The sequence below is a fragment of the Callithrix jacchus genome, chromosome 15 (genome assembly GCF_049354715.1).
Source record: "Callithrix jacchus isolate 240 chromosome 15, calJac240_pri, whole genome shotgun sequence".
NCBI classification, from domain to species: Eukaryota; Metazoa; Chordata; class Mammalia; order Primates; family Cebidae; genus Callithrix; species Callithrix jacchus.
In genome coordinates, this window is record NC_133516.1 from 73039426 (window position 1) to 73322736 (window position 283311).

The window sequence follows — 283311 nt, forward strand, 5'->3', positions numbered from 1 at the left end:
GCCAGCATCTCAGTTGCTGGGCTCCCTTTCGGGCAGGGAGGCCACCTGTGGTTGGCTTAGCCTGGTTCTGCAAGGGAGGAAGATAGCCAGGAGCTGGAGGGCCAGCACCTGCACTGAGGGGGTGAGGCTGCCTGGCTCCCTTCCTCAGCAGCTTTGCTTGTGGTAGGGGTGAGAGGGGAGCCGAGTGGGGCCTGGGCTCTGCCTGCAGGGCAGACAGTGCCTGGCACTGAGAGGTGCCCTCAGACCCCACTGGGACTGGATGTGCCTGGGGTCACATGGTCAGGAGGGGCTGAGCTGGGTTTTCACTGCAGGCCCACACTAGAAGAGAAGTCACATGAAGCCCACCCTTGCAGAGCTCTGCTGTTTTGGGGGGAGCAGGGAGTATGTACAGGGTCTTGGGAGAAGAGGCATAGGCCTGGGCCTCCCGGTTTGAATTTCATCTAGTTCCAGGGCAAGTCCCAGCCATCCGAGCATAGTTACCTATACTGTCCACCACCACCCGCTGCCCACCTCTGAGAGGCCTGGCTCTGCTTCCAGGCCGGGGCTTCAGTGGTGGGTTGGGGGGTGGCTGGGAGGTGTTACCTTCCTCAGGGCTTAGGGAGAGAGGGAGGACAGGGCCCTCCACCCCGGCTCCTTCCTTCACAGGGACGGTAGCTGACCATGATGGGTTCATTTGTCACCTTGGACTGTGAACCACCTTCATTTCTCACCACCCAGGCAGGAGCAGCCTCACTCCAAGGGCTTGGCTTGGAAAGGCAGGCTCACCTGGGACTCCACATTCCTTCCCTGCTGCCACTGTGCCCCCTTTCCCTCCACTCCAGAAAGGCCCTGATTTCTCACCTGGGCACCCTGCTGTCTTCTGGGCTTCTCTGCCCAGGTCACCCTGTGGCAGGCCTGGGCCCTCAAGATGTTTGAAAGCCCATAGCGCTTCCTGGCTTCACTCCAGCACCTTGTGTCTTGGAGCACCTCTGTCCTAAGACAACTTGGTCTCCCTGCTCCATGCCCACCCCTGGCCCTTACCAACCTGCCCTTTTATTCATGCCATTTGGGGTCACAGATGGCCCAGCTGGACACAGCTCTTAGAACTGGCCCCACCCTGGGGCCTTGCCCTAGGACCCCCTGGCAGGAACAACACACCCCATGCTCAAAGTTCCCCTACCCCTGGATCCTGGGCTGAAGCCATTTCCTACCGAGAAGCATTCCCACCCCCTCTCAGGCACAAACGCCAGTGTCCAGGGGCTCAGGACCTGTACCTGGGGTTGCGGGGGCTCCTGCCCTACCATATCTCACCAGAAGGGGGCCCCACTGCCCCTCCAGGCCTTAAGACTGGGCTGGGAGAGAAGATGGGGGAAGTGTGTGAGACAAAACAAAACCAGCCTGTTTCCTCCCCTAGGCAGGCTAGGCTCTCCCTGCAGCCCGGGCTCTGGTGGGGAAGGAGAACAGTGTCATCTCTTCCTTTGTTGCTGAAAGAGCAGGACCAGGTGGGGTCAGGGGCCAGAGTGCAGGGGGAGGGGGGCAAGGGTGGAGGTGGTTAGGGAAGAAGAGGGGAGTGGGCTGAAACCTGGGTGGGGCTGGTGTGACACTGGGTTAAGAAGCTGGAGGGGCTCCTGATTCACATTGAATTTTAGTTTCTCTTCCCCAAGAGGCTGCGGGAGTTGGGGCCTCCTCCAGCAGGAACCCTGAGACCCCTGTAGGGCCTGGACTTGGGGTGAGCAGGGCCTCAGGCAGCCCAAGGATTCCATTTGCATTTGGTAATTTTTCGTGTCACCTATTTATGAATATATAAATCTTTATACCAAATCTATTTTTTAAAACATGGAAAAGTTGCCTTTATGGAAACTTGGCAGAGGCCAGAGTGTACACATTCCTAAGCCATTAAACAGATTTCTGTAATGAGCCACTGTGCCCAAGACTGGTTTTCTCATGTTTGAACCCAGAGCCAGCCTAGGTGGCTGCCTGCCTCAGCTAGTCTCCAGGCCTCCCCACTTGCCAGTCTGCTGCCCAGAGCCCTCCGAGACCTTCCCTCTGTCCCCAGGCCTTGGAGACCCCTTGAGCAAGAAGCAGTTGGTGCCTGAGGGGAAGGGGAAGCTTGGGCTGGGTCCCTTCTCTGCCAAGATGCCCCAGGTTCCCACTTTGGGTTTGTGTTGGAGAGGGCTCTTTGGTGATCTGCAGGGGCACCCTCAACCCAACCTCCACATGAGGGAAGCATCACTCTCCTGAGCAGGCCTAGCTGAAGAGTCCCTTGCCCAAGCCTTGTAGCCACATTGATTCCATGATAGCAGGAATAACCCCACCTCCATGGCCAAGGTTCCCCCCACCCCTGGATCCTGGGCTGAAGACATTTCCTACAGAGAAGTGTTCCCACCCCTCTCAGACACAAATGCCAGTGTCCAGGGGCTCAGGGCGTGAGGGGGCTCTGACCTGTTAATCTGAGTTAGGACCTAACAGCACCATGAGGGGCTCCTGCTCCTGTGATGTGACCAGCACAGAGAGGTTACCAGGCACACAGTAGGTGCTCAGAGGTTAGCTGACTGCCTGCATCAGGTCTCTGGCACCAGAAGCCCATAAACTCCATAGTCCGACCACCAAGATATTCAGGGGTCTGTTCCTGGTCACTCAAATAAGGGGTTCTCTGCTGAAAGGGACTCTCAAAAAGCAGGGCTGCTGACCAGTCACCCTGAGGAAGAAGAGGGGTCCTGGCAATGCTGCACCCCCCTGCCAAGCCTGACTTTGAGACAAACTGACATGATGGGGCTCGGAGCAGCCTGCAGTTAAAACCCAGGTGTGCCCTGTCCTGTGGCCCTGGGCAGGTCATTTCTCCTCTCTGGACCTTGGTTTCCTCAAATGTGGGATCCTAATCCCTGTCCTGTTTGCATCCTGGGGAGCCCTAAAGAGATCCCAGGAGGGGAGCACTTTGTGCACTGAAGGCCTGGAACAGAGAACTGGAGGAGGAAGGCCCAGAGCCCTTGGCTTTCAAGACAGGCCTGGCTCCAGGCACCTGCCATCCTTCCCATGGACAAGAAAGGCCTGATGTCTGAATTTCCCACTCTTCTAAATGCCAGGAAGCACAAGAGTGCACATGTGCCCCTTGGAAGACAAACCAGGCCTGTCTGAGCCTGGCCACCCCCATGCTCCCCAGAGGCTCAGTCCTGGGTCAGTCTGTCCCTAGGGCCCTCGAAGACCTCTGCGCAAACCACAGGATGGCCCAGACCCCAGGGCAAACTCAGACAGCACAGGTCCAGTCCTCGACTTCAAAGTATGAAAGCTGAGGCTGGGGCCCCTGTCCCTCCAGGCTCCCCACAGGGACCTCCACAAGTCTGCCATCACACACAGTCATGCAGCCAAGGTCTCCCCTGCATCCATCTTTCTCAGGAGCACAGTTCCATTACACTGACAATGGCCTCCTTCACAGAGGCTCCTCTGATACACTCATTAAGGACATATAAGTAACCTACAAAGGCACTCACAACAAGAGGGCGGCCATCACCCCACATGTGGTGTGAGGCCTGGCACCTTAGTTAAACTCCTGAAAATTATTTGGTAAACTGAGAGCCATTCCATCTCCAACTCTGCAACAAGGCTATTAAACCTCTCAGCACCCACAACATTAATATAAGTCTCCCACATCTTGTAGTTCTTTGGGGTTCTAGAAGCAACATATTTCTCATCTACAAAATTTACCTGTGCCCATTTACGGTGTCATCTGCAAAGCAACCCAACTCAAATGGGCTTCTCCAACAAAAGGTTCTAGAATTTGTCCAAGTTAAAATCAGCAGTCACTCTTATTGGTGCCCCTAGAAACGCCTTCATGGAAGAGGGGGCGTTAGCAACCTTCCCTCAAGCCCTGGAGTCTAGAGGCTGATGGCCATAAGTTGTCTAGGGTCTGCGGATCCAGGGAAATGCTCTCCTCCACCCTGCACTGTGCACTATTAGAGAAGCAGCTGCTGGCCACATGCTGGGCTCTCCTGGAAGCACAGGCTCTCACAGATGCTGTGCCTGTGACCCTCCACACCCACTGCCCATTATGCCTTCAGAAGCGGCACTCCCAACCTCAGTACAGCTACTGAGGTCTCCTTAAAAATAGAATAGGCTGGGAGCGGCGGCTCACGCCTATAATCCCAGCACTTTGGGAGGCTGAGGCAGGTGGATCACGAGGTCAAGAGATCGAGACCATCCTGGTCAACAAGGTGAAACCCCGTCTCTACTAAAAATACAAAAATTAGCTGGACATGGTGGCGTGCACCTATAGTCCCAGCTACTCGGGAGGCTGAGGCAGGAGAATTGCTTGAACCCAGAAGGCGGTGGTTGCAGTGAGCCAAGATCGTGCCATTGCACTCCAGTCTGGGTAACAACAGCGAAACTCTGTCTCAAAAAAAAAAATAGAGTCAAACCTGGGCCCTCTGGTATATCCCACCTGCAAGAAGGGTGGTCTCCCTTGTCCTCAGTCCTTTGCCAGATGCCATGGTGCCAGAGGAGTCACCCCTCCCTGGGGCCATTGGCTACCCAAGGCCCCTTGAGATGGGCTGGCTGTTCACGGTGGCGGGGGGCGGGGGGTGCTGTAGGCTTCATGGAGGGTGCTGCCACGTAATATGCAAGGGAACTCAGGGGAAGGGTGCTGCTTTCCATCTTAACTAGAAAGTTCCTTATAAGGAGCAAACCTCCAAGGGTCAGCACAGTGGCCAAGCATCAGGCAATCAACGGCATCGGCACCCTGGCCTGCCGGCGGCTCCCTCTGCACCTGTGCACAGGCTCTTGGCCCAGGGCCTCAAGCTGCCCCACTTGGGTGCAAAGAGCTCTGGGAATTTCCTGCCTCACTAACACACAAAACATAAAACAGGGTTACAAATGCCTACACATATACTACAGCCACAACACAAGGCCTCAGCCAATTGCTCCTGATCCTCTAAGGTTCAGGCACTGTTGATGGTGGCCAAGGCCCTCATTTCCTTCTTGAAATACAGAGCATTGCCGGGCGCGGTGGCTCACGCCTATAAACCCAGCACTTTGGGAGGCCGAGGCGGGTGGATCACGAGGTCAAGAGATGGAGACCATCCTGGTCAACAAAGTGAAACCCCGTCTCTACTAAAAATACAAGAATTAGCTGGGCATGGTGGCATGTGCCTATAGTCCCAGCTACTTGGGAGGCTGAGGCAGGAGAATTGCTTGAACCCAGAAGGCTGTGGTTGTGGTGAGCCGAGATCGTGACATTGCACTCCAGTTTAGGTAACAACAGCGAAACTCCGTCTCAAAAAAAAGAAAAGAAATACAGAGCGCCAGCTCTGCAGGAAGTACCCAGCGGCACCCCCACTTCCTGGGTGGGCCACAGGCAGCCAGGGTCAACAGGAGGCACACGGGCCCCTCAAAGAACTCTGATGAAGTGACAGGTGGCAAAGGGACCTTCACTGGGTGTCACCACTGTCACAGGCACTGATTAAGCCAGATCCAAGCCCCCCAGGTGGCCTCATACCCAGGCCACCAAATCCCTCTGTTGCCCTTCCTAGCCACAAAGCAGATACTTTCTAAGGGCACCACGTGGCCCTCTCTCTCTTGGCTAAGGGCCTACACTGCTTCCTGGAGAGGCTGTTCTGTTCCCTGAAAGTCTCAGTCACCACCAAGGCTTAAGCTGGCATCGAGGCATCAAGGGGTCAAAGGTAGGATAAGGCCTAAAGCTACAAAGTGCTGCCTCAACACCTGGAGAGAGTAAGATGCTGGGAGCAGTACATTCCCCTCCTGACTCTGCTCCTGTGGACGAGGTTCCTAGTCCAACAGCGTCCTTATCTCAGGGCAGGCACTGTCCCTCCACATCCCCGAGAAGCAGACTTCAGTTTCCGCCACCCTGTGGAATTATGTAAGTAGTCAGGAATGGGGGCGGGGTGAGTTCCCCACTCTCTTGTTAGGACAAATCTTGCCCCCCACATCCCCTGCTGGCTCACTCTGCTCTCGAGAGGCCCTGCAAGGTGTGTGGCGTCCTCCTGCCTAGGTGGTGGGTATGAGGACTGAAAACTTGCCATGGTCCCCACCTGTCCAGGGCCAGGTGTTGAGTGTCCACCATCCCCATAACCCTAGGGCATGAGTGAAGAGGAGGCAGGAGAGTGAAGAGGAGGCAGTCAAAATAGGCTGCCCTCACCTCCTCCTGCACCCCCAGTCTTCTCTCTCTGCCCACACAAACGTCTCTCCAGCCAGCCCTCTTGTCCTTCTGGCCTTTCTAGGCTGCTCCGTGTCTTTGTAAGACCATAACCTGCCTGGAGACCCCCGTTCTTCCAGGCACATGCACACAACACTCATCCCAGCCCACCGCATGGAGCCCAGAACCAGATTTGTTTCTGGAGACTGCTGGCATTCCTGCCTGCTCCATATGTTCTGGTGAGGAGGCCTGGTGGAATTTCAGAAAGATTCACTTGGGATGAGCTTGGCTTCATCAGATAAACCCTTTAAGGGGAGTAGGCGCTTCCTGAAGTCAGAAAGGGATTTCACTCAAGGGAGATTTCTCCACTGCTCCCTTTGAAGATGGAAGGACCACATGGCAGGACATGGGAGTGGCCTCGAGAAGTGAAGTGCAGCCCCTGGCTGACAGCCAGCGACAAAATGGAACTGCAGTACTTCAGCCTCAAAGAGGAACACAAGGAGGGGAGTTCTGAAGACAGAAATACACTTGGAAGTGGATGTTTCTCCAGAGCCTCAAGAGAACACATCCTGGCCAGCACATGGATTTCAGCCATTGAGACCCTTAGCAGAGAGCCCAGCCATACCCTGCCTGCACTCTGCCTTACAGAACCATGAGCTATTCAATGTGTGCTGTTTTAAGCTGCTAAATTTGTGGTAATCTGAGCACAGCAACAGAAAACTGATACATGAACCACATGTTGCCAAATCTTCTCAGTTTTAAAGAGGAGCTGAATATAAGCACTGTAATGAAAAGCTTCCAGTTTTGAAATGTTTGCACTGAACTGAACAATAACCAGTCAACAAACCAATGCAGACCAGCACAACAGCTGTGTACACCCACTTTGAACCTCTCATATAAATGCAAAGAAAGCAGACTTGTAGCAGAGGGGAGTTTTTCTTCTTCATAGGAACACATTCCTAGCCTCTAATATATGCTGCTCTGTGCATGCACACAGGCAAATAAGGACCGATATAAAAAGCAGCTTCTGTTTCTAAGGAGGACATAGGCTCAGAGCCTTATAAGAAACACAAATGAGACTAAAAGAAAGATGACTGAGACTGCATTTGAAAAAATGAATGCAAGGCCGGGCGCAGTGGCTCACACCTATAATCCCAGCACTTTGGGAGGCTGAGGCGGGTGGATCACGAAGTCAAGAGATCGAGACCATCCTGATCAACAAGGTGAAACCCCGTCTCTACTAAAAATACAAAAATTAGCTGGGCATGGTGGCGCACGCCTGTAGTCCCAGCTACTCGGGAGGCTGAGGTATAATGTATGAGTTTTGGGTTAACTTGTTAGGCACCAAGAGAAATTAAATACAATGAAATGCAATTTCCAGCCAGCAGATTACTAAAGATCAAAAAGGTTGAAGAGACCTGTGTTGGTTCAGTGTTGGGAACAAGCATTTCCCTGGGGCGCTGGAGGAAGGATGATGTCCTACCATTAGACGGATGATTTGGTGATCTCCATCAAAGCCACAAAGACACATGCTCTTTACCCAGCAATTCTACTTGCAACAAGTTATCCTAGTGATTTACTCGGAAATGTAGAAAATGATTTATGTCAAGATTATTCACTGTAGCATTTGTTAGTAATATTTTTAAGTGATTATGGGCTAAAGTATGTCCCTGCAAAAATTCATATGTTGAAGTCCTTAACACCCAGTACCACAGAATGAGACTGTAATTGGAGATAGGGCCTTTAAGAGGTAACTAAATTGGGCCAGGTGTGGTGGCCCATGCCTGTAATCCCAGCACTTTGGGAGGCTCATGCAGGTGGATCACGAGGTCAGGAGATGGAAACTGTCCTGGCTAACATGATGAAACCCCATCTCTACTAAAAATACAAAAATTAGCCAGGCGTGATAGCACATGCCTGTAATCCTAGCTACTTGGGAGGCTGAGGCAGGAGAATCACTTGAACCTGGGAGGCGGAGGTTGCAGTGAGACGGTATCACACCACTGCCCTCTCGCCTGGGTGACAGAGCAAGACTCCATTTCAACAACAACAAAAAAGAGGTAATTAAACTAAAGTGACGTAATTAGGGTGAGCCCTAATCCAATCTGACAGGTCTTAGGAAGAGGCATTAGGACAGAGAGATGCACAGAGGGAAGATCATGTGAAGACACAGGGAGAAGGCAGTCGTCTGTAAGCCAAGGAGAGAGGCCGCAGGAGAAACCAACACTGCAGGCGCCTTGATCTTGGACTTCCAGCCTCCAGAACTATGAGAAAATAAAGGTCTGTTGTTGAAGCCCCGCACTGTGTGGGACTTTGTTATGGCAGTGCTAGTTGACTGACACGGCTGTTAAACTTCAAAGTACCTCAGAAGGGAAATGATTAAGTAAGTTTTGGTCTACATCAATCATATGGGCTAATAAACTGTCTATTGAAAATTAACGAGTTAAATTTAGTCTCTATAACCAGAGACTAAGAGAATCTTGCCCAATATACAGGTAAAAAAGGCTTTTTGAAAGGCCTTTCCAGTATCCTTTAAGCTGGACCTGATGTGAAGCTGCCTACTCTATAGGTGACATCTGACAGTGCCCCTGTCCCCATCCTCATTTAGTTCTCTCTTACCTGGAAATAGTCCAGAAGCATTCCGGCCCAGGACAGCCCCAGGCCTGCAAACATGAAGGGCATGGTCACCTGAAGGCCGACGGACCAGGTGGTCTCCTTGCTAGGCTCAGTCTCCAGTGGCTTGGGGGCCACACTTTGGCTCTCAGGGGCCCTGAGAGCTCCATTTTCTGAGGCTGCAGGGAGTCCTTCTGTGCTGAGAGGGTGAGGAAGCCCCAGCTCCCCTGGCTTGCCACTGCTGTCCAGCCTCCGCTGCCGGGTCCCTGTCCCATCCATCTGGGCACAGCTGAGTGCCTGGCAGCCCTACAGTGGGAGACACAAAGCAACAGAGTGTTGTAGGGCCGAGTTCCTGAATCCCACCGCGCTAACACCCGAGGCACCTCAAGCACCTGTCCAGCCCCAGGCCAGCATCGTTCCATCCAAACTACAGCCCTTACTCTGCGCCTGCTCCACCAGCATCATTAACCCCAATTTATAATGGTTTGTTGTTTAATATGCACATGTGTGAGCACAAAACATACAGAAGAGCACAAACATATATAAGCTGAAGTAAGCAAAAAAGTGCCTCTGAAAATTCTCACTTCTATAAAACCAATTTTAAAAAAGCAGCAAACACTGTCAAAATTAACTTTTTCAGAACTGTTATTGGTATCAAAGGCTCGAGGCATCCAGGAATACCTATTCAAGAAAAACTGCTGACTCTCAGCAAAAAAGATCACTTTGTAACATTCAAGATGCTGGTGATGTTCCAACTTGCCTGGTCCCACCACCCTCTCCAGCTCTCAACAGCCCACAATTGCAGTGAGAGCCAGCAGCCTGGAGGATATGACAAGGCTAGAGCTCTTTCAAATCCCCATGCCCAAAGAATTATTTTTTGACCCATATGGGGATCCCTAAAACCCCACTTAGATGGCTGCCTGTATTTAACCCCACTTGGAGTTCAACTGGTGCAAAAACCTTTTGCCCTGGGAAAAGTTAGTAGAAAACAATTATAGGCACAGCGGCTACCAGCTGGGGTGGACAATAGACTAATGAAAATGCTTCAAAGGAAAAGCTGAGGAAGGGGATGTCAATGGGGGTTTTGAAAAGTTCCCACACACTTGGGGAATCTATTAGTTTGGTGCAAAAGTAATTGCGGTTTTTGTTATTACTTTTAATGGCAAAAACTGCAATTACTTTTGCCCCAATCTAATAGCAGGCCACTAATGGATAGTGCTACACCCGTGGCCAGGAAGACACTCAGGAAATTCCTAGGAAGGCCCCAAGTTTGTGGCTCCTGGAGGCTTTGTACAAGCAGCAGGTAAAGGCTGGGGAGGCTCTGGGGAGCATCGGACTGGATGCGCCCAGTGTGTACACAGGGCCCCTGGGTAAAGACCAGGAGGCACATTCATTCCAGGCATGGAGTTCAAGGAAATCTATAACTGGTCATCAGCTGGCACTAAGCAGAGAATTCTGTGACCACATATGACAGAGAATGAAGGATGTTTACAGGGTTGGTTCAGAAAAATCACTACACAAACAACAAGCAGCAACAGCAAACCCTGGGGAGGGGGAATCTCATTTCCACACCTGTTGTTATAAACTGTTAAAGGTCCACTTTCAACAACAAAAATGAGACATGCCAAAAAATAAGAAAGGATGCCCCATTAAAAAAAAAACTAATAGATATTGTCCCTGAAGGAGGCCAAAACTTTGAACTGGCTGTTTTAAATATGTTCCAAGAACTTAATAAACCATATTGAAAGAACCAAAGGAAAGCTTCAAAATGATGTCTACTCAAATACAGAATATCAGTACAGAGATAGAAATTATTTTTTAAAATAACCAAATAGAAATTGAGGAGTTTTAAAGTACAACAGCTGGAAGGTAAAATTCCCTATAAGAGCCAATGGCCGATCTAAGCGGGGGGAATATAAAGAATCACTGAACTGAAAGATAAATCGAGATTATTCAATATGAAAAACAGAAATGAAAAAGAAGAAAAAGAAACAGGACCCCCAAGAACCATGGAATACTATCAAGCATAACAATATAAATGTTGAAAAGGGGGAAGGTAGAAAGAATATTTGAAAAATAATGGGCAAAACCTTTCCTGATTGCATTAATTTCCACATCCATGGAGCTCCACAAATTCCAAGTAGAATAAATTCCAAGAGAGCACAACAAGACCTGCCAAAGATCTTCCAAGCAGGGAGAGAGCAGCAACTCATCATGTAAAAGGGATCCTTTAGAGCAGGGGTCCCCAACTCCTGTTGGGAACCGGGCCACACAGCAGAAGGTAAGCGATTCCTGGCGAGAATCACTGCCTGAGTTCCCCCTCCAGTCAGATCAGCGGCAGCATCAGATCCTCACAGGAGCTCAAACCGTGTTGTGAACTGCGCATGAGGGGATCTAGGTTGTACGCTCCTCATGAGAATCCAATGCCTGATGATCTGAGGTAGAACAGTTTCATCCCCAAACCAGCACCTCCCCTCCGCCCCAGTCTGTTTAAAAATTGTCTTCCTAATCCCAGCACTTTGGGAGGCCAAGGTGGGTGGATCACGAGGTCAACAGATCGAGACCATCCTGGTCAACATGGTGAAACCCCATCTCTATTAAAAATACAAAAAATTAGCTGGGCATGGTGGCGCATGCCTATAATCCCAGCTACTCAGGAGGCTGAGGCAGGAGAATTGCCTGAACCCAGGAGGCGGAGGTTGCGGTGAGCTGAGATTGCGCCATTGCACTCCAACCTGCAAGAGCGAAACTCTGTCTCAAAAAAAAAAAATTGTCTTCCATAAAATCAGTCACTGGTGGCAAAAAGGTTGGGGGTCACTGTTCTATGAGATTAGCAGCTCATTTCTCAGGAGAAATAGAAGCCAGAAGGCAACAGGATGGCATCAAAGTGCTCAGAGAACAAAAGCTGTCACCTAAGAACTCTTCACCAGCAAAATTATCTTTTCAAAGTAAAGGAGAAATTAAGAGATTTTCAGATAAACAGACACAGAGCATTCGTCTCCAGCACACCTGCCCTACAGGAAACACTAAAGGGAGTCTTTCAGACCAAATTAGGACCCTAGACACTAGCTTGAATCCTCACAGAGAAAGAAAGAGCACTGGTGAAGGTAACCACCTAGACAGATTTTCTTTTTTTAAGTATAAGCACGTTTTTGTTAGTAATTCTTTTTTATCTTATCCAATTTAAAGACAACTACGTAAATCATGTTGGAATTAAGTTACTATTGATCCAAACTAGATTATTATAAACCAAAGTGCTGATTGTAATCCTCAGGGCAATCTCTAAGAAAAAAAATGTAAAAGAAATAACAAGCGAATAAAAGTGATACACTAGGAAAGATCTGCTTACTACAAAATAATGCAGCAATGGGGAAATGGGGGAAAGACATAAGACATACAGAAAACAAATAGCAAAATGGCAGACATAAATCCCATCTTATCAATTACTACATTCAATATAAATGGATAGGTTGGAAGTAAAAGGCTTTACATAATATAATATGCAAACAGTAACCCAAAGATAACTGGGGTGGCTTTACTACTTTAATAATATCAGGCAAAACAGGCATAAAGACAAGAATTCTCACTACAGACAAAGAACGATATTTGATAATGATAAAAGGGTCAATCCATCAAAAAGCTGTAACAATTACAAACATACATATGCCTAACAACAGAGCCCCAAAATATATAAAGTAAAAGTGGCAGAATCAAAGGAAGAAAAAGACAATAATTGATAGAACAATTAACAGCATACCAACAAAAGAAAGAGAACTTCAACAACATTATACACCAATTAGATCAAACACATCTCTACAGAACCCTCTGTGCAACAATAGCAGAATACTCAACCTTAAGTGCACATGGAACATTTTGTAGGCTTGATCTATCATAGGAAAAATGAATTCAATAATTTAAAACTGAAATCACACAAAATCAAACAAAAATCCAACCACCATAAAATAAAATTAGGTGTCAATAACAAGGAAACTTGGGAAATTCATAAATATGTGAAAATGAAACAACATACTCTTTTTTTTTTTAGATAGGGTCTCAGTCCGGCACCCAGGCTGCATGATCACAGCTCACTGCAGCCTAGACCTCCAGGGTTCATGCAATCCTCCCATCTCAGCCCCCCGAGTAGCTGGGACTACAGGTGTGCGCCACCACAACCACCTAATTTTTTAAATTTTTGTAGAGATGAGGTATCACTGAGTTGCCCAGGCTGGTCTCAAACTTCTGAGCTCAAGTGATCCGCTCACCTCAGGCTCCCAATGTTCTAGGATTACAGGCATGAGCCACCATGTCCAGCCCATACTCTTAAATAACTAATGGGTAAAAGACAAAATCACAAGAGAAATTAGAAATGTCTTTGAGATGAATGAAAATGAAAACACAACATACCAAAAAATTATGGCATGTGTTAATGCAGTGCTGAGAGGGAAATTTATAGCTATAAATGTCACTTTCTTTAAAAAGAAATGAACAAATTAATAAATCAATCTTCCACCATAAGATAAAAAGAAGAGCAAACTAAACCCCAAAAAATAGAAGGCAGGAATGAATATAGATTAGAGTGGTAATAAATGAAATAGAGAATTGAGAAACAAACAAAAAAAGCCAGCAAAATCAGTAGTTGGGTTCTGGACGATATTGACAAAATTGACAATCCTTTAGATAAACTGATCAAGAAAAAAAAAGGGAAGACTCAAATACTTAAATTAGGAATGAAAGAGGAAACATTATGACCTAAAGTAAACATAATTATAAGAGAATATATGAGTAATTATAAGCTAACAAATTGGAAAATCCACCAATCAGAATGGCTACTATTAAAAAGTCAAGAAATAACAGATGCTGGTGAGGTTGTGGACAAAAGGGAATTCTTATACACTACTTGTGGGAGTGTAAATTAGTTCAGCCATCGTGGAAAGCAGTGGGGTGATTTCTCAAATAACTTAAAACAGAAGTACCATTCAACCCAGCAATCCTATTATTGGGTTTTTCCCCAAGTGATATAAATCATTCTACCCTAAAGACACATGTATAACGTATGTTCATCACAGCACCATTCACAACAGCAGAGACATAAAATCAACCTAAATGCCCATCAACAGAAGACTGAATACAGAATATGCAGTACATATGCACCACGGAATACTATGCAGCCATGAAAAAATGAGATTATGTCCTCTGCAGCAACATAAATTGAAATGGAGGCCATAATCCTAAGCAACGTAATGCAGAAACAAAAACAAAAAACCACATGTTCCACTTATAAGTGAGAGCTGAACATTGAGTACACATGCTCATAAAGAAGGGAACAACAGACTTCAGGGCCTACTTGAGAATGGAGGGTGAGAGGAGAAAGAGGATCAAAAAACTACCTATCTGGCCAGGTGCAGTGGCTCATGCCTGTAAGCCCAGCACTTTAGGAGGCCAAAGCAAGCAGACTGCTTGAGCTCAGGAGTTGGAGACCAGCTTAGGCAACATGTGAACCTCTGTCTCTATAAAAAATACAAAAATTAGCCAGCTATGGTGGAGTGCACCTGTAGTCCCAGCTACTTGGGAGGTTGAGGCAGGAGGATCCCTTGAGCCCAAGAGGCAGAGGTTGCAGTGAGCCGAGACCGCACCACTGCACTCTAGCCTTGATGGCAGAGCAAGATGCTGTCTCAAAAAAAACCCCAAAAACTTATTGGGTACTATGTTTACCTGGGTGACAAAATAATCTGTACACCAAACCCCCATGATATCTAATTTATAACAAACCTGCATATGTACCCCTGAACCTAAAATAAATGTTAAAAAATAAAGCTAAAAAAAATTAGAACACCTAGATGAAATGTCCAAATTCCTAGAAACACACAAACTAATAAGATTGACTCCAGAATAAAAAATATTAATAGATATACAATTAAAGAGATTGAATTTGTAATCAAAAAACTTCTCACAAAGAAAAGAGTTCACTGGTGGTTACCAAAGCCTATGGGGGGACAGAGGGAAGAAGAGAGGATGGCTAATGGTTAGAAATATAGTTTGATGAAAGAAATAAGAAAGTGTCTGATGGATCAATAGGGTGACTATAGTTTACAATAATCTATTATATATTTCAAAATAGCTAGAAGAGAATTCGAATGTTTCTAGAATAAATGACCAATCTCTAAAATGATGGATGTCTACATTGCCCTGATTTGATCTTCACAAGTTATATGAATGTGTTAAATTATCACAGGTACCTCAAAAATATGTACATCTATTATGTGTCAATACAATTTTTTTAATATAAATGAATGAACCTGGCATGAGGTGCTTCACCTTGCCACCTGGTGGCACTAGAGCAGGGGTAGGGAGAAGGGCCTTGAACATGGCCAAAGGGCTCTGGGTTTTCCCTTGCCAGAGGCAACTGGCCAGTGACCACCAGAGGCCATACGTTCTCACTCAGCCCCAGTCCTGGTGAGTCACTCACACGTGTGCCCAAGGAGGTTCACCCAAGAGCACACAGCAACTGTGCTTGGTGACAGCAAACACCAGAGCAGCAGGTGCTGCCCTGATGTGTGGTCTGTGCTGGGGACACGCATGCAGCCGGACCTAGAGAGCCCCAGCCCTGGGTCCACCCTCACTGTGCCTGCACATGGTGCCAGAGGAGGGCCTGGCCAGGGTGACCCAGGAGTAGGACCCAGCTGCCATCAGCACCACAGTCATTCCCACCTACTCTGTGTGCCTTGCAGGGTGGGGGACCTCACAGCTGTTGGCGTGGCCAAAGGCCCCTCAGCTCCACCTGAATGTTGGAGTGTTTGCAAGGAGAACATGCTTCAATGTCACTGATAGCTGGTGCAGATAACCACCAAGTCCTCAAGCACAGGCCGGAAGAAGCTCTTGTGGGAAATGGGGCTGTGCACCAGGAAACCTCTCACCCTGGAGCCCCAGGGAGGAGCCAGGATAGGGGTAGAGGCATCGCCTCCAGGGTCCCCACAGAGGACACCGGGCAGTGTCTGCACATGGTTTTGGTTGTCCCAACAGGGGATGCTACAGGACAGCCCCCCACAGCAAAGAATGCCCCGCCCCAAATGTTAGTAGTGTGGACGCCAAGAAACCCTGCTATGGGGCAGTAGTCAGAGACCTTTGTCCTGCTTTGAGAAGGGATGGGCTGAGCAGGGCAGGTCATGGCCCATTTGGGGCCACAGGTCAGAGCCACACTTGGGTCTATGAGGCTGCCCACCCTCCCAGTTCCTACCAAGGAGATGTCCGTCCCCACCGGACTGAGGAAGAAACAGACACTGTCACCCAGAAGCATCCCTGTGTCACCCTGTGAGGCTGGCCTTGGACCCAGGCTCTGGGCACCCAGTCAGTACCCCAGTGTGAACACATCCTGCTCTGGGGCCTGGTGCCAGCCGCTCACACAGACCAGACCTCACCCAAAGGCAGGCAGTCAGGCAGGTCCACTGCTGACCAAGCACCTGGCGGGCCAAGATTCTGGAACTAATGGTCTCTGATTGGCAGGGAGGCTGCCAGGGCCTCTGGGCTTCACCCATCCCCACCTTCACACGAACTCTTGCCTCAGTGAGAATGTTCTAGAGCTGGAACCCAAGGTTGGAATCCCAGCTCCTCCCCTTTCTAGGTGTGTGACTTCGGAAAAGTTAAACTTTCTGTACCTCTGTTGCCTAATCTGTGAAATGGGGTAAGATTGCCTACTGTGTAAGGCTGTGAAGACTGGAGTCATGCATTTTCATCACAGGGCACCTGGCCCATCCTCACCCCCAGTTCAGCCTCCTCAAAGCCCTAAGGGTTCAGATCAGTGATCAGAACCACCAGGAGAACCTACTAAAGACAAGTACAGGGACCCATCCCCAATGTTTGGGGTTCAGAAAGTCGGGGTGGGGCTGGGGAACCCACGTTTCTAGCACATCTCAGGGAAGGCAGTGGTGCTAGTCCTGGGACCACAGTTTGAAAAACACTGGTGCCTTCTAAAAAAGTGGGATTTGGCCGGGTGCGGTGGCTCAAGCCTGTAATCCCAGCACTTTGGGAGGCCGAGGCGGGTGGATCACGAGGTCAACAGATCGAGACCATCCTGGTCAACATGGTGAAACCCCGTCTCTACTAAAAATACAAAAAATTAGCTGGGCATGGTGGCGCGTGCCTGTAATCCCAGCTACTCAGGAGGCTGAGGCAGGAGAATTGCCTGAACCCAGGAGGAGGAAGTTTCGGTGAGCTGAGATCGCGCCATTGCACTCCAGCCTGGGTAACAAGAGCGAAACTCCGTCTCAAAAAAAAAAAAAAAAAAAAAAAAAAGAGGGATTTGATGACTAAAGTCATATGGAAAAAACTGGAAGAAAAAGGAAAACAACGTAAAAAATGGGGATTATAAAGAGACCTATCCGCTGGCTCTCCTGCATGGAGAGAGTGTGGGACTTTGAGAGAGACTCCCGGCCGGGCACCCCAGGAGGCTTTCCTCACCAGAGGTTTGCACCGAGCCCACCCAGGACAGTGGGCTGAGCCTATGGCAGTGACTGGCGGGACGTCTGGCTGAGGCAGCAGCGAGGGCTCCCTGGGCAGGGGAGCTGCAGGCAACTGCAGGAGTCACCCTTGTGACATCCACCCAGGAGCCGTGCCCTCAGCAGGCTAGGAGGGAGGAGACCCGGCCGCTGAGTGCACGCCGCGGCGGTGTAGGGAGCGGCCTCAGACACCTAAGGGCAGAACCAGCCCGCACCCCGGCGAGCCCCAACGGCCTCCCCCAGGCGTGGCCCCACCCCGTCCCAGGCTACCCCTCCGACCCCTCGGGTTTACCTCATCTCCCGCTTGCCCTCCCCTCCCCAAGTCCCCCAATCCCGACCCCCATCTGGCTCCCCGTTCTGCCCAGGCTCACCCACCTCCCACCCAGGACCCGGCGCCCGGCTCACCCACCTCCCACGCACCCCCGCCCGAGCGCCCTCTCCCGCGCGCTTCCGCGAGCCGCCTTGGCCCCGGCTGACTGCACCTTCTGACCTAACCACGCCAGGCACAGGGCCGCGCTTATCAGGTCCCCTTGCAGGCGGCGGCGGGAAAGAGGCGGGCAGAGGACGCCGGGACGGGCCTGCGGCTCCGGCAGGAAGCGGGAAGGCCTCGCGTCCTTTGCTCCGCCCCGGCCGGGCAGCGGGACCTCGGGCGGCCTGGTGCTCGGGGATTGTCGCGGACGACCCGGCCTGGGCAGCTGTCAGCCGGGGATCGCGGGGATATAAGTGTGGGGCGGAGGCTCGAAAGCTCGGGCCCTCCCCGCCGCGCCTCCCAGCGCCAGTCCCGCTCCTGTCGCCGGGGAGCGGGTTTACACCCAAGGGTTGGGGCTTGACTGGAGAAACCCCCCGCGGGAAAGGGAGGTGGGAGGACCCCGGGACCCGGCCGCGGAGTCTGAGCAGCTGGGGCCCCACCGGCAGCCCCTGCGGGAGCGCTGCGGCAGAGGTGCCTGTGCGGCTGTAGGTTTTATTATGGAGTTGTGCGGGTGGAAAGGCCCAGAGAACAAGAACCCACCCCACAGCCAGCTTCCCTTGGGGCCTGCATTTTACCTAATGAGAAAAAAAAAAAAGCCTGTGCTTCACTCCGCACACGCCTTTCCTTTTCCTTTTTTTTTTTTTTTTTTTTTTGAGACGGAGTTTCGTTCTTGTTACCCGGACTGGAGTGCAATGGCGCGATCTCGGCTCACTGCAACCTTCGCCTCCTGGGTTCAGGCAATTCTCCTGCCTCAGCCTCCTGAGTAGCTGGGATTACAGGCACGCGCCACCATGCCCAGTTAATTTTTTGTATCTTTAGTAGAGACGGGGGTTTCACCATTTTGACCAGGATGGTCTCGATCTGTTGACCTCGTGATCCACCCGCTTCGGCCTCCCAAAGTGCTGGGATTACAGGCTTGAGCCACCGCGCCCGGCTCCTTTTCCTTTTTATTCCCAGAGTAATTTTAAAGCATCTCAGGACATAAATTCTCCTTTAAATACTAGAGTATGTTTAATCAATAAGGCCTATTTTTTAAACATTGCCGTAGTGTTACCATCACACCTAATGAAACTGGCAATTCCCAGTCCTCTTCAATTTTCCCTGGTGGACTCGAAAATGCGTTTTGAGAGTCAGCGTGCTGGGAACAGGAGCCAAAGAGGGCTGGGCCTGAGGGAGGCATGATGGTTCACAAGACTGAGTGAAACAGATCATTACATAAATTCTAAGCCCCTTCCCCCAGCCCCCAATCATCCGAATGGACTTCCTCCTCAGCCAGGGCTTTTAAAATTTAATCTGAAAGACTGGTTCAGGCCATAAGGGGAAGTGAAGGCCAAACAGACCTCATCCCTCTCCTGCATTAACATCAACACAGACTTTACGTCTGAAACATTTTACGACCTCTTTTCTCTGAAGCCTGCTACTCTACCCAGATGCTTCATCTGCATGATAAAACATTGGTCTCCACAACTTCTTATCTTAACCCAGATACTTCTTTCTTTAATCCCAGTTTTTTGGACAAACTCAATCAATTGTCAACCAGAAAATGTTTAAATTGACCTATAGCCTGGAACCACCCTCCCCCTCTTTGAGTTGTCTGGCCTTTCGGGATCAAATCAATTTATTTATTTATTTTGATACTGAATCTTGCTCTATTGCCCAGGCTGGAGTGCAGTGGCACGATCTCAGCTTACTGCAACCTCTGCCTCCTGGGTTTAAGCGACTCTTGTGCCTCTGCCTCCCAAGTAGCAGGGATTACAGGCACCCACCACCATCCTGGCTAATTTTTATATTTTTAGTAGAGACGGGGTTTCACCGTATCGGCAGGTGGTCTCAAATTCTTGACCTCAAGTGATCTGCCCGCCTCGGCCTTCCAAAGTGCTGGAATTACAAGCATGAGCCACTACACCTGGCCCAAACCAATTTATTTCTTAAATGAACTTAACTTGATGTCTCATGCCTTCTTCTAATGTATTAAATCAAGCTGCACCTCAATCTCCTTGGGTACATGTTCTCAAGACCTCCTGAAGGCTGTGTCACTGGCCATGCTCACACATATTTGGCTCATAATAAATCTCTTCATATATTTTAGACAGTTTGACTCTTCTCATCGACAATAATTTGCCACCCAACATGGGGCCTTAGAGAAGACTCAGTATCCCAAAGGAGTTGTGTGAATTCAGAGCTAGGATACCAGGAGGGCTCACTGAAGCCTCCCAGACTTTGAGCTTCTCTCCTGATGGAACTGGTAAGTCCTCCTGAGCCCCAGACCTTCCTTTGGTTGATAGTCCTTGGTTTATTCTGAGCTGGTTTTTCTCCTAGGAAGTTGTTAAGGATTCTAATTCTAGTTCACAGATGCATTCTAAAGAGTTTTCTCTGTTGCTTTTTCTCCCAAAATTAATCTTGGTTCAGCTTGCCTGCACATTCGTGTGAGGAACTGAACGGTTGTTTTAATAGGTAAATGAGAGTCTGAGTTTTCTCAGCTCCTAAGAGAAAAGACATTTGCTCCTCCCAGCCAAAAGGCACCTCTGGGTGACTGGGGGCCTTGCAGTGTAGTGGGAAATCAGAGATCTGGAGAGATCAGTGGGGTTGCAGGAGGATTTTATTCAACGTAATCATGAGCTCAGCAGAATCACTTCCTAATTCTGAGCAAAGGGTAAAGAAAATGGGGTGCCTTTTGCACCTAGGTGATACGGATGACAAAGCAGGAAGCAGATTTACAGAAGCCAGAATAAAGAACAGTTTATTAACTTGTGACATGTCTTGTGATATACTTTACATTTAAAAAGTAACATCTTGAGAAACACATTCTGCAGTTTTGAGATTATCTGCTTTGTGACCTTGCAGCTAGTCAGTAAGAAAAACAGGAATTTCTAGATGCCTGGGAACTTTCCTAAGAATGTGGGGAAGATGGATAAGGTTAAATGGTTTACAGGAAAGCAGTTAATATTCTGCCTCCAACAGAGCTGGAGAGGTATTGTATTAAACAGCACACAACACAGCAAAATTTACTTTATTATGTAGCACCTATAAATTATAAGGTTTTGTTTTACTATTATTGCTATTGTTTAATTCCCTTCTTCAGGGGGAGTGTCTGGGGGGGGTTGACATCCTATGACATGCAGCGGCCCTACAGGGAAATCCCCAACAAAAATTTTAAAAATGGCTTGTCCAGGAAATGCACATAAGACTGATCATCCAGCATTTTGACCCTTCTCAGAAGTAATAGACCTCTGGAGAAAGAAACCGTCACATGTAAAATGGTGGAAATGACTCAGAGCCTGTACACCATAGAGTTCCTAAGTTCTCTTCTCTATATTCTTTTCTGCTGGCTTTAAATCTGCTTTTATTTTTCTACTGAGATAAAAACCACTGTTTGGATCTTACCTTTTTTTTTTTTTTTGCAAGCTGGTGAATTTATATTTATCTCATGCTAAAGTTCTAAAGTAAAAGCTATAGGATCCGTGTGTGTGTGTGTGTGTGTGTGCACGTGCATGCACACGCACTTGAGTGTATGTGTGTATTTAAAAGGATTTTATAATAGACTACTATAATTTTATGTTTAATTGGCAAATTAAATCCATTTTAATTTCCCTCTAGCACAGCAGACTGTCTCTTGGTACTCTGAGATGTAAATTTTGCTATCTGATTTTTCACCTAAGAGTTGTTTCCTTTAATGTAGAACTATTTAGCTGACAACTACTTAAGGTGATGAAACTGGTTATCCAGAATTTAAAAGTCTAAGGAAAAAAGAGATCTTACAAATGTATAAGATGTACTTCTATCGCCATGCCTAATACATCTATGTATTTATGTGTTGTGTACACAATATTTCACTACTAAAATATGTAAAAGAGCTCTAATTAGCTTAAATAAAAATAAAAGCACTTAAATACTTTATTTAAAAAATACTAGTCAAATGCTTTTCAAGTTCATGTTACAAGTAAAATATTTAATAAGCCATCTTTTATATTATTGGTCAAATGTTAGAAATGTTCTAAGAATTGTTAGTGTTTTTGTTTGCATTTATTGGTCAAATGGCTTCATGTTTATTCTTTCAGAATACTATAAAATTAGCCATAAGGGCTATAAAACTATAAAACCCATCCCAAAATAGAATGATCTTTGCTTGTATAATTTTTTAATAAATAAGACGTGGGATATTGTTGGTTTAATGAAAACAGCTAAATCGCGAGTTATTGGTAAAAATACCTTTATATTTAATAATAGATTCTTTACTGAAGTAAACACCTGAAATTCATAGCTATAAAAATGGTTAACAGGGAAATAACTTAAATAATGACTATTACAGTTTTTGTTAATAATCCAGGTAAACAATTAAATACATTAATCAGGTAAAGGTAATGGAGTAAGTTTTGTAAACAAACTTGTCATATAATTTAGGATCTCAAGTTATTATTATTTTTTTTGTTTCCAGAGCAATTTATTCGGGAAAATCTATTCAATGCCATCAACAGGTCTCCTGTGTGTATTGTGCTGATAGACACTGAGAGGATTTAACAAGTTCATCATTTAATAAGTCTGAATTCATTTTCACCACATGGTATTGTACACGGTCATCTGTTAAAACAGATTTCTTTTTTAACAGATCTTGGTTTAAAAAAGTCGTAGATACTGTGAGTTCTGTATAAACTGGTTAGATCCTTTGTTTTAACTTATAAGTCTCAACTTCACCGCAGAATAAAGAATGTAGGCCAAAGAAAGCATAATCGGTCACTGGTATAGAACAGTATTGTTTCTATAATTTGAAGCTTTCTGAATGGACGGGTTCAGGCCTGATATAACTGTAAAAAGATTACTTAATGAATAGACTGTATGGAAATTGTACAAAATGTTATTACCTTTATTTTTATTTATTTATTTTTTTGAGACAGAGTTTCGCTCTTGTTACCCAGGCTGGAGTGCAATGGCGCGATCTCGGCTCACCGCAACCTCCGCCTCCTGGGTTCAGGCAATTCTCCTGCCTCAGCCTCCTGAGTAGCTGGGATTACAGGTACACGCCACCATGCCCAGCTAATTTTTTGTATTTTTAGTAGAGACGGGGTTTCACCATGTTGACCAGGATGGTCTCGATCTGTTGACCTCGTGATCCACCCGCCTCGGCCTCCCAAAGTGCTGGGATTACAGGCTTGAGCCACTGTGCCGGGCCTAACTTTAATCATTAGTAGCTTAAACAGCACTATATCGCTAATTGCTATTCAAAATCAAAAACGTATTTTTGAATCCCCAAGAAGGTAGCATGTGTACACAACCATACCACCTTGTACTTAGGGGTGTGTCAATACATAATTCAACAGAAACTTTGGCTTTAGGAAAGAGTCACAAATATTTAAAAGAATGGCTTTAATCGTCATTTTAAGTATATGGTAGGGAAAAGTGTGCTTTAATTAAATATACATCATATCAGTGATGCTGGCAAGGTTGAAAGTTACTCCTAATGTTGATAGCTATAAAACTAATGATAGCTATAAAAACTAGTTTGTACATAACAAGACAATTAGAGGAAAAAGCAGTCCCTTTGAAACAAAATTCTCAAATAAAAAATGTTCACAGTGGTTCGTATCAACAGTATGCATTTTATGACAAGAACATGTACAGATTCAGAGCACCCTAGGGCTCTCTTTATGTCCTAAAGAAAATGAGCATTTACATGACTATGGGTTGTACTGAATTAAAAAAAGATCAATTGTACACTTACCCCTTAGAAAGGATAAACTGTCCTGGGGTGTACAGCTTTGACACCATCATTAAAATTATTTACAAAAGGAATAGAGAATTAAAAAACAAAACACTTTTTGGAGTGAAGTCTTTCATTTGCTGTTATAACCAGCAAATGCCATTCACTAAACCAAACACGGAAGGAGGGGCCCCCACAAACACAGATCTATCTGAGCAAGCTGACCAGTACACATTACAGTCTTAAAAATAACGGTTATATACTCTATGTTACAAGTCCCAACTAGGCAGTATCAAAATGACATCTATTTTTTTACTTGTTTTGTGATCATACCCCTTGGAGGTGTTACAGGTCTCGTGGCATTTGGCTTCTTTTTCTCTGCAGGCTTTAAAATGTGAAAAGAACACATTAGTGTTTCGTCCACACTCATCATGGCACCTGCATTGTCAAACTCTCCACAATAATTGGGTGCAGAAAACAAAGTGACCAACTGCCTCTTTGCAAAACAATCATATCCATCTTCAACCACCTGATGGGCTCTACATATAAGATCCTAATCATGCTTATGGAGAAATTTTGCAACCACTTCTGCACCAAATGTGAAGGACACTCCTCTGTCATTTTCACTCCAGCCTAAGACATCTTTATCAGGGTCAGACCACAAAAAATCACGAAGAAGACCTTGATCTGGTACATCAGTTGGTCGCATAATTCGCCGAATCTGCTCCATAGATTGAAGATCTGGTCATAAACCTCCATGACAACAGAATATCTTCTCATCCACCATGGCTGCTATGGTAAGCAGTTAGAACAGTCTGTGAAAGTTTTCCATAGTTTAATGTTGTATCTTCTTTTATATTCATCATAAAATCCATAAAGTCTGTTGATGCTGGCACATTCATGGTTCCCTCTGAGAAGAAAAAAATTCTCAGGATATTTGATTTTGTAGGCCAGCAAGAGGCAGATTGTCTCCAATGACTGCTTTCCCCTGTCCACATAGTCCCCAAGAAACAGGTAGTTGCTTTCTGGTGGGAAACCACCTTACTCAAAAAGTCGCAGCAAATCATAGTATTGCACACGTATTTTGAGTGGTGCTTTAAGTTCTAGTAGGACAGGCTGACTGAGAAAGAGCTCACGAGACTTTAAGCACAGTCCTCTGATTTCATTCTCCTGAAGCTGGACGTGCTTACCAGGCTTGGACCCTCTCACTTCCAGCAACTGTTGGATGATGCTGTCAATGTTGAGTTTATCTAAATCCGCCATCGCCCTCCCACCGCTGACCCTCCCTCAGCAGCGCCACAGCCGGCTCGAGCCCAGGACTCACACCTCCTTTCCCACGGAGGAGCAGAGGCGGTGGTGGCGGCGGTGGCAGCAGCCGCGGCAGGTCCCCCTCCAACCACCCCGCTCCCTGCTTCCTCCTTCTCTCCCCACTGGAACCACGAGAAGAACAAAATGGACGCTGGCTCCTTAGCCTCGGGCGGCCCACAGATGCCCGCGGGGAGTGTAGCGGCCGGTCGGGACTTCTAGGATCTTCTGGGTAATTTCCAATTTAAAAATTATAGGAAAACTTTTTTAAAGGGTAAATATCTTTGTCTAATTCAAAGCTTAGTTATGTATAAAACAAGGCAAAAGGAACCAGGAAATAAGAGATGTAGAGAAAGTTAAAGATATAAAGAGGTAATTTTTAGTAAAAAAGGTAAAAAGGAAAGTGATGTTATGTAAGAAAGCATCTTGTGTAGTGAATTTTTGTCCTAAAATAAATTGACTAAGTTGTTCAATAAAGAGAAAGTCTAGTTGTGAATGGGCTATAGAAGTTGTAATAAAGTTAGTAGAAAGGAATTTGTTTTTTAAAAAGGAATTGTATGGCCCAGCGCGGTGGCTCAAGCCTGTAATCCCAGCACTTTGGGAGGCCGAGGCGGGTGGATCACGAGGTCAACAGATCGAGACCATCCTGGTCAACCTGGTGAAACCCCGTCTCTACTAAAAATACAAAAAATTAGCTGGGCATGGTGGCGCGTGCCTGTAATCCCAGCTACTCAGGAGGCTGAGGCAGGAGAGAATTGCCTGAACCCAGGAGGCGGAGGTTGCGGTGAGCCGAGATCGCGCCATTGCACTCCAGCCTGGGTAACAAGAGCAAACCTCCATCTTAATAAATAAATAAATAAATAAAATATAAATGTACATATTTTGCACAATTCTGGCATCTAAAGTTTAAAAATTAATGTACTATATTTCAGCACTGGGATTTGCAGAGACAACTGCCACACAGAGCCATCTTGTACCTTCCTAACACCCCCTTCCCGCCCCTTGCCCCGTGTTGGGAGATGTGGACCTGGCCTGGGGGCAGGGTGTTCCCCAGGGTGTTGCCTCAACTTCTCCCACATCCTCTCTGTTGTGTCTGTCCCCTGCCCTGCAGGTTGCCGACAGACTGATCATCCGTGCGGATGAGCTGGCCCGGATGTGGAAGGCACTGAAACTTCCAACAGATCTCTTCAATAGTGTAATGAACGTGGGTCACTTCACGGAGGAGATCAAGTGACTGAAGTGTTTAGCCCTCGATTCCAGTGCTCTGGGAGTTGTAAGTTAGCTTGACTGTTTGTTCCTGAAAGGGAAATCTTCCTCTGGGCCTGGAAGGGCAGTGCATCTGTACACATGGTCTATTCTCCAGAGCTGATGATAAACATGCCTCTTCTTATCTTGTCCTTCTCCTCTCTAAATCAAGGTCATTTCAGTGCTTGCCAGGCAGAAGCAGGGGTTAAGAGGAGGAGAGAGAGAGGGAAACACTATCGTCAGACTCTGGGAAGAGCTGACTATAGTGTAGTTTTGGATTATTTATGAATATTGCCCTCAGATTTATTTTAACTCCACTCCCTCCATTCATATTCCCAGAGACAACCAAAAGCCAGCTGTAGAAAAAGACTTCCAGACACCTAGAATATGTATCAATAGACACTTTTAAAAAGGGGTACAATCTTATAGAAAGCTACTGTGTAAAAGACAGAATTGGATGCAAAACTCAGACATAAGAAAGCAAAAAATGGAGAGATGAGACTCTTTCTGAATTTAGTCATGTCTCCTCCATGGATGCAGGATGTTCTTTGGAAAAGACTCACGCCTTTTCCAAATTTGACTTGTTTGATATTGGAAAAGACATTTTACTGTTCTGAAGCAAAAGATGCTGAAATCAGTTTATATGTATAGATACTTAAAGCTTGGGTATCTTATATATGAACTTCTATTGTTAAACATTGTTAAAATCACTTAAAATGAATCAAAAACAGGGTTTTTTAGTAGAATCCCTGAGATACATACAAGTTTGAAATTTTTTGAGAGAGTAATTGCCTCTGCCAAAACCAAATGGTACGAAAAGTTAGTTCATCATTCAGCATTTCTAAACATTATCTTGTTCTTCTCAAATATGCGTGGAATGCATATTTGACAGTTTTGTTTCTGAGAAAATTTAGCGAAATCTTGTAGCCCAACGTTTCCTATAGATTCCCCTACAGCCTTCATAATAATCATTTCTTTAGAGAGAAGTTAACAAAAGGACATTTGTGGCTCTTTTTTCCTTCATTGTCCTTATAGCATTTTATACTGAACAAATCACTATCTTCCAAGGAGGAAAGGAAAGTCAACAGCAGAGGCCTATGACTTTTCAATCAGGACTGGAGAAAATCACAAATGGGAAGATAAGAAGGTGGATTTATTTTATTAAATTATCATAGGATTACAGATTTTCTCACACCACATTTGGAGACATTTTGCGGGAAATGTACCTTTAAAATTTTATCTGTAGTTAATTCTGATCTTCTTGGTCTACCTCACCCACAAAGGGTCAAATAAGAAAATAAATAAATACAGTCCAGTCCTGAAACTTTAGTCTAATGCAGTAACTGAAACAGCCTAAAGGTAAATTTCCCAGTGTCTCAGGTTTTTCTTCACCGTGCTCTCTTCTCCAAGATGGCAGCTGAATGTAGACAGAGAGAGGTGACTCTAGGACCACAGAGCAGTCAAGTGAAGGGTTTCCCACATCCTCAGTCTTCTCTGGCATCTCTGGTCTCCATGGCAATGCCCATCTGTTTGGTCGCTAGCTACTTGCAACTTAAATGTTTGGTCTCATCTCTCCCAGATTGGTGAAAACCTGATGATGCCTCCGCCACTGGCTCATTTCAGTTCTCAGTGGTGTCCAGGGCCTCCTTGAGTCTCTGCCAGGCTCACCTATCTGCTCCCTGGCTCTGGCGGTTTACTTCACAGCCCTCACCAGTTTGTAATGTGTCTCAGTCCTTCCCTTATCATCATACCTCACAGTAACAGGGAGTGACTTTGGAAAGTCAAATTCCAACCCTCCCTCTGCTTAGCCCACTGTGTAGATGCTAGGTTTCCTCTGATGTACCTATATCCCAGAATGAAAAGGGGAAACCATGAGGTGAATTGTATCTTTTTACTTTTCTTCTAAAACAGGGAGGTGGGATTAAATGTTACACGAGGTTCTTCTACCTCTGACATTCTGTGATTCTATCCTCAATTCTCTGCTTCCTCTGAGATACCCTCAGGCCTACCACTGAATAATAGTGAGCTCCTCCAATTCCAAGAGGCCTTGAGATATCTGACTTTGCTCCTCATCATCCCCATGTCAAAGAACCCCTAGAAGTGGCCGGGCACGGCAGCTCACCAGCACTTTGGGAGGTCTAGGGGGGTTGATCACCTGAGATCAGGAATTCGAGACCAGCCTGACCAATATGGAGAAACTCCATATCTCCTAAAAATACAAAAAATTAGCCAGGTGTGGTAGTGCATGCCTGTAATTCCAGCTACTTGGGAGGTCGAGGCAGGAGAATCACTTGAATCCGGGAGGTAGAGGTTGCGGTGAGCTGAGATCATGTCATTGTACTCCAGCCTGGGCAACAAGAGCAAAACTCCATCTTAAAAAAAAAAAGAACCCCTAGAAGTAAAGTCAGCCTGGAAGTTAAGTCTGTAAATAAAGGGTGCCCTATGAAACCAGTAATCATTATATTCATTTGCATCACATTGGACTATTTCTGGGATCTTAAATGTGGGGTTGGTCAGTGGTATGGTCTGAATGTTTGTGTCCCCCCAAAATTCATATGTTGAAATCTCAACTTCCAAGGTGATGACCTTAAAAGTAGGGCCTCTGGGAGTTGATTAGATCATGAGGGTGGTGCCCTCATGAATGTCATTAGTGCCTTTATAAAAGTTGCTCCCTCCACCCAATGAGGACACATAGAAGGCATCATTTATGAGGAACAGGCCTTTACCCGACAGCAAATCTGCTGGCACCTTGGTCTGGGAGTTCCCAGACTACAAAACTGAGAGCAATAAATTTCTGTTGTTTATACATTACCCAGTCTAAGGTATTTTGTTATAGCTGAGACTAAGTCAGAGGTCACCATCTGGTGGAGACCTTGCCTCCTAGTCACATTTAGGAATTTATAAATTTAATTCCTTGAGTAGTCTTCCAACAAAGAAAGGAGAGGAAAAAATAAAGACACCCAATACTTAATATTTTTTAGAATGAATTAGTGACATTTGAATGTAAAAATTTTAAGCTTTCTAGAATCTTAAATTGTTCCCACCTCATTTTATAAGAGCAATATTTTTGTTTTCTTTCTTGTATCTAATCAGATCTCAGGATTATTGCCTGGAAGAGTAACTTTCTCCTCATTTTATCTAACTTTTAGAGACTATCACAAAAACTCTCAAGATAGTGTGTGAAGTCTTATGTGACCATGATGGTGGGCCACCTCAGATACCTTTCAGCCTGGAAGAGTAACTTTCTTCACATTTTATCTAACTTTTAGAGGCTATCACAAAAACTCTCAAGATAGTGTGTGAGGTCTTATGTGACCATGATGGTGGGCCACCTCGGATACCTTTCAGCACGTTCCAGTTTCTCTACACGTATATTGCCAAAGTGGATAGGGAGATCTCTGCATCACACGTCAGCCCGATGCTAAGCTACATTGAGCAGGAAGTGTAAGTTAACTTTTACAAAGGAGAGGTGAAAGAATACCAAAATAACAAATCTAGCAGCCCAAGATAGAGTGAGATTATTGTATTATTCTGCTCTGGGAACAGAAAAGTATTGTGAGGAACATGAAATATGGATCTGAAAGAAAAGGGGAAAGAGAAGAAGAGGAAGGAAAAGAATTATATAGGACAATAATTCTTTGAGTGCTACTGAGACTAGCAGTAGTGACAGCAGCAGCACCCGAGAATATGTTAGAAATGCAGAATTGTAGGCTACACGCTGGACCTATGGAATCATAAACTCTAGGGGTGAGGCCTAGGAATCTGTGTCTTTATAAGCCCCCCTAGTAACTCGGACTCACACTTCACTATGACCAGTGGAACAGAAGTGGAGGAGGAAGAGGAAGAGGAGCAGGCAGTCAAGGGTTAAGAGAAAAGGTGGGCATGGTGGCTCACACCTGTAATCCTAGGGTGGGTGAACTCCTGAGCTCAGGAGTTCAAGACCAGCCTGGGCAATATGGTGAAACCTGGTCTTTACTAAAAATAGCTGGATGTGGTGGTGTGTGCCTGTACCATTTAATTGGGAGGATGGCTGAATTGGGAGGTGGAGGTTGCAGTGAGCCAAGACTGTACCACTTACTCCACCCTAGATGACAGAGCCAGAGCCTGACTCAGAAAAAAAACAAAGTTAAGAGAAAAAGGATCAACAGCAGAATTTGAAATGAGAGAGTTGTTTGTATATTGTCTTTCTAAACTATCAATGAACTAACTGCAGATAAACCTTTTTCCAAACAGAATTGGTCCTGATGGTATAATCACAGTGAATGACTTTACCCAAAACCCCAGGGTTCGGCTGGAGTAAAAGCACAATTTTGGCAATTTTAAGGGAAGATACAGAGATGATTGTACTTCAGAATGACTGAAACCCATATACCCTCCAAAATCAATTTTCTTGTCTATTAGTGTCTAAAGGTAAGCGGAGATTGTGATTGGATGTTACCATGGTCCTCGATTTCTGACTAGAGTGAAACAATAAAAGGGAGTGAAACAAACTCTTCCCCCACAGCACTGGGCTGCACCTGCAGGGGATGGGCAACAACTAATCCTACTGGCTGTCTACCTTCCTAGCCAAAGCGGCCCATCATTTCTATCTACTCTGGAACCTGAGGCTGTTTGAGAAGGCTGAAGCACTACAGGTGAAACGTGGCACTATAATAAATCAGGATTAGAGAATGAGTGAAATCCTTTAACCTGCCTCAGATTCTTGGTGTCTGTCAGTTTCTCCTTCACTGTGGCCAAAGAACTGACATATGGTCTTGTCTGCAAATAGGGAATGACGGGGTATGAAGAGACAGTCCAATTTGAAATACCTTACAATAACAAATTAGGATCATAAATGTAACAAAAGCAAAAGAGTCCTTTGTGCATTTGGGAAAACAGGTTGAAATCAGAAACTAAGTCCTGGTAGCCTTGAACACAACCACTCAAGAGTGAAGCTAATAAAATTCCAACAAAGTGTATACTGGACACAGACACGAAGTTACTGGTGCTGTAGCTATCTGTGCTTACCAAGACTAAGCACAATTGGCAATACCATTGTTGCAATGCCAATTGCTCTTCTTTTAAGCCACCACTTTGGTGTGCACCATATTCCTCCTCTCCTGCCCTGGCAATGCTTGCTCCAAGTTATTGACACTGCTATGCCACAGCTGCTTACCAGGGACACAGTATTTATAGCACACCTGCCAAATCAACCTGCAGTCACCCCAAGGATGGAAAACAGCTTTGTGCTTTGCCCTCTGAGTTATGCTGTATTAACCATATTACAAACACTGTATTAATGATAATGGCCAACATTTATTAAGCACTTACCATGTGCAAGGCACTGGGTACAGTGCTTTATATACATTCTCAAATTGTTCCTTACAATATGACCTTATGAAGTCATTGTCTCCATTATGAAGTCAGTGTCATCTCTAAGAAACAATCTTAGATAAATTAAGTTGTTCAGTGTCACTGGTGAGAAAGAATTTGAATCCATATCTGTCTGACTCCAAACCTATGATGGCTTATATATATCCTCAGGGCTTATCTAGGTAGGGATTCCTCCTACCTTCCAACCCCCCACCTGAAATAATCCCTGGGACAGAGATTTACATGCAAATAGTTTATTTAGGAGGCGATCTAAGGAACAGTGGAACACAGATAGGAAGAGTAAGATATTATAGTGATGGGAAGAAAGCCAATAAATGGTGTGTCGTCCAGCCAGTTACCCCTGTGCCCCAATACTGTTGAGGAACTCTGGGAGACAGCATAGAACACACCTCAGAGTTATCCCAATCAGAGGGGTGAGGAAGCTCTTCATCCACCACTGGATAATCCCCACCTGTCATTGACTGAGGGTGTCTTCCAGGGGCATTAATGTTCTGCCTTTCCAGCTTGCCTCAGCTTGCTCCTTTTGCTCCAAAAAAAAGGCTCTCAGGCAGGAAGTCATAGATGTTCACAATAAGAAGCCACCCACATCTGATACACTGCCTTACAGATATTTTAATAAAACAAAATTTTAACATTTTAATCACTGTTAATGTTTCTCTTTGGGTCAGGCACAAGTCTTCAGGGTCTGCAGGACAATAAGTGACTGTCATTGTGCTGTATTATAATTCACACCTGACCCACAAACATGGCACATTGTCCCCAAACATTTCTTCCTTGTGATAAGATCATTCCAAAGGGGGTCTCTTGATCCTTGCTGCCAACAGATCCTTGTCAGGCCCATCCCACTAGCTTTCCTATCATAATCAGCAGTATCTATAGAGTCCTAGAGTGACCCCAGTTAAACTATCAAATGAAGGCCCTTGTAACATATGGTTTGTATTTCTCCTTTAAAAAATTTTTCAGGAAGCAAAATTACAAACACTGTATTAATGATAATAGCCAACATTATTAGGCAAAAAGCAAAAACAGTGGGCTCTTTCTTTCCTAAATTAAGCTGTTTTGATTAAAGTGAAGACTGCAGATACATAAGCTTTGGTGGGAAATGCAAAGATTATGTCTCAATTCCATTTTGTCTATGCTCCATGCCCTTCCTCTCCTTAATGCTCTTCCACCAGGGACCTACCATCCCCAGTTAACTGACAATTTTCAGGATCACCAGGGCCCTGCAACAGAAGGAGCTGGACACCCCAGTGTAGAAGGCTGGTTTCAAATTAGGTTAGAATAGAAATCTTAACCTGCAATCCTTGGAGAGGCTCCTGAAAACCTCTGATAATATATATATATATAAAACTATGTTTCCAAAATGTGCTCATTAGCATTTTTCTGAAGAAAAAATTATAAAGCTTTGAGCAATTTCTCAAAGTTATATATTATCTCAAAAGGCCAAGAATCTCCAGGTTCAAAATAGCCCCAAAGATCACTAAGTGGCTTGGGGAAAGGCAACAGCACAGGCCCTCAGATCTTTCCACGCAGAACTGAGCTCATGCTCCCAACATGTGGCTTCTTATCCACAGCCTCTTACTTTTTGAATCTTAGATCCTGGCCTTAAATCTGTGTTTTTAGTTTAGATCTTCATATACTTTCAACTTTGGTCATTTCCTATAAATTGGAACATGGTCAAACCTGAATGGAGACTTTCACACTTCAGAGGTGAGCCAATTGGCAAAGTCATCGGTCCACTGTGCTGAATTATGAAAGACTAGACAGATAAGCAGAGTTGTGTATCCATGATATTAGAGGGACTAAACCTCCAGACCAGGCTCAAAGGGCTAGTCCTGGATAATCCTGAGCTTCAGACATTCAAGTAGCTGTCAGCCCTGATGCACCAAAGCAGTCTAAACAATGGTTGATTCATTTATTTATTCAACAAATAATTAAGAAATTCCTACTATGTGCAAGGGACTGGGCTAGGCACTGGGGACACTGCTCTGAACAAGGTGAGGCCCCTGTTTTCATAGAGATTAAATTCTACTTAGCAAGACAGACATTACATAACTAATCACAAGTTTGTAACTGTCAGAAATGATGCTGCTACATAGTAGTATGGGGCACACAGCTAGTTTGCAGGGGCAGGATAGAGAGGTTTTCCTGAGGAAGTAATATGAGAGCAACCTCTGAAGCCACAGACAACTCAGAAAGATGTACTGCAGCCCACATGTCTTTGCCAAGCTCCAGACCCAACTATCCAGCAGCTAACTTTTCTTGGATGACTCCAAAGTACTACCTAATTTAACATATCCAAAATTGACTTTCCTGGTTTGCATTTTTTTCATAATGAAATGTTGGGGAGAAATGAGTTCACAAGCTTCCTTCCTAATTGTGGATCTCTCCCACCACCGACCAAGATACAAAACCCAGAAACCAGGGTCAACAAATACCTCCCCTTTGCCTTACTTTCCAACTCTGTCAGCAAGTCCTCTCCATTTTACCTCCTATGCATCTCTCAAATACATCTTCTTCATATTCCCTCACCACCGCCTCCCTTAGATCCCCTCATCCCCTCCCAGCTACCAATATATTTCATCTGGACTTCCTATCAGTCTGGTCCTCACAGGAAACAGAAGACAATATAGATTCTGAAGATAATTAAAAGGTTTACAGAATGGACAAGGAAAACTACAAGGGGGTTGAGGCATGCCTGTACCCTAAGGGATTTCCATTTACAAACTGGAAGGAAAGAAAGCAGAACCAATACCTTAACCCCCTTTCAGGCCCATTCCCTTGGAGCCAAGTTGGGAATCAACCAAAGTATTCTCCCTCACAACCTGTAGCTCCAAAAACCACCCACAGTGGCCGAGCACCAGGGGAGGTCAGCCTTTTCTGGGTATTGGTCTTTAAACCATTTTCCTTTCTCTTTCTCCCCATTTAGGAATGGGAATCTACCGTGGAGAACATGATTTCATCATCTACAGTTAAATTGTTGTTTGAGCCCCAAGTCCCTTCTCACTAAGAGGTGAGGGGCACCCTCCCTACAGTCTGTTCACATAGGATGAGACACAACGAAACCACTGAGGCAAGGAATCTCATCTGCCTAACACAGACAGACTCAACAATTAGGGTATGTCACAAGTTGTCAGGCTTAAAAAGACAATCTCCAAGTTGACTGTTACCACAAGGCCCAGGCATATCCAACATGGTGCCAGGATTATCACTGGGAATCAGTGCTACACACACACCAGCATAATTGTTTTGGCACCACCAAGGCTCCGCAGCCAACTGCCTTCAAATGCCAATTCTAACACTTAGTTGTGTGAGATCAGTCAAATTATTAATCTTCTTTGTGTCTCCGTTTTCTGTAAAATGGGGATGATGAAAGTATTTAAATAACTTCATAAATGTACGGGGCTTAGAATAATATCTGGCCCACAGAAAGCATTATGTATGTGTCATTATCACTATGTGGTCAGCCCTCACTTTTCCATGCTGAGCGCTCTCTTCCCTTTGGACCACTGCATATGCTCTTCCTAGGCTTGAAATATTGTTTCCTATCCGGCCTTTGTCGAGCTATCTGCTAATTCTTCAGGTCTCCAGGAAGCCTTCCTGGCCAACTCAGCTGGGCCAGCCATCCCTGCATCTGCACCCACCACATCTTGTGCTTTCTCAACCCCTATTAGCATCCCCGTATTTTTTCTACTAAAAAATAAAAAGAAAAAAAATTTTTTTTTTTTTGAGACAGTGCCTCGCTCTGTCACCAGGCACCAGGCTGGAGTGCAGCAGCACGATCTCGGCTCACTGCAACCTCTGCCTCCCAGGTTCAAGGAATTCTCCTGCCTCAGCCTCCGGGGTAGCTGGGACTGCAGGCACACGCCACCAAGCCCAGTTAATTTTTTTTTGTATTTTTAGTAGAGATGGGGTTTCACCATGTTGGCCAGGATGGTCTTGACCTCTTGACCTCATGATCCACCCGCCTTGGCCTCCCAAAGCGCTGGGATTACAGACTTGAGCCACCGCGCCCGGCCTAAAGAAAAACATTCTAACAGGAATGAATGACAAAATAGCCTATCAGGCCAGGTCATGAACTCCCTGTCATCAGAGGTATTCAACTAAAATACTGTATGTAAAAAGATGTTGGGTTTTATTATAAGAAAAACTATGTAATATTTAATATCTCCAACAACTCTAATGTTCTATGGTTCCATATTTTGACTGCAGAATCAATTTTTTGTTTTTTTTCTTTTAATTTTTTATTACATTTTTCATAGAATCACTCTAAGCTGTTTCAAGAACAGCCATGAGGCAGGAAGGAGGGGGTCCTCCATTCCCCCTCTATTTGACATAGAGCTACACACCTGCAATAAAAAGTTTGGTCCTTTGGTCCCTAAATAGCTAAAGGAATGACAGATAGAGATGCTCAGTGGCGGCCTCCCAGCTGCCCCCTGGGGACCAGGCCCCACGCACCGCTTGCCCCAACCTGTCTCAGGCACCCGTGGGCTAGAAAAGCCCTGGGATCGGTAAGCAGCGTCTCCTCCCAGTTCCCAGCCCTTCAGCCTGCCCATCTGGTCTCGTGATATTTTGTTTTAAAGTTGTCTTTTTTTGTTATTTTTTTCCCTCATTTTTCTTCATCTTCTTATGTCATATATATTTTTCCCCCAAACATGTGCCCTCTGAACTCCATAGACGCTATACTTTCCTTGAAGAAATGTTACAGTCACACAGACAGTGTCTGGAGTCTTCAGCTTGATTTATATTGGCTGATATGTTAAAGGTGTCATCCAACAGTTCTCATTTATAAATATATATATAGAGAGAGGTTTATTTTTTAATATAGCCCATTCAGCATCCTGCCCTATGCGAGTCCTGGTCTCCCCCCGGGGACCCTCCCGCCGGCGCTCAGTATGGGCGATTGGCATCTTTGGGCCGCTTCAGCGGCACCTTGAGCCTCTTCATGCGGATCTGGAAGCCGTTCATGGCCTGGATGGCGGTCTGCGCGCTGGCCGGGTTGTCAAAGCTCACGAAGCCTGGCGAGACATGAGGGACGAGGGCCTGGGTTTCCACGGGGCCGCCCCGGGCGCTGCCGGCGGGGAGGGGAGGGGGGACCCAGAATCAATTTTCAATCAATGTATAATCTCAATTCCAAATCCCACAGGTGGTACACTCTACCACCAGGTGGCAGTAGATGCCTCGGGCTTTGGGTCCTAAATGTTAGGTGTGGTTAAAAAGAAGTTATCATAATACTTTAAAAAATAAAATAATAGAGCTCCGGTCTGGCAGAGAACGCGGAGAGACGCAGAGCGCTGCGAGCTCCCCCTGGGCCCTCCAGGCCCTCCGGTCCTGGGCTGGCGGGTGAGCTGGGGGGCCCCGGGACAGGCCGTGCCCTCTGCCCTTCAGACACCGGAGGCCTCTGCTGTGTCTGCCTATTGGCCTGGCCAGGCTCAGGCCTTGAAGCCACGGTGAACCTCTCTACCCCACCCCACTTCGGTGACTGATGGCGGCGGCGGCTTCTCCAAGCCAGTACCCCAGCATGGACCCTGCTGGTCACTGGGTCTCCTGGCCCAAGTGTGCTGGGCCTCGACAGAGCCCCAGCTGAGCTGCCCGGATGCAATTCCTTTGGGTGGCGGCGGGAGGGGCGGACCTGGAAACATGGCGGCCGCTCGAATGCTGCGCAGCGGAGGCCGTTAGGTCATAGAGGGCCTGGGAAGGCTGTCTAAGGACGCAGGCAGGCTCGGCTGCCTCTTTAGGCCACGGAGCCGTGCAGATCCGGGTCCCCAGTGACCACTTTGTCCCCATTGGGCGAGACCTACCTAGTCCTGACGACAACGGACAGCGACGACGGAACGGTTGACGGGTGGAACCGTTAGCGGCCGTCTGGCTGTTAGTCTTGAAAATACAACACATTGCCGGGCGCGGTGGCTCAAGCCTGTAATCCCAGCACTTTGGGAAGCTGAGGCGGGTGGATCACGAGGTCAAGAGATCGAGACCACCCTGGTCAACAAGGTGAAACCCCATCTCTACTAAAAATATAAAACTTAGCTGGGCATGGTGGTGCGTGCCTGTAATCCCAGCTACTCGGGAGGCTGAGGCAGGAGATTTGCTTGAACCCAGGAGGCGGAGGTTGCGGTGAGCCGAGATCGCACCATTGCACTCCAGTCTGGGTAACAACAGCAAAACTCCGTCAAAAAAAAAAAAAAAAAAAAAAGAAAGAAAGAAAATACAACACATCATAATTTATAGGATGCAGTGAAAGCAGTTTTAAAAGGAAATTTATAGCTGAAAACAATTTCATTTAAAAAAAAAGACTTCAAGTAATCCACCTAAACTTATACCTTCAGAAACAAAGCTCACAGAAAGAAGGAAATAATAAAGATTATAGCAGGGATAACTAGAGAGTAGAAAAATAATAGAGAAAAATCAATGAAACTTAAGAATTGATTGGTTCCTCAAAAAAAAAAAAAAAAAAACAATTCAAAAGCCTTCAGCTCAACTGACTAAGAAAAAAAGAGAGAAGTCTCAAAAAACTATAATGAAAAATGAAAATGAAATATAACTACTGATTCTACAGAAATAAAAAAGAATATAAGAGAGAAAATTGTATCCAAACAAACTAGGCAACCTAATGAAAATGGATATATTCCTAGAAACACACAATTGACCAGGACTGAATCATGGGGAAATAGGAAATCTGAATATACTAATACAGTAATTAAAACCTCCCAACAAAGAAAATCCAGGACCAGATGGCTTCACTAGTGAATTCTACCAAACATTTAAAGAAAAATGAACACTAACCATCCATAAACTGTCCCCAAAAAATTGAAGAGGAAGAAATTCTTCCAAATTCATCTTATAAGACCAGTGCTACGCTAATATCAAAGCCAAAGACACAGAGTATAAAACTACAGACCAATATCTGCTGAATACTGATGCAAAAATCTTTTAAAAATGGTGGGAGTGTAAATTCGTTCAACCATTGTGGAAGACAGTGTGGCGATTCCTCAAGGCCTTAGAAATAGAAATTCCATTTGACCCAGCAATCCCATTACTGGGATATATCCAAAGGACTATAAATCGTTCTACCATAAGGACACATGCACACGAATGTTCATTGCAGCACTGTTTACAATAGCAAAGACCTGGAATCAACCCAAATGCCCATTGATGATAGACTGGATTGGGAAAATGTGGCACATATACACCATGGAATATTATGCAGCAATCAGAAATGATGAGTTTGTGTCGTTTGTAGGGACATGGATGAATCTGGAGAACATCATTCTCAGCAAACTGACACAAGAACAGAAAATGAAACACCGCATATTCTCACTCATAGGCAGGTGATGAAAAATGAGAACACATGGACACAGGGAGGGGAGTACTAAACACTGGGGACTATTGGGGGGAAAGGGGAGGGCCAGTGGGAGGGGGAGCTGGGGAGGGATAGCCTGGGGAGAAATGCCAAATGTGGGTGAAGGGGAGAAAGGAAGCAAAACACACTGCCATGTGTGTACCTATGCAACTGTCTTGCATGTTCTGCACATGTACCCCCAAACCTAAAATGCAATTAAAAAAAATACTAACAAATTGAATACAAGAGTATATTAAAAGAATTATGCACCATGACCAAGTGGATTTATTCCTGGAATACAAATGACTATTTCCAGTGTGTACAGTATACAGAGACATATTTATATCTGTTAATGTATATATTTTATTTCATGTAGATGTTTTGAAACTGGCCCACTTTACTGTTTTACAGTTTTCTAAGTGATTTGCTTAGATTTTCCAAGAAGGCAAGCATATCACTAATAAAAAAAGTAAGTTTTTCTCTTCCTTTCCAATATTTAAGACTCTTACTTTGTCTTCCTACTTTATTATACTAGCCTAACACACAGAACAACATAAATAAAATATTCTTCTGTGTCAAGTTGCGCTAAGAGTATCTTTGTAAGTCACATATGGGAGTTGAAGGCAAAATTAATAAATGGAGATTGAGGGTAGATGGGGGTGCGGTATGGAGTAGGTGAGTGGGCTGCAACAGCAACAAGAACTTTCCAGGGAGATGGAGATGTTCTGTGTCTCAACTAGGGTCATAGCTACACAGGTGTAGGTATTCGTCAGAAGTCATTGACCTGCACATTTAAATCCTCTGTTTTTCTTGTTATCAATTTATACCTTAAGACTTAAAAAAAAAAAAAAAAGTGGAACCTTTGAAGTTTCTACTGTGATAATGTGTCTGTTTTCCTTTGAAAGACTGTTGTAATGAATTACATTAATAGTTCTTTTTTCCTCTTATGTTTTATGTTTTTTAAGAGAATTATGACACTAAGGTATGATCATTGTAGAGAAGTGTTTGAAATGCAGTTAAGGGCTGGACGTGGTGGCTCATAGCTGTAATCCCAGCACTTTGGGAGGCTGAGGTATGTGGATCACCTGAGGTCTGGAGTTCAAGACCAGCTTGGCCAACATGGTGAAACCTCATCTCTACTAAAAATACAAAAATGAGCCGGGTGTAGTGGTGCACACCTGTAATCTCAGCTACTCAGGAGGCCGAGACATGAGAATCAATTGAGGCTGGGAGGTGGGGGCTGCACTAAGCAGAGATCACACCACTGCACTCCAGCCTGATGGCACAGTGAAACTGTCTCAAAAAAATAAAAGTAAAATAAAATGCAGTTAAGCACTATGAAACAAACATCTGAAATGCCTCCATGGCAGAGATTACTATCAACATTTTTTTCCCTCATAAAAATGGATCAAAACCCCTCCCTGACCTTCTCAAAAGAGGTGCACAGCCCCTAGGGTGACTTGGAAACTCCTGGATGAATTCCATTCTAACTTATTTTGACATGTATACAAACCAACTGTTTAGAGATTCCACTTGTGCAAAGCCCTACTGTGTTTTTATGTTCCTGTTTAAAAGAGAAGTTTACTTAGCAATAATTATAAATAAATGAATACTCTTTAGAAAAAAAATGGATCAAAACTATTGTGCACACATGTATGCAATGAGTTGTGTGTGCATGCATGTGACTGCACGCATGTTACCAGCTGTTCAAACATTTCCACATCCCACAAGGCTCCACGTGATATGGCCCTCTGTGTTAGTTTCCTCTTGCTGCTGTAACAAACTTAGTGGCTTAAAACAAAAGAAATCTATCCTTTTATAGTTCTGGAGGACAGGAGTTTGAAATGAGTCTTATGGGGTCAAAATCAAAACCTGACTCTCTCTGGAAGCTCTAGGGGACAGTCTGTCTCCTCTCTCCCAGCACACACAATGGCATTTCTCGGCTCATCTACCTCCATTGTCAAAGCCAGGAGCATAGCATCTTTCCTCTCTTACCCTGCTTCCACCACATGACCTTTTTTTCCTGTCTGAAATGTCCCTCTGTCCACCTCTATAAGGGCCACCTCTGTGGTTACACTGGGTCTATCTGGATAATCCAGGACAACTTCGCATCCCAAGGAGCTGCTCTTAGTCACCTCTGCAAAGGCCTCTTCCCTAGAAGTTAACATCCACAGGGTCCAGGACCAGGACCTGGTTATCTTCAGGGCCACTGTTTGGCCACTCACACCTTGCCTATCTCTTCAGCCTCATGTTCAGCAGCCCCCTGCCCCACCCCACCTGCCCTCTGCTCTCTAGCTACGTTGCTGTCCTCTCAGTTCCTTGAACACACCACAACCTCCTCTTGCCACAGTCTTTGTCACCTACAGGATATCACATGGGCGTCAGAGGACGGAGAAACCATTCTGTGTAGTAGAAGGAAAAAAGCTTCAGTCTCCTGGGGTAGCTGGGAAGGTGTGAGAAGAGCTGGCAGAACTAGGAACTATGCTGGTTCTGGAGCCCAGAGAAGACACCTCTAGTGACCAAGTATTCAGAGAGCCATTCTGGGGAGTAGAAGCAGCCGAGAAAGGTTCCTCTAGGTGACAAACCCTTCCTGTCTCCTCCAGTGAACCCTCCATCACGTCTGCATTGCTTGCCATGGCTGCTTCGTGAATGTGTGAAGGGGCTGAGCTTCACAGGCTCAGGGTCCAGGTGGATGTGGGTGGGAAGGGCGGTGTGCGGACTTGGGGCACATGGCACCCACTGACATTTAGGTCAAGGGAGGAACGGGGACACACAGAGTTGTGCACGTCACTTAGTCATCCAGTTTGGTAGTGGAAAGCCAGGGTGTTAGGCTGGGAGAGGGACCAGGGACAGCATCGTTAGGTAACAAAACTCAGAAATATTCATTGTTTTGGAGAATCCAACCCACCACCTGCGCACCAGGGGAGACCCAGTGGTAGGGACACTCCTGCCCCATGTTGTGGCCGCCTCGTATGTCCAGGTGTCCACTTACAGCTGTGGAGAGTCTGGATGCCAGTGTCATCTCCAGGATCCCCTTCAGGCCCACCAGGGGTGGCACCAACGTCAAAAGGTCTTTCACCTCCACAAACACAGGCCACTGCTGGTAGGGAAAGTGTAAGGAGATAAACCAAACACACGTCAGCGAATCTTTGGAAATTTCTTGAGAGAACCTTTAGCAAGTCACTTTTCACTCCCATAAAATGAACAAGTCAGACTAAGTAGTTTCTTAAATGACTTTAAACACAAAGATAAAGCTGTGAAACCTTTTCAGTGCTGTTCACTGAATCAGCATCAGCGGCTAGAAGCACTCTGGGGGCTGGGCCAGGCTGGAGGCCGGCAGGTGGCAGCTGGACTAGGCTGGAGGCCCGCACATGGCAGCTGGACTAGGCTGGAGGCACGCATGTGGCAGCTGGACTAGGCTGGAGGCCCACACGTGGCAGCTGGGCTGCCTGTGCTCTGCACCATGTGTTCTGTAGAGGCATGCATGGGTCCTGGATGAGAAAGTTGGGGGATTTCTCATGAATTGGGAGGCCTGGAAACACCTGCAAGATGGCTGGGCTGAGGAAAGGCCCTGTCTCTACCAGGGATCGAGGATCTTCAGGCAGGCCAGGCAGGCCCTGCGTCCCTCTACCACCAGGTCCAGGGGCTTCGTGCAAGCTGCCACTGAGCAGCCTGTGGGGCTCGAGGTGTTTAAAAACAGATAGCGTATGTCTCTATCCCATTTAACATAGAAAAATCAATAAATTCAAAGGTCAAAGGGATTAGTGCTTCAAGAAAAATGGAAGAGAAAACATTTATTGGTAGAGGCGAAAACAATTCTTAACTGTTAAATGTATAATCAGATGTTCCCCTAAATCCATTTTAATGCCCCATCTGATCCTACTGATTTATTTCACCTGTCTGGCCGCTGTAGCGATCTCTGACGCTTAACACTAGAAGCTTCTCCTGGGTTTGGAATTCTAGACCTGAAAACAAATCCCTGATTTGTCATCAAGGAGATAGGAGGCCTGGGGTCTAGTTCCTGTACGTTCCCTATGAGGCAAGAGCTGTGTAAAGATGTGCACATCGGCGCAGCCTCTAGGGACTCAGACAGTCATCCACAAGCTGCCCAGCAACAGGCCTGAGCAGGCATGAAGGTGAAGAGATCAGGCCAGAGGCCCTTTAAGACTCCTTTCTCAGCTACTCAGGATGCTGAGGCAGGAGAATTGCCTGAACCCAGGAGGCGGAGGCTGTGGTGAGCCGAGATCGCGCCATTGCACTCCAGCCTGGGTAACAAGAGCGAAACTCTGTCTCAAAAAAAAAAAAAAAAAAAAAGACTCCTTTCTGCTCTCAGACCAAGGAAGATGAGCACTGTTTATGGCTCCCTTCCTGTTCAGTTTCTCCCTGTACCTTATCTACTGGGCTGTGGGCTTCAGAATCCAGTGCCAGCTCTGATGGAGTTCTGAGTTTGCCCTCTTCTAAAACTTAAGAAGAAAACATCACCAAGCAAGGTGTCCTCCCGCGCCTCCCAGCCTCCCAGTGGCATCTGGCAATGGCTCTGTGCAGCTGTCCTCTCAGCCTGCACACTCCTCAACACAGAGCAGGTCCCATCCTTAGCAGGGGAACCAAGACCATCACATATTCCCCAGCTGGCCTTTGGGCACTGCCACCCACACTCTCCCAACCTCCTGTGCAGCCTAGGGTGCTCATGGGCACTCTCTCTGCCTATACCCAAGACCCCGCACCCAGCAACCCCAAAGTCACAAAAAAACCCTCCTCTCAGCCTTCCTCCTGCCTTCCCAGCACCACTACCTTCAAACAAGTGCCGGTCCTCACCCATCACTCTTAGTGCTGCAGCGGCTGGGTCCACCCTGCAGCCTTACAGCTCTCACTCTCTCTCTAAAGGAAGTGGTGGTCCCTGATGGGTAAGCCCCACCTGCTGCTCTACCTTCAGGGTGGCACTGTCCCCCACTGCACCGATAAAGCACCTGCTGACAGGTGCAGCTCTACAACCCTCTCCCCTGGCCTCTTGGCCTTCACCCCCGAGTCCTGTGCCCACCTCATGATCCACCCCTTCTCGGCCCCTCTTCCTTCTCCTGACTTTGTAATACTGACATTCCTTCCTGCTTTCTCTTCAGTTCTCCTTTCTCCCCACACCCTGTCCCTTCCGCAACTTGAGTCCCCTTCCACTGCACACCCCGCACTATCTCTCAGCAGCCACCCCACCTGCTCCATTCTCCCAGTGCTTTCAGCAGGAAGTCTAGGCAGGAGATGGAGTGGAAGCTGGATCCTAATGCCTGGTGGTCCCATCCTCCTTGCCAGCGGTTGCTATGACTCGGGCCAATGAGATCTGAGAATTCCCGTCTGGTCACATTGGGTGTCACACAACCGTGACGCAACTGCTCTGGCACAAAGTCTCGAAGACTGGCTGAATTGTGTCCCCTAAAACTCGTATGGTGAAGTCCTCATCCCTAGTACCAAAACATGACTATATTTGGAGGGACAGTCTTTAAAGAGATAATATTGAAATCTAGCCATGAGGGTGGGTCCTAGCCCAGTATGAGTGGCATTCTCATTAGAGGAAATTAGGACCTAGAAATGTACAGAGGTGAGACCACGTGAAGACACACAGCCATCTGCAAAGCTCAAAAACCAACCCTGTCAACACTTGCATCTCAGACTTGCAGCCTCCGGAATTATGGAAAAAATCAGTTTGTGTTGTTTAAGCTACCAGCTTGGTGGTATTTTGTTATGGCTGTCCTAGCAAACAAATACAAATGTGAAGTGAAAAAATGCTGAGTCATACTGTTAATCCAGTAATTAACCAATTCTGGCACTGTCTTATCCCTAGACTTCTGTACAGAGATAATAAGTGTCCTTTTTAAGTCCCTTTGAGTTAGGTTTCCTGTTAGCTGCAGCCAATAGCAAATACACTGACACCCTGGGCTTGTGCAGGTGTCTCTGGCTCAGAAGTCCCTTGTGAACATCAAATCTGCCTGTGCAACTCTGGCTGAACCCTGGACACCCCACAAGCACCTCAAACCCCAAATCCCCAAACTTCTCCTTGCCACCCTTCCTGCTCTGCCAGCCAGGACTCAATACCTTCTTTTCCCCAATGTGACATTCATCACAGCTGTTAAATTCTGCACTGCCCTCTCCAGCAACACTTTAAATATGCCTGTATTGGTCATCAGGTAGGTTGAAATCTCCCAGAAATAATGATTCTTACGCTTGAGGGGCTCTGAACTCTGCCCACAGACCCCCAGCTCTCCCATGCCCCTCTTCACCCTCGGGGTCATCCTTGACACCACTGGCTGGGGTGAGTTTTGTGGCATAAATATGACCCCATAAAAAAAAAACAGATAGAAAATAGAAAAGGATATTATTTTAATAATAAATCAATAGATTTCACCTAATGTATAGAAAACTTGGTACTCAATAAACAGAGATACTACATCACTTTGAAAAAAAAAATATGACCCCATCACTCAGCTACCTGTAACCCTTCACTGCCAACTCCTCTTCTGGGGCATACCTAACACATAAGTCCTATGAACCCCAAAGACACGCAAGCATATGTCAAGGACAGCCAACGCAAACTCCCAGTGCTAGAGTCAGAGGTGGGGCTGAGACAGCTGAGCACAGAGGCCTCTGCTGGGGCTCTGCTGAGGATGCCCTGGGTGGGGCTGCAATGGTCCCTGTACCTTGAGGTGGCCCATGGAACCGCACAAAGGGGTTGTGTGCTCTCCTATGTGTCTATGCTACCCTTTAATAAAACCAGCAAGATACTCATTTTAACATAAAGCAGCCACCTGCTATAGTCAGTGCATAGCACACACTCTGAGCAGAGCCCCTCACTCCTGCCCAGCATCCCTGTCCCTATGACAGCAGCCACCCCGTCCCTCATGCTCTACAAATACACACTATCATTCACCCATATCTTTGCACACAGATCCCTCTGCCTGGAATGTTCACGTCTTTTCAGGGCCTCCTGGAAATTGCTACACTACGCTTTAAAGTCCAAATCAAATTGTCCTGCTCCTCTACAGATCTCCTGACCCCTAAGAAGAATGACTGCTCCCTCTTCCTTCACAGGCAAACATCTGCTTGTGGCTTCCACTCCCTGCCCAGCCCTCCGGACTGCCCGACAGTCTCTCTCCCCAGCATTGGCAGGGTGGGGCTCTCAGCACAGCTTGGGGTGAGGCTATTGGAGGAAGAAGTGGGTGTTCAGGTTGCAAGCCCACAGAAGCACAAGTTTTCTAACAGGGGGCTGGCCAGGATGCAAACGGCCACCCCAGCCCCAAAAGGGGATGAGTGTCCCATGAACTGAGATGAGCAAGCAGAAGCCACCTGGGAGCCATCGTGAGCTCACAGTTGGAGGCTGGGTGGACTGGTGGGTACAGACCACCCCTCTCCAACTTGGAACCAGGGGCACAGACAGATGCTGAGTGGCCATTAGGAAGAAGATGCTGCATACACTTGGGAACATGAAACGCTATCTGAGGTGTCCTTATGGTTTGAAATGTCAAGTTTATATTTACAGATTAAAAAGCAATACTGCATAGTATAAACCACACATGTATATGTTGATATGTACATAGAAAATTGTCCTGATAGGTACACAGCAGCAGTGATAGAGGCGAGGGACACCCTTCCTCCATCACTTGGGTGTATTTTCCAGTTTTTCTAAACTGACTCTATATGAAATGTTTCAGTAGGCAGACAGTACAAACCTCCCAGTGATTCCAATACGCTACCCGAACCACACTAGGGGAGAAACAGATTGTAACGAGCGAATCTCCCTCAGCACAGGCCACCACCGCAGGGAGGCCGCCACGGCCTGCCCACCTGCACCCTCAGGCTCCAAACCTTGTTCTTTCACCAGGGGCCACACCAGGATGCTGGGGGCTGGGTACACTGAGCTCTGCCTGCAGCAGTCATGCCCCCACCCCACGGGGACCACAGCACACAGACCAAGTCATCTGGTCCTCACAATCCTGTGAGGTGAGGGCTTTCATGACCCCCATTTTACAGATGGGGAAATGAAGGTAGAACAGTATAACTAAGAATCCCCTCCACTGGTAAGTGGCAGACTCTGCCCCATGAACCCACATGCTCTGGGAGGAAGGTGGTTGAGCTCCTGGGCTGAGGAAGCACGCGCAGGCTAAGGTTCTGACAGACCTCTATTGTTCTGTGAATCTCCAATGCTGCGGTCTCAGTGTCAGAGGTCCCTCCTGTAGCCTCACTGACACCCAGGATGCCCAAGCAGCAAGGGCAGGCTCAGGGCTGCTGTCCTATTCCAGAGGCCCCTCATGTCTCCAGCCTGCCCTGTCTGTGGGGCCAGGAGACCTGGTCTGTGTGCCCCCCACCCCCCACCCCTGACCTCCCAAACACCCAGTACGCACTTGGATGGTGTTCATCACCAGGCCAGCCATCATCATGCCCAAGCCGGACAGCAGAATGGGCACCACGACCTGGCACATGATGGTGAAGAAAGACTCAGGCAAGACCCCATGTGAGGACCTGGTGAGCTCACAGCTGAAGCCTCGCAGCTTCTTGCCCTGAAAGCAAAACATCAGATTCAGCTGAGTGACCACCATGGCCAGGCAATGCACCACGATCCCAGGAGCATGCAGTCGGAGCCTGGGGTCCCTCCAGTCCTCTCCTCCTGGCCCATACCAGGACGTTCTTCCCAAGAAGTCCACACAAACAGAGGCTTCCCAGTTGCCAAGCGTCCTGTGCCTGCAGAGAGTTCCCCGATAGCCCCTTGGCAGAGGGCCAGCAGAGATGAGTGAGGAACAAAGGCCAGTGTGACTCAGGGCCTCATTCTGGAGACTCCGCCAGCCCCTGTTGTCCCTCCCTGAAGGTCAGGTTCTCCTCAGACAGTGGCTGTGTGTCTGCCAGGACCTCCCTCTGCCGGCCTGCCATGAAGGCTCATGGTCCCTCTGCACCTACCTGGACAGCATCCAGCAGCCCAGCAGGCTGGTCCATACTGGCTGGGCTGGACGAAGCTGTAGCCCATGTGGGGTGTGGCCTTGGTGAGTGCCCAGACCGAGGTCTGCTGCCACCTTGCCCTGTACAAGTGCCCTGGGCTGCTCCCCTCCTGGCAGAGGAGGGCCTGGGGAGATCTCAGCACAGAGGGACTACCTCCTTGATCCAGTTCTACAGACCTCAAGTTATATTCTTCAAGGTCAAGCAGTCTGTGGGCAGGAAGCCACACCCTGGGTCATCTCGACTGGTGTCCAGCCAGCGGGTTCATGGCCACAGGAAGCTGTGTTCACAGAAAAAAACGCAGCCCTATTCTCCCTCCACAGCCTGGAAGACTCATAAACATGCTTCCAAAGTGCCCTGGCTTCCTTCATCTACAAAGTTCAGACTGGCCCTGCTGACACTCCTCATCCAGAGGAGGAGAAGGGTCTGGGAAGCCACCTCTGACTCTCGGGGTTCGGTTGTTGGGTGTGTCCTCTGCACATTCATTCCATAGGCACCAGGAACAGAATGTTCCTGCCTGAGGGCAGGCTGGGGCAGGCAGCTGATGGTCAGACTCACACCTGCTGAACGCAGGGCTGCTGTCAGGTCTAGGCCTCACTTCCACTCCCATCCCTAAACTGTGACCCTAGTCAGGCACCTTACCTACTTCTCCCATCGGACAGCCTATCCCAGGCTCAAGTGCAGACCCCAGCCTGGAGTCCACTGCCCTCCCCAGTGTGGGTCCCACCGGCCTCCCCAAGCCTGTCCCTGCAACCGAACTCCAGACGAATTTCTCCAGCACCTGCTCCCATCATGCGCCCAATATTCCTCACACTGCATCTTTGCTCACACCCTTCATTTACTCATTCATTCAACAGATATTTTCAAGCCCCTTGTAGGAGCAACGCATAATGGGCCCTAAACTCCCATGCAATTCCCACTGAGAGCTAGAGTTTCTGTAACCCTCTTCCCACTGTCCCCACAGCTTGTCCAAGAGAACACAGTGGAAGAGACGCTGTGGCAGTCATTTTCTGGGTGTGGATATTAAGAAACCAACAACTTTTATCTTTTAACTTTTTATCTTTTAGGCTGCTCATGCTCCTAGCTACTCTGCTGTGAGGAAGACCACATGGTCACACATAGAGGCCACATGCCAGGGTCCTGCCTATAGCCCAGCCTGGCACGTGAGTGTGCCATCTTGGGCTGGTGCAATAGCTACAACACAGAGCAGGCGGTTCTTCTCACTGGGCGCTGCCCAACCTGTGGATTCAGCGTCAAACGATGGCTTTAAACAAACTGCTAAACTTTGGTGTCCTTTCTTACATGGCGGTAGTTAACTCCATTTGGGAACTCTTTTCCTCACCCGTGATCTTGCTATTTCAGATGGAGCAACTCTCCTCCAAGTTTTCAGACCATATACCCAGGCCCTGGTAGGGTTGAGCGTGTGTCTCACTCCGCCAGTCTCTCAGGTCCAGCACTTCCAAGCCTGCCTCTCCCAAGTGGCCCGCCTCAAGGAAAGGTTCTGCTAGAAATGCAAGCCTCACTCCGAACCCCAACCACCTCAATCCCACATCCACTCTGCCTGTCCCCACACCTCTCCCACAGCTGTCCCCAACTCCTACCCACAGACGCTGCCTTTGCCATGGCCCTTTGTCCCTCTAACCTGTCTCCCTGCAAAACCAGCGTGTGCTCTTCACAGGCACAACCCACAGGTGCACTGTGAGGATGACGCTAGCTCACACATCCTCCATGGCTGTCAATGCACTGCCTGAGAAAAGGGCGCCTGGGCCCCTTTCAGTCTGGAAAGACATCCTCATGAGCCTCCTTTTTTCTAGTCCACGGTCCTATGCTGTAGCTGCAGAGGGAATTTCTCATGACCCTCACAGGGGCCATGCCCATGCTCCTGCTCTCTGCTGCAGGCCAACACGTCACCGAGGCCAAACATCTGCCAGGCCTCTTGGCCAGCTGAGGCATCTCCTCTCAGCCAGAGCCTAACAGCTCTTTTCCAGAATTCTCAACATACTCTCTGAACCTCTCTGAAGACAGGCCCCACTTTTGCATAACAGAAGCGTGAACTGCAGGTGTATCTGCCCTCCCTCCCTGGCATGAGGCTCTTCCTGAGAACAGAGCCCTTCTCACCACTGCAATCTTGGGGATTCTCCATGACTTTGTTCCATGGATTAGTACTTAGGGCCTAGTATTTGCCAGCCTCCACCCTAAACTCCAGGGTACACTGTGAGTGGAACGGACACAGCTTATCAGATAATAATAATAATAAAAAAGAAATGATGATCTGTCCAAATGCCCTGAAGGAAACCCAGGGCATAATGAGGGCACAGAGCAGACTCGGCCACACGCAAGCACTCAGTCACTGCAACTAACTGAAGGAATGCTCGGCTGTTCCCTTGCGCGGCAGTCTGTAATTCTCAGAGCTCTCTCGCATTCTATCAATTTCACAACAGCCCTGGGATGTTCACAGGAACTACAGCATTATGTTTTGCAAATGAAAAAAATGACCGGTTTTCTCAAGACCACAGAGCAAGTTAGTGTCAAAGGCAGGCCAAGACCTCAGCTTCCGGGCTGCCACTTTTGCCTGCCAACCCCATCGCTGTCCGTCATCCATGGTTAGGATCAGTTTGTTCGAACAGAAGACTGAACCAACAGGAGGCAGAGAGAAATGGCCTGATTCTGAGAGAAGCGTTGCAGAAGGTTACTGGTTAAAGACAGAGTCCTCTAGGCTGGCCTGGTTTCTCTGGCTGCTCAAGGCCTGTCATGGGATGCCCATTCCCAAGGCACATAGGTGAGCATCCCCCTGACAGGTGATCACTTCCTTCAGGTGTCAGCACCTCTCGCAGTGTCATCAGAGTTTTGGACGTGGTCAGACACCACCACACAATGTATAATCATACACAAATCTGGAAACATCCTCTTCAGTGCAGGAGATGCAGAAATTAACAATCATTTGCCTACTCTCATATAAAAAGGGGTGTCTGAGCAAGTAAGTTACAAATTATTACAAAAATGTTTCTCAAATCTGTTTAAAACTTGAGTGAGAAACAAAGATACACACACACATGCATGTGCAGTGAAATGTTATCTTTATTTTATAATTTTATATTCTGACAAGTGTGATTATTTGCTTTTATAAATCACAAAATAAATTGTCATCAAAAGCAAATAATGTAATTAGAAAAGTGACTCTCCTGTGAAAACTTGACAACAAAACATGTCAACACAGCTCATTGGGTTATTATCCAGAAAATCAAGAGTGTGGTTTTAAAAATAGCTCAGTAGCACAGCAGAAAAATCTCAAGGAGCTTGAACTAGATTCCAGCTGCACAGAGCAGCAGGTGGAATCTAGGTCTGGCGTCTGGTGGTTTCTGTGTGACCTTCTCTGGGCCTCCCGCCCACCCCACAGCCCACAGGGTACACTCTGAGTGGAGCATGAGAAAGTGGCACAAGATCAGCGGTACTCACCCATCAGGTGCACCAGGACCACCCTTCCACAACAGGCAGCCCAGGCCCCACAGAGACCACAGGATCAGAATGCTGAAGACCACCGATCTCTGCCCACCGCCTCATTCTTACTGGGGTGTGTTTTTAGGGGAGGGTCTGCAGAGAGTGGGCAGAGGGCTCTGGAGTACATTTCTGATGCTGAAATGGGAACTGCTCATGTTCCCAGGAGCGGTTCCAACACAGCATCCAATTCATTTCTCAGGGTCACCTTGACCCTAGGCAGGTTCTGAGCCAGATAGTCATTCTTATAGGTCTGAATTCTTCCCCCATTTTGTTCAGGTCTCACAGATCAGGCCAATTAAATTTTAAATAACTGTTAAGATTCGGCCAGGTGAGGTGGCTCATGCCTGTAATCCCAGCACTTTGGGAGGCTGAGGCAGGCAGATCACTTGAGGTCGGAAGCTCGAGAACAGCCTGACCGACATGGAGAAACCCTGTCTCTACTAAAAATACAAAATTAACCAGGTGTGGTGGCACACGCCTGTAACCCCAGCTACTTGGGAGGCTGAGGCAGGGGAATTGCTTGAACCTGGGAGGTGGAGGTTGTTGTGAGCTGAGGTTGCGCCATTGCACTCCAGCCTAGGCAACAAGGGTGAAACTCCATCTTTTTTTAAAAAAAAAGTTAAGGTTCTTCCTTATTTTCCGCTTCTGATCTCGACTGGCAGAACCCACCCACATGTGAAGATTAAAGACTTGTCCGCCCCCTGCTAGGCTGGCCTGCTCCTGCAGTGTCTCCAAGCAGCCTCTCTTGCCCCCCCTCCGCAACACCCCCTGCTGGGGAAGGGGGATCTTCTTGGCCTCCCTCCACAGGGCCACTCCCACCACTTGCTGGGGCACACAGCCCTCACTGTTATCAACACTGACCCCTGTACCTGCTGTGTGAGCGGCATGAGGGCAGGGCCATCTGCCTGGCACAGGCACACAATATATGCTGCCTGAATGAGTAAGTGAGTGAGTGAGTGAGTGAATGAGTGAGTGAATGAATGAATGAACGAACAAACTGCTGTGGCCCTCACCTTTCCAGGGCTGGGTGTCAAGGGTCCACCATACCCATAACCCAAGGGTGAGACCCCCTCCCTTACTGACGAGGTGAAAAGGAGGTGACTATAACAACTGCCTCATGAACAGATGGGCCCACCGTGACTGAGGACACCTGGCCAGCTCTCCCTACCTGCTCTTTGCTTGCGAATAAGCCCACACAGCCAGCTGGGATGCAACTGCCAATTGCTGGCTTGAACCTCAACACAGAGGGTGTTGCCGTGTAATAAGGGAGGATCTGTCATCTCCTCTCACCCTAAAGGACTGTTTTCACCCCCATGACGAGAACTACCATTAACTGACTTCAGGCTGGTGTGAATCTGGTGGGTGCTCTTTGGCATTCCTGCCACCTGGTCGAACTTATCAGTTGGCTTGACCAGATGAGATTCCAGAGACCCTCCCCCACTCCCCACTAAAACAGTTACTACCACCAATGCAAATTACAACAGGACCTTCAAGGAGGGATACTTACGCGAGACTTGAACAGGGTGTGCCATCCTCCTGCTTCTCCTCTTCACAGGCCAATTTGGCTCGTTCCTAAGCCTGGAGAGAATGAAAGGGTGCCTCACGGTAGATTACCACCACCTTAATGCCATGACCCTGTCCATGCAGACCCCACATCCAATACTGAATATTACTGAAATCACTGGCTGCATCCAAATCCACTGGTACTTTGCTGCTATAGACTTGGCTAATACGTTCTGTTCAGCACCTATTTCACCAGGCTCTCAGGCATAGTTGGCCTTCGCCTCTAAAGGGACACTAGATACCAAAGGGTCTTGCTCAGAGCCCCCACGATGTTTACTCCTGAGACCCTGCCTGCAGGCCCAGGCTGGGTGCTAGGTTCCAGAGCTGAGTCTGCCTTGCTGCCTCCAAGGACTCCCAAAGCTCCAACTTGGAGCCCCCTCCTCCCTGCACACATTTGCCCCTGGGCCCGGCTGAGGGCTTCGATTGACCAGCCCTGCCCTCAGGGAAGCCAGGAGGCAAGGGGGCCCCTTCCCCATCCTCGCCTATACCCTTGCCATTCCTGTCCCCACCCAGCCCACCCACCTCCTGCCTGGGCCTCTGCCCCAGCCTCCTCCTGACCTGGTCCCGCCTGGACCTCCCCTTGTGACCACAGGGAGCATCCTCAATCAAGTTCCCCACCCGCTAGGTTCCGACTCCCTCGCTCAGACTCTTTCCACAGAGCCTGTGGCCCTCAGGCTCCTTAGAGAGGGCCCAGCACTGGCCACTCTCTCCTGACCCAGAGCCACACGTGGCTCTGCCACCCTCAGACTGAGCTGCTCCCTGCAGACCAACCATCTCAGGCATTCTGCTGTGTGATGGGCTCCTGTTCCCAAACAGCCTGAGCTGGAGCCCTGGCCCTGGGAACAGCCATCTGGCCCTGACCCTGAGCTCCCAGACACTCCAGTGACCCTGCAGAGGGCAGGAGGCCAGGCCCCTTCCTGCCCAGTGGCTGTAGTTGCTGACCATGGTTCCCCACTGGAGCGCTAAGCCCCAGCTCAGAGGAAGCTCTAGAATCAGCTTGTATCCACTGTGTGCTTTCAACAGGCCATGGTGCGGCCCATTGCAAGCAGCCCTGCCTATAGCTGTGGTCACGGAGGCCACAGTGGATCAGCTCCCCCATCCTAGGCTCCTGGGATCTGGTCCTGTCCTTGCCACACTTGGAGCTGGGGCTTCAGGGATTCCCTTGAAGGAAGGCAGCTCCCCTGTGACTGACCACATATCCTAATGTTACTGTCACCTCAGAGCAGTCGGCCCAGGGAACAAGCTGAAGACTTCAAGGTTTCCATTTCATATCAGATTTTTTTTTAAGATGCCTGTTTTTATTTACTGATTTTTTATTTTTGAAACAGGGTTTCACCATGTTGGTCAGACTGGTTTCGAACTCCTGACCTCAGGTAATCCACACGCCTCAGCCTCCCAAAGTGCTGGGATTACAGGCATGAGCCACTGTGCCCGGCCTCATATCAGATTTTTAAAGATTTGTATCCTAGCGGCTAGGTGTGCTGGCTCACGCCTGCAATTGCAGCACTTTGGGAGGCCCAGGCAGGTGCATCACCAATTTGATACCAGATTGGCCAACATGGTGAGACCCCATCTCTACTAAAAATACAAAAAATTAGCTGGGTGTGGTGGCAGACACCTGTAATCCCAGTTACTCAGGAGACTGAGGCAGGAGAATCGCTTGAACCTGGGAAGCGGAGGTTGCAGTGAGCCAAGATCGTGTCATTGCACTCCAGCCTGGGCAACGAGAACAAGATTCTGTCTCAAAAAAACCAAATTTTGTTACTTAACCCAATAATTGTGTTTGCTATATTCTGGCCCTTCACCCTAACAGGAAGCTCCAGGATCTGTGCTGGTTGGAGGGAAGCAGGAGAGGTGTGGCCCATTGAGAAGCCGGCACATGGCAGAAGAGGCCAAGAGAAGAGAGAGTGTGGTCAGGCAGCCCTAAGGGAGCTCCCTGGAGCCGGGTGAGTGTGGCCCACCTGCTCCTGCCTTGCTCCATGTATGGTTCATGGGCCAGCAGCCTGCACATCATCCAAGAGCCTGTACAAAATGCAGAAACTCAGCCTCCACCCAGACCTCCCAAGTCAGAATCTGAATTTAATTTTATTTTTTTCCAGAATCTGAATTTTAAAAAGATCCCCAGGGGCATCCTCATTGTGTGCACATGATTGAGACACTGCTCAACATAGCCTGCTCACTGCACAAGCATGCCCCATGGTTAGGCCCTGACATCCTAGAATTTTCAGGTTCTTTCATTGGCCTGAAGGATCTTATCTTTATTTATGTCTGGGTCAAGTGTCTTTTCCTTTATTCCTATAGGTGCCAACTTCATCTGCAGACTTCAAGGTCAAAGGGCTCACAGCTTGCTCCTTGGCAAGGCTCAAGCTCTGTCCCATAGCCAGAGACAGCACCATGAATGGAGTCTGCAGGGCCCCTGCATCACCCTGACACCCAGACACTCTTCCCAGGGCACTGTCATCATCCAAGCGCTACTCTGCCTGGAAATGTTCGAGCTTGTCATCCCTAATAGTCAGGTTTTTGTTTTGTTTTGTTTTAAATTTTCTTTATGTTACCTTGTCTAAGACCTAATATGGTCCTTGATCTCTTCTTAATCCTTGACCAACTTGACGCTGTAGACTCTTTGGGCAGAAAAGACATACATTCACATGTAGATGCCAAATACGGTGCATTGTCAGGTGTGAATAGACATTTGGCTGAAGGCAGCTCAGTTTCCACATCAAGCATCTTCAGACTTCTATCACAACAGTGGTTACAGCCACCCAAGGTAGGGGGGCTGATATTGATTGCCAGGTTTCTGCAAACTTGTATTGTCTTCAGCATTGTACAAGAATTCCTAAGACAATTTAGGTGCTTTGCCTCAAACTGCACATCTAGTCAGTGCAGGACCCTGTGCAGCTGGGCTCCAGGGCCTGGGCCTTACACTTGGAAATTCTGAGAGTGGACATTGGATATTTGAGAGTGAGGGGGTGGCTGCAGTGACAGCTATCACATAATCGGGATTAGGTTCAACAACATGGACACAATTCTAAATGAACTTTTCAGAAAATAACACCCCTTTTAGGGATCTATTGGAAGGAAATTTTTTTTGAGACAGGGTCTAGCTCTGTCACCCAAGCTGTAGTGCAGTGGTACCATCTCAGCTCACTGCCACCTCCACCTCCTGGGATCAAGCCATCCTTCCACCTCAGCCTCCCAAGTAGCTGGAACCACAGGTGTGTACCACCACACCCAGCTAATTAGCTAATTTTTATAGTTTTTTTGTAGAGATGGGGTCTTGCTATGTTGCCCAGGCTGGTCTTAAACTCCAGGGCTCAAGTGATCCTCTCACCTCAGTCTCTCCTAGTGCTAGGATTCCAGGCATGAGCCACTAGGCCCAGTCTAAACTTTATAGTTTTCTATAAAAAGTATATATTATGTTAACTCTGAAAGAGTCATGAAAACAATATAACATTTAAAGATGCTTATGATGCAGTATTCACTGAATGACTCAGAACACCGAAATGTAGAAATGTTATGAGTGATGTAAAAACTAGAGTCTGGGCTGGGTGTGGTGGCTCACGCCTGTAATCCCAGCACTTTGGGAGACCGAAGGCAGGTGGATCACCTGAGGTTGGGAGTTCAAGACCAGTCTGACCAACATGGTGAAACCCAGTCTCTACTAAAAATACAAAATTACCTGGGCATGGTGGTGGGCACCTGTAATCCCAGCTACTTGGGAGGCTGAGGCAGGAGAATTGCTTGAATCTAGGAGGTGGAGGCTGCAATGAGCTGAGATCATACCATTGGACTCTAGTCTGGGCAACAAGAGCAAAACTGTCTCAAAAAAAAAAAAAGAAGAAGAAATTGAAAAGAGAACCCCAGGCTTGGGACAGCAGCCAGAGTGGATGACAAGAATTTGGTTCCAGACCAAAAACAGACGGTAATGTCCACACTTAAGTGCCGCAGAATCCTGCTTCCTTCCTGCCTGGCTACCTGGCACAGGCAGTGGGGTTTCCCCCAACCCCACCACTCTCAGGAAGATCCTCTGTTGGAGAAATGGGAATGCCTCAGGGAAAAGATCTCTGGCTACAGACATTAGGGGACCCCTCCCCAGTGAAAGAGCAGCTTGGTCCAAAATCACTCAACAGAGAGAAGCCTACCCATTGTTATCAATGGAGTGCCCCACCTGGGCACTTAGGCTTCCAGAAATCCCCAGACCTAAGGAACAGCCCTCACATGGAAGACAATGTTTAAAACAAACAGAAAGGAACGCCAGGCAAAGAACAGGAGAGAACTTAGAAATTTGTTTTAAGAACAACACAATACCCAAGAGCTCCTTGGAGTAATGACTGCCTCCAGGTCTGGGGCAGAGAATGTATAACATGTGCCAGAAAGCAGAGGGTCTCACCCAGGGACTCGGAGTGGTCTGGAAAGAACTCAGTGGCCAGAGGCCTCCAGCAGGCCCACTGGCATCACTCAGGTAACAGCTTCAGCGGACGTCTAGAAAGCCACGATGATCCACACCTGGCCCAGGGAGGAGGAAGGTGGGAGGAGGAGAAGAAAAGAGAGGAGGAAGAGGAGAGGAAGAAGAAAAGTTTCTGCCTGTCGGGGTTTAATCCTCCCCTTAATCACCTTAAGGGTCCCTTAACCTTTTCATATCCAGACTCTAGTTTATTTGTTTGTTTTGAGATGGAGTCTCACTCTGTTGCCCAGGCTGGAGTGCAGTGGCACCGGGCACAGTGGCTCACACCTATAATCTCAGCAGTTTGGGAGGCCTAGGTGGGTGGATCACCTGAGGTCAGGAGTTCGACACCAGCCTGGCCAATATGGTGAAACTCCATCTCTACTAAAAATACAAAATTAGCTGGGTGTGGGGGCGCATGCCTGTGATTCCAGCTACTCAGGAGGCGAAGGCAGGAGAATTGCTTGAACTTGGGAGGTGGAGGTTGCTGTGAGCCACGATGGGACTGCTGCACTCCAGCCTGGATGACAGACAAAAATAAATAAATAAAATATAAAAAATAAAAATAACTGCCAAGGAATTCTGGTGGGGTGTGGGCAGGGAGAGGAGACCACCCCCACCACCACCATGTGGTCAGTATGCCAAGTGTAGCTGGAAGCCTGGGGCAGGCCCCAGAGGCATCCCCACAGCACAGGTTATCTGTGATGGTTGTCTCTTGGGACAGTTGATCATACGAATTGGGTCACTCTTGTCACACCCAAATAAAACAGAGTGTGGGGGGGACAGGAGGATGGCACATAACACTGCCCCAGGAATGTCATTCTCTGTAGCCTGGCTGCTGAGGCTGCCGACTCCAACCTGAAGCCAGTTTTTGTTATGTTTTTATGAGACAGCGTTTTTGCTCTTGTTGCCGTGCTGCTGGCTAGAGTGCAATGGCACGATCTCAGCTCACTGCAACCTCCATCCCCAGTTCAAGCAATTCTCCTGCCTCAGCCTCCCAAATAGTTGGTATTACAGGTATGTGCCACCATGCCCAGTTAATTTTTTTGTATTAAGTACAGTTGGGGTTTTACCATGTTGGTCAGGCTGATCTCAAATTCCTGACCTCAGGTGATCCACCCACCTCAGGATTACAGGCGTGAGCCACTGAGCCTGGTAGAAGCCAGTCTTATCTGATAGCTACTCATACCACCTGCTTTGACTCTAAGATGAGTTTCACTTGCTGTCACTCACCAGTCAGAGCTGGCCAGTGACCCCAGATTTTATTGGTGCCGATGAACTTTCCGAAAAACATTATTTACATTTCTCCTTCTAATAACACCTGAAACTTCCTCTTTGTTCTTCAGACATATTGAAGACCACTTACTTGGTCTGTGTGTAGGACCCAAATTACAATTCTTGCTTCCCAAATAAAATGTTAAATTTAGAGATTAATCTCTATATTTAACTTTTTTTTTTTTTTTTTTGAGACAGGGTCTCACTCCATTACCCAGGCTGGAGTACAGTGGCAAGATCTCAGCTCATGGCAACCTCCGCTTCTGGGTTCAAGTGATTCTCTGCCTCAGCAGAGAGTCACTGAGTAGCTGGGACTACAGGCACGCACCACCACGCCTGGTTAATTTTTGCTATTTTTAGTAGAGACAGCGTTTCACCACATTGGCCAGGCTGGTCTTGAACTTCTGACCTCAGGTAATCTGCCCACCTCAGCCTCCCAAAGTGCTTGGATTACAGGCGTGAGCCACTGCACGCAGCCTAATCTCTATATTTTAATCCTTGACTTTGACACACTGGAAAGTGCTTTTCTGGCTGTATCCAGCCTTCTGCTGAAATCACTTATGAGGAGTTTCAGGTGGTACCAGCCTCACCCCTTCCTTTGTTAAGTTCCTCAGAAAGAAATTTGTCAGGGTATTCGTAGGATGAACTGAATTTAGAGGTTCATCTGGGAGACATGAATCTTGCTGTCATGAATGGGTACATTTTTTGTTTATTCACACCTTTCTGTTCTCAACAATATTTTGCTCTAGTTTTTTTTTTTTTTTCTTTTAAATTTTTTTTTTCTTTTTTAAGATGGGGTTTCACCATGTTGGTCAGGCTGGTCTTGAACTCCCGACCTCAGGTGATCCGCCCACCTTGGTCTCCCAAGTGCTTGGATTACAGGTGTGAGCCACCACGCCCGGCCCTCTAGTTGTTTTTTAATAAACCAAATTAAAAAAAACTTCTTTTAGATATGGAGTCTCATTATGTTGCCCAGGCCTATCTCAAACTCCTGGTCTCAAGAGATCCTCCAGCCTCAGTCTTCCAAAGTTCTAGGGTTATAGGCGTGAGCCACCGCAACTGGCCAATAAACCAAATTTTAATACCGCACTAAAGCTCTGGATCTGTGTGGCACCAATAGGCTTTTGAGAAGTCTGTTTAGAAGTCCTCAGGCTTGCCAAAAGCCCGTGGGGCAGGGACAGAGAATCAGGGAGGATTCAGTTGTGCTCATTTATCTTATATACGAGCTACTGCCTAGAAGCTGGAAAAAGGGGCTTAGTGCTAAAGACGTTAGAGAATCTTTACTCAACTTTTAAAAAACTCACGGCAAAATATACAAACATAAAACATACCATCTTTGTCATTTTTTAAAAGCACAGTTCTGTAGCACTGTCTGTTCCCATTGTTAGGCAGCCGGGCTCCAGAGCTTTCTCATCTGATAACTGAAACTCTACACCCACTTCACAGCTCCCCAAGTCTGCACTCTAGACTTTCTAAAGGCAACTGAATGGGTGACTTCAGTCACAAAATAAAATTACCCACATGTCTGTTGAAGGATACAACATAAATATGTAAATAGTTGATTTTTTTTTAAGCCTTTCTGTGAGATCACTCAACTTTCTAAACTCAGTGGAAGAATCTGGAAGGAATGATTCTTCAGGTTATGACGGGGGTCTGCGGAGCTTTTCTGAAATGGTGGACATCAAGTGAAGAGTGTGTATTCTAGGCTCTGGCCTTGGTTGTATTGACTGACAGGTAGGTACAAACTTGGCAGGCTAGGTGAACTGTAGAGCCTGCCTTCCCTTTTTATTATGGAATCTTTGTAAATCAAAAGCCTCAAAGTTGTTTTATTTTCTCTTATTTATTTTTATTTTTATTTTTTAGACGGAGTCTCATTCTGTTGCCCAGGCTGGAGTGCAGTGGTACGATCTTGGCTCACTACAACCTCTGCCTCCCAGGTTCAAGCGATTCTCTGCCTCAGCCTCCCAAGTAGATGGGACTACAGGTACATGCCACCATGCCTGGCCAATATTTGGATTTTTTGTAGAGATGGAGTTTGTCTTGATGTCCAGGTCAGTCTTGAACTGTTAACCTCAAGTGATCCACCAGCCTCAGCCTCTCAAAGTTCTAGAATTACAGGTGTGAGTCACTGCACTCGGCCTCAAAGTTGTTTTGTAATTAGTAGGTGTTGGAAATAGATGCTCGGCGCCACAAGGAAAAATTAGCACTGAGACGAAGGATCTTTCAGCAACGCAACTTTTACTTCTTGGACTGCAGGAAGGGTGCCCTCGTTAGTCATTGTGCCATGAGAGTACAATGAACAAAGGAAAACAGACTAATTTATCCTTTACAGTTTTGGGGTTGTCCTTACTGCTGTGTCTGATCTCTGTTGGCTGGAGATCAAAATTCTAAAGGTTAAGTAAGTGTAAGTGTGCATGCAAAAGCAGTGTGAGTGGTTCCTCTCTGCAAAATCTGTAAGCATTTCATACAGCCTGGAAGCCAGAGATGCAAAGAAGGGGAGGACAATTCAGAGGCTAAGCAAGCATCCCTGCCCAGCTTGTAGGGGTGGCTGGGTGGCTGGAAAAGGCCTGGTGCTTTGGGTTCCAGATGCTTTTCAGTTCCAGCTCCCTCAAATGTAACAGTGTTACCTTTGAAGCCTGACTTTCTTCCTCATCTGAAAAAATGAGGATAATTCTTATATTGCAGGGTTTTCTGAAGATTAGAAATGATATATACGGCTGGGTGCAGTGGCTCATGCCTATAATCCCAGCACTTTGGGAGGCTGAGGAGGGGGGGATCACTTGAGCTCAGGAGTTCAAGACCAGCCAGGGCAACACTGTGAGACCCCATCTCTACCAAAAAAAAAAATAATTAGCTAGGCGTGGTGGCACCTGCCTGTGGTTCCAGCTACTTGGGAGGCTGAGAAGGGAGGATTTCTTGAGTAGGAGAGGTAGAGGCTGCAGTAAGCCATGATTGTGGCACTGTACTCCAGCCTAGGCAATAGAGTGGGACCTTATCTCAAAAAGAAAAAGAAAAAAAGAAAGAAAGAAAGCAATGATATATAATGTGTCTATAATAATGGTGTGAAACAAATAGCTGGTGCTCACCAAAGAGGAGTTTCCACTGTAATTAGTACTGCCATGTATATAACTTTTTTTTTGAGACAGAGATGGGGTTTCACCATGTTGGCCCGGCTGGTCTTGAACCTCCGTGGGTCAAGTGCTGGATTACAGGCATGACCCACCATTCTTGGCCCCAGATGCATTTTCTTTTTCCTTCTTTCATTTCTCTTTCTTTCTTTCCCTCTTTCTTTTCCTGCCCTCTCTCTCTCTCTCTCTCTCTCTCCTCTCTCTCTCTCTCTCTCTCCCCTCTCCTTTTTGAGACAGAGTCTCCCTCTGTTGCCCAGGCTGGAGTACAATGGCATGATCTCAGCTCAAGTTCAAGTGATTCTCCTGCTTCCCAAGTATTTAGGATTACTGGTGCCCACCATCATGCTGGGCTAATTTTTGTATTTTTAATAGAGACAGGGTTTAACCACGTTGGCTGGGCTAGGCTGGTCTCAAACTCCTGACCTCAGGTGATCCACCCACCTTGGTCTCCCAAAGTGCAGTGAGCTACTGCACCAGACCTGGTTTGCTATCTGACCCGTCCAAATCTCGTGTTGAAATGTGATCCTCAATGTTGGAAGTGAAGCCTGGTGGAAGGTGGGTCATGGGAGCACACCCCTCATGGCTTGGTGCAGTCCTCACACTAATGAGATAATGAGTGAATTCTCACTATGTTAGTTACCAAGAGAACTGATTTTCAAAAAAAGCCTGGCACCTTCCTCCCCTCTCTCCTGCTCCCTCTCTCACCATGTGACCTATCAGCTCCCCTTCAGCTCCACCATGAGTGAAAGCTTCCTGAGGTCTCACTAGGAGCAGATGCTGGCGCCAGGCTTCCTCAACAGCCCGCAGAACCATGAGCCAAATAAACCTCTTTTCTTTATAAATTACCCAGTCTCGGGTAATCCTTTATAGAGACACAAACAGATTAAGACATAATGCCATTTACGGGGAAAGGGAGGCTTGGAAACAACCTAGATATCCCAAAAAAGGAGTGGCGTAAAAATGATCTTCATGAAGGATTTGATAAAAGTAGTGATTGGAATTCTAATACTGATTGGAAAATGCCAGTAAGTGAAAAAAGCTGAATAGCTGTTTATAACTGCAATTTCCCACCAAACCTAAATGCTCCTTAGTAAGAGATGAATTAATACAATAAAAATAAAATGAATGAATACAATAAAATTAAAAATGACTAAGTACACCAGGCATGGTGGCTCATGCCTGTAATCACAGCACTTTGGGAAGTCAAGGTGGGCAGATCGCTTGAGCTGCAGAGTCCAAGACCAGCCTGGCCAACATGGCAAAATCCTGTCTCTACAAAAAATATTAGCTGGATTTGGTAGTATGCTCCTGTAGTCCCAGCTTCTCAGGAGGCTGAAGTGGGAAGTTAGCTTGAGCCCAGAAGGTCAAGTTGCAGTGAGCTGAGATTGCATCACTGCAACCCAGCCTGGGAGACAGAGTCTCATTCTGTCTCAAAAAAAAATTGACTGAGTAAAAACAGAAGGACCATGAAAATATGTTCTCAATTACTGTCATAAGTAACACAATCTTAAATATATATTTAAATATGTGAGTATGTATATACACACACACATGCTGGACAGAAAGCCTGGAAGGATATTCAGCCAAAGTTAGGAAGAAATACCTCTCTGGAGGGGGCTGGATTTCCGGGCTTTTATTACTGTTTTTCACATTTGGTAGGTAACGTGCTGACATCATAACAAGATTTGCGAGAAGTACATCTCACTCACACAAGAGCAAGAAAAGCCAATCATCAACTTATAAACTACAAAAGGCTTCTAATTTTCTTTCTTTCTTTTTTTTTTTTTTTAAAGATGGGGTTTCACCATGATGGCCAGGCTGGTTTTGAACTCCTGACCTCAGGTGATTCACCCACCTCAGCCTCCCAAAGTGCTAGGATTACAGGTGTGAGCCACCACACCCAGCTCTTAATTTTCTTTATAGTTTTAGAGAAACATTTTTGGTTATGGTCATGAATTAGTTATATATAGCCAGGAAAACCAATAAAGCTATTTCCATTTTTTCAAAAAGGGAAAAAGTTGGGCTAGATAATTTGTGTGGTTATGATCTCTACTACCTACAGCTGTTCAGAGAAGGACACCAGAAGGACATACTGCATGGCGAGCCCCATTGTTCCCTCTGTGCCTTCACGCAGGTGTGTTTACTTTCTGAGAATGTATCATTTCCAGAGTTAGCAAAGAGAAAAGCTGGGATGCCTAGAATAACTGTTAATAGTGATTGTCTTTGGCTAAAGGAGCTTACAGAGATTGCTGTATTACTTTTAAAAAATTACTACTATGTATTGTGGTAAAACATATATGGCATAGGTCCGGCATGGGGGCTCATGCCTGTAACCCCAGTACTTTGGGAGACAAAGGCGGGTAGATCACTTGAGGTCAGGAGATCAAGACCAGCCTCACCAATATGGCAAAACCTAGTCTCTACTAAAAATCCAAAAATTAGCTGGGCAAGGTGGCACATGCCTGTAATCTCAGCTACTCACGGAGCTGAGGCTGGAGAATCGCTTCAACCCAGGAGGCAGAGGGAGGCTGCAGTGAGCCAAGATCACACCACTGCACTCCAGCCTGGGCAGCAGTGTGAGACCATCTCAAAAAATAAAAAAAAAAAAAAAAACCACAAAAACAAACCATACATGGCATAGTATTTATGAAAGAACAGTATTTTGAGAGAAGCACATCTCACTCACACAAGAGAAAGAAAGCCAATCATCACACTTTTAAACTACAAGAGGCTCCTAATTTTCCTAATTTTAAGCATCCATAAAATTCGTAAAGTGGAGAGTGCAGGGACCTTGGGCACATTCACACTGCTGTGCCATGTCACCACCATCAGAACGCTTCCATGTTCTCAAATTGAAACTCTCCCCACCAAACTAACTCCCCGTGCATCCCCTCCCCTAGCTTTGGTGGCCACCACCCACTTTCTGTCCCAGAATGTGACCACTCTAGGGACCCCAGGCCGTATTGGTTTCTTGGCTACTGAGCCAGGTCTCTTCTGGGCATGCTCATGAGCTTCTGTCTCAGTGCAGGGGAGTTGGGCGAGAGCTGAAGGAGGAGACAGTCCTGCCAGAGAGGCTTGCAGGGGCGAAACAGGAATACTGGAGAATGGTATTTAGAAACCAAAGTCTGGGTGCTGGGTGTGCTCACTGCTACTGGGGCGTCACCACTTCCAATCATTCTCAGTGGAGAGAGCTAGGAAATCCACAGAGGTGTACTAGCCCAACACACTGCATTTTGTTGTCATGTTTTTCTGGTCTCTTTTAGTCTGTAATAGTTTTTGTGCCTTTGTCTCTCATTCCACTGGTATTTTAAAAGAAGGCAGAACCTGGTCAACAAGGTGAAACCCCGTCTCTACTAAAAATACAAAAATTAGCTGGGCGTGGTGGTGCGTGCCTGTAGTCCCAGCTACTCAGGAGCTGAGGCAGGAGAATTGCTTGAACCCAGGAGGCGGAGGTTGCAGTGAGCCGAGATCGTGCCATTGCACTCCAGTCTGGGTAACAACAGTGAAACTCCGTCTCAAAAAAGAAAAAAAAAGAAGAAGGCAGAAATCACAATTTTTTTTTAATGGAATACTTCAGGAATTTTTGTGTCATCCTTGCACAAGGGCCATGCTAATCTTCTCTGTATCATTCCAATTTTAGTATATGTGCTGCTGAAGCGAGCACATAAATCACAATTTTTATGTAAAATCTCTTAAATTGAATGTTGATAACAAACTTAAAGTTTTAAAAAGCCTAGAGTGAGCCATATGAATACATGTGCTAGGCAGATTTGATTCATGGTTGCTCTGTGACGGGTGCTCAGAAGCAGACTGTAACAGTGGCAGGTGGCTGAGGTTGGAATCAACCCAGAGGCCCCTCTGGAGGTCACTCATTGTCTGGGAGTGGGTGTGACTCTTGGACCCTAATCTTGCTGGGCTGGAGAATGTTTCCACAGGACCAGAACTGGTCCCTGGTGGGACACCTTGAACCACAGCAGTACTTCTGACCTGGGCAGGGGTCCTGGAGGAGACCACCTGCCCCAAGGACACACAGCCTGGTGCTCTTGTCATGCCTGTTGGGGGTGAACTGGGCATCTCAGTGTGAGGTCAGCATCCTGCGCAGGGCCAGCAGAGCTCAGGGCAGTGGCACTGGGTGCTCGATATGCACCCAGGTGTCAGTGCCTCTTCCTCCTAGGAAGGCAGAGGGTACAGGTGCAAGGTGTAGGGCACAGGTGGGCAGTGGGAGCCCTCAAAAACAGGGGGAACATAAGCCCCAGGTAGATGTGCCTTCCCCAGAACTGTGTCCTGGTGGAGATCAACCCTGGATTTGATGGGGAGATCTTGCCCTAATCTCAGCCCCCAACTTTGTTTTCTTTTCTTTTTTTTTTTTCCTGATAGAGTCTTGCTCTGTTGCCCAGGGTGGAGTGCAGTGGCACAATCTTCACTTCTCACTGCATTCTCCACCTCCTGGGTTCAAGCAATTCTCCTGCCTCAGACTCCCAAGTATTATAGGCACCACAACCACACCTGGCTAACTTTTTTGTATTTTTGGTAGAGACAGGTTTTCACCATATTGGCCAGACTGGTTTTGAACTCCTGACCCCAAGCAATCCTCCTGCCTCAGCCTCCCAAAGTGCTAGGATTATAGGCATGAGCCACCATGCTGGCCACAGCCCCTAATTATGTGGCCTTGGGAAGTGAAGTGACTTCCTTTCTTGGGACTCGGTTTCTTTGAAGGCAAATGGGCAGGGTTGGACTAGAGGTGAGGTCTTTGGAGCCGTGTGGTTTCTCACTGTGTCTCAGGGCTGACCACAGGGGATAGGTGGAACTGGGGTGGTGGAACTCCAAGAACCCCCAGACTTGCTTTAACCTTAGTAGCTCCACATAATTTTGTTTATGTATTGACTGGGCTTCCACACAAAATTTCACTGGAGAAAAGGATTCAGTGCTTAAGTACAAATCCCTGGCTGATATTCCAAGACACTGTGGGTCTGCAGCTAATTTATGCTAAAGTGATGCTACAGTACAGCACAGGCCACCTCACATCCCCCTAGAACAAGCGTGTCCAACCTGTAGGCTGTGGGCTGCATGAAGCCCAGGACAGCTTTGAATGTGGCCCAACACAAATTCATAAACTTTGTAAAACATTATGACTTTTTTTGTGATTTTTTCTTTTCTTTTTTGAGACAGAGTCTTACTCCGTCACCAGGCTGGAGTGCAGTGGCGCAATGTCGGCTCACTGCAACCTCCACCTGGGTTCAAGTGATTCTTCCGCCTCAGCCTCCCGAGTAGCTGGGACCACAGGCGCGTGCCACCACGCCCGGCTAATTTTTGTATTTTTAGTAGAGACAGGGTTTCGCCATGGCCAGGATAGTCTCGATCTCTTGACCTCGTGATCCGCCCGCCTCGGCCTCCCAAAGTGCTGGGATTATAGGCGTGAGCCACTGCGCCCGGCCTATGATTTTTTTTTTTAAGCTTGTCAGCTATCATTAGTTAGAGTGTTTCAAGAATTTCTCAAGACAGTTCTTCTTCACAAACGAGTGAAGCACGTGATGGGGCCTGTGGTGAAATAGCTCGTGCCCTATGTGACAGAGACAGGGCCATGGGAGCGGGCTAGGCCCTGCAGGAAGAATAAATGAGGAGAAGAGGGAGTCCATGATGGATGGAGACTGAAGTGGAGTGGCTGGAGAGGCAGGAGGAAAGCTGGAGAGCTGGAGTCTCAGAAACCGGGAGGACAGTTTCCAAAAAGATGGACTTGCCACCTGTGCCCAGTGCTGCACAATTAGCTGACAGCTCAAGTTCTGCCTCCATAACAGACACCGCGGCCTGCTGTCTTATATGTTTAGATCGGATTTCGTGTTACAGCAGAGAAAGAGGCCTCCTGGTGAGCAGGTGGCCAGCAGAGAGGCCAGTGATCAGGAAGAGTGGCCGGATGGTGAGTTGGTGGTTACAGCTGCTGGTAAAATTACCCTATACAGGCTGGGTGCAGTGGCTGCTCATGCCTAGTAGTCCCAGCACTTTGGGAGGCTGAGGCTGGCTGATCAGCCAGTTCAAGATCAGCCTGGGAACATGATCAAACCCTACAAAACTTAGCCGGGTGTGGAGGTGCATGTCTTTGGTCCCAGCTACTCGGGAAGCAGAGGTGGGAGGATCGCTTGAGTCCAGGAGGCCGAGGTTGTGGTGAGCCATGATCAGACCACTGCACTCCAGCCTGGGAGACAGAACGAGAGACCCTGTCTCAAGAAAAAAAAAATTACCTTTGCAAATTCCCCACATGCAGGCAGGTCTTAAAAATTCTCTTGAAGGAGATAACCAAAAGGAGGCCATCATGCTGACTTTTGGGATAGATGGGGGCTGCTAACACCATGGACATCTTGCTTATGAGGGGTGAGGGTATGCAGTGGTGAGGCGCTAGTGCTAACAGCTCTGGTGACGGTGGGGGGAATGGTGGTACGCGTGCAGAGGGGATGACGTCAGAAACTGTGGTGGTGATGGGGGCGCCCGGAGGTCAGTGTGAGGCTGGTGGCAGGGGAGGTGGTGTGGATGGATGTCAGGGAGGGGAGATTGTGTGAATTGCTGGTGGAGTTGCCCATGCAGGGGCAGGGTTGGTACTGAGGCTGGGCTGCTGCTGCTGGATGCTGAAATGTTATCCCTAGTGTGCTTGCATTAGGAGGCAGGGCCTTTGGGAGGTAATTAGGGCCCTTATAAAAGTGCTTGAGGTTGGCCAGGTGCGGTGGCTTTGGGAGGCCAAGGCAGGCTCATCGCTTGAGCCCAGGAGTTTGAGACTAGTTTGGGTAACATGGTAAGACCCCATCTTTGTCAAAAATTAGCTGGGTGTGGTAGCACATGCCTATAGTCCCAGTTACTGGGGAGGTTGAGGCGGGAGGCTGCACTGAGCCGTGATCATGCCACTGCATTCCAGCCTGGGTGACACAGCAAGATCCTGTCTCAAAAAAAAAAAAAGTGTGAGGGAGCTGTCTGCCCCTTCTATCCATTTGGTCCCTCTCCCCCGAGAGGAAGAGGACCCTCACCAGGCACTGGCATTCAGATCTTGGACTTCTCAGGCTTCAGAACCATGAGAAATCAGTGTTCACTGTTTACAGTACCGGACTGTGGCATTTGGTTGTAGCAACAAAAACTGCAAAGGCAGATGATGACTTTCCAGGGAGTCACCGTCTCCTGGGGTGCTTGTGTGACCAGCCATCCACCTTGGGAAATCCCTGCCTGGCTTCAGAGGGCCCTCCACCCTCCCCGCCCTCACTCACGGCCCGGGCAGCCCGCAGGTTCTCACTGGACCGAGCAGGACAGGGCCCGGAATCACCGGTGTGTACACACAGCCTCAGGAAGGCACCGGAGCAGGGGCATCTGTGTTGCACTCCATGTTAGGGGTAGGAGACTGAAGGGTCTTAGTTCCAGGGTCCCCATGGGCATGGAAGCTTTTGGGGGAGCACTTTTCACGTGTGAAAGAGAACATCCAGGTTACCTAGGTCTCCATCCTCTTCCACGCAGTGGGTGGCAGAACAGCTCCCTCCTCACAGGCTCCCACAGGGAAACCCGAGGGTGACCCATGGGAGGTGCTGCATGCAAGCCTTGGACACACCTGGTGCCCAGGGCGCAGATGCCAGCTTTTACGATCGTTCTTCTTAGGCAGCTGTGTCACAGCAGAAATCACAGACTCAGCCCGATCCAATTGGCTGGCGTTCTATTTGTCCTGCTTATGTATTTCCTAAAATTTTCTATTTAGTTGCCAACACTTAAAGACTTCAGAGTTCACATAACAATCTAGCTTTCCAAGTTCTGTGGAAGAATGGGACGCCTGGCACCTGGACCCCATCTCCACAAGGTGACAATAGGCTGAGGCCCTCTGGATGGAACTCAGGCTCCCTGGTTTCCCACAGTCCTTGTCGCTCCTTACTGGCCCTGCCTCTGAGTTTGGGACTCCTGCTCCCACCTGAGCTCTGTGAGTCGGTGCCTGCCAGTTGCACTCTGCGCCTGCTTGGTCTGCCTGGTGGAATCTTCCGACCCACAGGCCCACCTAAGCTGGTCTGCTGGTTACACATGGAGTCCCTCCAGGGACAGGGTCCCAGTGTAATAATATTTGGATTTGGCCTTGTTTGAAGGATTTGGTGACCACTTGGCTTGGGGTAGGAGGAGGACCCCAGGGTTTGGAGATACAGATGTTAGCCCTGTAGGAGCTTGTTTTCCATGAGAAAGAGAGGGATTTGTTTTGTTTCTGAAGGAGTCGGGCAGAGAGGAGAAAAAGGAGAGAGAAGACGTGGGAGAGGACCGGCCAGGTGAGCCCCGGCAGCCTCACGGCCAAGGTGGAGTGGTCAGAGGCCACGATGGAAAAGGGCCCGCCAAGCCATTTCTGTCGTAGGGATGAACCCCTCCTTTCCTCCCTCCAGGACCTTCGGGACACCCTGCCCTGCTCACAGCCATGCTGGGAGAGGGAGCTTTCTGGGGAATGTGGTGAGGTCTGGGCTCCAGTGCGAAGCTGGCCTGGGCTGTCCAGGGTGACCCACGCCGGAAGCAGATGGCAGAGGCCATGAGACCCAGAGTCCCAGGGCCTGGCTTGGGAGGAGACTGTGCAATTAAAAGTGACTGGGTGGAAGAGGTGGGCAGCCCATTTTATTAGGAACTCAAGAGACAAGGAAGCCCCAGCTGATGTCTGGTTATAACGAAATGAAGCCAGGTTTTCAGAAGGAGCCAGACTCAAGTGCTGAGAGGGAAAAAAGGAAAAATCTCTGTTCTTCTATAAAATGGCTGAGCTGCCAGTTTATTTTGGGCTTCTAGCAGTTGGGGGTGACCAGGCTTGTTAGAGTCTGGGGATCTGCCTCAGGGACTGGCCCCCTGGCCTGGGGCCAGGGGTTCTGGGGGCCCGGCTCAGTCCAGGGCCTCTCTGGTGGTACACAGCAGGCCAGCCAGGAGAGCCAGGCCCAGCACAGCCACAGCGATCAGCGCCACGTCCCACAAGACCCCCAGGCGCATCCAGGATGCCTGCAGCTGCCAGCCGCAGCTGCCCAGCTGGTAGCCTGTCAGCCGGCCCAGCAAGCTGTCGGCAGCAAGGCTGGGGCTGGCACAGCGGACCTGAAACAGGGCCTCGGGTGTGCGGTCCTCCAGCCAGAGGCGCAGGTAGGTGAGGCTGCAGTCACAGTGCCACGGGTTCTGCGTCACGTCGAGGGTCTGCAGCTGGGGCAGGTGGTCGAAGGCTCCTGGGGGCACAGACTGAAGGCTATTGTTGGCCAGCAGGAGGTGGCGAGTGTGTGCTGGCAGGGCAGGCAGGGCTGTGAGCCCACGGTCCCTGCAGTCCACCCACAGCCCCATGGTCTCCAGGGCGCGGCAGGAACACAGGATGGGACAGTCCTTGGTGGCCTCTGCTGTGGCCCAGAGCAGGAACAGGGCTCCCCAGGCAGGCATGTGGCAGGCTGGCTGCAGAAAGAGGGGCTGTGAGGGAGGTCCTGGCAGCTGCACCCATCCTCAGGGACAGTAAGCACCGGGGTGCAGCGGAGCCTGGCATGGGGCGAGGCACACTCCCCTCCTTTCTTGGTCCTTGGCCTTCTCCTCTGGGAAACTGGCTGGTGACTGGGGAAGGTGAAACGTGCCCAGTCCAGGCCTGGCAGACCCTCTCTGGACACAAAGGCAGGGCAGTGAGGAAGGCTGTGGATTGGGGGTAAGTTTGATTTTTGGGAAGGGAAGGGACTTCCTGTCCCTTAGCAGAGACCCCAGTCCCTGCTTGGGGATGAGAGGAACAGATGATGGGTAAATGAGTCCCAGCCCAGGACCACAGTCCCCAGAGACCAGGAAAGAGCCTTGGAGGGGCCTCCAGGCTTCATCCAGAATCCCCCACTGGCTAAGTGAGCTGTTACCTGATTCCCAGATGCAGAAGACAGTGGGATGTGGACACTGGCTGGGGCAGGGAAGGGATCCCAGTGGGGCCCCCTTTGGAAAGCCACGCATCTGGGCTAACACCAAGAGTTGGAGAAACTGAGGCCCAGAGAGGGAAAGCAGTATGCCCAGGGCCACCTGGTATGGTGTCAGAGGCCAGACTCACACTCAGGTCTTGTGAATAGAACTCTGCCCTCTGTTTGGTTCTTCCTTCCAGGCGTTTCCCTTCCACAAAAAGTGCTCCCCACACCCACAGCAGGCTTCCAGTGCATAGGCATTGGATCAGCTCATTAATCTTGACTCAGCCAAGGAGATGGTGCCTTAGAGAGAATGTCCCCACCCAACCCTGTCTTGTAGAGGTGACAGGAGCTGATCTCCTCTCTCCCTGTGGGAGGCAGTGCTGGGTAATACTGAGGGCCACTTACCTGTGAGGCCTTGGGTTGGGTGCTCCTGTCTGGCCTGAAAGCTCCTGGCTGAGGCCTGCGTGGCAACTCTATGAGATGCAGCTGAGGTGGCTGCTGCAGAAGCAGGCAGAAGGAAGTAATGAAAATAGCCTGGCTTATCACCCTAGTGCAGCCTGGGGCCTATTTCCAGAGGCAGGAGGCCCTCAGAGGCCTGCGCCTTGGGCACAGAACTACATCTCAACCCCTGTTTATGGAAGGGGGGGTCCCACCATAGCGCCAGTGCTGCGGTGGGCTTTGGGATCGGGTCCGTGGAGGACTGAGGTGGCCTCTCACCTACTCCCAGGAGGTGGGGAAGGAGGAGACCCCCAAGAAACGTGGCTCTGCTGGTTGTTCCTCTGGATCTCAGTTTTCCTCATCTGTAAAGTGGGAGCAATGCCCCCATCTTGCCTGCCTCACAGAGGCAGCTCCCACCGGCTGAGAACGCCTTGGCGGGGCGAGTGACTTTGTTTTTAACTTTCCTCTCTTGTTCTGCATGCTCAAGGACAGACTCTCCTCTTGGTACCATGGTGTTCTCGGCTCCTGCCTAGTGCTCCCCTATCCCTCTTTCTAACAAACAACTGCAGGCCTGGGAAGCAAAACCTCTACCAGGCGTGAGTCTCTAGCTAGAATTCTGGCCTATGGTTTTAACATTTGCAGTACATTTCCTTCTAGAGCCACATTCTACTTAGAGGACGGACATTATTTTCCATTTATGTTAGTGACATAAAGCTCCCTTTAAAAGATAAGTGTATTTTGGACCGGGTATGGTGGCTCGCGCCTGTAATCCCAGCACTTTGGGAGGCCGAGGAGGGCGGATCACCTGAGATCCGGAGTTGGAGACCAGCCTGGCCAACAGGGTGAAACCCCATCTCTACTAAAATACAAATATTAGCCAGGCATGATGGCACACGTCTGTAATCCCAGCTACTCGGGAGGCTGAGGCAGGAGAAATCACTTGAACCCAGGAGGTGCAGGTTGCAGTGAGCTGAGATCATGGCGTTGCACTCCAGCCTGGGCGACAAGAGCGAAACTCCATCAAAAAAAAAAAAAAAAAGATTAATGTCTTTTAAATTTAATTGTCTTTCTTTGAGTCAGGTTCTCGCCCTGTTGCCCAGGCTGGAGTGCAGTGGCACCATTGCCCACAGCTGCCTCGACCTCCTGGGCTCAAGCGATACTCTCACCTCAGCCTCCTGAGTAGCTGGGACCACAGGAACACCACCACACCTGGCTAGGTTTTAAAAATATTTTTAATAGAGACAGAGTTTCACAATGTTGCCCAGGTTGGTCTTGATCTCCTGTGCTGAAGCCATCCTCCCACTTTGGCCTCCCAAAGTGCTGGAATTACAGGTGTGAGCCACCATGCCTGGCCTAATTGTATTTTTAGTGCTACCAAATATTAATCAAAATTAAGTCTAACAGTAAAATATCATAAATACTTATATTATAAAATTAAAACAGGCTGGGGTGCAGTGGCTCATACCTGTAATCCTAGCACTTTGGGAGATTGAGGCAGGTGGATCACCTAAGGTCAGGAGTTCAAGACCAGCCTGGTCAAGATGGTGAAACCCCATGTCTACTAAAAAATACTGAAGTTAGCCAGGTGTGGTGGCTGGTGCCTGTAATCCCAGCTACTCAGAAAGCTGAGGCAGGGAATTGCTTGAACCCAGGAGGCGGAGGTTTCAGTGAGCCGAGATTGCGCCCCTGCACTCCAGCCTGGGCAACAGAGTGAGACTCTGTCTCAAAAAAAAAAAATAATTAAAACATTAATATATATAATGTATAATAAACCATAACAATTTTACTACCATGAAATATTAACTAAGTCAATCAATGGCTTGAAAAGATGGTGGAATTTGAGCATGCGTAGAGCATGCATAAAGAACCGGAGCATGCAATGACATTTTACTGTTAGGCTTAATTTAAGGATGACTGAATTTTGGGATGGATGAAGTTTGGGAGCTCCTGGAATACAGCAATGCTTGGGAACATATACAAAGTTCTAGCAACACAAGTAAATGGGTTCCCTGGCCACTGAGGAGGGATAAGGAAGGGGGCCCGTGGGGCATCCCCCTGGGTCACCACTGCTGTCAGTCAGGGACATCAAATCCAAGTAGAGGGTCCTGGGTCCCCATTCTGGGGGTGCTCAGCAGGGCTTAGGCTGGAGAGGAAAACAGGCCTGGAGCAGCCCTGCCGCTGGCTGAGGCCACGTTGGATCTTGATTTTTATCGTGGCCAAGATGGAGGGAATCAGGATGTTCTCCAATTGGCTCTTGTTCTTTAAAACAGGGTCGCCAGATGTGGTGGCTCACACCTGTAATCCCAGCATTTTGGGAGGCCGAGGCAGGTGGATCACCTGAGGTCTGGAGTTCGAGACCAGCCTGGCCAGCATGGTAAAACCTCATCTCTACCAAAACAAAAAATACAAGAATTATCTGGGCATAGTGCCGGGTGCCTGTAATCTCAGCTACTCTGGAAGCTGAGTTAGGAGAATTGCTTGAACCCAGGAGGCGGATGTTGCAGTGAGTGGAGATTATTACACCATTGCACTCCAGACTGGGTAAGAGAGCAAGACTCCATCTCAAAATAATGATAATAATTTAAAAAACACAGAAGTTACAGGAGCCTGACAGGAAAACCCAAGGACAAAGGGCTGACAGAAGCTTTAAACGCACTTCATTGACACGCAGGACCCTTGGGAATATTCCTCAGCCCTATGGGTGGGGGTGTGCCTGTTCTTACTTTGGTCCCACACCCCTCTCAGGCCAGCCTCCCTCCTCCTACGTGGCCAGGCAGGGCCAGGCCTTCCTTGGGAGGCCTGGGCGTCCTTTCCAGCTCACAGAGGGGCCTCCTGTTCTCTCCCCCGCCGCTTGGTTCTGCTCTCGGGGCAGGAGTTGGGTGTTCACCCTCGTAGACCCTGAAAGGCTACAAGACAGGCCTGGATCCCACAAGCCCCAGCTCTGTTTCCCCCACCCACTACTGCTAGGCTCAGAGAAGCAGGGAGAAGGTGCTGTTCCCCCACCACTGTCACACCCACTCTGGGGCCTGCTTCCTCCTGGGGTCTCCTGGTGTGTGCTCAGTGGGGACTCTGACTGGAGTCTGAACCTGGAGAGGAGCCTCAGCCTGTCTGGGCCTTCCCTCCCTCCCCATGGAGCTCTGGCGTGTTCCGCCTTCTCTGCCCTGCACACATTCACCAGTGAGCTTCACGCAGGTGGGTAAGGGGTTCTGGAGTGAGTGGGGGCGCTGCAGCCGCCAGACCAGATCTGGTCAAAACAGATTTCCTTATTTTCAGCATGTACAACCTAAAACAAAAAACCACGTCAATATACATGGGTTTTGTGAATTAAAAACCTACATAAATAATAAATAAATGATTTTCAGTGTGGGAAATTAGAATGTTCAGATGAACAGGAAGAAGAAAAGAAAAATTTCCCTCCATCCCAACATCAGGCAAGACTGTCTTTTCTTCCCCATCGGTTTTTACCCATATGGACATATGTAAATACATACCATATGTCCAAGAGGGTCAGGATAATGCAGGAACTGGATCTGCCAACAGCCTGGATGAGCCTGCAAGTGGATTCTCCCAGAGCCTCCAGAGAGAAATGAGCCCTGCCAACACCCTGATTTCCACCTATAAGTGATGTGGGGCAGGTAAGCCTCCAAATCGGGGCTCTTGGCTTTGCCGGGAAAAGAAGTCAAGGGTGAGCCAGTGGTGCAGAAAGCAGCCTTGGATGAGAGAGATCCAAGATGGCTGATCGCTAACAGCTCCCAGTGAAAGCGCAGAGAACAAGAGGACGCCACACTTTCAGACGAATTTTTGTTGCTCACGGATCAGGAGATTCCCAGTGGAGGAGCCCCATGGGTTGCCAGCACGACTCTTATGGCCGGCGCCTCGGCCCAGCGGTTCTTGGTGCAGAATAAACGGGACTGGTTCCCCTTTTGACCAACGTTTGGAGCTCCGGGAAGGCAGAGTCGTCTATTCAGCTGATTGAAGGACGGACTCAAGAAGGAAGCCAGACTGGAGATTCCCGGTCAGAAATGCACCATGAATCTTAACGCCACTGTTTTAGCCGGTGTAGTGGGTTGCTCAGATTCTGGCGCTGGGAATCAATAAACTGGATGTCCACTCAGAAACCTAATTAGAAAGGCGGTAATTACAAAGATGACAGATGGATAAATTTATAACAAAGGGAAGAAACCAGCCTAAAATGGCTGAGAATACCCAAAATCAGAACGCCTCTCCCTCTACAGGGGATTATAGTTCCTCATCAGCAACGGAACAAGGCCTGATGGAGAACTGTGTTCTATTAACAGAAGTAGGCTTCAGAAGGTGGATGATAAGAAACTTCTGGGAGTTAAAAGAACTTGTTCTAACCCAATGTAAAGAAACTAAGAACTTTGAAAAAAGGTTTGATGAAATCCTAACAAGAATAGACAATTTAGAGAGGAATATAAGTGAATTAATGGAGTTGAAAAACACAACACGAGAACTTTGTGAAGTATGTACAAGTTTTAGCAGTCGAATTGATCAAGCAGAAGAAAGGATATCAGAGGTCGAAGAACAACTCAATGAAATAAAATGAGAAGACAAGAATAGAGAAAAAAGGATAAAAAGGAATGAGCAAAGTCTCCAAGAAATATGGGACTATGTGAAAAGACCTAATTTACGTTTGATAGGTGTACCTGAATATGACGAAGAGAATGAATCCAAGCTGGAAAATACTCTTCAGGATATTATTCAGGAAAACTTTCCCAACCTAGCAAGGCAGGACAATATTCAACTCCAGGTAATACAGAGACCACAAAGATATTCCTCAAGAAGAGCAACCCCAAGGCACATAATCATTAGATTCACCAGGGTTGAAATGAAGGAGAAAATACTAAGGGCAGCCAGAGAGAAGCTCAGGTTACCCATAAAGGGAAGCCTATCAGACTTATAGCAGATCTCTCAGCAGAAACCCTACAAGCCAGAAGAGAGTGGGGGCCAATATTCAACATCCTTAAAGAAAAGAACTTTCAACCCAGAATTTCATATCCAGCCAAACTAAGCTTCACAAGCAAAGGAAAAATAAAATCTTTTATGAACAAGTAAGTGCTCAGAGATTTTTTTACCACCAGGCCTGCTTTACAAGAGCTTCTGAAAGAAGCATTACATGTAGAAAGGAACAACCAGTATTAGCCTTTCCAAAAATATACCAAAAAGTAAAGAGCATCAACATAATGAAGAATTTACATCAACTAATGGGCAAAACAGCCAGCTAACATCAAATGGCAGTAATCCTAAATTTAAATCGACAAAATCCCCCAATCAAAAGACACAGCCAAAACCCATCTGTTTGCTGCATCCAGACCCATTTCACATGCAAGGATACAGAAAGACTCAAAACAAAGGGATGGAGGAAGATTTACCAACCAAATGGAGGGCAAAAATAAATAAATAAATAAAAAGCAGGAGTTGCAATTCTTGCCTCTGATAAAATAGGTTTTTTTGTTTGTTTGTTTGTTTGTTTTTTTGAGACGGAGCTTCGCTCTTGTTACCCAAGCTGGAGTGCAATGGCACGATCTCGGCTCACTGCAACCTCCACCTCCTGGGTTCAGGCAATTCTCCTGCCTCAGCCTCCTGAGTAGCTGGGATTACAGGCACGCGCCACGATGCACAGCTAATTTTTTGTATTTTTAGTAGAGATGGGGTTTCACCTTGTTGACCAGGATGGTCTCGATCTGTTGACCTTGTGATTCACCTGCCTCGGCCTCCCAAAGTGCTGGGATTACAGTAAAATAGATTTTAAAGCAACAAAGATATAATGATAAAAGGATCAATGTAACAAGAAGAGGTAACGATCCTAAATATACATGCACCCAATACAGGAACACCCAGATACATAAGACCTATAAGAGACTTAGACTCCCACACAATAATAGTGGGAGACTTCAACATCAATATTAGATAGATCAACGAGACAGAAAATTAATAAGGATATCCAGGACTTGAACTCAGATCCGGAACAAGTAAACTTAATAAACATTTCTAGAACTCTCCACTTTAAATACACAAAATATACACTCTTATCAGTACCACATCACACCTACTCACAGGTTTAAATGAAATATTGGTTGGCCATTATTAAGCACAATTATTGGCATAAAAGTAGTTTTCAATACCCATTTTTAGAATAAAGCAACACTCCCATTCTCTCTCCCTCTTCCTCTTTCTTCCTCTCCTTCATTCCTTTTTTTTTTCTTTCTTCAAATAAATAAATAAATAAAATTCTTTTGACTAGGTTTTCCAAATACAAAAGTAGTTACCTTTGTGCTCTGCCGTCTTCAGTGTATTTGTTCTAATAACCCTGGAGCTATTTTACTAAGAATTTTGGACGATGCTAGCAAGACATTCAAGTTGGAATTTCCAAAAAAAATCTGTTCTATAAGAAAACTTAAAAGACTTTCATGAGGAAAACTCAAAAGATATATTAACTGTTAAATTATTTGTAAAGTGACAGTGGCCAGCGATAGAAGCGGACAAGATCTCCACAAAAAGTACAGCTATCTGCAAACAAACAAACAAACAAACAAAAAAATAGAAGTAGAAAGGGAAGAGTATCTTTGAAAACACCCAGATTTGAGGAAAAAGATTATTTAAAAGAAAATGATTGCAAGACCTGGGGTAAAAAGGCTTTATTATCATGACTTGTGCTGCAACAGTGATGTGAAACATGAATATGTCGTGAGAGGTTTTTTTTTTCTTTTTCTAGTGTTTGGGGGAGGTCAGAAGTCACATCTCTAGGAGTAGATTGCCTCTGTTCTTCAAAGAGATTTGTGAATAGTGATAAAAGGAATATTTTCATAAAGTTGTGAGTTTCTAGTCTCATGATTTAGCCATGTAGACTGTGAATGACCACTGATGAATAAGTAATAGGATTGATCCTAACATATTTGGATTTTCCAACACATGGTCTTAAAAGCATTTTCTTATCTTACTACTAAAAAAAAAAAAAAAAAAAAAAAAAAAAAAAAGCAGCCATACGGAAGCATCAGTGCACAGCAGAGGTGCTCTCCCTGTGAGCAGGACCCCCACAGGCAATGTGCCCAGAGCCGAAGACACCCACTATTCATTACATGCAAACTAAGGGGCAGGTATCAAGAACTTTCTAGAAAAGGGGTGGTGAGTTTCCAGAACCCTGTAACTTTCAGGTTGCTGCCATGGCGTGTTGCCATGGCGTTTGTAAACTACCATGGCGCCGGTGGGAGTGTCTATGTTAGTGAGCAGTGAGGGCAACTAGGGGTTGCTTTCCGCTCCATCTGCTGGTTTCTGGTTTCTGCCAGCTTCACCACACCTTGTTTCAACCAGATCCTGCTGCCATCAGCAGGGTGGTGACCAGGGTCCTGACAGGTGCTCTGAAAACAGATGCTGCTGATTTCCTACCTCAGGAGGGCCGGAAGCGGAGAACCCGCAGAAGCTGCATGATGGAAGAGTAAGAAAATAAATGTGTGCTGCTTTAAGCCTCTTGTGACAGCTGCAATAGGAACCAAGGTGAAGGCCAAGCCCTCTCTTGTGCTCTGAGTTCTCCCCTCTTCTCCCTTCCAGGACTTTTGTCGCATTAGGCGTCCTTTCCTCTGCATCATCAGTTTCTCCTTCACTGGGTCGTTCCATCGGGTTATGAGCAGCCTATAATATGGCCCTTTTGAAAAAATCATCCCTTAATTCCACCTCCTCCTCCAATTACCATCTGATTTTCCTGCTTCTCTCTTCCATAAAACTCCTCTGACGAGTCGCTTCTACTTGCTGTCCAACCCATCAGTAACTCCTGTCGTCTCAGCCACAAGGATCGATTCAGAACTTGATGGCTTATCCCTGTGCTGCTACTACATTGGTCTTTGTTGGCTTCCCAACATAAATAAGAGAAAACCTGCGTTCCTTCTGTGGTCAGAAAGTTACAGGACCCCCTATAGCTTGGCCCCTGCCTGTTTCTTGACCCCCATCACCCACTCTCAACTTTGCTCATCAATCTCCAGCCACACCGATTTTCTTTCTGTTCCTTAAACACTCCAGCACTTTCCTGCCTCAGGACCTTTGCACTTGCTGTTCCCTCTGCCTGGAGTGCCCTTCCCCCAGAGCCCCACATGGCTTCCTCCTCTTCATCATTCTCATCTCAATTTGGATGACCCCTCCTCAAAGGCCGCCCTCACCAAGGCAGAGCTCCATCCTTCTGTACCATAATATTCCATTTCATTTCTTCCTTAGCATTGATCAGGATATGAAATGATTTTTTTTTTTTTTTGAGATGGAGTCTCACTCTGTCGCCCTGGCTGGAGTGCACTGGTGTGATCTCGGCTCACTGCAACCTCCACCTCTCAGGTTCAAGCGATTCTCCTACCTCAGCATCCTGAGTAGTTGGGACTACAGGCGCATGCCACCACACCCGGCTAATTTTTTATTTTTAGTAGAGATGGGGTTTCACCATGTTGGTCAGGCTGGTCTTGAACTCCTGACCTTATGATCTGCCTGCCTCAGCCTCCCAAAATGCTGGGATTACAGGCATGAACCACTGACTGTGCCCAGCCAAAATGATCTTATTTTTACATTTGTGTGTGTTTATTAAATGTCTCCTCCCATTGATGTGAGCCTTGAGAGGGCCAAGACTCTGTTCCATTAACTCTTACCACCCCAGCACCTCTGCCTGGCACATGGGCATTACGTAATGCATACCTGTCAGCCTTGCTGCCCATCTCTTCTCTAGTGCTGACCTTATCTGTGTCTTGCCAGGACTGCTGTCTCCTTGACGCCATCCTCTGCCTCTGCTATACAGGTTTAATCTGACCATACCCCTGCTCCATGCCTTTCATGGCTCCCAGCTGGCTTCAGGACACCCTCTGCCACCCTGTCCAGCCTCACCTGTCATCTCTTCCTGATCTGAAGCTTTGTGGTGGGCTAGCCACGTCCCTCACTCCCCACTGCATGCCAACTTCTGTCTCTGTGCTTTTGCCACTGCACTGCCCTCTTTCTGGAGCCCTGTAGAATTTTGCCTGGCATAGTGCATCCTTTAAGATTCACCAGGGGTGGCCGGGTGCAGTGGCTCATGCCTGAAATCCCAGCACTTTGGGAGGCTGAGGTGGGCGGATCACGAGGTCAGGAGTTCAAGATCAGCTTGGCCAAGATGGTGAAGCCCTGTCGCTACTAAAAACACAAAAATTAGCCTGGCATGGTGGCAGGTGCCTATAATCCTAGCTATTCTGGAGACTGAGGCAGATAATTGCTTGAACCTAGGAGGTGGAGGCTGTAGTGAGCCGAGATTGTGCCACTGCACTCCAGCCTGGCAACAGAGCAAGACTCCATCTTGAAAAAAAAAGAAAGAAAAGAAAGGGGGGCATGACACAATTTGACATACCCTCGCGTCCAAGGATTTTCTCTCTTGTCATTAAAAGTAATAAATACAGTCTACCTTGGCACAGAGATTCCCCTCCCCAGTTGACAGCTCCAACCATAGGGCTTCAACTTGCGTCTCAGCCTTGCTGTCTGGCCCTTCAGCTCAGTGGCCATATCTGGTCAGGAATGAATGCTGATGTTTTATTTGCTATGAACTTACTGTGATTGTTTGTGTATATGACAGGTGAGACTGGTTTCCCAATTAAATTAGAGCATATAAACTTTCTGTCTTAAAATACATTTATGTGCATTTAAAAAGAGAACTGATTCTAAGAAAAAATATTACGTGTAAACAAAAAATAAAGTTATAAGCCCCTTGCAAACTGAATGGATCCCTTAATGGCCAAGGGGATCCCAGAAAAACCTTTAAACTGAGCTCTCAGCCACGACGGGACAGGAGATCAGAAGCCTTGTTACACCCCCTCCTTTTTGTAGTTCAGACACAACAACCGACCAGAATTACTGTTAAAATAGAGATAGTAAGACGGACATGATGGACCCTTTGTGGCAAATGGATGATAAATTATAAACAGGACCTGGCCGGACGCAGTGGCTCATGCCTGTAATCCCAGCACTTTGGGAGGCAGAGGCAGGTGGATCACCTGAGGTCAGGAGTTTGAGACCAGCCTGGCCAACATGGCGAAACCCATCCCTACTAAAAAAAAAAAAAAAAAATCATCTGGGTGTGGTGGGCACTTGTAGTCCCAGCTACTGGGGAGGCTGAGGCAGGAGAATCACTGGAACCCGGGAGGCAGAGGTTGCAGTGAACTGAGATTGCGCCATTGCACTCCAGCCTTGGCAACAAAAGTGAAACTCCACCTCAATAAACAAACAAACAGACAAGAACTAAGGCTGTGCCAGGCAAAGGTTAAGTCATGCACATTTAAAGAATGAACTCTGTTCTCACTGCCGCAAGGCTTTTCTTTTTAGCAGCGAAACAAGCACTGGCCGTGAGATAAGCAATACTGAAACAATTTGCAGTTCTACCAGATGTGACTAACTGACCCCCAACTCCCATTCCGCCAGCCATAACCGCAGCTTTGATTGGACAAGAGACTGATTTCAATAACTTTCTCCAGATAAGAAGACCACCAACCACGGCCAGCCCCCGCCTGTTTACAGAGGTTGAGCACAGAGCACCTTTGTGTCCTGAAAGGCCTTTTGATGTATAGGGCCTAACTGTAATACATTTACATGTTCAGTCTCCCCTCAGAGCAAACATGGGTCATATGTGACATGCATGTTTGTTCAATATGGATGTGTCAGGACCATCTTAATGACTGTTCTTTTGTCTGTTCTTGAGATAGGCTCTCTTGCCCAGGCTGGAGTTCAGTGACTCAATCATGGCTCACTGCAACCTCCACCTCTTGGGTCAAGCCTCCCACTGCAGCCTCCTGAGTAGCTCAAACCACAGGCACGTGCCATTACCCCAGCTAATTTTTTTTTTTCTTTTCTTTTCTTTTCTTTTTTAGAGACGGGGTTTTACCATGTTGGTCAGGCTGATCTCAAACTCCTGACTTCAGGTGATCTGCCCGGCTTGGCCTCCCAAAGTCCTGGGATTACAGGCGTGAGCCACTGCACCCAGCCTAATTTTGTATTTTTTGTAGAGATAGAATCTCACTATATTGATCAGACTGGTCTCTAACTCCTGGGCTCAAGTGATCCTCCTGCCTCACAGCCTCCCAAAATGCCAGGAGGCACAGTGCCTTCATGAATATTCATAGCTTCTCCTGCAGCCCGTTGAATATTTATGTTTAGCCAGACTGATCAGCATAAAGCTCTGCCCCAACCCCTCCTCTTTCAAGGTGCTTGACCAGTGACACACTTCCCAGCCTGATGATGGCCACCTTGTAGGCTGCACTTTTTACAAGAAATAAAGTCTCCTCTTTTTCTAAATGTGTTTTAACATAGATAATAGCACAGATGATGGGAAGATATGGCAAATATCCATGGTGGAAGATGGGGGGTTAGGCAGGGGTCCATTCAGAGGAAAACTTGGACTCCCGGAGCTCCTGCTTGGAAGTGCTTTGGAAATGTTTACCTTCATTTTTCCTCTCAGGGACAGAATTGGCCATCTAGTGGAAACAGTGTGAAATTACAGGACTTTTTTTTGCTGTTGAGAGTGCAAATTAAGGTCAGTGGAATAATTTTCTTTTTTTGCCAGAAGGTGAGAGAGAGGACATTAGTTAGAATTTCCCAGAAAACATTTTAAATGTGTTGCAGGCCATTTGAGCATTACCCCAGCTAATTTCAAAGAAGCCCTTATAGAAAAAAGGCAAAAGGAGAATGGAAGATGTGAAGTCTATTCATAAATCTTCGAATCTCCTATTTTCTGAAAGCTTGTAGGATGACTGCCCTTCTCTGCCTCTATACGCATCTAGGCCCTGGCTTTGTGGGCTTGGGGCTGGGGTAGCTGCACGAGACTCCTGTCCTGAAGGGCCCTGTGCCTGGGTTTGAAAGTTCTGTGGCTGCTGTCTTGAAATTCCTAGCAATTTTATCTTTAAATTTTGTATTTTGTAAGTGAAGTCTGATGGGACAGTGGGCATGCATGGGGGACTTGGAGCCTGGGCCACACATGGTGTCCCTTCCAGCACCTTCTTGCCTTTGGACTATCTGGGTCCCTGCGCCCTATCCCCTCACCCCCACCCCAGGGCCTGAACAAGTATGCACTCCCCCCACACCCCAGTATCTCTGCACCCAGGAGTACCCTTTCAGCCGGCTCCATGCCTGGGGGCCCCTGTCCTCCTTCCAGCCTGCTAATGATTATTGTCAGGGCTCCAATGGTTACTGCTAAACCTACATTCCCACTACTGCGCTCCCTGTGACAGCTCAGTGGGTAGCGTGGACTGCGGGAATCTGCCACAAACACACGCACATGTCCTCTAGGCTCTGATGGAGCGTGAGTCTCCGTTAGGAAATTCATTATTACTGCTCCATGACAAACCATCCCCCAAAACTAGCAGCCTCAAACATGGTGAGATCCTAGCTCACTGCAGCCTGGAACTCTTGGGCTTAAGCGATCCTCACACCTCAGCCCCCAAGTAGCTGGGATCACAGGCATGCACTGACACGGTCAGCTAACTTGGGAGTGGCTTAGTTGGGTGGTTCTGGCTGTTGCAGTCAAGATCTTAGTCCAGTGGGCCCAGCATCAGAGGACTTGTCCAGGGCTGGAGGAGATGCTTTTGAGATGTGTCGTGGCTGTTGGCAGGAGGCCTCAGTTCCTTGCTGGATAATAACAGGAGACTTCAGTGAGTCTCTGTGTGACCCTCTGCACAGGGCAGCTAGCTTCGCCCGGAGCCAGGGATCTGACAGAGAGCAAGAAGGGAGCTGCCAGGCCCCTTATGACCTGGTCTCAGGAGCTACACCAGCAACTCTGCCACACTCTGTTTATTAGTGAGTCACAAAGTCTAGCTCACTTTCAAAGGGAAAAGGGCTAATGAGCCTTTATGATTTTTTTTAAAGAGACAAGGTTTTGCTCTGTTGCCCACGCTTGAGTGCAGTGGTGTAATCATGGCTCACTATAATCTTGAACTCCTGGGCTCATGCGTAGGCTTCCCATCTTGACGGAAGAGTATCAAAGACTTTGTGCATATATCTTAACAGGAAATTTTTAAATTCAAATAACTGCAAGGCTTCTATCAGAAAATAAAGCTCTAAGCTTTACTGAGAGGCATCAATCAAGGGATTAATTAGCTAATAGTAACCGCCAGGACCTTAAGTGACAGAAACTGTTTTTGAGGCAAAGATTGAGTGGAAAGTACAGAGTTCCCACACGTGCCCTGCCCTGAAACATGCACAGCCTTCCACATCAGTAACATCCCCAGTAGGGTGGGGCATGTGTTATTACTAATGAATCTACAAGCACATGTCATTATTGCCCCATGTCCGTAGTTTCTTGGAGTCATACATTCTATGAGTCAAGACAAATGTATAATTACACATATTCACCAGTATAGTGTCACACAGAATAGTGTGGCTGCCCTAAAAAATCCTCTGTGCCCCACATGTTCATCCTTCCCCATCTCCTAATCCCTGGCAACCACTGATCCTTTTACTATCTCCATGGTTTTGCCTTTTCCAAAATGTCATATAGTTGGGATCATACAATATTTAGCATTTAAAGATTAGTTTCTTTCACTTAGTAATATGCATTTAAGGTTCCTACATGTCTTAAAATGACTTGATAGCTCATTTCTTTTCTTTTTTCTTTTTTTTTTTTTTTGAGATGGAGTTTTGCTGTCTCCCAGGCTGGAGTGAAGTGGTGTGATCTCGACTCACCTGTCCTCCCAACCCCAGGTTCAAGCAATTCTCTTCCCTCAGCCTCCCTAGTAGCTGGGTTTATAGGCACCTGCCACCATGCCCAGCTAATTTTTGTATTTTTAGTAGAGATGGGGTTTCGCCATGTTGGCCAGGCTGGTTTAAAACTCCTGACCTCCACCTGCCTTGGCCTCCCAAAGTGTTGAGATTATAGGCATAAATCACTATGCCCAGCCTTGAGTTAATTTTTCTGAAGGGTGTAAGGTCTGTATCTAATTTTTTTTTCCATTTGGATGTCCAGTTGTTTCAGCACCATTCATTGAAAATAATTTGTTTCTCCATTGTATTTCCTGTGCTCCTTTGTAAAAAATTAGTTGACTGTATTTCTGTGGGTATATTTCTGGCCTATTGTGTTCCGTTGGTCTATTTGTCTATTCTTTTGCCAATAGCACACTGTCTTAGTTAGTGTAGCTTTACAGTAAGCCTTGAGGTTGGGTAGTGTCAGTCCTCCAACTTTGTTTTTCTCCTTCAATGTTATGTTGGCTATTTTGGGTCTTTTGCTTCTCCACATAAACTTTAGAATCAGTTTATCAGTATCTACAAAGTAACTCGCTGGAATTTCAATGAGGATGGCATTTAGTCTGTAGATCAAGTTGGGAAGAACTGACATCTTGACAATATTGAGTCTTCTTGCTCTTAAACATGGAATCTCTCCCCATTTATTTAGTTCTTTGATTTCTTTTATAATAGTTTTGTAGCTTTCCTCACATAGAGCTTATACATATATTTTAAAAGATTTATACTTAAGTGTTTTATATTGAGGGTATTAATATAAATGGTATTGTGTTTTGAATTTCAAATTCCACTTGTTGATTGTTGATATATAGGAAGGTGATTGGCTTTTGCATATTAACCCTGTAGCCGACAACTTGGCTGTAATTGCTTATGTGTCAGTAGTATGTTGTTGGTTCTTTCGGATTTTCTACACAGATTTTCTACAACTTTGCCGATGACATGGTCATCTATATAGAAAATCTTTATACATTTTATTTCCTTTTCTTGTATTATTGCATTAGCTAAGACTTCCAGTATGATGCTGAAAAGCAGTGGTGAGAGAGGACATCCTTGCTTTGTCCCTGATCTTACCGAGAAAGTGTCTAGTTCCTCACCATTCCATGTAAAATGTTAACTGTGGGGATTTTTATAGAATTTCTTTGTGAAGTTGAGGAAGTTCCTCTCTTTTTCTAGTTTCCTGGGAGTTTTCACCTTGAATGGATGTTGCATTTTGTCACATGCTTTTTCTGCATCTATTGACATGATCATGTGATTTTTCTTCTTTAGCTTGTAGATGTGATGGATTGTTTGATTTTCAAGTACTGGACCAGTGCTACATATCTGGGATAAATCTCACTTGGTTATGGTGTATACCTCTTTTTATACATTGTTGGATTTCAATTGCTAATATTTTGTTGAGGATTTGGCATCTATATTCATGAGAGATGTTAGTCTGTAGCTTTCTTTTCTTTCTTTCTTTCCTTTTCTTTGCTAATATTTTGTTGAGGACTTTGCATCTATGTCCATGAGACATGTTAGTCTGTAGTCTTTCTTTCTTTAGGATTTTGCATCTATATTCATGAGAGATGTTAGTTTCTTTCTTTCTGATTTTGCATCTATATTCATGAGAGATGTTAGTCTGTAGCTTGCCTTCCTTCCTTCCTTTCATTGCTAATATTTCGTTGAGGATTTTGCATATATATTCATGAGAGATGTTAGTCTTTCTTTCCTTCTTTCTGATTTTGCGTCTATATTCACGAGAGATGTTAGTCTCCTCCCTCCCTTTCTCTAGAGATGTTAGTCTCCTCCCTCCCTTTCTCTCTTTATTTTCTTTTCTTTTCTTTCCTGTGTAGTCACTTTTCAGGCGCTAAGCATAATTCACTGAATAGAGCAGACAGAAATTGCTGTCTTCCTGGGAGCTTCCATCCCAGCTGGGAGCAGCCGGCCCCACTGGACATCACTGGGCAAGTGCATACAGCACACGCATGTGCTACTCCTGCAGATTTGAATGCATCCTCCTCTGCTGGGGTGGGGACTGCCACAAAGGGCAAGCTGAAAAAGTGAATGGATTTTGGTCTGGTGACCGCCTGGGACTAAGGGACGAAGCTGGCCACACACAGGGGCCTCCAGAGCAGGCAACCCGGACACCTGTAGCTCAGACGTCCTGGCCTCACTGGAGAGGTGGGGGCTTCAGTCCACGGGGGCTGGAGGGCCTGCTTTTTTTCCAGAGGGTCCCCAGAGGGGGAGGCGGCCTTCCCTCCTTCCAGCGGTCGCTACCGGGACGCGGCGGCGGCGACTGTCTCTCTTGGCGGCTGCTACATCTCCTCGGGCCGCAGCGAGAACGCGCTGCTGTCGGTTTTCTGGAAGTTGGGGTGCGAGAGCACGGAGGCTGGCACTTACCTCCTCCGTGCGCCCGGCGTCGAAGGCCCGGCCCCAACCTCCGCTGACCCTTCCCCCAGGACTAGGAGCGTCCTCTCAGCGAGGACCCTGGTGAAGTGGTAAAGCTCTTCCAAGCCGATGCCCGAGCAGGACCTCATGATGAGCGGCAGCAGCGGTGCCAGAGGGGCATGAAGTCCCTCCACTCGCGGACTCCTGCACCGCGCTCAGCTGCGAGGAGCGCCGCCTGCGGGCCGGGAGGGAGCCGTCGACCCAGCTGTGGCTGATGGAGGGCGTCATTCTGGAAGGCGCCGGCGCAGGCTCGCCAGGAGCTCCAGGCCAGCGCCCCAGCGCAGCCCGTGAGCAGTGCCAGAGCCTCCCTAGCAGGGACGCGCCGCGGGAGGCAGTGCAGCCAGGAAGTGGGCAGCGGACCCAGAACAACTGTGCCGGGTAAGGGGCGGGCAGAGGGTGAAATAAAGGCCGGACCCCCCGGCGACGCCTCCTAGTGGAGGGACAGTCCTCTTCCTGTGGGAGGGCTCCTGGTCGAGGGCAGGCGCACACCCTAGCTCCAGGTTTGGATGGCCAGGGCGCGCCTCGGCCTTAGCAGGTTGTGTACCCAGTGGTGCCCTACGCTGGGCACCAGCACCATCTCTCCCGCCTCGCGCGTGAGCTCTAGGGCAGGCCGCGAGCCGAAGTCGCAGGTGCAGGCGCGTCAGGAACCCCGGGGAGGTCCGGCCGTCGGGCAGGCAGCCGCGGAGTTCTCCAGGACCTCCTGGTGCACCTGGGGATAAGGAGCCACTTCTCCCTTCAGCTGGCGCTGCGGGACCAGCTGGAGGAGCGGAAGGCGTAGACTAGGAACCCCGCCCAGCTGCCCGCAGGTCCCGCGTAGACCAGGCGGGGGCGCCCAAGTCCAGCGCGCCCTGGGCCAGGAAGCTCACGGCCGGGCTGACACATCCCTCGCCGGGGGCCCCTGCGCAGATGCCAGTCCTGGAGGTGGCGACCCCTCGAGGCACAGCCGCCCTGGATGTGCTCCTCCCAGCGGCCGCTGCAGTCTCTGAGGGGCAGGTGCCCTTGAGGTTCGGTCTGTGTTCCCGGACCCCGGCTCCCGGGTCCCCCGCAGTTAGTCCAGTCGCCCCACCCCGGCCCCCAACCTCTCCAGCGTCATCCAGAGCCGCGGCTGCCCCAGCTCAGGCTGCAGGCCCGGGAGCAGCGCAGGGAGGCTCGGGCTGTCGGAGGCCGTGCAGAAGTCGGCGAAGGAGAAGGCGCGAGGCTCCGGGATGAAGGCCACGCCCGGAACAGCCGCTGCTACCAGGCCTCGGAAGTGGCGCCCCGTGGGGGCGCGGCTCCGTCCATCAGGCGCCCCGGGCGAAGGACCGGGACCGCAGGGATCTGCGGGGAGTCGAAACCAGGCCCTTAGAGCCCACGCCCGCTCCTCACTTCCGCCGGGGCGAATTGTAGTTTTTTTTCTTGTAACGTCGTTTCGGGTTTTGGTATTAGATCATGCTGGCCCCATAGAATGAGTTAGAAAGCATTACCTCTGCTTCTATCTCTTGGAAGAGATTATGGAGAATTAGTGTAATTTATTCCTTAATGTTTGCAGGTAGAATTCACCAGTACACCCATTGGGTCCTGTTCTTCCTGTTTTGGAGGATTATTAATTACTAAATTCTGTAATAGATTATCTGTTTCTCGTATGAGTTTTGGCAGATTGTGTCTTTCAGGAAATTGATCTATTGAACATAGTGGGTATAGATGCTTCGTAGTATTCCTTCAATAGCCTTTTGATGTCTGTGGGCTCTGTAGTGATGTTCCTCTTTCATTTCTGATATTAGTAATTTGTATCTTCTCTCTTTTTTCTTTAATTAGGTTGGCTAGAGGATTATCAATTTTATTGATTTTTTTTTTAAGAACTGGCTTTTGGTTTTGCTGATTTTTGCTCTGATTTTCTATTTTTAATTTTATCAATTGCTGCTCTAATTTTTATCATTTCTTCTTACTCTGGAGTTAATTTGCCCTTCTTTTTATTGTTTAATGAGGTGGAGGCTTAGATGATTGATTTTAGATTTTTTTCTTTTCTAATATATGCATTCAGTGCTATAAATTTTCCTCTAAGCTGTACTTTTGCTGCATTCCACAAATTTTAATACACTGTATTTTAAGTTTTATTTAGTTCACAGTAGTTTTTTGTAAGGGGGACCAGGTCTCACTCTGTGGCCCAGGCTGGAGTGCTGTGGTGTGATTGCTCCTCATTGCAACCTTCACCTCCCAGGTTCAAGTGATTCTTGTGCCTCAGCCTCCTGAGTAGCTGGGATTACAAGCATGCACCACCATGCCTGGCTAATTTTTGTATTTTTAGTAGACACGGGGTTTCACTGTGTTGGCTGGCTGGTCTAGAACTCCTGACCTCAGGTGATCCCCCCACCTTCACTTCCCAAAGTGCTGGGCTTGCAGGTGTGAGCCACCACACCCAGCCTAGTTCACAGTATTTTAAAATTTCTCTTGAGATTTCCTCTTCGGCCCAGTTGTTATTTAGAAGTATGTTGTTTAACCTCCGAGAATTTTGGGATTTTCTAGCTATCTTTCTGCTACTGATATCCAATTTAATTCCATTGTCATCTGAGACCATTGTATGATTTGTATTCTTTTAAATTTGTGAAAGTGTGTTTTATAGAAGGCTCTGTGTGACCTTAAGGAGAATGTGTATTCTGCTGCTCTTGGGTATTTTAGCCTTGTCAATTAGACCTAGTTGACTGATGGTGATATTAAGTTCAACTATGTCCTTACTGATTTTCTGCCTGCTGGATCTGGATCTGTCCATTTCTGATAGTGGTTGTTAAAGTTTCCCACAAAATAGTGAATTCATTTTTTTTGTAGTTCTATCAGTTTTTGCCTCACATAGTTTGCCACTCTCTTACTGGGTGTGTACAAATTAGGGATTGTTCCATCTTCTTGGAGAATTGACTTGTTTATCAGTAGTCTGCTCTGTCTGAAATTATTAGAGCTACTTCAGCTTTCTTTTCTTTCTTTCTTTCTATTTTTTTTGAGACAGAGCCTCACTCTGTCACCCAGGTTGGAGTGCAGTGCCACCATCTCGGCTCACTGCAGCCTCTGCCTCCCCAGTTTAAGCCATCCTCCCACCACCCTGAGTAGCTGGGACTACAAGCTCACAACACCATGACTGCCTAATTTTTGTATATTTAGTAGAGATGGGGTTTCTCCATGTTGTCCAGGCTGGTCTCAAACTCCTGGCCTCAAGTGATCTGCCTGTCTTGGCCTCCCAAAATGCTGGCATTACAGGCGTGAGCCACCATGTTCAGCCAGCCCACTTTCAAATAATACTGTATTGCTTATGAGTAGTACAAATACCTGATAATGACAGAATATTCCTAATTCTTTTCTTCTGTCCCTTGTATCATTTCTGTCATTCCTTTCATTTGTATGTCAACTATAATAATTGCCTACAGTGTTGCTATTAATATTTTGAACAAACTGTTGTCTTTTAGATCAAATAATAAGAAAAGTAGAAGTTTTTATTTTACCTTTACTTATTCCTTCTCTAAAGCTCTTCCTTTCTTTATGTAGATCCAAGTTTTGGACCTATGTAATTTTCCTTCTCTCTGAAGGACTTCTTTTAACATTTCTTGCAAGCCAGGTATGCTGGCAACAAATTCCCGAAATTTCTGTTTGTCTGATGCGAGTCTTTATTTCTCCTTTACTTTCAAAGTGTAATTTCTCAGGATACACAATTCTCAGTGTACTTTTTTTTTTCCTCCCTACACTTTAGCTATTTCACTCCACTCTCTTCTTGTTTGCATGGCTTCTGAAAAGAAGGCTGATGTGGCCAGGCGTGGTGGCTCACATCCGTAATCCCAGCACTCTGGGAGGCCGAGGCAGGTGGGTCACAAGGTCAGGAGTTCGAGATCAACATGGTGAAACCCTGTCTCTACTAAAAATACAAAAATTATCTGGGCATGGTAGTGGGTGTCTATAATCCCGCCTACTTGGGAGGCTGAGACAGGAGAATCTCTTGAACCTGGGAGGCAGAGGTTGCAGTGAGCCCAGATTGTGCCACTGCACTTCAGCCTGGGCATAAGAGCAAGCCTCTGTCTTAAAAAAAAAAAAGGAGGCTGATGTAAGTCTTACCTTTGTTTCTCTATAGGTAAGGTGTTATTTTTCCCTCTGGCTTCTTTCAAGGTGTGTTCTTTATCATTGATTTTCTAAAGTTGGAATGTACGATGTCTAGGTGTACTTTTTCTTTCTTTTTCTTTTTTGCGTGTAACCTCCTGGTGTTCTCTGAGCTTCCTGGGTCTGTGTCTGACATTAGTTTGGGAAATTCTAAGTCATTATTACTTTAAATGTGGTTTGTGTTCCTTTGTCTTTTTCTTCTCTTTCTGGGATTCCCATTACGTGTGCTGTATCTTTTGTAGATGTCCCACAGTTCATGAATATTCTGCTCTTTCTTCCACAGTCCTCAGTCTTCTTTCTCTTTTCAGTTTTGGAAGTTTCTAGTGACATACTCTCAAGCGTAGAGATTCCTTCCTCAGCTGTGTCCTATTTGCTAACGAGCTCATCAAAGACATTCTTCATTTCTGTTAGTGTTTTTCATCTTTGGCATTTCTTTTTGATTCTTAGAATTTCCACTTTTCTGATTACATTACCCACCTGTTCTTATAGTTGTCTACTTTTTCCACGAAAGCTCTTGCATATTAATCACAGTTGTTTTAAATTCATAGCTTGATGATTCCAACATCCCTGCCATAGCTGGGTCTGATTCTAGTGCTTGCTTTGTTTTTTCAAACTGTGCTTTCTGCCTTTTAGTCTGCCTTGTGTTTCTTGCTAAAAGGCAGGCATGCTGCACTAGGTAAAAGAAACTTTTACCTTTTACCCAGAGGTAAAGAGGACTTTAGTGATGTGGTGGTGAGGTGTGGAGGGAAGGGATGTGTTCTATAGTCCTGTGATTAGACCTCAGTCTTTTAGTGATCCTGGGCCCTGGGCTGTGAACTTCTCAGGTTTTCTTTTCCTTACATGGGACAGGATGGCTGAAGGGACCAGAGTTGGGTATTTGTCTTCCCCCAGTTTGATTAGGCGCTAATAAAACCCTAGTGGGTTAGGCCCTGGTAAAATAGTTTCTTTTGAGGGTAGGCCTTGTTTAAAAGAACAGAATGTCCTGGCATATTTAAAAATGGTTACTTTGCCCTGTTCCTGTCGGAAGCATGAGGGGGCTTTTTCTTCTGTTTTCGCCATGAGAATGTAGTAAAGTTCCTAGAGGTAAAACTCACAAAAGTGTGGGGGTCACCTTGTGATGAGGTCCCCTGTAACAAGGGCCCCCTGGAGCTTTTAACTCTCATACCTGCCCACAATGAGTTTTAACCCATGTGTAGGTTCATGTAGCCACCCCCATGATCAGGAGCCCACCCGGGTCCTGCAGGCAGTACAGAGCCTGAGGTACAGGGCTGGTGGGCTCTGGAGATGCAAGGAGCAAGATGGGCACATCTCTGCCTGCTCAGACCACCTCCCCAGGGCCCAGCCCTGCACATGGCCCTGAGGGTCCTGGGGCCCATCCCATCTGGCTGGACCAGGGGAAGGGTGGCCCTTCCATGGTAGCCACTGGCCCTGCTCTCTTTTATTCCATTTCCGGAGGAACCATCTGAAAGTTGGTAGGCGGTTTCCCCGCTTAGGCATTTGTGGTGGCAACCTGAGAGAAGGCCAAGGTGAAACCCATCGTCTTTGCGGCCCTCCCTCCACCTCCTCCTCTGCCCCACCCCTCCCCACAAAGGTTCAGAGCAGACTGAACTCCCCTGACTCCTGCAGTTTCCCTGGGCATCCCGAGGCTTGGAGAGACCTCTGCTGGTTAGGCTCTTACAGCGCTTTATTTTACCTCCATTTAGCACTGGTTTCACCCCCATGGCACTGTTTGGCAATGGATCTTTCTCTCATGACATTTTAAGCTAGGTGAGACGGGGCATCTTGGCCTACTCCTTCCTGCAACCCCCTGACACAGCTCAGGAGGAAGGGCTCGCAGTTCAGGAGTTAGTGCGTGTGCAGGAGCAGGGGCTCCAAGCACTGCATTCCTGGGGCTCCCGCTGGTTCCACACCTTTGTTCTTGCCGTTATCTCAGATTGTATGCCTTTCCCTCCTCTCTGCCTATCTAAATCCTACCTCTCTTCTATTTTATTATTATTATTATTATTATTATTATTATTATTATTTTTTTTTTTTTTTGAGATGGAGTCTCACTCTGTTGCCCAGGCTGGAGTGCAGTGGCTCAATCTCAGTTCACTGCAACCTCTGTCACCCTGGTTCAAGCGATTCTCCTGCCTCAGCCTCCTGAGTAGCTGGGATTACAGGCTCCTGCCACTGTGCCTGGCTAATTTTTGTGTTTTTAGTAGATATGGGGTTTCTCCATCGTGGCCAGGCTTGTCTTGAACTCTTGACCTTGTGATCCACCCCCCTCAGCCTCCCAAAGTACTGGAATTACAGGCGTGAGCCATTGTGCCCAGCCTCTACCTCACTTCTAGAGCTGGTTCAAGGCCAGCTTCTACCAGGGAGCCTACGGTGATCATTCCTTCCTTGGAATTCCCTCAGACTTTCCTAGTAATCAACACTTTCCTGGGGTGTGGCGTGCTTGCCTATGGACTAGGTATCCCAAAGGTTGGGCCCAGTCTCACTTGCAGCAGGCATTGGTTGGAGGAAAGAGACAGTGCTGGGAGGTGAGGAAATCCTGAAACCCTGGGGAAGAGATTCGGGTCAAACTTTGTCAGAAAGTGGGCACTTCTGCTCTGAGGGTAGGAGAGAGACAGCATCAGGTGCAGGCTGATCCAGCAACTGCAGGGCTTTAATGTAGACTCTGAAGGCAGTAATGCAGGGCTTCGAGGGAATACGGAGGAGCCCAAGGAAGGGGTGGCTGCCAGGCACTGCGGTGGGAGGCCCTGGGCTTGGGTTCAACCTTGGAAGGAGCCAGCAGAGACCCAAGTTCTGATGATCTGACAGTGGTCAGACTGGCTGTCAGTGGTTGGGCTGATCACGGAGGCTGGTCCAGTGGCAGTCAGGCTGAGCAGGGTGCCCACAGGATGGTCCAGTAACCTCAGCAGGAGACAAGGAGGGGGTTGGTGAGTGCAGCTGCTGAAGAGGCTGGTGCTGAGGGCTGTCTCCGCAACAGCTCACAGGCAGCTAAGGCTTGGTGCAGGGCATCCAGGACGGCCGCGGGGCGGGGCCTCCCCTCTGGATGGAAACAGCAGATAGGGAGGGCAGAATCAGTCTGCAAACCTTCACTCACAGAGCCACTGACTCTCCTCCTTGAAACCCAGCCACTCTTGCCCCCTGTGCCCCTCCCCAGCCCTGCCCAGCTTCCTCGATCTGTGGACCACCTCCCCTTGAGGACCCTGGAGAAGGGGCTTGGGGCACACAATTTCTGATCTCCTCAATGGCACAGACTGCTCAGGACAGTGGGCATACCTGAGCTCTGCCCAGTGGTGCCTGGGGAGGTCAGCGAGCAAAGGGCTCTTGGTTGCCCTGTCAACCTGTGAATCCCTGTGAGGCAGGAGCTTGGCCTGACTGCACTAGGCATAAGCTGGCACTCCTGCAGTTCTGCTCCCCAAACTTTGTCTAAACACCGGGCTGTGTTACTGAGTGCTTAGGGGAGATGCCCCAGCCTCGGGCACTGCTAGTACTTGACCCCTGTGCCTCCTCTCTTCCTCCGTGGCAAGAGGATAACAACTTCTTCCTTCTAGGGCCATTGTAAGGATTCAGAGGTTGAAAAACCGTTGGGGCGTCTCCACTGCATGTGGCTGAAGTGCTGTCAGTGGGCGTACACCTATCCCTCACTGGACTTCTGTCTGGCACTTCTTCCTGGAGCTTCTGCGCCTCTGCTCTTGGTAAAAGCCCCTTCCACTTTCTAAAGCACGCAGGGCGGGAATAACAAGATTGTTTAGCAGACAAAGCTCAGGACACCCTCCAGCCACTGCTTGGGCTCTGAGAGACTGAGGTGCTCTCCTACCGTGCGTGGGGTCCCTGAAAGCGTCCAGTGTGCCCAGCAAAATCTTCCCCAGGGCTCTTTTCGATATGTTCTTAAAAAGAAATGGAGACAAGTCTGGATCAGACTGTGGTGGATGTGTCCCTTTTCAGTCGATGGGACCTGGTGGCCCTTAGGGACTTCTGGGCAGCTCCCTGGGGATGGATAAAGTCCCTCCCCAACCCTCATCCCTTCTTGGCCCCCTACCCCTAGGCTGGCCCACTCTTGGAGGGTGAGTGGGGCAGTGGGCAGGATCACGTACGTAAAGATTACCATCTGTGCCCAGGTAGGCACTGGGAAATAACCCTGGCTAAGAGCATTTGTATGCATTTGCTCATTTTGACTTTATTTTATTATGTTCATTTTAACCAGCAGAGAAAAGCAATGCTGGGAAAGAATCCAAAATTTACCAAAGCCATTCATCTGGGAGGTGGAAGGAACACATCATCTACCCTGAGGATACATGGTCCATGGCCTCTGCTGGGTACCACTCCCCTTCCCTGCCTGGGCTAGCATTGGTCTCTCAGGGCCCATCCCCAGGTCTCTTCTTGTCCAGGATATTTGACACTGGGCTGGACCTTGGCAGCCCTGGGTCCCGGGCAGCCCAATGTACAGGGAAGAGCTCATTTCGGAGCCCCACAGGAAAACCTGGGTCTTCCTCTTTCTAATCCTTATAGCCTTTCTTCTTCCTTCTGCTGCAGTGGCTGGAACCTCTGCTTCACATGAAAAAAGTGATGAGTCTGATTTTAATTTTAATTTAATTTCATTCTTTTTTTGAGGTAAGGTCTTACTCTGTCAGCTAGGCTGGAGTGCAGCAGCACAGTCTCAGCTTACTGCGACTTTGCCTCCTGGACTTCAGTGATCCTCCCACCTCAGCCTCCTGAGTAGCTGGAACCACAGGCATGTTCCACAGTGCCCAGCTAATTTTTGTATTTTTTTTTTTTGGTAGGGATGGGGTTTCACCATATTGGCCAGGTTAGTCTTGAACTCCTGAGCTCAAGCAATCCACCCACCTTGGCCTCCCAAAGTGCTGGGATTACAGGCATGCGCCACCACGCCTAGCCACATCTGATTTTAGGGGGATTCCTCTGAACACATCACCAGTCAGTGTGAGATCTGCATGAAGTATTTTGTTGAGAGGCCTTATCTGGTGAAGGAAGATCCCTACTATTCTTAATTTGCTGAGGGATTTTATAATCAAAGGAGATTGAATTGTATTGACTTCCTTTTCTGCATCAATTGAGATGATCATCTGGTCTTTCTCCTTTAATCTGCAATGTGGTGTATTTTGGCAGCGGATTTTTGATATGGAATCATCCTCGAATTTCTGGGATAAGTCCAACTTGGTCTTGTTGCATTTATTTAAACATTGCCAGATTTGGTTTGCTAGTATTGTATTTAATAATTTTGCATCCATATTTAAATGTCATGTTAGTTTATAATTTTCCTTTCTTGTCTTTCTTCTATTTATCCTCCTCTCGTTTTGAGAACAAAACCAGAAAAGGACACATACAAGAGTTTTATTAGCTTCATAAAATGACCTGGGGAGCTCCCCTTACCCTATTTTTGGTTGGTTTCTCTGAGCCTCCATTTCTGCATCTGTAAAATGGGATAACAGCTGCCTACTGTAAGGAGAGCCTAGAGCCTGGTGCCTGACACAGTGGGGGCTCCTTCCCAAGAGCTCCTTTCCCTTCCCTGAGTGTGCCAGCTCCCGTGAGCCTACCAGGTCCCGGAGCCTCTGCAGGAGCTGCAGCACATCCACCAGCTTCTCCTCCAGCAGGGACAGCCGCACCCTCTCGGTTTCCACCATCTGCAGCTCCAGCCTCAGGTGCTCATTCTCTTCCACCTTCTGCTGCAGCTCTGCCTGGGGAGAGAGAGGGGCTCAGTGCTTGCCTTGCTGGTCTCCCCTAGCCTTCCACGTGGCTGGATCAACTACTCTATCTCCCAGAAGCTAGTCTGAGGCCCAGAGAAGCTGAGTATGTGGCCTAAAGCCACACAGCGTGTTAGACTGATATGAGTTGTGTATTTTGTTTTCTAGTCTAAGAACTCCATTCTCCCTTCTCTTCTCTGTTTTTGTTTCTTTTTAATACATTAATTTTGGTGGCAAGCAGCAGAAACCAATCTGGCTAGTTTACACAGGGAGGAAGTTTATGGTAGGCTAGTGGGCAGATCCTAGAATGGACTGGCAGCTGGAGAACCTCAGGAATGGGAGAGGGTTGAGAGTGTCCCAAGCCTCTTGTCCAAGAGTCACAGCTGAGAAAGACCCTCTCCAGCCATCCCCAACCCCTGGCACAGAGAGCCCCAGGAGATGGGCCTGGTTGGCCCAGCTGGAGTCATGGACCCACTCTTGGCCAGGGGGGTCACCAAAAACATCAGTCTCACCAGGTGACACTAGGATGCCAGGCAGTCACAAAGTGCTGTGTGGCCACCTGCCTTTTAAAGCAGGCATGCCAGGCACAAGGCAGTCCCTTCCCCTGGCACCAATGGAGGGAAAGAGAAGCAGTGGAAACTGGTTTCCCAGGGTGCTTAGGGTCCACTCTGGACTTGGGCAGGAGGAGGGAAGGCCCAGTGCCTCCATACTCCAGGGATGGGACTGGAAGGTCAGCTAATTCAGGGATCCTCCAAGCCCCCCATTTCCTTGAAATGTTCTTAGAAAAGGGGTGGTGGCTATGCCCTTCAGAGCTTTGTGACTGCCAGTTTATTTCCTGATGGCCCACAGCACTGCACCCTCCCCCGCCACGACTTTCCTGAGAGGTGCCTGGGCATGCAAGATTAAGGCCTCCAGGAAACCAGAGCAGTGGTGGAGAAAATGTAGGGACAACTTTCAACCTAGGAGACCTGCACAACACAGAAGAGTGCTAGAAACAGGGATAGCCGCGGCGCATATTCGCTGAGCACTCACCACAAGTGTTCACCTGTTTGATACATGTAGAATAATACCATTATTATGCCCATTTCACAGATGAGGAAACTGAGGCACAGAAAAGTTGAGTAACTTTTCCAAGGTCACACAGGCAGTGGAGTCAGGATTTGAATCCCAGAAGTCTGGCTCCAGCACATAACTGTCATGCCATGCTGCTTGGCATTAATTAGCAGCCTTCTCTGGGGAGTGAGGGGTGCCCCTACCCCAGTGCAGGGGTTCCAGAAGCTGAAGATGGTGCAGACTTGATCTCACTGGAAGGTTTAGCTGCAGCCGCACTGGCTTGCCGTGTAATGACATTCAACTTTGTTTCCTTTTGCGCTTTTCAGTAGAATGTGTGCATGGTCCTGGTGTTTGTCCACTTGTCCAATCTACTGCAGGGCTCCAGGGCCTGCTGCTTTCTGTCTGGGTATCTGATTTCCCACACTAAGAGGCTGGAGCCCAAACAGGCTCCTCTGCTCCCTCCTGCCCGCTGTGACAATCCCTGGCCTCAGGGCGCAGCGGTGTGGCTGCCTTTGTTCAAGGGGGGCACACTAGCATGGATGCGGCATGGGCGCCCAGCCCAGCCCACCTGACCTCTCTCAAACCGTTTCCTATGTCATTGGGTCCTTTGAGCGTGAAATAAGACAAAGCACGTCAGCACTGAGTATGTGGTTCATGGGTTGTACGAGTCAGCTGGTATCATTTTTAAAAAGTTATTTAAGGAACTAGGACTTCATCAGGCCATACATATGTGGCCTGTCTGTAAAAAGCAGTATAGACTTAGAATTTCAGATGTATAAATTCAAAACTATTTTATGTCAAAATCAGTTTGTAAAAGTACAGTGGGCTCGGGCTTAGTGCGATGACAACTTTCAACAGCATTGCACACTTGGCTACTGTGGAATAGAGAAGTTCCTACAGGGTAGAGAGAATGAGCAATGCGAAGTGGTCTTATTGAAATGGATACAGTTGGATGCCCAGTCTCCCTCCCCGTCTTCTTGCTACCACAATCCCTTTTCTTTGGGAAACTGCCCCTCCTCCACTTCATCTGACTTTGGTGGCAATGCCAATCACTGAACCCGCCCCACCACCACAGGGATTGGCCCAGGGATGGGCACATGACTGCGGTGGCCAATCAGAATTCCTCACTGAGATTTCCTGTATTAGGAGTAAGACTCATTTTCCCATGAGGGCTTCCCATGTGGGCTGATGGAAGTCTAGGGCTGCTAATGGTCTTGCCTTCCCTTCCCCCATCATATGGAGTAAGCCCTTTTGAAGTAGGGGAAAGTGAGGCCACCTCCTCCAGAAAAACACAGCAGACAGATGGAGACAATTTGGTCTGAGTCCCTGGACTCAGCTGTGCCTGAAGCCCATACCATCTTGTTCTCAGCTCCATATTCCACTAAAAATTACTGTTTTACAATCTAGCTAATTTGAGGTGGGATCCTTTAATTTGCAACCAAAAGATTTCTTATTAAATTTAAATTGGAGGAACCTGATTTAAATTTAAACCTCCCTCTGGGCCTTGGTTTACTCATCTGGAAATGGGACACAAGACTTGGCTGTGATCCCTCAGACCCTTCCAGCTGTGAGATCCTCCAGAATTGCTCCAGTCCTTGATCCCTGGGCTCTGCTGACCTCCTCCCCAGAGGTCCCCAGGGTCCTCCCACCACAGCCCTTGAGTCCCCAGCTGCTCCACCAGCATGGCAACGCAGGCCTCCAGCTCCCCCAGGGTTCGGGTGTGGTCGGGGCCACCAAAGTGGCCAAAGTAAGTCATGAGCTTCTCCGCCGTCTGGTCATCACACCTGCAGCAAAGGAGAGGGCCTACATTGCAGGGAGCTGCTTCCAGAGCCCGCTCTGTCCAGCCTCAGAGAGGGGGTGGTGTTGTGGAGTCAGCCTCTGAAAGCAAAGCCAGGCCACAGCACCCATTTGCTCAGCACCTCCCGCGGCCCCCATCTCACTCTGGGGAAAAGCCAAAGGCTTCACCTGATCTGCCCCATGAGCTCTCTGATCTTCCCTCCCATCCACCTTGACTCACGCTGCTCCAGCCCCAGTGGCCTCCTGGCGGTCCCTCCGATATGCTCAGGGCCTCTGCACTTGCTCTTCCCTCTTCCTGGTGTGCTCTTCCCCCAGCGTCTGCATTGCTTATTCCCTCATGTCCTTCAGGGCTCTGCTCAGAGAGGCCTTCCCTGAATCTCCCTGCCCCACCTCTGTCCCTGCCCCTGTGACCTCTCTTCCTCATGCCTGTCACACTTGCTAGAGGATCCGGGAGAGGAGGCCACTGACTGGTTTACTGCGATTTTCCCTGTGCCTCAGATTTTGCCTGGCATGCAGTGGGTGCTTCGTAAGTGCTTGTTGTTGACATGAACTGGTGGTAACAACAACCCCAGAAAATCAACATTTTACCATCCAATAATAACTGTTGCCCTACGGGTGTTCCACCTACTGTGCGCCAGACACCTGTTAGGCATTCTGTCTCTTTGACCTCAGATCCTCATAGAGCCTCGGCCACACAAGTGTCACCATCTTATCTTAGAGATGAGAAGACAGGCTCAGAGAAGCCAGGCAACTTGTTTGAGGCGTCCCAGGTGTCCTGAGCCTGTCCTCGGTCTCCGCCAGGGTGGAAGTGAGGATGAAACAGGGAATGGATAAGCCAGCACCTGTCCGGGACCAGACTGGAGAGCAGTGAAAACGGTGTGTGGCCAGGGGTGATGGGTTGGGGAAGGGTCTGAGAGGGACACTGGTGTCTGGGAGCACCACGAGAGGTCCAGTGCAGATGCTGGTGAGAAGGCACGAATGGGAATTCAAGTCAGCCATGAGCTGCACCCTGGAAGCTCATCCCACTTCATCCTCTACATGCTGGCAGGCCTTCCCACCTCCCCCTAAGGGCCAAGGGGACAGAGCCACAGAGGGCCTGGGAGGTGGCTGAGCCAGGCCAACCAGCCTCCCGGGTGCTCTGGGCTTCCCTGGACACCTTTAGAACCTGAGGCCCACAGTGGCTAATCCTGAAGGGGCCACACACCTGCCTCCGCAGCCGGAGAGCCGGGCCAGCAGAGACTTGACCTCGGCTGCTGGTGTCCTCTGCTCCTCCTGCCACTTCTTCTTCTCCTCCTCCTCCTCATCCTCCTCCTCCTCCTCCTTGTCAGAGGCGGCCTGGCCCTCCACGGAACGGAACAGCTGCTCATCCGCTGCTGGGGAAGCACAAGATGTGGGGACGAAGGCCAGAGGGCGGGGAACCAGGCATCCCTCCCCAGGGGCATGTGTGCAGCGCAGCCAGAGAGGAGGGCTCTGGGGCCATGTCCCCCTCCTTCAGATAGCCACCCCCCACATCCAAGGCTCCGATGCAGTGAGGCCACCAAGGCTGGTTCTGTCTCACTGTAATGTGATCAGCCCAGGAGTGAAGCTGGCCAGTTAGAGCTCTTTCCTGGAACTTTACACAGGGACACTGGGAGGGATGCCTTCTTTTTCTTTCTTCTTCTTCTTTTTTTTTTTTTTTTTTTAACAGAGACAGGGTCTCTGTCACCCAGGCTGGAGTACAATGGTGTGATGATAGTTCACTGCAGCCTCAAACTCTGGGGCTCAAGTGATCTTCCTGTCTCAGCCTCCCAAAGTGTTGGGATTATAGGCATGAGCACTATGCCTGCTTCTTCCCTGGTTTCTTTTTTTTTTTTTTTGAGACGGAGTCTCACACTGTCACAAGGGCTGGAGTGCAATGGCGAGATCTCAGCTGGTGTGATCTTGGCTCACTGCAACCTTCGCCTCCCGGGTTCAAGTGATTCTCCTGCCTTAGCCTCCTGAGTAGCTGAGACTACAGGCACGTGCCACCACACCCAGCTAATTTTTGTATCTTTAGTAGAGACAGGGTTTTACCATGTTGGCTAGGATGCTGTTGATCTCTTGACCTCGTGATCCACCCGCCTCGGCCTCCCAAAGTGCTAGGATTACAGGCGTGAGCCACTGCGCCCAGCCCTTCTTCCCTGTTTTCTAAGATGACACAAGCCAGGCCCTGTCTGTGGTCTCAGAGGTGTTATTTCCATTTTAGGCCGTGGCAACCTCCAGTTAGGAAAGGCCAAGCTAGTCTCGTAGGAGCTGGGGTGGGCTTCTCACAGTATGGGCACCAGGATGGACAGATTTTCAGTGCTCAGGGAACTGCAGATGTCTAGCATTTGGGGTAATGTGGAGGAAGGGGGTGTGACGCATGTGACTGTCTATGGTTCCCCAATGTTGCTGGGCCTTGGTGGTGGACTCCTGCCTGCCTCAGCATCAGGAAGCCCGCAGGTGGCGGGTGGGGGGGGTCCGTGTGGCCCCCTGGTGTTCTGCTGTCCAACCTCAGTCCCCATCCCCATCCCCAAGGGAGTCCCGCTCCCTCCTTTTCTGGTCCACCAAACTCCAAGGGCACTTGAGGCGGGCCCAGCCAGGCTGAGTGCAGCCGCCTCTGTGACCAGTTCAGGAAGGGCAAGGGACCCAGTGGGAGCCACTGGAGTCAGCCCAAGACTTGGACTCAAAACTTGCAGGGAAGAGAAATGCTTTCCATGCCTCTGGCCTGGGAGTTGGGAGGACGGGCCTGAGCCTCTGGTGGCCATCTTGCTGCTGTGAGGGGAGTGCCCGCTATGAAATGAAGCACTGTAGAGCAATGCAGGGCCAGGCGTCCAGATGGTGGTGCTGCTGACATTTCAGCTGTGCCTGAAGCCTGTGTGGACCTTTAAGTTACGTGAACCAACACAGTCTCTTTTAACTTAAGCTGGTTTGGACTGAATGATCTGACATTCGAAGACAAACAATGTCGCAACTGATAGAGCTGTCAAAGACAAAACCAGGCTTATGATCCCCTCACACCCCCGCTGCCCCAGAGAATCACATGCAGAGATCGGGGCTGGGCCTGGCCATCCGTGTTTTTCTTTCTTTTTTTTTTTTTGAGACGGAGTTTCACTTTTGTCACCCAGGCTGGAGTGCAGTGGCGCAATCTCGGTTTACTGTAGCCTCGACCTCCCAGGTTCAAGTGATACTCCTGCCTCAGCCTCCCCAAGTAGCTGGAACTACAGGCACATGCCACCACTCTGGGCTAATTTGTTTGTTTTTTTGGTAGAGACCAGCTTTTGCCATGTTGCCAGGCTGGTCTTGAACTCCTGAGCTCAAGCGATCTGCCAGCCTCAGCCTCCCAAAGTTCTGAGATCACAGGTGTGAGCTACCATGTCCAACCTGCATCTGTGCTTTTAAAGGTGACCCTGGCACCTGGCAGGTTTGGGAACGTCTGTCTGCCTCAGGGTATCCTGACCTTGGACACCAGACATTCAGGCTGGCTTTTTCCCATTGGGTATGCTCAAGGTTCTTCTGTTCTAACTTAGTAAAAAGTGTCCTAGACCAAAAAACCAGAGTCGAGGTGACTGTTTCATGACTTCGATTGTGTGATTGTGTTTCCATTATTGACAATTTGTTTTGTGTTTTTTGTTCTGGGAATTCCTGATGCTGGGTTCCTGTGGACCGGGGGTGGTGGTGGTGTCTTTGTTGTCACAGTCATTAACACTGTCCTGGTGTCTGAGGCAGGGGCAGATGAGGCGCTCTGAGAGTGTGTGTAGGTGGTGGAGGCCCCTGAACCTGCCCACAGCTGAGCCAGGTGAGCACCAGGTGTTGTCTTGGCTTTTCTAACTCCCCAGGGACCATTCCCCTCCTTCCCTCCTGATGGCTCTACACCCCCCAGATTCTCCAGGCCCAAGTTCTTAGGATGGCAGGGCTGGGGAAAAGGGCCCCAGCCCAGCCTGAGTAGCTGGCAGGAGTTGGCTCTTTGGAGGTTGGTGGTAGCAGGGATGCAGACAGGCCCCTGAGAGCAGAGCTGGGCACAGTGGAGGGACCATGAGCCTGGCAGGAAGACTGGACACACAGGGACAAACCTTCATCCAGGGCTCTGCTCCCGGAGCTGCTGTCTGACTGCCAGGCTCCCTCTGGAGTGGGGTCTGTGTCTCTGGTCCCAGCATCCTCAGGTTCATTACTCTTGTCTCCTGGCTCTGGGCTGGCTCGCTGGAGGGATGGGAGCTGGGAGTCCTCTGACCTGCAGAGATACAGGTGTGAAGGAGGAGAGTACGGGACCCTTCCACTCCCTACTCTACATGGGCAAGCCATCTATGAACAGCCATTATCACCCTGGCAGAGTCAGCTTCTCACAGTCCAGGAGGAAGTGCTGGATATTCAGATTCCCAGCATCCCTTGCAGCTAGAGCACAGGCATGGAACACAGTTTTAGCCAATGAGACTCAAGGCAAAAGCTTCTGGAACAGATTTTCATCCTTATTTTAAAAAAAAAAAAAAAAGCTCTAGGAAAGGAAATGCCCAATGCCCCTTCCTTCCTGCCTTTAGACATTGTCATGTGAGAATGTGATGTTTGGAGCTGCAGCAGCCATTTTGTGACAAGAAGAAAATGTCCAAAAGAATTACTGAGTAGTTGAACAAAAGCCTTAACATCTTTTGGCTGCTGAGTCCACCAGTCCTAGGGCCACCCACCTCTGGACTACTTCTTATAGGGGATTTTTTAAAAAAGTTTTGCTACTTTTTTTTTTTTTTTTTTAAAGAGACAGGGTCTATCACCCAGGCTGGAGTGCTACGGTGTGATCTTGGCTCACTGCAGCCTAGACCTCCTGGGCTCAAGCGATCCTTCTATCTCAGCTGCACAATTAGCTGGGACTACAGGTTTGTACCATCACACCCAGCTTATTTTTGTATTTTCTTGTGAAGACAAGGTTTCACCATATTGATTACACTGGTCTTGAACTCCTGAGCTCAAACAATTTGCTTGCCTTGGCCTCCCAAAGTGTTGGGATTACAGGCATGAGCCACTGTACCTTTTTTTTAGAAAAAGAGACAGAATCCTCTAATCCTAGCACTTTGGGAAGCTGAGGCGGGTGAATCACCTGAGGTCAGGAGTTCAAGACCAGTCTGGCCAACATGGTGAAACCTTGTCTTCACAAAAAAATACAAAAATAAGCTGGGTGTGATGGTACAAAAATAGACCATCGAAAAATATAAAAAATAGTTGGGTGTGGTGGCGCACGCCTATAATCCCAGCTACTTGGGAGGCTGAGGCAGGAGAATTGCCTAAACCTGGGAGGCGGAGGTTGCAGTGAGCCCAGATCACGCCACCACTGCCCTCCAGCCTCCTGATAGAGCAATACTCAGTCTCAAAATAAAAAAAAAAAAAGAAGAAAAGCCAAAAAAGACCTGAAATATTTTTGCAGAAAGGACCCTCCTTGTGATAAAGCTGCAAAAAAAAAAAAAAAAACCCTCCAAAAACAAAATAACAAAAACCACAAAGGAAAAGGTGCACCATTGTGTTCTCACAGAGTTTTGTTGGAAAATTTTCTCTAAAAGGAATAATCAGTCCTAAATCATTCTATGTTTGGTCTAAGAATGAGAGCACTGTACTCTAGTCATGGAGATTATGTTTTTTAAGAATGAAATGGCTAGGCCGAGCGTGGTGGTTCACACCTGTAATCTCAGCACCTTGGGAGGCCAGGGTGGGTGGATCACTTGAGATCAGGAGTTTGAGACCAGCCTGGCCAAAATGGTGAAACTCTGTCTTTACTAAAAATACAAAAATTAGCCAGACCTGGTGGTGCACACCTGTAATCCCAGGTACTCAGGAGGCTGTGATGAGAGAATCCCTTGAACCCAACCCAGGAGGTGGGGGTTGCTGTGATCGAGATCACACCACTGCACTGCAGTCAGGATGACAGGGTGATACTATTTTTTTAAATAGTATGATGACTCATTTTCATACATTTTAGCTTTATTTTTCAATCTCCAGAGTCCCCATTTTATTTTTGTTATTTATTATTTATTTATTGAGACCCTGAGTCTTGATCTGTCACCTAGGCTGGAGTGCAGTGGCACAATCTTGGCTCACTGCAACCTCCACCTCCTAGGTTCAAGCGATTATCATGCCTCAGCCTCCCAAGCAGCTGGGACTACAGGCGCCCCCCACCACGTCCGGCTAATTTTTGTATTTTTAGTAGAGACGGGGTTTTGCCATGTTGGCCAGGTTGGTCTCGAATTCTTGACCTCAGGTGATTTGCCCGCCTCAGCCCCGCAAAGTGCTGGGATTACCGGCGTGGGCCACCGTGCCCGGCCTAAACATCCCCATTTTATACTCTATGAGTGGACTTCCAGGACCAAAAATTACTGAAGCACAAAGACCCCTGTCCCCCTGCTAGGGAGCTGCTCTTCGGAGCCACTGCCCCTTGCTGGGCCTCACACTGCACAGGTGGAAGCCCCGCAGCATCCAGGAGGGGCAGGCAGGGAGCTCCCCGCTGCTGATCCGCGTGACTGCTGCAAGGCCCCGCGGAGAGCCTGAGCAGGTGAAGGGCGCGGGCCCCGGGCGGGGTCTCCGTCGGGTGGACGGACACCTGGAGAGCCGGCGAGCTCAAGAGGTGAGCCAACCTGCAGCGCATGCAGCCCCCAATGGGGCACGGCCGCCGGGGCAGCCCTGCAGCGCCTCCAGGGGGCAGCTCCCCGCGGGGCCTCCCCTTGCTCATCAGCATAACCACCCCCCCGACCCCAGCCACCATGATTGGCCCAGGGCTGCATGGGTAGCTAATGAAACACAAGGAGCGTCTGCAGGCGTTTCTGGACAGCAGCGGTGTCCTCTCTTGCAGACCCCCTTCTCTGACCGTTTCGGGGTGCGGGCTTTGAGGACAGACGAGGCGGGAAGTCGTGACTCTGAGGGGACTGCCCGGAGATGCTGGGGGCTGCAGATAGAGTCCAAAGATGATGGCAGAAGAATCAGGGCCCTTATTAACAACAGTTGAGTTGCTGGGTCAGGCTTTGCCTAAAGCCAGGGCTAACCCTGAAATTTCGTGTATTTTGAGCCCATGACTCTGATTCATAAAATCCTGCATTCAAGGTCCCCCAGTGCAAGCTGAGAATGGGCATGTTACTTAGCAGCAACCAACGGGACAATCCCCAGGGTGGGGATTCTTGCTTCAGTGTGAGACCGTGTGACTAGACATTAGGTTATATTAGTTGAGATCTCACTGGGGAGGTGCCAGTACCTCCCTACTCCACAGGCTCCAGACTACAGCTTGGAGAAGAAAAGACAAGGAATAAGGTCACTGTCTCTAAGACTCAAGGGTAGAGGTGAGTAGCTGGTTATATGGCCTCAGAGGAAGTGTTTAACTGGGGTGAGACAACAAAGATGGGAGTTGGAGAGTCAAAGGGAGGCGCTTTTAGCTCACTGGAAGGAAGAACTTTCTTGCACTGATGAAGAATGATGATGTGCTGTGGAAGGCAGTGAGCTTCTTGGAAGAGGAGGTATGTCAGAAGTGCTGGAATTGTGAATACAGTTGGAGGTTGAATTGGACATTAATATCGAAATCTTCCCACTATGAGATGCTGCCGCTGCTTCTCTTCTGTAAATCATTTAAGGGTTTCAATAAGTAAAATGAGATGGAGAGACAGCTCTTACCAGGGGGCATGTGCAAACGTTTCCTGCACAGGCTGCCCGGGAAGACTGGACCCCCAAACTCCACCCGTAGCACTCATGTGTGTCTTAGAAAGCCTGCTCCAGGCACAGCTTCCTGCATGGACAGCAACGACAAAACCAACTAAACCCTTCAGTGTTCTGAAAGCCGTTCTCAGTACTTCAAACGTTTTCCTCTCGAAAACCCTATGACTTAGGTGAATTCATTATCTCCATTTACAGAGGAGGAAACCCAAGCACCAAGAGCCAGAGGAAGCTGCTAAAGCCCCATCGCGGGAGAGCTGGGGTCTGCCCTCAGGATCTGCACTGAGGCCAGCAGCTCCAGGCCCACACACTAGGCACAAGAGAAGCTTGGAAGGCAGGCTCTGGAATGACCTGGCCCAGCTGGCATCCTCAGTGGGTGACTCCAGGTCACAGGCAGTGAAGCTGGGAAGAGAACAGAGCCATCTGGAGAGCAGGACAGATGAGGACACACTTTGGAATTTTCCAAGAAGTAAAATGTGGCTGCAGAGAAATGGAGCAAGTGTTTCCTCAGGGAGCCCCAGGGCGTGCTACTGTTGTCTAGTGATACTGTTGTCTGGTGATCAGTATTCAACTGCTTCTCCCATTGCCGCCTCTCTGCTGGATTATTCAGCAGGATCAGCTGCCCCTACCCCCATCACACGCACATGCTGGAATAGTCCGCCTTCAAACAAACAAATACACAAAACACCCTCTAACCATATGACTTTCCCAGCTACCAACCTTTCTCTGCTCTACTTGACAGAAAACTTGAAAGCATTGTGCCAACTACACATGCCGCCACCCCAATCATGTCTTGGTCCCCATCACATCACCCGCAGCACTAGGCTGCCAAGCCCAATGGCTGATTCTCAGCACACATCTGACTTGGCCTAAAGAGAAAGGACTGGACACCAGATTCCTCCCTCGCCTACACACTCTTCCCGCTGCTTCTGGGAGACTGCTCTCCTCCGGGATTCCTCCTGCCTCTCCGGCACTGCTCACCATTGTGTCAATTTCTCCTCTTCGTCCTGACCCCCAATGCTGGTGAGCCCCGGGATGCCCCTCTGAGGGCCTCTTCTCTTCTCTGTGTGCACTTGCTCTAGGAGGAGTCTCAGCCAGTGCCATGACTTTGTGCATCCATGACTTCCAACTTCTTATTTCCAGCACTGGCCTCTCCCCTGAACCTCAGGCTCAGATCCAGTTCCTGACAAGCTCCCCAGCTTAACTGTGGTACCTCTACCCACAGGCTTCTCACAGCCTCCCATGCCACCTGGACTTGTCCTGGTCTTCCTCCATCTGCTCTTCCCTCTCCTTGGTGAAATGTGCCATCACCCACTTGACCACCCAAAGAGTGGCTGCTGGGTTTGGCCACCTGGAGGTCATGTGTGGCTCAGCATCTGGCCCACCACTCAGTTCCAGCCCAGCGCCCAGCTGAGGGATGCTGCAGGGAGGCTGCTCGGCAAAGGGCTATTATATTGTGTGGCACCTCCTGTGCCTGGGTCTGTGCAGGTGGGCAGGGGAGGCCGAGGGGACAGGAGTGGAGAAGGAGCTGCAAGTCCCTGCCTTCCGTGGGCTGCTCCTCTGGGTGGGGCACCACGAGGTCAGGCAGGGGATGCAGACACAGCCCTCCCTCTGGGGCGTGTCCACTGGCCTCGGGCCGCTCCCTCCCACAGATAAGTGGTGTGCTGAGTCTGGAGAGAGCAGGGGAGGTGTCCCACAGGAGGCAGGACCTGGGGTTGAGCAGAATGAGAGACTGGGTAGAGGATGATAGGGAGCGGGTATGTTTGGGGACAGAAAGGAGTGCAGCACAGCCAGAGCAGAGGACCCAAAGCAGACAGGAACTGGTGGAGAAAGGACGGAGAGAGTGCTGAATGGCCTGGTGGGGCACCCCTCCTCTGCTGGGGCTGTGTGTGCTTTTGGCTAATACTCAACCTCCTGGTTGATATCTTTCAGAGGAGGAAGTGTTTAGGTTACTAGGTGGTTGGGGTGAGGATTTGAACCCGGCTCCACCACCTCCGGACCTTGACCTCATTCCCTTAATTCCCTTGTCCAGCTGCATTTTACCTGCTGGCACCAGACACAGAGCTTGGACAGTCCCACCTTTATTTATCTTACAGATGATGGAAGCCAGTGGAGGTTGAACCATATGGAATAGTGATTTTTACTGCTTTTGACTTGCAAAAGGGCCATTTAAAATGCTGCAATCTTGGCTCATGCTGTAATCCTAGCACTTTGGGAGGTCAAGGTGAGTGGATCACCAGTGGTCAGGAGTTTGAGACCAGCCTGACCAACATGGTGAAACCCTGTCTCTACTAAAATACAAAATTAGCCAGGCATGGTGGCATGTGCCTGTAATCCCAGCTATTTGGGAGGCTGAGGCAGGAGAATTCCTTGAACCTGGGAGGCGGAGGTTGCAGTGAGCCAAGATCGAACCATTGTACTCCAGCCTGGGCAACAGAGCAAGACTCCATCTCAAAATTAAACAAGTAAATAAATAAAATGCTGCAATCTAATAAAACATATTCACATAATATTTTTTGGTGACTGACTTCAAATCCAGGTGTCCAGGTTTATAAAAGGCTTTGTTAGAATTTTCTGGTTCTAGAAAACCTGACAGCCTTTGGCCCTGAGACTGGACCACCTGGCCCAGGTGTTTAGCGAGGGTTTCATGTGAGGATGTGCCCTCTGCTTATGCACTGTTGGTGGAAGTGTAAATTAGTCCAACCATTGTGGAAAGCAGTGTGGCAATTCCTCAAAGAGCCAACGGCAATCCCATTACTGTGCATATACCCAGAGGAATAGAAATCATTGTGTCATGAAGACTCGTGCATAATGTTCATCATGGCACTATTCGCAATAGCAAAGACATGGAATCAACCCAGTGCCCACCAATGACAGATTGGATAACAAAAATGTGGTGTATATACACTATACTATATAGCCATAAAAAATAGCAGATCATGTCTTTTGTGGCAATGTGGATGGAGCTGGAATCTATTATCCTTAACAAACTAACACAGGAACAGAAGATGAGAACACACGACGCAAGGAAGGGAATCCCAGTGTCTGGGGCCTACTGGAGGGTGGAGGGTGGGAGGAGGGAGAGGAACCAACAACAAAAAACTATTGGGTTCTAGAATAATACCTGGGTGATGAAATAATCTGTACGACAGCCCCCCGGTGACATAAGTTTACCTGGTAACACTCCTGCACATGCACCCCTAATTCTAAAATAAAAGTTTAAAAAAGACTGAAACAAAAATAATGCTACGAAAGTTCTAATAGTTATTAAAAAAAAAAAGAATGTGCTCCCTGGAGTTGGCTCTGGGAGACAGCACTGCCTTTGCTGTTTCTTGGCTCAGCTGACTGAGGACAGAGTTGCTGGTGGCCTGGCTGGGTGGGCCAAGTGCTACAGCCCCATCCTCTCTGTCACACTCAGTGGCTGGGAGCTGCTGTTCCTGACTTGCAGGTCCAGCATCCTGACCCCCCAGCTCCAAGGTCACCAAACTGCCCCCTGGCCCTGTAACATGCTGTCTGTCTCTACTCTCTCCAGCCGCAGCCCACTAGCACGTATTGTTATGGCCATTTTCTTGTCCACAATTCTGACCCACCCAGCTCCAGAGCCTATTGTGGCTTCCCAGAGAGGTCCAGATCCCTAATATTCCAGCCCTGCCACAAGGGAATTTCTGAAGTTACAATGCAAAGTTCATTTGGGGCCCTATGAATGGGAAGATGTCCCCTTGCCCCCCTTCCCACCTCAGTTCTGCCCCTCCAGTCCCCACTCCACTCTGGCTGCTGAGGGGACCAAAGGTCAGCTTTTAAAATTCTTCTATGGCTCCATATGGCCAACAAAAGTAACTTGAGTGTCAGGCTGGGCACAGTGGCTCATATCTGTAATCCCAGCATTTTGGGAAGTCAAGGCAGGAGGATTACTTGAGCTCAGGAGTTCCAGACCAGCCTGGACAATATTGCAAGACCCTGTCTATACCAAAAATACAAAAGTTAGCCAGGCATGGTGGCACACGCCTGTGGTCCCAGCTACTCTGGAGGTTGAGGTGGCAGTGAGCCAAGATCACACCACTGCACTCCAACATGACAGAGTGAGACCCCATCTCAAAGAAAAAATGTTCGTAGCACAGCATTGAGGGACCTCCAAGATCTGACCCCGCCCAGCCCTCCAGCATCATTGCTGTCAATGACGCATGGGCACAGCACAGCCAGACCCATTGAACTTCTTGTGCATCACCCTTGAGGTCTTTGCACATGATAATAACCACAGCCAAGGCCTATATGGAGTTTATGGTGTGTCAGGTGCTGTTGTGTTTTTTGCAAATAAACTCATCAAATGACTGCATTCTGAGACCACACAGATTCCTCTCATGAAAGGTACACACCCCACCTCCAGCCAGTAGCGCCCAGAAAATCCTCCTGGTTCTTCATTCTCTCACTCCAGCAAAAATGTCACTTCCTCAGAACTCACCTCTCCCTCTGCTATGGTTTGAATGCGTCCCCCAAAGTTCACATGCTGGAAACTTAATCCCCAATGCAACAGTGTGGAGAGGTGGGGCCTTGAAGAGGTGATCAGGCCATGAGAGCTCTGCTCTCACGAGTGGATCCATGCCATTACTGCAGAGTGGGCTCCAGATAGAGGAATGCATTTGTCCCCCTTTCTCCCTCTCTTGCTCTTCCACCTTCTGCCCTGGGATGATGCAGCAAGAAGCCTATGGCCAGATGTCAAGCAAATGCTGTGCTGTGCCCTTCACTTTCCAGCCTCCAGAAGTTTTAACCAAATTTTTTTTTTTTTTTGAGACAAAGTCTTGCTGTGTTGCCTAGGCTAGAGTGCAGTAGCACAATCTTGGCTCACTGCAACCTCTGCCTCTCAGATTCTAGTGATTCTCCTGCCTCAGCCTCCCAAGTAGCTGGGATACAGATGTGTGCCACCATGCCTGGCTAATTTTGTATTTTTAGTAGAGACAGGTTTTATCATGTTAGCCAGGTGGGTCTTAAACTCCAGGCCTCAAGTAATCTGCTTGCTTCAGCCTTCCAAAGTGCTGGGATTACAGGCATGAGCCACTGTGTTCAGCTTCAAATTTCTTTTCTTTATAAATTACCCAGTCTGTGGTACTGTTACAGCAGAACAAATAAATGTGAATAAGACACTTCTTCTGGCTCCCAGAGCCCTCATGCTGTGTGTTATGGTGTTTCTCTCATCAGACTGGGGTTTCCTTGAGGACATTTAGCACAGGAACAGAGAGGCCCAATGAAGGTTTGTCAGATGAATGAATGAGTGAATCAATGAAGTAACTGGCAGTAGTTTAGGAGAGGAAAAGCAAGGAAAGGCCAGGCCGGGGACAAGCCCAGAGCCTGGGTAAGCATCCCAGTTTCCTCCTATCACCTACTCACCTGCTCTTGGATTTTTCCAGAAAGGACAGAGAAGGAAGAGCACTAGATATGGAGCCACATGACATGGGTTGAGTCCTAGCTCCACCATTCCCAGTTCCTATCAGCTTTTTCCTGTAGAATGAGGCCAAGCCCTCTGTGCACCTCAGAGAGAGGACTCTACGTGATAGGATAATGTAGATTCCTGAGCTACAGATATTTTTGCTCATATGTCCTTTTATTTACTAATTCATATTTTATTTAGTAGTAAAGATTATAACCAATAATGAAAACCCAGCATCTCTTGCCATAAGTAGTAACCATTGTTAAATTTAAGAAGCAGGAGACCACTAGCCTGAGAATGTCTCTGTACTTTGAGTGACAATCTGAAGCCAAACTTAGTATGGGAACAAATCAAACCCCAATTTAGAGGTATATGTTTGTAACAAATCGCAGGCTGAGCTCTCCAAACCTCTGCTGGTTCTGACAGCTGCCCAATTCATGACTTGTTCTTTACTCAATAAATTCTGTTAAATGTAATGTGTCTAAAGTTTTTCCTTTTAACACCCTACAAATACATAAAGCAACAATAAAACACAGTTAGTCCGTTCTAGCTAGATCTTATTTTCTGTCTGCCCCTGAACCTGAGGCTGTTCTCTGTCCATTCAAGAGAGGCTAGCAACTGTCAGGAGGAGTCGGAGACTTGTTAGCTCCAAACTACAGCTCGGGAACCGGTGCTGGAAAAGCATGGCAAAGGCCCAACCTCCCTGCCCATGCTTTCTGGCCTGTGACTCCCGCACTCACCCCTGCCTGCCACACCTCTGGGCCACTGTCTTTTGGCACCCATGGGGGAAATGGGCCGGGGGCCTTCTGTGAGCTGCAGAGACACTTGTCATTCAACAGGCATTACTGAAGCACCTCTGTCAGGGCTACAGGCAGTACTAGGGAAAGGCAGGCCCTGGTAGCCGCCCACCCTCCCCTCACACCCTCACTTCCTGGCAGACCCCACAGTCCTTGTGTGTGGTTGGGTGTTCCCTCCAGCTGGCCACGTCTGCACAGCACCCAGAGCCCGGGTGAGCCTCTGATGTCTTCCTCCTGCTAGAGGCCAATGGCCACGTCTGGCCGCCAGCCCAGGGGCTTACATAATCTGACAAGGGCCAGATATTGCTCTCCCTCCCTTCCACTGTCCTGGCCACTCCTGGTTCCTGGGTCCAGATCTCCATGTAACAGACCCCTCTTTCAGTTCTGTGATGCAAAGAGAGGGGGTCTCAGGAGCTGTGAAACCTGGGTTTCACCCTCAGGACTGTGGCTTTGCTGTGTGACCTGCACAACTCCCTCCCTCTCTGAGCCTCCATTTCATTTTCCTCATTGATTAGTCAGTCAACACTGCTGGGGGCTCTGTGCTAGCTGGGCCTGGGGGTTCTATAAGGATGAAATGAAATGACATGGTCCTTCTAAACTTTGTGGAGCTCCTGCCTCTTATATTTGAGAGAATTTTAGATGGCACTCAGATGAACAGCTAGGGGTGTGTGCATATGTTACAAACAGTTAAGCATTTATTTTAACCAGTACTAAAAAGTTATTGAGCACACCCATCTGAATTTTACATTCATGACAGTGATATAACTTTAGTTTAAAATTATCTAAGTAAACACGTGAGCCAATTTAAGGAAAAATATTAAATAATACAGGTGCTATGTAGATATGACCAAAAAATGACCTATATCCTAGGAGATTGTCTGAAGCTTGGCAAATACTTAGACACCAGCACGCTGTGAGTTCTGGGTGCTGTGAGAGCAGAGCTCTGTGCCTGCCCCTGGCCACCTCTGCCCCTCACAGCAGGGGACATACTGACACACTGACACCCTCTTTCTACAATGGCCCTTGCGATCCCCAAATGAGCTGAATACATTATATGCCCTATTTTCAGATGTACTTTGAAAAACTTAATGTGATGCCCTAATGGTAATTTAAAAGAGAAATGAAAGGAGTTTTATGATATGTATTTCAACATGTAAATACTCATAAACAATGAAATTTTCAGATACTTAAACCTGTGTGTGATGGATACGTTTGAATTTAAGAGGGGCAATGTAATATTCAACTGAATGTTATTGATAATCTTTCCCTAGATTCAGCATTTTAAAATATCCGATTGCTAGATAGATTGATAAATAGATGCCCGCACAGATTCACAGGAGTACAAGCATAAGGACTGCCAGTGGGTTTTTTTTTTTTTTTTTTTTTTTTTGAGATGGAGTTTCACTCTTGTTGCCAGGACTGGAGTGTAATGGCGCGATCTCGGCTCACTGCAACCTCCGCCCCCGGGATTCAAGTGATTCTCCTGCCTCAGCCTCCCAAGTAGCTGGGACTGTAGGCCAGGCATTCATTCCCCACCAGCATGAGCTGGGACTATAGGCCAGGCATTCATTCCCCACCAGCACGTTAAGCACCATGAGTGTTGTCAGTGTCTTCGATGTGCCTCTGAAATGATGAGCAACTCTTGGAAAATGCCAAACAAAACAAAGTGTGACCTTTCCTCAACTCAAACAGCATCACATTCTTGGAAAACCCCTTGTATATTAAAACCTTACGGAAAACCCTGTGTTTATACCTAAGACAGAGGTGGGCCCCTGCTTGAGATCGTCATGGCAAAAGTGAGGTTTGCACAGTACAAATGTCCAGTAGGACACACGGAGCTCATGTGGGGATTGGGGTGATGCTTGGTTGTACAGAATCTGCCCAGAGGCTTGTTTTCCTGGCAGGACCCCACACATGTCAGGAGCACCATGCTTCCAGTCATTGAAACAAACTCTCCTCCCCACAAATTTCCAGAAAGTCCCTGGGGAGATACTTCTCCCAACAAGATGCCCCATTCCAGACTCCTGCCCAATCTCAGCCTCACATCCCACTGGCCACAGCAGCCTGGCCCTGGGATTATGAGGTACCCACCCCTGTGGATTTGGGCTTGGAGGCTGCTGGGTCAGCACACTGGACCATGCCCCAGCCTTCAGAAGGGTGGTGTCCAGAGTTCCCATCTGCAAGTGCCCAGCCACTCTATAACCATCCTGGCCCCCTCCCCTGGAGCCTCTGGGCTCACACAGGCTTTTGAGAGAGGTATCTGGCCTGTGGCTTTTTAATCCTGGCCCAGCTACTCCAATTAGGGTGCCTCACCAAGTCCTTCAGCTCTTTGAGGTAAACTGGGTGAGACTCAACTTCCCCATTGTTTTATTATTTATTTATTTATTGAGATAGGGTCTCACTCTGTTGCCCAGGCTGGAATGCAGTGGCGTGATCTTGGCTCACTGCCTCCTCAACCTCCCAGGCTCAAGTGATCCTCCCACCTCAGACTCCTCAGTAGCTGGGACCACAGGTGCATACCACCATGCCTGGCCAATTTTTGTATATTTGTAGAGATGGGTCTCACTATGTTGCCCAGATTGATCTCGAACTCCTGGGCTCAAGTGATTCACCCATCTCGGCCTCCCAAAATGCTGAAATTACAGGCAAGGGCCACTGTGCCCAGCCTCCCAATCTGTTAAATGGGAGTAAGTCACCCAAGCTCATAGGGTGCACATAGGGCTAAATTAGGGATGTATGTGCCTGGCTCACAGTAGGCACTTGACAAATATTAACTCCCATCCTCCATTTACAGCTTTCTACTTGTTCATCTTTCCTTTTCCATTTCTCATTTTACCCCCCAAAACCTCAAATAAATACATAAATTTCTACAGCGGTGTCCTAGTGTTTTCATCTGGCCTGTACTGTCCAATATGGTAACCACAGCCACATGTAGCTATTTAAATTTAATCCGCCTTGGCACAATGGCTCACACCTATAATTCCAGCATTTTTGGAGGCTGAGGTGGGTGGATCCCCTGAGGTCAGGAGTTTGAGACAAGCCTGGCCAACATGGTGAAACCCTGTCTCTACTAAAAATGCAAAAATTAGCCAGGTGTGGTGGTGCATGCCTGTAGTCCCAGCTATTCAGGAGACTAGGGCAGGAGAATCGCTTGAACTTGGAAGGTGGAGGCGGCAGTGAGGTGAGATTGTGCCACTGCACTCCAGCCTGGGCAACAAGAGTGAAACTCAGTCTCAAAAAACAAAAAGTAAATTTAATCAAAGTTAAATAAAACTGAGAATTCAGTTCCTCAGTTGCACTAGATACATCAAGTGCTCCATAGTTACCTGTGGCTCACAGCTACCAGCACAGCCAAAAAGCATTTCATCATCTCATAAAGCACAACTGGACCGTGCTGATCTACAACTTATACTAAAAGTTAAATAGTTTACAGTCATTTTTCCCCGAACTGTAGTTCTCACTTATTTGTACTATAATTATATGAATCTAGAATGTGACTCTTTATATAAACACAAAATATATGCAAGTGAGGATCCTGCTATGGTTGGTCCCACATCCTCAGAGGAATTATTGAACTGATGAGCAAACCGCTAAGACAAACGCTGATAAGGGGCTGACTGGGCTTCTAAATCTCACGTGACTGAAGGTAGCCACCCCTCTAAACCTACCCAAGACAAACTTAAAGCTGGGTCCTGTCTGCATCACCCGAAAGGGTAGATGGACTGGAGACCAAAAAGTGAAAGATGCAATGAAAACAAGAGAATATCCAGCAGAATAGCCTTTTGACCTAGGAACAGAGGACCACTCAAGAAGTCAAAGGCAAAAATCATAAAGCCAAAAGAATTTGGTGAACTTGATTACATCAAAGAACACAGCAGAGCCGGCTGGCATAACTTGATCAAATCATGTACGTGTCTCCCCAAGACCCAGCAGCTCCTCTCCTGGGACAGTTCTCACAGCAGGCTGCTACACGGTGGCACTCCTGGGAGTGGACACAGGAGTCTGCAGAGGGGAGAAGCAGCAGGCAGATGCACTCACACAGCAATATGTGGGGTGGGAACTGCAGCACCGAGTGGGGAGTCAGAGGCACAGAGAGACATGTGCCACAAGGCCACTGATGCGGTGCACATAGACCCCAAAAGACTTGCTTTGCAAGAACACATCCCAACAAGAAGATACACAGAAATCACCAGGGAGGGACTGCCTGCAGGGTGGCAAGGGTGTGGGAACAAGAGGTGAGAGAGTCCATTCCCACCCCCACCCCGTCCCCTGCCCAGTCCCCTGCCCAGAGTACATGAGGAATCTCAAGGTTGGAATTGCTGGCCACCAATGACAAGCACATTGTCATCTGACTCATGGCTGGCACCCTTATGCTGTAAAGGGCCAGAGAGTAAATGCTTCAGGCTTTGAAGCCCATGAGGTCATTGTCACAGCTACTCCACTCTGCACAGGAGCAGTCCCAGAGAAGGCATAAACAAGTGGACATGGCTGTGTTCCAATAAAACTTTATTCATCAACACTAACATTTGAATTTTATAAATTTTCCTATGTCATGAAATAGCATCGCTTTTTTTTCCCCAACCATTTAAAAATGTAAAAACTATTCTAAGTTTATGGATTGTATAAAATAGGGTGGAGCTGGACTGGCCCCCAGCCTGTAGTTTGCTAACCCAGGATTTAACTGATAACTTCAGCTCCCTGTGAAGACAATTTGGTCCAAGGCAAACATGTTTAATGAGTTTGCAGAACTGAGGTCTCATCTTTACTCCCAAGCCAGCCAGCACCTCTGGATTTGCTAAGGAAACTAACCCCATTAGGTCATGGAATAAACGAAACCAAGCATCTGGCTGGGGATAAAAAGGGGGTGGGACCTTCTTGTATGGCCGGGACTGCATACTCTCTGGGGAGCCAGGAAGGGGACTATTTTCTTGCTTCAATGAGCAGCATCGATTTCTGTTGTTTGCAACCATAACTCCCTGGCTGGTACAACCTTGAGGAACTCATTTCACCTCTCTGAGGTTAACTTTCTTTCCAACGAAATGTCTGCCTCACTGGGGTGGGCACTATGGTGACCATGGGGGTGGGCTGAGTGTCTAGCAATGGGCCCCCAAGTTCCACACCCTAATTCCCAAAGCCTGTGAGTGAGGAGAGCCTGTGACTTGGAGATGGCATGACGTTCTAAGGCATAGCTGACCAGAAGACAGGGGATCATCTCTCTCTAATCACACCCACCAGTCCCTTGAAAGGCAGAGAGCTTTCTGGGCTGGTGTAGAAGAGACTGTCAGAGAGACATGAAGTGTGAGAAGGATGTGGGGCAGGTCACTGCTGGCTGGAAGATAAAAGGAACACAGGTGAAGGAATGCAGAGAACAACCCCAGCTGACAGCCAGCAAGGAAATGGGGCCTCGGTCCCACAACCAAAAGGAACCGGATTCTGCCAACACTGGAATGGGCTTTCCCAGGGGCTCCAGACCCAGCCAAGGGTGCCTTGCTTTTGGCCTTGTGTGAGCCTATGCAGAGAAGCCAGCCACACCTGCTTGGACTTCTGGCCTACGGAATTATGAGATCACAGATGGGTGTTGTTTCAAGTCACTGAGGGTTTGGTGATCGGCTGTAGTTGTTATAGAAACCAAATAAAGTCATCCAAACAATCATCCCACCTACTGTCAGCTCAGCCCCAACTGTGGCCTTGTACTCCCAGAGACACTTCATTGGCTAGTCGTGAAGCCTCCTTCACATTGCCAGAGATTGGTTTAGGAGCAGGCATGTGATGCAATTCTGGCCAAACAGAGGTAAGGGGAAGTCGGCAGGAGGTCCTGTGGATATGGCAGTGATGCCTGAGGCCGTGGCAGCTCTCTTGTAACCATGAGGAGCCCTTGCTGACAGGCAAAGATGACAAGCTGAGGAAGGCAGAATGGAAGATGAATTGGGTTCTCAAAAACTTTACTGAACTTCCAAGGAACTGCTCTCCCCTGGACTTCTCACATGAGATCATAAATGTCCTTGTGGTTTAAGCCGTTCTCAGTTGGGTTTTTTGTTCTTGCAGCCTAAAGGATCAATGATGATCGATCAACCACTCATGGCACTGCTTGGGGTGCAATAGTGCAGTGCCTCCCACCCAGCAGGTGCTCAGAAATGTTGGCTTCTGTTCCTTAATCAATGCTGCCCCGTCCTGCCTCAGCCCCTGTGTGAGTCGGTTTGATCAGAGAAGCAAGGCCAGTGTATGGAATCCATCTACAGCCAGGCCTACAGCTGTAGATCTGTCTGAATTAGGACAAGGAAGTGGCCTATGTGATTGTGGGGGCTGGCTACAGGAGTCCGAAGTCTACAAGAGGGAAGCTCGCAGGCAGGTGGAGCTCATCCGTATGGCTCATGGGCTTCCCCAGAGGCTCCAGACACAGGCGTGCCCCTGAGCTCCCACCTGCCTTTTGTGGACTTCAGACTCCTGTAGCCAGCCCCTACATTTACATAGGCCACTTCCTTGTCATAAAGCCCTTCAGACAGAGCTACAGTGGTAGGCCTGGCTGTAGATGGATTTCACACCCTTCTGTCCACAGGTGGAACTTCTCTTTCACACAGAGGCCTCAGTTTGGCTCTTGAGGTCCACCCAGACAAGGCAGGATAATGTCCCTTAAGTCAACTGACAGACTTTAATCCATCTGCAAAATACCTGTATAGCAACTGTGGCTTAGTGTTTGACCAGTTAACTTGGTGCTGTAACCCAGGGGCAGGTCAAGGCATCACATCAAAGCCAGGGTGGCGCATCAAAAGCCCCTGGGCTCAGTTGATTCTGGAATAGATGAGAAATGTCACTGGTGTCTTTTTCTGTCTGCTTCCTACACTCTGAGCTGCTTAGCAACTTGGCAAGTCTCAGGAAGCTCAAAGCTGACAGGTCCCCCAGAACCCAGCCAGGCTACTGTGGGCCATCAGGCCACAGCCACGCTGCCATGCCTGCCCTGGAAGGTCCTGGAGGTTTGCACACAGTGGCTTCCTTTGCTGCGTGGTGCTTCCTGAGTGAAGCAGCCTCACAGGAAATGGAGAGCAGCATGTGAAAACAAGAGAACAACAGCAGGAAGAGCAGCTTGAGAGGGGGGAGGAGAGGAAGGGCGGAAAATCAATCACGGGGGGGGGGGGTGGGACGACAGTCCTCAGTTCCTCTGTGACTCCTTCTCTCTGGTCTCTACTCAAACTTGGGAACCTCCCAACTTTACTGAGCAGGGGATGGCAGTGAGACCAGTGGGACAGGAGTGTTCGAGCAGACACGGACACCCAGCTCTTGGGGGCGTCATGCACGGTGCCAGGCTGGGGTGGTCAACCTCTAAGGCTCTGCCAGCCCGAGTTGCTCACTTGGTTCTTTGATCCACGGAAGGATGAATTATTGAACCAGCCAGTGTCCTTAGCAACCGCATGGCCCCTGACCTCACAGAGCTTACCCACCAACCTCCCTGAGGGAGCAGACCTCAATGAAGTTGTCATAAAAAAACATGAAGGACAGAAGAGGCCAGGGGCTGTGGAAGATGACTGGGAGAGGCTGAGGATGGAGGTGGGGCCTCCCTGAAGAAGTAGGGTCTGGCAAGACGAGAGGGGTGAATGTGGATTGGCCAGGCGTAGGCTTGGGGTCGGTGGAGGGAGGCGCATGCCCAAAGGGACTGAGGAGGGGAGACCTGGAGGGTCAGTGTGGCTGCAGCAGAGGATGGGGAAGGGCCTGGTCACTCAGGGTCATAACGGTCACCAGAGGAGGTGATGGGAGAGTTGTGAGCAGGGAGGCCCCAGGTGGGATCTGCGTGTTGAAAAGCTTAACCTGGCACTGTGAGGTCAGTGGTTCTGAGGGGGCTGGGACACCAGTCAGGAGACCAGGACAGCTGCCCAGGGGCGGCACTGGGGCTGGGCTGGGTGGTGAGTACAGCTGGAGAGGAGCAGGTGGGTCTGAGCCACGTGGAGCTGAGATACAGCAGGACTCGGTGTGCATAGGTGGGAGGCTTTTCACTCGCCCCTCCTCCCTGAACCCTCCTCACTGGCCCCACCACATCCAGTCCGGTTCCAACTTGCTCGTTGGAACTGTGCAGGCATTTCAGACAAGCCAAGCTTGTGCCCAGCCCTGTGGTTTTGCTATTGGGGTTGCTCCTGCCCTGGATTGCACAAGTCACTGGCCCCACCTTGCCATTCAGGCCTTAATTCCTGGGTCATCCCTCAGAGAAGCTTCCTGTGATGGTCTCTTTGCGAACCCCATTCATATGTTGATGTCCAGACCCCCGGAGTTCCTCACAATGTGTCTTTATTTAGCGATGGGACCTTTAACAAGGTAATCAAGTTAAAAAGAGGTCTTTGGGGTGGGCCCTAATCCAGTGTGACTGGTGTCCTAAGAAGAGGAGATTAGGACAGAGACACACATAGAGGGAAGACCACATGAAGATACAGGGAGAAGGCAGCCCTGTGCCAGCCCAGCAGAGAGACTGCAGGAGAAGCCAGTGCTGCCGACACCACACTCTGGACCTTCAGTCTTCAGAGCTGTGGGAGACAAATGCCTGTTGCTGAAGCCCCTGGGCCATGGTGCTTGTCACAGCAGCCTGAGCTGACTCATACACTCCCTGACCCTCCCCTCCTCCACCTGCTTAGTTACTGGTGGTCGACAGCGTCCCGCACTGGGAGTCAGCCCATGAGGGCAGGGTCTTTGCCGTGTATCAGCTGCCTCCCTCATGCCCAGCACAGCCAGGCACTCTCTGGGCACGTGACAGAATTTGGCTGAATAAAGAAAAGCCAGTGTTTTTTTCTGACAGAAAATAATGAAGAGGCAAAATGAAGAGTCTAAAGACTGTCTGTGCCTTCCTGGGTCTCTGAAATGAGTAGCTCCAGGCTTCTCCAGTAACCTCAGTCCTCTCAGGAGAAGCCCCCACCCCCAACTCAGAGCAGATTCAGACAGTCCCTACTGCCCCTGCCTAGTCACAAAGAAGCCACTGCCCTTCCTGGGCCAGGTCCTCTGCCTGGCTCAGAGAGACTGGGTGCCATCACTGCCCACAAGGAGCCCTGCCATCCAGCCCCTAGACACTTCTTTGGAGAATCGACTCCTCCACTTCTCCTGGTCCACGTGTCAGCTAGGACCAGAGGTGGGAATGTTTTAGCCAATTCTGGCTAATCAGAGAGGCAGTGATTGGTCCAGAGTACTCACATGACCTAGGCTGGCCAGTCAGCATACTCCATGTCCCTGGTACCAATGACCGGCTCTGGGATGGGCCTGGCCTATGTTGGAACTCCTGGGAAGGAGACAGTGTTTCTGTTGGGGGTGATTGGGAGGATAGGCGCTAATCCTGATGATGATGGTAGCTGTCTTGCTACCTTATGGGAAGAATGTCTGAAATCAGAGCCAGCTAGGAGAGTCAAGATAAGAGACAGAAAGAAAGAGATTCTAGATATCATGACTTGAGCTCCTGGATCTGGCCATGCCTGAAGCTATATACATTTGAGATTTTTACTTGATAAATAAGTGCCATTCCTACTTTTCTTTTGGCATAAGGCATTGTGAATGGTTTTAGTCATTAGGAACTAAAAAATCCAATATAATATAGAAATCCCTCCATCCAAAGGAGCATACTTTTATTTTTTGCCATTTTTTTTCTGCACAAGATTACCTTGACTGTCTGGATCCCAGGCTGTACCGTCAAAACAATCTGGAGATCATGATGCCCACCCTGTGCCCTCCAGAGCTCCCCGGCTTGGGTCTGCAGAACCATGTCTACTATCCCTGACTCTAGGCCAGGCGATGTGTAAGTCCTGGCACTGGCTCTTCCGGAGGTACAGGAACTAACCTCTCCTTCAATGACTCCTTGTGGGTAAACAGCAAATCCTTACGTGAGGAGAGATTCTCTCTTTGAATGAGACCACCTTAAATAAGGAAAACCACCCATGCTCCAGGCCCTATGACTTTCTGGAAAACCACTACACTACATAAAAAATGCCCAACACCTGGCTCAGCGGCCTGGTGCCTGCTCTTCCACCCTCTCTTTGCCTGGTGCTGAGCTGTAGCTTTTATGTTTCTTGAATTTTCATTTCTAAGGGGAAGTTCATGAGGTGGACATTTGTTGTTTCTGTCTGACCTGCATCCTTTTCTGTCTCCTCATAACAGCACCAACCTTCCTTTTGGGAGCTGTCCCATCTCTGTGGCCACCCAGCTCTTGGCCCACTTCAGGGCTGCATGTCTGCCCTGGTCCAGGCCAATGGGAGTATCCTAGCAGCCTGGTCCTGGTCTCGGCCTAGAGGTGGGCTGTGACCCAGGCTGAGCCAATCCATGTTCTTGCCTGGGACTTTATCTACAGGTGCTGGGAAGCAGAATTTCAAAGTCCCTGCAGCCTCCTTCCCAGTTATGTGGAGCAGGAGTGAGTAGAACCAGGCAGGGACAAGCATAGATACAGGTAGATGGAGAGTGCTGGAGGCATGGGGGTCAAAAGCCCATCTGAGGAGTGTACAGCAGACACAGGCACACCCCACAGGTGGCAGTGCCTCCCACAGGCCAGGGCCAGCTGACAGTGACATTTAAGGAGGGCTCATGATGTGCCAGGCATCATTCTAAATGCTTTCTATCTATTATCTCATTTGATTTTTACCCTGTGAGGCCGGTACTAAAATTAACCCATTCTCCAGATAAGAAAACCGAGGCACAAGCAAGTTGAGTTGCAGCTTCCCAAGAAGCATCAAGACACCAAAGAAAATGTGCAACATACATAGGTTAGCAGATGAGACAGGTCATGGCCAAGGGTGACTGGTCTGGCACTTCAGGCCACCCCATGTCCTGCGTGGCTGCCTCTGGCTGATACTTATTTCCAACCCACCTGTGGGAAGTAGCAGAAAGAGCCACAGACTTGTGGACTGAATCCAGCCTGGCTGTGCCCCTGATTTACTGGGTGAGCCTGGGCGGGTCACCGTCCCTCTTTAGGCTCCTTCCTTCTCTGAAGGATGCATTTATTGCACGTATTAGCTTATGCAGTCAAGGACCCTCTCTCTGGGAGGGGCACAAAGCCCCAGGCTCTAGAGAGGGTATATCTCTGAGCTGTCAGCCCAAAGCGTGGGGCCAGGCTCTGTCCTCTGAGAAGAGCAGCTGGGGCATGGTTTTGAAGGAGGGCAGGTTTCTCTGGTGACACCACTGATCAGCCACCTTGACAGACAGCCCACAGCTTCTCCTCCACTGCCTCCTTGCTCTCCAAGGCCTGCTCTTTTGTGATCCTGCCCTGGACAGGCCTTGCTTTTCTGAAGAGACAGAAATGAATGTTCCCACTTCATTCTGACTTTTATTTATTTATTTATTTATTTGAGATGGAGTCTTGCTCTGTTGCTCAGGCTGGAGTGCAGTGGCGCAATCTTGGCTTACTGCAACCTCCGCCTCCCAGGTTCAAGCAGTTCTCCTGCCTCAGCTTCCCGAGTAGCTGGGATTGTAGGTGCACACCAGGAAGCCTGGCTAATTTTTATATTTTTGATAGAGACAAGGTTTCACCATGTTGGTCAGGCTGGTCTTGAACTCCTGACCTCAGGTGATCTGTCCACCTTTGCCTCCCAAAGTACTGGGATTACAGGTGTGAGCCACCGCACCTGGTCTACTCTGACTTTTGTATTGTGAAGGCCTCAGGCTTGAAGGAGCACTGACGAGACCCATCTTGGAGCCCACACCCAGGGAGGACAAGACCCCACTGTGCTCAAACCACTGCTAGGTGAGCTCGCTACAACTTGCCGCTGGAAATATTCCTAGTGGAGAAATCTACCACTAGCGCTGCCTTTGCAGCCGCCCTCAGAGCATGGTCCTCACACGAGTGTGCTCTGCCTGCCCATGTTCAAAGCCTGGCCAGGGTACACGGCCTTGGATGGCGCAGCAAGGGGTGTTGGGGCTGTGGCAAGAAACTGCACCGGAACTGGCAGCTTTGCCAACTCTGGTGACATTTCAGGGTGATGTCTCAGGAGTTCAATGGTTTGGTGACCCCACCTCAAGTCTTCCTGTGCCCCAGTGGGACCCTGAGGAGAAAGGAGAAACCCATTTACCACAGAGCCTCCTGGTCAGCCTGGGGGACCCTTTGCTGAGATGGGCTCCCTGGAGTCTGTCCCTGCACCCAAGTGAGATCTGTGAGTCCATGAAAACATTTTCACTCACCTCCGAGGTCCTGGCACCATCTGGCCCAGGCTCCTCTTACTTGCCCACAGCCAGTTGAGAGCGTTCTGTCAATTCCAGGGAGAAGTTTGGGTGAGGCCATCCTACCCAGTCCCCTGCCCTGCCATGAGGTGATAATACCAAGGCTTGTTCTGGGTGCCCCCTCTGCTCCTCCACCCAGAGGAAGGTCCTCATTGTCACCCAGTGCTGCACCAGCTCTGTCTGTTTCAGCCACAAATCCCGAACTTCTATTGTTGGGGAGGGCTCTATGTTGGAACAGAGAATGGCTGGCAGAGGCTCTCCCTGTTCCAAGTGAGGCCTCCAGGGGCTGGTGGCCCATCCCTTCTAGGCACTGGCGGTCTCTCACTGGACATAGCAGCCTCCTCACCAGCCTTCCAGCCTCCTGCCTTCCCTCCTGCCTCCCTTCCTGCCCAATCAGTCCTCCATGGACAGCTGGAGGGGTCTTTAGGAAGCTCAAATCTGACCTTCACTCTCTGCCTCAAGCCCTTCTCTGCCTTGCTCTCTGAGCTACAGGCTTCATGCATCAGCCTGGCATTCAGGGTCCTCTGCCAGCCCCTCTGGCCTCCTCCCCTGTCCTTATCCACCGCAAACCCTCCAGTCACAATAAAAAATCTTCTTCCCAAGCAGTCCCAAGGCCATTCATATCTCTGAGTGTCTGCACTCACTGGAACCTGGATGTGCAATGTCTGAGAAAACTCCTACTCATCCTTCAACACCCAGCTCAGATATGGCATTTCCCCAAGGGACGCCCAAACTTCCTCTTTGCTTGCCCTGAAACTGTGACTCTGTCGGAGCCTTGCTGCACTCAGCTGAAACTGTCCATTTGCCTGCTGGGTCCCTGTGGACAGAGGGCTTTCTGGGGGCTGGACTCTGGATATTAGCAACACCAGCCCCACCATGATAAGTATTTATAAGGCATGCTTTACCTGACAGTTTCTGTAAGTATCCACTTCATGCCTGAGGAAACTGAGACTCACAGAAGTGAAGGAACAACTCCAGCTCCTACCACACAGGTGGAAGAGCTGGGAATCACAGCCAGGTTGGGCTGGGCCTCCTGAGCCTGGGCCCCCACCCACCAAGCCCCCTGTGCATCCTGAGGGCCTGGGGCATGCAGTGGATGCCCAAGTGGGTCTGCCTCTTTGTGAGCCTGGGTATTGTTTCTGGAGGAAAGGCCTCTGTTCCCACCAAGGCCACCCACACACCCACCTCCAAGGACGATGGAATCCGAGGCCTCCTAGCTTCAGATCGTGCCCCATGACCCCTCTGCTCACTCCCACCCATCTGCCTCCCTCCCGCCCCAGGCCCGCTGACTTTGGCCCACCCAAGTCAGGCCAGGCAGCAAAAATGGGGCAGAAGAAAGGAGGTAGCCCTCGGATGGCCTCATCTTTGTGTCCCCTCCACGATGGCCAGCCAATTGCCCTCCCTGCTCCCTCCCTCCCTCCCCAACCCACTTTCCTCCATCCCAGCCTTTTCATCTTCCCTGACAACAAAGCCAGAGGCCGGGCCGCCAGGCCTCCCCCTGCTCCAGCTGAGTGGAGCTGGCACTCTCGCTTTTCTGTCTTTTTGAGCACCAGCCCCTGCCTGGTGGTGCTGGCCCCAGGCTGCCTGCCCTGCCCAGGTGTCCTGAAGGCCCCATTAAGAGGGCTCAGCTGCTCCTTGGCTTCAGAGCAGGGTGGGGCCAGCCCAGGCAATTGGCTGAGACATGGGCAGCTTCAAAAAGACAAGATGCCAGAAACCTACCAGAGACCATCTACTGAGGACTCAAGGGTGACCCCTCAAGGCAGGACCAGGCCACTGGACCACTTAGGGGTCTCTTTGTGCTGCAGCCCCAGGCATCACGCCCCTTTCACTTTTGAGGACAGCATTCACTTCCATGCCTGCTGGCCCATTTGTGTGTCCACGCACATCTTACTGTGTGCCAAGGCTGGGCTGGGTACTGGGCCACAGAAGTGCCAAGCCTTTGTGCTCCCTTAGGAGGGCTCCCAGCTACGGACAGAACCTGGGGATAACCATCTTTTTCTGTCCACCCTCCTCAGTGAGTCCTGAATCACCTGGATGGGCACAGGTTGGCAAGGGCACAGAGTCCCCCCACCACAAACCACCCCCAAAGCACTCAGAAGCTAGGAAAAGCTGATCTCCAGACAAGCCTACTCCATGTCTAACCAGGTTCCCTCCCAGGGCCTTCAGAGTTCAGAGTCTTGAGCTGCCACAGGTAGGCTATTCCCCAGACAAGAAAAGGATTGGGCTGTAAGCTCCAGAGAGAGGCAAGGGGATGTGTTCCTTGAACATGTCTGGGGTACAGTGCCCCTTGATTCTCCCAGGAGGATCTCATTCCCAGAGTTCGATGGGCCTTGCTCTGCTCCAGTGGTGGGTATGTGACTAAGGTTTGGCCAATCAGAGCATCAGATTGTCCTGGCCCCTGTGATGAATTCAGGGATGAACATGTTTCCCAGTTGGCTGAGTGAGGCCCAGTTCCAGAACTTCAGTGGGATGGTTCAGATGACAGATGGTCTTTCTACTGAACTGAGCTTTGAGGATATTAGCCTGGCATCCCAAGGGCTACTCGGGGAGAGAACTTGCTGGAGAGTAAAGCAGAGCTTCAGCGTATCCTGGGAATACTACGCGAGTACCTGAATCCAGCCATGTCTGAAGCTGGGCGTGCCTACTCCTTTCAGTTCTAAGAACTTCTTTTTCACCTAGGTCAGTTTGCATTAGGGTTTCTGGCACTCACCCAGGAGACGTGGATGATAGAACGGAAGAAAAGAAAAAGAAAAGAGAGGAGAGAAGAAAGGCGGAGAGTGGTTGGAACTAAGTTGGGAGAAGATCCACCTTGCTTGGGCAGGGACTGGATGACATTTTATGAATGGTGATGTCAAATTTTCCATATAAATCTGTTTGCATTACTGCAACAGAATGCCCCAATCAAATAATCAGTAACGTCTACTTTGAATAAAAATGTGTGTGGGGATGGACTATTTTGTGGGATTTGCAGAAGAAGAAGCTGAGTTTCTCATCTGAGACGAGATAGTATGAGCAGAGACCAGCTGTGGGGAAGCAGGACCAGAGGCTGATGTGGCTATGAGGGGACCAGAAGCCCTGTGGGAGGGCTGTGTGCCTTAGCAGGTGGGGACTGGGCCAGGGAGCACCTAGGTCTTGCCTGCCTCTAGGAGGCCTGCAGATGCCTTTGACACCTGGGGTGCTTCTATTTCACCTGCAACTCCTACAACTCTGAAAGCAGCAGTAGGCCCCTCAGCACATGGCACATCTGTGCCCTAACATGTCTATTGCCCTGTGTCCCCAGGCACGGGGCTTGGTCCACAGAAGGTACTTAGAAAATATTGTTGAATGAGTTAAATAAATGTCTCCGCTTGCTTACATATTTACTGTCCATCCTCTTAGGTTGCTGGTTAGGATGGTGGATTGATGTGCTATGGGAAGCCCCTTTTCCATTTACAAATATGCTGAAATGCTGGGTAAAATAGAACTGTTTAAAAGAATATAGAGCCAAGGTAAAAAACAAGAAGAGGAGACCTCCAGCTTGTATAAAAAGCAGGAGATGGAGCTGAAACGTCCATGGAGGTATTAGGGACAGGAGGACCTTGCATGGTGAGCTACAGAAGGAGGCTCCCTGCGTGAGCCAGGGGCCAGCAAGGGCTATCTTATCCATGAACAAAGATGAGAAATATTCCACCTATTGACCTTGGGGTTTTGTTCCCCGGTGTGGGACTCAATCTCTCACTACCTGGGTAGCTAGGAAACTCCAAGCTAAGAATCAAATTTAAAACTAGCCTAGAATCAGGCCCTCGTGGAGGCAGGTAGAAAACTGCTCTGAAGGGAACTCTACAACCTGGTTCTATGTGTGACTCTCAAGGATCATGGCCCTGCCGAAGAGAGGCTCACAGCCCAAAATGACAGTGCCTGCCAAGAATGCCTCATCATGGCAAAGACGGCAGGTGTAAGACATCTCAGGAAGCTCAGATATTACAGCAATCGAAAAAAGACTGTAGAATTAGTGTGGCTGAATGCTGCAGAGATCAAGGATTAGGCAGAACCCACAACACAAGGACTGATGAGATTGAAAAAGATAATGCAGGTCTGGAAAAGAGCTCAGTAGAAACCCTAGACATGAACAACAGAGTCAGGGAGATCGCATTTTAGGAAAGTGGCAGTTTGACTCAAAGTTAGGAAACTCAACACAGTCTGAATTCAGCTGAGTTTTGGGTATGTGATTTTAGCAAAACCACTCCTAACCTCAAAGGTCTATTTTCTCATTTGAAACATGACACAATACCAATCTTAGAGGAAAGATTAGATCAGAGTAAGTCAGTGTCTGTGAACGTGCTTTGAACATTGGGAGATGCTGGAAAAGTTAGAGTCGGGTCATTCATTATAACCAAATGGTTTCAAGCTGTCATTCTCAGGGGGAGTTCAGTCATTGCTCTGTTTTTCCCCCAGAGACACATCTGCAGAGCACCTGGAGACATTCCAGAGTGATGTCACATAAGAGGGTGTGATGGGCGCTACCGTTTGGGGCATGGGGCCCTTTCCTCTCTGTAATTCCTGTAGACTACAGCCACCTAGGCCAACTGCAGAGAAAGAGGCTGATTCAGTTCAACAATCAGGGACATTTGAGTTTCTGGCACTTGAAAAGCAAGAGCAGAAGTGACATTTAGCCTGTAGTCCCTCCCCAGCCGGTAAAATGTCCGGCCAATGTTTCTGGTGTGGGAGATCCAGGAGGACTTGTGCATACTACCAAATCCAACTCGAGCGTGGGGCTTGGGGCCACCAGGCTGGGCTGTGAGTCCTGCCCTTGCCTGTTAGTCACTGTGCCACACTGGACAGCTGCTTCCTCTCTAGTCTTGGTTTTCTCATCTGTGAAATGCTGTCAATAACACTTTTCTTTTAGACTGGATTAGAGGCCCCCATGAAAAAGTGCCTGGTATGCAGTTGATGCTCAATAAATGCCCATGACCATTCTGTCTCCTCCCCTTTCCCTTCTTCTCAGAGTGAGAGTTTTGGGGCAGGTCAGTCCACAAACCAGAAAACTCTGACCATAGAAAATGCCTTCTGGGCAAGGCAGGGTTGAGGGCATTTTTCCAGAGGGGCAGAGAAATGAGTGACACAGCCATCCACCTAATCACTATGTGCCCTACACATAGTGTCACTCGCTCTCTGGTCCTCAATTTTTTCATCACTAGGTGTCTCCTTCAAAGCCTCTGCAATAGCTATTCCTCCTTCTTCCTAACAAAACCCGAGCTTTGGCCAGGCGCAGTGACTCACGCCTGTAATCACAGCACTTTGGGAGGCTGAGGCAGGCAGATCATCTGAAGTTGGGAGTTTGAGACCAGCCTGACCAACATGGTGAAACCCTGTCTCTACTAAAAATACAGAAATTAGCTGGGCATGGTGGTGCACATCTGTAATCTCAGCTATTGGGAAGAAAATCGCTTGAACCCGCGAGGCAGATATTGAAGTGAGACAAGATAGCGCCATGGCACTCCACCCTGGGTGACAGAGCAAGACTCCATATCGAAAAACAAACAAACAAAAAAATGAACCCCACCGGGTGTGGTGGCTTACATCTGTAATCCCAGCACTTTGGGAAGCCAAGGGGGGCAGATCAGGAGGTCAGGAGATAGAGACCATCCTGGCTAACACAGTGAAACTCCATCTCTACTGAAAAAAAAAAAAAATACAAAAAATTCGCCAGGCATGGTAGCTCTTGCCTGTAGTCCCAGCTACTGGGGAGGCTGAGGCAGGAGAATTGCTTGAACCCAGGAGGCGGAGGTGGCAGTGAGCCGAGATCACCGCTACTGCACTCCAGCCTGGGCGACAGAGCGAGACGCCGTCTTGTAAAAAAAAAAAAAAGAAAGAAAGAAAATAGAACCCCAGTTTTGTTTGGGACTGACTGACAGGACCAGCCCTTGCAGTCTTCTTCTTATTCGGGATCAGCAGATGCAAGGTCTGGAGGCACAGCAGCCATTGTGTAACCTTGAATCAAAGCACACAGGCAGTGGGGGCAGGCCAACTCAACTTTTCTGCTTCCTGGCTGTGTGGCCTTGGGTATGTTACTTAACTTCTCTGTGCCTCATTTCTTACAATCTGTAAACTGAGGCTAAAACGTCTACTTTGCACAATCTTATGGGGTCTAAATGGTGCATTGGATCTGAATCCACTTTTTCTGTTGTAAATGGTTATCCCAATGTTTGTAGTTACTTGTACCATTCTGCTATAGAGGACTAGTTGTAACTTTAGCGATAAACAAAGAAGAGCCTCTTTATTTCTCCTCTTGGATCAAGTTCCAAGGCTGGATGTGGGCCTCAAGCCAACCAGCCCTGCTTTTCAGCCATCAGCTATGCAAACAGGAAGTGGCTCTCCAAACACTGTGCGCTGCAGGAGGCTGGCCCAGAGTCGCCTCTTTGGAGGCCTCCCTCCAGCCCCATGCCTTCCTATCTCCCAGCTGTGAGTTCCTCAGATGTCCAGGACAAGGCCCCTCCTCTGAGGAGTTAGGTTCAAGGCCACCCCTTCTGGCTGCCCTGCTGCCAGCCTGGGCCAGACCACTGTCCTCGCAGGCCGGGGGATGACAGGAGCCCTCACTGGACTCTGTACTGTCTCCTGCTCTCCCTGTCTGCCCATCTCTTTGTCACACTGTAGCCAGGGTAACTTTTTATTGAAATGTAAATCTGCTTCTGTCACCTCCTTGCTTAAAACTTCTCCATGGCTTCATGTTCTGTCTCTTAAGGGAAAAACTGAAGTCCTTGCTGCCACCTTCCAGGTCCTAAATGGGCCTCCCTCCAGCTCTACCCCTCCAGCCACTCTGGCCTCCTTTTAGTTTTTGAATAGTGCCAAGGTCCCTTCTGCTCCAGGGCTTCACCCGTACTGTTTCCATTTTCTAGAATGTTCTCTCCTCTCCTCTCTCCACCTGGCTCTATGACATCCCATCCTCAAGTTTCACTTCTTTGGGGCAGGCTGATGAGTGCCCCCCACATCCTGCCTTCTGCCACACATCTGTTCCTGTGAAGGTCTCAGCTGCTCAAGGTGGCTGCTCAGGGTAGAGATTTCAGTCTGTCCTAGTCACGTGGCTGCATCCCTGATGCCTGGGATACCCCTGGCACAGAGAAGGTGCTCAGCAAATGTGGTGTCAGGCCGGCAGCAGGCAGGGGTGCCTTGTGATTTGAAAGGCAGAGAGGCTCTGTCTACCAAGCATCTATCATGTGCCTGTCAGGACCTCATGGCCTCTTCACAGCATTCCTGCAGGCATGGACCCCAATCTGTGTTCCACCCAAGAGGAAGCAGGTTCTGCAAGGGGCGGTGACTTGCCGGGACTCACACATCTGCCAGATCCCTGCCAAGATTTGAACCTGTGTCCCAAGTCCAGCTTCCTGCCCTGGTGGAGCTAGCACAGGCAGTCATTATACATCTGTTTCCTCATCTACAGAGTGGAAACATAGTAGTACCCACTTCACAGGGCAGTTGTGAGGCTGAAATGAGTTAAGCCACATAGGTCTTGCACACAGCAGGTGCTTAGTAACTGTAAGCTATTATCATTATGATCAAATCCAGGAACGAATGAGCATGAGCACATTCAAGTGCAATCTATGATAAAAAAATAAATAGAGAGTCTTTGTGGATGAACAGGAGGATGGGTGGACATCTGGCTGGCTGGCTGGCTGGGTGGGTGGGCAGCTGGATGGGTGTGTGGGTAAGTGGATGGATGGATGGGTAGATGGATAGATGGATGGATGGCTGGGTGGGTGGATAGGTGGGTGGGTGAGTGGATGGATGGATGGGTAGATGGATAGATGGGTGGGTGGGTGAGTGGATGGGTGGATGGATGGATGGATGAATGGATGGGTGGGTAGATAGATGGAAAGCAAGCAATGGAGTAGACTTATGACAAGAAATGGAGAACTGATGAAGGAATGGAAGAACACATGAATAAACGAAAGGAGAAACTGGGGAACACGAGAGCGAGTGGGAGGAGGATTGCATACCCAAAATCTGGGAGAATGGGAGCTGAATTGGGGCACCTGGGCTCAGGGCCCGCACCCCTGCTCACCTGTAGCGTTGCAGCTCCGCCTCCAGCTGCCGCACCCAGCGCTGCAAGCCGGGCACCTGCCGTGCCAGCGCCTCCAGCTCTCGCACACGGTGCAGGCTGCGCAGCACCACCTCCCGGGCCTCTTCCGCGCGCCGCCGCACCTCGGCCTGGCCTCGGCGCAGCCGCCCAGCGCGGGCCTCCGCTGCAGCCAGGGCACCCTGCGCCTGCCGCAGCTCCCGCGCCGCAGCCTCCGGCCCACCGCGCCCCGTCTCGTGGATGCTCGCCTGGCTTTTCCAGAGCCCGACCTGAGGGGAGAGGGGAGCAGGGGATGAGTGCCCCAGCCAGATGCACGAGAGGAACGCCCGCAGGACCGCGGTCCTCATTACTGCGCACCCAGCAGCGCATTTATTGATGGAGCAAGTTTATTGCACCGTCTGATTCCGGGTGCTATGCCCTTAGGCCGGGTGCATCCGAGTTCCTTTAACCTTCGCCACAACCCTAGGGAGGCGGGAGCTCTAATGATTGATTCCTCCTCGCCCCCCACCCTCCAGAGTTTTTTCTTTTCTTTTCCTCCAGCGTTTTTTTTTTTTTTTTCCTGACAAAGGAAACTGAGACAGGACACCTGTATTCCGTTCCCTCTGTGATTCCAGTGACTCTCCAACCTCACTACTCTTCTCGGCCTACTTCTGTGTTGGCAGCAGTCAGCCTACCGGTGGTGGTTCCTCATCTCCTAGACTCCAGGAGCATCTAAGCATCCCCCACTGGCATTTCAGCCCTCCCCGTGCCTGCGCATTAGAGTCTCCTTGACGGTGATTTTTGTCTTGTTTACTGGTGTGTTCCCAGAGCTTAAAACAAATCTGGCACATAGTAGGTGCTCAATAAATACCTGAGCATGAATGACGTCGGAAAACCTTTCAGGCGTGTCCCACGGCTCCCCGTACGTTACTTGGGATTCCACATTAGGGGAGTACTTTCCAGCCTCCACCCTGGCTTACACACACACTGAAAACCACACCTTGCCGCTTCCCTGCACTCTGCAGCATCCTGGGCTAAAGCGGGGTTATGTAACGTCAGTTTCTTCCTGGCCTGTTGTCGCCTGGGGTAGGGGCTGTTCCTTTCCTCCTCTGACCCCTGCGACCCAGCACTGCCCTTGGCGCACGGCTGGCACAGTGCTGAAGTGTTTGTTGACGACTCCCAGATGCTGAGGCTGGGTCCCTATCTCACCTCATAGTTCCTTCTCAATAGCCCAGAGCGGAGCGGGTCTGGTACCCGCAGGTACTTGGTGGGCCGTGAATGCCTGATCCATACTGTGAGCCACCCTGCCTATTTCTCACTTGTCTCTGTTTCTCCCGCAGAGAGCCCCATAAGTCTTTGTTGATTGAAGGAAGGAGCGGTCAGTCTACCCTAGGAGGCAGGGAGATCAGTGTACAAGGCCTTCACAGTTTTGTCTTCTAAACCTCCTAGAAGCCTGGCAGGAAGGAGAGAGAAAGATGCTTGTTGAAAGGGAATATGTGAGACTATCCAGACAGGTGCGATTCCTGGGTTAGAAGGGGCAAGACGTGATGGGGGATATGTGTGCAGAAAAGTGGGGTATGGTTGTCTGAGTGTGACTGGGGTTTTCGGGAGTGGAATTGATTTTAAGAATAGGGTTGGGGACTGGAGTGGAATGGGGAGGAACAGGGACAGAATGCAAGTGGGCTGAGGCGGAGGTGGAATGGTGTAGGGCTACCCTCTATCTCCCCTTCCTCTGCCTCTGTCCCATCGGGCTCCGCAGCCCGCCAGCTTTTAGTTCGAGCTCTCTTGCAGGCGTTACCACCCCTCCTCCGTGGCCGACACGCACCTGCAGCGCCAGGCAGCGCGCATCACTGCTCTGCAGCGCAGCGCGCAAGTCCTCCACCAACTCGCGCAAGCTGCTGTTCTCCTCTTCCAGACGCGCCACGCGCTCGCAGTCTGGACTGCTGTCGGGGCCCGGAACGCAGGGCGGGCGGCGGCGGCGGCGCGGGCGACGCAAGCGGATCTGCGTCTCGATGTGCTCGCTGAGAGCGCCGCGGGGCAGCCGGGGCCCCGCACGGGTGCCGAAGTAGCCACAGAGGCGCGCGTGGAACTGGCGAAAGGTGAGTTCCGGTGGTTCAGCGCGCAGCGCCAGGCGCGCCTCTTCCTCGGTATCTGCGTCCCTGTCCGTGGCCACCTCAGCGGCCGTGTCCCCAGCGGTCACATCTCTGGAGTTTGCATCTCCTGCCGCCTCTCCGGCCGCGGTGGTCCCCTCTGCGCGCAGCCCCAGCACGGCGCAGAGTGCCCGGAAGTCGGCGCGGGGCAGGCGGCCGACGCCGCGGCAGTCAAGGTGGTGGAAGACCTCCTGCAGGTACTGGTCCAGGCCGGTGGCCAGCACCACGATCTCGTTCTCCACGCCGCGGTCCAGCCCGTAGTGGTGCGCCAGGGCGCTCAACAGCCACTGAGTGCGCCGCGCAGGCCGCCGGTAAGGGTCGCCTCCCGCGCCCTCCATGCCGGCCTCAGCGCTAGCGCCGGCCGGCTCCATCGCTGCGCCGCGCGCCTCTCTCCTCCGGTCCCTTAGCCCCGCCACTTCCAGGGGCGGCCTCAGAGTTTCTCGAAAGGAGGGGCTTAGCGGTCGCGGTCTGGTTGGAGCGGCTCCGGGGACCGCGTCCAGCAGCTGAGCTGGCCTCACAGGACGTCTGGTTTACCCCAGTTGCTTTGGACCTGGGGCAGGGGGTCTAGGAGCCCCCGGGATCCCCGCGGCGCCACCAGTGCCAGGTCTACCTCCGGATCTGGCGTCTCCATGTGACTCTCCGCTCTCCTCTCCTTACTCCAGGCACATTCTTGTCATCTGTGCTTTTCCTCCCACTCCCGGCTGTCCGCTCTCAACTCCTTCCTCCCTCCGCCCCGCCTGCTTGGCGTGGAGAGTTAGCCCCAGACCTGGGAGAGAGGTAGGCGCAGGATCCAAAGCCCAGGAAGGCCTTGGGGGTGGTGGCCTAGTCCAGTTGCTGGGCATGTGCCCCCACGTCCAAGCATCACTCTTCCCCCTCTCCCCGAAAGGCCTTTCGAGGGTTGCCTGGCAAGCCTGCTCTGGCTACGCTGTAGCCATAGGTGTGGAAAATCTTCCCCTCCGTTTACATTCAGTTACCGGGTTTCTGAATCCACTTCTTGTGCTACCATAGACCGTGCAAAGAGTCCCACGCAGTAACTGGGAAAGAGAGGGAAACAGGCTTGGAGAAGCTAGGGGTCTAGGTTAGGGGCACCCCGCTGGTGAGAAGCCAATCTAAGACTAGTCCTGTGCTAACTGCTCAGTCGCTCCCTGACCCCCCTCCCCGTCCCTGTTGAGGGTGGGTATAGGACTTTCGGGAAAGTGGTGTCTCTGGCCCTGCCACATTTGTGCCTGCAAATGGTGACTTAGCAATGGGATCCAAGTTCCATCTCTGAGTTGGGGCTAAGCTGACAGGATGATGTTTGGCTGAAGTTTCTTTTCTGGCGTTTTAGAACACATTTCTGGAAGATGAAGAAAAACCTGCTTCACAGACGAGTGCTAGACTGTGTTCCCTTTCTTTTTCACAAGAGGGGTGCAGTGATATTGTGATATTGTCCACCTGCTACCTGCACTGAGAACGGTTTTCCAGCCATGGTATCCAGCCACGTTGAAGCAAGAGGCAGACTCTTCAGCTGTTCCTAGCTACAACAGAGAGAGAATCTTGCCCTGTGGATAACTCTGAGTTTAAATGTAAAATCCTGCTGTTTGAAAAGCAATAGCACTCTGTCTCCTCTGTCACAGTATCCCAGATTCAGCACTTTGTCCATCTGGCAAATTCATACAGGTTCTTGAAGGCTTTGCCCGGAGTATATCTCTGCTGGGAAAAAGTTAGAGGCTTCTCCCCAATCATTTTGGACATACTCTTTTAGGTTTGTTTTTTAATTATAAAAGTAATGGCAATTTGACACAATTTTTACATCACCTACACTTCTTGGCTTCTTTTTACTTTAGAAAGCCACCACACACAGGACGTTCACTGCATCATTGTTTATTACAGTGAGAAACAGGAGACAACCTGGTGTCCATCAGATCAGCTAGGACTCAGCAAACGAGGATGAGCGGACATGGCAAGGCGCAGCTGATGGTGCACAACACTGATGCTTACATAACAAGAACAAAACCACACAAAACAATACTAAGTCTTTTCTACAAGGACATGTGTATGTGAGTGCATAGAAGATGGAGGGGTTTATAAGTGAATTCAGTGGTTCTTTCTGCAGAGGGGAGACACTGCCCTTTTGATAAGATGCTCTCATGTGTTTCTTTTTCTTGGCCGGGTGAGATGGCTCCTCACGCCTGTAATCCCAGTATTTTGGGAGGTGGAGGCAGGAGGATTGCCTGAGCTCAGGAGTTTGAGAGCAGTCTGACCAACGTGGCGAAACCCCATCTCTACTAAAAATACAAAAATTTAACTGGGAATGGTGGCAGGTGCCCATAATCCCAGCTACTCAGGAGGCGAGGGAGGAGAATCACTTGAACCCAGAAGGCAGAGGTTTCAGTGAGCCGAGATCATGCCATTGCACTCCAACCTGGGCAACAAGAGCAAAACTCTGTCGCAAAAAAAACAAAAGCCAAAAAGACAAAAAAACTCATTTTATTTCATGTCAGTGCTGAGAGCTGGTAGCACAGGCAAGAGGGCAACACCCTCCCTGCCCCCAATCCCTGCAGCTGGTGAAGGAATCCTTTCAACAGTAGTTTTCCTGGGCCAGTCAATATTGAAAACAAAGCTTTTAAATGTCTTGCTGGGAGCCGTTGCCAGCCTCCGCTCCCCTACAGCTCAGGGAAGTAAGGGTTGATAATGGTATGCTGTCAGGCCTGTCTGTCTGCCCCGCAGTGTTACCAGGCGCCTCTGAAATAATTCTGGTTGCATCCACAAGGTTTTTGTTTAAGGTTCAAAGTGAGCAAATGCAGAGGTCTCCTTGAGTTCTTTTGTATGAGCTGGGGGGATGGGCGTGTGTCTGTGTCGGGGAGAATCAGGGCTATGGCAAAGAAATGATTTTCTGAAGTCAGTTCAGTATTGTTTGAGCCATGTCAAATAGACATTGTTTAAAGTGTCTTTTAAAGGTCCGGGAAAATGCTCAAAAGCAAAAATCATCCACTATTCTGCCACCTAAAGGGGACCACTGTGTATTTCTGATGTATTTATTTCCAGACTTTTCCATGTATTGGGTCATGAAAGGACTTACTGGAGTGATGGAAATACTCTGTATCTTCATAGTGTGGTGGTTGCACGACTGTGTAGATCTGAATTTTACAGTGTGCAAATTGCAGCTCATTAAACTTGACATGAAAAACATATGAAAAGCACAGTGGAAAGGCCGCCATTGGGATCTTTCTTTGTGCAGGAACTGAGCTTTGTAAACAGCGTGGCTGTGGTTTCTTTGCAGACACTGCTCCAGAGGCTGCCCTATGCTCCCTCAGGATGGACTATAAGGTGCTTTGTCATTCCTCACAGATGCCCACCAAGGTGGTTTTCATCTTTTCTCCACAAAAACAATACTGTGAACAATTTGCTCCGTATCTTGAGTGACTTATTACTGGACCAAGGAGTATACATATTTTATAAGCTTGCGATATTGTCAGACCATTTTTTGGAAAGTTGTGTTATTCTATCCAGAGCCTAGAACTGTCTGGGAATGTTCCTGGGCCATTATTTTCAGTGCCATAAAGCTTTTGGGTTTTTAGGAATCTTGGTTAGTGGATTTGCTTAGTGTTCAGACAACAAGCTTTACTTCTATTAAAAATAGGCCTGCTCTTAGGCAAACATATTTCTTAGATACAACCCCAAATGCATGAAAAAGAAAAAAGTGGAGTGGTGAATTGGACCTTCATGAAAGTTCAAAACATTTTCACTTCAAGAGATACTATTAAGAGACCAGGAGAAAATATTTATAAAACATACGCCCAGTAAAGGACTTACATTCAGAATTTGCAATGAACTCTTACAACTCGGCAGCAAAAAGACAAATGATTCAATCAAAAAGTGGGTGGAAGATACAAACAGACAATTCACCAAAGAAGTTGTATGGATGACCAACATACACATAAAACAATCTCAGTATTCTTAATTGTTAGGGAAATATACTTGAAAATTATGATGAAATACTATATCATACCCATGAGAATAGCTGTAGTGAATGAAACAGACAATAAGTCAAGAATTGGAAGAAACAGGAAACTTCACGTTGTGGATGGGAACATAAAGTGATGCGGCCACTGTGGAAGACAGTTTGGCGGTTTCTCAAGAAGTTCATCACAAAATGGCCATATGACCCAACTATTCCACCCCTAGACTTCGACCCAAGAGAGATGAAAACACATCCATACAATGACTCACATGGGAATGTTCAGAGCAACATTGTTTATAAATGTATAAATGCCCAAGCTAAATGCCCATTAACTGATGAAGGGATAGGCAAACCGTGGTCTGTTCATAAAACAGAATATTATTCAACCATGAAAAGGAATGAAATACTGACACATGCCTCAACATAAATAAACCTCAAAAACATATTGCTAAGTGAAAGAAGCCAGTCACAAAGCCAGAATACATATGGTCTGACTCGATTTACAAGAAATATCTAGAAAAGGCAAATTTTTAGAGACAGAATGATTTGTGGTTGCCTAGGACTGGGAGTTGGAACAGAGATCAATTATAAATGTTCATGAAGTTTTATTAGGGGGATGAAAATGTTCTACAACAAACTTATGATGATGATTACACCACTCATTAAAGTTACTGAAAATCATTGACTTCTGTCCTTGAAATGGATGGATTTTATGAAATAAAACTTGCTTCAATAAAGCTGATAAAAATGGGGAAGGGGCAAGAAGAAGATGGATGTAGCTGATTCCCAGTATGTCTCCAGCTGCCAGAGTCTTGGGATAACTTCAGGAAGGCCTCTGTATAACCTGTGGGAGCTCAGGGACACCCCACCCAGCAGAGGAAGGAAGCAGGGATGGATTGTTCAGTGACCTTGAACACCTCCCGCCCCTGGATGCTTGTCCCTCTGCTTATCAGAGGTGCAGTCCATGTCTTCATCCCCTTGAAGTGGGGCCAGCTTCATCACTTGCTTTGGTTAACGGCATGTAGCAGGGTGACATGGTGCTGGTTCCACCCCTAAGTCCCAAGAGGCCTTGCAGCTTCTTCTGTGCCCTCTGGGATCCCTGCTCTGAGAATGCCATCTGAGGAAGCCAGTCCAGGCTCTGAGGAGATAAGGCACCACATAGAAGGAAGCTGGTCTACCATTGGGGGTGGGGGAGCCCATGGAGGGGAACCAAGGGGCTCACCAAGAGCCAGCAGCAACTGCCAGACATTCAAGTGAGGCCTTCTGGCACCTTCCAGACATGTTGGTCCTCCAGCTGAGCACAGTGCAGGGAGTGAACCCAGGTGAGGCCAGCAGAGAACTACCCAGCTGATGCATAGAGTGGTAAGAAAAAACAAGTGTTTGTTGTTTGATGCCATTAAGTTTGGGGTTGGTTTTTACTTAGTAACAGATAACTGAAACAGAAGCCCCCTTTCCTTTCCTTTGTCCCTGAGCTCCCACAGGTTATACAGAGGCCTTCCTGAAGTTATCCCAAGACTCTGGCAGCTGGAGACATACTGGGAATCAGCTACATCCATCTTTCCTTTGCTTCTGATCTGCCAGCCCTGAAGTCATCTTCATTGAGGTAGGGTTGTGGACCCACCATTCTCTCACACCTGAGACCCTCACTTCATCCTGTGATGCCCTGGGTCTTGACCCAGACACCATCTTCCTCAGGGCAGTGGTTCCATATTCTGGTTGTGCAACGGAATCTTGGTGGCAATTTAAAAATATGGCTTCTGTACCTATTATTTATTGCACAACAAATCACCCCAAAACTTAGTGGTTTATGAGAGCAATATTTGCTTTGCTTATAAATCTGCAGTTTCTCTTGATGGAGACAGCTTGTTTCTGTTCCTCAGTGTTAGCCAGGGTGGCTCAAAGGTTGGGGGCTGGGATCATTTGAAGTCTTGCACTCTCACATGTCTGGGAGTTGAGGCTGGCAAATTGGCTGGGAACTGTCAGTTAACAACAGCTTTATGTGGCCATTTAACATGGCTGTTAGGGCTTCCTCACAACATGGTGGCTGGATTCCTAACATGAATACCATACCTCAAAAGAACAGGGCAGAGGTAGATGGAATTTGTATGACCTGTATGAAATCACATAGTGTCATTTCCTCTGTTCTCTTTTGACTGAGGCAGTCACAAGGTCTGCCCAGTTTCCAGGGGAGGGGACTAGACCACCCCACTCCCCCGGGTGAGAGGAATGTCAACATCACACTGCAGGAAGATTATGTTGTGGGGGATCTTCTGAGGTGGCTGTCTTTGGAAAATATAATCTGCCACTTGTTCCTAAGCCCACCCTTAGAGAGTCACTTCCACAGATCTTTAATGAAGCCTCAGAATTGTATTTTTGACATGTAGATGTTTTCAATGTACATCCAGGATGGCACATTGGTCTTTGGTCCAAGACTGCTTGCTGGCCTCTCACTCCTGAGCTCAGGGAGAGATGGGCTGCTACCCTAGGTGGTGATGTGATCAAGAAGCGTTTGAAGGGAAACCAGCCTCAGGCCAACAGGTAGGACCTGGGGAGCCCAAGGCCTGTCCAAGGTTGGTGGTGGTGTTGAACTGCCCTTGTTAAAGGGGCCTTTTGGGGGCTGGTGTATCTGAGTAGCTTTGTATTCTTCCAGCCCTTCATGTGTCTCCTGAGCATTTCCTGGCAAGCAAACAATAGTCTCCAGGCTGCTGCAGGTGGACTGTGGACAGCATGATTGTGTCTCTCTGTGCTGATAGTTTGAACGCCCTTCTCACAGGGCTCACTGCCATTTGATGTTTTCCCTCACAGCTGTACTTGAGGCCCAGTTTTTTAGACTGATTGAACCCAAGGAGTACTGGAGAACCCAGTATTAAAGGGGCTGTCCCATGCCCCAAGAGCTGTCTGGGGAGGCATGCACTGGGAGGCTCAGGACTTGGGCCCCAGTTCTGCCACAGTGTTGCTCTTTGACACAAAGTAGGTCATAGCTCAACTCAGAGCTAAAGTGTTCTTAATAGCCAAGCGTGTGCGTAGCCTCAGTTCCCATTCTCTTGAACAAACTGGCTGCCAAAGAGGGGTACTCTCCTTCAACAGAAGGCCTGCCTTGGTTCCCCATTGCCCATAGTTCTGTGCCCTTCCTACCCTTTGGGGTTATATACCATGGGTCCTACACAATGCTGCAGCCTCACCATCCCTTCCTGAACTTGCCAGGCCCTTTCATCTATATGGGCCTTTGCATATGCTGTTCCTCTACTTGGAATGCCTTCTCTTGCTTTCGCCACCTGGCCACCCGCCAGATTGGGCTTTGCTCACCTCCTCCATGAAGCCTACCCCAGCCCTCCACCCCAGCTGCTTGCTGTGCTGAAATCTTCTACATCAGGAGCCACAGTCAGGGCTCTCAGCTTGGGTGGTTTAGCAGACTAGCAGAGGCTCTGGAGTCAGGCAGTCCGGATTTCAATCCTGTGCCGCTCCTACTTGCTGTGTGACCTCTCAGGGAATCGCTTCACCTCTCTAAGCCTGTTTTCTTATCTCTGATCGGGGCTCGTGATCACTAAACAGAATTCGCATGCTATTAAGGACATCAGCGACAGAAGCAGAGAATCTAATGAGAGAGATCGTGGGGAGGGCTGAGTGTGCAAAGCCCACAGCTGCCTTGCTTTTATTAAGGAATGGGAGGTGGGAGCTGAGGGAGAGGGAGGGAGGAGCCATCAACTCCTCTTCGCCGTCATAAGGGCAAGGGCCAGGCTTATAGTAGGTGCTGACGTCCACAGTAGAAACGCCTTAAAGAGTAAATGAATGAATGAATAAATGAAGGCAGCTGGTATCTGAACGTGGCTGTAGCCATTTGACAGACTTGGTGCGCAGCGGCTGAGGAAAGCCCCGCCCCCACGCCGAAAGCCCGTGCGTCTCCTAGCAACAGCCCTGAGTAGCTGAGGGCCCGCGGCCCTCACTGCAGTCGCCGAAGGTCCTCGCTGTCTTGGAGTTTCTTCGCCCAAGTGGCTGTGGATCTGGTACGGGAGTTGCCACCGCGGTCCGAGTCCCCGCTGCCGCCCTGCGCATCGGTTTGCAGGTACCGCCGGTACCTGGAGGGGAACCCCTACCCCTGCCCCACCTCGGCCGCCGCAGCCCGGGACCCTTCCCGCCTAGCCTCGACGCGCTCTCTCTCCTCGGCGTTAGCCCGGCGTTCCGCCTCCGTGGGCCCTGAGCTGATGCCCCGAGCCCAGCACCCAGTGCACGTTCATGTTCTGTCTGGGGGGCAGGACTCAGTCTCCTCGACCTCCCCAGGCTCCCGCATGTGCTGCCCCTGGCCGGGTTTGCCTCTCCCCAAATAGCAAACGCATCCTGTGCTTTGGTGCAGCAGACGCCCCCTCTCCCGCCAGGTGGCTCCCGGGAGCTGCTCACCTGGGACAGGCATTCCGGAAGCCCGGCGACTGACTCCTGGTTAGGCGAAGGAGATAGGGTTGCTCGTCGTCGGGCTTATTGCTAGCCACCCTTCTCTGTGGTTCCTTCATCCATTCATTCTCTAAGTCCGTCGAGTAACGACTGTGTGCCAGGCAGTGATGGAGCCCCAGCATTCACCAGGAGCAGGCGGGCAAGCGGGGAAGAGAAGGGTGGGTGCTCCTGCAGGAGGCTGGGCTGACCTCCTGGAGCAGCCCTGGAATACAGGTGGGGACAGCCTTCACTTTCTCCCTGCCAGGAGCGCCGGCGCCCAGTGGTGCGCTGTGCAGCATGTCGCTGCATGCGTGGGAATGGGAGGAGGACCCTGCAAGCATAGAGCCCATCAGCTCCATCACCAGCTTTTACCAGTTCACGAGTGAGTGTGACGTGGAGGAACATCTGAAGGCCCAGGCCAGGGCCCAAGAGTCCGACTCTGACCGCCAATGCAGCAGCATTTCTTCCTCCTCTGAGCCTGCCAGCACCTTCAGCTCCGACGTGCCCCACGTGGTCCCCTGCAAATTCTCCATCTCACTGGCCTTTCCTGTGAATATGGGTAGGTGCTAGAGCAGAACTCTAACACCCTCTGAAAAAGGGGGTGCACGAATTAACTTTCTGCAGGAGTTGAGGGAGCATATGCCCCACAACCTCTCTTCACCTGCCCCACCCCCAAACGGGCTGGCCAGTGCCAGCCAGGAGCAGAGGTTGAAAAGAAATAGCAATTTTAGGGGGCTCAACTGTGGTTGCATGAGCTTCACATGCTTAATCCTGTCAACAAACTTAAGAAGCAGGTGATGTTCTGTCTGCTTTTTACAGAGGGGGGAAAAACATGGAGTGGTTAAGGCATTGATCCCCATAAGCTCTTGTGCATCACCTAATACCTTGTTTAAAATACATCTTCCTGGAGACTGAGGCAGGAGAATCGCTGGAACCCGGGAGGTAGAGGTTGCAGTGAGCTGAGATCGCACCATTGCACTCCAGCCTAGGCAACAAGAGTGAAACTCCATCTCCAAAAAAAATTAATCTGTTGAATCAACATCTGAGTGTAAAGGTGTATCAGTTAGTTATTGCCACAAAAATGTAGTGCAGCAAACCTAAACAAGCTCCCAAGCTCCAAGTTCAGTGGCTGCAGACAGGAACCCTAGGTTCTCCTGGATGTCCTGGTTGCTGGTCTAGGCTGCATTCTGTGACGGCTCAGCTCTGCTTCAGGCCGCTACTCCTCCTGGACGAGTGGGCTAGCCTAGACACCTTCTTGTTCTAGAAACACAGAGACACACAAGAGGGCAAACTCATCCCCACAAACACTCCTCAAGTCTTTGAGTGTCTCCCACCTGCTAGCATGTTACTGGCCAAAACACTAACGTGGTTTCAGCCCAACATGGGGGGTGGAGACGAGTAGTACTTCACCTCTTAATAGACCTTAGCTTTGTTTTGTTTTGTTTTCATCTGCCTGCTTGAACTAGCCCACCATGATGATTTCAGCTTCTCCTGGTATTCTGTTGATGGTTGCTTCAGATATTTTGGAGGCCATCTGGTTAGGTGTATAGCATGTTTTGAACTGCTCCATCTTCTTGGTGAATTGAACTTTTTGTCATTTTGTGGTGACCGTTCCTCCATTCCTATCTAAAATGATGCCTTTACTCCTGGGTTTATTGCTATGAAGCAAAAGAGCCTGGAAAAAGACATCCGGCAAATATCAACTAAAAGAAAATTGGCAGTTATCTTCTTTAGCCCTCATCTCATTTGCAGCATTTTCTAAGTGTTTTTTCTTTTTTGGTTGTCCTCCAAAGGCACTTATAAAATGGATCTCTGTGGGGCAAAACTTCATGAGATCTTGTGTACATAAGAGTATTTTTCATCATCACGGCAATACTTTGACATACCTCTGGCTGGATATGAAATTCTAGTTTCATTGCTTTTTTCCTTTGATTCCTGAGTATTTATGGCTGGGTAAATAAACATTTCTTTATACAAATTGTTTATTTTCCAGTAAGTGAATTTGCTGGGTTGAAGGCATGAGTTTATAGTTTTTCATAGATATTGTCAACTTGCCCTTTAAAAGGGCTGAATAATTTGCCTTCCTGTCTTCAGAAAAAGAGAGGCTCTGTTCACTTGCTGGCCACCTGGGATTGAATCAGAAAAGGTCTAATGCTACCAGAGACTGGAAGGAGAAGCTTGACCCCAGTCTCTGCACAAATGCTAACTATTCTGGTAGCAGAAAATTAATGCTGCAGCAGACTCCTGGGGTTAAAAACTCAGACTTTAAAAGCTACAGCTTAAAGTATAGTCCTGTTGTTATAGAATGATATTTGGATTAAATGTTTATGGAGCTCCTAACACACCTTCTTAGGATGTGAAAAAGCCCCAGCCTAGAGTGTGGAGTTTAAGCTGGAGTGTAAGCAACCAGGGGTGTGGGGAGTGCTCCTTGGGCTCTGGCCTCTGGCAGAAGCCCAGCTGTATCTTCCACATCCTGTCACCTTATGCACCCCACATTGGGTAATTATGTTTTTGCTAAGCTGTTTTCTCTGTCTGGAATATCTGCCAGCTTTGCTCCTCTAAGACTCTGCTAAGGCCCCCTGGGAGGCCCACCCCACCCTCCCCAGGCAGAGTTTGCTCCTCCACCTTTGTTCTTCACAACCTTGTTCCCACTGCTATTATGGCACAAATTACATGGTTCTGTGGTTTTTCTTCTTTTACCTGCTTCTTAGGGCCAGGAGGAGCTAGGGTAAGGCAAGTAAGCTCTCTCTCCTAATAACATCTGGCCTGGCCATCTGATTTCACTTTAACTCTATCACCCTTTTAGCCCTAGGCCTACTAACCAACACTCAGCCTCCAACTGAGACACTCACTGTCAAAACCATGCACTTAAATTTTGCACTTGGGTGCCCAGTCCAGGTCCTGCTACTCTGCTGGCTAGGAGCACTGGACCTGTACCTCCTTCCCCAAGCCAGGCAGGCAGTGTGGGGTGTGCAGGCTCTTGCAGCATCAAGTTCCAGAGAACTGGGGAGACGGGCCTGCTTTTCCATATGAGGTTAAAACAAGACTTCTTCAATCTGTATCTTCTAGGTCATAAGGGAAAATATGCAAGTTTGATTGAAAAATATAAGAAACACCCTAAAATGGACAGCTCTGTTGCAAAGATGCATCATTTTTACCACATTGAGTATTTCCTTCTGCCGGATGATGGAGAACCTAAAAAAGTTGACATATTGCTATTTCCAATGGTGGCCAAAGTGTTCCTGGAGTCAGGAGTAAAGGTGCGTGTGTGAGTGTGTGTAGCCTTGTGTGTGGGCTAATGCCCATTATGAAGAGTGTGCCGCCTCATGGATATGTGACCTCAGCCCCACCTCTAGTTGGCTAGAATTGGAAGATCCTGGGCCCCACCTCCTAAGAGGAATCTGCACTCACCTGATCATTCCAATTGCTGACTTTTTTTTTTTTTTTTTTTTTTTTTTTTTAGTCGGAGTCTTGCTCTGTTGCCCAGGCTGGAGTGCAGTGGCACGATCTTTGCTCACTGCAACCTCAGCCTCCCAGTTCCGGAAATTCTCATGCCTCAGCCACCCAAGTAACTCGAATTACGGGCATGAGCCACCATGCCCAGCTAGTTTTTGTATTTTTAGGTGAGACAGAATTTCACTATGTTGGCCAGGCTGGTTTTGAACTCTTGACCTCAAGTGATTCGCCTGCGTTGGCCTCCCTAATTGCAGGCATTACAGGCGTGAGCCACCATGCCTGGCCTATTTTTTATTTAGCTATTTTGCCCAGTAATTTCCAAGGTGTTTCAAAAGTTTTTGTAGTTCTTGAGGTTTCTTTTTTTCTGTGTGTATGCATGCATGTGAGTGTGTGCACGCGTACACACTACCTGCACACACACACTCCTGCCAGTGGTTTTGCTCTGGGTCATTGCTTGGAAGCAATCAAGGAGGATATTTACTGACAATTACTTCGATTTTATTTTTCCCGAGGAACACAGAAGTCTAATGGGACCCAATACACAATGCCCCATTTCCCCTGAGCTCAGAGCCTGGAGAGTGACCAGGCACCAAAGTTAGGCAGTGCTGCCGCTGAGGGCCTGGGCTGGGGCTGGGGCTGGGGCTAGCTCTGTTTGCCATGACCTTCTCATGTCTTTCCCCAGTTGACGTCTCTGAATGTTGTTTTACACAGACCGTGAAGCCGTGGCATGAAGGTGACAAAGCCTGGGTGTCATGGGAGCAGACTTTTAATATCAGTGTGACAAAGGAATTATTAAAGAAAATAAATTTCCACAAAATCACCTTGAGCCTTTGGAACATTAAGGACAAGGTGTCAAGAAAAGCTAGATATTACCGATTGAAGACTGCTGGTCTCACAGACAACGTGGGAGCTTTTCATAAGTCAGGTGCTCTGGTTTTATTTGAAATGGTTCTGGAAGCCTGGGGCTTACTCACTAGTAACAGCATAAAAGCCAGTGTCTCCTGGTTTCCTTCCTCTAATTGGCATGTGCACACACGGGTTTCTGGATCTGTGGCAGGGCATTTCCACCAGGTCATGCTGTGGTGATAGGAAGGGCCACCCTGGGCAGTGATGGTGTGGTGGGCAGTGTTCCTGCAACTCCACCTTTTGGGCCCTTTTATTTTAGGGCAGCTCTGACTCGGGCACCCGCCACCAGTCGGGACTAGCATAATGTTTACTAAAAAAAAAAAAAAAAAAAAAAAAAAATTAGAGGATACCAAGAAACAAAAGAGAAAACTTAAAAATCCTACCACCCCAAGACAGTCGTCTTAACATTTTCATGCAGACCTTTCCAGACTCACTTGTATAAATATTATATCAACCTTAGTTGTTTGTTTTTTTTTTTTTTTTTTGAGACAAAGTATCACTCTGTCATCCAGGCTGGAGTGCAATGATGTAATCTTGTCTCACTGCAACCTCTGTCTCCCCGCTTCAAGTGATTCTCCTGCCTCAGCCTCCCGAGCAGCTGGGACTACAGCCATGTGCCACCACACCCAGCTAATTTTTGTATTTTTAGTAGAGTTGGGGGGGGGTTTGCCATGTTGGCCAGGCTAGTTTCGAACTCCTGACCTCATATGATCCACCCACCTTGGCTTCTTAAAGTACTGGGATCGGCCGGGTGCTATGGCTTATGCCTATAATCCCAGCACTTTGGGAGGCCGAGGTGGGTGGATCACGAGGTCAAGAGATCGAGACCATCCTGGTCAACAAGGTGAAACCCCGTCTCTACTAAAAATAGAAAAATTAGCTGAGCCTGGTGGCGCGTGCTTGTAGTCCCAGCTGCTCGGGAGGCTGAGGCAGGAGAATTGCCTGAATCCAGGAGGCGGAGGTTGCGGTGAGCCGAGATTGTGCCATTGCACTCTAGCCTGGGTAACAAGAGCGAAACTCCGTCTCAAAAAAAAAAAAAGTACTGGGATCACAGATGTGAGCCACTGTGCCTGGCTATTGTCAGAAAGTCTTTTGAACTCCCTTGAAGGAGAGGACCAGGAGGGGTGGAAAGATCCAGGCTTTGAAGCCAGACAGTGGAATTCAGTCCTGTTTCCATCTTGAACTTGCTGTTGACCAGGGCATGTTCCTGAACATACGTTTCTCATCTGTAGAAAAGGAAAAACAACTAGTACCTGCTTCTCTGGAATACTAGAGGCAGGTTGATGGGAGCAGTCCACCTGGGTACAGGCAATAAGGAAGTTATGCATCGTCTGTAGAAAAGTTAAGAACTGTGGCTGAGTGCAGTGGCTCACACCTGTAATCCCAGTACTTTGGGAGGCTGAGGCAGGTGCATCATGAGGTCAAGAGATCAAGATCACCCTGGCCAACATGGTGAAACCCCATCTGTACTAAAAATAGAAAAATTAGCTGGGCATGGTGGTGCACGCCTGTAGTCCCAGGTGCTCCAGAGGCTGAGACAGGAGAATTGCTTGAACCCAGGAGGCAGAGGTTGCAGTGAGCCAAGATCGTGCCATTGCACTCCAGCCTGGCAACAAAGTGAGACTCTGTCTCAAAAAAAAAAAAAAAAAAAAAATTTTTAAGAACTGTAATCAGGCCGGGCACAGTGACTCACGCCTGTAATCCCAGCACTTTGGGAGGCCAAGGCGGGTGGATCACGAGGTCAAGAGATCGAGACCATCCTGGTCAACATGGTGAAACCCCGTCTCTACTAAAAATACAAAAAATTAGCTGGGCATGGTGGCACGTGCCTGTAATCCCAGCTACTCAGGAGGCTGAGGCAGGAGAATTGCCTGAACCCAGGAGGCGGAGGTTGCGGTGAGCTGAGATCGCGCCATTGCACTCCAGCCTGGGTAACAAGAGTGAAACTCCATCTCAAAAAAAAGAGAAAAGAACTGTAATTAAATGCTACCTATTAAACTATGGCATGGCATTAATTGTAAGATGCCTCCTCATGCTTAGAGATGTTAAAAATAAAAGCAGGTACAGTGGTTCATGCCTGTAATTCTAGCACTTTGGGAGCCTGAGGCAGGAGTTTGAGACCAGCCTGGGTAAGATGGCAAGACCCTGTCTCTATAAAAAATTTAAGAATCAGCCCAGCATGGTGATGTGCACCTGTAATTCTAGCTACTTGGAAGGCTGAGGTGGGAGGATTGCTTAAGCCTGGGAGGTCGAAGCTTCAGTAAGTTGTGTTTGTTTGGCTGCACACCAGCCTGGGTGACAGAGCAAAACCTTGTCTCAAAAAAAAAGCAAAATGGATGTACATATTAGAATCAATGATTCTCATGATGTGCAGTACTATTATTGTTGTCAGCGCCTTCCAGATGAGGGTAATCATACTCAGTTTTGTGTGGCTGGAAAGCCTTGCCTTTCTCTGATTTTCCAGCCTACATTCTCAAGGAGCCTTTCTGACCTTGGAGGCTTGGAACTTCTCATTTTTAATCTTTCATTTATATTCAGGGTTTTTTACTCTTGACACTATTGACATTTTGCGCCAGATAAATTCCTTGCTGTGGGGGCTGTTCTGTGGATCGCCGGGTGTTTTGCAGTGTCTCTGGCCTCTACTAGCTGCCAGTAGTAGCCTGCCAGTTGTGACAATCGGAGTTCTTCAGACATTGCCAGATGTCCCCTGGGGGTCAAAATCGCCCCTGACTGAGAAACACTGGTATGTACCTGCATTACAAGTTGTAAGCTTCCAGGGTGAGAAAATGGGACTCGAGGTAATTTTTCTCACCTGGACCAAAGGAAAGACCTATGTCCTCAAAGTGTGAGCTGTGGACCACCTGCATCAGATGCTTACCTGTAGATTCCAGGCCTGATTCAGAGCTGCTGAGCCAGACTTTCTGGTCAGTATCTGCCCTGCAGTGGGCTCTCATTGGGGTAGGGTGCTGAGGTGGGCGTATCAGGAAGGATTCCTGGAGGAAGGTCTGTATTAGCAAAGAGATGGGTAAAGGGAATTTGGTGGCCAGAAAAGAAGGAAGGAAGGGTGTTCTAGGGCCTCCAAGGAGAGTGCACAAGCCTCTTGTTCTGAGTATTTTTATTGATTAAGGTCTCACCTGTTGCCCAGGTTGGAGAGCAATGATGTGATCACAGCTCACTACAGTTTTCAACTCCTGGGCTCAAGTGACTCCTCCTGCCACAGCCTCCCGAGTAGGTGCCTGGGACCACAGGTGCCACTACACCTGGTTAATTTTTAGATTTTATCTTTTGTAGAGATTGGGTCTTACTATGTTGCCCAGGCTGGTCTCTAACTCCTGGTCTTAAGCAACCTACCTGCCTTGGACTTCTAAAGTACTGGGATCGCAAGTATGAGCCACTATGCCTAGCACTGTGAAACGCTGAAATGACAGCACCTGCTCCTTCTTGGACCCTGTCCCAAGCTTAGCATCTCTGCTTCTTATTTAAAGAAGTTTTTCTCATTAAAAAAGCAGTGCAAATTCACTTTATAAACAATTTAGAAATAGACAAGCAGAAAGAAGAAATTAAAACCTCATGATTCCTGTCCAGAGATAGCCATTGTTAACATTTTTTCTGTGAATGTAGTGTACATGTTGTCTTAAGTCCTGCCTTTTCTCCTTAAAAAGATTTCTTACAGAAACTCTTGTTTCTTGGAAGTGCAGAAACACTGTAAGAGTTCTGTCTCATGTTATGAAGGGGGTAGGATGCTTTCTGGATGCCTGGTGGTAGGTCACATGCCAGAACTTGGTAGATTTTAGCCTGCTGGTCTTGAAGGACACATCCCAACCCAACTCAGTATATTAGTCAGGGTTCTGTAGAGGGAAGGACTAATAGGATAGATATCTATATGAAAGGGAGTTTATTAAGGAGTATAGGCTCACATGATCACAAGATGAAGTCCCACAGTAGGCCATCTGCAAGCTCAGGAGCCAGGAAGCAAGTCTGAGTCCCAAAACGTCAAAAATAGGGAAGCCTACAGTGCAGCCTTCAGCCTGTGGCTGAAGGCCTGAGTGTCCTCTGGCAAGCCACTGGTATAGGTCCAAGAGTCCAAAAGCTGAAGAACTTGGAGTCTGATGTTTGAGGGCAGGAAACATCCAGCACTGGAGAAATAGGAAAGCCGGAAGAGTCAGGAAGTCAGCTCCTTCCATGTTCTTCTGCCTGCTTTCTTCTAGCTGAGTGCTGGCAGCTGATTAAATGGTGCCCACCCAGACTGAGGGTGGATCTGCCTCTCCTAAACCACTGACTCAAATATTAATCTCCTTTGGCAACACCCTCGCCATTATACCCAGGATCAATACTTTGCATTCCTTCAGTCCAATCAAGCTGACACTCAGCATTTCTCTTCCCTTCAATCTGCTCATCTGCTTGATTTCTAAGGCCTGGTTGAAGACCGCATTCTTCTCAAAGCCCCCAGTCATATTTAACTCCTCCTTTGCCCTGAATTCTCAACACCTCCACCCAGTTCCCAGGAGGTGTCCTCCACCTGTTCTTAGGAGAGCTCTCTGCCCAGCTGTCTTCTCCCTCCTGACCTCTGGCTTTCCCTGCACCCAGGTTTGTTCACCCTCCTCTCTCCTGCCACTGTAGCCTTGCCTTTCTCTGTCTTCCCTCCCGCCTTGGTGCTGCCTTGCTCTGCAGCTGTTCATGGCTGCCTCAGGGCCTTTAGGGAACCAAGTGTAGACTTTGAGTCTGGCCTTGAAGGCATTTTACAATCTGCTTCCAAGCCTCCTCCTTACTGCCACTGCCCCTTCACACTACAGCCAACCTCCTGGTCCCTGAAGACATGTGGATCTCCCTTGTGGTAAGACCTGCCTCCAGCCGGGTGGGCGTTCCTCCATGGCTCTCAGCCTCATCCCTTTCTCCAAAAATGTTATCTATCATTCAACTCTGAATCCAATTTCACCTCTTTTTTTTTTCTACTTCTTTCTTGTAGCATCTTTCATCTCCATTTGTTAATTCACTTCCTCCATTCATTCATTATCCTGCCCATTCTTGGTGGCTGCCATGTGCATGAGAGGCCTCTAGGGATAGAAATGAAGGGCATTGAGGAGCTGACACCCTAGCTGGGGACAGGGCACTCTGGGTGTAGTCCTGGCCTTGTTAAGGATAAGCTCTCTGACCACAGGAAAGTTACTTCAGTGTCATATCTTCACCTGTGAGGTGGGGAATGCTCCTGCCCTCCTTAAAGTGGAATGTGAGGAGCCAGTGAGGCAGTGCATGTCATGGGCTCAATGCTCGCATTTGGAGGATGCCGCTGGCTGAGGTCTGAGAACCTCAGCGCGTGTGCCTATCCCAGACGTGTACTTATTCTTTTGAGTTTCCTGGAATTTGGAGGCAGCATCTCCAGGAGAATAGGGACCTTATCTACTGCTTCATCTTCTTCAGAGGAAGGTGACTGTCACTACAGCTCTACCTTGGTTTATTGTGCTTTGCTTTATTGGGCTTCACAGAGATCATGTTTTTCCAGATTGGTGGCAACCCTGTGTCAAGCAAGTCTATTGGCGCCGTTTTTTCAACCTTGTCTGCTCACTTTGTGACTCTGTCACATTTCGGTAATTAATTCTTGTGGGTTTTTCAAACATTATATTTGCTTTAGTGATCTATGATCTGTGATCTTTGATGTCACTATTGCAAATGTTTGGAGGTGTCACAAACTGCACGCGTGTGAAACGGTGAACTTAACTGATAAATGCTGTGTGTGTTCTGACTCCAGAACACAGGGCTCTGGTGACCAGCCATTCTCCTGTCTCTCCCTGTCCTCAGGCCTCCCTATTCCCTGAGGCACAACAATACCGAAATTAGGCCAATTAATAACTCTACAATGACCTCCAAAGTGTTCAAGTGAACGGAAGCATCGCACATCTCTCCCTTTAAGTCAAAAGCTAAAATGATTAAGCTTAGTGAGGAAGCCACATCAAAAGCCTAGGTAGGCTGAAAGCTAGGCCTCTTGTGCCAGTTAGCCAAGTTGAGAATGCAAGGGAAAAGTTCTAGAAGGAAGTTAAACATGCTGCTCCAGTGAACCCAGCAATGATAAGAAAGTGTAACAGTCTTATAGCTGATACAGAGGAAGTTTTAATGGTCTGGCTAGAAATCTAACTAGCCACAGTATTGGCTGAAGCCTAATGCAGAGCAAGGCCTTAACTTTCTTCAGTTCTATGAAGGCTGAGAGAGGTGAGGACACTGCAAAAGAAAAGTCTGAAGCTAGCAGGGACTGGTTGATGAGGTTTAAGGAAAGAAGCCATCTCCAGAACAGAAAAGTGTAAGGTGAAGCAGCAAGTTATTTCGGAGATTTAGCTACGGTCACTGATGAAGGTGACGACACTAAGCCACAGATTTTCAGAGTAGATGAGACAGCCTTCTGTTGGAAGAAGCTGCCGTCTAGGACTTCCATAGCTAGAGAGGAGAAGTCAATGCCTGGCTTCAAAGGACAGGCTGACTCTCTTGTTAGGGGCAGTGTAGCTGATGACTTAAAGTAGAGACCAGTGCTCATTGACCATTCCCACAACCCTAGAGCCCTTAAGAATAGTGCTAAATCTACTCTGCCTGAGTTCTGTAGATGTAACAACAAAGCCTGAGTGACAGCACGTCTGTTTACAGCATGGTTTACTGAATATTTAAAGCCAACTATTGAGACCTGCTTAGAAAAAAGACTCCTTTCCAATATGACTGCTCATCAATAATGCACCTGGTCACCTAAGGGCTCTGATAGAGGTGTACAAAGGGATGACTTTTGTTTCAACATCCATGCTGCAGTCTGTGGATCAAGGAGTAATTTTGACTTTCAAGTCTTATTTAAAAAACACATTTCATAAGGCCATAGCTGCCATAGATAGTGATTCTTTTGATTGATATGTGCAAAGTACATTGAAAACCTTCTGGAAGGCCCAGGCACGGTGGTTCATGCCTGTAATCCTAGCACTTTGGGAGGCTGAGGCGAGTGGATCACCTGAGGCCAGGAGTTTGAGAACAGCCTGGACAACATGGCAAAACCCCGACTCTACTAAAAATACAAAAACTAGCCAGGTGTGGTGGCAGGCACCTGTAATCCCAGCTGCTGGGAGGCTGAGGAAAGAGAATTACTTGAACCCAGGGGCAGAAGTTGCAGTGAGCTGAGATCGTGCCGTTGCACTCCAATCTGGGTGACAGAGTGAGACTTCATCTCAAACAACAACAACAAAACCTTCTGGGAAGGATTCACCATTCTAGATGCTTTTAAAATATCTGTGACTCATGGGAGGAGGTAAAAATATCAACATTAATAAGAATTGGAAAAAGTTGATTCCAACCTTCATGGATGGTTCTGAGGGGTTCAAGACTTCAGTGGAGCAAGTCACGGCAGATGTGGTGGAAAGAGCAAGAGAGCTAGAATTAGAAGTGGAGCCTGAGGATGTGACTGAATTGCTGCAGTCTCATCAAATTTAAACAGGTGAGGCATTTCTTATGGATGAGGAAAGAAAGTGGTTTATTAAGATGAGATAGAATCTACTTCTGATGAAGAGGCTGTGAACATTGTTGAAATGACAACAGAGGATTTGGAATAGTACACAAATTTAGTTGATAAAGGAGAAGCAGAGTTTGAGAGAATTGACTCCAATTTTGAAAGCAGTTCTACTGCGGGCAAAATACTGTGAAACAACCTCACATGCTACAGGGAAACCTTTCATGAAAGGAAGAGTCGATCAATACAGCCAGCTTCATGGTGAGGTGAACCCAGCCCTCAGCACCCACCACCCTAATCACCGAGCAGCCGTCAACATCGAGGCAAGATCCCCACAACAAAAAGATCATTACCCGAAGGCTCAGATGTTTGTTAACATATTTTTTTTTTGTTGAGATAGGGTCTTGCTGTGTTCCCCAGGCAGCAGTGCAGTAGCGTGATCATGGCTCACTGCAGCTTCGACCTCCTATACTCAGGCAGCCCTCCCACCTCAGCCTCCCAAGCAGCTGGAATTACAGCTGCATGCCACCATGCCCAGCTATTTTTTCTTTTTTGTAGAAACAAGCTTTCACTATGTTGCCTAGGCTTGTCTTGGACTCCTGGCCTCAAGTGATCCTCTCACCTCAGCCTCCCACAGTACAGGGATTACAGGCAGAAGCCACTGTGCCCAGCCTGTAATGTCTTTTAGCAATAAAGTATTTTCTCTCTCTCTTTTCCCTCCTTCCTTCTCTCCCTCCTTCCCTTCCTTCCTTCCTTTCTTTCTTTTTCTCTCTTTTATTAAGAGACAGAGTCTCTCTCTGTTACCCAGGCTGGAATGCAGTGGTGCAGTCACAGCTCCCTGCAGCTTCAAACTCTTAGGCTCAAGCAGTCTCGCTGTTCAGCCTCTTAAAGTGCTGGGATGACAGGCATGAGCCACTGTACCTGGCCCAATAAAGCATTTTTTAAACTAAGATATGTACTTTGTTTTTTTTTAGATATAATGCTGTCACACACTTAATAGACTACAGTATGGTATAAACAATTTATGTGCACTGGGAAAACTGTGTGTGACTCACTCTATTGTGATACTTTCGTATAGTCTGGAACTGAAATGCCTGTAGTATTGGTCACTGCCAATCAAAAAGAAAGAAAAAAAGAAATGCCCATAGTAGATATTCAATAAGTATTTTGGATTGATTGACTCAATGATTCTTTCTTCTCCTGCATTCTAGAAGTGAGACATTTGGTTTTAAATCAGAGGAAATTATGTGAACAGGGCATTGAGAATGCCAACATTGTCAGAGAGGAGTGGAGCCAGGAACATCCGCAAGGAAAACAAGAAAAAGCAGAAAAACACCCAAAGTCTTTGCAAGGTGAGCAGAGAAGGGCTTTGTGGAGAAGCTGAGTGCCAGGCAGCACAGGGAAAGCCGTTGCATGGTGCGCTGGGGCGGTGCGTGTGCATGGGAGTCCTTCCTGTGTGTTGGCAGTGGAGGGGGGGTGCTCACCCTGCCGCACGGCTGCACTGCTCTGGCTGCATCCTTACTTTTTGTTGCTGATTCTTTTATTTTTAAATTTAATGTCTGTGTGTGTGTGTCCAAAAATTTTCTTTTTATTTTTTGAGACAGAGTTTTGCTCTTGTCTCCCAGGCTGCAGTGCAATGGCACGATCTGGGCTCACTGCAACCTCCACCTCCCAGGTGGAAGTGATTCTCCTGCCTCAGCCTCCCAAGTAGCTAGGATTACAGGCACCCACCACCACACCCAGCTGATTTTTGTATTTTTAGTACAGATGAGGTTTCACCTTGTCGACCAGGCTGGTCTCAAACTCCTGACCTCAGGTGATCCACCAGCCTCAGCCTCCCAAAGTGCTGAGGTTACAGGCCTGAGCTACTGTACCTGGCGTCAAAAGCTTTTCTGACTGTAGAAGTTATATATGTGGTTTTTAGAAAATTTAGTGAATAGATAAAAGTATAAAACAGAAAAAACATAATTTCATCACAAGGAACCATCTATGTAACATTGTAGTTACTATACTGTAGAGAATTTCTTTGTTTTTGTTGTAGGATTTTTTTTTGAGACAGAGTCTTGCTCTGTCACCCAGGCTGGAGTGCAGTGGTGCAATCTTGGCTCACTGCCTCCTTGGTTCAAGTGATTCTCCTGCCTCAGCCTCCTGAGTAGCTGGGACTACTGGGCTGAACCATCCATCATACCCGGCTGTTTTTTGTATTTTTAGTAGAGACAGAGTTTCACCCTCTTGGCCAGGTTGGTCTCAAACTCCTGACCAGGTGATCCACCCGCCTTGGCCTCCCAAAGTGCTGGGATTACAGGCATGAGCCACCTCCGCCAGCCTAGGATTTTTCTTTTTTCTTTTCTTTTTTTTTTTTTTTACACAGATTAGGTTATCCTGGATACATACTCCTGTATTTAGAGATTATTAAGATGTCATCACATGCACTTTCCCTTCTTGTTGTTGTTATTTATTTATTTATTATTTTCTATTAAGACAGGGTCTCACTCTGTCACTCAGGCTGCAGTGCTTACTATACTCAGGCTTGATCACAGCTTACTATAGCCTTGAACTCCTGGACTCAAGCAATCTTCCTGCCTCAGCCTCATGAGTAGCTGGGACCACAGGCATGTGTTACCAGGCTTAGCCAGTTTTTAGATATTTTATAGAGATGGAATCCTGCTATGCCTGGGCTGGTCTTGAACTCCTGGGCTCAAGTGATCTTCCTGCCTCAGCTTCCCACAGTGTTGGGATTACAGGTGTGAGCCACAGCAGCAGGCTGCACTTTCCTATTTCCTTAAAAACTTTCCATGAACTTCATTTGTGGTGACTAAGTAGTATTTCATCTGCTGGTCAGACTGTGATCTAACCATTCCCTATGGTTGGGAACTTGGGAATCTTGGGACTACTTTCATTTTCTAATGTAAACAGTACTGAAATGGACAATTTAATATATAACAGACTTTCTTCTCTTTCTCTATTGGCTGTTATATAAGGAACTGGAGGTCTCCTCTTGACTCCATTTATCAAAATAATTGAAACTAGTCTGTATGTTTATTCATTCACTCACTTACAAACTTTTTTTACAGGGTGCTTACCATATCCCAGGCCTTCTGCCTAGACATTACAGAAATGGGTTAGGAGCCTTCATTTCTTAGTGAGCTAGCATGTAACAAAAAGCTTGGAAATATTTGCTACTATTTTCAGGTTTTCAACAAGCAGAGCCTGAAACTTCTTCCAAGAACAGTGAGGAATATGAGAAGTCCCTCAAAATGGATGATTCTTCCACGGTTCAGTAAGCATTGAATGATATTTTGGGCGGTGGGAGAGAAGCCCCTCTTGTACTAGCCCTACTATGAGTCATGGTAGGTTTTTTTTTAGTAAATCCAGTTAAATCGTAGCTCATGCAATCCAGCCTAAATTAAGGGAGCAGGGAAAGGGCAGCCTGTGTTTGAGTACATGTTGCACCTCAGGCTTTCTGCATGCATTATTTTATCTTATTTGATCCTCATAATGACAACTTTGTGAGGTGGTATGACTGTCTCCATTTTCTACACAAGGTAACTGAGTAATGAAGTGATTTACACAAAGTCATAAACCAGAATTCCTGGTTAAGCTAGGATTCCAATCCACACCTTCAGACTCCTGAGTCTCCAGCCATCCTGCATGAGGTCAGTTGCTCTTAGGGCCTCTGGTAGCCTGAGAAGGGTCTGGAGAAGGAGACTCCTTGGATGCTATGGGGTCCAGGGAGAGAATGGAAGCCCAGCTGATGGTTTGGGAAAATGGAATGAGAAGAACCAAGAGAACATGTCTTTAAACAATTTTGGGTTTTAAAAATTGCTTTTATATTGAATGCATAGATTAATTTGGGAAGAATTAACATTTTTACATTGTTAAGGTACCTCATCCATGATCATGATATATCCTTTCACTCAATGCAGACCCTGCCTTATGTCCTTTAATAGAGTTAATTTGTTCTACCTATAAATGTCATGGATAATTCCTATAAGTGAATTCTTAGATGTTTTATAGTTTGGGCTATTTTTATAAAAACATATTTCTCATTATATTTTTTGAGTTGGTTTAGTACCTTGAATGCAGACCAACTGTGCCAACATTACTGGGGATTTGGCAGAAATGCAGAATTTCAGGCCTGCTCCTGGTTTACTGACCCAGAGTCTGCATTTTATTTGACAAGATCCCTAGGTAACTCACAGGCACATTGAAAACTTAGAAGCACTGTGTTAGAGGACTGCACTATAAGATTTTTTAAAAATCTGCTTTCATTTAGTCTTTCAGTAAATAGATTCTCAGATCTGGCCCCTGATTTTTTTCACCTTCATTAATTTTTCTCTTTGTGAATTTTCTAGATGGAGTGTTTCAAGAACACCAACCATTTCTTTGGCAGGAGCAAGCATGATGGAGATCAAGGAATTAATTGAGAATGAATCATTTAGCAGCTTAAACATATTAGACAGACAAAGATCTCAAAGTAAGTTAGGATTTGGGAATTTTATAATACAACTAGACTTGGAAGAACTATGAAATGTTTTAAATTCAGGATACTTCAATGAGATTCTTGCATATTTGACCAAATGTTTCTTAAAAGTAAGAGTACTGTATACGTTTTCAACTTATGCATTCCATCCTTACTGTCCATCCATCCATCCATTCCCATTTATCTACTCATCTATCTGTCCATCCCATCTACCCATCCATCCACCTGTATTCATCCATCCATTCATCCATCCCTATCCATCCATCCCCATCCGTTCATCCACCCACCCATTCCATTCATTCAACCATCCATCCATCCATCTCCATCTATCCACCCATTTGTTCCATTTCTTCTCATGTCATTCATTCACCCTCATCATCCAACCCACTCCACCAATATTTTTGACCCGTGGTGGTGTGCATATGGAAGACATGAAAATCTCTAATAGCTAGTGGAGACTTTCAAATAAAGAATTAAATTCTATGTGATAGATGCTATGGTAGGGGTAGGTATATGGTATGTTGGGGAATAAAAGAGTAGTGTTTATGGAAAGACTCCTTGAAAAATAAAGTATTTACTCTTTTTCTTTTCTTTTTTTTTTTTTTTTTTTTTTTGAGAGGGAGTCTTGCTCTGTCACCCAGGCTGGAGCACAGTGGCATAATCTTAACTCACTGCAACCTCCACCTTCTGGGTTCAAGTGATTCTCCTGCCTCAGCCTCCTGAGTAGCTGGGATTACAGGCATCTGCCACCACACCCAGCTAATTTTTGTATTTTTCACCATGTTGGTCAGGCTGGTCTCAAACTCCTGACCGCAAGTGATCCACCTGCCTTGGCCTCCCAAAATGCTAGGATTACATGTGTGAGCCACCGCACCCGGACCAGTATTTACTTTTACAGTGGAATGAAGAACACAGTATCCCATGTCATGGGACCCACTCATGCAGAAGTATGTAATCTTATTCACGTACTGTCAAGAGAGCAGAACACTCAGACGCCACTAAACCGACTTCCTCATTCTCAGCCTAGATCCCCTCACCAGTTTCTCATTAAGAAATTGTATTTCCAGTGTGAGGTAGGAATATCTAGAGCCAGTGAGTGCACTGCTGCCTCCTGGGATGGGCCATTTCACATCCTCTTAGCTGTAATTGCTACAGATCATTTCCTCGTCTCTCAATCGGTTATCTGTTGTTTGTTGTTTCCTGACACTGGCCTGGTTCTAGTAGTGCAATAGTTGAAAGCTGCGGAGAGAAGTGACTGCTTGAGCCAGGCTCTCTGCTGGGTGCTGGAAACACAGTTGAAGAAAACTCATTCCCATTCTTCCTGTCCACAAAGACTGAGTCGCACTTTCACATGTGAAACGCCTCTCAACTTCAGACTTTGTTCTTTTCCAGATTAAAAGTGTCACTCTTTTTAAAAATGTGCTTTGACTAAAAATACAAAAAAAAAATTAGCTGGGCATGGTGGCGTGTGCCTGTAATCCCAGCTACTCAGGAGGCTGAGGCAGGAGAATTGCCTGAACCCAGGAGGCGGAGGTTGTGGTGAGCCGAGATCGCGCCATTGCACTCCAGCCTGGGAAACAAGAGCAAAACTCCGTCTCAAAAAAAAAAAAAAGTGCTTTAAACATTTAATGAGGTTTTAAAACCATTCTTTTTATTTTAAAATATAGGAAAGTTCATAGGAAAATGCAACAACTATATATTCACAATTTAGGTGTTAGCATTTTGCCGTGTGTTATGGGTGGACCGTCCTTCGCATGCACAGTCCCCCTGCCGGGGATCTGAGTTGTCTCCAATTTCTCACACTCCAGCACTGCCATGGTAAGCATCTGGGCACACATGTGAGTCCATGGCATTGGCCCAGTGGGACTCCTGGGACACAGATGGTGAACTCCGACCCCACTGCTGCTGGTTTACTCTCCAGGTGGCATCTCTTTACCCCGCTGCTCGCAGTCCTGAGGATTGCTGTTCTCTGCCATGCTCTGTACAGGCCGGGTTGAGTTCCTGACTCCTGATGAGGCTGAGCAGCATTGCATAGGCTTATTCGGTCACACTCATGTGATTTGCTGATTCATATCTTTGCTTATTTTTCTGTTCGTTTAAAAAAATTGTCTTATTGATCTGGCAGCTTTGTGTTTACATCTTCTAGATAATTTTGCATTGCCAGTTATATGCATGGTAACCCTCACAGACAGGGGTATGTAACTTATCCTTTGCCTTGATTTATGGTCTCTTGTTTTGTACACCAGTTATATAACTATTCCTCTCTAGTTTATACTTTCCGGAATGTTTAAGAAATCCTTCCTCAGCTGGGTATGGTGGTGTGTGCCTGCAGTCCAAGCTACTTGCAAGGCTGAAGGGATGATCACTTGAGCCCAGAGTTTATGGCCAGCCTTGGCAACATAGTGAAACACCATCTCTCTCTTCTTTATTTCCCCCCCCCCGCCACCAAGACTGAGTTTCGCTCTTGTCGCCCAGGCTAGAGTGCAGTGGCATGATCTTGGCTCACTGCTACCTCTGCCTCCCAGGTTCAAGTGATTCTCCTGCCTCGCCCTCCCAAGAAGCTGGAATTACAGGCGCCTGCCACCATGCCTGGCTAATTTTGTATTTTTAGTAGAGACAGAGTTTTACCATGTTGGCCAGGCTGGTCTCAAAATCCTGACCTCAGGTGATCCACCCACCTCAGCCTCCCAAAGTGCTGAGATTACAGATGTGAGCCATCATGCCCGGCCAAAACATCATCTCTTTAAAAAAAGAAAGAGTCCAGGTGCGGTGACTCACGCCTGTAATCCCAGCACTTTGGGAAGCAGAGACAGATGGATCACCTGAGGACTGGAGTTTGAGACTAGCCTGGCCAACATGGTGAAACCCTGTCTCTACTAAAACTATAAAAATTAGCCATGTGTGGTGGTGCGTGTCTGTGATCCCATCTACTCTGGAGGCTGAGGCAGGAGAATCGCTTGAACCCGGGAGGCGGAGGTTGCAGTGAACCTCGATCGTGCCACTGCACTCTATCCTGGGCAACAGAGTGAAGCTCTGTCTTTAAAAAAAAAAAAAAAGAAAGAAAGAAATCCTTCTTCATCCAGATGTCAGTATAGTCTCCTAGATACTCTTCTGATGATTTTAAAGTTTTTGTTTTATACTTTTAGTCTGGAATTCATTTTGTATATGTCATGAAATAATTCAGTAACTTCATTTGCTCCCATATGCATAGTCAATATAATTTACTCACTGATTTGAAATGCCTCTTCTGGCATCTGTTAGGTTCCCCTATGTGTTTGGGTGTGTTCCTGGGCTTTCTCGTCTGTCCCATTGGTCTTGATGACCATAGACTTATATGCATTTTCATCTCCTTTTCCTTCTGATCTAAGCTTGGCACTGAGCTGGGGTTTTATGCAGCGTTGCTAATTTCCTCTTCTTAGTGCCCAAGAAGGCGGGTGGTGTTGCCCTCATTTAACAGGTGAGGTTACTGAGGCTCAGACTGGGCTTTTGTTTGTTTAAGAATAGGATCTCTTTAAAAAGTCCATCCTCCACCCTGCACTGAGGTTAAGAGCTGAGTGGAGGAGAGTCTTGAGTAAGCCTTGTGGCATCACCGTCATGGCGACCTTAGTCCTCTTCTGCCCATGTTCTCAGGTAGCAGTGGGAGGGGATGAGAGGCCCTCGACCTATTCCTACATATACTGAAAATGGGCCTGCCATCTATACATATATATTTTTTTGAGATTGAGTCTCTCTTGGTGCCCAGGCTGGAGTGCAATGGTGCAATCTCGGCTTACCGCAACCTCCACCTCCCGGGTTCAAGTGATTCTCCTGCCCCAGCCTTCCAAGTAGCTGGGGTTATAGGCATGTGTCACCACATCTGGCCAATTTTTATATTTTTAGTAGAGACAGGTTTTCTCCATGTTGGTCAGGTTGGTCTTGAACTTTCAACCTTGGATGATCCACCTGCCTCAGCCTCCCAAAGCGCTGGGATTACAGGCATGAGCCACCGTGCCTGGCCCTGCCGTCTATATTTAGCTACCACTTCTGGTTGCTGGGAAAAGGTAGTGGCACAAAGAACAACCCCTGCCATCTAGGAGCTTCTAGAACCTTCCTGAATCTCTGTAGCATGTTCAGGTCCACATATGGCAACTCAGATACAGTATCCTCTTAATGCTTATCTCCTTTCTTTGATTTCACAGTTAAAGGGAAAAATTTAGAGGGAAGAAAGAAAATCCAGAAGAGACATAAGAAGCCCCCAGCAGAAGAGGAGGCAGACCCCATGCTGACAGGCCCCAGGAGGCAGAGCGCCTTCTCCATACAGCTGGCCCTCATGCCACTTTTTGCCGGTACCCACTCCTTGTTCCCAGTAGCTCCTGCTTGTCTTGTCACGCGTGGCCAGAATGGCCATAAGCGGATGCTTGCGATGACAGCCCTGCTGTGTGCCACCTCATTTCATCCTCACAGCCATCTCAGGAAACTCAGGGGAATTGGTGTGATAGTACAGGGAGAAACGGAGGCCCAGAGAGGGTAGCTACGTTGCCTGAGATCACACAGCTGGGAAGTGTGAAGCCTGGACTTGAACCCATCTCTCTCTGATTCAAAAATCCAAGGGAAGCCTATAAGAATATTAGATGTCATTATTGTGTTTGCTAAGAAGATGCTGCTTTTAATGAGTGCTTTCCTACGGATTATTATAAAAACATCTAGGAAAGGAAATGAGGAAAGGGAACCCTTTTTGACTGAGCCTCTCTGGGTGTAGGCACCTCCTGTATGACACATCGTTTACTTCTCAGACCAGACTGACTCCCGCAGCCAACCTGTGGTATGCTGGTGGCTGTGGTGGTTATCATTGTTACCATTTTTTTCAGTGAGGAAAAGAACTCAGAGAGGTTAAGTAACTTTTCTAAGGCCACACAGCTCAGTGGCCAAACAGGGATTTAATTCTTTTGGTTTATAAGATCTACCACAATTTATGAACTAGATTTTCTACATATTGGTAAATCATAACTATTTATCATATCAATTATGTTTTGATGATGGAAACCTCAGCATATATTTTGGTAAAATTATGTTGCTTTGTTCCAAAAAAGAGTAATATGGGGAGACCTCCCCCTCTTTTTCTTTTTAGAGAAAATAATTTCAGACTTTGTTCGTTTTTTGGCCATCACGTGTCTTCTGCGCCCTCTCCTGGCTGCTCTGCAGAAGCGCATGTTGGTCTTTTCTGAGCTGGAACCAGCGTTCATAGAGGGAGCAAAAACCACAGAGAGCTTCCAGTTCACTTCCACAGGTGTCAGTCATCATCCTCCTCACGCGCTCTTGGGTTGGTGTCAATTCATTTTTGAGAAAGTGCTATTAACTTTTTAGTTTGCACTTTTTTTTTTTTTTTTTTGAGATAGGGCCTTGCTCTGTCCCCCATGCTGGAGTGCAAGTGACACAGTCATAGCTCACCCCAGCCTCAAGACAGCCTCCTGCCTCTGCCACCAACATAGCCGAGACAACAGGTGCACACCACCACACTGGCTAACTTTTTTTGTATTTTCTGTAGAGACAAGGTCTTGCTATGTTGCCCAGGCCGGTCTCAAACTCCTGGGCACAAGTAATCCTCCTGCCACAGCCTCTCAAAATTCTAGAATTACAGGCGGTGGGGCCTCGTATTTCTCTTCCCGCCGTCTTGGCACTTGTGGAGGGTAGAGAAGTGCCTGCTGCTGAAATGTGGAGGCCTGCTGGGAACAGGACTTACAAAAGGAACTATGTCTGGAAGCCTGTGGCCCAAGGCTATTTTTGCTGGCCAGAAGTGGGGTCTCAGGAACCAAAGGGAGCACACAGCTCTTCTTAAAATTAAAGGTGTTTATGCCTGAGATGAAACAGAATTCTATTTGGGCAAGAGATTTGCTTATGTATACAAAGCAAAGAACAACACAGTGACTCCTGGTGGTAAAGCAAACAAAACCAGATGATCTGGGGAAAGGTAACTCGGGCTCATGGAAACAGCGGCATGGTTCGTGCCAAGTTCCGAAGCAACCTTCCTGCTAAGGCCATTGAACACAGAATCCGAGTGATGCTGTACCCCTCAAGGATTCATTTATTTATTTATTTTGAGACGGAGTTTCGCTTTTGTTACCCAGGCTGGAGTGCAATGGCGCGATCTCAGCTCACCGCAACCTCCGCCTCCTGGGTTCAGGCAATTCTCCTGCCTCAGCCTCCTGAGTAGCTGGGATTACAGGCATGCGCCACCATGCCCAGCTAATTTTTTGTATTTTTAGTAGAGACGCGGTTTCACCATGTTGACCAGGATGGTCTCAATCTCTTGACCTCGTGATCCACCCGCCTCGGCCTCCCAACGTGCTGGGATTACAGGCTTGAGCTACTGCGCCCGGCCCCCCCTCAAGGATTTAAACTAATGAAAAGTCAATACATAAATGTGGATTTGTAAAAAAAAAAAAAAAAATTCTAGAATTACAGGCGTGAGCTGCCACATGTGGCAGTCTGCAGTTTTAAATGACTTTTTGAAATTCATTCACCTACAGCTGGTCCTTCCTGATCGCCTTCACTTTCTTGTAGCATCAGAACCTTCTCGAGAAGCAACCATGCCAGAGAATAAAGTTTCAGAGGCTCTTACCCAACCCCACGCTCCAGCGTGACCCTCCAGCATACCTGTTGCACATGGAGGCTTTGTGCGCATGTCTTTGCTAGCTGCTTCCTTTGTCCTAGAGTCCCAAAGAGGAACTTAAGATTCTCCTGGGGAGCACACCATGGGACCTGCCCCACTTTGGATTTTACTGTGAGAGGAAAGAGAAGCTCAAATGGCTTGGCCTACCTGGTGTGACTGTTTCCAGCAGAGTAAAGTTAGGACATGGCGCGTGTGTGCGCTCTCTCTCTCTCTCTCTCTCCCCCCCTTTTTTTTTTTTTTTTTTGAGATGGAGTCTTGCTCTGTTGTCTAGGCTGGAGTGCAGTGACACAGTCTTGACTCTCTGCAACCTCTGCCCCCCAGGTTTAAGCAATTCTCTTGCCTCAGCCTCCAAAGTAGCTGGGATTACAGGTGCATGTGACCACACCCATCTAATTTTTGTATTTTTAGTAGACACAGGGTTTCCCTATGTTGGCCAGGCTGGTCTCAAACTCCTGACCTCAAGTGATCCACCCACTTCAGCCTCCCAAAGTGCTGGGATTACAGGTGTGAGTCACCATGCCCAACATAGTTTCCCTTCTCTTTTAACCTGCACCATTATGGCTATACAATGCAGGGTTCATATGTAAGAGCTTTGGTGACAAAAACACTTTGATCCTGGCTCAGCCACTTACCAGCAAGTTGCTGCTTTCTATGAGTCTCACTTTCCTCCTCTGTGAAATGAGGGTGATTACTCCCACCTCAGAGTGCTGTTTTAAGGATCACAGGAGCTGATGTGTGTAAACTACTTAGCACAGTGAGACCCAGAGGGTGCTGGTGGGGAGGCAGCAGTTGCCTCCCAAGGCCATGCGGGTGGGCTGCTCTGTCATACCCATGACATAGCCCATGGTCATCCACGGAGAATGGCTTGGCTCCGCAGGCCAGTCGGATGTCTGGTTTTGCCAGAAGATCATAGCATAAGATTATTTATTGTAAACCCAGCATAATTATTTTTGGTAGTTATCTTCAATTTCAAATTAGGCCATAGATTTTGTATACTTTATTAGTAAATATTGGTTGGCTAGTAACCCAGTAAGATTTTAGGAAAATTCCGTGTCTGGGAGTGGACTCTTATTTTAAAAGGATAGTATTGCATAGCGGAGGGGCCCCTACTTAGCCCAGCAGAACTGGTTTGGATGCTGGTTCCACCGTGTAGTAGCTAAGAGACCTTGGATGATTGTGTCAGAACTCTGGGGCTCAGTTTCCCCACCTGCAATGTGGAGATGATAGCAACCGAACAAGGCTAAGGATGAAATGACATATGTGCTTGGGACTGGCTGCTGCAGGAGCACAAACACTCCTTTGCACTGTTCCATTCTCACTGGACCAGGGCTCTTCACTAAGGGGGCCTGTGTCTGCTGGGGACATTTGGCAGCATGTGGACGTATTTTGGTTGTCATGACTGGGAGTGGGATGCCACTGGCATCTAGTAAGATGCTGCTAAACATGCCACAGTGCACAGGACTGTCCCTTGAGCAAAGAATGGTCTGCTCCAAGAGTTGGCAGTCTGGAGGCTGCGAGCCCCGAGCCTGGAATTCTGGGTGCATGTCTCTCTGACTCTGATGATTTGAGCACTTTTTTTTTTTTTGCACTGGGATTTTCTTCTATCTTGGATAGTGTTTTATGTGAAAAGGCTCACAGAATTACAGAACGCAGGCGTAATGAGTGACAGCTTTTGTGAATCAGCTTTGTTGAAGATCCTGCCGGAGCCTGAGGGCAGCCCCAGGAGCTGTGCACACCTCTCCTCACGGCCTGTGCAGATGGCTGCACACACCTGGCCTGTGACTTGTTTTAGAAGCAGCTGCTCTTCCTGAATTGAGCAACTTGGCTTTTACTTGCTCTAGAAATACATTTACAGGCACGCTGAAAGGAATAGATTGATCTTTTTGAGCATCTTCACATTCATCATCTTTCTTAATCCTTTAACTCCAAGGAAGGTGGTATCTATCCCTATTTAGCAGATGAAATTGAGTCTCAGAGAGTCTAGCTTATCACATGACAAAGAGTCAGATCTGGATTCAAACCAGGTCAATCCTACCTCCAAAACACGAGTCTTTTTTTTTTCCTACCTAGTACATCTCTGACAGCAGAAATACACAGACCCCTTTTATAGAAAAAAGTGTTCTGACAGCTAGCTATATGCCTTGCAGTGGCTCAGTTCACCCACGCTTTTCACAAGGTGCACTAGTGCAAAACCACCCTATGGGAACTGTGCATGCTTGTATTTGGCTCAGATGTGCCAGTTGTGTTCTACATTAATATCTGTGCTTTCCTCACCAGACCACAACAGTTGAGGCAACCCCACTGAGTACCAAATGTACATACTGGCATGATGGGAGAACTGCCTAGAGCACTCCATCAATAGCCTTCCTGCAGCCATGGCCAGGCTCTCTGCTGTCCCATACAGGAGCCCATAGCCACATTAGGGTCCTGGGCATTTGGAATTTGGCTTGTGTGGGAAGGAAGTGCATTTTACATTTTATTGAATTTTAATTAATTACAATTCAAGTAGCTACCTATAGCCCATAGCTACCATAGTGGATGGCACATGTCTAGAACGTTGGTTCTCAAGTTACCTGGAGAACTTTTAAACTTCCCGTTGTGGAGGCCACGCCTCAGACCATTTTAAATCAGACTGTCTGGGAGTTGTACTCACTCATAGGTGTTCCTTATTTTGTCCTGGATGATTCAGGAAATGCTTATATCAATTCTTAAAAGATGTCATCAAGATGAAGTCACACAAATTCAATTTTCCTAGGGAATTTACGGGACCTCAGTTTGAGAAACTAGCGTGTAACCTGCTGCCTGTGGGCATTTCCCAATTCTTTTATTATTTTTTTTCCATTGAAATTTTCCCTTTTCGGCTGTGATTTTACCATTGGCTCATCTCCGGCCGCTTGTCTTGCGGCTGTTTTGAGTAAAGGTCTAATGCTGGGTATATTTCCCTGCAGGATGGCAAACTGTCATGAGTCGTGGCAGTGAGAAGTCTGCCAACATTTTAGATTGCCTTTTGACTTTAAAAACAGAAGTTCCGATTATGACCGAGGAGCAAAAGCAGGATTTAAATCCCCTGATCATAAAGATCAAGTGTGCTTCCTGCCTTCCATCACAGCCTGTGCCCATTCAGGAACTAGAGGTAAGAATGAGCCCAACGCTTGGAGTTTAGAGCTCCTCCCCTTCCACGCACCTGCCCATCACATGCCATCTCTAGTCCTCCCAATGGCCCCACATAAGAAATATGGTCATCACCTACATTTTACCATTTAGAACCCACAGTGAGAGACAAAGGAGACGAGGTTCCTGGGATTAGGCATGACCAATCCTGAGGTCTCTTACAATCCACAGGTGCTCTTCCAATGCTGGTCATGAGCCTCCCTTCCGGAGCCCCCAGGGCTTCCCTGTTCCCACAGCAATTGCCAGTCGGATGCTTGATCTTTGTGAACCAACTAGGTTCAGCACTGCTGTTTATTCTGGGAGTTCCTTGTTCCCTCTTCCAGTTGGATCCCTGTCTCCTGAATTCTGTCTTCTTCTTTCTATATTTGCTATCTGGTTTTGCTGGAGTGCATCCTCCAGCAGCTTCTTGAGAAAAGGTCAGTGGGAAATTTATTTTTGAGATCTCATATGTGTGCTATGTATTTTTTTTTTTTTTTTTTTGAGATGGAGTTTCGCTCTTGTTACCCAGGCTGGAGTGCAATGGCGCGATCTCAGCTCACCGCAACCTCCACCTCCTGGGTTCGGGCAATTCTCCTGCCTCAGCCTCCTGAGTAGCTGGGATTACAGGCACACGCCACCATGCCCAGCTAATGATGTATTTTTTCTATCCTTACACATGACTGGTAGTTTGGCTGCTTGTTGAATTCTTGGCTAAAAATCATTTGCCTTCAGAGTTTTGAAGGCATTGTTCCATCTTTTATTTTCATACAAGTTGAACCTTTGTATGTGACCTGTTTTTTCTTTCTCCGAATGCTTATAAAATCTTTTTGTCTTCTTTTTAATTTTATTTATCTATTTATTGAGATGGAGTTTTGCTCTTGTTGCCCAGGCTGGAGTACAATGGTGCCATCTCAGCTCACCACGACCTCCTCCTGCTGGGATTCTTCTACCTCAGCTTCCCGAGGAGCTGGGATTACAGCATGGGCCACAATACTCAGCTAATTTGGTATTTTTCGTAGAGATGGAGTTTCTTCATGTTGGTTAGGCTGGTCTTGAACTCCCCACCCAGGTGATCTGCCCACGTTGGTCTCCCAAAGTGCTGGGATTATAGACATGAGCCACCACACCTGGCCTTGTCTTCTTTTTAAATTTGTGACAGGGTCTCACTCTGCCACCTTGCCTGCAGTGCAGTGGTGCAATCATAGCTCGCTGCAGTCTCAAGCTCCTGGGCTCAGGAGATCCTCCTGCCTCAGCCTCCTGAGTAGCTGAGACTACGGGTGCATGCCACCATATCCAGCTAATTTTTGTATTTTCTGTAGGGACAGGGTTTTGCCATGTTGCCCAGGCTGGTTTTGAACTCCTGGGATCAAGTGATCCTCCTGCCCTGGCCTCCCAAAGTGCCAGGATTACAGCTGTGAGCCATAGTGCCAGCCCTTTTTGTCTTCTGAAACTGCTTATGTGTCTTAGTGTGGGTATGTCCATATACATATGTCATACTTTTATTTTTAAATATAGATTCACAGAAAGTTACAAAGATAGTACAGAGATCCCATGTATCCTTTACCCAATTTCCTCAGTAATTAGGTATTTCATAACTATAGCACAATAGCAAAATCAGCATGTTGACATTGGTCTAACACATATATAGGTCTATGCCATTTTATTGTACATGCATATAACGGTCGCAACACTTGAGATGTAGAAACTTTCTATCACCATGAAGTTAAAAGAAAAAATATTCTATCACTACGAAGATCTTCATGCTACCCTTTTACAGTCACATCAACCTCTGAACACGCACCATCCCTAACCACTCATTTGCTCTTCATTTCTATACTTTTGCCAATTTGAAAATGTTATTGTTAAGAATTGAATTGTGTCCCCTGCCAAAAATGGTATGTTGAACTCCTAACACCCAGTATCTCAGAATGTGCTCCTGCTTGGAAAGAGGGTCTTTGCAGAGGTCATCAAGTTAAAATGAGGTCATTAGGGTATCCTTCTGAAAAGGGGAAAACTGGACACAGAGACAGACACACAGGAAAGACGTTGCAAAGTGACACACGAAGAATGCCACGTGGAAAGTGGATGCTGCCACATGCCAGGGGATGTCTGGGGCCACCAGAAGCTGGAAGAGGCAAGGAAGGACCTTCCCGAACACGTTCCAAGGAAACGTGGCCCTGCCAACAGCTTAGTTTCTGACTTCTAGCCCTCAGAACAGTGAGATAATAAATTTCTGTCATTGTAAGCCCCCCAGTTTATGGTGCTTCGTAGGAAACTGGCATGGTTGTATACGTGAAAACATCCAGCATATGTGACCTTTTGAGACTGGCCTCTTCCCCACTCCAGCATAATGCCTTTTGCGTATAGTTTGGTCACATTTCTTTATTTACTCTGCTTTTAATTGATGTATTTGACCCTGATATTTAAGTAAATATTGCTATATTAGAGCTTAAGTCTACCGCTTTAATTTTTGTTTTCTGCCTGTTCCTTCTGCTTGTTTCTCTGGTTTTGTTTTTGTTTTTGTTTGTTTTCCTTTCTTGTGGGTTACTTGACCAGGTTTTAGAATTCCATTTTGATTTGTCTGCAGTATTTTTGAATTTATATCTCTTTGCATAGATTTTTAGTGGCACTCTGGGTGTTATATTATGCATATGTAACTTTTCACAATGTATCGGTATCGGTATTTTACCAGTTTGAGTGAAATATAGAAACTTTACCTCCCTTCAGATCCCTTTAGTTTTCATGAATATTTCTTCTGCATACATTGATAACCATGAGATGATGTTTGCTTCAACCGTCAAACATAACCTGGAAAACTCAAGGGGCGAAGGCAAGTTTGTACATTTACCTGTGGTTCTGCTTATCCCATCATCCTTTCTTCCCTTCTAATGTTCCAAGATGACTTTTTTTTGTCATTTCCTTTCTGTTTTAAGAACTTCCCTTAGCCTTTCTTGTAGGATCAATCTGCTGAAAACAAATTCTTTAAGTTGTTCTTTGTCTCAGGGTATTTTTTATTTTTCCTTCATTCTGGAAGGATAGTTTCACTGGATATAGAATTGGTATAGAATGGGGTTGATTTTTTTTTTTTTTTTTTTTTTTTTTTTTTTTTTTTGAGGCAGAGTCTGGTTCTGTCACCCAGGCTGGAGTACAGTGGTACAATCTTGGTTCATTGCAACCTCTGCCTCCCAGGTTCAAGTGATTCTCCTGCCTCAGCTTCCCAAGTAGGGGAGATTATAGGCACGCACCACCATGCCTAGCTAATATTTGTATTTTTTAGTAGAGACGGGATTTTACCATGTTAGCTAGGCAGGTCTCGAACTCCTGACCTCAGATGATTCACCCGCCTCAGCCTCCCAAAGTGCTGGGGTTACGGGTGTGTGCCACCATGCCTGGCCAGATTTTTGTTTATTTGTTTTTTTTATTATACTTTAAGTTCTGGAGTACATGTGCAGTATGTGCAGGTTTGTTACATAGTTATACGTGTGCCGTGGTGGTTTGCTGCATCCGTCACCCCATCATCTACATTAGGTATTTCTCCTAATGCTATCCCTTCCCTAGCCCCCAACTGGCAATAGGCCCCAATGTGTGGTGTTCCCCTCCCTATGTCCATGAGTTCTCATTGTTCAACTCCCACTTATGAGTAAGAACATGCAGTGTTTGGTTTCCTGTTCTTGTGTTAGTTTGCTGAGAATGATAGTTTCCAGCTTCATCCATGTTCCTGCAAAGGACATGAACTCATCCTTTTTATGGCTGCATAGTATTCCACGGTGTATATGTGCCACATTTTCTTTATTCGGTCTATCATTGATGGGCATTTGGGTTGGACAGTGCCACAATAAACATCCATGTGCATGTGTCTTTATAATTATTTATAATTCTTTGGGTATATACCCAGTAATGGGATTGCTGGATCAAATGGTATTTCTAGTTCTAGATCACTGAGGAATCGCCACACTGTCTTCCACAATGGTTGAACTAATTTTCACTCCCACCAACAGTGTAAAAGCGTTCCTATTTCTCCACATCCTCTTCAGTATCTGTTTTCCCTTGATTTTTTAATGATCATCATTCTACCTGGTATGAGATGGTATCTCATTGTAGTTTTGGATTGCATTTCTCTAATGACCAGTGATGATGAGCTTTTTTTTATATATTTATTGGCTGCATAAATGTCTCCTTTTGAGACATGTCTGTTCATATCCTTCACCCACTTTTTGATTTTTTTTTTTTTTTTTTTTGTAAATTTGTTTAAGCTTTTTGTAGATTCTGGATTTTAGCCCTTTGTCAGATGGGTAGATTGCAAAAATGTTCTCCTATTCTGTAGGTTGCCTGTTCACTCTGATAATAGTTTGTTTTGCTATGCAGAAGCTCTTTAGTTTAATTAGATCCCATTTGGCTAATTACTTTTGCCATTACTTTTGTTGTTTTAGTCATGAAGTCCTTTCCATGCCTATGTCCTGAACGGTATTGCCTAGCTTTCTTCTAGGGTTTTTATGATTTTAGATCTTCCATTTAACTCTTTAGTCCACCTTGAGTTAATTTTTGTATAAGGTGTAAGAAAGGGCTCCAGTTTCAGCTTTCTGCATATGGCTAGCCAGTTTCCCCAACACAATTTATTAAATAAGGAATCATTTCTCCATTGCTTGTTTTGGTCAGTTTGTCAAAGATCAGGTGGTTGTAGATGTGTGGCATTATTTCTGAGGCCTTTGTTCTGTTCCATTGGTCTATCTCTGTTTTGGTACCAGTACCATGCAGTTTTGATTACTGTAGCCTTGTAGTATAGTTTGAAATCCTAGTAGTGTGATGCCTCCAGCTTTGTTTTTTTGTTTGTTTTGTTTTTTTGTGTGTGTGTTTGTTTTGCTTAGGTTTGTCTTGGCTATGTGGATTCTTTGGTTTCATATGAAATTTAAGGTCTTTTTTTCCTTAAATTCTGTGAAGAAAGTCAATGGTAGCTTGATGGGGATAGCATTGAATCTATAAATTACTTTGGGCAGCATGGCCATTCTCACAATATTGATTCTTCCTAACCATGAACATGTTTTTCCGTCTGTTTGTGGCCTCTCTCATTTCCTTGAGCAGTGGTTTGTAATTCTCCTTGAAGAGGTCCTTCACATCCCTCGTTAATTGTATTCCAAGGTATTTTATTCTCTTTGTAGCAATTGTGAATGGGAGTTCACTAATCATTTGGCTCTCTGTCTGTTATTGGTGTGTAGGAATGCTTGTGATTTTTGCATATTGATTTTGTATCCCAAGACTTTGCTGAAGTTGCTTACCAGCTTAAGGAGATTTTGGGCTGAGATGATGGGTCTTCTAAATATACAATCATGTCATCCACAAATAGAGACAAATTGACTTCCTCCTTTCCTATTTGAATACCTTTATTTCTTTTTCTTGCCTGATTGCCCTGGCCAGAGCTTCCAATACTGTGTTGAATAGGAGTGGTGAGAGAGGACATCCTTGTCTTGTGCTGGTTTTCAAAGGTAATGCTTCCAGTTTTTGCCCATTCAGTATGATATTGACTGTGGGTTTATCATAAATAGCTCTTATTATTTTGAGATATATTCCATCAATACTTAGTTTATTGAGAGTTTTTAGCATAAAGGGCTGTTGAATTTTGTGGAAGGTCTTCTCTGCATCTATTGAGATAATCATGGAGTTTTTGTCTTTGGTTCTGTTTATGTGATGGATTACATTTATTGATTTGTGTATCTTGAACCAGCCTTGCATCCCAGTGATGAAGCTTGCTTGATCATCATGGATAAGCTTTTTGATGTGCTGTTGGATTCAGTTTGCCAGTATTTTATTGAGGCTTTGTGCATCAATGTTCATCAGGAATATTGGCCTGAAATTTTCTTTTTTTGTTGTGTCTGCCAGGTTTTGGTATAAGGATGATGTTGGCCTCATAAAATGAGTTAGGGAGGATTCTGTCTTTGTATTGTTTAGAATAGTTTTAGAAGGAATGGTATCAGCTCGTCTTTGTACCTTTGGTAGAATTTGGCTGTGAACCTATCTGGTCCTGGAGTTTTTTTGGTTGGTAGGCTATTAATTGCTACCTCAATTTCAGACCTTGTAATTGGTCTATTCAGGGATTCAACTTCTTCCTGGTTTAGTCTTGGGAGGGTGTAAGTGTCCAGGAATGTATCCATTTCTTCTAGATTTTCTGGTTTATTTGCATAGAGGTGTTTACAGTATTCTCAGATGGTAGTTTGTATTTCTGTCAGATTGGGGGTCATAGCCCCTTTATCAATTTTTATTGCAACAGTTTAATTCTTCTCTCTTTTTTTCTTTTTAGTCTATTTAGTGGTCTATTTTGTTGATCTTTTAAAAAAAAATAGTTCCTGGATTCATTGATTTTTTTTTTTTGAAGGGTTTTTCATGTCTCTGTCTCCTTCAGTTCTGCTCTGATCTTAGTTATTTCTTGTCTTCTGCTAGCTTTTGAATTTGTTTGTTCTTGCTCCTCTAGTTTTTTAAGTTGTGACATTAAGATGTCACTTTTAGATCTTTTCTCCTTTCTCTTGTGGGCATTTATTGCTATATATTTTCCTCTAGTCACTGCTTTAAATGTATCCCAGAGATTCTGGTACATTGTGTCTTTGTTCTCATTGGTTTCGAATAATATCTTTATTTCGGCCTTCATTTCATTATTTATCCAGTAGTCATTCAGGAGCAGGTTATTCAGTGTCTATGTAGCTGGGCAGATTTGAGTGAGTTTCTTAATCCTGATTTTTAATTTGATTGCATTGTGATCTGAGAGACTGTTACGATTTCCATTATTTTGCATTTGCTGAGGAGTGTTTTACTTCCAGTTATGTGTTCAGTTTTACAATCAATTTGATGTGGTGCTGAGAAGAATGTATATTCTGTGAATTTGGGGGTGGAGAGTTCTGTAGACGTCTATTAGGTTAGCTTGGTCCAGATCCGAGTTCAAGTCCTGGCTATCCTTGTTAATTTTCTGTCTCGTTGATTTGTCTAATATTGATGGTGGGCTCACTATTATTGTGTGGGAGTCTAAGTCTCTTTGTAGGTCAGTAAGAACTTGCTTTATGCATCTGGATGCTCCTGCATTGGGTGCATATATATTTAGGATAGTTAGCTCTTCTTGTTGCATTGATCCTTTTACCATTATGTAATACCCTTTTTCTTTTTTGATCTTTGTTGGTTTAAAGTCTGTTTTATCAGAGATTAGGACTGCAACCCCTGTTTTTGTTGTTGTTTTTTGTTTTGCTTTCCATTTGCTTGGTAAATCTTCCTCCATCCCTTTATTTTGAGTCTGTGTGTGTCTTTGTATGTGAGATGAGTCTCCTGAATACAGCACACCGATGGGTCTTGACTCTTTATTCACTTTGCCAGTCTATGTCTTTTAATTGGGGCATTTAGCCCATTTACTTTTAAGGTTAATATTGTTGTGTGTGAATTTGATCCTGCCATTGTGATGCTAGTTCATTGTTTTGCCCATTAGTTGATGCAGTTTCTTCATAGTGTCTGTGGTCTTTACAATTTGGTACATGTTTGGAGTGGCTGGTACCAGTTGTTCCTTTCCATTTTTAGTGCTTCCTTCAGTAGCTCTTGTAAGGCAGGCCTGGTGGTGACAAAATCTCTCAGCAGTTGCTTGTCCATAAAGGGTTTTATTTCTCCTTTGCTTATGAAGCTTAGTTTGGCTGGATATGAAATTCTGGGTTGAAAATTCTTTAAGAATATTGAATATTGGCTCCCACTCTCTTCTGGCTTGTAGGGTTTCTGCTGAGGGATCCACTGTGAGTCTGATGGGCTTCCCTGTGTGGGTAACCCGACCTTTCTGTCTGACTTCCCTTAGCATTTTTTCCTTCATTTCAACACTGGTGAATCTGACAATTATGTGCTTTGGGGTTGCTCTTCTTGAGGAATATCTTTGTGGCGTTCTCTGGCCAAGATGGGTGAAACCCTGTCTCTACTAAAAAATACAAAAATTAGCCAAGCATGTTGGTGAGCACCTGTAATCCTGGCTACTCAGAAGGTGAGGCAGAGAATTGCTTGAACCCAGGAGGTGGAGGTTGCAGTGAGCTGAGATCACACCACTGCATTCCAGCCTGGGCGACAGAACAAGACGCCATCTCAAAAAAAAAAAAAAATCAAATGGAAATCTTAGAACTGAAAAATATAATAACTGCTCATTTAAAAAGCTCAATGGATGGGCTCAATAGCGGAATGGAATGGACAAATGGACAGAGGAAAGAGTCTGTACACTCAAAGATAAAACGATCGAAATTACCCAATGTGAAAAAAGACACAAAAAGGTTGCTTCTAGTTTTTGGCAATTATGAATAGAGCTGCTAAAAGCATTGTACACATGTATTTATAGGAACATAAGTTTTCAGTTCTTTAGGGTAAATTCCCAGAAATGAGATTGCTAGGCTCTATGTTAAGTGTATGCCTGACTATGAAAAACTGCCCACCATTTTCCAGTGTGGCTAGATCACTCTATGTTCTCACCAGCAGTGAACAACGGTTCTAGTTGCTCTCTACCCTCCCCAGAATGTGTGTGTTTTGTGTTTTTTGTTGTTTTTTTTTTTTTTTTGAGATGGAGTCTCACTGTGTCACCCAGGCTGGAGTGCAATGGTGCGATCTTGGCTCACTGCAACCTCTGCCTCCTGGGTTCAAGCAATTCTCCTTCCTCAGCCTCTTGAGTAGCTGGGATTACAGGTGCATGGCACCATGCCTGGCTAATTTTTGTATTTTTAGTAGAGATAGCGTTTTACCATGTTGGTCAGGCTGGTCTCAAACTTCTGACCTCATGATCCGCCCGCCTCGGCCTCCCCAAATGCTGGGATTAGACATGAGCCACCATACCTGGCCTCAGAAGGTGGTATTGTCAGTATTTAGTTTTAAGTTTAGCCATTCTAAGAAGTGTGTATTGTTATCACATCATGGTTTTAATTTGTATTTCCCTGATGGATAATGATGTTGAGCATCTTTTCATGTGTTTACTTGCTATTTTAGATCCCATTTGGTGAAATTTCTGCTCAAGTTTTTGCTCACTTTTCAATTAGGTTGTTTACAGTCTTACTGCTGAGTTTTGGGAGTTTTAAAAAATATATATTCTAAGCTGGGCATGGTGTCTCATGCCTGTAATCCCAACACTTTGAGAGGCTGAGGTGCGGGGGTCACTTGAGGTCAAGAGTTCAAGATCATCCTGGCCAACATGGTGAAACCACATCTCTACTAAAAACACAACAATTAGCCAGGCATGGTGGCACATGTCTATAATCCCAGCAGGAGAATCACTTGAACCAGGGATAAAGGTTGCTGTGAGCTGAGATTGAGCCACTGTACTCCAGCCTGGGCAATGGAGAAGAGACCTTGTCTTGGGGGAAAAAAAAAAAATTCTAGGGTGGGCACAGTTGCTCATGCCTGCAATCTCAGCAATTTGGGAGACTATGGCAGGAGGATCACTTGAGGTCAGGAGTTCAAGACCTGCCTGGGCAACATGAAGAAACCCTGTCTCTACAAAAAAAAAAAAGAAAAGAAAAAGAAAAATTAGTGGGGCATGGTAGCACACACCTGTAGTCCCAGCTACTAGGGAGGCTGGGGTGGGAGGATCAGCTGAGCCCCACGAGGTTGGGGCTGCAGAGCTATTTGCTAGTATTTTCTCCCAGTCTATAGTTTGTCTTTTCATTCTTTTTTATTTTTAACCCAATCTGTGACAAACACATCTTTTCATCTCTTTACAGTGTCTTTTGCAGAGCAAAATTTTTTATTTTGTTGGAGTCCAAATTGTACATTTTTTTTTCATGGATGCATTGTGTTTTTGTGCCACATTTTTTTGTTTTGTTTTGTTGTTGTTTTGTTTGTTTGTTTTGTGTCTGTGTCACATTTAAGAACTCTTTGCCTAACCCCCGGTCACAGACTTCTTTTTCCATTTTCTTCTCAATGCTTTAATAGTTTTATAGTTTACATTTATATCTTTGATCAATTTTTTTCTTTTTTGAAACAGTCTCATTTGTTGCCCAGGCAGGTGTGCAGTCTTAGCTCACTGAAACCTCACACATCCTGGCCTCAAGTGATCCTCCTGCATCAGCCTCCCAAAGTTCTGAGATTACAGGTGTGAGCCACCACGCCCAGCCTATGATAATTTTTAATGAATTTTTGTATATGGCGTGAGGTTTATGTTGAAGTTCTCTCTCTTTTGTACTTTTGATAAACATACATTAGCCATGCTTGTGTGGATCTATTTCTGGGTTCTCTTTTCTGATCCATGGGTCTGTCTGTCCTTTCAGCAGCACTACACTGTCTTGCTTATAGTAGCTTTGTAGTAAGTTGAAAAACTGGGTGAAGTGGTTCCTCCAACTTTAGTTTTCTGTTTCTTTTTTTTTTTTTTTTTACTGAAAATTAGTTTCTTTTTCAACACTGTTTTAGCTCTTCCAGTTTCTTGGCTCTTCTATACAAATTTTGGAATTTGTTTATCAATATCTACAAAAGTTGTTCTGGAATTTTGATTGGAATTGCATTACATTTGTAAATCTATAAACTGATTGGTTTGAGGAGGGTTGACAACTTTGCTATGTTGTCTTCCAATCCATGAATATAGTATATCTCTCCATTTATTTACCTCTTTGTTTTCATCAGTGTTTTGAAATTTTGAGGACCCCCTATTTACATTTTGCCTGGAGAGCAAACTAATAGACTTCTGCTGAGCCACTGAGAGGACACCTAGGGATCTGATTGCTTCTTAAGGAACTTGCACCCAGTCATCCCTGCCCCAGCCTTTCCATTTTACTGCCAGTTCCAGAGAGACTAGGTTTGCCATTCCCAAGTCTTTCAAGGGTTTTGCAGAAAAAATCTGTTTGGTTCTCGGCATCTCCATTGTGTGTTTGGTATTTGGCTTTCTCAACTGTGACAAGCCTTTTACAAATAAATAGAAATACAATAGGTTTTACCCTGATGATATTCTTTCTTTCCTTAAACCTATCAAAGATCCTTATTTTATATCTCTGATCATTCTAATATCTTATGCATTGGTGCATCTGATTTCACTAGTAGTGCCTTTCTCTTTAGGTGTTTTGTGATTTTTACCATGATCTCATGTTCAATGGAATTTACTTGATGGGAATTCTTTGAGGCCTAGGTTGAAAGTGAGTGTCTCAAGGTATTCTGTAATCTTTGCCCACTGCTCTGGGAGCTCTGCCAATCCAGGATTATTTTAGAATAAATTCTCAGCTTCAGTGTAAAATAAATAGTACCTTTAGATAAAAATTCAGACCACAGACTTGTGTAAGGCTTAGTTTGTGATAATAAAACCTCAGCACCAAGGTCAAAACATGCAAATGTCCCTGCTCTGTGCCTCAGTGCAGCTTGGCTCTTCCTTTCCATCTGGTTCTCTGTGCTCTCTGAGGCGCTCTCCTGCCCAGGGTGTCAGTTTTCAGCTTGGCACCTGTGGCTCTGCTAAAAGGGTCTATGCCGACCCCTAGATGTATATTTGGAAAACAGGGATTTCCTATCTAAATATCACTTCTCTGTACCTTTTCTGTGCCCAGCCTTGGAATAGGAACTAGAAGTAGAGATGTGAAAAAACACACATGGCTTGTCTTCATGGCGCTTACGTTTTGGAAGGAAAAATAATGACCAATCCTTTTTGAGTCCTTGTTTTATGCCAGTCACCAGCCTGGTACGTTCACATGAGTGATGTCTGCAGTCCTTGTAATGGCCTTGCACAGTAGGCTTTCTCGTGGATATTTTGTGGATGAGGAAACTCGGGCTCCAGGGGCAGGTAGTGAGCCTGGCACTGGGGTTTGAGCTCCTCATGCTGGGGCTGAGTGACTGTCCTTGCGACCAGGTGACCTGCTGTGGCCCTGCTCTCTTGTAGAGGCTGTGCATGCCCGTGTACTGCAAGTACCAGTTCCATAAGACTCCAGTTCACAAGACCAAGGGGGAGCCCCATGGAACCCACGTTCATTTCCAGGACATCAATGTCATCTTCCTTGGGGTGCTGCACCCCAGTGACCTAAGGGAATACCTGGAGGGCCCCCCTATGGTGGTGGAAGTTCACGACCGGGACCATAAGTCACAGGAGTGTTCTCGGAAGCCTGTGCTGTTTGGGGAGGACCCCCTGGATTCATACCTCAATTTTCAGGCCCTCATCTCTCCCAGAGAGACAGAGAACAACCCCTTTGAGTCCCAGAACAAGATGTGGTACCCTCATGGAATCGCCCGGGTCAGTTTTGCTGACCTCCTCCTTGGCCACAAGTACTTGAACCTGGCCGTCCCCATCCACAGCTGTGAGGTTCAGCCCACACATTGCAGCCAGAACAGTGGGAAGAGGAAGATTGTAGGGTTTGGGGTCCCAAGAGATGGCCACCAGCACAGCCCAATGCCCATGGGCAACTACCTCGAGGCTAACTCCCAGCTCAAGCTACGAGTGGACATCGCAGTGCCACTGAGGGCTGGGGCCAGAGCCGTGGATCCCGACCTCGGGGACTCCCAGTTTGGCCGCATCATCTTCATCTTCGACTGCAAGAAGGTCTCCCTGCTGCACAGCCTGCTGCAGGGCATCACCATGATCAACGCCAAGGCCCTCAGCCTGGACTCCTACCCAATCAGGACCCTGCAGCAGATCCTGTCAGCCTTCAAGATGCGTGTGCGGGTCCAGGAGCAGCAGCACCTGGATGTGCTCACTGGCTTCCATCTGCTGGATGGGAAGACCCACCTTTTTGTCCTGGAAGGCCTGGTCGACCAAGGCTTGAGGCAGCTGTGGGAGAGCCACCAAAGCTGGTAGGTGGTTTGTTTTGCATTTTGCATAAAAATGATGGCATCTGGATGCTGACGAAGTGGAGAGGTCTTTTAGAGCCAAGGCCTAGGTTCAGCGTCCTCATCTGAGTCTCCTTTCGGGGTTCATTGTGAAGTACTTACCAGGGTTTAGTCGTTGGACTTAAAGACTGAATTGCCTTTGGTTGCAGGGAGGAATTCAGGCGTGTCTAAGATGACTGAGGGGTCCAGGAGAGTGGGGCTGTCTTCAGGGTTCCGAGCCAAGGGCCACTGTGGCTAACCAGGAGCCGAATATTCTGTATTAGATTTCAGCTTGGCCCAGGGAAGATCATTCTGAAGATGGAGGGGCTGCCTAGGCTGCAGGAAGTTGCCCTTCTCTGAAGGCCTTCAGAGTACCTGCGGGCCACTCGGTGGGGACACTAGAGGCGAGTAAAGTGTCCAATTCTGGGCTGCAGCAGGTGGCCCCTTGCCAACATGGTGAAATCCTGCCTCTAGTAAATAGACAAAAATTAGCCAGGTGTGGTGGCACACGCTTGTAATCTCAGCTTCTTGGGAGGCTGAGGCAGGAGAATCACCTGAATCCGGGAGGCAGATTGCAGAAAGCCAAGATCACGCTACTGCGCTCCAGTCTGGACAACAGAGTGAGACTGCGTCAAAATAAATAAAAATTTGTAGGGTGATAGTAAAGCATTAGTCAGAGGAAAATGTATGGCCTTAAATGCTTATATTGGAAATGAAAAATGCCTGAAAATTATTGAGGCATAACTATAGTTGTTGCAGACATTGATATGTATTTCAAATTATACCAATATATTTAAAAATTTATAAGAAATTAAAAAAAAAATATGCTCAGATAAGTTAATTTAATGTGGTATTGAATACAAAAATTAGTATAAAAATCTATCAAATTTCTGAATACCATCTACACATAAAAACTAAGTTTAAAAATTGGACCACATTTAAAGTAAAATATATGAAATTCATAGGACTAAATTTGGCAAAAGATGTGAAAGATGTCCATCATGAATATTACAGAACTTCAAGAAATATTAAGGAAAACATAGTGGAGTGAGATATTATGTTTATGAATTTGAAGACTCGATATATATATACATTTTTTTAGACAGAGACTTGCTCTGTCTCCCAGGCTGGAGTGAATGCAGTGGCACAATCTCGGCCCACTGTAACTTCCGCCTCCCAAGTTCAAGCGATTCTCCTGCCTCAGCCTCCCAAGTAGCTGGGATTACAGATGCATGCCACCATGCCTGGCTAATTTTTTTTTTTTTTTTTTTGTATTTTTAGTGGAAACATAGTTTCACCATATTGGCCAGGCTGGTCTCAAACTCCTGACCTTGTGATCCGCCCACCTTGACCTCCCAAATTGCTAGGATTACAGGCGTGAGCCACGGTGCCTGGACTGAAGACTCAATATTCTAAAGGCTCAACTTATCTTCAAATTTGAACTATAGATTCAGAGCAATTCCAGTTTTTAAAATCCCAGAAGCTTTTTTTTTTTTTTTAATTTTTTATTGCATTTTAGGTTTTGGGGTACACGTGCAGAACATGCAAGACAGTTGCATAGGTACACACATGGCAGTGTGTTTTGCTTCCTTTCTCCCCTTCACCCACATTTGGCATTTCTCCCCAGGCTATCCCTTCCCACCTCCCCCTCCCACTAGCCCTCCCCTTTTCCCCCCAATAGACCCCAGTGTTTAGTACTCCCCTCCCTGTGTCCATGTGTTCTCATTTTTCATCACCCGCCTATGAGTGAGAATATGCGGTGTTTCATTTTCTGTTCTTGTGTCAGTTTGCTGAAAATGACGTTCTCCAGATTCATCCATGTCCCTACAAACGACACAAACTCATCATTTCTGATTGCTGCATAATATTCCATGGTGTATATGTGCCACATTTTCCCAATCCAGTCTATTATCAATGGGCATTTGGGTTGATTCCAGGTCTTTGCTATTATAAACAGTGCTGCAATGAACATTCGTGTGCATGTGTCCTTATAGTAGAATGATTTATAGTCCTTTGGATATATACCCAGTAATGGGATTGCTGGGTCAAATGGAATTTCTATTTCTAAGGCCTTGAGGAATCGCCACACTGTATTCCACAATGGTTGGACTAATTTCCCACCAACAGTGTAAAAGTGTTCCTTTTTCTCCACATCCTCTCCAGCATCTGTTGTCTCCAGATTTTTTAATGATCGCCATTCTAACTGGCGTGAGATGGTATCTCAATGTGGTTTTGATTTGCATCTCTCTGATGACCAGTGACGATGAGCATTTTTTCATATGATTGTTGGCCTCATATATGTCTTCTTTCGTAAAGTGTCTGTTCATATCCTTTGCCCACTTTTGAATGGGCTTGTTTGTTTTTTTTCCTGTAAATCTGTTTGAGTATAAATTCTGGATACCAGCCCTTTGTCAGATGGGTAAACTGCAAAAATTTTTTCCCATTCTGTTGGTTGCCGATACACTCTAGTGACTGTTTCTTTTGCCGTGCAGAAGCTGTGGAGTTTCATTAGGTCCCATTTGTCTATTTTGGCTTTTGTTGCCAATGCTTTTGGTGTTTTGTTCATGAAGTCCTTGCCTACTCCTATGTCCTGGATGGTTTTGCCTAGATTTCCTTCTAGGGTTTTTATGGTGCCAGGTCTTATGTTTAAGTCTTTAATCCATCTGGAGTTAATTTTAGTGTAAGGTGTCAGGAAGGGGTCCAGTTTCTGCTTTCTGCACATGGCTAGCCAGTTTTCCCAACACCATTTGTTAAACAGGGAATCCTTTCCCCATTGCTTGTTTTTGTCGGGTTTATCAAAGATTGTATAGTTGTAGATATGTTGTGTTGCCTCCGATGCCTCTGTTTTGTTCCATTGGTCTATATCTCTGTTTTGGTACCAGAACCATGCTGATTTGATTACTGTAGCCTTGTAGTATAGTTTGAAATCCGGTAGTGTGATGCCCCCCGCTGTGTTCTCTTTGCTTAGAATTGACTTGGCTATGCGGGCTCTCTTTTGGTTCCATATGAAGTTCATGGTGGTTTTTTCCAGTTCTGTGAAGAAAGTCAATGGTAGCTTGATGGGGATAGCGTTGATTCTGTAAATGACTTTGGGCAGTATAGCCATTTTCATGATATTAATTTTTCCTAACCATGAACATGGAATGTTTTTCCATCTGTTTGTGTCCTCTCTGATTTCGTTGAGCAGTGGTTTGTAGTTTTCCTTGAAGAGGTCCCTTACGTTCCTTGTGAGTTGTATTCCAAGGTATTTTATTCTTTTTGTAGCAATTGTGAATGGCAGTTCGTTCTTGATTTGGCTTTCTTTAAGTCTGTTATTGGTGTAGAGGAATGCTTGTGATTTTTGCACATTGATTTTATATCCTGAGACTTTGCTGAAGTTGCTTATCAGTTTCAGGAGTTTCTGGGCTGAGGCGATGGGGTCTTCTAGGTATACTATCATGTCGTCTGCAAATAGAGACAATTTGGCTTCCACCTTTCCTATGTGAATACCCTTTATATCTTTTTCTTGCCTGATTGCTATGGCCAGAACTTCCAGAACTATATTGAATAGGAGTGGTGAAAGAGGGCATCCTTGTCTAGTGCCAGATTTCAAAGGGAATGCTTCCAGTTTTTGCCCATTAAGTATATTATTGGCTGTTGGTTTGTCATAAATAGCTTTTATTACTTTGAGATACGTTCCATCAATACCGAGTTTATTGAGGGTTTTTAGCATAAAGGGCTGTTGAATTTTGTCAAATGCCTTCTCTGCGTCAATTGAGATAATCATGAAGGTTTTTGTTTTTGGTTCTGTTTATGTGGTGAATTACGTTTATAGACTTGCGTATGTTGAACCAGCCTTGCATCCCCAGGATGAATCCTACTTGATCATGATGAATAAGTTTTTTTATTTTCTGTTGCAATCGGCTTGCCAATATTTTATTGAAGATTTTTGCATCTATGTTCATCATGGATATTGGCCTGAAGTTTTCTTTTCTTGTTGGGTCTCTGCCGGGTTTTGGTATCAGGATGATATTGGTCTCATAAAATGATTTGGGAAGGATTCCCTCTTTTTGGATTATTTGGAATAGTTTCAGAAGGAATGGTACCAGCTCCTCTTTGTGTGTCTGGTAGAATTCGGCTGTGAACCCGTCTGGACCTGGGCTTTTTTTGGGTGGTAGGCTCTTAATTGCTGCCTCGACTTCTGACCTTGTTATTGGTCTATTCATAGTTTCAGCTTCCTCCTGGTTTAGGCTTGGGAGGACACAGGAGTCCAGGAATGTATCCATTTCTTCCAGGTTTACTAGTTTATGTGCATAGAGTTGTTTGTAATATTCTCTGATGATGGTTTGAATTTCTGTGGAATCTGTGGTGATTACCCCTTTATCATTTTTTATTGCATCTATTTGGTTGTTCTCTCTTTTCTTTTTAATCAATCTGGCTAGTGGTCTGTCTATTTTGTTGATCTTTTTGTTGATCATCATGTTGATCTTTTAAAAAAAAACAGCTCTTGGATTTATTGATTTTTTTGAAGGGTTTTTCGTGTCTCAATCTCCTTCAGTTCAGCTCTGATCTTAGTTATTTCTTGTCTTCTGCTGGGTTTTGAGTTTTTTTGATCTTGCTCCTCTAGCTCTTTCAATTTTGATGATAGGGTGTCAATTTTGGATCTCTCCATTCTCCTCATATGGGCACTTATTGCTATATACTTTCCCCTAGAGACTGCTTTAAATGTGTCCCAGAGATTCTGGCATGTTGTGTACTCATTCTCATTGGTTTCGAAGAACTTCTTTATTTCTGCCTTCATTTCATTGTTTATCCAGTCAACATTCAAGAGCCAGTTGTTCAGTTTCCATGAAGCTGTGCGGTTCTGGGTCGGTTTCTGAATTCTGAGTTCTAACTTGATTGCACTATGGTCTGAGAGGCTGTTTGTTATGATTTCAGTTGTTTTGCATTTGCTGAGCAGTGCTTTACTTCAAATTATGTGGTCAATTTTAGAGTAGGTGTGATATGGTGCTGAGAAGAATGTATATTCTGTGGATTTGGGGTGGAGAGTTCTGTAAATGTCTATCAGGTTTGCTTGCTCCAGGTCTGAGTTCAAGCCCTGGATAGCCTTGTAGATTTTCTGTCTGGTTGATCTGTCTGATATTGACAGTGGAGTGTTAAAGTCTCCCACTGTTATTGTGTGGGAGTCTAAGTCTCTTTGTAGGTCATTAAGAACTTGCCTTATGTATCTGGGTGCTCCTGTATTGGGTCCATATATGTTTAGAATCATTAGCTCTTCTTGTTGTATCAATCCTTTTACCATTATGTAATGTCCTTCTTTGTCTCTTTTGATCTTTGTTGCTTTAAAGTCTATTTTATCAGAGATGAGAATTGTAACTCCTGCTTTTTTTTGCTTTCCATTTGCTTGGTAAATCTTCCTCCATCCCTTTATTTTGAGCCTTTGTGTATCCTTGCATGTGAGATGGGTTTCCTGGATACAGCACACTGATGGGTTTTGGATTTCTATCCAATTTGCCAGTCTGTGTCTTTTGATTGGTGCATTTAGTCCATTTACATTTAGGGTTAATATTGTTATGTGTGAATTTGATACTGCCATTTTGATGCTAGCTGGCTGATTTGCCCGTTAGGTGTTGTAGATTCTTCATTATGTTGATGCTCTTTAGCATTTAGTGTGATTTTGGAATGGCTGGTGCTGGTTGTTCCATTCTATGTGTAGTTCCTCTTTCAGGAGCTCTTGTAAAGCAGGCCTGGTGACAAAATCTCTGAGTACTTGCTTGTTCGCAAAGGATTTTATTTTTCCTTCACTTCTGAAGCTCAGTTTGGCTGGATATGAAATTCTGGGTTGAAAGTTCTTTTCTTTAAGGATGTTGAATATTGGCCCCCACTCTCTTCTGGCTTGTAGTGTTTCTGCCGAGAGATCTGCTGTGAGTCTGATGGACTTCCCTTTGTGGGTGACCCGACCTTTCTCTCTAGCTGCCCTTAGTATTTTCTCCTTTATTTCAACCTTGTTGAATCTGACAATTATGTGCCTTGGGGTTGCTCTTCTTGCGGAATATCTTTGTGGTGTTCTCTGTATTTCCTGCATTTGAGTGTTGGCCTGTCTTGCTAGGTGGGGGAAATTTTCCTGGATAATGTCCTGAAGAGTATTTTCCAGCTTGGATTCATTCTCTTTGTCACATTCTGGTACACCTATCAAACGTAGGTTAGGTCTCTTCACATAGTCCCACATTTCTTGGAGACTTTGTTCATTCCTTTTTGTGTTTTTTTCTCTGATCTTGGTTTCTCGTTTTATTTCATTGAGTTGATCTTCGACTTCTGATATTCTTTCTTCTGCTTGGTCAATTCGGCTATTGAAACTTTTGCATGCTTCGCGAAGTTCTCGTATTGTGTTTTTCAGCTCCTTTAATTCATTCATATTCCTCTCTAAGTTATCCATTCTTGTTATCATTTCCTCGAATCTTTTTTCATATCTTTTTTCAAGGTTCTTAGTTTCTTTGCATTGATTTAAAACATGTTCTTTTAGCTCACAAAAGTTTCTCATTATCCACCTTCTGAAGTCTAATTCCGTCATTTTGTCACAGTCATTCTCCGTCCAGCTTTGTTCCCTTGCTGGTGAGGAGTTTTGGTCCTTTCTAGGAGGCGAGGTGTTCTGGTTTTGGGTGTTTTTCTCCTTTTTGCGCTGGTTTCTTCCCATCTTTGTGGATTTATCCACCTGTCGTCTGTGTAGTTGCTGACTTTTCGATTGGGTCTCTGAATGGACGACCAGATTGTTGATGATGAAGTATTTCTGTTACTTGGTTTTCCTTCTACCAATATAGCCCCTTCGCTGTACGACTGCTGAGGTCCACTCCAGGCCCTGCTTGTCTGGGGTGCACCTATAGCAGCTGCGGAACAGTGAGGGATGCTACCAGTTTCTTTTTCTGCTATCTTTGTCCCAGAATGATGTCTGCCAAATGTCAGTCTTTTGGATATAGAGGGGTCAGGGAGCTGCTTGAGGAGACAGTCTGTACTTTATAGGAGCTCAGCTGCTGAGCTGTGAGCTCTGTTGTTCATTCAGGGCTGTTAGGCTGCTACGTTTAATTCTGCTGCAACAGAATTCATAAAAAAAAAAACCCTTTTTTTCTCAGATGCTCTGTCTCGGGGGGGTTGGAGCTTTCTTTGTGCATGTCCGTTGTGCTGTCCTGCCCAGCTAGGAGGCAGTCTAGTCACTATTTGCCTGCCGAGGCTCCGCCCTGCTGGTGTGAGGTTCACCCAGTTGCTGCAGGCTCTGCCCTTCTGCTGCGGTCTCCGCCCCGCTGCCACAGGCTACGCCCTGCGGCGGAGTCTCTTTGTTGTAGCTGATTGCCTCGGCAATGGCAGGCTGCGTCAGCAATGGGCGTGTACCTCAGTAGGGGCTGATTGCCTCAGTAATGGCGGACGCCCCTCCCACACGGAGCTGCACCCTCAGGGAACCTCTCCACCGGGAGCATTTGGAATCGCCGTTTTGTTTGTCTCACTGCGCTACCCCAAACGCTGTGTCCCTAGAATCTCCTGGGCTGGCTCACTGTCCAAGTCCCATTCAGTCTCAAGTTCAGCCCTCTCAAGTCTCAGGTTGCCGGTTCAACAGGGCCCCTGGACCAGTGCGCTTTGTGCGGAGTGCTGTGTAGTGCCGCTGTGCTACAGCGCAGGCCACTGCCGCACTGGCTGCCGGCTGCCAGCTGCACCAGCCAAAACCTCTGCCTGGCGTCTCTTTTATACCTGGGAATTTCCCCATTCTGGAAAACAAAGATCTGTCTGGAAATGTGGCCCTGACTCACCCTCTCTGCCCATTAACCGAGAGCTTCAATCCTGGGTTGTTCTCACAGCACCATCTTGAGTCCCCAGAAGCTTTTAAAGTATAGACCTTGATTTTAAAATTTCAAAGACTTTTTGCATGTTAAGATTTATACTCTTAAAAAAAAGAAGTTTCATTCTTTAAATTCTGTTGGGATTTTAAACCCTTTGCAATAACATGCAAAGGTCTTTTTAAAAATATACCCTTGGCTGGGAGCGGTGGCTCATGCCTGTAATCCCAGCACTTTGGGAGGCTGAGGTGGGTAGATTGTAAGGTCAGGAGATTGAGACCATCCTGGCCCACATGGTGAAACCCATCTCTACTAAAAATACAAAAATTAGCCACCCATGGTGGCAGGCACCTGTAGTCCCAGCTACTCAGGAGGCTGAGGCAGGAGAACTATTTGAACCTGGGAGGCAGAGGTTGCAATGAGCTGAGATTGTGCCACTGCACTCCAGCCTGGTCAACAGAGCAAGACTCTGTCTCAAAAAAAAAAAAAGTACCCTTGAATAAGAACAAGATAGAAGAATTTGCTGTACTAGATATCAAGACTCATGATGAAATGATGGTCATTAAGATAGTGTGGTACTGGTTCAGAGATAGACAAGCAGACCTATGGAATATAATAGAGAATCCAGAAACAGAGCTACACATAAGTGTTCATTTGATATATGACATATGTGATATTGCAAAATCGGTGGGGAATAAATATACTAAAAACCACTGAATTTTCTCCTTTAAAAGGATGAATCTCACACAATGGGATGCTCTCTCATACTCATTAGGATGGACAGAATACAAAAGTCCAGTAATGGCAAACATTGGCAAGGATGTGGAGAAATCAGAAGTGTCCTCCTCTGCTGGGAGGAATATAGGTACAGCCACTTTGGAAAACACTCTGGCAGTTCCTCAAGTGATAAAACACAGAGTTACCATATGACCCAGGAATCCCACTCCTAGATCTGTGTCCATGAAAATGAAAACATGTATCCACACTAATGTGTGGATTATTGTTAAATTAGTGTACTAAACTTACACACTCATAACAGCATTATTCATAATAGCAAAAGGTGGAAACAGCCCGAATGTCCATCAAGTGGTGAAGGGCTAAACAAATGATAAGATATGCATACACTTGGATCCTATTTGGACATAAAAAGGAATGGAGCACTGACCCATGCTACGCTAGAGATGAGCCTTGAAAACATGCTGAGGAGAGGCAGCCGGCCACAAGATGCCGCATATGACATGCTTCCATTTATATGAAATGTCCAGAAGAGGCCAATCTATAGGGACAGAAAGCAGATTAGTACAGGGGTCACCAATCCCTGGGCCATGAACCTGTCTGGGTCTGTGGCCTGTTAGGAACCAGGCAGCACAGCAGGAGGTCAGTGAGCTCTGCCTGAGCTCCGCCTCCTGTCACATCAGCAGCAGCATTAGATTCTCATAGGAGTGAGAACCCTTTTGTGAACTGTGCATGTGAGGGACCTAGGTTATGCGTTCCTTATGAGGAATCTTCCCACCTCAGCCTCCCAAAGTGAAAAATCTATTTTTGAAAAGCAAAATTACAAAGCTTATATATGAAAATATAGAAGAACATATTCATGACCCCAGAAGGGAGAAAGAGTTCTTGAACAAGACAAGGACAAAGAAGGAAAGAATTATACATTTGGCAAAGTTAAAAGTAACTTCTGGGCCGGGCGCGGTGGCTCAAGCCTGTAATCCCAGCACTTTGGGAGGCCGAGGCGGGTGGATCCCGAGGTCAAGAGATCGAGACCATCCTGGTCAACATGGTGAAACCCCGTCTCTACTAAAAATACAAAAAATTAGCTGGGCATGATGGTGCGTGCCTGTAATCCCAGCTACTCAGGAGGCTGAGGCAGGAGAATTGCTTGAACCCAGGAGGCGGAGGTTGTGGTGAGCTGAGATCGCGCCATTGCACTCCAGCCTGGGTAACAAGAGTGAAACTCTGCCTCAAAAAAAAAAAAAGAAAGTAACTTCTGTTCATCAAAAGACACTGTCAGAGTCAAATAAAATTCCGAGATGAATCTCTAAATTTAAAATTTTATTTGGGAAGCATGAATTACAATTTGAGGTACACAGACTGGGCAGTCTTCAGCATGTCTGAGAAACATAAGGTTGGAGGTTTTGTAAAAAGGAGGGGCATTATACAAATGTTAGGTATTGTTTTGAGAGTTCACTGGTATTACAAAGTTTTGGGGTGCTGGCAACCTCTGACTGGTGAATTCCAGTGAGTGAAAGTAGTCTTAGAGTTGCAGCAGGTGGTGTCAGTAGCCATCAGATAAGACTGGCTGCCGGGTGGTAGCCCACACTTGTAATCCTAGCACTTTGCGGGGCCGAGGTGGGTGGATCACTCACTAAGGAGTTTGAGACCAGCCTGACCAGACTCAAAAAAAAAAAAAAAAAAAAGGCCAGGCGCGGTGGCTCATGCCTATAATCCCAGCACTTTGGGAGGCCGAGGCAGGTGGATCATGAGGTCAAGAGATCGAGACCATCCTGGTCAACAAGGTGAAACCTCGTCTCTACTAAAAATGCAAAAAAAATTAGCTGAGCATGGTGGTGCGCGCCTGTAGTCCCAGCTACTCGGGAGGCTTAGGCAGGAGAATTGCTTGAACCCAGAAGGAGGAGGTTGTGGTGAGCTGACATCGTGCCATTGCACTCCAGTCTGGATAACAACAGCGAAACTCCGTCTCAAAAAAAAAAAAAAAAAAAAGACTGGCTTCAGGTGGTAACAGGAGGCGTCAGCAGCCATGCTGCGGAGAATGACCTTCCTAGAGCAGTGCTATGTGCCCTGGGTGCTTTCCCCTGCTTCCCCACTCTGTTTTAGTTGGGTGCGATGAGAATGACCCAAGGCATGTGATCAACTTCCACAACACCACAAAAGTCATGCAAAGACAAGCCACTGTCAAACAAAATTATTTGCAAGGTCTGGAACTGACCAATAATTAGTATCCTAAATATATTTTTTAAAGTCCTGTAAATCAATAAGAAAACATCCTAGTGGAAAGTATGGGCAAAATACCTAAACATGTACTTCACGGCCGGGTGTGGTGGCTCACGCCTATAATCCCAGCACTTTGGGAGGCCGAGGTGGGTGGATCACGAGGTCAAGAGATCGAGACCCATCCTGGTCAACAAGGTGAAACCCCGTCTCTACTAAAAATACAAAAATTAGCTGGGCATGGTGGTGCGCGCCTGTAGTCCCAGCTACTTGGGAGGCTGAGGCAGGAGAATTGCTTGAACCCAGGAGGCGGAGGTTGCGGTGAGCCGAGATCGTGCCATTGCACTCCAGCCTGGGTAACAACAGCGAAACTCCGTCTCAGAAAAAAAAAAACATGTACTTCACAAAAGAGAACCTACACCTGACCAAGCACAGATTCCTGAAAGGGAGATGAGGGCATTGTAAACTTCACCAGGTTCAAGAAGGTGAAGGAACAGCATAGGCCAGTGCAGGGCAACGAGAGCATGCTGTGCATAGAAACCCTGCCAGGCTGGTATTGCCACAGTGCAGAGCATGAGTGCCAGGGCAGGGCTTGGAGGGGTGCTGAGGGGCTGAGTGGGGGCAGAAAGGGGGTGGGAGGCACAGGCCATGAGCCAGATCTGGTCAGTTTCAACATTTCACTGCCAGCTCTCTGTCGAGGCCCCAGGTTTTGAAGGATGTTGTGTCTATCAGGGGGTAGGCATCACCAATACATTTCTTTTGTTTTTGTTTTTTCTTTTTTTTTAGTTAATTTTTTATACTTTTAAGTTTCAGTTATTTTTTATCTTAGAATAGTCTTCATTACCAACCTGCTCTTTTGAGACAGGGTCTCACTCTGTTGCCAGGCTGGAGTGCAGTGGTGCCATCAGGGCTCGCTGCAGCCTCCACCTCCCTGGGCTTGTTTTAAACAACATAAAAGCTGTACCTGACAGAGCACCCCCACCAAAGTGTCCCAGGAAGCTGGCATACAAGTTAACTCTGGCCCTTGGCCTTCTGTCTCTTCAGGATTCCCAGGTCAGAACACGGGAAATACAAGGTGCTGTACAACTCACAGCTGCTGTTCCGCAGCCGGCTCTATGGGGACCTGGAGGCCATCCTGTACCATGTGCACCTCTTCCAGCCCACGGAGCTGCTGATGCAGCAGGCGGTGCTCTTCCTGCGAGACGTGAAGTGGAGGCGGGTCTTCCAGGCACTGGCCAGGTGGGCATGGCAGCCTGCATGGGGTCCTGCGCCCACCGGGAGGGACACTTCTTAGCATTCTGTGCCCAAACAAGTGAGCTGGGACATCCAACAACTAGTTAGTGGCCCCAACAGACAGTGCGGGGGAGGGGACAGTTTGCCCAGATGCTGTGACTCTGTCTTGTCTGCTGCTCTTGGGACATGTCCTAGAATCAATTGCCTAAAGAGGGATTGGCTGGTTAAGACCCATTTTCTATTTCTGATCTGTTGGAAAAAAAGAAAAAAGAAGAAAAAAGACCCATTTTCTAAGCTGGGCAACAGAGACCTCATCTCCACAGAAATTTTTTAAGAATTAGCCAGGTGTGGGCCAGGCACGGTGGCTCACACCTGTAATCCCAGCATTTTGGGAGCCTGAAGTGGGAGGATGGCTTGAGCCCAGGAGTTTGAAACCAGCCTGGACAACCTAGTGAGTCCCCATCTCTACTAAAAATACAAAAACTAGCTGGGCGTGGTGGCATGTGCCTGTGGTCCCAGCTACTGGGGAGGCCGAGGTGGGAGGACTGAGGTCGAGACAGAGGTTGCGGTGAGCCAAGATTGCACCACTGCACTCCAGCCTGGGCAAGAGAGCAAGACTCAGTCTCAAAACTAAAGGCCTGGCACGGTGGCTCACTCCTATGATCCCAGCACTTTGGGATTAGAGACCCTGTCTCTACTAAAAATACAAAAATTAGCCAGGAGTAGTGGCTCACGCCTATAATCTCAGCTACTTGGGAGCCTGAGACAGGAGAATCACTTGAACCTGGGAGGCAGATGTTGCAGTGAACTGAGATCGAGCCACTGCACTCCAGCCTGGGCGACAAAATGAGATGTCCATCTCAAAAACAAACAAAAAACCAAAAACAGGCTGGGTGCAGTGGCTCATGCCTGTAATTCCAGCACTTTGGGAGGCCAAGACGGGTTCAGGAAGATCACCTAAGTTCAGGAATTTGAGACCAGCCTGACCAACATAAAGAAATCCCGTCTCTACTAAAAATACAAAATTAGCTGGGTGTGGTGGCACATATCTGTAATCCTAGTTACTCAGGAGGCTGAGGCAGGAGAATCGATTTAACCTGGGAGTCAGAGGATGTGGTGGGCCGAGATAGCATCATTGCACTCCAGCCTGGGCAATGAGAGTGAAATCCCATGTCAAAAAAACAAAAACAGAACATTTTCCAAGTGAGAATTGGGGAAAACAATGGAACCGATGCAGGACTCAAATAGCCAGGCCCACCAGGCCAGTGTGGCTCTCGCCCACTGCCTGATGCTTTTTCTTTCTTCTGCTTCCTGAACCCTCCCTCCCCAACACCATTCCTTCCAACCCCAGTTCCAAAGGTCTGGCTCTTGGATCCTACTCACCTTTGCCGGGAGCTGCTTCCGCCCAACTGGCCTGCCTCTGCCCCCTGGCTATGGGCCTCCAAGTGTCAGAGCTGCAATGCCGCCTGGCTCGTGCTGGAGAGGCTATCCCTGCCTGTGCCAGGGTCTCGCCATTCCCTCAGCGAGCAGCTGCTGGCCCACACTGGCTCTAGGAGGGCTGTGGGCATACCAGTCCCCACTCTCAGGAGGCCACAGTTCAGAAGCAGAGATGACATAAAGAACATGGGCAGTGGGGTGCCCTGGGACCAAGTGGGGGCATGAAGGAGGGGGCTGCTTCTTTCCCCAGGGCAGGAAAGGCTGCTGTTGAGGAAGGGCTGGAGCATTTTCAGCAGGTAGATAGTTCACTCGCTGCTGGATGGGGCAGAAGTGTAAACCCTATCTTCGTATTTTTAGAGCCAACAACAGGTCTGGCCTGAGCGAGCACTCACTAGATGTATTAATGGAGGAGAAAGAAGCTGGAGAGATAGGAAGGAGAAAGAACTTGGTCAGGACTAATCTTTAATTCCATAGCCCTCAGTTTTGGCATGTGGGACAGTGCCACAGCATTTGGGAGGAGGCCAGCCCCGGTCCTGCCTGGTAGGCAACAGAAGGCAGCTGAGGGTTCTATGAAGGAAAGAGAAGAACACTTTTTAGAAAGTGCTTACTGCCTCCAAGGTAGCTGCATCCATGTGGCTTTATTTCTATCTAAAAGGTGAGAAAGCCAAATTCAGAAAGGCTAAGGCTGGGCCAGGGTCACTGGGACAGTGAGAGTTATGATAAGCACCTACTGTACAGTGGACTTCGGAGGCAGCTGAGACAGTGAGCAGTCAGCAGGCATACCTGAGCATGGGTTCTGGACCCAATGCCCACTGCACAGGCCATGGCAGAGGGAACCAAAGAGGAGGCCTTGGGGCTGAAGAGTGGGCCGGCCGTTCAGTCCCTGAGCTTTGCTGAGGACTCTCTCTAGCCTCCTCCTCCTCCTCTATTAACAGCCAGCCCCATGAGGCTCTGTGTATGATGCTCCCAGTGCGGAAGTCTCTGTGCTCCACACCCCTGATGGGCAGCCGGTAGCACTGTGCCCCGATAGGGTGTGTAGGTAGAGGGGAGGTACGGCTAAGGCCACAGGAACAGAGGAGCACTCAGAGCAAACCGTGGGAGGCTTCATCTTCTGGGGGCTGGGGAGAAGATGGAGAAGGAGGCTTTTGCCAGGAGCCCAGACTCAGCAGACTGGAATCTGAGCTCTCTAGTCACAAGCTCCAGGACCTGGGACCAGCTAGACAGCCTCTGAGTGTTCATTTCCTGCTGTAGGATGGGATGATTACACCTGTCTTGCATGGTAGAGGCTCAGTGGCATGATGGTTCTTTGTTCCAGGATCCACGACATCTGCCATAACAGCACCACCCTCCGGGACGTGACAGTGAGAGACCTGCTGCCCTCCTCTGCTATGATCAAAGACTTGAGCCAAGAGTTTGGGATGCCCCTTTCGCAAGAAGAACTCACAGATGAGAAACTGTTTACCCTACCACCTCAGCCCACCCCCAATCTTGAGGACTACAGTGGTCGGAACTCCACCCTCACCTTAGAGATCCATGCCCACCAGGAGAAGTACCTGCAGTGGCGGAGTGCCATGCTGCTGAAGAACAAAGACAAAAAGCACAGCTTCCTCCAGGTGGGCAGCCCTCCTCTCTGACTCAGGGCTCCCAAACCCCACCTGGGCACTCCAGGCACTTACTGAGAGGCACACTCATATTCCTGAGTGGGGCAGCTGCCTCTGGTCCATGCCTACACTCCTGGCCTTGGGCTACCCAGCTGGATGGGCAAGAAGTGCAGAATGTGGGGCTGAGCCATGTCAGAAACCTTAACTCCCAGTCCTAGATAACCTTGGCCTTCCTGAAAGGTGAGAAGGAATGCTATTAGGTGTGTTACCTTTACCATGGGCCCAGAGTTCATTGTAGAGAAAGAACTGTAGCACGTACGTGTGTGTGTGTGTGTGTGTGTGTGTGTGTGTGTGTGTAACATCTTGGTTAGGCTGTCAAGACACAAGTGTCATAAGATGTCCAAGCAACATAGGACACAAACTAATCTGCATGACAGAGGGAGAGAATGGGAGACTGAGAAGCTGGTGATGGGGTGGAGGATGGTGCTGTGTGGCTTGAATGGGCAAGAAGAATCTCCCTCACCCTCAACCAAAAAAACATGGAAACACAAACATCTGTGGTATTACTTGCAGTTGTCTTCCCATAGTCTGTGTGAAGGCCCTACCATCCCAATTCTCCAGTTTAAAAACAAAGTCTCCTAGAAGTTTGTAAGCTTTATATGTGTGCATTGTTTGTGAAAACCAACAAACGGACATTTTTTCTTTTCTTTTTATTGTTTGAGTCGGGGTCTCACTCCATGGCCCAGGCTAGCGTACAGTGACCTGATCACGGATCACAGCAGCCTCCAACTTCTGAACTCAAGCCGTCCTCCAGGTTTGGCCTCCTGAGTAGGCAGGCGTACGCCACCACACCTGGTTAATTTTTTTTATTTTAATTGTTATTTGTTTGTTTATTTATTTTGTAGAGATTGGGTCTTGCTTTACTGCCCAGGCTTGTCTCCAGCTCCTAGGCTCAAGGGATTCTCCTGCCTCCCAAAGTATTGGGATTACAGGTGTGAGTCACTGTGCCTGGCTGTTTTTTCCATTAGTGTTCAGCTTTTTAGCTTTTTCAAAAGACCCAGTTCTTAGATTTATCAATTCTGCTTTTTCTGTTTTTCTAATTCATTAACTTCAGCTTTTATTTTTATTATATTTTAAAACTTACACCTTTCTCCCTTTTCCTATCTTCTCAAGTTGGCTATTTCATTCACTTTAATTTCTCTTGTTTAATAAATATATATACTATAGCACTTTGGGAGGCCGAGGTGGGTAGGTTGCTTATGCTTAGGAGTTTGAGACCAGTCTGGGCAACATGGTGAGCCAAGATTATGCCATGACATCCCCTGGATGGCAGAGCGAAACCCTGTCTCAATGTGGGGCACAGTAGCTCATGCTTCTAATCCCAGCACTTTGGGAGGCTGAGGCAGGCAGATCCCTTGAGGCTAGTAATTTAAAAGCAGCCTGGCCAACATGGCAAAACTCCCATCTCTACACAAAATACAAAAATTAGCTAGGTGTGGTGGCGTGCACCTGTAATCCCAGCTACTCAGGAGGCTGAAGCAGGAGAATCACATGAACCCAGGAGGTGGAGGTTCCAGTAAGCTGAGATCATGCGGCTGCACTCCAGCACTCAGAGTGACAGAGTGAGACCATGCCTCAAAAAAAAAAGTCAAACAATGTTGAGAGTATTTACAGTCTTCCTTATCCTACCTTACAATGAATTTAGATATGTACAAGAATATATATTCATTTCATGGGTTAATATAATTTTGTTAATACTACTTAACAAGGAAGCATTTTAAATTTATTTTTATTTTTAAGACAGTCTTGCTCTGTTGCCAGGCTGGAGTGTAGTGGTGTGATCTCGGCTCACTATAGTATCTGCCTCCCAGGCTCAAGCAATTCTCCTGCCTCAGCCTTCCAAGCAGCTGGGATTACAGGCACACACCACCATGCCTGGCTAATTTTTGTATTTTTAGTAAATACAGAGTTTCGCCATGTTGCCCAGGCTGGTCTAGAACTCCTGACCTCAAGTAATCCACCTACCTCAGCCTCCCAAAGAGCTAGGATTACAGGTGTGAGCCACCACACCCAGCCACAAGTTTTTAAAGATTTTGCAATAATATGGACAATTTTATAATATCGTAGTATATAATTTATACTTGTAAATATGTAAATCATCTCTTGTAAATATGCTGAAATCACTTGTAAATATCTTTTTAAAAATCACATTCCTATTATTTAGATATGGCTACTTTAAAATGGCTTTAAATTTCCTATGTATACTATAATAATTGAAACCCAACCATAATTTTTCACATTTTTATAACTGTATTGAGATAGAATTTTCATACCATAAAATTCATCCATTGTAAGTATATATAAATCAATAGTTTTTAGTAAATGTAGTTATAACACCATCATCACAATCCAGTTTTAGAACATTTCTGCTCCCACAGAAAGTATCATGCTAGTTTACACTCAATCTCTGCTCCATTCTTAGTCCCACATAACCACCGATATGCCTTCTGTCTCTATAGATTTGCCTTGTCTCAATATTTCAGGTAAGTGGAACCATATAATTATGTAAACTTTTGCGTCTGGCTTCTTTCACTGAGCATAAAGTTCCTGAGGTTCATCCATGTTCCTGAATATATCAGCATTGTGTTCCTTTTTTATTGCTGAAAAGTATTCTATTGAATTGATATATCACATTTATTCATTCACCACTTTTTGGAACTACTATTATTTCTTGCTTGGGGCTATGATAAATATTGCTCCTATGAACATCTGCATACAAATCATTATGTGAAAATGTTTTTATTTCTCTTGGGTGGAACTTAGGAGTAGAACTGCTGGGTCATATTGGTAAATTTATATTTATGATTTTAAGGAGTTACATTGTGGGCCAGGTGCGGTGGCTCACACCTATAATCCCAGTACTTTGGGAGGCCAAGTCAGGTGGATCACCTGAGATAGGGAGTTCAAGACCAGCCTAACCAACATGGTGAAACCCCGTATCTACAAAAAAGAAAAGAAATAAATTACTTTGTGGCTGGGCACAGTGGCTCACACCTGTAATCCCAGCACTTTGGGAGGCTGAGGTGGGCAGATCATGAGGTTAGGAGTTTGAGACCATCCTGGCTAACACGGTGAAACCCCATCTGTTAAAATACCAAAAAAAAAAAATTAGCCAGATGTGGTGGCACATGCCTGTAGTCCCAGCTACTTGGGAGAGTGAGGCAGGAGAATCGCTTGAACCTGAGAGGCATGGATTGCAGTGAGCTGGGATCAAGCCACTGCACTCCAGCCTGGGCAATAGAGCAAGATTTCATCTCAAAAAAAAAAAAAAAAGAAAAAGGTAATTACATTGTAAGAAAAGCAGTTTTTACAGTGTAATTGTGCAATCTTACATCCCTACCAGCAATGCATGAGGGTTCCAGTTTCTCCACATTCATAAACACTTCTTGCCAGTCCTTTTGATTATAGCCATTCTAGTGTGTAATGGTATCTTATGATTTTAATTTGCATTGTATAATGACAGATGATGTTACATAACTTAATGTACTTATTAGGAATTCATAAAGCTTCTTAGGTATAATATATGTTTGTATCTTTTTAAATTAATTTCTTATTTTAAATTAAGACAGGGTCTTACTGTGTTACCCAGGCTGGTCTTGAACTCCTTGGGGTCCAGCAATCCTCCCACCTTGGCTTTCTGAAGTGCTGGGATTACAGTTATGAGCCACCACGCCTGGCCCTCTGGGTGTACTATTTATCCATTTTTAAATCAAGTTGTCTTTTTATTGTTGAGTTGTTATATATTCTTGATACAAGTACTTAATGAGAAATATGATTTGCAAATATTTTCTCCATATATGTGGCTTGTCTTTTGTTTCTTACCGGTGTAAGAAAAGACTTTTGAAGTATAAAAGTTCTTAATTTTGATAAATTACAATTTGTTCTTTCATCATGCTTTTGGAGTGATAGCTAAGGACTCTGCCTAAACTTACAAAGAGCATTTCATATCCTTTTTCTTACTCTTAGCTCTCACATTTAAATCTGTGAACCATTTTTTTTAAGTCCACTGTAAGGGTCTAAATTCATCTTTTTGCATATGGATATCCAGATGTCCTCACATCATTTCTTGCAAAAACTAGCTATTCCCCCATTGAACTGACTTAGCAGCTTTATCAAGAATTGACCATAAATCTAAGAGTTTGTATCTGTGTTCTAAACTATGTTCCATTAACTTACATGCCTCTCCATGTGCCAGCACCACATTGTCTTGATGACTTATAGTTAATTAGGTTGTGTATGTCCTTTAACGTTGTTCTTTTTCAAAAGTGCTTTGACTATTTGGGGCCTTTGCATTTCCACATGTATTTTATGATCAGCTTGCCGATTTCTGTAACAAATTCTGTAGGAATTTCATAGGGACTTTATTGAATCTATAGATCGATTTGGGAAAAACTGCCAACTTAACAATTTTGGGGTCGCCAATTTATGAACATGGAATGTCTTTGTTATTTAGGTCTTCAGTTTTCCTCAGCAATTTCTGTAGTTCTCAGTGTACAAGTCTTGCACTTCTTTTGTGAAATTAATGTTATGAATTGAATTACTTTTTGTATTGTTTCCATAATATAGAAATAGAATTAATTTTTTATATATTGATCTTGTATCCTACAACCTTTTGAACTGGATCATGTCATCTGTGAAGAAAAGTCATTTTCCTTTCCAATCTGGATACTCTTCCTTCCTTCCTTTACTTCTGTCTGGGCTGCCACAATCTGGGAGTCTCAAACAGGAAATTATTTCCTTACTATTCTGGAGGCTGGAACGTCCAAGATTAAGTCTGGCAAGGTGGGTTTTATTCTGAGGCCTTTTCTCTTGGCTTGTAGGTGGCCACCATCTTGCAGTGTACTCATATGATCACTTTGTTGTGTGTGAATGAAGAGAGAGAGCTCTGATGTCTTGTCTTACAAGGCCACTAACCCTATCTGATCAGGGTCCCACCTTTATGACCTCATTTAACTGTAATTACTTCCCTACTCCAAATACAGCCATGCTGGGGTTAGAGCTTCAATAGAGGAATTTGAGGGGAAGACATTCAGTCCATAACACTTCCTTTCCTTCCTCATTTCTTCCTTTTCTTTGTCCTGCCCTCTCTTTCTCCCTTTGCACTGTCTAGAATGTCCAGTATAAAGTGCAGTGTTGAAGAGGAGAGGTGAGAGCAGACATGCTTGCCTTGCTTGTGATCTTGGGGAGCAAGTATTCAGTCTTTTACCATTAAGTTGGACATTAACTGCAGATTTTTGAAAGACGCCCTTTATCAGGTTAAGAAAGTTCCCTTCTAGTATTAATTTGTTGAGAGTTCATTATGAATAGGCATTGGATATTTGTTAAATGCTTTTTCCACATTATGCATCTATTTTCACAATATACGCAGGTTTTTGTTAAATTGGGAAATTTTTAATTGTGAAAATAGATGCATTTAACAAAAAAATGCATATATGGTGAAATATGTATATAAATATATTGTGAAATAAATGCATTTTTCTTAAATGCAAATATTGTGATCATGTAGTTTTTGTCCATTAATATGGTATACAACCTTATTTCATGTTTACATGTTAAACTAGCCTTGGATTCCTGGGATCTCACTTCTTCATGTATAATCATCATGTATATGTGGCTAGATTTGGCTTCATGTTTGCTGCTCAGGTAAGGTATGCTGGTATTACATTCAGGCTTTCTGTTGTTTTTGAGATGGAATCTTGCTCTGTCGCCCAGGCTGGAGTGCAGTGGCACGATATTGGCTCACTGCATTCTCTGCCTCCGAGGTTCAAGTGATTTTCCTTGCCTCAGCCTCCTGAGTGGTTGGGACTACAAGTGTGCACCACCACGCCTGGCTAATGTTTGTATTTTTAGCGGAGACAGGTTTTCACCATGTTGGCCAGGCTGATCTCAAACTCCTGACCTCAGGTGATCAAAGCAGGTGACTCACCTACCTCAGCCTCCCAAAGTGCTGGGATTACAGGCATAACCCACCATGCCCAGGCTTTAATGTCTATCTGAATAATGTTGAGCACCTTTTCACACATGAATGGCTATTTGGATATCTCCTTTTGTAAAGTGCTTGTTCAAATATATTTTTTTTCTTCCATTTAAAATAAACCTTGGGCTGGGCGCGGTGGCTCACGCCTCTAATCCCAGCACTTTGGGAGGCCGAGGCAGGTGGATCCCAAGGTCAAGAGATCAAGACCATCCTGGTCAACATGGTGAAACCCCGTCTCTACTAAAAATATAAAAAATTAGCTGGGCATGGTAGCATATGCCTGTAATCCCAGCTACTCAGGAGGCTGAGGCAGAAGAATTGCCTGAACCCAGGAGGCGGAGGTTGAGGTGAGCCCAGATTGCGCCATTGCACTCCAGCCTGGGTAACGAGCGAAACTCCGTCTCAAAAATCAATAAATAATAAAAATAAAATAAACCTAGTTGTATTATTATTGAGACAGAATCTCACTCTGCTGCCCAGGCTGGAGTGCAGTGGCGAAATCTGGGTTCACTGCAACCTCTGCCTCCTGGGTTGAAGTGATTCTCCTGCTTCTAGTTTAGAACAGCCTCCTGAGTAGCTGGGATCACAGGTATGAGCCACTGTGCCCAGCCTAAACCTAGTTGTATTTTTCTAATTGACAGTGTTTTACTGTTATTCAAATGTGAGTTGTTAGATGTGTATCTTTTCCCAGTCTGTGATTCGTCTTTTCATTGTTTCAGTGTTGAGAAGTGCTTGTGAGTACCAATTAACTTTTCTGTGGTTAGAATTTTTGGGTATTTTTCCTGGGTTTAGAATTCTAGCGTGGCAGTTATTACAGTTTCAAGATGCATTCCATTGTCCTCTGACTTCCATTGTTTCTTTTGGTCAGCTGCCAGCCAGTCTTGTTCTTTTGAAGTTACTTTGGCTTCTCTGGCTGTTTTTGTTTTCCTTTTCTTTGGTTTTCAGCAGTTTTACTGTGATGTTCCTAGGCATGTTTTTCTTTGTATTTAACCTGCCATGGGTTTCTAGAATTTGATGAATCTGTTGCTTTTTCAAGTTTTAAATGTTCTGGGACAATATTTCTCTTCAGACATTAGTCATCTTTTCTCCCTCTCCTCCTGGGAATCCAATATTAGATATTTTCACCATGATCTGCATCTGATATTACTTATATGTCTCATACTTTTTATTTTCCTGTCTTTTTTCTCCTTTTTGTCCTTCAATCCAGTTATTTTCAACCAATCTATCTTCTGATGCAGGGGCCCCCAACCCCAGGCTGTGGACCAGTAGCAGGTCTGAGGCCTGTTAGAAACTGGGTGGCACAGCAAGAGGTGAGTGGTGGGCCAGTGAGCATTACCACCTGAGCTCTGCCTCCTATCAGATCAGTGATGACATTAGATTCTCATAGGAGTGTGAACACTATTGTGAGCTGCACATGCAAGGGTTCCAGACTGCATGTTCCTTCTAAGACTCTAACCAGGGCCTGATGATCTGAGGTGGAACAGTTTCATCTCCAAACCATGCCCACACAACACTCTCCCACTGGCCATGGAAAAACTCTTCCATGAAACCAGTCCCTGGTGCCAAAGTTTGGAGACTGCTGTTCTAAATCATTAATCTTATCCCCTGCTGTGTCCAGGCTGCAATTAAACCCATCTACTGGACTGTCATTTTAATGATGATTTCAATTCTATGATTTCCTTTTACTTTTTCTATAGGTTCCAGGTGTCTGGTGAAATTCTCATTTTCATTTATTTTGATTAATCATAATTATTTTAATGTTCCGTTTTGAGACTTGAGTCTCACTCTGCCACCCAGGCTGGAGTGCAGTAGCACTCACCATCTTGCTTCACTGCAACCTCTGCCTCTTGAGTTCAAGCAATTCTCCTGCCTCAGCCTCCCGAGTAGCTGGGATTACAGGAACTGGCCACCATACCCGGCTAATTTTTATCTATTTATTAGAAATGGTGCTTCTATTGGTTTCCATCTTTTCATCCTGTTTCCTGGCATGTCTGTTATTTTTTGTTAAGTGGAAAAGACTGTACTGAAAACTGGAGACTCTCTTGATGTCTTACTCCAGAGAGGATATAGCAGGAAACAGAGGACAGATAAATCTCCTTAATGAGTCAGGTTTGCCCTTACTCCTAAAGCACAGACTTTCTGTATTCTAAACTGGAAGCCTGGAGGTACTAGGGCCCTTCCTCCTTGGCACAATTTCCTATTTTGAAATCCAATTTTGTTTCCCTAGCAACGCAACATTTTCCTTAAAATACCTCCTTAGCCTCTGAACTTCTTAGCTGCTTTTTCTGCTTATGTTATTTCTCCTTATCCATGTGCAACTTAGTAGTAAATCCCTTGAGAGAAAACTGCACAAAGAAAATGGAACCACCATTATTTTCCTTTTCTCCAGATTCTTGGCCTCTCAAATCCTGGCTGCCTTAATTGCTCTCCAGTGATGTGAGATAGATGTCTATTTCTCTTTGTAATCCTGTCAGTTGTTTCTTAACATATTTTGAGACTATATTGCATATATATTTACAAGTTATACCTTTTTGTTGTCCTCAATATACAATATCCTTTTGTCCCTTTTGATAATTTTTAACTTGAATTATTTCAGCAGATATTAAAAATGCCACACAGCTTTTTTTTGTCTGTATTTCCTGGTGCCCTTTTGCCTAGTGTATATGCTATCTCCCTTTAGTTTTCAAACCTATCTCTTCATGTTGAAAGTTTTGTAGGTAGCATATTATTAGCTTAAAAAAAAAATCCAAGCCAGGTGCAGTGGCTCATGCCTGTAATCTCAGCACTTTGCGAGGCCGAGGCGGGTGGATCACTTGAGGTCAGGTGTTCAAGACCCGCCTGAACAAGGTGAAACCCCATCTCTACTAAAAATAAAAAATTAGCCAGGCATAGTGGTACACACCTGTAGGTGGAGGTTGCAGTGAGCCAAGATTGTGTCAATTTATTTTGCCAGGCCATTGTACTCCAGCCTGGGCAATAAGAGTGAAACTGTTAAAAAATTTTGAGATTCTTTAATTGGCAAGCTTCACACATTTACTGTAATTACTATTAGGCATTTTTGCCACTGAATCTACTTTTAAACCCTCCCTTCCTGTGTTCTTTGGATAGATCAAGGATTTTTTTCTGTGGACTTAAGTATACATTCTTTGTTCCTATGGTGGTTATCCTGAAGACCATACTGTTAGGCATTCCTACTGAATTGTTAAACTCATAATTTATATTCCCTTTGTAAGACAAATAGTACATTTATATCCCTCTTAGCTCATCTCCTACCCACACTCCACCATCCCTTTTATAGTCTCTAGAATTTCAATTCCAGGCTTTGAAACTTTACTTTTTCCTAGTCTTTTTAAGACAACTTTACTAGGATATTGGACATTACCTGCTAACCTTCAATTTACCTGAATGTTCCTCCTCCATTTTCAATTTTCTCCCAAGTTTTTTTTTTGGCAGGGGACAGGGAGGTGGGAGAGATGAAGTCTTGCTCTGTTACCCAGGCTGGAGTAGAGTGGCATGATCTTGGCTCATTGTAATCTCCACCTCCGGGTTCAAGGGATCCTGCTTCAGCTTCCCAAGTGGCTGGGACTACAGACATGCACTACCACGTCCAGCTGATTTTTGTATTTTTTAGTAGAGGCAGGGTTTCACTATATGTTGGCCAGGCTGGTCTCAAACTCCTGACCTCAGGTGATCTGCCTGCCTCAGCTTCCCAAAGTACTGGATTACAGGTGTGAGCTCCAACAGTTTTTAAAGGAGGGTTTTGTGTAAAACCTAAGGCCTTGTAAACCTAAGCATATGCCCTCACAACTAGACAGTTTGCCTGGATATCAAATTTTAGGTTGAAGATAGTTTATCTTCTTGCTGTTGCGGATCTGACGGCAAGTGATACTTTTCTCTTTTTTTTTTTTTTTGAGATGGAGTCTTGCTCTGTCACCAGTCTGGAGTGCAGTGGCGCAATCTTTGCTCACTGCAACCTCTGCCTCCTGGGTTCAAACAATTCTTCCGCCTCAGCCTCCTGAGTAGCTGGGACCACAGGCGCATGCCACCACACCCAGTTAATTTTTTTGTATTTTTAATAGAGACGGGGTTTCATCATGTTGGCCAGAATGGTCTCGATCTCTTGACCTCGTGATCCGTCCACCTTGGCCTCCCAAAGTGTTGGGATTTCAGGCATAAGCCACCGCGCCTGGCCAATACTTTTTTCTCTATTGGTGGCCCACACTTTTACTCTGGAAGTTTTGAGAGTTTATCTTTGTATTTGTTTTCTTTCTTTTTTTTTTTAGATGGAGTTTCTCTGTTGTTACCCAGACTGGAGTGCAATGGCACGAACTCAGCTCATCACAACCCCCGCCTTCTGGGTTCAAGCAATTCTCCTGCCTCAGCCTCCTGAGTAGCTGGGACTACAGGCGCGCACCACCATGCCCAGCTAACCTTTGTATTTTTAGTAGAGACAGGGTTTCACCTTGTTGACCAGGATGGTCTCGATCTCTTGACCTGGTGATCCACCCACCTCGGCCTCCCAAAGTGCTGGGATTATAGGTGTGAGCCACTGCGCCCGGCCTGTATTTTTCTTAAATCCCACTAATAGCATATCCAGGCTTGTAAGTTTTGTCATTCCTAACATTATTTTTTCAAATTTTCTTCAAATATTCTTTCTTTCCCACTCTTTTGGGACTTCTGTTATTTGGATGTTATTTCCATCCTCTATAGTCAGTTTCTAATTTTATCTTTTTATACAGTACTGCTTTCTGAAAGTGTATCTCAAGTGGATCTTTCAGTTCATTCATTCATTTCCCAACAGTACCACTTCTGCAGTATCTCATTCTTGTCTTCTGTTTCAACTATTTCACACGCAATACTTTTAGTCTTACTTTGGCTTCGCACTGCTATCTTCATTCTTATTGTAATTTCTTACGTTAAATTCTTAGCCCATGTTTTCCAATAATTTAGCTTCAGTTCAGTCTGTGGCTCTTGCCTCTCTCTGCACGTACTTCTCCAGCATCTAGTTACTTTTGCTCTGAGTCCAAACTCTCCTGCAGGTATCACCCCTTGGCAGACAAGCTCAGGCATCCAGAACAACTATAGACACTGTTTGCTTTCCCTCTAACAAGTATTAGGTCAAAGTTTCAACTCCAAATTATTAAGAGTAGCATGGAAAGAATCTGTCACCTTAGGTTGCAATTCGCCAATTCTAGGATTTAGGAGCAAGGAACCTCTAGGAATGGCAGACTGAAAAACTCAGATCTGATACCCCAACTAAGGACTACTAGAAAAACTGGACACATCATGAAATATTGAAGTTCCATGTGGGCCATGACAGGATTCTTGCTCTATGTAGCATCCTTATTATAATCTTCTCAAAGGTGCTCCAAAGTCTGAGTTTTGTCCCCATCCAGTGACCCTAGACCTGTCTTTGCCTTGTATCCCTGTTGCCTGGACAGTCTGTTCTTTCATGTGTGTGAATTGCAGATTTTGTCCTCCCCCTGATTATTTGCATTCTTGTGCAGACATTCCTCAAAGATTCAAAAGTCAAGCCACTGTAGTTGAACTAAGGTCACCACCTTGTGCTAAGAAATTTTGTAAAGTTAAGATGGTATTGCGCTGAAGGTTACTATGAAATACGCATATGAAACACTGTGCAGTGCCCATCAATTTAGAGTGGAAACTTCCCAGTTCTCCCTTGTTTTGGGTCCTGGGCACTGTCCCCCCAGCCTTCAGTGTTGCCTTTTATCTCCTTCCACATTTCTATTTTCATTAACAAAGGAAGCCAATGATCATCTCATGTCTCTCTGACCAGGGAAGAGTTATCATTTCCAAACTGGGCCTGCTGGAGAGAATGAGGGTCATACTCCCCAGGCACACTTGACAGTCAACCACAATCAAGGATGGTGGTCCTTGCTGCTTTAGGTTGTAATATCCCCGTCCACACCATGAAAGCCTTTCCGACTTCTGACCACACGAGCCATAAACTGTCTTTCTCAGCAGCTGGTTGGGAGATGAGTGGCCAGATGATGTGTGTTCCAGTTACAGTGCCCTCAGGGGTATCAATCTGTTGGTCCTCTGAATTCTTTTGGGTAGCTGAGGTTGGACTGGTTGGCCCTTTGGCCTGGTTCTGTAATATAATAGCACAAGTATTGAAGAATCAATCAATACCTGCACCAGGGCTATGTCCCAGCGATCATCTCAGTGCATATGAGCTGGCAGTTGGGGGTGAGGCTGATCTGGTGTGGGTAGTGACTGGTGTCTCTTTCTTCAGAAAAATATCACAGAAGCCTACCAGGTCAGCAAGAAGCCTCCAAAGTCCATGGCAAAGGTGATTAAAATTACAGCCCCTGCCAACAAGACCATCTACAACTATAGTATTCAGACCCTGAATTCTATAGAACTTGCCAAAAAGGAGCTGTATAAAGAGATGGCCAAGGTGAGTGAGAGACCTAGACAGATGATGGCAGTTGGCAAATCCAGTGAATTCTTTCCTCTGACCGTGACTGCCTGGAGGTCAGCATGTGATCTCAGGTCTACAGATGAAAGCCAATCAGCTAGGGGAAGTAGATAAGGCTCAGAGAGGTGTTGAGAGGTGTCCTATTCCACAGTAAATGTGAACCCTCCACACCTGAGGGTAAGCCCGAGATCCTCGGTGTAAGCTCAGATGTACACGAAGAACAACTGTACTGTCCTTACTTCTGGGGAACTTTATGATTGCTGCTTATGAAGGCAGCTGCCACACAGAAGGGAAAGCCATGGTTCAGACATCCAGCACACATTAACTTTAGGAAACTGCTTCTCCCATCAAAGGGGACAATAATATGACCCTTACAGGGATGCTGCACAGTTCAGATTCTCTCAATGCACTATTTACGTTGTCAGGACCTATGATTATGCCCCAAGCTGTTTCTCATTCCTAGCTGGAAATTCAGGATTGCTATCAGCCCATCTACCCAGATCTATCTGCCCTCATTTCTAGGAGCCAAGAAAGAGATTCACGTACTCACAGAATTACCTCTCAGCCATGGTGGAGCCCCTGGACTTGAAGGAAGAGAAAAAGCAAGCCCAGAAGAAATCCCAACAGGCCTGGCTAACAGCCAGGGGATTCCAAGTGACAGGTCTTCAAGGTGACACTGAAGGCAGCTTTCAGCATCTCAAGCTGCCACACATCAAAGAGCTGAATGAGGTCCACAGGGAGGAGCAGGGCTTCAGGTGGGATGTCCATAGGGACCTTTCTCCTCCTGATTTACTTACTTCCCCAATTTAGGAGTGGAAGGAAAACTCCCTGTTTGCTAATGTACTGGAGCCTGTGTTGGATCGAGACAGGTGGAGCTGGGACAGGCGCCACGTGGACTTTGATCTGTACAAGAAGCCACCACCTTTCCTCGAGCTGCCCCCTTCACCTACACCAAAGTCTGTAACAGGTAACAGGCAAGGCTTTGCCAAACTGGGCCTCCTGATGCTGTGGGCAGGCAGGAGCTGTGCCACTCTGCATCTTCAGCGGTATCCACTTTGTTTACACTATCAACCAAACTTTCTATGCTAAAAAATCAAGATGCAGAATGGGTCTGATAGAAGAAAGTAAATGCTGGGCTGGAACTCAGACCAGGATTCTAGTCCCAGGTGTGACATTTGTGTGACTTCAGGTAAATCCCTTCGTGCCCTGCGCCTGGTTTCTTGGCTATAAAGTGGGGAAGTTGGAAGACAGGTCTAAAGGCTTCCTGAGCGTCAATGGGACCTTCCAGCTACAAAGATACTGCCAGTTCTCTCTGTGGGGGAAAGGCCGAGACAGGAAACACAGGTCTTGCTACACTAGTCCCTCCAAGTCCTCTTCCTCTTTATCCTTATGAAAATTGACCTCAGAATCATCTCGAGGTTGACAGAGAACTTGTTGTTGGTTAACAGAGCCACAACCTTTGTTCAGGGAGAAAGAGACATAAGCCTATCTAGCAATAAGGTCTGTCAGAGAAACCACTCCCAAAAAACTAGGTGAACACAATGGCTTGCTCTCCTCCCCTGACTCCTAAGGACAGGTGATCACAGCTCCATGGAAGAGCTAAACAAGTTGAAAAATCACTTGCTCCATTTGCCTAGCCTTGGCTCCCTCCCTCCCCAATGTCCCTGGAGCTCCCAGGGTTGCCTGAAGAGACCCTGCTCTCTGTGGGCATGTCCCAGGCCCACAGTTACTGCTGTGGCTCTCGAGGGGGCTCCAGCTAGGAGAGCTGTCTACCCTAGAACACAAGAATGCCTCCTAGTGAGCTCCACTGCCAGCCTTCCCAGCAAGAGTCTCCTGGGCACTTCACTGGTGAAATCATTTAAAAACACATGCTGGGGCCTCCTCTTCCCAGAACATGTTTATGAATAATTAGCGACTACAGATGAGGAGAGGCTTGAACTGGTTGTTAGCCCTTTTCAACCCCAGATGGATGAATGGAGAACTTACTGCTGACAGAGGCCTTACACGCCACCAGCCTAGAGTGAAGCCCCCTTCCAGATGGCTGCCCAGAAAGGGGTTGGGGGTCTGAAAGCCCCTTCCCAAACTTCCCCAGTGCAAAGAAACTCCAAGCAGCCTTCTGTCCAGAGGTGTGGATGCTTCATTTTGTGCAAAATGCTTCCTTCTCATCATTAACAAAACAGATCTTCAGGTTTCACTGAGAGGCTATTTACAAGATAACAATATTTATAAACATTCCCATTTTAAAAACTAGTTACCAAACCCCTGGCAGAATGCTCAGGCCAGTCCACTCAGCTAGCTCAGCTCTACAAGTTCCCAATCTCCTCCTCACCTATTTCCAGCATCACAGCAAATTAGGAATATACTTGGAAGAAAAAGAGCTAGCTGCCTCCTCTGTGCTCAAGGGAATGTCCACTATAGGTATTTTAGAGCTCCAGACCACCCAAGGACCACAACCAAGCTTGAAGTCTGCCACAGTGAGCATGCCTGGGACCTGGCATCTCACACAAGTACCAGCAGAACAGAGGCTGGAGAAATGCAAAGGCCTGCTGGGGCAGCCTGGAGATACCACTCTTCCTCTCGAGTGGAGGCCAGTTCTTGTAAAGAAACTGAAGTCCCTATGTGGGAACATCAGCTAAGGCAGCCTCCCCACCTCCTGAGAAAGATAAAAACTAAAGGCTCATAACCACAAGGCACTGCGGCCTGCACTGTGTGCCTGCTCCTTAGCATTCTGGGCCCTCCTTGCAAAGTGAGGACAAAGTGGACCTGAAGCCATCACCAAAGGGTGGTTCTCAGGGTCCTGTTGTCACCCATTGAAGGCTGGTTCTGAGGAATGGTGTGATGAGTACAGCAAAGGCTAAGAGTACACAGATTGTGACATTTTATAGTCTTCTTTGTTAAATGGTTCCTGGTACATGTTTTAAGTGCCTCTGCTGCTAGTTTAAATGAATGACCCAGACGCAGCTTTCAAGCTGTTTCCTAGAGAATGTGTCCTTGAGCAGAAATGGCTATTCCCACCTGACGCAGGTCCCCACCCGCCTTGCCCTGGAGGCAGCAGCACAAGCCCCAGTTTCTACTGTGGTGTCTCCTCAATGACCAGAATACCCACCAATTCCAGAGGTCAGCAATTCCATTCTTTCTCTCTGGCTCAGTTCAGAGGCTGTGATGGTCCTGTTAGCACTGCACGCAGGATGAAACCTGAAAGAGGCTCCCCCAGGCCAGGAGACAACCCTTCAGGTGCAGACTGGGAACAAATGGCTCAACCTGTGATGATAAGCCCAAGTTCTCCACCTTCTGAAAAAGTAGTGACAGTCATCCAGCAACGGGCCACAGCTGGGGGCAAGTGGTGGCAGGGGACACTATTCCCTGCCTCAGTACGTCCTGTCCAGAGGGTGGGCACAGATATAGGTTCGTTTCTCAAGGATCTGCTGGGACATTTTCTTAATCTGCTCATCTAGGTTTTCTGGAGCATCTGGGAGGAAAAAGAGATGGTGGGTGATTTTCTGTACTGTGGTAAGACAAACATGGCTGAGTGGGGGCATTTTCCCACAAAGCCCACCCCCCATGAAGCAGCCCTAAGGGTGACCCCCCTTCCTCCAAACCCCTAGCAAGTGATTCTGGGTTGCAGGGAGAGAAAGCGGGTAGAGCTTCATTCTTAGTTACAAAGGGCTCATCCTGCTCATCTCTAACCCCCAGATCTCATGGGGTGGAGCTGCCGCTTGTTCTTTAAATGCCCCATCTGTGATTCCAACACACTGGAGGAGAAACCATTTGAGCACTGTCTATAGTGCAAAACCCATCAGCACTGGGTAGGGGGGTGCCTGAGCCACCCCCTAGATCAGGACCTGCAAAAAGCATATGCCACTCTTAGCGAGTGCCACAGTGCTAGCACCTACCCCCATTACTTGGTAATAGGACTGGGCTCTGCAAGGACATTGACCCAGAGTCTCAGGCCAACATGACTGTGAGGGTCAGAACTGGACTGAGCTGGGCATTCCCAGGTATGGTTGAGTGGCTATAAAAGAGGAAGAGCAATGCAGACAAGACTGGGGAGCACGAGCAAAGCTCTCTGTTCTCTCAGCCAAGGCCTGAGCCCTCTGCAAGGCACTGCAAGGTCAGTGGGTAAAAGGGCAGATAAAATGCTGTCTCCTAAATCTCCAGATCTTACAACCAGGTGCTCCTCACTTTGTAAGCCTTCCCAGGACAGCTTCAAGAATATAGTCAGGGCTGGGCATGGTGGCTCACGCCTGTAATCCCATTTTGGGAGGCCAAGGTGGGTGGATCACCTGAGGTCAAGAGTTGGAGACCAGCCTGGCCAACATGGTGAAACCCCATCTCTACTACATATACAAAAATTATCCAGGCATGGTGGTGTATGCCTGTGATCCCAGCTCCTCTGAAGGCTGAGGCAGGAGAACTGCTTGAACCTGGGTTGCAGTGAGCAGAGATTGTACCACTGCACTCCAGTCTGAGTGACAAGATGATACTCTGTCTCTATCTCCCAAAAAAAAAAAAAAAAAAAAACAGCCAGGCAGCAGGCTGGGCAGATGCCAGGGGCTCTGCACTTGCTTGATCTCAAACTGCCTTGGTGAATGGAGCAGCTTTGCACCTACAGTGCCTGGCAGGCACTCTACAGCTAAGCCCAGGCTTACCCAGGCCCTCACTCAAGACAAAGGTCTGTGAGTAGCCAACAGGCACTGGGAGCTTGACAGGGTCCAGAAACAGCTCATCATCAACAGGGGCCCAGAAGTGGGCCCTTCCTTCCCTCCCCCAAGACATGCCACTCACACTTGTCCAGCTGAGAGAGGCTGAAGAGATTCTGGAAGTAAGCTTCCACGCAGAAGGTGTTGGCCAAGAGAATCTGCCAGAACCGAAGACAGAAAAGATGTGCCCAAATCCCTGTAATCTGACCTCTGAGCTTCAAAAACCCAGCCTGTCAGCCAAACTGGGTAGTATGGGAGGGGTCAAAGGGCTTGGCTCAGGAGTCTCCCCTGACCCAAACTAGCTCTTTTCCCAAAAGCAAGTGACTCAACATCTGAGCCTGTTTCCTCTGAGAGGCAGAGAGCTTGGTACACAGTGGGTCCTCAGAGACTGCACCTGCCTCCCTCCAGCAGAGTGGGCAATGTGCAGGGTCTGCCCCTCGTTGTGGGTGGGGACACTGGATCAGGAACCCCCATCACTCACCTGTGTCTTCTCTCAGGCAGGAAGAAGAAACGGAACAGCCTCATCTCCTAAGCAGCACAGCCTCTCCCATAGCCTCCCCATGCAGGGCCTATGGACACCCCCTGAACTGGCCCAGCCCTCCTCTGCTGGGACTAACAAGGCCCCCCTTACCCGCCCACCCCCCTCCCCGACAATCAACTTCATTAAAGTGCAGCAGGACAGAGGCCAGCAGCCAGGCCCTGTGTGAAGCTGGGCAGTGCTCACCTCGTGGTCGTGGTTACGGAGCCCGATGCGGATGGAGCGGCTGGCCCGCGACAGTACAGCCGTCATGCCATACAGGTTGATGAGGATGTTGGCTACCCGCTTCAGCACCAGCTGCTCCTCCCCGATAGTCTGGGATCACAGAGACTCTGAGTGGAGACTCACTACCTAAACCAGCCCCCAACATGGTCCCTCCCAGGGCGGCACCTTTGCCTGTCTTAGTCTCCCGTTTTCCTTGAGAAAGTGGAGCCAGTAACACCTTTCCCTTCAGGTTGCAGGAGAACCGGCTCTTTGGTCTGTTTTCCCTTCTCTTTGGTCTCTAGATTCAGGGAGGGGGTTAAGGCATGACCAGGTCCCAGAAACTTGGCTAAGACCAACAGCCAGTGCCTACTGTGCTACTGTCATCTTCGGCAGTAAGAGCCCCACCAATCAGATCCCCAGATTCAGGCCCCAGGTGGTGCTGCCCTTCTGATTCTAGGGAGCCTCTCTTTACCTGGAAGGTGCACAGAAAAACACAGCAGAATACTCACCCAACAAGGGTGCCCTCTGAGTAGCTAAGTGGGCCCCAGGACAGGCTGATAAAGCCAGCCTGACCTCAGCCACCCCATTCCTCCAGGGTGATCAAGATTTCTGTTCTAGGCCTGGGAGGGCCTGGTTACCTTGCCAAAGCGGAGCAGCAGCGTCTCCACGGTCCGGCCGAAGTAGTAGGTGTTCTCCTCTAACTTGTTGGCACTATCCTATTAGCCAAGACAGGACTCAGTTCAGCACCTCATCCCTACCATGCCCTGTCCTGTCCCACAGCTCAAGTACCAGGCAGAGATGCCCCATCTGGGGGAAGCAATCCAAGGTGTCATGGACTAGCTGGTGCTCCCCAACTTTCCCTGGAGGAGCCTAGACCGCCCCCACAGTGAACCTTTCTGCCATGAGGAGATCTGGCAAGAGGGCATGCAAGTAGGGGGTATGCCTGCTGGGCCCACTCACCTCAAGACTGGGGTGCACGACTCCAAGTTTGCCTGTCAGCCCCATGTCCACGGTTCTGCCCGTGAAGTCCCAAAGCCTCCGGCCAACAGTCTCCATGACTGTGCTCACACTGGCCCGTTTAAGCTCACTGCAGAAAGTCCGTGGTCCCGTAACTGGAAGCCTTGCTGCTAGTGTTCACTGTCCAGCAACATGGCCTCCCTGGCCTGGGTATGCTGGGCCCCTGGCTACAGGCTGAACTCTCCCCACCCCATCAATTTCAGGAGAGTAGCCAATCTCCTCAGGAGTGCCACACGTGTGCTCCCCCATGAGGGGTGGAGTCACAGCCAGCTTCCCAGTGCCTGTTCCCAGTGCCTGTCCCCCGTGAAGGAGACAAAATTCTACTAGCAACCTATACTTGGCCTCCAGCAGTGATTTTGGATTGTTGTGCCCCTAGGATGGGGATGGAGGGGAACAGGAGGGAGGCCTGGCACCTTTAAGGGGATACCTCTCATTCTTCAGGTTCTGAAAAACCAGTTGCCTCCAGTATGAGGGACCAGAGGGGGGATATGGTGTTCACGTTGAAGCTATAGGCTGGTATGGCCATAGGGCAGGACGGCGAGGGCTTCCCTGGGGAGGAAGCCCCCCCACCCACCACCACAGGGGAAGGTCTCCTCTGCAAGGCTATGCCACACCTCCATGCCCCCGACTCCAGGCCAAGGCAGCCCTTTCCTCCTGCTGCCCTGGACTGGCCCCTGCTGGGCAAGTGTGGGACCCAAGAAGCACACAGTGACAATGGGACCTACTGGATCCTGGCGGTTATGATGCGGCCGGCATACTGCAGACCCGTCAGGGCGATGTACATCCGGAGAATCTCGTTGGTTCCCTGTGGCCAGTAGTGTAAAGGTCAAAGGCTGTCCCCTACCCTCTGCCAGGCAGCTATGGTGGTGCCACATGGCTGGGTAGGCCCAGCCACTGCCTGCTTGCCCATGCCACAGAAGCCACTGCCCCTGAAGTAGCTGGGAGCAGGGCTCTGACCAGGGCTCAGGGAGCACACAGGGATGAGGAGGGAGCTCACCAGATGGCCACGGGCTCCCATTGGGAACCCCCCATCTCTCCATGACCAGCCTCACGTGTGTCACGTATTTCTCCAAGTCTCCAGCTCCTCTTTAAAATGGAAACTAGCTTCATTGGGTGGTGAGGGGTGCCTGGGGCTCAGCCAGTGCCAGACAGACACTGCTGGTTCCAGGTGGAGGCCACTCCTCACAGAGGCCACAAATTGCTGAACAGAAATGGCATCTAGAAGCTCCTCAGTGCCAGGTGTCATCACCCAGAGGGCTACATGTTCCCTACTCCCCACACCTGTGATTCTGATCAGAGTCTGGTAGGTTCTGCTCCCTCTGCACAATGGTGCTGTGTGTCAGGTACAGGAGCCTGACCCAGGTCACACAGCCAGCACCTTGGACTGAGGACTGTCTCCTGCAACCAGGCTGATACCACGGATTACAGGACTCCCTACAGGAAAACGGGAGGACTATGGAGGCCTCCAGGCACACCAAGCAGGCTCCAGACAGGAGATTCCACCCCACAGCGAGAGTCCTGTGTTTTTCCAAGGCCTTCAGGGCTTCTTGAACCCTGCTGACCACCCCAGCCCCAGAGAAGCCCAACCCTCCCAGGCTGAGGGAAGAGCTGAGACCGCTCCAGTGCCGTCAGGCTGGCCCTTGCCCTGTCTGTCCACTAAAACAGTGGAGATGGCTGGAACCCAATGGGCAGGCTGGGAACAAAAGCAGCCAAGGAGGACAAGACCACATTCCCAGCGGCTGACCACGCCCCTCATTACCAGACCTGCTGCTCCGGCCCAAACCCTTTCCCTGTCTCAGGCCTGCCTCCTGTGTACGTACTGCACCGTCATTTCCCACCCACCCTGCTGTGTTCTCTAGCCCCTCCCTCCCAGCAGGAGAGCCCCTGGCCTCTGGCCTCATCCCTGCAACTCACTCTCCACATGAGGCCCTGGAGGGATTTCCCACAACACAGATACAACCAAATAATGCCCTGCTTAAAGATGTTTTATGGCTTCCAAATTTCTCTGCTGTCAGTCAAGGTCTTCCACAGTCTGGCTGCTTTTCTAGCCTTCCCATGCACCTTCTGCTACCCCCAAAACCCACTGTCTGGCATAGCACACCTAGCAGGACTGACTGCTGCTCCCAGAAAGTCCCTCTCTCTCTCTTCATTCACCTTGTGCCAGCAGATCAGTCTCATCTGGGCCTGGCGCACTCTATTTCCCTACCCTTCAGAACACATTGCCCTGCCCGCCCCCCAGCCCTTGTCAAAGCCCCTTCTTTCTGCCCCTAAGGGCCAGGAACACGCGCTGCAGAAAACTCTGGCTGCCTCTGGAGGATGCCCACTCCCTGCCTCTTTGTACTTGCACTCTGTCATCTCCTTTGGTCAGCACAATCAGAACACAGCACCCAAAGTCTCTGTGGCCTAATTCCCTCCTCTACCACCTGGCACGTGCTAACTGAACCAACTCTTCAGTCTTGTGACTTCATGGAGGGCAGCAACTGGGAATGAGACATGCCAGGGCTAGCAGAGCCCTTGAGAGCCAATCAGAGCATGCAATCCAGCCCTGGGCTGTGGGGACCACTTCGGAGACCTCTGCAAGGCCCTGAGCAGCTTCTTTAGGACCAGGCAAGGTGGGGGTGGAGAACAGCCTAGCTGGTAGCAGGGCCACTCACCTCGAAGATGAGGAGGATGCGGGTGTCGCGCAGCATGCGCTCGTACACAGAGTCCCTCATGTAGCCCAAGCCCCCAAAGATCTGCAGCGCCTCATTCACACACTGCCAGGCAGCCTCAGAGCTGAATACCTGTGGGCCCAGGGCAAGGTCAGCACGGGATGTCACACTGATTCCCTTCCAAAAGGAGGACCTATGCTACAGGGATCTGGGTGGCTGGGGAGGCATGGGAGGCACCCAGACTTGGGGAGGACATCAGCCAGGGAGGAACTCGAGGGGTGATGTGGGCAAGTCCTTTGCCTTCCTTGACCACACTGGCCAGCTTGTGATCCCCACCCCACCATGATCTTCTGGGCCCACCTTCACCCCTCTGTACCTGGCTGAGCTCCTCTTTCTTTAAAACCCATTTAACATCTTCCCTTCCCCAGAAAGCCTGACCTGTTCCTGCCCAGCCCTGGTGGCATGACTTCCTTCTGTCTCCGCACACTATGAGCACCTTGGGGGCAGACATACTGCCATATTAAGCTCTAGGCTTAGCATATGGAAGAGGCTGGCCCACAGCAAGCTAATGTCTGTGGTCACTGTTCATGGGTGACAAGACGACGAGGTGATACAACACATGCAAATGCACCCAGTATGCAGGCTGCAATGAGAAAAGACTCAAATGCCACCCAAGATGCCCAACCTTTTTTTAAAAATTTTTTTATTTTTTTTAGGGACCTTCCCACTTCAGGATCCCAACCTTATAGGTAGACTCACCTGCTGATACCAGAATGTTCACTTCTCTAAACTGCTATACCTCTCACCATTTCTCTCAGGAGCTCAATTCCAGCTTAAAAACAATTGTTGGGGGCACCAAAGTAGGGTCCCCCAAAGGGTAGCCATCTTTTTTACACAGCGAAAAATGATACCCTCCACCGTGAACAAAACAAAAGCAACAGAAAACTCTAGTATCTACCTCAACCAAATAAGATAATCTTCCCACCTCAGCCTCCCAAGTACAGGTGTGTACCACCACGACAGCTGATTTTTGTATTTTTTTGTAGAGATGGAGTTTTGCCATGTTGCCCAGGCTCGTATACTTAGTTGTTTTTTTTTTTTTTTTTGAGATGGAGTTCACTCTTGTTGCCCAGGCTGGAGTGCAGTGGCACGACCTCGGCTCACTGCAACCTCTGCTCCCTGGGTTCAAGCGATTCTCCTGCCTCAGCCTTCCAAGTGGCTGGGACTACAGGTGCCCGCCACCTTGCCCGGCTATTTTTTTCTATTTTTAGTAGAGATGGGGTTTCATCATGTTGGCCAGGCTGGTCTCGAACTCTAGACCTCTGTGATCCACCCACTTCAGCCTCCAAAAGTGCTGGGATTATAGGCGTGAGCCACCATGCCTTGCCATATATTTAGTTTTTAAGAGGACGTTTTGAAACCAAAAAGTAGGAAGGCCATAAATTAAGGAAAAAAGTTCTTCTCACAAAAGCCAGCTGCAATGTTATTATTCTAAAAGGACGTTAACAGAATGGTCTCCTTCTGCTATAAACTGCTGATCCACTGGCAAAAGCTTGGTAGAAACTGCACTGTGGGAGCATGGAGCCTTCCTACAAACTGCTGCTCACCAGTCACTTCCCTGCTGCTGCAGCTCCCCGCCCACTGCCTGTCTATCCCTGGAGTGCTGCACAGGGCTAGTGCATCATAAATACTGGATCAATGACAGGAGGAAGATGATAGGCAACAGCATAGGCTTGAAAGGTCACAGTGAGGGAGCTTTCCCAAGCCTCCCTCCAGCGCCAGCTCTCTGGCTATGCCACTGTTACCTTCACCATGGCCGCCTCAATGGAGCAGTCGGGAAAGCCCGGTTGGTCTAGCATCCCTGCTGTGAGGTAGGTCATACTCTCCATGGCATAAGCCTTCTGAGCCATCAGTGCAAACTTCTCCTGGAGTATTCAGAAAAAAACACAAGAAGCAATTTGCATGTGCTGAGAGCCAAATCTTCAGAACAGGAGAGAAGGTAATTAAGTCAGAATCCTGAATGCCCAAGAAAAGCAAGCCCAGCGACCCTTGTTAAATAAAGCCTTAACTAGTCTTCTTCCCAAATCACCACAGAAGAGTCACCAGTACAGACATCAAAAGAACACAGTCATGTCACACAGTGAAATCCACAAAGACAGCACTCAACTGTCTATACCTGAATCAATCCAAATTCGCTGAGTCTCTTGTTAAACTGTTTCCTTGTGCAGGCATACTCAGCAGTCATTTCTGAGGAAGAGCAGAGTCATTAGAAAGAACTGGAACTTTTGTTATTGAAACATAATTTCCTATGGCCATCATCCTTACCCTTCCCACAGGCAGGCACTATGAGAAGCATGTCTGCTGAGATCAAATGCCCCAGAAGCTAGTAACTCCACTTGTCAGCACCCATGGGTCAGAGGAGAACCACCCCTCCTAATGGAATCTACAGTTTAGCATCAGATACAGACTTGAATCCTGGCAATGGTTCTTACAGCCAGTGGCCTGGGCCAAGCATGTCACCTCCCTGAAGATGCAACCAGGTGGAAGGCAGAAGGCTCCTCACACAAAGCCAGGCACAGAAGCCCCAGAGAGAGGCGGTGCAGGCCCAAACCCAGCGCACAGTGCTCCTGACCAAAGCAGGTGGGGCTGCCCGGCTTGAATACTCAGGCTGGGACTTCCAGGCATGTGGTTGTGACCAAGTGCTGAGCTCTGAGGGCCCATGAATTAGATGGCGCCTCTCCCAGGCAGAAGCACCTCACCACCACCACCTGCCGCCCGTAGCTATGTTCTCCACAGGCTCTCCCAGGTGTGGCGCACTCAGGAGGTGAACAGGGCTGAGTTCCCCAGAGGACTTGCAAGTGAGAAAAGCCCTGAGCCTGGAGCCTGAGAGCTTTAGTTTTGGGTCCAGTTGCCCTCTCTGAGCCTCTGTCTTCTCATCTCTAAAATGGAGGTAAACCAAAACAAGTATGCCCATCTTGGCCCAAAAGAGGCCGGCCCAGAGCCTGGCATCCAAAGAGGAGCTTCATAAAGCACTTAGGGATGTGCCATCCCAGGCATTCCCATTTCCTCACAGATGCTTCCACAACAGACAGGATGGTTACAGGGTTGTTCTAAGCTCACTGGCAAAGGAAAATGGAGGTTTCAGGTATCCTGACAGAACAGAACAAAAAAAGATCCAGAGGCCCAGGGACCTGGGTTCCAAACCACTCCCCACACACCATGCAGTCACTGAGGCAGCGTGAACCTTGGGCACCAGAGGCCATGTGTCCTGGGAGCCTGGCTCATGGTACGTGCTTACCAAGCAGCTCTGCCCCTATTCCTCTCGCGCCAGACAGAAAGCCCCTTCCCCCATCCCCATCCCGTGTGGAAGTGAAACAGAGGAATTCGAAGATAACCAATTCAGGGGCAGGCTGAGGAGACCCTCTGGTCTCCACAAAAGCCCATGGACGGAGCTCAGGCTAGACCCTCAGTGGAGGTGGCCTAGTTCAGCACCAGCCTGGAAGTGGCCGGGGGAATGGCAGAGCCTCCAGGGATGGAGCCGGGGCAGCAGGAAGTGGAACACAAAGGGTCTTGTCCCTGACTTACCTACCAATCAATCTCTTGAGCATCCCAGCCACAGCGCTGCCCATACTGAACCGGCCACTGTTGAGGATGTCCATGGCCACCTGCAGGGAGAAAGGGAGAGCCCAGGGGCCCTGAAGGAGGCAGGGGGAGGAGGCCATAACCACACGTCTACCTTTACCAGACCAGGCAAACGGATCAGCTTGCCTTCCCTCGGGCTGGGAGAAAGCACTGTCCTAACATCTCGGAACTAAGTAGTTCACTCACAGTTGCAGCTCTACCAATGTCCCCGCACACAAGAAAGACCACTGAACGTTATTCCAAAGGAACATGCCAGAGCTGGGCATGGTGGCTCCCACCTGTAGTACCAGCATTTTGGGAGGCCAAGGCAGGAGGATCACTTGAACCCAGGAGTTCCAGACTAACTTGGGCCCACTAGAAATTCTACATTTAGGTATAAAGCAAAATAACTGAAAACATATTTCCACACAAAAACTTGACATGAATGTTCATTATTGATAGCAGCCAAAAGTGCTAACAACCCAATGCCCATCAGCTGGTGAATGGATGAACAAAATGTGCTATCTCCACTCAACAAAAGATAATTTAGCCATAAAAGGAATGAATTACTTATTCATGCTACAAGAGAGATGAACCTTGAAAACATCACACTATGTGAGAGAAGCCTGTCACCAAAGACTGGATCTTGCATATGACTGTATTTCTATGAAATGTTCCGAACATGCAAATCCATAAGGACATAAAGTAAAAGAGTAGCAGCCAAGGGATGGGTAAGGGTCTTACTGGACAGTACAACGTTTCTTTATAGGATAAGGGAATGTTCTGCAATTAGGCACAGGAAGTATTTGAACAACATAGTGAATATACTAAAAACCACTGAAATACACGTTTTAAAATGGTGAGTCCTTTGTTATATGAATCATCTCTTGATAAAAATATTTCATTTTAGTCTAAAAAGAAGAGTAGGGCAGGGAGGGAGATACACAGCTTGAGCTTCACCAGAGCCCACGGGTTTCTTTCTCACACCCGCTGTGGAAGGGGATCCTAGACTCTGCTCGAGGTGAAGAAAGATTCCCAACTTTACCACATACTCCTCCTAGGAGCCAGCCAATTTTCCAGTCTCCATTTCTGACTTCCCAACAGATAACCATGCAAAGTCACCTGTCAAGCACAGGCTGCTCTGCTACAAGCAAGGATGGGGCAAAAGCTGGGGGCCGACAAGTCGCGCTTGAGACACTACACAGTACTGGCTGGCAACTCACCTTAAACCCACCTCCGACCTCTCCAAGGACGTTTTCCACAGGTACCTTGGTGTCTTCAAAATGGACTTCGCAGGCTGAAACACATGAAATTTAAGATCTCATCTGACAATGCAAACCACTCTGCATTTGACCTGCAAAAGCAGGCAATTCATCCATCCGCCCGTCCGTCCAACATTTGGTAGGAGAGTATAGAAAGACAAAGTTCCTGCCTTTGTGGAGTTCATACTTTGGTTAGGGAGATAAACTATAAACAAAACAATGTAATATTGTCATCAGTGCAATGGATGAAATAAACAGGGAAACACGGTAAGGAGAAATGGAGGTTGGCAAGGGGATGGATAATATTTTTACTAAGGGCTATGTCAGACTTTTGTAAGGTGGCATTTAGCAGAAGTTTAAAAAATGAAAAGAGCCAGGCATATAAAGAGCCAGAACAAGCAAAGCGAGGGAGAGAACAGCATTTCCTAGGGTCTCAGGGTAGACTGAGACCACTGGTGTCAATTCTTAACTCTAACACAACCACACCCCTGCAATCTAACTGTAGCACTCTCCCACTGTGGGGAGGGGTAGACCTCCCTCCCGTTCCCTGTCGGCTAGGTATGACCATGTGACTTGCTGTGGCCACTGGAATAGAGCTGAGTCAACACAAACAGAGGGCTTAAATGTGCTTTTAGGGTCGGGTGTGGTGGCTCATGCCTCTAAAGCCAGCATTTTGGGAGGCAGAGGTGGGAGGATCACTTGAACCCAGGTGTTCAAGACCAGCCTGACAACATAGCAAAACCTCTATTTAAAAAAAAAAAAAAAAAAAAAAAAAAGGTGGCCAGGCACAGTGACTCACACCTGTAATCCTAGCACTCTGGGAGGCTGAGGTGGATAGATTGCACCTGAGCTCAGAAATTTGATACAAGCCTGGGCAACATGGTGAAACCCTGTCTCTACAAAAAACACAAAAATTGGTCAGGTGTGGTGGTACACACCTATAGTCCCAACTACTTGGGAAGGTGAGGCAGGAGAATTGCTGGAACCCAGGAGGCAGAGGTTGCAGTGAGATGAGATCACATCACTGCACTCCAGCCTGGGTGACAGAGGGAGAATCTGTCTCCTCCGACAAAAAAGTACTTATATGGTTTGGCTTGGCCCCTTGGGTCTGCTTAAGAATAAGCCTCCAGATGGACCTAAATCCAACCCACAGCCTGAAGCAGGCTGCCAGGCACCTGCAGACTGAGACAACTCAAGGCTGGGGGCTGTAAGCTGAGCTCTAAGGTGGTCTGTCCACAAGGGCTGCCACAGTAGGAGATGACCACCAGGCCTTCAAGTGAGCAGCACTTGGCTGTGGGAACAAAGACAAAGCCCATGTGGCACTCTTAATTTGATCTTTAAAATGCTTAACAAAAACTGAAAGTATTTAAATCTCATTTTGTCTTGCTATTTGGACAGAGTCAAAGACCAGTCTCTCCCTCCCTCCCTCTCTCTCTCTCTCTCTCTCTCACACACACACACACACACACACCCCTGAATGCTATTTGGACACAGTAAAGAGCAAGTCTCCCCCTAACACACACACACAACCACACACACACTCTACTTACTGTTGGAACCCCGAATGCCTAACTTATCTTCAGGTTTCCCATTAGTGACTCCACCAAAGTCTCTTTCTACTATGAATGCTGTGATTTTGTCTTTCACTGATCCATCAGAATCAACGACCTCAGTCTTTGCAAACACAGTAAAAATACTGGCCAGTCCTCCATTGGTAATCCAGACCTGAGGACAGAAAGAAGGACTTTGGAGAAAACCAAACCCCTACGTGAACCATCTCAGCTCTGTCTTTGCCCATCAAGCTCCAACTGCCAGTCAGACCTCAGACCAGACATACAGGGTCCCTGGCATTGCAGAAGCCAACCAATCATGAGGAATAGAGCACAGGGCTCAGCCCAGTCTCCCAGAGCAAGGATTTTTCCCAAGGGACACGCATGGCCAGGGTGGGGCGGGGGGGAAAAGAAGATCTGAAGTTGTCAAACAGCTCAGGCTCCACTGCCAGACAACTGCATTTCTTCAAGAAAGAAAAGGTTTAATCATTTCTCAAGGTATACATATATCAAAACATCATGTTGTACCTGTAAAATAAATACAACATTTACTTGTTAATTCTAAAACGATGAAAAAAAGAAGATGGGAGGGTGGTGAGGAGGAGAAAAGGAAACAGGAAGACAGAGAGAAACAGACTCCTTAACAAATTGCCACAAATGAGGCAATCAGATAGAGGTAAGAAATTATCAGCTGGGCACAGTGGCTCATGCCTGTAATCCCAGCACTTTGGGAAGCCAAGGTGGGCAGACTGCTTGAGCCAGGAGTTTGAAACCAACCTGGGCAACATGGTGAAAACCCATCTCTACCAAAAAAATACAAAAAAATTAGCTGTGTCCCTATACTTCCAGCTACTTGGGAGGTTGAGGTAGGAGAATCACCTGAGCCAAGATCATGCCACTGCACTCCAGCTGGGTTGACAGAGTAAGACCCTGTCCCAAAAAAAAAAAAAGGAAAATTATCAATTTTTAAAATGTGATAATGGTATTACGGCTTTTTCTTTAAAAAAAAAAGTCTTGTCTTTTAGACAGACATGCTGAGACTGTTACCATATGACCTAGAGGGGGTGATGCTATTGGAAGACGCACAGTGGCCTGAGTAATGAGTAATGAGATTGCCAGTAAATGCAATTGACCCTGAGCCTGCCCAAAGGTGCTTCAAGCCCAGTAAGCAGATGAGCAGATGACTGCTGGGGTTGGGGCCAGGCATACAGAACATGTCTCAAATTTTGTGTAACAAAAAATTTAAAGTTTTTTGGGGATTTACAGGCCAGGCACAGTGGCTCATGCCTGTAAACCCAGCACTTTAGGAGGCCGAGGTGGATGGATCACTTGAGGTCAGGAGTTTAAGACCAGCCTGGCCAACATGGTGAAACTCCATCTCCTCTAAAAATATAACTATTAGTTGGGTGTGGTGGTGCTCACCTGTAACCCAGCTACTCGAAAAGCTGAGGTGGGAGAATCACTTGGACCTGGGAGGCAGAGGTTTCAGTGAGCCAAGATCACACCACTGCACTCCAGCCTGGGTGACAGAGTGAGACTCTGTCTTAAAAAAATTAAAAACAAACACATAAAAGCAGCTCAAGAAGGCAGTCAGTGCTATGGCAGTAGGTACAATCCCTGGTGTGTGGAGAGTGCTTACTCAGTGGCAGTGAAGGTTGTGACCGAGACCCTGACGTGGCCGTGAAGACTGAGCCCTACCTTGGAGCCATTGAGGATGTAGTGCTTCTTGTCTTCACTTAGCCTGGCTCTGCTCTGGATTGAGGCTGCATCACTCCCACTGCAGATACAGAAAAATGTGTTCAAGGAAGAATACTGGGAATACATATGAATGCTTTCGAGGGCCTGAAAATGGAGATTTTACTACTTTTCAGACAGAGGTCAGCAAACTTTTAGATCAGATAACACACTCAGCTTTCCAAGCTACAGGATGTCTGCCTCACCTCCTCAACTCTACTACTATTAATAGAACATGAACGCAGATGAAGACAAGTTGTAAAACGATGGGCGTGTTCCAATAAAACAGGGCCTGGTGTGATGGCTCATGCCTGTAATCCCAGCACTTTGGGAGGCTGAGGTGGGGAGATCACTTGAGGTCAGGAGTTCGAGAACAGCCTGGCCAACGTGGTGAGACCTTGTCTCTACTAAAAATACAAAAATTAGCCAGGTGTGGTGGCATATGCCTGTAAACCCAGCTACTTGGGAGGCTGAGGCAGGAGAATCACTTGAACCTGGGACATGGAGGTTACAGTGAGATGAGACTACATCACTGCACTCCAGCCTGGGCAAAACAGTGAGCCTCTGTCTCAAAACAAAAACAGAAACAAAAACAAAATCCCCAAACTTATACCAAAAATACAAAAAAAAAATTAGCAGGGCATGGTGGCAGGTGCCTGTAATCCCAGGTACTAAGGAGGCTGAGGCAGGAGAATTGCTCGAACCTGGAGGTGGAGGTTGCAATGAGCCAAGATCTCACCACTGCACTCCATTCCAGCCTGGGCAACAAAGTGAGACTCTGTCTCAAAAAAAAAAAAAAAAAAACTTGGGCTTAGGTATAAATATGCAAATTAGTACTTACAGTAGGGTCATTTGAGGTCCTGTGAGGATGAGTTCTGGGCACCCCAAGAAGAATGACTGTTCCCAGGTCCCCATGCAAAGGGAAGCTGGATGGAGTACAGTCCAGGTGACGGACTTATCATCAGAGTCCTGAGTCCTGCCATAGCCCTGTTCCATCCCAGCAGACCACATGGCCTTACTGAACCCCAGCTCCTAATGTGTAAGTGGGAACAGTACCACCCATGCTACAAATTCTGAAACGCGCTTTGAAGTCTGAATGTATTATTTTATGTCAAGGTATACTGTAAATCACAAAAATTCATTTAATAAGTGCTGTCAATTGTGGTATCTCACTTGCAAGTCTCACTGGGACAGAGAAAGTCAACATACGAGGAATGGCAAGAACAGTTGCTGAGTTGATTCTTTGGAAGATTTTGGAAAGGAAAAGTCAGCTGCTCAACAGCCCCTTGCCCCAGTGAATCTTGGAAAATACCGCGGCTGCTGCGGGATAATGTTCTGTGCAGGGACAGACCTGGCTGGCTCGGTGAGGCAGAAGGCTGCAATGTGCTCCCCAGACGCCAGTTTAGGCAAGTATTTGGCCTTCTGCTCCTCAGTGCCAGCCAAGATGATCCCCTAAACAAAACAGACACAGACTATTGTCAGCTGTGGGGAGAAAAGAGAGCATGAGGTGTGCTTGTGAAACATTTCCTTTCTGAGGTAAATATTTACTTCAGTCAAAAGAGGACAAGAGCTCAGAGCAAGCAGCCACAGGCAGAGCCCAGGGAGCCAGGCTGCTGAGGAGACTGTCAGGGGCGCACGTGCCAGCACAAGCCTACGGGACCCACGGTGCTTTGCAGTCTGGGTCTAAAACTTTCCTATCGGTTCCTCCATTTCCCAGCCTGGTGGCTTGGGCAAGGAATATCCCTTCCCAAAGCAACCCTCCATCTTGTCATCCACAAACTGGGCCACGCCCACCCACTGGCAGGGTGGTCTGTATGATGAAACATGAAGACACAGGAGTGCAGGAGCCAAGCTTATCCTAAAGAAGGTGCTCAATGTCAGGGCTGTCCCACCTGCTGCCCTGCTAGTACCACACAGACAGGCCCCTTCTTCACTAAACATCTGCATGAATGCGTACTCTCTGGGGTGGAGGAGCTGAGCATGGTATGCATTCAGCTCTCTTGGATGTCAACATTAAGCAGAAATAACCTCAGTAATGAGATTGTCAGTAAAGACCCTGGGCCTGCCTAAGGTGCTCCAAGCCCAGTGTGGGGAACGCAGCATGCGAAAACAATGGGGGACACGCTCAGGCTGAGGGACAAAGGCTCCGGAGGGGAGGCTACTTCCAAGGGTGGATCAGAGGCATTGAGGACAGGAGGCAGATTCAAAAGGAAGGGACAGTGTGACCCAAAGGTATAGTGTTCGCGCCAAGGGATCGAGACAGCTAGGAGACAGCTAGTTGACTCGCCCCAGTTTGGCTGCTGGACCTGTCGGCATTTCCCCACCTCGAGGGCTGTCAAGTGAGACAAAGGGCCGCGAGCTGAGTCACTAAAAGCAACAACAGAATGCAAAGAAAGGTCTGCAGTTTATGAGGACATTGTGCTGTCCACTTCCATGTCCCCTTCAGTCTCTGTGTAAGCAATAAACTTGCTGCAATTGAGATGCCTAAGAGGGACAAGAGACCCCTGCCCATATTTTCCCTGGAGCCAAGCCTTTGTTTTAGCTCCTGGTGAAAAACAGGTTTAACCAGCCACCTTAAGGGCGCCATTGTATCTTTGAAATGTAAAATCTTTGAAATGTAAACTCCTATCACAAGCCCCCTTAAACTGCTTTCTGAGCGGTTATCACAAGCCCCTGATAACTATTTTTTATGGAGTTTCTATTTCCTTTCTGTTTACCCCTTTTTTTTTTCTTTCTACTGAGATTAAGTAAATGTAACAAGAAAAAGGTATAAAAGCTGTAACCCACAAGAATAAAATCGCTGTGGCTGTCACTGTGGCTCGCTGTGGCTGCTGCTGCACTGCCCAGCTCTCCAGACTCTACTTTTCTATATTCTTTCTCTTCCGCGCACTCTCTCTCTCAGGTTGAACGAGACATCCAAGACATCTACGCTGGCGGTCTCGGGGACTCCCGCAGGTCGGTAGTCCCCCGGCAGACGTGCCGGACCCCAACACAAGGGCCACTGTGCATGTGTGTGGGGGCTGAGCACCACGAGGTGTGGCCGGAGTGAGCAAACTGGAGGGCAGGGCCGCCTATCAGATAGTTAGGTCTGATTCACTTCTCATAAAAGGCAGCAAGCCTCTGGCTTCTACCCCACCATGTGACTCCAGAAGACTTACAGAGAGCAACACACAGAAGCCCCAGACACCTGACCTTGAGGCCGATAGCCTGATGCGCTGCCAGAGTCACAGAAATGGACCCGTCCATGCTGGTGATCTCCCCTAGTCGTGAGTACATGGTGTTGGAGAGGCCAAGGCCACCTAGGAGAGACAAACCAGTGTCAATCACAGCCCAGCCCCAGATTCCTCCCATTAAGGTTTCTTTTTTAATTTTCCTGATTATAAAGTAATGCCAGATCACTATATTAAAAAAAAAAAAATGTGGCCGGGCGCAGTGGCTCACGCCTATAATCCCAGCACTTTGGGAGGCCAAGGTGGGTGGATCACGAGGTCAAGAGATTGAGACCATCCTGGTCAACAAGGGGAAACCCCGTCTCTACTAAAAATACAAAAATTAGCTGGGCATGGTGGCATGTGCCTGTAGTCCCAGGTACTTGGGAGGCTGAGGCAGGAGAATTGCTTGAACCCAGGAGGCAGAGGTTGTGGTGAGCTGAGATTGGGCCATTGCACTCCAGCCTGGATAACATGAGTGAAACTGTCTCAAAAAAAAAAAAAAAAAAAGAAATATTAGCCGGGCACAGTGGCTCACATCTGTAATCTCGACACTTTGGGAAGCTGTGTAATCTCGACACTTTGGGAAGCTGAGGCAGGTGAATCACCTGAGGTCAGGAGTTCAAGACTAGACTGGTCAACATCGTGAAACCCTGTCTCTACTAAAAATACAAAAAATTAGATGGGCATGGTGGCAGGTGCCTGTAATCCCAGCTACTTCGGAGACTGAGGCAGGAGAATCACTTGAACCTGGGAGGCAGAGGTTGCAGTAAGTGGAGATCGATTGCGCCACTGCACTCCAGCCTGGGCAACAAGACTAAAACTCCGTCTCAAAAAAAAAAAATTACAATACAGTCCAGGCACTGTGGCTCACACCTGTAATCCCAGTACTTTGGGAGGCCAAGGTGGGCGGATCACCTGAGATCAGGAATTTGAGACCAGCCTGGCCAATGTGGTCTCCACTAAAAATAAAAAAATTAGCTTGGCGTGGTAGCACACACCTGTAGCCCCAGCTACTCGGGAGGCTGAGGCAGGAGAATCACTTAAACCTGGGAGGCAGTGGTTGCAGTGAGCCAAGATCACACCACTGCACCGCAGCCTGGTGACAGAGGGAAACTCCATTTAAAAAAAGAAAAAAAAAATCAGCCAGGTGTGGTGGAGCATGCCTGTGGTCCCAACTACTTGGGAGGCCGAGGCATGAGAATCACTTGAACCTGGGAGGCAGAGAGGCTGCAGTTAGCCAAGATCACACCACTGCACTTCAGCCTGGACAACATAGAGAGACTCCATCTCAAAAATAAAAGAAAATCACAATATAGAAAGATACAAAGTAAACAAAAACGAAGGCTGGGCACAGTGGCTCACACCTGTTACCCCAGCACTTTGGCTGGGGGTGAGAGGCTGAGGTGAGAGGATTGTTTGGGTCCAGGAGTTCAACACTAGCCTGGTCAATATAGCAAGACCCCATCTCTACACAATAAAAAAAAATTCGCATTTTTTTTTATTTTGTAGAGGTGGCTCACATGTGTAGTCCCAGCTACCTGGGAGGCTGAGGTGGGAGGATTGGTTGAGCCCAATGAGTTCAGGGCTACAGTGAGCTATGATCACACCACTGCACTCCAGATCTCACAACAGAGTGAGACTCTTGTCTCAAAAAAAAAAATTGCTCACAATCTTGTGCCTCAGAAAGCAATTTCTATGTATATCTTTCCATCCATACCTTTTCTAGGCATACAAGCATATGTAGATACTTAAAATATGAAGATATCTATACACACATTGAATCAATTAACATGTAGCGAGAATCTTCTATCACATTTGAAGGTCTTTATAAATGCAACAGCTATAGTGTGTCCCACTGCCCAATATCCAGGACTCCTGTGGCACTATAACATTTTGGAATGGACTGTTCTCCGTTGTGGGGGTCTGTCCTGTGGATTGTCAGATGCTTAGCAGCATCCTTGACCTTTATAATTTTACATCAAAAGGGCCTGAGGGTAAACACAAATGGCACACGGGTGATCTAACCCTTTGAACCATTTTCTACCTTGCCTCCCCCACACTGCTTGCCTGTCCCTTTAAACCTCTGCAGAATTCAGATGACCAACTAAGAACAAGCAAAAGGGAGGCAAGCTGTAGTGACTGGACAACTCAAGTAAGGCAGAACCTCCACCTGGGGGCTAAAAACATCACTACGATGCTCAAAGAACTATGGGGCCAGTCCATAGGACAAAGGACCCTGTATAAAGGTTCCCACTGGTCCAATCTCCCCCCTCGATGTGCCTTGCGCCCTACAGCCAGCCAGACCACATGCCTCATTCCTCTGTGCTAGGATGAGAAGCACAGGACCTAAGAGCACTTCCTCCCTACAGGTCCTTCAGTCAGTCTACCTCCACCCACCATGTAGCCCACGACAGATGGTGTTACCTATTCCAGCAACTAGACCTTGGATATGCTGCATTTAAAGGTCAACTTTCCTAAACAGAACCCTTTTATGGACAAACACAGAGTACTTTCTTAAGAGCTAAACTGGCTGGGTGCTTGTTTGTTTGACTTACCATATTCTTCTGGGACTTGCAATCCAAAAAGCCCCAGGCTCTTCAATTTCTCCAAAGTTTCATCTGGGATTTTCCCTTCCTGGTCAATTTTTCGAGAGTCCACTGCCAAAAGGAAAATTTTGATTAAACAAACATAAGCTATGTTTCTACAAATATAAGTAAACAGAACAATGTTTATATATTAGTAATATATAATCGCAGAGTAGAAACTTTTTCAAAATTAGAAATTCTGTAGTCATGGTCATTTGGCCTGTGTTCAATTTTACGTAATGAGCCCAGGAAAATTTTTATTTTAATATATTTATTTAGAGACAGGGTCTCATTCTGATATCCAGGCTGAAGTATAATGACACAGTCACAGCTCATGTAGCCTCAATCTCCCAGGTTCAAGCGATCCTTCTCCCTCAGCCTCATGAGAAGCTGGAACTACAGGTACATACCACCATACCCAGCTAATTTTTTTTTTTTTTTGAGACAGAGTTTTGCTTCTGTTGTCCAGGCTAGAGTGCAATGGCACAATCTTGGATCACTACAACCTCCGCCTTCTGGGTTCAAGTGATTCTCTTGCCTCAGCCTCCCCAGTAGCTAGGATTACAGGCACGCACCACCACACTTGGCTAATTTTGTATTTTCAGTGAAAACGGGGTTTCTCCATTGTTGGTCAGGCTGGTCTCAAACTCCTGACTTCAGGTAATCCACCTGCCTCGACATCCCAAAGTGCCTGGGATTACAGGCATGAGCCACTATGCCTGGCCCAGTGTGTTTTAATTAAATGGCAATAGGGATGACCCCTAAAGCAAAGTATTATGAGTGGAAACCATTTCTCCCTCAAGAAAACTTCCCCAGCTGGGCGCAGTGGCTCACACCTGTAATCCCAGCACTTTGGGAGGCTGAGGTTTGTGGATCACCTGAGGATTGGGAATTCAAGACCAGCCTGACCAACATGGAGAAACCCTGTTTCTTTAAAAAAAAAGAAAGAAAGAAAAGAAAACTTCCCTAGGTATGCCACTTCTAATATAAATATATAAACATCAACTGAATTGCGCTTACAATGGAAATTGGCAATGGGTAAAGAAAACCATACATACCCTCTTCAGTGAAGAATTTTTCCACAGGTCCCAAGAACTGACTGATTTCATTAAGTTCATCTTGGGTAACTTCTGGAAATGGGAAAACTTCTTTCTAAAAACAGTAAATATTTTCTAAAAATTATATTTTAGCACGCTCCCATCATGGAAATATCAGTTAAAAGGGAAGGAAAAATATGTGCTCTACTCTACTCTGGCCAGCAGGACAGGATGCACTGAAGGAACTGGAAAGCACATCTCACAAGGTTCCTGAAATACAGGAAATGTGTGCAGGCTCCACCACCCACATCCATCTTCCCTGTTCAAACAGGTTCTTCCTGATTTTGCTCAGCTTTCCTTCTCAGTACAAGGGATGATAACGGTCCCATGAAACAAGGAGCCCAAGACTAACATTTAGAAGCCTGGGGGTCTGGTCCTTGATTTCAGGCTTACTAGTTATATGACCTTCACCAAATCCCTTCAGCTCTCCAAACTACCCCTTTCTCGCCCATAATAGGCAGGTAATATTTACTCAAGGCCCTTGTGAGAACCGTGGAAGACAGTGGACGTGAAAGCTCCTTACTGAAATGGGACAATTCTACATCAATTATTGTGTGAGCACAAAGACGCTATGCTGACAAAAGTACACTGTGTTTTCCAGGTCTGACTGATCCCTATAGCCTCTGTCTCTCCTGTTCACGGACATCTGCTCCCTGTGCTGAGCCCCTCTGGACTTTTGGGCTTTGTTACCCCTTCAATTGCCAGCATGACATGAGCTTTAGATGTGGACTTCAGGCTGCTGAGCAGTAATGTCTTGAGTCACAGCTACAGGCCCAAGAGTCACCTGTCTTCATGGCACCTCTCACCAAGTGCCTCTAGAGAAGTCTTCAGGAGACCTCAACCTTCTCCCCACCCCTTGTACAGCTAATTAGGCACTGGATTTATCTAGTCTGTCAGTATGTTCTTGCTGCTTTCTCCTCTCTGGGCCCAGGACCACAGGCTTATAGGTGAGTCCCTAACTAAAAGTGACAGCTGACTTAAATTCCTGCCTCCATCCATTCCGAAACCACCCTGAAGGTGGAACAGAAGAAAACAAACTTGGCTGGGCACTGCGGCTACTGCCTATAATCCTAGTCCTTTGGGAAGCTGAGGCAGGCATACAACTTAAAGCACAGGAATAGCCAGGCACAGTGGCTCAAGCCTGTAATCCCAGCACTTTGGGAGGCCGAGGCCGGTGGATCACGAGGTCAAGAGATCAAGACCATCCTAGTCAACATGGTGAAACCCTGTCTCTACTAAAAATACAAAAAATTAGCTGGGCATGGTGGCGCGTGCCTGTAATCCCAGCTTCTCAGGAGGCTGAGGCAGGAGAATTGCCTGAACCCAGGAGGCGGAGGTTGAGGTGAGCCGAGATCGCGCCACTGCACTCCAGCCTGGGTAACAAGAGCAAAACTCCGTCTCAAAAAAAAAGTGCAGGAAATCAAGATCAGCCTGGGCGTGGTTGCACATGCCTGTAGTCCCAGCTACTCAGGAGGCTGAGGTGGGAGGATCCCCTGAGCCCAGGGAAGTTGAGGATGCAGTGATTGCACCACTGCATTCTAGCGTGGGCAACAGAGTAAGACTCCAACTGAGAAAAAAAGAAAAAAACAAGCTGCTGGCCCCATCACTCTGCACTGCAGCCTTTTAGATTAAAGTTCAGTCTCCTTCACTGAACACAAAGGCTGACTGACACCTGGGCCTTGTGCAATGGGCTGTGTTAGAGATCATTCTGGTACCAGTGGGCAGGCCAGATAAGACAGCCTGACAACTGGTTGGCATTCAGGTACAACCAGAGAAAAATTGCTAGACAGGAGACACTGCCAGGGCATGGGAGAGATTCTGATGTTACCAAATTAGGTCAACGCCTCATGGGAGGGGAGTTCAATTGCAATAAAAGTTCGTAAATTATCTAAAGCAGTGGAACCTGATATTCAAATAAATCTAGTGCAGAAACTAGATATGTAAACAGACAAAAGCCAAGCAACTCTGAAACTGCTGATAAACAGTCTGGAAAACAGTCACCCAAATCCCACCCACTCAACTTCCCACCCATCCCTCTAGCAGTCCCAGGAGCACACCATGAATAGCAAGGGTCGGGCTGAGGGCAGGGTCATACATAACCACTGGCCTACATAATCTGAAAGGTCTTTTCCAGTTCTGAGATTCGAAGCATGTCCCATGTTTCTGCTCTAATCCCAGTAAGTCTGAGAGATGGCATTGGCCTTATCCTAATTAGTAGCAGAAGGACCTAAAAGTGGTCAGATTCTGAAGAACCTGAAAGTAGAGAAAACCAGATCTGCTGTGGAATTACATGTGGACTAGGGGACTAAGAATACAAGGTGACTCCAGGTGTTCTGTCTGAACAGGAGGAATGAGAGAGCCACCATTATCTATGATAAAGAAGGCTGGTGGAAGCAACAGGATTGGGCCGAGAACCAGGAACTCAGTTTTGGATCTGTTAATCTCAAATGACTCTTAGATGTCTTAGTAGAGCTTTTGAGTACAAAGGCAGATTTTAAAAACAGAATCTTAGCTGGGTGTGGCAGGGCGTGCCTATAGTCCCAGCTACTAGATATGCTGAAGTGGGAGGATCTCTTGAGCCTAGGAGTTCAAGGTTGCAGTGAGCTGTTATGGCACCACTGCGCTCCAGCCCGGGTGACAGAGGAAGGCTCCAACTCTGAAAAAAACAAAAGGAGGTGTCCACCTTCAGCCTGGTGTAGGCCTTTAAAACATATAACATAAAAATGGCTTCCAAAAGAGCTCTAGTCATCCTGGCTAAAGGAGTGGAGGAAATGGAGACCGTCATCCCTGTAGATGTCATGAGGCGAGCTGAGATAAAAGGTCATTGTTGCAGGTCTGGCTGGAAAAGACCCAGTACAGTGTAGCCATGATGTCATGATTTGTCCTGATGCCAGTCTTGAAGATGCAAAAAAAGAGGGACCATATAACGTGGTGGTTCTACCAGGAGGTACAAAATTTATCTGAGTCTGCTGCTGTGAAGGAGATACTGAAGGAACAGGAAAACTGGAAGGGCCTGACAGCCGCCATCTGTGTAGGTCCTACTGCTCTGTTGGCTCATGAAATAGGTTTTGGAAGTAAAGTTACAACACATCCGTTTACTAAAGACAAAACGATGAAAGGAGGTCATTACACCTACTCTGAGAATCGGGTGGATAAGGACAGCCTGATTCTTACAAGCCGTGGGCCTGGGACCGGCTTTGAGTTTGCGCTTGCAATTGTTGAAGCTCTGAACTGCAAGGAGGTGGCGGCTCAAGTGAAGGCTCCACTTGCTCTTAAAAGACTAAAGCAGCGAAATGTGACAATCACCTAGAGAAACAGGCCTTAGGAATCTATTTTCACTGTGTTCGCTCTGAACACAATGGTAGATTAATGTGTTCCGAAGCCGCCCTCATTACTGCTTTTGCGGAAGTATAGCTGTGAAGTCACAACTACAGAGATCTTTCAACCTACAGATTGTGTCTGTACATTTCTAAGCCTTGTTTGCAGAATAAACAGGGCAGTTAGCAAACTACTGGAAAAAAAAAAAGGAATCTGGAGTTCAATCTCAACTGGAGAAAAGTGAGGCATCAGGATACTGATTATATTTAAAGCCAGGATACTAAATAAGATCACCCAGGAGATGGCTGTAGATGAAAAGAGATCGAGCCTTAGTAAATTCCAACTCGGCTGGTTGGAAACACTGGTAATTGTTTAGCAGTCATGGAGCTAAAAAAGAACCAGCAATGGACACTGAGAAGTATCAGCCAGTGAAATATTTAGAACATTCAGAGAATGGTGAGAATTGTGATTCAGAAACCAGAGAAGAAAGGGTATCAACAGGGTGTAAGGATGAACTGTGACAGATGCCAAGGAGGGGTAAAGTAGGGTGCGGTCTGAGAACAGATCACACAATCTGACAACATGGAAGTCACTACTGACTTTCATGGGCACTGGGGACAAAGGCCTGAATGGTAAGGGGTCAGTTTCCTATAGAAGGAACACTTAGCGATGCAAAGAAAGGAAAGAATTACCCCTGAGTTGATGAGAAGGCCTGAGGTCTAATGAGAGGTTGGTTTTGCCAGGAGCAGGCAGTTCATAGTAACAGAATGTAGACAATATAGGCACATATGCAGGGGGAGGGAGTAACTGTGCCCGTGGAAATTCTCAGCTGACTGCATAGATGTTCCCAGTGGAATAGGAAGCAAAGCTAACAGTCAAGAGTAGGGCCGTGCCAGAGGTTTAAAGATGAAAACAGATCTAAAAGATTTGTGTTCTTTCTTCACAATGCTGCTGGGAGGCAGGAGGTCCCAGAAAACAGCACCACATCCTGGGTAAAAGGGTTTCCCATATGTTAAAGACATAGCTCTGAAGTTTCTTTTTTTTTTTTTGAGGAGTTTCGCTTTTGTTGCCAAGGCTGGATTGCAATGGTGCAATCTCGGCTCGCTGCCACCTCTGCCTCCCGGGTTCAAGCGATTATCCCGCCTCAGCCTCCCAAGTAGCTACATCTACAGGCATGTGCCACCACACCCAGCTAATTTTGTATTTTTAGTAGAGAAGGGGTTTCTCCATGTTGGTCAGGCTGGTCTCAAACTCCTGACCTCAGGTGATCTGCCCGCCTCAGCCTCCCAAGGTGCTGGGATTACAGGTGTGAGCCACCGCACCTGGCTAGCTCTGCACTTTCTAGAGGGGCAAACTGCTTTTAGTCTGAGTCTTAGCTTCTGTGTCTACAAAGCTGCTTGCTATAAAGGGGTCAGCCTGACAACCTCAGAGGAATGTTCTAAAGAGAAGTCAGGGAATAACTCCTCTGATACAAGATCAGCCAACATTCAGCCAGGCTCAAAGTAGGGCACCTCTAAGAAATAGCAAATATACGGTTGCTTTCCTTAGAAGACAAAATAAAATACAAACGAAAGAGCAAGTAATGCGTTTACTCCTATTTTGTAGATGAATGCACTGAAGCACAAGGAATTGAAGCCATCAGCTCCAAGGTAACAAGACTAATAAGGGTTTGAAATCAGCTTTCTCTTCTACTGCACAGTACTCTACAGTAAGAAGCCTCTCCATGCACCATTTATCTCACTGGGGCTCTACAATACATCCATGAAGGAGACACAACACTATCTCCATTTTAAGGCTGAAAGAACTGAGTCTTGGCCAGACGCAGGTGGCTCATGCCTTTAATCCCAGCACTTTGAGAGGCCGAGGCGGGAGGATCACCTGAGGTCAGGAGTTTGCAGCTTGGCCAACATGGTGAAACTCCGTATCTACTAAAAATACAAAAAAAAAAAAAAAAAAAAAAAAAAAGCCGGGCATGGTGGTGGGCGCCTGTAATGGTAGCTACGCGGGAGGCTGAGGCAGGAGAATCGCTTGAACCCAGGAGGCAGAGGTTGCAGTAAGCACTCTGGTTTGGGCGACAAGAGCAAGACTCTGTCTCAAAAAAAAAAAAAAAAAGAACTGAGTTTCTTTTCTTTTTTCAACGAGCTGAGACTAAACCCACGTCTTCCAATTGTAAGAGGACAATGAGTGTTTTATAACCAAACTGTTACTATTGGCTGGGTTGTGCGAATCGTGGAAAGCAGCTGGGAGCCAGATTCTGAGGAACCCCAATGGCAGGGTGAGGTACTAGGGCTCAACTGGGGGAAGGAAGCCCTAGGGCGCTGGAAGGTGACGGAGGAGGAACATGATCTAAACTGTTTAGGAATCAGAGAGGAAGCCCTGCACATTTCGAGACCAGATCAGCTGAGATGAAGGCTGCTTTATTAATCACCTAGCCTAGAGTTTTACAAATTCTCCTGACATAATTTAGCTGAAACACTTCACCACCACATTCCCCAGGGTCCCCCGTCTTGGAAATATCCCACCCTTTCTCTAGGAAGGTTCTCCTGTAATTCGGAGTCTTAACTCAGGAATCCGGAGTGTTAACACGCCTCGCCCGCAGGGTGTATCTCTCTGATACATTTGGGGAATCTGCAAAAGCTCAACACCAGCCTTGAGTTCTGGGCGAGCCCTTCCTGTCTGGCTCCCGCTTTTCCCCCTCAGCTGCAAGTTACCTTCTCGATTTTGCCCAGGAAAAGGTGCTTGGCGAAAGCTCGTATAGGCGGGCTGGTGCGCAGTGGCCGCCGGCTCGCGGTAAAGACCACCAGAGACCGGCAGGCACGCGCCGCAGCAGCAGTGCGCAGAAAGAGCCCGCAGCCGCTCATGCTGCCGGATGTTCTTCGTCCTCAGCCTCCACCGCTTAGCGCCTCGCGGACACACACAGTCTGCAACGCCTGATGACGTTACCGGCCCGCGACGAGGTACCGTACTCACTGCGCCGGCGCAATTTCCCGCAGCAGGGGATGGAAAGGCCAGAAGGATCCGACGGCTGAGACCATTCGCGGCCAAGGCCTTAGTCACGTGCACCTGGCCCGCGCCGCCTGATGACGTCACGCGCCAAAGCTTCCCGCCGGCCCCACTGCGCTTGCGCGGCCAAAGGAACTCCCCGAGGGCGGGGCTGCGAGCATCTTGCCGGGCTCCGGCAGCCCTGACAGCGCTGAAGGATCTTTTCTTTTTTTCTTTTTCTTTTTTCTGATCTGTATTTATTTTTTATTTTTTTACATATTTTTAAATTTTTATTTATTTATTTTTTTTGTGACGGAGTTTCGCTCTTGTTACCCAGGCTGGAGTGCAGTGGCACGATCTCGGCTCATGGCAACCTCCGCCTCCTGGGTTCAGGCAATTCTCCTGCCTCCGCCTCCTGAGTAGCTGGGATTACAGGCACGCGCCACCATGTCCAGCTAATTTTTTGTATTTTTAGTAGAGACGGGGTTTCACCATGTTGACCAGGATGGTCTCGATCTCTTGACCTCGTGATCCACCCGCCTCGGCCTCCCAAAGTGCTGGGATTACAGGCTTGAGCCACCGCGCCCGGCAGAAAGTGAACATTCTTTAGCTATAATGTTAGTGTTGGTGTAGCAGAATGCTTGACTCTGGGTATCGGGAACATTGAGTAGAAAACTACTGCTTGATCCCTTATTATTAAGACTGAGGCTGAGACTGGACTGACTATTTTTAAGCCAAAGACCACCAAACATTGCCAGTAAACCACGAAGAAGTTGGAGAAAGGCTTTCCTGTAGATGCTGCTGCAAAGACCTGCCCCTTCCACCTTGCACCACCATCCAACAGACCCTAGAGGCCTCTGCCTGCAGCTGGGGGAAGAGGAGATGGCAAAAAACGATCCCGTCTTTTAAAAATCAACAGGAGTCACAGATTCCTTCTACTCACATTCCCTTGGAAAGAACTTCATTTGGGGACAGGGGCTAGGAAAGGCAGCGCCTGGACAGAAAAGTGGTTTGACAAGTGTTCTTGTCAGGGTAATTTGGGAAAGCCTAGATGAGTGATTACTGAGCAACCCTCAACTCCAGTGTTTTAACACCGAAATGTGCACAGCTTCCTCTCTGATTCTTTAACAGCTCAGGCCGTGCCACTCCCATGTCACTCTCTAGTGGCCCTCGGGCTTCCTTACGGGCTGAACCCTAGCACTACTCCCTGCCTTTGAGGTTCCACAGAAATCTGGCTGCAGGGTGACTTCCACGGGTCACATAACCCAGCCAGTAGTAACAGCTAGGTTATTAAACACACCATCCTCTTAGAGATGAAAGACTTGGCCTTGGGTCTGTAACTTGAAGACTCAATTCTTTCAGCCTTAAAATGGAGCTAGTGACGTGTCTCACTCAAAGATGTTGCAGAACCCAGTGAGATGTGTAGTGCGTGGAGATGGGAAGGTACTATTCGGCAGAGGAGATGGATAGTGCGGGCTCAAGAAGACCCTGTGACCTTGAGCGAGTCACTTTTCCTCCCTGTTCCTCAATGTACTCATCTACAAAATAGGAGTAAACACAGTAGGGTTTCCCCCTCCCTAAGGGTGCTTTGTTTTCAGCTTGGCTGAATGTTTGCTGATCCTGTATCACAGGAGTTATTTCCTGGCTTCTCTTTAGAGCATTCCTCTGAGGTTGTCAGTCTGACCCCTTTACAGCAAGCAACTTTGCAGATGCATAGCTAAGACTGAGACTAAAAGCAGCTCGCCCTACTAGGAAATGCAGAGCTATGTCTTTAACATATGGGAAACACCTGGGGCAGTGTGGTGCTGTCCTGGGACCTCCTGCCTCCCAGCAGCATGGTGAAGAAAGAACACAAATCTTTCGGATGTTTCCGTCTTTAAACCTCTGAGGCCACCTGCCCTGCGCTGCCCTTACTCTCAGCTGTCAGCTTTGCTTCCCATTCCACTGGGAAAATCCATGCAGTCAGGTGAGAACTTCCACAGGCAGTTACCCCCTCTCCCTGCATATACCCATAGTATCTACATTCTTTTACTTTGAACTGTCTGCTCCTGGCAAAACTAGCCTCTCATTAGAACCCAGGCCTTCTTACCTACTCAAGGGTAATTCTTTCCTTTCTCTGCATCAACTGTTCCCTCTACTGGGTCTTGAGCCCTTACTGTTCAGGCTTTTATCCCTAAAAGTCTTGAAAGTCAGTAGTGACTTCCATGTTGTCAGATTGTGTGATCTGTTCTCAGACCGCACCCTACTTTGTGATATAGCTGGCCTAGAATTAGAACCTGTATAATGCCATTTTTTAAAGAACAGTGCTGTTTCCATTCTCACAATGACTGCTAACCTTGGCTTTTGTAAATTGCTAGATCATTTGCAGGATGCAAAGAGAGGTAAAGCTGCATACCTCCTTTTATCTATCAGAATTGCTGGCCTTTGTTTCCCAGAGTAGGCACCCCAAGATCATTCCATCCTGGCGCCAAGCAACTGAAAATCTATGGATCCCACCCCTACCCAGACGATGTGTAAACGAATGCTAATCTTAGCATCGGTGAACTCCTTAAATGACAATCAGAATAGTCCTCTGGCCCTCGAAATGTCCGGAACCCCCTCACCCTCATCTCCGCCCAGAAGCTGATTTGAATCCACTGGCCCTCGGAATGTCTGAAGCCCCTCACCCCATCCTCTCCCCTCACCCCCGAGGCGATTTTACGGGTATAAAAGGTCTTGTCACCCTCTTTTACGGGGCCACGGGTTGGAGAGACGTGAGTCCTCCGTGGTCGCCGGCAATAAACCCTGCAATTTGGCATACTTTTGTTCTGGTGTTGACTTTCTGTGCTAAGTTCAATGCAACACTCGACCCTCCTTGGCATCTGTCAGAGTTCATCCTTACACCCTGTTGACACACTTTCTTCTCTAGTTTCTGAATCACAATTCTCACCATTCTCTGAATGTTCTAAATACTTTACTGGCTGATACTTCTCTGTGTTCATTGCTGGTTCCTTCTTGGCTCTCCAACTGCTAAACATTGGCCCTTGTTTTCCACTAGCACAGTTGGAGTTGTCTATGGCTCAGGCTGTGGACATTTCTTCTACAACCACCTCCTGGCTGACCTAATTAGTATCCTGACTTAAATACCCTCAGTATCCTGATGACTCACGTTTCTCCTGCAGCACAGATTTTCCCCTCAACTCTAGATCGTTTTTACGTCTGCCTTTGTACTTGAAAGCTCCATAGAGATCTAGTCGGTGTTTAAAAGTGGCATACGCAAATCTGAGTCCCCGATCCCACCCAATCCTGTTTTCCCACCAGTATTCTTTATCATAGTCAATGGCAACTTATTCCACTTGTTCAGACCAAACATATGTGGTCCTTTTGTTCCCTCTCATTCTCTAGTCCACATCCAATTGAGCAGCAAATCCAGTGCTCTCTACCTTCAGGTTATATTGAGAATCTGACCACTTTTAGGCCCCTCCTCTGATACTACCTTGGGTCAAGCCAGCACCATCTCTCAGAATTACTGGGACTGGGGTTAATTAGCTAGGTAAGATGAAACATGTTGGATTACAAATAAAGGCAAAATACAGACTTAAAACCAGGAATCCAGACTAAACACTCAAACATGGAGCCCGTCGTGGCCCCAGGGCCCTTGCACTTGACATTCTCTCTGCCTAGAATACTCTGCCCATTGCATTCATTGTTCTCTAAATGCCTTCAGGCGTTTTCAGAAATGTCCTTTCTGACCATGTCTTCCTTCATGGTACATGTCACCACCTGACTGTGTATTACTTCCTTATTTTTTTCCTCTTTCTTTCCCTCTAGGCTATCAACCCATCAGAATGGAGATCTCTGCCTGCTTCTACCCTTGGTGTGCTTTGGTTTCGGGAACAGGCCCAGCCTGCAGTAGGGCCTCAGTGAATGTGCACTGAAGGAGCAGACACTGGAGAGCATAAACACGTGTCAGGTGGTGAGAAAAATTGCTCCTTTACTATTTATTGAACCCTATTACATACTCAGCCATGATCTAGGCTATAGACAAAAGCAGGAATTAGAAAAAAACAAAAAAACCCAGCTGCTGCTTGTTGCTGGTACCGTGCAGGAGAGACAAACTGAGTGTTACCCAGTGTGGTAGCAGAGGGAAGTGCGGCAGAGAGCCAAGCAGGGCTCAGGGAAACCAGGAGAGCAGGATCAGGAGAGCAGAGATGGGGCTGGAGTGGCCTGAGAGAAGGGCAGTGTTAAGACAGGAGTCCTAGGAGGTCTGGGGGCCTAGGTCCTGCAGGCCCTGGGGTTGCTCTGAAGACATTTACACTGGGTGAGGTGGGAGGCCCAGAAGGGGACAGGCCCTAAATGTCATGAAGGGAATAAAGTGGGAATGGCTAGGGACATGTGCACAGGAAGGCTCTCACTGCAGATGGCATAGGCAGAGAAGGCTTCTCTGAGAACGTGACACTCTGCTGAGCCCTGACCTTGGCCATCTTTCTAGCTTCTGTGAACCTGGAGCTTTAAAACCTGCCCTATATGTATACACGGGACTTCATGTTCTGAACAACCTTATGATACGCCAAGTCATGTTGCCTTTGCCCCTTGCCTCCCACATCACCTTCTCCCCTTGAGGAATCTTCCTCCAAAGGGTGCACTTTTTTCTTTTTCTTTTTTGAGAGAGAGAGACAGGGTCTCCTGTCATCCAGACTGGAATGCAATAGTGTGATCAGAGCTTACTGCAGCCTTGAATCCTGGGCTTAAGTGATTTTCCTGCCTCAGCCTCCCAAGTAGCTGGGACTACAGGTGTGTGCTACCATGCGTGGCTAATTTTTTCATTTTCTAGTTTTTGTTGAGGCCGGGTCTCACTATGTTGCCCAAGCTGGTCTTGAGCTCCTGGCCTCCCAAAGTGATGGGATCATAGGTGTGCACCATTCCTATGTTTTCAAATACAAACCAACCATTCCAGTGTCCACACCCCAGACACTTCCCCTGTGGCTGTCACACTGGGACCATTATGCTACTGCCCTCATCACCTCAGCGGCAGGATCCAGACCCCTACGGACTGGAATGATTGGAACTGCACTCTCCTGTCTGATCATCGCCCCTTACTCTTTTTTCCTATAGGCAGCACAGGAAAGGTACTTGCTCTGAGTACCCCTCCCTCTGCCTCCTGACCAATCCTGCTGCTTCCCGTGTGGCCCTGCCTAAATGTGCTGTGCCTTCCTTCTGGGAACTGTGACTATCTTCAGTTTTACTCATCTGATCTGGAGGCCTTATTGTACCTCAGGCTTTTTATTAATACACAAGAATTACAGCAGCCTGGAATGACAAGACATTTTGGATACAAGATAAACAAATTAGAACATATGAACTGTGCACCGTTTTCCAATATTCTGGACAAGTTTATATTTTAATACATGAGTTTTTTCAGGTGATGAGAAGTACTGTGGCTGTTGGTGGGATCTGCAGAAGGCGGAGACTTCACTGTGATGTTGGAGCCCTCTGCCTCAGTTTTCCTGCAGCCCAGGATTTTTATATGAGGCCATGTGTTGTGAATTTTTTGTTCCAAAGATTCCTTGATGTGATCTGCGTGAATTCCATGGACATCATGAGCTCTTTCCTTCTGTGATCCTGGTGATCATTTATTTTTTATTTTTTAACCTTCCCAGCAAGATGCAGTGTGAACCTGGTGATCAAAAAGCAGCTCCCAGTATGGCCTTGGTATCTCCCGCTGGCCCATGTTGATTTACAGATGCCATATAATGTGATGGAGGTGGCCTTTCCCGGGGTTTGCAGGCAGCAATGTGTTGATGAGTTCTTTTCCTTCTGAAGGAAGGAACAACTGTATTTTATATTTGCCACACAGTATTTGTTTCCTCAGCTCCACAAAGGTCTGACATATGGTAAGTTTCTGTGGTGGTGTAAAACATGACTCCAGATTCCACCTCCACCCATCCAACATAGGGCGGTACAATGGGGAGCTGCACAAAAAATGTATGGCTTATAGCCTACTGCAAATGTGGTGCCAAAGACAAAGTCAGCTATTTTATGTTGTAGTTGGCATCTTGTAAATATAAATACATTCTGGGGCACCAGGTTCCCGTGGAAATGTTTATTTTGGTGGCGACACTATAGGGCAGATAGTATTTGCTGAAACTCACCTCAGGCCTGCTTTTGGTGGGGCTGTAGGATGTAGTGAAGTAGCTGCCCCAGCTGGCATGCTACATAACTCAGAGTGCCCACAGTGGTAGTCACAGGGAGGAGCTGGTGGAGGTTGGGTGATTTAGGGCCCTCATTATATCGACTTCGTAGCTATCGACTCCAGAGGCTGAAGGAGCTCTGCTGACCTCTCTAGATGACCTTCACAGCCACCTGGATCCCAATGAGAATGTTATGGGGTAACAGTTCCTTGGCTGCACCTGGGTGCTCAATAACATCACCTGGACTCTGTCGCAACCTCTGACTCTGTATCCTTCTCTCAGTGTGGTGTCATGCTCAGGGGGGCTTTCCCTTCAAGGTGAGAAGATGGCACCCATATCCGCAGCCACCCAACAGAAATAGACCTTCTTTCCCCTGCTACCAACCCTTGCCCTGATTCTCACCACCTGATTGGTCACATGCAGTTTTCCCTCTCCCACCATCTCCTCCCCAGGCCCCATTTCACCTATCCCAGAAAGAAGCAAGGAGCAAACTTCTATCTGAAGACAGGATTTGGGATTCCCCTCAGCTTCATGACTTGCTCCTTGTCCTGGTGCCATCAGTTAGTCAGTAAACAAATGGTCACTGAGCGCTCTCAATATGCCAGGCTGTTACCAGATGTGATCCAGGGATGAGCAGGGCTGATGGATTCCCGTCCTCCACGAGCTGACACTCTAGTAGGAGCGCACAAATTGAAGACCAATTCAGATCAGATTAGTCCAGACGAGGAAAGAGACAGGATGGGATGGAGGGTGTCATGGAGGTATGAAAGGTGGACAGAGAAGGGCCCTGTGAAGAGGCAACATTTACACAGCACAGCTCCTGAGGTGGGAGCCAGCCTGGAGTTCCCAGAGGAGTTGGCAATACCTGGATGGTAAACAGTTTGGGCTTTGTGGGCCATGTGGTCTTTGCCACAACCAGTCAGCTCTGTCATTGTTCAAAAACAGCCCTTGACCACATGGAAATGAATGGGCCTGGATGCGCTCCAATAACAATGGACACTGGAATTACATAGAACTTTCACTTGTGATGAAATAGAGTTCTGTTGATGTTTTCAGCCATCTAAAAGTGTAAAAACTTAGCTCAACAAGGGCCCTGCAAAAGTGGGCAGCAAACCAATATAGCTGATATGATTTGGCTCTGTGTCCCCACCCAAATCTCACCTTGAATTGTAATAATCCTTATGTGTCAAGGGCAGGGCCAGGTGGAGATAACAGAATAATGGGGGCAGTTTCCCCTATGCTGTTCTTGTGGTAGATGAGTCTCACAGGATATCTGATGGTTCTCTAAATGGGAGTTCCCCTGCATAAGCTCTCTGGCGTGCCATCATGTAAGACATGCCTTTGCTTTTTTGCCTTCTGACATGATTGTGAGGCCTCCCCAGCCATGTGGAACTGTGAGTACATTAAACCTCTTTCCTTTATAAATTACTGTCCTGGGTATGTCTTTTTTTTTTTTTTTTTTGAGATGGAGTTTCACTCCCCTTACCCAGGCTGGAGTGTAATGGCATGATCTCGGCTCACCGCAACCTCCGCCTCCTGGGTTCAGGCAATTCTCCTGCCTCAGCCTCTTGAGTAGCTGGGAATACAGGCACGCGCCACCATGCCCAGCTAATTTTTTTTTTTTTTGTACTTTTAGTAGAGACAGGGTTTCACCATGTTGACCAGGATGGTCTCGATCTCTTTACCTCGTGATCCACCCACCTCGGCCTCCCAAAGTGCTGGGATTACAGGCGTGAGCCACCACGCCCGGCCCAGGGTATGTCTTTATTGGCAGCATGAGAACGGACTAATACAGTAAATGTGCTGGTAGAGTGAGGTGCTGCTGTAAAGATACCCAAAAATGTGGAAGCAACTTTGGAACTGGGTAACAGGCAGAGGTTGGAACAGTTTGGAGGGCTCAGAAGAAGATAGGAAAATGTGGGAAAGTTTGGAACTTCCTAGAGACTCGTTGAATGGCTTTGACCAAAATGTGGATGGACAATGATGTCCAGGTTTAGGTGGTCTCAGATGGAGATGACGAACTTGTTGGAAACTGGAATAAGGGTGACTCTTGCTATGTCTTAGCAAAAGGACTGACAGCATTTTGCCCCTGCCCTAGAGATCTGTGGAACTCTGAACTTGAGAGAGATGATTTAGAGCATCTGGCAGAAGAAATTTCTAAGCAGCAAAATGGCCAAGAGGTGACTTGGGTACTGTTAAAAGCATTCAGCTTATGTATTGGAATATGGTTTGGAATTGGAACTTATGTTTATAAGGGAAGCAGACCATAAAAGTTTGGAAAATTTGTAGCCCGATGATGCAGTAGAAAAGAAAAACCCATTTTCTGAGGAGAAATTAAAGCCAGCTGCACAATTGGATAAGTAATGAGAAGCCAAATGTTAATCACCAAGACAGTGGGGAAAATGTCTCCAGGATATGTCAGAGGTCTTCATGGCATCTCCTTCCCACTTTGCCTAGGAGGAAAAATGATTTTGTGGGCCAGATCCAGCACCTTGCTGTGTGCAGCCTAGGGACTTGGTGTCCTGTGTCTCAGCTGCTCCAGCCATGACTAAAAGGGGCCAACATAGAGCTTGAGTTGTGGCTTCAGAGGGTGCAAGCCCCAAGCCTCAGCAGCTTTCAGGTGGTGTTGGTTCTGCAGGTGCACAAAATACAAGAATTGAAGTTTGGGAACCTCTGCCTAGATTTCAGAGGATGTATGACAATGCCTTGATGTCCAGGCAGAGGTGTGCTGCAGGGGTGGAACCCTCACGGAGAACCTCTGCCAGGGCAGTGTGGAAGGGAAATGTGGGGTGGTAGCCCCAGTACAAAGTCTCTGCTTGGGTACTGCCTAGTGAAGCTGTGAGAAGACAGCAATCATCCTCCAGACCCCAGAATCATAGATCCACTGACAGCTTGCACCATGTACCTGGAAAAGCTGCAGACAATGCCAGCCCACGAAAGCAGCCAGGAGGGGGTTGTGCCCTACAAAGCCACAGGGGTAGAGCTGCCCAAGGCCATGGGAACTCACCTCTTGCATCAGCATGACCTGGATGTGAGACATAGAGTCAAAGGAGATCATTTTGGAGCTCAAAGATTTGACTGCCCAGCTGGAGTTCAGACTTGGATGGGGCCTGTAGCCCCTTCGTTTAGGCCAATTTCTCCCATTTGGAGAATGGACTAATCTAGTAGCCTATAGGCTGCAGTTGGCAGATCATTGTCCTCAGAGAACTGGAAAGCAGGCTGGTGAGGGAGCTGAGCAGTGGAGAGAAAAGCAGTCAGATGGGTCAGACAGAGCAGTGGGACCAGGATGGTCTAACATCCTCAGGGATGTTACCAGGGGATTCACCTGTCTGGAGTTGCAGAGCTGGAAGTTACTTGGCAGTGGGCATTGCCCGAGGCAGCTTCCAAAGGAAAGGGCTGTGTCCAAGCACACATCTGGGGCTGCTGCTTCCACAGTTGCCCTGCCTCCCTTGTGCAATCTGAAAGGAAACTTTCCCTCTCGACTTCTGCTATTTCATCAGCAAAATGAAGCCCTGGGGTAAATGCACTTCCACAGCCCAGCTGGGCTCTGGCATACTGTGGTCACCCTTGGCTGTGCGAGTCAGGTTCCAAGACCCCAGTGGATACCTAAAGCTGCAGTTAGTACCAAGCACTATATATACTGTTTTTTTTCCAAATATGCAAACTGTGATAGAGTTTATCAATTAGGCACAGTAAGAGATAGCAACAATAACCAATAATAAAGTAAAATAGGCTGGGCATGGTGGCTCATGCCTGTAATCCCAGGACTTTCAGAGGCTCAGGCAGGAAGATTGCTGGAGCGCAGGAGTTGAAGACCAGCCTGGGCAACACAGTGAGACCTCATGTGTATATTTAAAAAAGAACAATTATAACAATATAGTGCAATAAAATTTGGTGAATATGGTCTCTTTTCTCTCATAGCCACACCAGCAAGATGCCCCTAGGTGGGCTGCCCTCCTTGCCAGCCCTCAGCTTTTCTTGGTCCAGGGGGACAAATAGGGCAGTGGGACCAATAGCTGAGGGCCTACTCTGTGCTGGCCACTAGAAGAGCCCCTGAGCTTGGGCCTAGCATTCACTGTGCCTATAAGATGCATCTCCTTTATCCCTGATGGCAGTGTCCCTGGGCCAGCCATGGAGGGGCCTGGCAGCTGCTCCTGCCCACAGAACTGCCTCAGCTCTGCCGCTCTGCTTTCCTGGCATGGAGCAATTAGGCTCTGGCACATGGCACCACCCTCAGCTATTTACTAGGGACACTTCCATCCACCTGTCACTTGTTCCATGTAGGGCAAGGCCCCAGCATCCCTATGTCATAGCAGGGAGGCTCAGCATGGAGCAGCCTCACCACCCACAGGCAGAGCTGCAGGAAGAGCAGGGATACAGTGTCATGTTACCCATTTCACAGGTGGCAACACTGAGGCTCAAAGCCTAAATGCCTTGCCAGAATGTGGCAGAGAGGGGGTTTGAACCCAGGCTGGTTAGACTTTGCAGCCCAGTGTTCTGTCACTGAACAAGGTGCTTCTCCCAGTAGCCGACCAGAAACTGAACACTGAGCCTGAATCCATTCATTGGTCTGGATAGGCAGCGGGTTTTGGCTCCTGAAACAGCCATGATGTCTTCTCTACAGTGAAGCCCCCCTAGAATCCATTCTGCCCAGATTTCCCCAACTGCTCTCCCTGGGCCAATCCTGTACCTGTAGGTAGCAGGGACAGGCTGGAGACATACCCAGGCTGTGCCCCAGGCAGGAGAAATGCTGAACTCAGTCCTGACCCCATGGCTCTGAACAGGTCTCCTCCCTCTCTGAGGCTGTTTTCCAAATGCAGGCAGTCCCCAGGCCTCTTGAGGTCAGCCCCACTCATGTTGTGACCCTGACCCTCCTCACCTCAGAGACACCAGCAGGTGGCAGCCCCTGCCCCACACGCCTCACCTGAGGATTGGACAGAGCAATATTAGAAATTGCGCAAGAGCACCTCAGCCGCCGTCAGCTGCTCTATGCATGTTTGTTAAATAAACGCAGATGACTACGTTAACAGCCACTCAGACACAGTGAGCTCCAGCCTCTCCCTGCATCAAGGCGCACCCCAGACCCTAAGCTCAGAATTCATTGCTGTTCTTGGCACACATCAAGTGAGTTTCCACCTCCAGGCCTTTACCAGTCCCTCTGCAGGGCCTGCCAGGCAGCCCCTCCCATCCCAAAACATCACTTCTCTGTGAAGCCTTTGGTTGGCCCCAGCTCCCACAGCACCCTACACATGAGGACGTTCACCCCACTGCGATGGGGCACTGTCACCCTGCAGACTGAGAGCTCCTCAGGGCCAGGTCTCCCAGACAAGGTCCCCTCAGTAGGGGTGCACGTGCTCCACCCTGCCTGCATCTCACAAGGTGTATGGGTGCATTTGGAAAACACTGGACCCAGCAAAATGAGCCATGGCTCTCCACAACAGGACGTCCCACAGCCTTCAGTGTATGTAGGTTCCCAGAGAAATGCTGAGTTTTACAGTGTGTCCCCGCAGACTGCTCTGTTTTGAGACATCTGCTAATAAGTCTCACTGCTTGTGTTCCATGGGAGCAATCTGGGGAAGCCTGTTCCCACTGGGTAGGGTAGGGAGGCATCTGTCCTACACTAGATGAGCTCCAGGCAGCCTTTAGGAAACCCCATCCCTGGGCCTGGGCCTCTCCCCTGGCCTCCATCCCCACTGTTCCTGGATCAGACTGGAAGTAACCTTTCAAGCCACCCTCCACTTGGGTCCTGTGTGCCCAAGGCCCACCTGAGTTTGAGCCTGGAGTGGCAGGAGCGGGCGCCCGGTCCCGTTATACCAATGGCTTACTTGGCAACCCTGGGCAAGTCCCTTCCTGTTTCTGGCCTCAGTTAACACAAAAAGGGACTTAGTAGGATCTCCCCAGCACCTTCCAGCTCTGACATCTCAGGAGGAGCCAGGGCCCCTCTCTGGGCCAAGGGAAGGGGAGTTTGTTTGGCCTCTGGGATAAACCAGGAGAAACCGAGGGCTGCAAGGCATAATCTCAGAAAATGGTCAGAAGCTGCAGACTCTGATCTCCCAGGACTTGTGTGACTTCCCTACACTGCCGCTTCTGTTAGGAGAGCTACCTACTCACCCCATCTGCGTGGTTAGCGCTTGGGACAAGGGAATCCCGATGAGCCTCGGGAGAGGGCAGAAAGTGGGAGGGCCTCTATGGGTGTGAAGGCGGGGACTTCCTCTGAGACAATGTGGCGGGAACACTCCCTGCCCCTCGGGGTGCTGGTCTGGGATGGGGTGGGAGGTGGGCTCTGGGCAGGTGGTTACCTACCTCATGGTGCCGCCCTCGGAGGTCCAGGACATCCCTCTTGGTGACAGACCAGTGGCAGGTCAGGCCTGGCACAGCATTGCCAAAGGAGAAAGGGTTCTGGTGGTTGGTGATGCTGGTGACATAGACAGGCATCTAGGAGAAGTCAGGCCTGGTGACTAGCAGGTCCCAGCACTGGGAATGTCCCCAGAAGCTCTGCTGCCTCCGTCAAGCAGTGGGAGATGTACCCAATTCTTCCCCAACCACAGAAGGGCACGGCACGGGTTCGGGAGTTTGGATGAAATACCAAATGAGCAAACCAAAGGCGGGACTGTTTTCCCCACGCGGCCCTCCCTTGCAGCGGGCTGCACCTCCGCATGGCCGAGACTCATTTCTGGAAGGAGTCCCTGAAGCTCTAGGAGGCTGGGGGTTCCCCAGCAGCACAGTTCATGCTGCCCCACACGGCTGGTTCCTCCGGGACCCTCTCTCCTAATTGAGCCGGGGTCCTTGCTCACAAGGCACACGTGGGTGGGGTCCCCGGCTCCTTCAGTCTCTATTTGCTGAGAGTCTGCTGAGGGCACAGGTGGAGGTGAGACAGCAAGAGGTCACAGCAGGTGCTGCGCCAGGCTGCCCAGTCTACTCCCACTGCCGCCACTTCCTAGCTGTGTGGCCCTGGGCACAGGTCTTAAGCTTTCTGTGTGTTCAATTGCTCATCTACGACATGAAGATGTTTCTGACACTAGCCTCCCAGGGCTGCTATGAACACCAAATGGATTAATGTCCAAGACAGCACAGAGTGGACTAAGTGCCACGGTCACTGTGCTCCTGTTAGGCGCCCAGTGCTATTCGAGATCTGGGAAGGTGACAGGCCAGTAGGAAGCAGGCCTTCATCAGGGCATCTCTCTGGGCAGGGGTGGGTGGGAAGCTGACAGTGCTCCCCTAAATACCTCAGCCAGGCAGATGGAGGAGGTGGGGAAATGCTCTAGCTCGAGGACAGGGTTCCAGCAGTGGCTTTTTGGAAACCATGATTCAGAGCCCAGGAGGTCCCCTTACCTGGGTGCCCGTCCTCATCCGTGTGATGGGGGTGCAGATCCTCATGGCCTGTAGCAGCAGCACCTCCACCTGCACGAGGTCCTGGGGAAAGAGCGTGGCACTCAAGTGTGGGGCGCGGGGATGCTGTGCTGGTAGGGGATGTTTCAGGAAGGGACCCCTTGAGGGAAGGAGGGTGTGGCTCACAGTCCATGGTGAGAAGGCCCCTCAGGATGCCCAGCACCGTGCTCCTCTGCCCAGGGAGGCCTGGCTTTGTGGGCAGCTCGCCCCTCATGGGCTGGCCGCTGCTCTCCCATGGCTCCAAGGGTCCCAGCCCAGTTCCCTGAGGCTGCCATCCTGTGTGATCAAGCTGCTCCAGGTCAGCACTGCAGACTTGGGGCCAGGGACTGGTGCCTGTTCTTCCATAGGCCCAGCTACCCTCAAGGGACAGGTCTTCAGACCTCCCAACCTCAAATCCAGACTGCCTGTCTCTGACTGAGTAGGGTACAGGGACAAATGCCAGAGCCCAGTAGAGTCTGATTAGAGCACACCTTATAACCTCTTTCATTTTCAACTCCATACTCCTATTAATCTGGCCAAAGAGTAACTACCCCTTCTGGCTTCTTCCTAGTGCTGCTGACTCACGTTGAACTGAGGCTACCCTTAGGCCCTTTGGCATGTGCTCATGCGGAGCCCACCTTCTGTGCCTTGTGACTTGGGCTAATGCCTGGCACATAGTAGGTGCTTGATAAGCACTCATACCCTCCTTTCACTCATCCTTTTGCTCAGTCTCTTCCTACTAGTCCTGGCCCACCCCACGGCCTTAGGATGCTAATTGTGTGATGAAGATGCCTTTCAGATGCGGCTGGTGGTAGAGCCCCTCCACCTGCCAAGACCATCTGGGCCTTTTCCCAGCACCTTCCCCAACCCACCAGATGAGGGACCAAGTGAGGGAGGGTGCCTAGCAAGGTCAGACCACAAAGACGAGGAATACGCAGCGCCCTCTGCTCCTCTGGCTGAATTTCTAGCCAGCTGCCCTTTCAGCTGACCAGACATTATATAATTTCATTTGCATAAGATGTTCAAAACAGCCAAATCTACACAGACACAAAGTAGATCAGTGGTTGTTCAAACCTGGGTCAAGGTGTGCACACGTGTGCACACACACACACAATAATAAAGAGGTGGCTGGGTGCAGTGGCTCCCGCCTATAATCCCAGCACTTTGGGAGGCTGAAATGGGTGGAACATCCAAGGTCAAGAGTTTAAGATCAGCCTGACCAATACGGAAAAACCTCATCTCTACTAAAAATACAAAAATTAGCCAGGCGTGGTGGCATGTGCCTGTAGTCCTAGCTACTTGGGAGGCTGAAACAGGAGAATTGCTTGAACCTAGGAGGCGGAGGTTGCAGTGAGCTGAGATCATGCCATTGCAGTCCAGCCTGGGCAAAAAGAATGAAATTCCATCTCAAGATAAATAAATAAATAAAAACAAGAGGGAGGTGACAGCTGGAGTGAATGGGTTTCTTTGTGAGGTAATGGAAACACTGTACAAGTGACTTGGTGATGGTAGCCAACTGTGAATGCACTAAAAAGCCCTGAACTATATGCTTCAGGTGTGTGAATTGTATGGTGTGTGAATTACCTTGATACAGCTGTGATTAAAACAACAGAAATCAGCTAGAGGTGCACAGTGACTGCCCTTGGACCTGGCCCGTGAGCTTCAGTTTGCCACAGTCCCCACCACCCTGTTACTCCCCGACACTGCTCCTCGGAGCCAGATCCATTTAGCACAGCACTTCCAGCTGTGTTCCTCACACCCTGCTGCTTCCCCTTAGTCTTTACACCTGTGTGGGCCCAGAGGCAGTTAATTTGGTGACAGTCTATGTGAAGACAGTAGGTGCAAAAAGCCAGAGAAAGGTCCCTGGCTGTGTTTCTGAAAGGAGACTCTGGGACATGGTCACTGCAAAGGTGAACTCCGACTCTGATCTTTCCTGAAGCCAGGAAGTTGTTTCCTACTGCTTCGAGCCTGTGAGGGCTACCTCCATGAACCAGGCAAAGCTGAGAGCAAACCTGGGCATCAGGATGGCGGGAGACTCACCGTCAGCGCTCCTCTAGCCTGTCCACAGGGCTGCACCATCTGAGTCCCCACCACACACCAAGTGCCGAATCAACCCAGGCCTTGCTGGGTCCGGGGAAAGTCTCTGAAGCTGGCCTGATTGCAACACTCCTCAATCACGCGGAACTTCCCCTTTTAATGGAGAAAAGCAGGTCTTGGGCTCAGAGCCACCCAAAGGCCACAGCACAGCTGTGATTTAATGACATACTGGGGTGGGTGTCACTGCCATTGTTGTATCAAACCAATGAGCTTTGGGCTGCCTTGGGTTGATGACCTAGGGAGGGTTTATTATAATCTCAGTAGTTCCCTCTTAAAGTAAGTTCTGTATTCATGATTGTATCATAACCCATCGTGCAGACATGCAGACATGTTTCATAGTGTTTGTTTTTACTTTTTATTCTACACTAACCTATATTTTTGAAAGAACAGAAAGCTTAAGACCATCCAAATACTCTATTTAGAGAGAATGTCTAAAGTACAAATAAAGACGGCATAAAAATAATCAGCCGGCCTCCATAACAACATGGAGAAATAGAAAAAGTGAGAATAAGATCATGGAAAACAGAACACTAAATTCTTCCATGCCACAAGTACAGTTAGGTCAACACTTGCAAGAATAGGGAAAGGGTCAAGAATCAACCTGGGGAAACAGAAAGGTGCAACCTCTTTTAAAAGCCTTTTTCTTTAAGGTTGTTAGAGTGCTGCTTATGTAATAACATTTTAATCTTAATGGAAAGATTGGCTGAAAGGAAACCATTAGGTGACAGTGTGGGTAGTTTGTGGACATTGAATGAAAATCAAAACGGTAGCCTGGGCGCAGAGGGTCACGCCTGGAACACCAACAGTTTGGGAGACCAAGGCTGGCGGATCTCTTGAGCCCAGGAGTTTGAGACCAGCCTGGGCAACATGGCGAGAACTTGTTTCTACAAAAAATTATCCGAGCGTGGTAGCATGCACCTATAGTCCCATCTACTTGAGAGGCTAAGGTGGGAGAATCTCATGAGCCCAGGAGGTCGAGGTTGCAGTGAGCTATGATCCTGCCACTGCACTCTAGCCCAGGCAAAAAAAAAAAAATCACAAAGGTAGCATGGAAATGACTAAAGTAGCAGAAAGAATCAGAGACTCTAAAGGCTTTGCTAGTTATAGCTGATGAGATTAAGTGACAGCTTTTAAAAACAACCAATCTACTAATCACAGAATGGCCTAGGTGAGGAATGAAAACCACCCCGGAGAACCGATGGCCCATGCTCACCAATGGTGCCCTGGCCTCCTGGTAGGCCACCTTGATGTCATCTGTGGCACTGCCATCGAGAAAGAAGTAACCTGAGTGTTTCCTGATGTGGAGCTCCACCTGCAGGAGGAAGACTTAGGGACAGTCAGACTGCATGTTGGAAGGCGGGGCGTCCCCTGGTGGGTCTCACCCACGCAGGAGGTGGCAGGACAAGGGCCGTATCCGGATGCCAAGGTGTTTGTAGGTCACTTCTTCCTAGCGTGAGGTCCTCCACCAGGTCTCCACCAGGATGAGCTCTGTAGAGGCACCAGAGGGTTGCGCTGAAGGGCAAGAGCAAGGCCATCAGATGTAGGAGGCCCTGGGACACCCACGGACCAACCCCAGGCCATCCTCAGACTGCCCCTAACACAAGCAGGCCCAGAAGCCCCAGGGCCAGGCCTTGCTCCCAGACACAAGCCCCGAGGAGCCCCTGGTGCTCCTGAGCCCAGTGGAATCGCCACGGCATCTTTGAGGCCTCCCATCAGCCTCACAAGGTGGAGTTAGTTGCCAGCTCCTCCACTCCAGACCCAGGAGGGGGTTGGCAGCAGTCCTGCTTAGATGCCTCCTCACCCTACCAGGCCCCAGCAGTGGTGACTCACATACATGCCTTGCCCTTCAGGACCTCACAGCAAAAGGCCAGCTTTGGAGTGTGTGGCAGATACTACCCTGGGCAGGACAGGAAGGCTGCCAGTCAGGCCAGGCATTGGGGGAGGGTCCCCTGGAAGAGTGGCCACGGCTGGCTTACAAGAGAACAAGGACAGCCCTCATCACCTAAGGCAGCATTCCACCCAGTGACATCTGTTCCCTGCCTCATGTCACACAGGGGAGCTGCCCAGATCCGAGGCCCCCAGGGAGTCATGTGTTTGAGCACCTCTTCAGGGCCACAGGTGTGCCAGGCACTCAGGGTGCAGCAGCTTCCTCCAGGGAGAGGCACGATAGAAGAGGAAGAGTAGGCTGGGCACAATGGCTCCCGCCTGGAATCCCAGCAATTTGGGAGGGCAAGATGGTAGGATTGCTTGATCCCAGAGGTTCAAGATCAGCCTGGGCAACATGGTGAGACCCTCTCTCTTCAAAAAATTAGCCAGGTATGGTGGCATAAGCCTGTAGTCCCAGCTACTTGGGAGGCTGAGGGGAGGATCACTTGATCCTGGGAGGTGAAGGCTGAAGTGAGCTATGATTGTGCCACTGCACTCCATCCAACCTGGGTGACAGAATGAGACCCTGTCTCGAGATCGATCCAAGATGGCCGACCACTAACAGCTCAGGATTGTAGCTCCCAGTGAAAGCCCAGAGAACGAGACGACGCCACACTTTTAGACAAATTTTCGTCACTCACCGATCAGCTGATTCCCAGTGGAGGAGCCCCACGGGTTGCCAGCGCGATTCTTGTGGCCGCTGCAGCGGTTTTGCCGGCTTCTCGGCGCAGCAGCTCTTCATGCAGAGCCAACGGGACTGCTTCCCCTACTGACCGGAGTTTGGAGCTCCGGGAAATCAGAGCCGCTTGTTGCGGACTCAAGAGGGAAGCCAGACCAGAGATTCCTGGGCAGAAGAGCACCATCAGTCTTACCGCTGCTATTTAGGCTGCCACAGTGGGTTGCTTGGATCCCAACACTGGGAATCAATAAGTCGGACGTCGACTCAGAAAACTAATTCGAAAGGCGGTTCATCTACAATGAAGGGAAAAAAACAGCCTAAGAAGGCCGAGTATACTCAAAATCAGAACCCATCAGCAACAGAACAAGCCCTGATGGAAAAGGACTCATCAGCAACCGAACAAGCCCTGATGGAAAAGGACTCATCAGTAACGGAACAAGCCCTGATGGAAAAGGACTGTGTTCCATTATCTGAAGTAGGCTTTAAAAGGTGGATGATAAGAAACTTCTGGGAGTTAAAGGAACTCGTTCTAACCCAATGTAAAGAAACTAAGAACTTGGAAAAAAGGTTAGATGAAATGTTGAAAAGAATAGACAATATAGAGAGGAATACAAATGAACTTATGGAGTTGAAAAATACAACACGAGAACTTAGTGAAATATGTACAAGCTTAAACAGCCGAATGGATCAAGCAGAAGAAAGGGTATCAGAGGTCGAAGATTAACTTAATGAAACAAAACGACAAGACAAGAATAGAGAAAAAAGGATAAAAAGGAATGAGCAAAGTCTCCAAGCAATCTGGGACTATGTGAAAAGACCTAATATACGCTTGATTGGTGTACCTGAATGTGACGGAGAGAATGAAGTCAAGCTGGAAAATACTCTCCAGGACATTATCCAGGAAAATTTTCCTAATTTAACAAAGCAGGACACTATTCAACCCCAGGCAATACAGAGAACACCACAAAGATATTCCTCAAGAAGACCAACCCCAAGGCACATAATCGTTAGATTCACCAAGATCGAAACGAAGGAGAAAATATTAAGGGCAGCCAGAGAGAAAGATCAAGTTACCCATAAAGGTAAGCCTATTAGGCTTACAGCAGATCTCTCAACGGAAACCCTACAAGCTAGAAGAGAGTGGGGGCCAATATTCAATATACTTAATCAACAGAATTTTCAGCCCAGAATTTCATATCCTGCCAATTTAAGCTTTACATTTGAAGGAAAAATAAAATTTTTTAGGAACAAGCAAGTACTCAGAGATTTTATTACCACCAGGCCTGCTTTACAAGAACTTCTAAAAGAAGCACTATACACAGAAAGGAACAACCAGTATGACCCTTTCTAAAAATACACCAAAAAGTAAAGAGCATTAACATAAAGAAGAATTTTTATCAACAAAAGGACAAAATAGCCAGTTAATATCAAATGGCAGCAACCCTAAATTTAAATCGACCAAATCTCCCAATCAAAAGATACAGACAAAATCTAACGGTATATCCAAAGATATACATAGACTCAAAATAAAGGGTTGGAAAAAAAAAACGTACCAACCAAATGGAGAGCAAAAATAAATAAATAAAAAGCAGGAGTTGCAATTTTCACATTTGACAAAATAGATTTCAAAGCTACAAGGATAAAAGGATTAATGTAATAATAAGAGATCTTAACACCCAGATACATAAGACACATAATGAGATTTAGATTCAACGAGACAGAAAATTGATAACGATATCCGGGACTGGAACTAAGATCCAGAACAAATAAACTCAATAGAGCTCTCCATTTTAAACACACAAAATATACATTATCCACAAAATCTAACGATATATCTAAAGATATACAAAGACTCAAAACAAGGGGATGGAAAAAAACTCACCAACCAAATGGAGAGCAAAAATAAATAAATTAAAAGCAGGAGTTGCAATTCTCACACTTAATAAAATAGATTTCAAAGCTACAAGGATGCAAGGGTAAAAGGATTAATGCAACAATAAGAGATCTTAACACCCAGATACATAAGACACATAATGAGATTTAGATTCAACGAGACAACAAATTGATAACGATATCCAGGACTTGAACTCAGACCCAGAACAAATAAACACAATAGAGGTCTCCATTTTAAACACATAAAATATGCATTAACCACTTTAAACACTCAAAATATTGATCGGCCATTATTGAAACCCATTTTAGGAATGAAGTAATATTCCTTTTTCCCTCTTTTTCTTTTTTTCCCCTTCTTCTTCTCAAAAAAAAAAAAAAAAAAAAAAAAAAAAAAAAAGAATGAGACCCTGTCTCAAAAAAAAGAAAAAGAGCAACAGTGAGTTAATGACAGGAAGGTGTGCAGTGTGGGTAACAAGGACGAGGAGGGAGAACAGCTCTCAGGGGAGCAGAGACCTCAAGGGGAGGAAGCCTGAGTGACTTAGCAATTGGGGATGCCATCAGGACAGAGGGAGGAAGTGCAGAATCCTGGGGGGGACATGTTGGGGTGTTCAGGCACCAGGCAGGAGGCCATGGCACCACCAACTCCCAACTAAGGAATTCCTGGTGCCAGTGAGGACTGAACCATCACAGTCAAGCACAGGTGTGCAGGGCCACCTTCCTCCACGCTGGCTTCCCCAATGTTGCACCCATGCAGCCTTGGCCTCTTCCAAAGCTTGCTGCAAGGAGGCAATAGAAGCGCCTCATCCTGACGTTTAAGGACCCTGGGAATCCAGCCCTCCCCTCCCCTTCCAGCCTGTACCAGCTGCCTCCACCTTATTCAAGACCTAAATTTCCTGGTGGCCATGTCCCACATGAGGTGGCTGTCATCCATGCAGGTCTATTCCTGGGAGCCTTCCCTTCCCCACCTCTATTGAACTTAAGGGGCCCCTATTATCAATAGCAGTGCCTCTGCCTGGGGCCCCAAGGGGCTGGGGTGGGAGAGGGGTGGTCCAGCAGGCTGTGATCCATGTGCCCAGATAATAGCAAGTATGTGTGTATGTGTGCATGTGTGTGCATGTGCGTGTGCATGTGTGTGTGGGGGGGTGCGTGGGGGGGTGGTTCTGCACCGTGACAGCAAGAAAGCACAATGGTTCTGGGATCCAGGGCAGAAGAGGCTCCTCTGTGTCTCGGACTCAGGGATCGATGCTCCCCAGAGTGCCAGATATCTCAGCTGGGACTGAAGGGACAGGAAGGCATCCAGTGCAGGAGAGTAAGGGGGGCACTCCAGGCAGTGGGGAATGCAAGAAACATGACCCAACCAGGCACACTGGGTGGTCGGTAAGACAGGGCCATGGGGAGAAGAGGCTGCCCAGGTGAGCCCTGGTGAACAAGGAGAAGGGCTACCTTCTGAAGGTCTCAGGGCCACCAGAGGTGGCTTTCCCTTGGATCCCTCTGGAAGCCTGGATGGAGGGGCATGGGTGGTGGAGGCACATGAAGAAGGAAAATCCTACAAGAAAAGAAAAATGGGCTGGGTGCGGTGGCTCATGCCTGTAATACCAACACTTTGGGAGGCTGAAGCGGGCAGATCACCGGAGGTCAGGAGTTTGAGACCAGCCTGGCCAACATGGTGAAACCCCATCTCTATGAAAAATACAAAAATTAGCTGGGCATGGTGGCGGGTGTCTGTAATCCTAGCTACTCAGGAGGCTGAGGCAGGAGAATTGCTTCAGCCCAGGAAGCGAGGTTGCAGTGAGCTGAGATTGTGCCATGGCCCTGCAGCCTGGGTAACAACAGCGGGAGACTCCATCTTGAAAAAAAGAAAAAGAAATATTCCTGTTAAGTTTTGAAGGGAAGATGAGGGTTAAAGAAAGATGCACACACAGAAAGAGGGCGCTCAACAGCAAATGCAGGTTTTATGTCCAGCATGAAGCCTAATGCCGGAGCCCACCACTGTATACAGGCTGGGGGTACTTATAGGTATGGGCAGGAGGGGTCTGGGCAGTACAGCTTACTACCCACAGGATATTGATCAGATGTTCCCATGATGAGGCGATTCTGGCCCTTGCTCTGGCGGGATGTTATCATGGTGTTCCCTGGATCTTTGTTCAGCAAGATACGATGGGGATGTTTCTCTAGTTGGGCCTTTGTCTGCCTTGTGGTCACGTGGTTAGGCAGGATGCTTCTCATGGCCTGAACCCCTGTGAAACCTTTCACTTTGACCAAGGTCTGCAAAATAGCAGGGAGCTTACAACATGGTGCGGTTTTGACTAACAATTCCCTCCCTTCTGAATGATCTAGACCAATCATTCAGAGATGAAAGAAAACAGAATTGAATATTTTGAGTGTAGACATTAGGAGATCTTTAAAATCCAAAAGTTACTTCAAATTTTGAAACTACAAATGAAAATGCCATTGAAGTATTGTGCCAGTTTAAATAGCAAGGAAACTAAATATCAATCTCTACAACTCAGCTAGACAAAAAGCACTTTTCTTTTCAAAAAAAAAAAAAAAAAGAGGATGTTTTGGGGCCCCAAAGCAAGAAAATCACTGTGAATGAAATGATCGCCAACCATGACTGGCCCACGCTTTGCTCTGACTTCATGAAGAGCCATTGTTATGGAATCACACCCAGGGCCTATAGAAGGTCTGCTATCCCTGGAAGCCTATTTGGTGACCTGTGGACTCAGACCAGTTTAGCAATTGCAAGTTGTGTATGCATGTACGTGTGTGTGTGTGTGTGTGTGTGGTGGGTTTGTTGTGGAGGGGTTTGTGTGGGGGGTTTGGGTGTGGGAGGGTGGGGTGTGGGGCGGTTGGTGTGTTTTTTCTAGTTAGCATTGTTAGTGAAGTTAGTATATTCTGCATCATTGCTTAGTATTTTGAGTGCAGTCAGAATTATCAGTATTGTTAGCAGAGTCAGTACAGTTAATGTAGTTTTGTAGTTAGTGTAGTGAGAAGGCACCACAGAGCAGGGATCACCTCCAACTCACCTAACCAGTGTTCGGTTTTGAAGGGAAGGTGAAGGTTAAAAACACACAGAGAAGGGCCAGATCAAACAGCAACACAGGTGCATTGCAGACATCCGTGCAAGTGGGGGACCGGCTGAATGCCAGCGCCCACCGCATCTGGGAGTGGGGCAGGGAAGTGCGTCATAGAGGAAGGCTGCTCCTGGCTAGGGCTCCACCCCTGGGCCTGTGCCCACAGAGGTGAGGACAGGTTGTTTCTATTTTCATGCCCAAATGCTGCATTTTCCAAGACCACCCTGGCCTACCACGCCCCCAATCTGTGCCTCTAAAAACCCCAAGATCCTATCAGGCAGAGACACAAGCGGCTGGACATCAAGAGGGACACACCGACAGGCACTGGCAGACGACAGCAGGCCGTTGACAGGTGGAGCAACGCAGAGTTCGGCTGAGGGCGGCTGGAGGAGAGCCAAGCTGCTGGGTGGCCCAACTCCAGAGGAAAACCACCTTCCCACTCCGTTCCCCTGCTGGCCTCCCCGTCCACCTCCCTGAGAGCTACTTCCAGCACTCAATAAAAAACTTTGCACCCATCCTCCAAGCCCACGTGTGAGCTGATTTTTCCGGTATACTAAGGCAAGAACCTGGGATACAGAAAGCCCTCTGTCCATGTCGTAAGGCCTCTGTCCATGTGTTAATTGAGCTGATTAACACAAGCCGCCTGTGGACGGCAAAACTGAAATAGCACGCCCACTGGGGCTTCAGCTGTAAACATTCACCCCTAGACAATGTCATGGGGTCGGGGCCCCACAGCCTACCTGTCTGCATGCTCCCCTAGAGGTTTGAGCAGCGGGACACAGAAGAAGCGAGCCACACCCCTGTCACATGCCCTGTGAGGGGGATAAGGGAACGTTTCCCATTTCAACAGGGAAATACATACAGGTACAGGTGGAAGGGGTCTGGGCCGTATGGCTTGCTGTTCGGCAGTATATGGATAAGATGTTTCCACGATGAGGTGGTTCTAGCCCTTGTTCTGGTGGAATGTGGTGTTCCTTGCACTTTCTCCCAGCAGAATATGATAAGGCAGGATGGTTCTCACGGCCTGAGCCCCCGGGGAATGTTTCACTTTGACCAGGGCTTGCAAAATGGCAGGGGGCTTACAAAATGGTGCAGTTTAGATGAACATTCTTGCCTTCTACTTTAATAAAAAGGAATAGGGGCGTTGATTATCTGGCTGCTTCCTGCTGAGTAGGGGTGCTGTACTCGGTTTGGGTTTCGAAACAGCGGGTGTCCAACTTCAGAGCTGTTTTCCTGGAGGCACTGATACCAGACTTGGCAGAGAAGGATGGTATCAATGTGTTTCTGGGTGGCTGCCTGGACAAGGGAGTCAGCCTTTGGGAGATAAAGTGGGATATGAAGATGAGTATTAGGAGGAAGATTAGGGGCCCTAAGGAAGGGACAACTGGGGCCTGGCACGGTGGCTCATGCCTGTAATCCCAGCACTTTGGGAGGCAGAGGCAGGTGGATCACCTGAGCTCAGGAGTTTGAGATAAGCCTGGCCAACACAGTGAAACTCTGTCTCTACTACTAATACAAAAATTAGCCAGATGTGGTGGCACACGCCTGTAATCCCAGGTACTTGGGAGGCTGAGGCAGGAGAATTGCTTGAACCCAGGAGGGAGAGGTTGCAGTGAGCCAAGATCACGCCACTGGACTTCAGCCTGGGCAACAACAGCAAAACTCCACCTCAAAAAAAAGCGTATAATTCAGGGTTTTTTAGTATATTCATAAAGTTGTGGAATCATTACTACTATCTAATTTCAGAACATTTACATCACCCCAAAAAGAAACCCAGTTCTGGCCAGGCATGGTGTCTCACGCCTGTAAGCCCAGCACTTTGAGAGGCCAAGGTGAGTGGATCACCCGAGGTTGGTGACCAGCCTGACTAACATGGTGAAAACCTGTCTCTACTAAAAATATAAAATTAGCTGGGCTGGGCGTGGTGGCTCAAGCCTGTAATCCCAGCACTTTGGGAGGCCGAGGTGGGTGGATCACGAGGTCAAGAGATCGAGACCATCCTGGTCAAAATGGTGAAACCCTGTCTCTACTGAAGATACAAAAAATTAGCTGGGCATGGTTGACGTGTGCATGTAATCCCAGCTACTCAGGAGGCTGAGGCAGGAGAATTGCCTGAACCCAGGAGGCGGAGGTTGCGGTGAGCCGAGATCGTGCCATTGCACTCCAGCCTGGGTAACCAGAGTGAAACTCCGTCTCAAAAAAAAAAAAAATTATATATATATATAAAATTAGCTGGGTATGGTAGCGTATGACTGTAATCCCTGCTACTCAGGAGGCTGAAGCAGGAAAATTGCTTGAACCCGGGAGGCGGAGGTTGTGGTGAGCCAAGATTGCACCATTGCACTCCAGCGTGGGCGACAAGAGTGAGAGAGAGAGAGAGAGAGAGAGAGCACGAGTTCCCACCAGCAGTCACCCGCTATTCCTCCAATTCCCCATCCCATGGCAACAGTTATTTTCTGTTTCCATGGATTTGCCTATTCCAGACATTCCATAGACATGAAATAATACAATATGGTGTCTTTTTAGACTGGCTTCCTTCACTTAGCATGTTTTCAAAGTCATCTGTGTTGCAGCATGATTTATCATTTTGTTTTTTTTAAGAGACAAGGTCTCACTCTGCCACCCAGGCTGGAGAGCAGTGACACACATAGCTCATTGTGGCCTGAAACTCTTAGGCACAAGTGATCCTCCTGTCCCAGACTCCTGAGTACCTGGGACTACAGGTGCATGTCATTACACCTGCCTCATTTTTATGTTTTTGTAGAGACAATATCTGGCTATGTTGCCCAGGCTGGTCTCAAAATCCTGGTCTCAAAGGATCCTCCCACCTTGGCCTCCCAAAGTGCCAGGATTACAGGCATGTGCTACTGTGCCCAGCATGATTCATTCATCTTTGACTAAATAATATTCTACTATATAGATAAAGCACATTTTGAAATCCATATATCAATTGATAAACATTAGATTGTTTCTTATTGACTACTGCTGTGAGTTTTGATGTCCGAGTTTTTGTATGAGCATATGTTTTCCATTCTCCTGAGCATATATCTAGAAGAATTGCTGACTCATACATTAACTCTATGTTTGACTTATTTTATTTTTTTCTTTCTTTTTGAGATGGGGTCTTGACTGTTACCCAAGCTGGAATGCAGTGGCACAGTCACTGCTGACTGTAGCCTTGACCTCTGGAGCTCCAATGACGCCCCCATCTCTCTGTGTAGCTGTGTGCTTCAGGCAAGTTACTTCACCCCTCTTTCCAACTTTGAGACTTCAGAGAAGAGTTTTGCTTTTTTTTTGAGACGGAGTTTCGCTCTTGTTACCCAGTCTGGAGTGCAATGGCGCGATCTCAGCTCACTGCAACCTCCGCCTCCTGGGTTCAGGCAATTCTCCTGCCTCAGCCTCCTGAGTAGCTGGGATTACAGGCATGCACCACCATGCCCAGCTAATTTTTTGTATTTTTAGTAGAGACGGGGTTTCACCACGTTGACCAGGATGGTCTTGATCTCTTGACCCACCCGCCTCGGCCTCCCAAAATGCTGGGATTACAGGTGTGAGCCACCGCGCCCGGCGAGTTTTGCTTTTTTTGAGGACAGCCTCAGGCCAAAGATGCAGTGGCCCTCACACTCATAGCAGGCCCATGTTTTGGCAGTGTTGAGCTATAGCCTCTGGCTACACGTAGAGTGGATTATTGGTTTAAGGTCATCAGAAGGTGGGAGATTTGTTAGAGATGCTGCTTCTGTGAATTTCTAGAGGGAGGCAGAGATCATTACCTAGATCAGCTCCCGATTAGGGCGGCAAGTAAGGCAGTGCGTTCCAGCATGTGTCCTAGAGAATGCCGGGTCCACAGGACACTGATAGATGCCATAGAAAAATGGGCCCTTTGGTCAATTAGATGTGGGAAATGCAGGTTACACAAAGTTAAACAGATTTCTGTGTGTGTATATCTGCATGTGTGTCTATCTGCATGTGTGTGTACGTGTGCACACGTGTTCTTTGCTTAGCATAAGAAAAGTTCTGAGTGGAACTTTGAAAGTGACAGTGTAGCTGCATTAGTCCGAGAGCCCAGCTGTGCAGCAGATGACTTATGGCGAAGGTTTCTCCAGTCTTTGTTGGGGACGGAAGTCATGGGGCATAAGAGCGGTGGGTGAAGTCAAGCAGCAATGCCAAGGGGAGAAAGGGCCTGCTTCTTTCTCAGTCAGCTCTCACTTCCCATGGGAGCATGGGCTTTGGGATCAGGTGGACCTGAGGTCATGTTCTTACTTAGCTACTCACTGGCTTTGTCATCCTGGGCGGGTTATTTTACCTCTCTGAGGCTGGTTTTACATGAGCTTAGTACCGTATATTTCATAGGACTGTCAAAAACAGAATCAAGGTTGGGAGTTAAAGCCAGTGTAAAAAAAAAAACACCAAGGCTATTAAAGGGATATTAAAGCAGGCATGGTGGTGGGTACCTGTTGTCCCAGAACTCAGGAGGCTGAGACAGGAAGATCTCTTGAGTCCAAGAGTTTGAGGCTGCAGTGTGATATGATTACACCTGTGAATAGTCACTGCAGTCAGCCTGGGCAACATAGCAAGACCTTATCTCTTAAAAAAATATTTTTAAACCAGGAGCCTCAGTAAATGGTAGCTGTCATCATCACTGTCAGCATCATAATTTTCTACCACACGTCTTGTCAGTGTTCACAGCAGCCTTTTCCTGTGTTAGTTCATGACTCAGATCTCTGCTAGATGGTGTCTCCTAACGCTGCAGTTTGAGTAATGTCATTAACAAATCCCCAGTCCAAACAGACACTAAAGTGAGCTCGGCCTGTCTCAGGGCTGTCATTACTTCTGCAGCCTCTGATGAATCTCACTTCTGGCTTCCTAAGGATAAGCCAACACCCCCACTCACCTCTTTCTTTTGATGAGTCCTTGCCTCTGCACAGAGCTTCTGGTGAAGGTAGCGGGAGCTGTTCTTGCAGAGCACATGGGATTCCAAGGGCCTGGCACTGGGCCAGGATCTTGTTGCCATGGTGACTGACACTGTTTTCTCCAAAATTCTGCCAGATCCTGAACATCTTCGTGGACAATCTCTGTGATCGTCCTGCTGAAGCAGGCCACATATCGACACCAAAGAGCTGCTTTTTCAGGTGAAGTCCCTGAGGAGGCCCAGGGACATCGTCCTTTGATTAGAGATCCTCCTCTTGCTTCACAGTCCCTGCAGGATGCTCTCCTGCTCTGGCCCAGGCAGGTCTCTGGGAGGAGCAGTGAGGGGCAGGGGCCAAGCACAGGCGCAGAGTCCCAGAGGCCCTGGGCCACAACCTGCTTCTCCCATGAGAAGCAGGCACAAGCAGCAGGGCCTGGGCCGGCCTCTTGAGCTTTGGTTTCCTTGCCAATGAGATGAGCCAGCAGAGCCTTTCGTGAGCATTTACCGAACAAGAAATGGGGCAGTGACTCTGAGGGGGGCATGTCATTGGCGCTCAGCGAATGGGGTGATGACTCCAAGGGGGTGGCGTGCTGTCCGTGCTCAGTGAATGGGGCGATGGTTGCGCTTCCTTTGCAGAAGTCTGCGTCTCACCTGCTGCAGGCCTGCCTGTGTCTGCGCACCTATGACACGGGAAAGAAACAGGATCAGTTTTGTCATCCAAAAGGGGGAAAGAGATGGGCAAGCCTGGCCTTCTACTAATTCACAAGAATGCTTGAAGAGCCAGCAGCATGCCAAGTGCTTGGATCTTTGGGGGTGTAGGCATTGTTTGGTGTCATCCAGCCCCGTGGCCGAGGAAGCTTGTCATGAGAGAAGGCAGCCTGGCGGCTCCATGCCCGGGGCCTGGCTGGCTTTCTGCTGGGCTCACGCTATTCTTCGTCTCTTTAGGTCTTTGAAGGTGCTCAGGACTGTTTTCTGGGATGAAGTTCTCCTCAAAGCTGGAGCCCCTCTTGACTGGTTACCTTGGCCACCGCAGGGTTTCCTGATGTTACAGGCAGATTTGGTCCCCTTACCACACTCCTGCTTATACTCGGCAGCAGAATCAATAGCAGGAGGGGCCTGGAGTGTGGAGCAGCCTCAGTCAATTAGAAGTGGTTACCTGGCCACCTCTAGCTCGGAGGTGACTCCCCATCAGTCTCAACTCACTCCTGTCCCTGAGAGAGTAGAATGGTTCGGGGGAAGAGAGCACAGCCTTCAGGCTGACCTGGGCTTGTGTCCTGCCTGCATCCCCTACTGTGTGAGCTTAAGTAGGTTAGTGAGCCTCCCTGAGCCTTGATTACTTTTCTCTAAAATGTAATTAGTAATTGCCCCTCACAGAATTGCTGCAGGAATAAACAAGATACCACAGTGCCTAGCTCAGTGCTGGGCACAAAATAGGGCCTGACATGTTACTTCCCTTCTCCCCAGCTTCACCTCCCACCTATGCGGGGACAGCTGCCCGAAACGTGAATCTGTGTCTGAGCCTAGAATCATACAAGTGTGGAAGGGCGTGTGTGTTCCCCTGTCCCCACTGCTGGCTCTGTAGCGGGCTAGGGGAGGTGATTCTCAGCCCTGCCAGGAGACATCGACATTTCCACCTATGACATTGCCTGCTGGCTTTCCTCTTCTCCACTGTCCCCCACCCCTGCACATAAACAGCTATATATATTTTTCTCATTATAAAAGCAATCCACACTCATAAAAGATTCAGACATTGTAAAACATTCTAGACAGAAAGCTATGAGCATCTGCTGGTCTCCGAGGCTCCAGGGCTTAGATAAAAACTGAGGTGCAGGGGGTGCCTCCCAGGGAGACTCTGTTTTCACAATGTGTGAACTGTAAATTAAAAGATAAGATATGCTTTTCAAATCTTACAAATAACTCACTGTTCTTTTTCTTATTATCAAACAGAACAGATGCTCATGACAAATTCAGGCAAACAGAAAAGAAAGATTTTCTAATTATGCAATTTCACCCACCCAGAAACGCTGTTAATCGTTTGGAGCATATTCTTGGAAATGTTCTTCTGTGTATAGAGATGTATATTTCTTCTGTAATAGAAGTGGAATCCACTTTGCTGATTCTCCACTTTCTATATAGGGATTCATATTTCAGGAGAATAATTTTTTTTCAAAAGTAAAGCTTGCTTACTCAAATATTCCAACAACACGCAGGTGCATGGAGGGGCTTCCCTCTGTTCATTTCTTTGTGATCCCCTTTCCCTCCTTTCCCTCTATCCCACTGTAAGCAATTTAGTGGGATTCAGTCTTTAAAAGGGTATTGGGGTGAAATGTGCAAGCACTGCCCACGCCCAGGGTGGTTCTCACAGATCCCTACCGTCCCTGTCCTCTAGGAACCAAACGCCAACAGTGTGGCCTGGAACACCCAGTGTGAGGACATGCTCTGCTTCTCGGGAGGAGGCTACCTCAACATCAAAGCCAGCACCTTTCCTGTGCACCGGCAGAAGCTGCCGGGCTTCGTGGTCGGCTACAACGGCTCCAAGATCTTCTGCCTCCACGTCTTCTCCATTTCTGCAGTGGAGGTGCCGCAGGTAACGGGGCGCCTGTGCACTCTCAGCTCTGGCAAGGCTGACAAGACCAGGGAAGCCAGGCGCCTTGCTGGTGCGTTGCGTAAAGAGTAGCAAGGAGAGAAGAGTGGCAGCTGTGATGTGGAGGGAGGCAGTCTGGGTCTGGAACCTGCGGCCCTGTCTCCACTCCTTTCAACCTGTGTGACTGGAGGCAAACAGCTCAACCTCCCTGAGCCTCAGTTTCTTCCTGGTCCCCCTTCTGTAGGGATGGGAGGGGTATGCAGTGTTGTCAGCAGAGTGTGTTTTGTGGAGAGCCCAGCATGGGGCCGAGTGGAGAAGCAGCAAAGCTGGGAGTCCAGCAGGGTGTGTACATGAGCGCATGTGTGATGGTGGTGATGTGTGTGCAAGAGAGAAGGGGAGAGAGAGAGAGCGAGTGGGTGGTTGGTGAGGCCTGAGGTCTGTGAGCCAATAAGGGAGCATGGGACTCTGCACAAGCCCCCTGAACTAGGAGGAGGCCAGAACAGAAATGTGGTGCTGAAGTGTGGAGCCACAGAATGGGGGAGGGCAGAACCCCAGACAGGAGGCTGAGATTGACCTCCCGAGTGAGGGCTGGCCTCTCCTCCACCTCCTGCACCCCACGCAGCTGGTGCTCACCATAGGACTGCTGTAAAACAGAGACATGCACCAGCAAGAAACTTCAGCCCTGAGCATCCCATCCTCAGGACAGAATCACTCCTAAACATATTGGAATACATCCGCTTAGAGCTTTTTATGTGTATATATAATATATGCAGAATATACAATTAGGAGCATGTGATTTCATAAGAACATTTTTAAACCAAAGTGAAATTGCACTGCAAATACTGTTTCATGACTTTTATCTGCATAAGTATTGCTACCTATAGATGGAACCTCAGATTTCCTGTATTCCCTGAGCCTGGCCCGTAAACAGGACTTCTCATCCCCTTCCTTTATGGCCATCTTCTCATCTCACCTCACATTCCATTATGGCAGCCCCATCACTGTCCAGGAAGTGCTGGTGGCAAACTAGTCATCTGGCCTGTTCACTCAGCAATCTCCTGAAGCATGGTTCTGTGTCAGTAACTGTTCTTATCCAGTATGGCAAAATGCTAAGGTCTTTATAGACTCACGTAAGTTGTAGGAAATAGTACAGAGATCCCTTATACTCTTTGCCCAGTTTCCCCCAATGGTAACACTGTGCAAAGCTCTAGGACGATCTTCCCACCCATGTCAGCGTGTGTAACAGTCATGGCACTGAACACGGCCACCACCACAAGGTACCTGGCATTGCATTGCCCTTTTACAGCCAGCTCCCCTCCCTCCTGCCGGGTTCCCCCTCGTTGTATTTATGGTTGAATTTTGTCTTGTCTTGTAGATGTTTGTCTTGTCTGTCATGAGACTGACAGGCTGAACAAGCAAAGGGTATGCAAAGAAGCTCCGAGCAGGAGAGGAGGCTCCCCACCCGACTCAGTGCAGTTGCAGGCTGGCTCTGCCTCTCTTGGCTGTGCTGTCGAAGACTCAGTGTCCCCATCTGCACAAAAAGGCCCCCTCCAGCTCTGATTCTGAGGTTCCAGCTTCAGTCTGCATCTGTGAATAGTGCTGGATGATGATCCTGTGACCCCTCACATGTCTATGACATGGAAGGTACCACAGGGACCTGGCAATGCCCATTGAACTAAGAGGACACTGAAGCCACAGAGGAAGGGCTGCTGTAGGCTGCAGGGCGGGGCAGTGGTTCTGGCTGGGACTGGTCCCGATCTGTCATCTCCCAAGTGCTCAACATTGTGCCCATGTTCTTGGAAGGAGGAAGCAAGGGAGAGGTGAATAGGCAGCCTCGAGTGGCTCCTCAGGCAGTTGGGGGTTCCCAGGCCTCGGTTTCCTGTCTCTCCCCAGCAAGGCTGTGAAGCCAGGAGCCCCTGGTGGCTGTTGCACAGGTGGGCAGAGGCCCCTCCTCCAAGGTGACTGCTGTGTTTCTTCCCTGGCTCGGAGTCTGTGTGCCCATGGCAGAGGCCACCACTGGGCAGGGTGCTTACGCTGGGCCTCCCTGATTCTCCCCACGCAGATCCAGAACACTGGCCTGGAATGGAGACCTCGTCACGGCCCTCCCTCAGCCACTCACAGTGGCTGCCCATGGCATTCTGCCATTCAGAGGCAGAGACAGAGCCTGCACCTGGGCTCCCAAGGGCTGGGGCTCGGGTGCCTTTAGATGGCTGCATCCACCATCAGAGAGGACCTTGCAGCTCCTCACAGCTCTTCCCCAGCCCGTGAAGGGGAAGGCAGAGGGCAATGGCTCAGAAAGTACCACACTCTGGCTTGTGTGGGAACACTGAAGAGAGCAGCTTAGTGGAGCCCTGTCATCATGGGGGATGCCGAGACCCCATAAAGTGTCACGTAGAGAGGGCCTGGCTGTGGCCCCACCGCCTACCTGCGTGCTGGGACACCAAAGCCTCGCCGGATTTCCTTTCACTTTGGGGGCAAGCGTCTCCCAGGTATGAATACTGAATCTCCCCCACCTAATACCAATTTGCAGCCTGAGAAAGTCCTGTGGGCCCTCAGGCTTGAGCTCCCCAAGAGCCCCCCAGAGTCTGTGCCCCCGCCCTGGTGCTGCTCCCCACTCTGCAAGTGCGGGCTCTGTGAGAAGCGCCTGCTTCAGGTCTGGCTTCCACCATCAAGAAGGACCTTAAAAATGCCACAGTCCTCAAGAGCATTGGCTGGGGAAGCTTGGATGCGGTGAAGTTGACCCAGCACAAACTCACCAGGACCCAGGTTGCCATGAAAATAAAATACATAGCTAGGGGCTCCCCCAGGCTTCTAAGTCTACATGAAAAGGTAGAAGTCACAAAGGCCCTGAGTGCCCCCATCATCATAAAGCCATAACATGTCACTGGAACCTCGGACATCTCATACTGTGGTGATACCAGCATGAAGATCTTTTCCACCAGACATTCCAGCCCGGCCACACGGAGGAGGAGGAGGAACAAGTCATGTTTCTGTAAATACTATCTGCCCTCCAGTACTGCCACCAAAAAGTCAGCTGCCAGGACCTGAAGTGGCAGAACTCCTGGATGAAGACCACAGCATGAAAATAGCAGACTGTGGCTTCAGACTACATGTTGGCAAGACCAGAGGCTGAGCGCCTTTGCCGGGCCACCCCTTAAGCTTCCCCAGGACTCTCCCTGGGTCCCGAGAGTCATGGCCCCACAGTGGTCGTGTGGGTCTTGGCTCTCCCCTCCCATTGCATGGGGCCAGGGCCCTGCCATCTGGCAGGCAGAACTTCTTAGGCTCAAAAAAACATATTCAAGGAAAGTATTATGTACTGCCTATATTCCTTCCGAATTGAAATATTTATCAAGAAATTTCTGACCCTTGACCCCAGAGAGTGAACGACACAGGACCAACTGATGCAGGACCCCTGGGTCAATACTGGCCAGGAAATGCTCAGGCCACATATACAGCCACTCCTCAGTCACCTGGGTCCCCTAACAACCTGGCTCATGGTGGCCGTGTCATTCTGGCATATCAAGGAATGTGATTAGGAAAAAAATAGGATTATTCCATGGCTTTAGCACCACATGTTGCCAAGACCAGAGACTGAGCGCCTTTGCCAGGCCTCCCCTTAAGCTGCCCCAGAACTCTCCCTGGGTCCCAAGTGTCACGGCCTAATGCTGGGGGTCCCACTGACCTACCTAATGCTTGGATGTCCCACTGACCTTCTCCATCCCCCAGTTAAGTCCATCCTTTCTGTCCAACCAAAGGAGAGTCAAAGGCTGGAATGTTTGGTGAAACAGGTCTTCACTTCGGCCTCTCCCACCTTTACTTCAGAAATCCGGCAGCCCGAGGAGGACCAGGGCCAAAACAGAAGATGCCCAGAGAGCCACCTTGCCTGCCTGTTCCCTACTGGGCCTGGAGGTAGGTTGAACCAATCCCAGCAGATCTCTGAGTGTGGCCCTGTGGGCTCCTCCTCCACCTACTGCAACAGCAGCAGTAGGGGTGACCCAGGAGGAGTCACCTGTCCCCAGGATCAGCCCGGGAAGCCAGTTCCATCCATGCAGGAGGCCCAGGAGGAGTCACCTGTCCCCAGGGAACAGCCCGGGAAGCCAGAGCCCTCTCCACCGAGCATCAGATGGTGTGATCTCAGCTTCTCCCTGTGGAGAGAGCCATTGCTGCCAGGGAGCCACTAAATTTGTCTTCAGAAACACCAAACATGGAGACCTAAAGCCATAAAACATCCTACTGGATGAGGAAGGCAACGTCAAATACCTGGGCTTTGGCTTCAGCATCACACTTACAAAGAAGCAGACACTGCCAGCCTTTGGTGGCACGTACCCTTACGTGGCCCCAGAACTCTTCCTGGGCCAGGGGTGCTAGTGCCTGCCGTGGACATGTGCTTGGGGTAATTCTATGTTTTGTTCTTGACGTGCATAGTGTAGGTTAGAAGAGGCTGAAGTGGACTCAGTGAGCCACCTTTTGAGACTTTTAGAATTCAACTGCCTGAGAAGGGCCAGAAGTCAGGGCAGAAGACCACCATTCCTGCCAGTGCACCTGCCAGCCTGCAGAGAAAGCCAGCCATTTCCCATGAGGCCCTTTAGCATGACCCCATGGCCTCCCCCTCCAGCCAGAGCACCAGTAGAGAGTACATCAATGGTACTCAGAGGCCAAAAGCGGGTTTGGGGTGGAGAAGAGGAAGGAAATGGAGAGTTGCTGGCCAAATTCAAAGTCCCTTCTTGAAGCCTGAGACGGATAGAAGGAAGAGGTTTTGACATCCAGTGCACAGCAAGATGACCAGAGTCAATGAGAATGCACTGCATATTGAAAAACACCTGAGAGAGTCCACTGTAAATGTCTTTCAGGTTGTCCCACATTCAGCATTCAGCTGAAATCACCAACGTTCCTGTCAATGCACCTGCCGGCCTGCAGATGAAGCCAGACAGTTTCAGTGAAGCCCCCCAGCATGACCCTGTGGTCTCCCCGTCCACCTAGAACACCATCAGCAGTGATGAAGATTCAGAAACATTCTTGGCTCAGCAATCATCACAGGAAGCTCACGTGCTACAAGTGGACAAGAAGCCAGGGCTGTGGCAGGGCTGCCAGATGCTGCCTTTTTTTTTTTTTTTTTTGAAGACAGAGTCTCACTCTGTCACCCAGGCTGAAGTACAGGGGTGCCATGTCTGGCTCACTGTAACCTCTGCCTCCTGGGCTCATGGCCATACCACCCTGAACATGACTGATCTCGTCAGATCTCAGAAGCTAAGCGGGGTCAGGCCTGGTTAGTACTTGGATGGCAGAAAATGTGTTTCAATGATTTTAAGAGTATTCTGCATCTATCCACTGGAGAAAATAAGCAATAAGATCACCCAAATATAGTTGCACGACTGATGACAAAAATCAAGTAGGTGGGTGGTCAAGCCCCACTTCCTGCATTTCATTGTATTTATTATGACTTTATTACTATTTTAATTGGCAAATCATGCTTGTATTCATTTATGGGGTACAATGAGGATTCGAGAGAGGTGTGCACTGTGGAACGAAAAAATCACGCTACTTAGCATCTCTACAATCTCAGAAAGACAAATTCCCCATGTCACAGAAGTGTTGATCTAAAAAAGTGGCCTCATCAAAATAGCCAGTAGATCAATGGTGACCAGAGTGGGGGAGAAGCAGAGCAAAGAAACTGGGGGTTTTCTGTCAAAGGACCAAATTCTGAGATGGACAGGAGGAGGAGGTTTTGACGTCTAGTGCACAGCAGGTGGGAGCTGGGCAATATGCTGATGCTGCCGTGTGTCCAGCACACTCGGCCCAGAGGCATTCAGCAGAGGACAGAGGTGTCCAAGCTGCTGCTGGGGTCAATTAGTATGATTCAAGTCAAGAAGGGATCTGTGACCTTCACAGGCCTCCTATCCAAAGCTATGGGTGAGCTGAAGGACAGCCTGGAGCCTCCTGGAGACCAGAGGGACCCTCCGCCCCACCTGGCCCAGGGCCCCATCTCTTCCCCCTGTCTGTCCCCTGCTTCCTCTGCCCTGCCCCTCCCCCTTCCTCCCCGCCTGGCTCACTGCAGTCCTCTCTCCACCTTTCCAAGGTGGATGCAGCTTCCTGCTCTCCTGAGGCCCCCACTGTGGCTCTGGTCCCTGCTGACCTCTGGGACTTTATTTCCCTGGCCCCCTCCCTGCTTTGTCTTTTGTTTGTCCCAGCCCTGCCCCCAACTCCCTCTCCCCCACCTCCTTCTCTGCCATTCCTAATCCCCTCACCCTGATTCCTTTTCTGCTACATTTTCTCTGGCTATCTCATCTTTCCTTTACAGGCTAATAATCTGCTCCTCTGTCTCCTAGATGTGTACCTTTTGCGACATGGAATGATGAAAATCTAGAAACTGGAATCTAACTTCTGGCTCTAGTCAGGACTCATGTTTTGTGAAAGGGAGAAAAAAAATCAACCCCTACCCAAACCAATAGCTAGTCTAGAGCCTGATATATGTGCCACTCAAAACATGGCTGCTTCCTTTGTTCTTCTATAGCTTATTATTCCTAAATGAGATGGGCCCTGAGACCACTGAGAAGCATTGCAGGGTGGAGTTGGGAAGGGTCTGAGAGCCAATCTTGCTGTCCCTTGTCCCCCAACCCCAGTTGACATGAAGCTGAGCTCCAGAGAAGAGCTGGGCCCATGGGACATTTGGATTTCACTCCAATTCCCAGTCCAGTGCTCCTGCCTCCAATGGTTCTACTTCCTCTGTCTGCTTGGTTGAGGAAGGGGAAGGAGTTCATGGCAGAGTGCAGCGCATGGGGAGAGAAAGCCAGGCCTAGCAAATGCCCCAAGAAGGTGTTGTGGCGCATTCAGTTCTGGCTTCCTGCCTGGGTGCAGGCCTTCGAGTGGGTCCTCCTGTTTCCCCATCTTCTGAGTCCCAGAGCTTCCTCAGAGCCTCCGTGGGTCCCGCCCCTGCACCCATCACATGGTGTCTGGTCCCTGCCTGCCTGGCTCACATCCCCACCCCTACCCGATACCCTATTTCCATCCTGGAACACCCCATTGGGCACTGCTGTTCCCTTTCAGAGAAGACTTTAACTGGCCTTGCCTGTCCCTTTTGCCTATCAAGTGAATGTCACCTCCTCTAGAGAAGCCCTCCCTGAGTACCCCATCTGCAGTAGGGTTACCCCATCTTCCACCCTCACTTTTCCTGGTGTTTCCTTCCTGGCCCCTGGCCAGGAAGTCTGCACTGATAGTCTCTCTCACCCACCCGGGGGCCAGCGTCTCTGTCTTCTCTGTACCTGCACACTGATGTGGGCATGAATGAAACAGGAAGGCCCCCGAGGTGCTGGGATTGGGAGCCCTTCACCCCATGAGAGGAAGGAGCCTTGAGGAAGGGGAGACGATCTTAGTGCCCCCTGCCCACCCTGAGGGTCAGCCCCAGGCAGGGCAGCCCACAGGGCCTTGGGGCTCCTGTCGCCTGTGCCCTGGACCAGTGGTCTGCGATCCTTGACGCAGCCACCCTGGGTCAGCTGTGGTCCTAGGGCAGGCATGTCTGGGCAGGCGGCACTGAGGAAGGACAAACTTTAAAACCCAGGGCTAGAAGGACCCATGGAAGGTCGGGAGACTCAGGTGAGTGACTCCGCGGCGGGGCCAGCGCTTTGAGGCCCCTGGGGACCCGGTAGAGAGGGCCCAGGGGAGGCCTCTGGAGGCGCTGAGCAGAGACAGGAGCTTCGAAACCCTCAGAGGGCACCGGTCCTTGTAGGGACAGCCGCGCCAGACGGGTCTTGGTCTTGGCCTTTGGCGGCTGAGCCTGGGCCTTGGCGGTTGAGGGCTTGCAGTTGGCTGTTGGGCACCCCGCCCCCGCCACCTGGCCCCGCCCCCGTCTCCATGGAGACCCGAGGCTGCCAAGGGCAGCTCAGCCTTGCCTGGCAATCCAGTACTTCCCGCTGAGCCTGCAGAAGGGCTCTCCTCCGGTGAGGCTGTGAATGTTTTCCTGGGGTGGGGCTGAAGCCAGAGCCCAGAGGTTTGCCCCTGGGGCATGGATCCCCCAGGCCACTCTCCCCCTTGGGCCACAGTGAAGGAGGCTCTGAGGCCAGGATAGCCAGCTCCTCCGCTGCAAGGATAGGAGCCCCTGGAAAGGCATTCCTGCTCTGGGCTTCCTCCCTCCCCCACATCAGAGCCAGTCATTGAAGAAGCTTGGCCAAGCTGACCACACTGCGATCTCTGCCAGGGAGGCTGAAAGAACATCCAGCCCCACCCACGGTCCCTTCCCACCTCAGGCTATAAGACAATATGACTCCCCACCTATTTTTTCATTTCCACTGGAAACACTAGTAAAATAATTCCTCACCTTCGATCCCAGAGAGCATCCCCCACTAAACCAGGTGACGTGGGACCCTTGGCTCAATGCTGGCCAGAGACGCTGCTGACACTATTCAGAGAACCTGGGCACCTGGGTCCCCTACAGCCCTGGTCATGGTGGCCATGGGATTCCAGCCTGAGAACACTTCAGTGTCAACACTGGAAAATAAATCAACTATCCCATAGCACATACCTCATTATAGAATACACAAAAGAATGGAAGAGTGTAGGAAATAATACGTAAAAGTTTCTCTTCAAAGCTTTCCTCTTAGTTCATTACAAATAAATAATAGTTTCTTCAAAAGTTAATTTACTTTAAAGCTTTTGCTAATAATCTTAAAGTAGCTGTTAGACATAATAAAGAAATAAGTGCATCCCGTGTTCTTAGTTCTTACACTTTAACTTCCTTATTTGGAAATGTTATCGCTTCTCTAAGCATTCCTCAAGTTACTTCCTCTTGTCCTTTGTTCTTCTCTGCCTTTACTTCTTTAGAAAATTTCCAAGTTTTTAGCCAATCAGGTTGAGCATAGAATGTGTCTAGTTCCAGCCAATGGGAACTGGACACAGCAGCAGGGCAACTGCATCGGGTTATGAAAATTATAAATGTCCCTGTCTCCTTTGTTCAGGTGTGCTCTCATGGCAAGAATGCCAGCGAGTTGTACCCTTCCTGAAGGAAATAAACTAGTCTTGCTGAGTGATCCATTGTCTTGGTGTGGATTTTTCCCAATGTTATAAACCTGTTTCCAACAAGAGGAAGTGTTCCACCATCAGATCAATGTCCCTTCCTCCCGGGATTCCCACCTGTCCTTCCCCATCTGCCCAAGTTTCCACCTTACAGTGAAACCAAAGAGGGCTCAAAGCAAGCCAGGATTTCCTACTTGTCATTTTCAGCTGCCTAGAAGGGCTAGAAGTCAGAGAAAGCCAGATAAGAGTCTTGTTCTCCCCAAGAGAGCAGAACCAGGAAGCCAGGAACAGGGTGGGAGTGTTGTGGGGCCCCTTGTCTCCCCAGTGTGCTGCTGTCCTTAAAATCCATGTTGGGGCCAGGCGCGGTGGCTCACGCCTGTAATCCCAGCACTTTGGGAGGCCAAGGCGGGTGGATCACGAGGTCAGGAGTGTGAGACCAGCCTGACCAACATGGTGAAACCTCGTCTCTAGTAAAAATACAAAAATTAGCTGGGCGTGGTGGCACATGCCTGTAACCCCAGCTACTCAGGAGGCTGAGGCAGGAGAATTGCCTGAACCTGGGAGGCAGAGGTTGCAATGAGCCAAGATCATGCCACTGCACTCCAGCCTGGGCGAAAGAGTGAGACTTCATCTTAAAAAAAAAAAAAAAAAAAATCCACGTTGGGGGTGAGAGTCCCTCAGGTGTCAATACTGAATTTCTCTCCATCCAATGCCAGTTTGCAACCCCAGAGAGAGGTTCCTTGTGGGTCCTGCTTGAGCTCCAAAGGGCCCCTCAGAGTCTGTCTTCCCCACCTTGCTGCCATCCACCTTCTGGACGCGCCAGCCCGGAGAGGAGATGCCTTCCCCAGGCCTGGCTTCCACTGGCATCAGACAAAGCCAGAGTTGCTTCTGGTCTGTGACCTGTGGTAGAGCTTGACATCTCTTCTCCAGGAGCCAGGGCTCCAGGCTCTGCCAGCTGGGCTGGGTCAAGAAACCATAGGGAAGGGGCTACAGGCACCAGAACAAAACCTATGAATAGAGAAAGTGGCCTCCAGTGTGCACCCAGGCTGGGCCTCAGGAGCCATTCAGTCCTAGGTGCATGCCAGGCAACTTTGGCCTGTTCATCTTTCTTTGCTGATAGCAGCCTCTGTTTGGGGGACGTTCTTTGGGAGGGACTGACAGCCATGGAGGCCGGGGAGCATGCCTGAGCAGGGTGGGCTCCCTAGAGGCAGCCCAGAGAACAGGGTCAGGCAGGTTGCGGGTGGTAGGGGGCTCCAGCTCCACTGTCTAGGTAAGGAAACAGGCTGAAGAGAGGGTGGGTAGCATCCCCAGTGATATCCAGCCAGGAACTGATGGCAAGGCATTTGCTGTTTACCTTGTCCCAGCCACACCTGCCTAGCCACTTCCCAGTCTCTGCTTTGTCCCCCTTCTCGGGTTCTGAAATCATCCTGTTTTATGCCAGTCACCTGCACTGGAGCAGGGACCTTG

The 283311-nt window shown here is 47.9% G+C and overlaps 9 protein-coding genes, 1 long non-coding RNA gene, 2 other non-coding genes and 4 pseudogenes across 43 annotated transcripts in view; 5 read left to right on the forward strand and 11 right to left on the reverse strand.

Annotated features, from left to right (window-relative positions):
- The window catches only part of RAB43 (RAB43, member RAS oncogene family), a 43125-nt gene extending 41229 nt beyond the window's left edge, over positions 1-1896 (forward strand). For all 6 annotated transcript variants that reach the window (XM_008982234.5, XM_078351784.1, XM_035273826.3 and 3 more), the window contains exon 4: positions 1-1896. This exon is cut by the window's left edge and continues 1978 nt beyond it. The gene's annotated coding sequence lies outside the window, so the exon portion shown is untranslated.
- Positions 1-18878, reverse strand: part of LOC144579628 (uncharacterized) — a 38781-nt gene extending 19903 nt beyond the window's left edge. Inside the window, exons 1-3 of the mRNA XM_078352406.1 lie at positions 18753-18878; positions 17639-18273; positions 1-9043 (exon numbers count right to left, since the gene is read on the reverse strand). The exon at positions 1-9043 is cut by the window's left edge and continues 19903 nt beyond it. Coding sequence (XP_078208532.1) covers positions 8809-9043; positions 17639-18273; positions 18753-18878 — 996 coding nt within the window. The 3' untranslated portion in view covers positions 1-8808. The remainder of the gene's footprint in view (positions 9044-17638; positions 18274-18752) is intronic.
- A 4819-nt stretch (positions 18879-23697) lies between these two features.
- LOC100397702 (serine/threonine-protein phosphatase PP1-gamma catalytic subunit pseudogene) lies at positions 23698-24842 on the reverse strand (annotated as a pseudogene).
- Positions 24843-24978: 136 nt separating this feature from the next.
- Positions 24979-47867, reverse strand: LOC144579629 (uncharacterized). Its single transcript, XM_078352407.1, has 5 exons — positions 47858-47867; positions 47593-47740; positions 47043-47403; positions 41651-41758; positions 24979-28290 (listed from the first exon to the last, which is right to left on the reverse strand). Exons 1-5 carry the CDS (start codon positions 47865-47867, stop codon positions 28276-28278), a joined length of 642 nt encoding a protein of 213 aa, XP_078208533.1. The 3' UTR covers positions 24979-28275.
- Positions 35481-37183, reverse strand: LOC144579587 (uncharacterized). Its single transcript, XM_078351787.1, has 2 exons — positions 36949-37183; positions 35481-36387 (listed from the first exon to the last, which is right to left on the reverse strand). The coding sequence occupies exons 1-2, from the start codon at positions 37101-37103 to the stop codon at positions 36207-36209; spliced, it is 336 nt and encodes a 111-aa protein (XP_078207913.1). The 5' UTR covers positions 37104-37183; the 3' UTR covers positions 35481-36206.
- A 15318-nt stretch (positions 47868-63185) lies between the features above and the next one.
- LOC118148220 (small nucleolar RNA U13) lies at positions 63186-63292 on the reverse strand. The gene has a single exon (XR_004734991.1). It is a non-coding gene; the product is annotated as a small nucleolar RNA U13 (small nucleolar RNA).
- A 1801-nt stretch (positions 63293-65093) lies between these two features.
- On the reverse strand, positions 65094-65200 carry LOC118148117 (U6 spliceosomal RNA). The gene has a single exon (XR_004734910.1). It is a non-coding gene; the product is annotated as a U6 spliceosomal RNA (small nuclear RNA).
- A 4924-nt stretch (positions 65201-70124) lies between these two features.
- Positions 70125-71897, reverse strand: GP9 (glycoprotein IX platelet). The gene is made up of 2 exons (XM_002758675.6): positions 71826-71897; positions 70125-70944 (listed from the first exon to the last, which is right to left on the reverse strand). The coding sequence occupies exon 2, from the start codon at positions 70930-70932 to the stop codon at positions 70399-70401; it is 534 nt and encodes a 177-aa protein (XP_002758721.1). The 5' UTR covers positions 70933-70944; positions 71826-71897; the 3' UTR covers positions 70125-70398.
- Positions 71898-94770: 22873 nt separating this feature from the next.
- Positions 94771-137329, reverse strand: EFCC1 (EF-hand and coiled-coil domain containing 1). Its single transcript, XM_054245998.2, is given in 9 exon segments — positions 94771-95174; positions 95950-96019; positions 97688-97828; positions 100505-100543; positions 100545-100671; positions 101889-102057; positions 104755-104912; positions 134781-135064; positions 136600-137329. Coding segments are annotated over 9 exon segments (1821 nt in total). The 5' UTR covers positions 137296-137329; the 3' UTR covers positions 94771-95037.
- CFAP92 (cilia and flagella associated protein 92 (putative)) lies at positions 136707-217368 on the forward strand. Of its 7 annotated transcripts, none has more exons than XR_013527540.1 (16): positions 144785-144930; positions 145558-145851; positions 148362-148552; positions 149460-149673; positions 158337-158477; positions 160318-160405; positions 161481-161602; positions 165787-165933; positions 171206-171390; positions 183247-184151; positions 195965-196159; positions 198906-199203; positions 211485-211649; positions 212193-212340; positions 212481-212637; positions 216868-217078. XR_013527540.1 is itself a non-coding variant. In XM_008982240.5 (16 exons), the coding sequence occupies exons 2-16, from the start codon at positions 145590-145592 to the stop codon at positions 216900-216902; spliced, it is 3312 nt and encodes a 1103-aa protein (XP_008980488.4). In that variant the 5' UTR covers positions 144785-144930; positions 145558-145589; the 3' UTR covers positions 216903-217368. The 7 variants fall into 7 exon arrangements, 6 of the variants coding, with proteins under 6 accessions (XP_035129722.3, XP_008980488.4, XP_017820623.4 ...); XM_008982240.5 differs by having other exon boundaries at positions 212193-212399; positions 216868-217368; XM_035273831.3 differs by lacking the exons at positions 144785-144930; positions 216868-217078 and adding an exon at positions 136707-136873 and having other exon boundaries at positions 212193-212399; positions 212481-215933.
- Positions 167231-167896, forward strand: LOC144579589 (large ribosomal subunit protein eL33 pseudogene; annotated as a pseudogene).
- ACAD9 (acyl-CoA dehydrogenase family member 9) lies at positions 209865-242084 on the reverse strand. Of its 13 annotated transcripts, XR_013527541.1 has the most exons (20): positions 241871-242084; positions 235803-235896; positions 234715-234816; positions 232140-232246; positions 230299-230399; positions 228912-228990; positions 228093-228143; positions 227214-227388; positions 225625-225698; positions 224370-224445; positions 222957-223027; positions 222586-222705; positions 220784-220912; positions 218855-218934; positions 218073-218199; positions 217751-217828; positions 217095-217223; positions 216456-216528; positions 214777-215139; positions 209865-211340 (listed from the first exon to the last, which is right to left on the reverse strand). XR_013527541.1 is itself a non-coding variant. In XM_078351793.1 (19 exons), the coding sequence occupies exons 4-19, from the start codon at positions 232221-232223 to the stop codon at positions 215039-215041; spliced, it is 1548 nt and encodes a 515-aa protein (XP_078207919.1). In that variant the 5' UTR covers positions 232224-232246; positions 234715-234816; positions 235803-235874; positions 241871-242084; the 3' UTR covers positions 213790-215038. The 13 variants fall into 13 exon arrangements, 8 of the variants coding, with proteins under 8 accessions (XP_078207919.1, XP_078207915.1, XP_078207921.1 ...); XR_013527544.1 differs by lacking the exon at positions 228093-228143 and having other exon boundaries at positions 235803-235874; XR_013527542.1 differs by lacking the exon at positions 228093-228143.
- Positions 238557-239151, forward strand: LOC108588492 (Parkinson disease protein 7 pseudogene; annotated as a pseudogene).
- Positions 242085-247387: 5303 nt separating the features above from the next.
- Positions 247388-257824, reverse strand: LOC100409439 (nuclear pore membrane glycoprotein 210-like). 8 transcript variants are annotated; one of them, XR_013527546.1, is made up of 7 exons: positions 257720-257824; positions 255644-255724; positions 254615-254746; positions 253191-253235; positions 248776-248983; positions 248273-248483; positions 247388-247937 (listed from the first exon to the last, which is right to left on the reverse strand). XR_013527546.1 is itself a non-coding variant. In XM_078351798.1 (6 exons), the coding sequence occupies exons 1-6, from the start codon at positions 257756-257758 to the stop codon at positions 248474-248476; spliced, it is 366 nt and encodes a 121-aa protein (XP_078207924.1). In that variant the 5' UTR covers positions 257759-257824; the 3' UTR covers positions 248341-248473. The 8 variants fall into 8 exon arrangements, 5 of the variants coding, with proteins under 5 accessions (XP_078207924.1, XP_078207927.1, XP_078207926.1 ...); XR_013527547.1 differs by having other exon boundaries at positions 247388-248092; XR_013527548.1 differs by lacking the exon at positions 253191-253235 and having other exon boundaries at positions 247388-248092.
- On the reverse strand, positions 257790-260470 carry LOC128929760 (uncharacterized). The gene is made up of 4 exons (XR_013527549.1): positions 260344-260470; positions 259159-259288; positions 258990-259038; positions 257790-257869 (listed from the first exon to the last, which is right to left on the reverse strand). It is a non-coding gene; the product is annotated as an uncharacterized LOC128929760 (long non-coding RNA).
- Positions 260471-270447: 9977 nt separating this feature from the next.
- LOC144579630 (intraflagellar transport protein 122 homolog) lies at positions 270448-273173 on the forward strand (annotated as a pseudogene). Its single transcript, XR_013527765.1, has 2 exons — positions 270448-270477; positions 272644-273173. The product of XR_013527765.1 is annotated as an intraflagellar transport protein 122 homolog (transcript).
- Positions 273174-283311: the final 10138 nt, after the last annotated feature.

Coding starts and splice junctions, on each gene's coding strand:
- LOC144579587 (XM_078351787.1), bottom strand. CDS start 37,103: ATGGGGACAAAGTGGTCACTGGGGACCCGGATCTGCACGGCTCCGTGG. Junction 36,388..36,948: donor AGCGGCCGCCATGTTTCCAG/GTCCGCCCCTCC, acceptor CCCCGCCGGCAG/CGCCCGGGGCGGCCCCGTGG.
- LOC144579629 (XM_078352407.1), bottom strand. Junction 47,404..47,592: donor GGCTGCTGGATGCTGTCCAG/GTAGGTGCAGAG, acceptor CCCTCTGCCAAG/GGGCTATCGGGGAACTCTCT. Junction 41,759..47,042: donor TGGTGATGAACACCATCCAA/GTGCGTACTGGG, acceptor TTTCCCTACCAG/CAGTGGCCTGTGTTTGTGGA.
- GP9 (XM_002758675.6), bottom strand. CDS start 70,932: ATGCCTGCCTGGGGAGCCCTGTTCCTGCTCTGGGCCACAGCAGAGGCC.
- CFAP92 (XM_035273831.3), top strand. CDS start 145,590: ATGTCGCTGCATGCGTGGGAATGGGAGGAGGACCCTGCAAGCATAGAG. Junction 149,674..158,336: donor GGGAGCTTTTCATAAGTCAG/GTGCTCTGGTTT, acceptor CCTGCATTCTAG/AAGTGAGACATTTGGTTTTA. Junction 184,152..195,964: donor TGGGAGAGCCACCAAAGCTG/GTAGGTGGTTTG, acceptor CTGTCTCTTCAG/GATTCCCAGGTCAGAACACG.
- ACAD9 (XM_078351789.1), bottom strand. CDS start 242,020: ATGAGCGGCTGCGGGCTCTTTCTGCGCACTGCTGCTGCGGCGCGTGCC. Junction 227,389..228,092: donor GTGGCATGATCTTGGCTCAG/GTGATTCTCCTA, acceptor TTCTGTCCTCAG/GTCTGGATTACCAATGGAGG. Junction 224,446..225,624: donor AGGTCGGAGGTGGGTTTAAG/GTGAGTTGCCAG, acceptor TTCTCCCTGCAG/GTGGCCATGGACATCCTCAA.
- LOC100409439 (XM_078351797.1), bottom strand. CDS start 257,758: ATGGTGCAGCCCTGTGGACAGGCTAGAGGAGCGCTGACG. Junction 255,725..257,719: donor AGGCTAGAGGAGCGCTGACG/GTGAGTCTCCCG, acceptor CTCTTTCCCCAG/GACCTCGTGCAGGTGGAGGT. Junction 254,747..255,643: donor GGATGAGGACGGGCACCCAG/GTAAGGGGACCT, acceptor GACTTCTCCTAG/ATGCCTGTCTATGTCACCAG.